General features: G+C 38.6%; 2 protein-coding genes and 1 long non-coding RNA gene across 5 annotated transcripts; 1 reads left to right on the plus strand and 2 right to left on the minus strand.

Moving 5' to 3' along the window:
• Window positions 1–105,442: 105,442 nt before the first annotated feature.
• nudt17 (nudix (nucleoside diphosphate linked moiety X)-type motif 17) lies at window positions 105,443–152,641 on the minus strand. The gene is made up of 9 exons (XM_039752364.1): window positions 152,344–152,641; window positions 150,499–150,579; window positions 131,930–132,052; window positions 130,783–130,966; window positions 123,726–123,751; window positions 123,168–123,260; window positions 121,307–121,405; window positions 114,102–114,238; window positions 105,443–109,245 (listed from the first exon to the last, which is right to left on the minus strand). Exons 2-9 carry the CDS (start codon window positions 150,571–150,573, stop codon window positions 109,038–109,040), a joined length of 945 nt encoding a protein of 314 aa, XP_039608298.1. The 5' UTR covers window positions 150,574–150,579; window positions 152,344–152,641; the 3' UTR covers window positions 105,443–109,037.
• Window positions 152,642–152,691: 50 nt separating this feature from the next.
• LOC120528248 lies at window positions 152,692–200,170 on the plus strand. Its single transcript, XR_005633475.1, has 3 exons — window positions 152,692–152,742; window positions 187,294–187,382; window positions 200,095–200,170. It is a non-coding gene; the product is annotated as an uncharacterized LOC120528248 (long non-coding RNA).
• Window positions 157,724–239,262, minus strand: LOC120528224 (ankyrin repeat domain-containing protein 35-like). Of its 3 annotated transcripts, none has more exons than XM_039752343.1 (17): window positions 238,998–239,261; window positions 216,854–216,984; window positions 215,141–215,229; window positions 214,675–214,739; window positions 212,298–212,355; window positions 210,973–211,043; window positions 206,520–206,626; window positions 200,038–200,219; window positions 187,030–187,067; window positions 183,856–184,353; window positions 183,430–183,624; window positions 180,641–180,904; window positions 179,654–180,364; window positions 166,738–167,565; window positions 165,321–165,395; window positions 164,116–164,181; window positions 157,724–159,584 (listed from the first exon to the last, which is right to left on the minus strand). In XM_039752343.1, exons 1-17 carry the CDS (start codon window positions 239,034–239,036, stop codon window positions 159,513–159,515), a joined length of 3,489 nt encoding a protein of 1,162 aa, XP_039608277.1. In that variant the 5' UTR covers window positions 239,037–239,261; the 3' UTR covers window positions 157,724–159,512. The 3 variants fall into 3 exon arrangements, with proteins under 3 accessions (XP_039608277.1, XP_039608268.1, XP_039608285.1); XM_039752334.1 differs by having other exon boundaries at window positions 165,321–165,410; XM_039752351.1 differs by lacking the exon at window positions 166,738–167,565 and having other exon boundaries at window positions 165,321–165,410; window positions 238,998–239,262.
• Window positions 239,263–277,670: the final 38,408 nt, after the last annotated feature.

The following is a 277,670-nucleotide window of genomic DNA, read 5'->3' on the forward strand; positions in this document are numbered from 1 at the left end:
AGAAGTTGGCATTAAGGCTCCAAAGAGCTCCACTATCAAGGGGAGTGTTGAGTAATGTATTATATTTCCCATAATACACATAAATCCTGATAAAACCACACAAACAAATACATTATAAGTACTCAATCTGACACGCACATACACATTCCACAATTTGCAGTATTTGCTCTGTCTCCTTTGTATTTTATACTTATTAAATACATTTTCTCATAGGGCTTGGTCAGAATACATATTTTTCTTATGGAGATGTTTTCATTATGTAGACATTTTCAGATATTATTAAGTATCCACTTGTCTTCCTGACACAAATGTTCATTTACATCATGTATTTACATCATGCATTTACTTATATTGAATGTTAAAGCCTTGTAATTATATTTTAGTATTACCTTCTTTTGTTATCAAAAAACTAGTATAAATGCTCTCAGAGATGGCATGCATTCATTTTATTGACTGATTTGCGCTCTCTGTCTAGATAAATAATACACAGTGCTCTGAGAACTGCTGGTCCTTGCAACTGAGAGAATGAAAGTGAATAAAAAAAAACAAAACTAATCTTTACAAGTATCATACATTTACACCGGCTATTACAGACTGAAATCAAATGTATATTTTTATATATTCTAAAATAGTAAGAATACAAGCAGCTCACTTCTCAAAATGGACTCCTCTGGGATCAAACCCATGAAGTTTTGATTACCAGTCAACAGTTGATTCCACTGCACCACCAAAGCAGTCATAGTAAATGTGTGTCAGTGTCGCACACTAATGCGTGTTCTTTTTCTGCAGTTATATTTTTTAATAAAAGCGCACTTGTTCTGTTATATTTGTATCTTTTGTGAAAGTGTTTCTTTGATATTTGGACTTCAGGCTTCACACATTATAAACTTCATGTCTACATTTTGTCAATTATTACTAAAACATGAAAAATGTTTCTTTTTTAACGATGTGTTTACATAGATTGCTGTAGACACGGAACACACATGAAATTCATGTATAGTACTTATAAAAGTATTTATAAAAGGTGTGATTTTGCTTGACTTCTCACTCTATACAACTCCAAGCAACTGACACGCAGGTGAACAGACTTGAACTGAGAAAACTGTGCGCTGGTGGGGGATGTGATAGCAGGCCGCTTGCTGCTTATCAACACAGTTAAAGGACAAAAGACGCTGATGGAGAGGTGCGAGGCGATTTAACGGTGGGATGATCTATGAGTTTTTTCATATGCTCTGGTAATTCTAGTATTCTCTAGAAAGAAAGTGTTCTCTTTAAGTTTAATTTCTATTAATTATTTTGTAATTGTTCATTTCACAAGTTTTTTTTTTCTCACTTCTATTTAGATAATTTTTTTATTATGGAATAGTTTACAGGTGTTGCTGGATATGAATAACTTGCTGCCACAGCGTTGACTCAGTAGCATTGCCCCTGTGTTCTGTCTCACTGTTCCCCTTTGCTATTCTTTTTCTTTGTGCTGTTCTGAACATTTTGTTTAGGATATTTTTTAGGTTCTTTGACTTTTTAGCTCAATTTAAGGATTTTGAATTAGGATGACATTTCTTTTGACTTTGTTAGTTTTTTTTTTTTTTTGATTATGTAATGATTTTTTCACTATAGGTATCACTTTTGTGCATTATTTGCACTTTTGGTTAGCTTTTTAGATATATTTTTTGATATTTTGGCATTTACACTTAAGACTTTATATGTCTTGATCCATTATTTTTCCTAGTAGTACAGATTGCTTATCTTTTGGTTTTGTTAATTTATTCCTATTAATTTATTTTACATTCCTTTTGTTGTTCCTGAGTTGTTTGTTTTTTTTTTGTATGCTTCCAGTTTTGGATTTTTATGTTTTTCATTTCTTACTTTCTATTTTGAAATTTTGATACTCATTTTTTATCTCTTTTTTTGTTTAATATAGTTTTTAATCATTTCAAAGTTTAATAAAGGCTGGGTTTTTTATTGATGTTTTCTTACCTTTCCTGCTTTTTTTGGTGGCAACAATCACAACAACTAAAATCTCTAACTGTTTTAACTTTACAACTGCAGGAAAATATTATCATGTGGTGCTGTGTAAGTAATTGTTGATTTTTAGGGTTTCCATTCCTTCTGCATACCCATGGTCATGCTATTTCCAGTTAGCAAACAGTTAAGGAAGCCATTCCATCACAGAACATTACCAGAAAGTGCCATACCTTCAAAGATACTGGGCCAGTTTAAAGATTCAAATGGGCCTGAGAGTGAGTTCTTGAGATGGAATCATAACCAATTGGGGGGAAAATTTTAAATACACAGAAATGAGTTCTATCGAAAATGAGACCAGAGGCTCAAGTACTGGGATTCCACAGTTATACTCACAATCTCTGAACACTAACAATAAATTAGTGACAGAGGATCACATTCTAAAACTGCCAGAACAAAGCCAATGGAATGAAGAATCACATTTGGTCAGTGACATGGATGTGAATCAGTTCACAAAAAAAGTGAATTCTGAATATCAAGAAAGCACCAAACAAATTCTGAAATAAGAGGTTCCTGATGACATCCACTTAATTTTGACAGGGCATCTGTCATTGTCTGACTAGTGCTTTAGCTACAGTACATTATTTCTGAGATGCAAAACAGACTTCATTTACTGTATGCATACAAGCTCTGTTAACACAACATTGCGACTCAAGGTCATCTCATTATCAACAGAGGATTAGGCTGTGCAGCTAGGAGAATCTCAAAAAGCTGGTATTAACAAGTGAAGACTTAACTTTAACTTGATATGGCCTTGTACAACAATCAGCCTAGCTATATATGGCAATGAGAGCCAAATAGGAAATAGTTTTATTTTCATGAAAAGAACAGAAGAGTCAGTAATTACTGCTTTTTTTTTAATTTTAAAGACTTATGGAGAGCTTGGCAATATTGCAGTCAGCATATAGTTTACAACAAAACAAAGCTGTCTATCATGAACTTATGCCACTAGTCTTGAACGACGTCCATTATACACATGTACTTCACCATTGATCAGAATAATGCAATGAATTCTCTATAATCATCCTGAAACTTAGACATGGTAAATAAATAATGATGTAAAAAAGAAACAGCAAAGAAAAGATAATAGTTGTATAACAGACCAATAACTGCAGTGCTAACTGTAGAGCTTATAAGGTTATGAGAGCAATGACTTAAAAAGATATTGGGAAAGCTAAAAGGAATTAAAGAGAACTATTGTGGAAATAGGAGCAATGACCCAATAAGATTTCTTAAGTATTTTAGTAGTAAAAGAAAAATCAGTGAGAAGATAAAGTGCATTAAAAATATAAGGGCAAACTAAAATATGTAGAAAATATTTGTAGGTTTTTGTAAGTGAAGAATTCAATAAACTCCCAGTAGATACAGAGACTTTTAAGGAGGTGCTACAGTCATTTGAAAATTATAGTGCTTAGATTAACAAGGCTGAATTAAAAAAAATGCATGCAACAGATAACATTTATTCTGGAGTGCTTAAGGAGTTTAGTGATTAAATATAGTTTATGAAAATCGCTGCACATTGGGTAAATTCCTTGGAGAATAGCAAATATCCTGTCATCTATAAAAATGAGTTTGGTCTGATCCTAGTTACTGTAGGCAGTAAGATTAACATGCATCACAAGTAAATTAATGGAAGTAATTACTAAAGAAATGGCTGAGCATTACGTAGCAAAAACAGACACACTGGTAAACAGCATAGGTTTAGAAGAAGGAGATTAGTTTTCAATAATATGCTACGATAAAATAGGGAAGGAAATGCATGTAATCAGAGATATACTGTACATATGATCACATTTATCTTGATTTGCAGAAGGCTTTGGAACAGGTCCCCCAGGAGATGAGACCTCAAACTAAAAGAAATGGAAATTAGAGGTGCTGCATAGATTGGTTCAAAACTGGCATTGATGCCTGGAAACAAAGAATTATGATACAAGGTACTTCTGAATTATGTGATGTTAAAAGTGGCATCCTCCTAGGAATCAGAGCTGGGGCCATTGACCTTTTTAATATATGATACATGATCTGAACAAGCTGATTAATTTTGCAGATTGTACAAGATGTAATGGCAGATAATGCAGAATTATTATAGATGGATCAGGGCACAGTTCAGATTTACAAAAGATGTGTGGCAGATGAAATTTATTTGAAGTAAATGTAAAGTACACATAGTAAATAAAAATGTTAGATTTGATGACACAATAGAAGAGTTGAAACTTGAAAGTACGCATTATGAGAAGGACCTTAGGATCATAGTGGTCTTTCCACAGCTGGACAGTGTAACCATTAATAAGGCTAATAAGATGTTAGGTTATGTAGCCTGAAATGTGGATTAAAGTTCAAAGTAGGCTACAATTAAGCTCTGTAATGCACTAACAAGGTCTCATCTGGATTACTGTGTGTTGTTGTGGATTCCATAATTAAAAAAGACATAGCAGCATTAGAGAAAGTCAGGGACACCACTCTGTCAGCCACCATCCAAAATGTGAAATAACATGCAGGACCTGAAAAATGTGCAGACAAACAGATGAGGGTTAGGGTTAGGAGTTAGGGTTAGGCACAGAACAATTCTTACACATCATTTATGAGAATTTAATTTAGATTTCAGTTAAGGTAAAGGAAGTGAATGCGGTAAATGAATGAATAATTCAAAAAGGCTAAAGTGTTGCTTGTAACTCACATTTCAAAGTGCATTTCCTCATGCTAAATAATGCCAGCATTGCCTTAGAAAACTTTTCAAAACACAAAGGATGCTACACAATTGGAATTAAAAGACTGAAACAGGATCACATCTCAACACCAGGAACAAGGAAGATTCTGAAATAGCCTGTTTTGGGGAAATGAAAAGATTGAGTGGACAGTAACAAGTGAGATGTAACTACCAGTATTAATGACCAAGAAATTGGAAACACATCAGGAGTAAGAAATCATCACTAATTCAAGAAATAATTAATCAATTCTTAGGTCAAAAGAAATTAAGTTTTTTAAATAAAGTAATTCTTAAGGAAAGAAAAAAGATGAACATAATGTAAGCAGGAGTTCATATCAGGAAATTTCAATAAAGTTAATTGATAGATTGTTTAAGGGAGGAGAAATTTGGTGGGTGGAGTAGAGAGAGATAAAGATAGAAAAAAAACACAGAAGTGGTTTTTGTGTAGCTCAGTGCGGTATGTCCACAGTTGTGTTCTTAAAGAAATAAATATAACTGGCAAATAGTCCACAAAACTGGGGTGACCATCTCTTTGTGCCTTTCCACACATCGAAGACTCAGTCGGCTACGCTACCGAGGTCGCCCGCAAGACAAGAAGAACTGACGCCGAATTCTGGTAAGGAGAGTAGCGGATTCTTAACACCCGCTCTTACAATACTTTATTTAAACTAATTTATTTGATTTTCATATTTCATCTTCTAGACAAAATGAAAGAGTGCACTGTGATGGGCTCTCTATATAACGTAGTCAGTCTTGGTTCCATTTTTTGTGAGACATTTATTACTCCTCAACACCATATCCATCATCAAACAAAGGAGTGTATCTCAGCACTGAAAACTTAAAACAGAAAGAAGCTGAAATCTTTACTGTATGGTAGGCTACCTAGCAGGACGCTATCAGATTAAGAAGACCACTTCTTTGCCTGTCCTAATGGATGAGGAAGTGAGTCAGCAGTGGAATTGGAATCCACCATCTTGTGGGTTGGGGCTCAGTTTCTTAGTCACAAGAGAATATGTAAATAAAGTTCATATTTGCCATATTTTTCCCAGTGCTGTCACCTTCATGAGCATGTTTGCCAGGTATTCAGGTTTTCTTTTCATATATTTTTGGATTGCCTCCAGCAGCCATAAATGAATAAGTTGGGTTCGCTAAATGGGCTATGAATTACCCTTTTGTTGTTTGAAAAGCTCAAAATGCTGTATGTTAATGCTGTAAGTTGTCATTTTAATGACTGGCAGTAACATTTTTATGCATAAAAACTCAAATCCATTTTGCTTTCATTTTTAGTAGTTTAAAGTTCTTTTTTTGGGTACTTAATTTTACAAACGTATTTTCTTAGAGTGGTCAAACTGAATATTTCAGTTTAAAATTGAATGGCCATCTTTTTAGCTTTCAGTGAACTTCATGTTACCATAACATTGCAAAATACACTTAAACCAAATCAGTGTCATGTGACCAAAGCCTATCCCAGCAGCACTTGGGTACAAGCACTGTAGGCCAGTTCAGATTTGTCAGTTAACCTGACCTCAACATATTTAGGGACATGGAGGGAAATCAAAGTTCTCAGAAGGAAAACCACTCAGACATAGAGAGGGCATATACATTCCATGCTGAAAATTATTGGGTTTAGGATTTGATATCAAGACAATGGACATATGATTCTGACATTCAGTGTCACTCACGTTCAACCTGCTCTTTTTATAGTTATATTGGCAATGGCTAATTTACTCATTGTCGTGAGTGGCAGATCAGTACTGTGGTACATGAAGTCCATGCTTGTTTAAAATAGCAACTGCTTAGAAAGACACTTTCAACATAAGCCCATATTAATGGGTAGGAGCAGCTCTTGAAGCCTAAGTTTGAATCCTGTATCCATGTTGAGTTTGCAAGTTCTCACTGTGCATTTTTGTTATTTTGTTTTTCTCCAGGTCTTTTGGTTTTCCTTCCAAATCTCAAAGATTTTAATGTCATATTAATTGATAGCTGGAAACTGGTCATGTGGGAGCAAGAGTAGATGGTTTGGTACTCCATGAAGGGTTTCCTCACACCTTGCGTCAATGTGATAGGCACCATCTCAGCATGGTGTGACAGTTTAGGGCCGTATCACTCCCTTGAACCTCTGTCCAATACGCTAGACTCCAGATAAAAGTCCAAATGTTGACTTTATTCATACATCACAGTGCACAAAGCACCCTCTCCTCCACTATACTTATTAAATTACAAATCACAAATACAATAGTACTCTCCACCACTCCCAAACGCGTTGCCCTCCTACCACCCAGCTCAGCTCAACGCTCTGGTGTTTCATTGTCCTTTTTATAGTCCAGGACCCGGAAGTGCTCCTTGACCTGCAGTCCATGTGACTTCCTAGCACTTCCGGGTCAAATCAAAAGTCTTCTTTCTTTGTCAGCCCGGAAGCACTTTATTCCTTCCATCCTTGTGACCGGCAAGTACTTCCGGGCTGTAGGAAAAGCCAATGTCTCTGTGTCTCCCTGCAGCGTCCCCTGGCGGCCCCGACGTTACCCAGCAGGGCTGTGCACTACAACTCCAAAGTCCATGATGCCCTGCTGGAATTCAGGGCATCTTCACATTGCAGGGAGGGCTCCATCTGGCAGCTTGGGAAACTTGGCCAGGATAAACTGCCGGGCATAGTCCACAATGGATAAATGTGTTAGAAAGTGAATGGCTGGATCAATACACTTACAGTATATTATAATAATTCCTGTTGATTATCTATCTATCCATCCATCCATTTTCCAGCCCGCTGAATCCATGTGATTATGAATTTTTACTTTCTGCACAAAGTGAATATATAATAGGAAGCCATCCATTTTCTGAACCTGATTTTTCTTAATGTAAAGGTAACTGTGGTCAAGGCCTGAATTATGTTGCAGCAAATGACACACCGGAAGGGTGGCCAATATTACCTTATCCTGGCAGGGATGCCAAATTGAGCCAGCTTCATCTCACCAGGTATCCATATGTGTGAGGAGTTTTTTCTGGTGTATTTGGGCAGATGATGGTGTCCAAATAACCTGCATTTCACATAAATACAAGTGACACACAGTATGGTGTTTATTATCAGAATTAACTAGAAAAACTAGATGAGACAGCGATAAGAGTCCCCAACAAGGATGACTGGTCCAGTATTATAACAGCTCTAGAGTAAAGTTGTCTAGGGGCAAAGTAGGTTTGGAGCTGAGGTAACCAGTAATTCTTCATAGATGACAGTTTATGGCAGGTGTCTCCAGCACGTCACTCTTGAAATACTGGTAGCTCGCAACTCCTTTCCAAGTAGCTTGCCAAAGGGTTAACGAATCCTACATACATTTGAGAACTTGATTAGTCAAATGATGGGTGGACGATCTTTCCAAAAAATCATATTGTGATCCTTTTAACACAAAATCACGATCCACAATCTGAATTGCAATCTGTCTTTTCAATGTGGCATTATTTTAAATATCAAACAAAGTTGAATTCAATTGTTCTCTCGCTCGCTAGCTAAGCGGAGTTAAAGAACATGCCCCAAAGCTGACGAGTGAGTGAGGAAGGCCTCTCCCCTCAGCCTGTAGCCTCTGTCTCAGATTCGCACAAATAAATTGGTACCACAAGTGAACTATGATGCATAGCGAAATGAGAGAAGTCACAAAATCAACCGGAATGTTCAAGCTAATTATAGAAAAAAAACCAATCTAAATCCCTTAAGTAGTTCTCTCGTGAAAAGCAGACAGACATACAGACAGACATTGGATTTTATATATTATATATTAGTAAACCTTCAAAATAATGTGCAGTTAAAGTTTCAACAGCATTGTCAGCATTTCTGAAGCTTAGTAAAGCCAGATAACTTATAAGAATCTTCACCAAGCAGCCCTGAAAATGTCTGCTTTGTTTGGGTCTACATACCTCTGTGAGTTTGCCTTTCCTTACATGAATGTCATGAAATCAAAGTTCAGAACAAGACTAACACATGAACATTTAAATGACTCCATAAGAGTGAACTTCAGTGGCTACACTCCATCATACACGTCCCTTGTTGACTCCATGCAGTGCCAGTCATCTCACGAACTAAAAAACACATCACACATGCAACTGGACATGTGAATAATCTTGTGAAGTGAAACAGTGACATGTAAAAAAATGAAAAATGAATAAGTCATATCTGTATATTGTAATTGCATTGTTTTGTTTTGACAGTATTAATGTTTTAATTCAATAGTTTGAGATACACTAGAAAATGCATACAGACATACAAAATGCACTTACAGGTAAACTAAATATTTTTTGTGATGTTTTAATGCAAAATGTGAGTTGTGGACACCAACATTTTGTAAATTTTCAGGCAAAACAAGTTTATTCCGTTTGTTTGGGTTGAAATAAGCTATGAGAATAAACATTAGAAAACATGAGTAGCTCCCGGCCATTTCCATTTTGTAAAAGTAGCTCACAGGGGAAAAAAGGTTGGAGACCCCTAGTTTAGGGTATGACCAGGCCAAGAACAAACACTTCTGGAGATCAATTAACCACATATGAACAGTGAGGGATGTAGAACAAGATGTCATTGATAGATGATGGCACCCAATGTTATACAGCAGATATGTGTAGGCCTTTTGTGTTAAATGGCTCATTATGGCGGTAAAGATGACTGTGGTCACCAGGGGGGAGCTCTGGAAGGATAATTCGGATGTTTTATCATTTTAAGTAAAGCTTATACATGATTATGAGGAAATTAGACACAGAAGTGATTATAGGAACAGACTTAAAAGAACATCCTAGTAATCCTCCAATTACTAGGTTTTCATTTTGAAAAGGTGTTTTTAAAGGAAAAAGACTTCTGTACACACAGTTTACACTAAAATAACTAAAAACACATATGATGTGGGCATTTGCTTACACTGGTGATGTATGCATTGGCAGAAAAATCCCAGAAATGGTAATGTTGCACATCAAGGGATTTATTGCAAAACTGCAAGTTATTTGCATTTTGCCTATTTACGCAACATTCAAACTGTACAAAATATATTTTAGAGGCACACGGTAAGCAGCACAACAAGCGCTATGGAAGCATCTCTTCTATGCCCACTGTGTTGGAAAAGGGCTTTCTTTCTTGAAGGGTGACCAGTCAGGAAATGAGATATTGTAATGAGCAAGATCCAGTTTGGAAATGGCCATTGTTGGGATGAGAGTGTAGAACAGCAGCCTAACATCCAGATCATTCTGAGTGTGGGATGTGAGTGGAGTTATCAGTTTTTGAGCGGTGGAATGTTCAAGATACAGTATATTAGTCAGTCGTTAGTTGATTCAGACACTTTGCTATGTTCTCTGTTAGATGAATGAAACACCTTGTAAGTTGATAATAAAAGTTATATTTTTTGAGCATTCAAGTCTTGTGTGTCGCTCCCACTGTAAACTAGGACAAGGAAACTCAGGAACAGAGTTTTAATCCAGAGCGTGGAGGTCTGGCCCTGGAGCTTCACACAAATGGATACTCTGAAGTAGAAGCTCCCCTGTGTCATCCCAACCATGGTCCAGTGACAGAAAGGAAAGGTAACACCATGTAATAAGCATGAACAAATCACAACACAAGTAGAGGCTACATTTTTGCCTACACACATTGCAGTGCTGAGGCTGCTTTTTCAGAAGTATGCAGCTCTGGTGAGCATTTTCAAAAGTCTTTGTTTTCAAGAGCTGAACACACCAAAGTAATGTGGTGAAAATGGAGACTGATGTCTGAATTTGCAAATGAAAATTGACGGGGCCTGAGACTAAAGTTGGGTGGGGGTTGTTGGGAGGCCAGTGTGGTTCAAGAAGAAGGTGTAGAAAGTAGGAAGGAGGGCTTTACTTGTACGTAATGCTTCTGGAACAGTAACCAGAAACTCCACGCTTAGATAGTTTCTTAATAGAATACGAAGTCCAAAAAGGGTGGAGGCCATCTTTTTAGTTATTATTGTGTCAGTAAACATCTTCTGTATTAAATACCTTTTGAGGATTTATCTTTTATAAATCATCCATTTCATAATCTGGGCCTTATTTGTGTCATTTTGGGTTCAGAGTTTCCTTGTGAGATCCCCCTTAATGTCACAGTGATCAGATTACCTGAAAGCCAAAGTGTATCCCTGCTGCCAGTTTATTTATTTATTTTGATATATTTTGTTAAGGGGACATTGAAGATTGCATGACCTTTGGGGGTCAGAGCGCAGGGTCAGCCATTGTACAGCACCCCTGTAGTACTTTCCAGGTTAAGGGCTGTTTTGTCTTGGTAGAGTAATATTTTACTCTACTTTCCCCTTTTTTATTATTAATAGGTAGCCTTTGTCAGAATGCCTCAAATCTCCCAGACTTATCACTTTTTATAAGGTATTGTACCATATAACTTCTCCCCATACTTCCCTTCTACATGTATAACCTCAGCCAATTAGGTGTAGTAAAAGACATGCAGGAGTTAAGTTACATCTTAAACAATGTATTATTGATAATATTCATAAATAATAACAATATGCAAAGTACATTTGAGTATTGGCAACCATACAACCTGATAAATGCTGATGTGTAGCTTTAGGCGGCACACAGACTTGTTAGTTACTTAAAATGTCTCTACTTAAGTCCTCATTTGTGGTCAGCTTTCTTCAAAACAGGCCACATGCCTGTCTCAATATGGCTGCTGAGCTGTGCTCTTCATTGTGTTGTCCTTTTCATTTCATGTTGTGAGAAGGTCTTTCATCACTTGGTCAAAGAGAGAGAGAGGTAAAGCAAGCAAATGTATAGTTTTTCTGTCCAACCCCTAGAGCCAATTGGGTGTCATGGTACTTAAAGGCTTCTGATACAAGCCAAGTCCAGACAGCCATACTTCACATCTGCACTCCAAACCACGTGTTAAGGTAAAGCTTGGCAGTTAGGTGGCCTGGCTTTCCTGTGGGGGTTGACTGAAAGACTTTAGCAGAGAAATATTAGCCAAACTTGTTTGAGGCACTTCCCCCAACCCTGTCGTAAAATTACAAAGAGACTCAGTCCTAAAAGGGGGGAAGGGGTTCTTAAACCATTAAATCATTGCTGCTATTATCAATAATGTAACACTAATTTTACATTAGTTTGTCAAAGTTACAAATAAAGACAAACAAAATATTTATCAACTAGTATGCAAAATTTCACATCACAACAAGGGCCTTGCTCAAGACCAAGCAGAGTAGAATCCCTTCTGGCAGTAACGGGATTTGAACTGCCAGACTTCCAGATACTAGACCAGATCCTTAGCCACAGCGCCTCCACTATAGAGAGACCAGGTTACAGCTACTAAATACCTAACATTTTTTTGGACTGTTTTGGGAACATAACATGGACATCACAAGGACATATAGACTTAACACTAAATACATCACTTCCTAACCTAAAAGCAGAATCATAAAAAAACAAATCATTTTGTTTGAAGGTGTTCTTAATGTAGCATTCTGCATTTGGTACGGCATGACCAGATGTTACAATGCTGGGATTTTCTTCTGCATTATAACACTGATAATGGAGACTACGAGTGTATACTGTTGTTGTAACAAATGCAGCTTGTCATTCTGGCAAAGCTGACTAATTATCCTCTACAAACAAAAGCGTCAGCACAGTCCCACCTTTACTGACGTCACTCTGCGCTCACATGAGAGACAACGCAGACAGAGCTCATTTGCACTGTGTGCACAATCCTCATCATTTAAAAAAAAACAAAGCTAGCACTCTGTTTACATCATTAGAGACTCTCTCAGAAGTCTCCAGATAGCATAATTAACAGACTAATCATTTTAAGTGCTGTTCTGCACATGATGTAAAATTTCAAGAAAGAAGACATTTTATACAATGGAACTTACATCAATTAGTACGGCAAGGTTCTAGTAGACAAAAATGAAACACTTTAAAGATATTTAGAAAAAGGTGGCACAAAGCCAGTTTACAAATGAATATGGCTGGGTGGCTTTAATATTTGCATAGAGAGCTTCAGACAATATAGGTGGTGTCTTGGAAGTAATTGTACTGAGAGGCTTGTAAATTGCAACTCCCTGCCAGGGCTGATTATAGAGGTATGAGGAAAAAGTCCATTGGTGGGAGAGGGGTGACCAAATGTTAACATCAACAGGTATGTGAAAGGGAGATTATCCATGAAATAAGAAAGCCAGTTATACACTCTGTCCAAAAGGGGCTTACACAGCTGCTGGTGTTGCCTCTTTTGTTACTTTGTGTTCCTCGGTTTATTAACTGTTCATATCATCTGTTTGCTTAATCCACTTTATCCAGTCCAAGGTCTAGGAAGGTACAAAGCCTATCCCTAGCCTTAAACATGATACCAGGTAATCCCCCAGAATCTAGCCAGTACTTAATTGGAAGACCAACCAGGAAAGCTGGGGTTGATGCTGGAAAATATGATGGTGAAGCCATCAGGGGTCACATCCCTTGAGGGCAACAAAGCCAAGAAAGCTCTGCCCCTTCCGGTTCACTCGGTATAAATGGGAAACACACTTAGAAGATGGCATCTCATTTCTGGCCTGACTTCAATAGGGAACGCTAGAAAGAGTGAGAGAAGGAGAGAAAGTGCGAACCTGAAATTGTCCCTAGCTAAGAGCTCCAACGAGCCGTGAGTTTTTTGTTACAGTTTTCTTTTTTGTTGTTGGAATTAAACAGGGTTTTGCCGCATCCTCTGCCCACATACAGCCTCTAAATGACAGTCCAATGATAAGGTCAGTTGGCCAAGTTGGACAGAAGAAAATAAAAAAGAGACTCCATAAAGTCCATTCAGCCCTCACTTGGCATTCTGGGTAACATAAATATTCAGGAGGTCTTTAATGTTTTTTTAAACAGAGGTTCTCAAAGTCGGTCCTGGGGTCCTCCTGTGACTGCAGGTTTTTGTTTTAACCATATTCATAATCAGTGACAACATCTGATAACACTGATCTCATTTATTCAGCTGGTATTTTTTTTTTCTTTTATTCTACATTTCAGAAATGCAGAGCAGCATTATTTTAACATTTATAACACATTTAGAAATATTTCTGCTTTTGCTATAGATTTAAATGCTAAATTCTCTTTTGTCTGTGAAGATTCTCAGTCATCCTGGTGAAATTATCTGGTAGTTGAGTCATCAGTCTACCTAACAAGAAAGAAGTCCAGTTGCCATGACTCAACTACCAGGTTAACTCTCTTTTGTTGATTTCATTATATTTTGCCCTTCGTTGTGTCTTATTAAAGACAATTAAAAATGAGCAGAGCAGACACGCTGGCAAATAACACTGAATAATCAAAGGCTGAAACTACTTTAGCGTCAGACCCACTAATTAGTAAATAATGAATTAATTAAACAATTACAACACCTGAAAAAGTAGAATGAAAATCAAGATGAAACTATTGTTAAAAAGAAATAAAATACATTGTTTTTATTTAACAGACTTAGTACATTTATTTATTTATTTATTTTTACCAAACTTAGTCTCTAATTTCTATATTGTTCCCAAAATACAGAATCTGGGAAATAAAACATCACCTAATCAGCCCAGAAGTCCAATTAAAAACAGAAGCTGGTTGGAACAAAAACCTGCAGCCACAGGGGGTCCCCAGGACTGAGTTTGAAAGCACAGTGGGTCTTGTGGCAGGTTGGGGTATCTGCTTTCATTTAAACATCACAGGTGATTTCACCGGCCTTTGAACAGGTTGGTGGTGCCCTAAGAACAGGTTAAGAAAACCAGAGGAAAGTAATGATTAGTAAAGATTACAGGTTTATTGAAGTGTCTGATGATTCTTTGCATAATTAATTAATTATATTAGTTAAGCATGGCGCGCACTCATGCACAAATCCACATTGCCACACACAGTGATTGCACTAAGAACCAAATCAATTAGCAGCTGCAAGGGCAGCTGTTGAGTCACCCATTTGTTATTGTTACTGCAATCAGAGTTAAAGAATAAACTGTAATCAATTCATGAGATTATCTGCATATTTTCCATCACCCCGGAAAATTATTTTAAAAATTAGTTATAAGTGCAGTATATATTTTAACTAGAGTAAACTGAAATAAATGATCTTGCAAGAAAAAGTAACAAGACTGTAGATAGATAGATCTTCTAAAGTATTCTGTTCTACAGTACAATAAGAGAAGCTGACTGCTATGTTTACTTCTCTGACCTGCCAAAATGTGGGGGAGAGAGTGACTGCTATTGCCAAGGATGGCCTGTACCTTCTTTCCCATACACCTTTCCACCACCATTCCTAGTGAGTCCACGGTTCTACCTAGCACTGAGCCAGCCTTCTTCACCAGCTTGTCCAGCCTCTTTGTGTTCTTATCTGTCATACTGCCTCTCCAACACATGGCAGCAAAGATGTGGACACTGGAAACAACTGTCTGCTAAAACTGAGAACACTTCACAACATACATTGAGTAATCTGAGTCTGCTCTGCACCTTCCTGTAGAGGACATCTGTGTTCACTGATCAGTCGAGTCTGTGATTAAGGTGAACACCTAGATATTTATAAGTCTGCACCACCTCAATGTCCTTCCCTTGGATGTTAACAGGCTGAAGGGGAAGCTTAGAAATCCAGAATCATCTCCTTGGTCTTCAGCCCAGGTCACATTAGAAGATTTTTCCAGAGATTTTCAGTCATAGACTTCATTTACCTAAGGAGGTACACCTAATGAGACATACCCAATGACTAGTCTGAATCTGGCTACAAGATAATCAAATCTTTTTGATTTTTCTCATTAGCCGATGGGGCGGGCTTTATATGCAGGAAAACTGACAACCAATGAATGCCTATCTGGAAGTACAATGCATAGAATGTAGCAACAAGATATACAAGAGGGGTCCTTTCATCGGAGCAACGTTTCAGCCATGTAATGGCCAAATGGGGAGGCAGCTTGATGGATGAGGTCTCCAGAACTCTAAAAATATCCAAATCGTATTATGTGATATCATCTACTGTTAAATTCTGCTCCGTTCTGTTCTGTGTATTGTGTTGTATTGAGCCCCTTCTTTTGACACCCACTGCACGCCCAACCTACCTGGAAAGGGGTCACTCTTTGAACTGCCTTTCCCAAGGTTTCTTCCATTTTCCCTACAAGGTTTTTTGGGAGTTTTTCCTTGTCTTCTCAGAGAGTCAAGGCTGGGGGGCTGTCAAGAGGCAGGGCCTGTTAAAGCCCATTGCGGCACTTCCTGTGTGATTTTGGGCTATACAAAAATAAACTGTATTGTATTGTATTGTATATAAGGAACATGCATGTTTTGAACCTCACAAACAGGTGAGAAGCTCGTCTGTGTGATGTCTAATGTTTTATATACTAAAACAGAATGGATAAAGAAAAGAGAGGCACAGAGGCAATGAATCTCACAAACAGAAGAAAAGCTTGACTGTCTGATGTCTTGTATTTTATATAGCAAAGTAGAACAACTGCGCTGGAATATTGGCACTCAACTGGTAAATGTGACATGGCTGTGATTTTCATTCAGGTAATTTGACATGCTGTAGCCACGAGATCAGTGACTGTGGCTGATCTGACATACCTCACAATAAAAAGTCACGTAATGTGACATTGGATTTAGACTGCCCCATGGAACCAATTCACTTTGGTATACTGCTGTATAATCTTTTCCCTGTTGTAAATTCATTCAAGTTTCTTGTAGCATTTGCCGTAACTCTTTTTTGATTTTGGCTGCTTTTTGTTCCCTTCTCTGTCCAAATGATCACACACAGCATTTATTGTGTTGTGGTCAAGGAGCTGAGGTGATGGCCATGTAATAATGGTAGAGTTCCATCTGCTGGTATCAGCTCTAAGAAGGTCTTAATTGCATTTGTAGTGTGTTTGGGTTACTATAGAACCTAAAGATGAACATTTTGTAAATGAGGACGAGGTTTTACTTTCTGCACTGAATATTACAAGGATTGTGACAGAAAACGTGTGTAACCATCATGACAGAAAAGCATTTTGTCCTCTCTTTCAGCTCATCTAAGCAGTGTGGTAATGTTCTGCCATTTGTGACTGTGCTCATTGGCTGCTGCTGCTTGAGGACAAAGAATCATAATGTTGTGTGTTTTATACATTCACTGTAGTTGTAAAGGTCGTCTTTTAATTATTCCTTTCACAAAGTTTTTGTTTTTGTTTTTGCTTTGTGCACTTCTCCACCTTAACCTATCGTCTATGTGCATTAGATTTGTCAAAAATTTCGATCTCTGGTTTTCAGCAGATCTCAACGTTTTAGGGTCCCCTGATACCGAAAACATCAATATTTCAATGATGGGTGTGTGTCTTTCTGTGTGTCTGTGTGTCACAGTTTCTTGAGGTCAGTCTCGAGCTAAAATGACTGCACAGAAAAATGCCTAACTCAAAACTTAAGCCTGTTATGAGATAATGATGTGCTAATTAGTTTTTGAGCCAAATCGTGCAAAAGGAAGAGGCACTCTAGAGGAACCCTTAAATAACATAATTCTGCAATTAATTATGAATTCTTTTCATCAATTGCTATCATAATGACCTGTTTTATGATAAGAAAAATCAGCATCAGAGCAGTAAAAAATTACTGAAATGTTATAGAATAGTTATTGGTTCCTAGGGTGCAAAGCCTACTGGCTCTCACGTCCGATTATTTTAATCGATAAAGTCTGTGTAGTCTGTAATCCTACACATTTCTTTTTCATTTGTACTGCTAATGTAAAGGATTTTCATATTCCTTTAAGTTAAGTGTCTCTGTGATCGCTAAGCGAAGAGTTGTAGAGATGGCCATATCTTTACACTTCAGTAGTAGTCTTTCGCTTTAAAAAACTCCATTTTATTTCCATGTTTTCCACATTCACAGCGCTGCATAGTTCAAAAATTTCGGAAATGTGCAGCATAGCAAAAAAAGTTACATAATTCAAGTTCTCACAGCACTACTGGACACATCAGGCTCTAATCAGCCATGATTTCCCAAATATACAGTATGATGAATTAATATTTCTTTATATTTCTCAACACTCATTATTCCATCAATTTTGATCAGATCCCCCACGCATCTGCCTAAATACATCCTTCAACCAAGAGTTGACACTTTTCTTCACAGTAGGAGGCTGACAGTCATTGATGTACTTCATGCCAACTCTTCCAATCTGTTTCACTTGCCCTTCTACAAGAATCGTTTCTTAACTGCCATATGGCTAACACTGCCATTTCTTCAAAGAGTTGACACAGTTGAAGTGTGTAGTTTATTGTCAGATGACTCTACTAGATGCTGATCAAGTGCATCATTGGATCTCCTCCTGTCCCTTAAATAAGTGACCTTTGGGTATCATTCATCTAATGCAGATAGCATTTTTTTGTCTTCCACTTCCTTTTCATTTCTTCACTTGGCACAGTTTGTTTGAGTTTCTTTATGACATTTTGAACGCCTTATCTTGAAAATCTGGTTTGGTGTGCTGTTGCTCACTGACTATTTTCTTTATTAAACAAACTATGACTTAATGTCTGTTAAGGTGTAATAGCGTAGTCATTTCCAAACCTCTCTCAGAGGCACCCGAGTACCTGCTGTTATAATCCAAAACACCCATGGACATGTTAAATCGCACCACTAGCACACTAGTTCATTAATCTGAATCAGATTTGCTGGTGGTGGAAATGAAAAAATCCATGAAATTAAGTTTGTTGTGTTCTTAAAAAGGTTTATAGAAAGCACAAAACACTATTCTTACTTTGCTTACTTTATTTTATCAGAGTTTACTTGTGTTTATGTAATGATATGTACAGTAATCCCTCCCGGATCACGGGGGTTGCGTTCCAGACCCCCCTGCGATAGGTGAAAATCCGTGAAGTAGAAACCATATGTTTGTATGGTTATTTTTATATATTTTAAGCCCTTATAAACTCTCCCACACTGTTAACATTATTAGAGCCCTCTAGACATGAAATAACACCCTTTAGTCAAAAGTTTAAACTGTGCTCCATGACAAGACAGAGATGACAGTTCTTTCTCACAATTAAAAGAATGCAAACATATCTTCTCTTCAAAGGAGCGCCGGTCAGGAGCAGAGAATGTCAGAGAGAGAGAGAGCGAGATAAAAGCAAACAATCAAAAAATCAATACGTGCTTTTAAGTATGCCGAAGCACCGCGATAAAGCAGCATTTTGTAGAGGAGCGTCCGGTATCCTCTAGGCAAACAGCCTCTGTGCAAACAGCCCCTCTGCTCACATCCCCTCCGTCAAGCGCAGAGAATGTAAGAGAGAGAGAAAAGCAAACAATCAAGCACCACGCAGGAAGCATATCATATATCATTGAGGAGTTTTAGTTAATATGTAATACATGCTCTGATTGGGTAGCTTCTAAGCCATCCGCCAATAGCGTCCCTTGTATGAAATCAACTGGGCAAACAAACTGAGGAAGCATGTACCATAAATTAAAAGACCCATTGTCCGCAGAAATCTGTGAGCCAGCGAAAAATCCATGATATATATTTAGATATGCTTACATTTAAAATCCGCGTTAGAGTGAAGCCGCGGAAGTCGAAGCGCGATATAGCGAGGGATTACTGTAGTATTTTTTTTTACAAACACTTACTGATCAGACAACTAGCTCCCTTGGGTCGACTAAGACTTTTGCTCAGTACCATCGTCACTCATGAGTGCTTACAGGACTCCTTCAGGGCTCAGATTACGTAAGTATTGCCACTCCTAAGCTTATGACAACCTATCAGGTGTTGTCATCAAAGGAAAATGATTACACATAAAGGAATAAAAGGCAATATATAACAAGTGAAAAGGTTGTAAGGGGCATGGGGGTTAATAAAGTGGGATTCGGAAGTTGTTGGTCATAAAGTCTTTTTTATTATTTAGATTGTATATACTAGGATTAGGTAAAAGTGTCTGTTGATGGTACTTTCATTAGAGATCCACAATTCATCCAGCTCTCTGGCACTCTTAGTATTGGCCCTGAGTTTTATTTTCACAGTGTCCCAGTTAAACGTGTAGCTGGTGAAACTTGTATGTGTGTAAACAGAGACCGTGGGTACTTCCTTCTGACAGCATTGTGAAGTTCCTGTATAGTGTTGCAAGTGTTTTAGATGTTTGTCCCATGTATAATGCTGGGCACGCATTGCATTTGAGATAGGTGACTCCTTTTCTCCCTTTGTGGATCTCTAGCTACAAATATGCAGACATTTGCTTCTATATACTGTATATATAACTTAGTTATGCATATATGAATAAGAGGCCTTCAGAAAGCTTGTGTGGTTCCACCCTGAACCAAGAGGGGGTGTGGATATTCACATCTCGTCCTTTTTTTATCCACAGACAGGAAGCTCAGAATGTCAAGGATCAGTGAGGTCATTTCATTTTGCACCTCACAGACCCGTCTCCTCCTGCCCTGAAGACATAAAACCCTCCGCTTGCCATTATGGAGGCAGTTTGCTACATGGACTTATGTCTGCAAAGACATTCTTTCTTGAACTTGCAACTTCAGTATAATTTTGAACCAATACAGAGATCATTGGCTGGTGCTCCAACTATTTTTCCGACTCTGTTTGTTCATTTGTACTATATATGTATTACTTTTTATTTGAAAAAGTAAGGACATTCTATGATTCAGTAGATCCCATTTTTGCAGCAATAACTTAAATTAATGATGAGCTTCTCAGTATTATATTGCATGAATTTTGGCCTGTCCTACAGCACTTCTACAATTCATTGTTGTTGGGGCCATGTGCTTTTCAACAGCTCTCCTATGGACCCACCACAGTGGGTTTGAATCCTGGACTTTAACTTGGCCATTGCAAAAGATTGATTCTTTTTTTTCTTTTTATAGCCATGCTGTTATAGACATGCTGATTTGCTTAGGTTGTTTTTCTATTCAATTTTAGTCAAGCTGAAATGATCAGATAAAGTCCTCTAAATTTCCTCTAAAATGTTTTAGTATAAAGAGGAGTTCATGAGAGGCTCAATGACTATCAGTTGATCAGCTCCTACAACTGCAAGTCAATCCTGAAGCATCACAGCTCCAGCAACATGTTCACAATTGGGATGAGATTTATATAACAACTAATCAACGCACAGTTGATTGCAGCTCATTAAGACACAACTTCGGAAGGCATGCTGTATTCTGGAGAGAAGGAGTTTCCTCCTTCATTCCGTTCATGGAAGTCGTTTGTTCAATTTTAGGCAGAACTAAGAACTAACATTTACTATGATGAAGGAAGGGTGGATGGTTTTTTTGTGATTTTTGCCAGTATCAGGCGGTCTGATCTTGGGATAAATGTGCTGGGATGTCCACATTAAGAAAGACTGACAGCTGATTTAAATCTTCTCGATTTATAAATAATCCTTCTAAGAGAATGATGCATTTCAAATTTTTAGCAATGGCCTTATAACCCTTTTCCAGACAGATAAAAAGTAACGATCACATCTCTTCAATCACTGCACATGTCTGTTGTCCTTGACACAGCGCTACTACAAACCAAACTGTCAGACGTTTCCTTTCATACCGAGATGCCATCACTTTCTGATCTCCAGTTAATCAAGTGCACATGACACTGCATGAAAAGAGGTGTATCTGTACTAGGAAACACCTGTATACACCACTGATTTTCAGAAGTATCTACAAGTACCACTGAGCGTATACATCAAATTCCACCAACCTAGGATACTTCCAGATTAATACCAATTCGGATGTATCTTGCTGAGGGATTCTTCTATGGTACAGCCATTTGTTGCCATGGCAAATAATCCACTCAAGGGTCTTTCAAGGAGACATTCACACCTCAAGAACCATTTGCATTTTACACCTCTGCACAACTCTGCTGTTCTACATTGGTCTTTTATCTCAACATTGATTGGTTGATTTAAAAAAAAAAAACACTTCCATTGGTCACACTTTTTATTTAGCCCAACCCAAGCCCTCATAGCTTAGTGACTTGATTGGTTATTGGGCAGGTATGTAGACGGACCATATACACTTCCCACCCCCACCCCCCACTGTAATATATATCCCCGCACCGCTTAAAAATGAGAATAAAATTGATTCAGAAATGTTTTTAATAAAATAAAACCAAACACTAATAAATATACAATGTAAGAATAAGAAAAAACTGAAAATATGGAGAAAAAAATGTGCAAATATGATGGTACAAGTAAATTAAAAGCAATGAAACAAACTGGAACAAACACATGCACCAGTGCTTATTAAAGTTCCAAAAATGAATCTTCTTCTGGCCCGATTCCATCAGCTCTTACACGCTGACGGTGTGTAAGAGCATAGCGCATATCCGCCTCCAATCTGGACTGAAGCTGCTGGCAAAGTTCAGACAATTGTGGGTTCCTGTGAGGTGGAGACCTCACAACCCACACCGGTCTTCCATCAACGATGGCATCCTCTTCATCGGACATCAGGTCCAGAATTGCAGTCTGCCACAGTTCTCTCCCTGCATCTGTTTGGATGACTCTAGACCTGGACTCCAGCAACTGCAAAACACACCATATGTTAATCCCTAAAAACACCCACAGATGTACCAAACTTAATATATATATATATATATATATATATTGTCGAGGATGCCAGGGGCCACAACCCGGCCGGGACGCCTTGGAGGACCGGAAGTGGGCGTGTGCCCATCTGGGATCACGTGGGGCCGCCTTCCTGGTTGCTTTGGGGGCCACGGGTTCAGGGCATGGAAGCCCCACCCTGTAGGGGCCCGTGGTCACCGCCAGGAGGCGCCCCAATGCCTTGGGGACCCTTGACCTCAGCACTTCCGCCACACCAGGAAGTGCTGGGGGGAAGAGAAGCAGGGACACCCAGAGAGCTTCCGGGAGAACAAACGGCACTTCCGCCACACTGGGCCGTGTCAGCGGGAGATTGCCGGGGAGCACCTGGAGCTCATCCGTGTGCGGATAAAACAGGCCGCCTCCCTTCATTCAGGGCAAGAGTCGGGAGCGGAGAGGACTAAGCTTGCTGGAGGAGGCAAGGAGACAGCCTGAAGGTGAAGAAGGCATTGTGTGGCCAGGACTTTTGGGGTTTTGTGGTGCACTTGTGTGACTTTATTAGTGTAACTAAACGTGTTGTGGGTGAAATGAATGTGTCTGCCTGTCTGTATCCGGGTCAACTTCCACAATATATATATATATATATATATATATATATATATATATATATATATATATATATATATATATATATATATATATATATATATATATATATATATATATATAGTATATATATATACAAAGTAATATATATATATATTCATTTGTACACTTACTTGTCTTTTCCTTTGTCGGTTTTTAGCCTCTATCTTAATGGAGTCTCTTAGCTGGGACTTTCCTGGCTGAGACAAAGAGTATTTCCTCCGCAATGTCTCATAGTAAGTCCTACAGCATGCTGAATAAAAAAATAATTCATATACTGTAAGTGACAAAACCAATTCAAATTATTAGAGGGACAACAATAAAGGGGACATGAACATAATTATAATAACAATTTCCCTTTATATACAAATATTAAGTGTATAAATTACCCTTTATACACTCAGGGTCTGCATATGCAAAAGTCGTCTTCAATTCCTCCAGCAGATATGTCATTACTGCCTGGTTATGAGGTGAACTTATTCTGTGTGGAAAGAGAGTAGTGTCATTAATTACATTTAAAATGATTAACCCAGTTTGTGGATCATATTTATGCGGGCTGTTTTCCGAATTATGGAGGCGCCTTACAGCTTCCTGTAACATTGAATTAAAAACGCTTTAGTAGATACATGCATACATGCATGGGAAACAAAGAATTTTCAAACATCGTTTAATTCGGACGTGACAAATTGTTAAATAAGCTAGACGCAAGGAACAAAAGTAGATGTGTAGCCAACCGCTAACTTAGGCTAACTTGGCGAGGTATAATTTTCTACTATATTGTCGGCTAACATAAAGCTCAACTTACCGCAATGCCCACGTTATGCGCCCTCTTGACTCTTTTAAGCGCATGGCTTGACTCTTTCTGCGGTCTTTGCTCGCCGAACTTGCGCTCAAGTGCATCAAGATGCTGGATAACCTCTTCGGGAAGAGCAGTATGCAGCCTGCTGCTAATCCCCCCACCCGGCTATGATAACAAAGACAACACCTCTACTTGATAGTCATTAACATATGAAAGGCTCTTACACCTCACAGCCATCACACCTCATTGCTAGTTGTGAGGATTCTTTGAAACTTCCACCGATTCCTGTATACATCCACATACGTAAGGTATCTGGTTGTTTCACAAAATTTCCTTTTGCATGCTACCTTTCCAAGCACTCTACCTCATACATCTGGCAGACGTAGAGTTTAGCGGGGATTTCCCATACCATATTTGTCCGGATACAGCTCTTTTCATGCAGTGTGTTTAGTAACACTTGGCTGAAATTAGTTTCTTAACTTTTGTGGAAGCAGTAAGGATCTACTTATATTTTCACAAATGGTTTCAGTATTCAGGATTTTTTTTTAATGAATAAATATTAACAAAGTAAGATCTGCCGCCGTTGATTGTCACCTAAAGTTTGATATATCTAACTATTGAGCATGGTAACTAGTGACCAGGGCACTGCCATTTCAGTCCCCAGCTTTGATTCACCTTGAAACCCTCCCTTAAGCTACCTTTACTCCAGATGTAAAAAATTCCTAACAATAGCACCTGAAAAGCATGTGCAATATACAAATTTACTTATTTGCTTACAGTGACATCGGAATGCTCGAAGCTTATTACTCTTCTTATTTGATTTCCAGTCCATAAACACCATATTGTTCTTTTTCTCAGATAAACTCCACCCAGCCTTCATTCCATGCTTGTTTTTGGGTCAATATTTACCTGTACAAATGCTGTTTCTATGTACCAAAAAAACGTGCAGAATTTCAAAAAACAGATCTTGACAACAGAAAGATAAATGCTTATCTGTGCCCTTTGTTCTTTATCTACATTTTCTGATTAAAATGGGTGCTGGAAATGAGCACACATTTTTTAGTTGATTCATTCTCTATGTTGCCAACACCTTTTCTATTTCTTAAGTTGCAGTTTCTTGAAATGTCCAAACTAACTTCCGAACATGAGGTAAGCACTAAATGATTGATATACCTGTATATTACAAAGTGATTGAGAGAAAATATTATGAACTGATTAAAGAATAATGTCATATGCAGTAGCATTTTGTTCTTCTCACTTGAATAGCTTGTAAAAGTGAATTGTTTTAAATGTATTGAGAGTGGCAGCTGTTTTCCAAAGAAGATTTAAGAAAAACCTGTCACTTTTAAATTTTAATGCAAATGTGCACATTTTCAGTCCTAGCTAGATGATACCTCTTCCGAAAGTGGGTGTGAACTAAAGTAGAATCTTTAACATAGAAGGACCTTACCTCTGCGATGAGGCCATGGCTCCAGTGTGATTATATGGGATTTCCAGGATTTAGTAGAATATCCAGAGGGTTGAAGGCTTATGTTTTCATATTTGTATATTTGCATAACACCCTTATACATAGTGACTCACAAGTTTAGGATAGATCAGAACTTTTACTATACTTTTTTCTTTTTTTTCAGTGGGAACAAAGGCAGGTCAAGTGGCTTGCATAGGGTATATTAGCACTGGGAGCTGAACCATCACACTTAGTGTCATCACATGTGTGTGCATAGGGGACAGCTTAAAGGCTCTAGCAATGTAAATACCCCATCTTAGCAATCTGAAACTGTTGTTCTCAGACCTTGAGGGCCTGTATCCTTGCACCATGGCTTGGACATTGCTCTGTCTTCACAAAAAATATCCTGCCGACTATGCCACTGTAAGAAAACAGAAACAGTACAAAGGGAGGGGGCACTAAATTCTGAACCCCATAAAATTGTTGGAAAAAATAAAACACATTTAACAAGCGTTAACATCATGTCAGACATGAGTCTAGTTGTGAACTGCTCTAAAATGGCGGATCTTCTGACTTTGAGGACTTTAGGCACGAAGAGGTGGGTCCAGGCAGATGGACACCAGAAGTGACATCAGTGGTGGTATAGCCATCTATCTTCCAGACTGCAGAGGAAAGATGAGAAAAGGCATTAGCATATAGTGCTAGCCACTGGTGTGGCACAGTATTGTCATGGTTCAGCCAGGATATTCCCCCTGGCTGGTGTTCAAGGTTGTGGTTCTTGTTTGTTTGTTGTGATTTATGCCATTTATTTGTATTATGGTTTATTTTGTTTATTATGTACATTTTCCTTTGTGTTTATTTGTCCTTGTCCCTTGTGCTTTGTCCTATTTAAGGGAGGGCTTCCCCATGACTCCTCACTGTTCCTTGAACACACTGGAGTGGAGAGTGTTTTGGTGAGTTACAGTGCTATTGCTTTGCTTTGTGATTTCTGGATTTTCAATCCTGTGCTTTGTTTTTGGCTTCGTCTCTTGGATTCTGTTTTTGAAACCGTGCTTTTTGATTTTTGAACCTCTGCTCCATATTGATTTTGATTTCTATTGGGACTTTGTTTACTGTGTCTGCTTTGCTTCTTCAGGCATCTCGTTCTGCTCTTTGGAGCTTTGTGCTGGCACAGCCATTTTTGTGAAAATAAACCTTTTATTTTATCAAACTTTGTCTTGGCCCTTTGTGTTTCTAGATGATGTATTTTGACTGTTTTTTTGAATGCAGGCAACTTCATGACAGGTATTACCATTAGTAGAGCCTTTAAGTCATTTCCTATGCATACACAGGTGCGTGACAGAGTTTAATGTCTAATGCTTTGGCTCTTACAGCATAGTTTACCCGAAGGAAACTTCCACAATAAACATCTGGAATCTTAACGCCGTCTGTTGCAATAAACATGGCAAATGAACAGAAGAGGACAGACTTCCTTTAGAAATGTACTGTACATGTACCTGTTGATTCAGAAGGAGCACAAAGGTGTAGTTCAACACTGGCCCAATAAGCTGCAGTGTACCTAAAAAAGTTAGACCTAAGGGCTTCATTGTTGACCTTCAGCATGTACTCTAAGGGTTTGATCACTGGGCTGAATTGACCTTGGAATTGTGGGGCAGTAGACAACAGTGTACAGTTTACAATAAATGTAATCAAGTATGGGCAGTCTCAGCCATTCATACTTGTTTACCTGTAGTTTACCCTTGACTCTGTATTCTTCTTTTCCTTCTGCCATTAACTTCTCTTGTTCTGCTCCATCTCTGGCCACTCTGTAGCCATTGTGCTCTTACCATTTCTCATCCTCCTAAGTTTAAACTCAATGAGCCCGTGACCAGAAGAGCTTTGAAGCCTTGGCCATGCTCCACTTCATTGGCCATTCCAGTGTCTACTTCCAAGGTTAGGAAAGACCCTAGGAACTCATGGTGAAGTCTTCTTTCCCCCTCTTTTAGGTAGTCCCAGATGTTCCTGCAATCCTAGACCCCAGGACCAATTAAAGTACCTGGTAAACCCCAGGTCTGCAACATTGATTGCAAGAATAGGGCCAATGCAGAACTGTCATGCATTTATTTGTGGTTGTGGAGGAAAACCAGAGTAACAGGAGAAAAAATCCAGGCAGATATGGAGAACGTGCGGACTCTACACAGACATTGACGTGACATGGGGCTCTAAAGCAGAATGGAGGATTCATGTTGCAAAAGCCCTCGCCACTGTACCACTGTGCTGTCCCCTTTAAACTCATTATTCCAAACTTTTGCAGTTTACAGTGATATTAAGTTTCAAAAATATCATTCAATTAATTAATATTTAATTCATATAAAAGTTACATCTTAGGAAACACTGATAACTGAGAAATTAGAAGAAATACTGTAGGTCACAAATAGTTTTTTTTTTTGTACTGGGCTAATCACAGTCTTGCAAGCAAATGTCCCAGACTGAAGCAACATTTTGACAAAAACGTACACAATGAAATTATTATAGCACAAGGCTTAAAAATCCTGAGAAAAATGTTGTGACTCAGAAATGAGAGACAAGTTAATAACCTGACAGTAACAAGTGCAAAGCTGGATCATGGTTGGTTGGAGACAGCAATTCACCCAGCCGCCCTACACAGTGAAGACACTCCAGCCAAGACCCACAGCAATGACACACATGCAATAAATTAGTCATGCTAAATGCTGAGCCACTGTACCACTCAGTATTAAATTACACAACCTTTGTGTTCATTCTATAACTTTTCCTATTACTTAGTGTAAAATTGGATTAGATTTACACTCCTTAGCTTCCTTATTTTTTGTTTTCTATTTGATTTCATAAAAGAGGCCTGGATAGAAATATTCCCATTGAGTCATTCTTTACGTCAATAGCAGCTTTGCCCACAATAAATACCACTAACAGTGTATCATGCTAATAATATATTCACCCAATTGCGAAAGAACATTTTGAATGATGATATTTTGCTTTTTTCCTATGTAAGCACTCTTTGTTTTCATGACAACTATGTGATATTGTGGTCTTAGAAAATGAATCACTTGGCATGATCCTACAGAACAGAACAAAGAATGTATTTCTTCGCCCATAGAAAAATGTAGTAAGGTGTTTCTTATTAATCTAAACTTACATTTTCCCACAAAATGATAAAGAATGAAGAAGCCTGTCATGTTTATTTCACTTGTCAGATTTGTACAGACACTCATGTCCATTGAAACTGATACTGTAACCATTACCTGTGGAACCAAATACTTGTGGTAATTTTGGTTCTCAAGTGTTTTCAGACTAATATTCTTTAGTCTGAAACTTGTTTAATAGCACTGCCTGGGATGAACTGGCATCCCATCCATGGTTGTCTTGACATATGCTCAAAGCTCCCTGTGATTCTGCTCTGAAAAAATGCAGGTATAGAAAATGAGAGAACAATCTTTTAAACTTTTAAAGTCAGGAAAAGTAAACCTGGGCTGCATAAATGTTTCCACAAATTTATTAATAAAATAAATAATATATTTTTTGGTGATCTTCTGTATATGATTTAATATAAGCTTTTAAAACATAACAGCAAAACGGTTCACCACGCCCAATTAATTTAACCACACCACCAACATGTACTTTGATTTTGACCACGCCCACTTTGTGCTGCTTAATTCACATGCAAATTGTTCTCGATTCCACCTTTTAAATCAAATCAAATTTGATTGAGTAACATACAAATTATACATACAGTACAATATACAGTGAAATGTTTAATTGCTACTACTGTGACTGTTCCTTCCAGTGATTACAAAGAGACAATGGCAATACATATCTTTATAAACTCAAAAATCATTAATAGAATAATAATAAAAATAATTAAATAGATAACAATGTGAGAGTTAACCATAGGTGATCATGTATTTCTAGACACTTTTCTCATTTAACATGTGGATGGACTGTGGGATAGAGCTCTTCCTCAGTCACTTTGAAGTGGACATTTACATGACTACAGCACAGGAAAGAGGCCCTTGTTGGGATGGCTGGTGTCACAGATATTTTTTTTTTTGCCTTGGCTCAACATTGTTTGGCGTAGATGTCCTAAAGGTTAGTTAGTGCACATCCTGGGATGCGTTCTGCTCACTACACCACTTTCTGCAGAGCCATTGTAGTCCTGCTGCATGCTGTTACCAAACCAGGTGGTGGTACTTCTTGTCAGAATACTACAACAACAACAACAACAACATTTATTTATATAGCACATTTTCATACAAACAGTAGCTCAAAGTGCTTTACATATTAAAGAATAGAAAAATGAAAGACACAATTATAAGACAAAATAAATCAACATTAATTAACATCGAATTAGAGTAAGGTTCAATGGCCGGGGGGACAGAAAAAACAAAAAAACTCCAGACGGCTGGAGAAAAAATAAAATCTGTAGGGATTCCAGACCATGAGACCGCCCAGTCCCCTCTGGGCATTCTACCTAACATAAATGAAACAGTCCTCTTTGGATTTAGGATTCTCACGGAAGGGCTTGATGATGATGATGGTCACGTAGACTTCTGCCTTTTAATCCGTCCATCATTGTTGGAGCATCATGAAGCTTTGAGTAGGTGGTGGTGGCGCAGGCCACCACCCCAAAGAAACCGGAAAAAGAAACAGAAAAGAGAGTCAGTACCGATTTTAGAGCCACCATGAATAGTTATTTTGAGGAGATTGAACATATAGAGTATCAGGATTAAGTTAAATTACGATTAAAATGAAGTTATAAAAAGGCCATGTTAAAGTAATGTGTTTTCAGCAGTGTTTTAAAGTGCTCCATCATATCAGCCTGGCGAATTCCTATTGGCAGGCTATTCCAGATTTTAGGTGCATAACAGCAGAAGGCCGCCTCACCTCTTCTTTTAAGTTTTGTTCTTGGAATTCTAAGGAGACACTCATTTGAGGATCTGAGGTTACGATTTGGAATATAAGGTGTCAGACATTCCGATATATAAGATGGGGCGAGATTATTTAAGGCTTTATAAACCATAAGCAGAATTTTAAAGTCAATTCTGAATGACACAGGTAACCAGTGTAGTGACAGAACAGAACAGTACTAGAAGTTCTTTAGTATCTGTGAGGGCAACCTGAAATCCTTGAGGCATCTGAGGTGGTTCAAACATTGCAGTGCCTTCTTTACCATACTGTCGATGTGCTTGAACCAGGTCAGATGCTCTGTGATCTGGACACCGAAGTATCTGAAACTGTCCACCCTCTCCACATGAGAGCTGCTAATACTGAGGGGACGGTAGTGTCTTTGCTATTCTCTCCCAGAGTCCATAATCAGCTCCTTTGTCTTGCTGACATTTAGGAGTAGATTATTAGCCTGACCCCAGTGTGTCAAACTCTACACTTCACCCAGGTAAGCCTGCTCATTATTGTTAGATATCTGGTCTACCACAGCTGTATGATCATCAAATGTGACAATGATGTTAGAGTCATGTGCAGTCATATGTGTAGAGGGACAGTGACAGTGGACTCAGAGCACAGCCCTGTGGAGCACCTGTGCTGAGAATGAGGGATGATGAGGTGTGGTCACCTAGTCAAACCACTTAGGGTCTGCCTGTCAGTAAGTTAAAGAATCCAGCTGCATAATGAAGTTCTCAGACACTGGTGGTGATGAGCTTAGAGGGGATTATTGTGTTAAATGCAGAACTATAGTCTATAAATTGTATTCACACGTAATTCCCTGAGCTGGGTCAGTATTGTATGCAGAATCTAGGTTATGGCATACTCTATGGATCTACTAGTTTTAATTGGTATGCATTAATGATTATTGGGCAGTCTCATGATGGATAGGGGTGCTGTTTTAAGTAAATTTTACGCTTTACCTAAGTACTCTGTATTATATCGCTAATACCAGGATTCAGCAGATTTAATGACTCACAAGAGACAGTTTTGGAAAAATGAAAATGACCAAGAAAAGTGGGAGTCCAAAAACACACCAAGCTCAAAATTAAAAGTCAAAAGACATCTTTTGTCAAAACCAAAATGCAATCAAACAATCTGGGTCATGAATCAAGCATAGAGATTCATTAACCGGGATGATCAAAAAATAAACATTCTTTTAACACTAGAATCACTGAAGCCTATGAAAAAACTTGTAATCCCGAGCCACCTTAAATTCCTTTGCACCTCACCATCAGCATCTTTTGTTTTGCAAATGTGTCGATCAGCACTGGCAACAGGCAGTCTGCTATCCCATTTGATCATGAGTTGTCATTTGAACATATTTTTTTTCTATCTTGCCTGTACCCCGCATAATGGTGTACAGGGATTCTAGTGTCAAGTCAGCGATTCAAGAGATATTCATCAAAGCTGGATAAAACATAAGCTACTAGAGCCAATCTTGTCTTGAAGAATGAAATTATCATGTTTTGAAACTGCAGATTGTTCATATTGAGTTTTTAAATTTTGCTCAAATGAACCATGATGAACAATGAAGGAACTAATTTACAAAGGAATTTGCTCGCTTGCCTCCTCTCTGCTTCGCTCTCCTTCCTTTAACCTCCTTTCTCTGATCTTTTTTTTTGCTCTTCTCCTTGTTTTCCTTTTTTTCTTCTAAAACTCGTGTTTCCCTTTAAAGCGAGGGTGAGGCGCAGCTGAGGCAATCACAACTCCAGCACTAATTCGGGTTGCTCCTGAACATGTCCACAAAGTGCAGGGATGTCCGCTCCCACATCCCGTGTTGGAACATTCCTGCCACACTAAATACCCTACCCGAAGACGTGAGTGTAGATGATTATTTACATTATTTAAAATGGGCTCGTGATTCTTAAGCCATAGATCTGCCCTTCCACAATGTATCATTTTATTTCACTGAAATCATTCTTTTTGATTGTATTTTAGGATTTGCGGCAGACAGCATGCTAGATTATTGAATAATAAAGCTTTAACTTCAAAGCTGATAAAAAAACTAAGAATTAAACAAGCATTTTTAAGAAAATCACACAGATGAATCTTCTCCTTGGTTCATATTCAAGAGGACCTTACTCGCTTAGCATTTCTGCACTTCTATATATCTGTATGTGTTACACTAAATACGACTGAACTGGAATTTCCAAATTTGACACAATAATTGATTAAACTTGTAAAAGTTAAAGAGAATTTTTGGATTTCTGTGATTGCAGTCAGTCAGGTATTTTTTTTTCTTCTGCAGTTTTGTTGTGCAGAGCCTTTTTAATTATTACACTTACATCATTTTTTTCTGAGTCTTCCTTAGGTAATTACTACAGCTTGCATATAAGGAGGGTCAGACCCATATGGATTAAAACTCCAGAGACGTCACCAATAATGCTCTCTTCTTACAAAGAATAACACTCAGAACGTGCAAGTTTATTATCATTGGATGCAGAAAAAGCATTTGACATGATTGAATGGAACTACCTCTTCACTACATTAGAGAAATTTGGGTTTGGTCCGAACATCTGTGCATGGATCAAACTACTGTATACCAATCCAGAAGCTTCAGTTTGTATTAACAACATTTGTTCAGACTACTTTAAACTAGAATGTGGTACCAGACAAGGACTGCTATTTGCAGTCGCCATTGAACCACTGGCAGTTCACTGTCAAAATGCTTATCAGATAAAGGGGACTATCAGAGAAGGACTTGAACAGAAAATTTCTCTATATGCAGATGATATGGTATTGTATATATCAGACCCAGAAAATATTGTGCCTGCAGTCTTAACAGCACTTACAGAATTTCAAAAGATCTCTGGTCTCAGAATAAATTTGAATAAAAGTGTGCTCTTTCCAGTGAATTCTCAAGCATATAATATTAGATTGGACACCCTACCGTTTATCATTGCAGATCAGTTTAAATTTACCATGGGGTAAATATCACAAGTAAACATAAAGCTCTTTATCCACAAAATTTTGCCGTCTGTATGGAAAAAATTAAGCAAAACATGCATAGATGGTCAACCATTCAATTTAACTCTAGCTGGAAGAATTAATGTTGTTAAGATGAATATCCTTCCTAAGCTTCTTTTTTATTTCAGAAAATTCCAATATACATCAATAAATAATTTTTTAAACAATTAGATTCAACCATAATCTAATTTCTTTGGAACTCAAAACATCCACGTATCCAAAGAGTGATCCTACAAAGACCTAAGGCAGAAGGTGGCATGGTTTTGTCCAACTTTCAGTTTTATTACTGGGCAGCAAACATACAACCTATAAAAGCCTGGACACAAATAGATGAACATACACAGGCTTGATCAGCAATAGAAGTAAAATCCCGCAGTACTTCTTTATATTCTTTGCTTTGCGCCCCAATAAATGCAAGTTATCGCCAATATACTAATAACCCAATTGTGCTTCACTCACTCAGAATATGGAAGCAATGTTGAAAGTATTTCAAGATGGAGAAGCTTTTATCTGTGGCACCTCTGCAAGAGAACCAACTCTTTCAACCCTCACAAACATATGCAGTTTTTAATATCTGGAAAAGATTTGGGATTAAATTGCTTAGAGATCTTTATATAGACAACATCTTTGCATCCTATGAACAATTACATTACAAATTTAACATTCCAGCTACACATTTCTTTCACTATCTTCAGATTAGAAACTTTGTTAAACAGAACTTGGCTGATTTTCCTCATCTTGCACCCTCCTCCATGCTGGAAAAATATTGCTCAATTTCAAGGACTTAGACACCATTTCTGCAATATATAAAATTATTTTACAGTCCCTGCCTTTCAAAGATCCAAGAGGACAATGGGAAAAAGATCTATCACTCAACATATCAGAAAAGGAGTGGAAGGTAGCGATGCAGAGACTTTACTCGAGCTCCATATGTGCAAAGCATACAATTATTCAACTCAAAATTATATATCGAGCACATCAGTCTCGTCTAAAACTGTTCAAAATGTTTCCAGGGCAAGATCCAACCTGCGAACGCTGCAATCAAGTCCCAGCCTCATTGGGTCACATGTTTTGGGCACCAAATTAACATCATTCTGGACCAAAATTTTTAAGTGCCTTTCAGACAGCCTTGGACTCACAATCCCTCCTAACCCATTAACAGCTGTGTTTTGTGTTCTTCCAGATGGGCTTAAAGTGGAGAAGGACAAACAAACTGTGATTGCATTCACTACATTTTTGGCATGCAGGCTTATTTTGCTAAATTGGAAGAATCCTAACTCTCCCTCTCTCTCAAGTCAATGGGTAACCAATGTTTTATACTATTTGAAATTGGAAAAAATCAAATTCTCAGTTAGAGGATCTGTACAGAATTTTTTCAAAACTTGGCAAGATCTAATCAATAATATTTTAGAATAAGCTCTTAAAGCACCGAGGAAGCAATTAACTCTGCATTTCTTTTTCTTCTCCATTCATCTCTATTGCCCTATTAAACTCATCAAAATAGGTATGTTTACAAGCTTTAAGTATTACTCCGTTGGCCATGCTCTCTTTCTCAGGGGTGGGGTTCGATTTGTTTTCAATCCTGTTTTTAGGTAAAAATCGATCTATTTGTATGGAATGAGTACAATAAAATTTAAAAAAAAAAAAAAGAACATGCAAGTTTAGGATTAAACATGTATTGTACACCATTTAACATGGATTCAACTTTCAGTCCTTTTTTTCCACAATCTCTAAAACTTGTTTTCACATCTTATGGCATTAAGACAGCTTTTTAATAATCAGGATCTTGAAAAGCTGAACATATAACATAATTAATTCCTAAATCACTTCCAGGTGAGTTTAGAGCTGCCTTAAACATTCTGCTGTGAGAGGAAGAGAACAGGTATTACATGACAGCGCCAACCCCAAGTTTGGCGGATAATTACCATCACTAGAGTCTTTAAGCTCTCTCACATGCATTCGTATGACAATATGCAGATTCTTCATCCTTGGTTTTGACCCACCGCAGTTGAAATTACGTCAAAAAAAACCCAAAATATTCTCAAAAAAGAACATTTGAAATTCCCAGGTTGCCATATACACAAGAAACATGCACAGGATGATACTGCTGAGGCACAGTGTTCCCAAGTCCAGCCAATCATCAGTTTCATTGTGCCAGCCTTTGCATTTTCTTCATGCACGCCATTGTCTTTATGATAAGTCCTGAGCATCCACAGTTAATGGACATCTGTGGGAGGCTCCTTGAACCATATAACCACAGATACGTTGGGCTGACCTGTATATACTGTACATTTGCTTTCAAGAAACTACACAAAACCCATTAACAAGTTTTGGGGTACCAGTGGTATCCCCTTATTTGCTGTCATAGACAAAAGATCAGAGCATTAGCCATCAGCATTATGCCATCTTAACCAAGTGTGTGTTGGCAGATTAACTCCATTTTAGGTGAGGCTCCCTGTATGGAGTTTGCATGTCCTTCCTGTGCTCCATTTTCCTCCCAAACACATGTGGATTGGTTGTCCTAAATCGGCTCCTGATGTGTGTGTATGTTCACCCTGTGACGGACGACTGGATGTGGATGGATGTGTGTATTGCATTGTGTTTTTCTGTTGGTTTTGTGTTTTTTTAGAAGTGTTTTAGTTCCATGACATTTAATGATTTTTAACTACTGTACATTGGATTCAAGTTCAAGTTCAAGAACTTTATTGACATTGTGTAACACAACAAAATTACTTTTTGTGATAGCCCCAATGTGCATTTAAAGAAAAGTCAAATAATTCCAAATATGTCATATACAGTGTTAAGTGATTTAGTAACCAGAGCAAATTATTATTGCTCAAAGCAGAGCAGCATAGATTGTTATTGCACTTGTTAATGAATGGTACATTACATATTATATATTGTATTACATTAGTATATTGCACATTACCAATATAGCTTATTGCACATGTTCAATTAAAAATGATCTCAGACTGAGGAGGTTCAGAGTTCAGAAAGCTTATGGCAGATGGGAAAAAGCTATTGTTTGTGCATACACGGATTGACCTAAAGCGTCTTCCTGACGGGAGGAGCGCAAACAAAGAATTTCCAAGATGAGTTTTGTCCTTGGGAATGTTTTTGGCCCTTCTCACACAGCGAGTCTTATACATTCATAATTAATGTAGAGCATGCTAGGCTTATAATTGTGAGAATTTAAAATTCTTAGTTTTTCTGCTATGTTTATTTGTGTTTATTTGACTACTTTTATTTAATTATGGTCACCGTCATGGATGTGCCAATCCCAACAGCACTACATGCTGCTAGGTCCTTGAGTAGAGCATTGGGTGATGTTTGACATTTGCTGGCCATTTAAAGATAGAGGCACATACTGCATGATGGGTATCTGAACTGTGCTTAAAATGCAGGAAAGATTCCATTTAAGACATTTGTTTCAAATAATCTGCAAATAGATTCTAAAACAAAATGTAGGATTTATTTCAGAGACTCAAGAAAGACTTCAATGAAAAAAGAGGAAGTGAAAAGTGCAAGGAACACATTTAATTTTCCAAAAATGACATGATTCAGCCAGTGAACAGCATGAAATAGCAAATAGTGGCTTGGGAGTGCACTTTTGAATATTGATAGCTTAATGAGTGAGGAGATAAGTTTAAAGACGGTGAGGTATTGTGAAACATGTTAGGAACAAATTGATGTTCTTCGTCTGTTCCTTCGTCTAATCACCAGCATTGCATAATGCACACACAATGAAGCTCATTATGATTATGAAACCAGTCACCACCTTTTTCTTTAGTGATGAGAGCAAACACAAGATTAAATACCCATCCATCAATCTATCCATCCATTCATTCTTCTTCTGATATCTGTACTTCATAACAGCCTGGACTTTGACACTCTGTGTTTCCGCTTTTGATATTTAGAGGCACTCACCAAAGGATTCGATTCTGTGCTCATTTGGGTGCTGAACATCTGAAACTTGTCTTATGATGATTATTCCCTCATTTAGTACACATTTACTTTTCAAAAATTGATATAATTGCATAAATTTCACATGCATCTTGTGCCATGCCAACAAAATGCCAGTGTCAGGTTCAGAAGTGCTGCGCAGAACAGTGGGGACAGAGTAGACAGCTGATGTCACCAGAAGGCGCTCCGCTCACAGTCTTCAGCAGCAGCCTCTGCATGGCCAAGGCCTGGAGTCCTCCTTTAGCTCAACTGCTTCCGAAGGCTGTTGTAATCCAGACATTGTAGGTTTGTGGTTGGCCGGCCACCAGCAAGTCACCACAATGCTTTTTCACGTATTTTCTTTCAGTATTTTGACTTGTTTCGTCTTATTTTCCTACCATTTTATTATCACTCCACCAGTCTTCCATTTTCCAAGTTGTTTGTGCTGTGGTGACATCACGGTAGTAGTTATCACGCCCATGTATGTTGTTGAACACAGGCACATACACATATAATGCTGTGCTACATGCACCTCAGAGTGATGTTACAGAAGTCAAGTTGTCTCTGAAAACAGTGACCAGGCTGTCACTTTGAAGTGTCAAGTGCCACCTAAGTGACGATTCTTAGATGTTTTTATCGTAAGTCTTTTTTCAAGTGAAGCAAACCTCTCCGGTTTGTCAATGAGTCCCATTATTAAAAGCCATTTCCGGCTGTCCCAATACACACTGATATGATTTGAGTTTCTTTTCAGCCATTTTTGTGCCAGTACACTCACCACCCCATTAGCTGTTAGGTGGTGAAGTGGTGAGAGTTATTTTGCCAATAAGAGACAGTGGATGATTAGGGGGCCACAGTGACTACGCCGTAGTGGGCAATTTAGTCAGGATATCCAAAGTATCAAATTTCACAGTCAGAATTACACTTAAAGCTTATATTTTGAAACTGATCATTTTTTTTACCATCTTTTCCGAAACCATTTTGGTTTGTCAGTGGGCAGCACCATTTTGTGTCATCCATTTCCATGGGTATTCTCCCGTGATGCACTGGGGCTATGGCAGCTGTGATGATATTGGGGCACCATTACAAAGTTTTCACTTGTATCCAAGGTTAAACCAAACCTAACGACTTCCTTTACTTATTATTTTGACTATTGGTTCTTAAAACAAGCCTTTTGACTGTCATTTTTGGTTCATTATTTTGCTCTGACGTTCTTGTATTTTAGCTTTTAGTTTTGACCCCTGCTTGCATTGACTCTGCTCTAAATCCTATTTTCCAGACTGACTTTTTTTCCCAGTCAATAAATATGGAGTTGTTAAGGTTTGCTACCAAAAATACAAAAGGAAAGGGACATAGTTACAAAAAAAAATGTCCACTTTATTAAATAAATGATTTTAATTAATGAAAAATTATTCAAGTGTTATTTTTCAAGAAACAACGTCTGTTCATAAAAAGCCAAAAGCTGGGCTGCTATTGAACACTTTGTACAGGTAAACATATTTTGCTTTTTCATTCTTTATTCATTTTGATCATGTGGCACCATTTTCACATTTTTATGAGTGCTGCCATTTTCGGTTGTGTCATCACGTCCCCCATTTAAAAGATGGCAGTGAGCTTTAGCTTGTGTCCAAGTGTTTGAATATACTGTATTTGTAATGTTTGCCTTGTGTTTATTTTCTAACTTTCTTTTTGTCTGGCCTTTTGTATTTTCAACTCTTTTACTAATGTTGTATTGGTTGCAGGACTTTTCACCCTTTAGGTAAAATGAACGTCTGCTTGCCTTCGACATCTCATTTTGGAAAACCCCCTTCTTGAAGTGTCCTTTTCAGGACAACAGAAAACAAGAAAGAGTAATCAGGATTCAAAGGGCAAAACAAGATCTAAGTCAGAATCAGATAAAGCTGGTAACCAGAGCATAAATTCTTTCCACTGGGACCTACTTAAAAGAAAGCTAACTATCACTAGGAAGATTACAGGTTTTTGCATCAACTGATGGATAAAGGCTGTGTGAGAGCACCAGAATACTATTTATACCATTACATCTGGTGACATCATGGACTTGGTCGTGTGACCCTCTCTAAAGTGTTGTGTAAGCAAAGAAAATCAACACATTTATGCAAAACAAATTTTAAATTAGAGGACAAGGCATGAAAATAACACTAGAAGTGGATCCCTTATGTGTCAAAACCCTAAAATGATATCAATAACAAACATTAAAACTGGATAAGCTAATCAATGCCTCTTCATTGTAAAAGTGGTCTCCATAACCCTGTAGATGTTTGTAAATACGGCGTTACCTAATAAGGTGATTTACTCCACAAATTAATTCCAGAATTAACAGACATGGAGCAATACACTAAATTAAAACACTAAATGAAACCAATTAAGAAAAACAGGATATTTCAAAGAGAACAAAAAAACAAAATACAAGGAAAAGAAAGAGACAAAATTCACAGCCAAGCATAACATGAATAGTTACGTTTTATGTAGGCCTTATTGATAAATTCCATTTGTTATATATAGTAAAAAGGTAACTATACTACGATTAAGATGTCTTATTTAAAGATTTTCCAATGTTGTATCTGTCCTAGTGTCTATATAAAGACAGGGAACTCCACTTTCTGTATTCCATCTTGCCTGAAGAAGGGGCCTGAGTTGCCTCAAAAGCTTGCGTATTGTAATCTTTTTAGTTAGCCTATAAAAGGTGTCATTTTGCTTGACTTCTCACTATATTAATTTAGCCCAAGATAGAATGTTTCCTGTGAATCTTTAAGAATCTACCCGATTTGTTGTGACAGCTGAGAAGCAGATCATAAAGTACCAAAGGATACGGCCTCAGTGTTGGCAGCCCCCCAGGTATCTTGCTTCTTAAACAAATTCAATGCCCTGGTGTTCAGATTATTTCAAATGACACATACATTCTGGGTAACTGCATTAACATAAACTTTGGAACATTTCTGAAAATGGAATTTCCTTATCAGTTTCCATTGCTGCATTTTCTTGCCTTTCCCTTGGTTCATTTGAACTCTTCCTCCTCCTCCTCCTCCTCCTCCTCCTCCAACCTTTCACAACTGGGAGGCTGCAAGTAACTTCAACCTTTGTTCTATTGGTATTTTTTTCTTCAAATTCCATTCATTATTTCAGCATTCTGTTTTAAGTGTTACATTATATTGCTGCCTGATGACACACTCAGTAACTCCAACACACCCTCGTTTTCTTATAATAGACTTTATTGCATGTAAACAGATAGATCCGTAATGTGTGTTCTTTTTAATTAAATCTGAATAACAGGCATACAAACAACAATTAACCAACATGTGCTGACCCGGGTATTTGTTACCTTTAGACATTTCTTGTCATAAGATGGAGGTGCAGCAATCTGTGGAAACTAAAAATACTCTTTAGGAAAGAGAAGTGGGTAACTGTTTAGAACAGGAGCTTCAATGGCTTCCATCTATTAGTCACTCATAGTCAAATGACACAAGCAGGGCCTTTGCTAAGGTCAGTCAGCCAGTCATTGTACAACCCGCTATATCCTAACACAGGGTCACGGGGGTCTGCTGGAGGAAATCCCAGCCAACACAGGGCACAAGGCAGGAACAAACCCCGGGCAGGGTGCCAGCCCACTGTAGGGCACACACTCTTTTAACATAGCAGTTAATGACTAATAAATGCATCGTAGGCAGTCCCTGTTTTGAAGTGTCGCTGGTGCCTTGAAGATCTTATCAAGACCAGATTAGGCCTGTAAATGACTAACAGATGCATTATAGGTAGCACCTATGCTAGTGTTGTAATTATCACAGTGTCAGGTTCAGACTCTTGTTTTATATCTCTTGTGGACTATGGCCGGCCATTCATCCCGGCCAATACCCCCAGGCCACCAGAGGGAGCCCTCCCTGCGACATGGAGATGCCCCAAATTCCAGCAGGGCATCATGGACTATGTAGTTTTAGTTTTAGTACACAGCCCTGCTCAGAGATGTTTATTTTCCATATAGCCCGAAAGTACTTCCAGGTCACGAGGACAGGAGAAATAAAGTGCTAACGGGCTGACGAAGAAGAGGAGTTTTGATCTGACCCGGAAGTGCTAGGAAGTCACATGGACTGCAGGTTCAGAAGCACTTCCGGGTCAAGGACTATAAAAGGACTATGGGAAATCCCAGACGTCAAGCTGAGGTGGGTGGAAGGGTGGCAACGCGTCTGGGAGTGGTGGAGTGTTTATTGAGTATTGATTGTATTTGTTTATGAGTATTGTGGAGAGGAGGGTGCTTTGTGCACTGTGTAATAGTAAAAAGTCAACTTATTGGACTTTTACCTGGTGTCTGGCGTCTGATATGAGGGTTCAAGAGGGTGATAGCACCCTCTATCTGTCACACTCTTTTGTACAATTTTCAATCATTGAGGTATGCTAAATTTACTTTTGTTTATTGTCTGTTTTGTTTTCATTACTTTTGCTATGTTCCATGTGTTTTATGGGTGCTTCTCCAAGAGGCATGGTCACTTGCCCATCGCCACCAGGAACTGTGCTTCGCCTATAAATCCTGAGGACAGTTCACTTCAAAAGCAGTAAGGAGGGTTGAGTTTTTGTGCTTTTTTTGCTTATTAGTTATTTTTATATAGTTATTTTGCTTATTGTGATTCTTCTGGATTTATGACAATTTTTTGACCTTGTCTTGGTTAGCTGCATTGAGATGTTGTTTTCCACGGATTGTCTTTGCTGGCAACTCCTTTATGCCTTTTGTGCTCTATGGAGCCTGCTTTTGGTATAGCGCAGGGTTGGGCAAAGTCATTCATTAAGAATTTGAACCCTTATTGTCTATTTTAGTCTTAAACAGCTGTAGTCTTGGTTTTTAATTGCTTCTTATTAGCAATAAGATGCAAATGACAAAAGAAACCAGCAGTTCTCCATTTAGCTTGTTTCCATTTACACATTTAGTTTATTTAAATACTTGAAAGGAAAGTGAAGGGACAAAAGTGAAAGACAGAGAATTACTCATCCATTTTAGCCTTCAGATCATTTGGATGATATCCTTAGAAAGGAAGAAAAATCTAGAGTATGAGAAATGGGTTGACATGGCAGAGTTAAAGCAATAACAAGCCAAGAAATTAAATTATTGGCAACAATTGTTTTCTAATTAAGAAATTGTTTTCGGGACAATAACCTCTAGCCACTGCGGCCATCCAGGGCTGACTTTGCCCACACCTGGTATAGAGCACTGTATTAAGAATAGATCTTTTATTCTATAAAGATCCTCCATTTGCCCTTATTCCTAGCTGGGATTTGATGGTGATACCCCTGCTAATGGACATTTTTGGAAGTGCTTTTGGAACTCTTTGGTGTTTTGAGTCTCTCAGATCATAACACACTGGTACTTCAGAAGTCATATTAAGAACAAGTAAATCATTTTTGAAGATCTTTTTACATTACATAACTAAAACATTAGACCATTAGGACAATTTAGACGAGAACAGACCATTCAGCCCAACAAAGCTTGTGAGTCCTATCCACTTAATTCTTCTAAAATAGCATCAAGTCTGGTTTCGAAAGTCCCTAAAGTTCTACTGTCCACCACATTACTTGGTAGCTTATTCCATGTGTCTGTAGTTCTCTGTGTGAAGAAAATCTTCCTAATATTTGTGCAAAATGTACCCTTAACAAGTGTTGCTGTGTTCTTGATAAACTCATTTTAAAATAACAGTCTTGATCCACCATACTAATTCCCTTCATAATTTTAAACACTTCAATCAACTTCTCTTAATCTGTTTTTGCTTATACTGAAAAAGCTCAGCTCTTTTAATCTTTAATAATTCATACCCTGTAGCCCTGAATCAGCCTAGTCGCTCTCTTCTGGACCTTTTCTAGTGCTGCTATGTCCATTTTGTACCCTGGAGTCCAAAACTGCACACAGTACTCCAGATGAGGCCTCACCAGTGACTTATAAAGCTTGAGCATAACCTCCTTGGACTTGTACTCCACAAATTGTGCAATATGACCTAACATTCTGTTAGCCTTCTTAATGGCTTCTGAACACTGTCTGGCAGTTGATAGTGTCAAGTGCACTACAACTCCTAAGTCCTTCTCATAAGGTATATTTTTGATTTTCAGAATGCCAATTGCGTATTTAAACCATTTTACGTCCTACATATAATACTTTACACTTGCTTACATTACCAAGCCTGCATGCTGCCCAAGTCCCTTTCTAAGGATACAACAGATTCCAAATTATCTGCCAATCCACAGCTTGGTATCATCTGCAAAATTAACTAGCTTGTTATTTATATTCCTATTCAAATCATTTACAGCTATTAAAATTAGCAGTGGCCCTAGCACTGACCCCTGTGGAGCACCACTCTTAACTTCACCCAATTCTGATAAACCTCCTGGCACCATAACCTTCTGCTTCCTGTGTCTGAGCCAGTTTTGCACCCATCTGCAAACATTAACTTGAACTCCTAGTTCTTTACATAGCAGCAACTGACTGTGCACCTAGGTGGTCCCTAGTCCACTGAATATTGCTTATCTGATTCCATGAAGCATTGAGTGTGCTTATATTTATTTGTAGTGTAGACCATTTTGTTTTCATTTGTGAATTCTATACATCATCAATCCGCTCATTTTCACATCCTCATAATCTAGAGGAAGGTTGTAGGTGAGGTGCCAAGAGTCTTTATCAGTAGCACAAGGCAGTAACCCTTACAGGTTGCCAGTTCATAACAGTGTCCACCCACAATCACTCATGCCAAAATATACTATTATGACATTCACCATTTGGCAAAATATGTTTAGTCTATGGAAAGAAAGTGAAGAACAGTGAGACACGTAAACGTCACCCAAGCTGGGAATCAGACTCGTGTCTATGGAGCTACAGAGTTGTGTTGCCTATTCTGTGTATTATTCAGTTCCAAATTAAAGAAAATGTGGGTAATAATTAACCTCTTGGTCTCATTTACTGTGCCTTAGGTTTACCTCAATAACACATTAGGACAATATGTTATATTTTGCCACAAATGTATCCTAACAAAGTCTTCTAAAAGTGAGAGTATATGAAAACACCAGAAATAGTAAAGAAACTGAATAATAAAATATAAGTTACAGTGCTGAGCTTCCCTTTATGAAAGAAAGAAAACGAGCTGAGGTTCCTTGGCTTCCGATGTGGTCTTTGACCTCATCTACTTCAAAGAACAACAGGATCAGAAATGAAAGAGAAGTTTAGACAACACTTGTTTGGAGGCCTATTAGTCACTTTATGCCATACCTTTCAGCTTCTATATGGAGCAAGATGTTTCTGGAGGGAGATGTAGTGTGAGGTGTTCTCTGACTGATGGCAACCAAACATATATGAAATATGAATGCTGTTCTTTCTCATATACAGTACAGTGAAATGATTATATTTTGTTTTTACTGTAAGGATATTAGGAAGCCCCAGGATTGCTGTTTATGAATAAAGTGCAGCTATGCACAGTCTGTGGGATAAAACAGTACAGAAAGATATTTGCAGGACAATTTAAATTATTTGTGTGGATTTCGTGACACTCTTCTTCTTGTTAGAATGAATACTGGGACTGTGAAGAAAAATGGTGCTGAGCTCAGAGCGCAGGTATTTGGAGTCACCCCAGTCTCCACAAAGGCCTTATTGTCAGCACATGGTGCAGGGAGGCTGCCACAGCATATCAATGAGATCTTTCACTGTGTAGTGCCGAGGACAGCATCAGAATCACAAAAAGCTGGCAAAAATATGGCACTTTTAGTAGCAAGAACCTTGTTATTTATAGCAGTGTTTTATTATATCCGTTGCAATATTCAGTAAAGGACAATCTATGGAAATAATATGGCTTAAGATGCCATCTACTTATAAACTATGCAAAACACTTAACAAATCATCTCATATGACCAGCATGTAGGAAAACCTGGCATAATGCTTCATAAAGAACAGTCAGTAAGGACGTCTCACTGTGAAATGTCTGAAGCACAGTCATAAGATGAGAAATTCTACAGTAGCTGGAACAGAACACACACACAACGTGCAAGTAGGAGGCAGCTAAAGGGCTTAAGTATTGGTAATACCATATCAGACCAGGGGGCGGCAGTGTGTGCTGACTGTCTTTCTCAGTTCCTTGCAGACCATTCCCAGGAAATCCCACCAGGTTCCGGTGCCATTGATGACATCACTTCCAGCCCGTTTGATGACGTCACTTCCGGTTCTGACCCTTCTGATGACTTCACTTCCTCTCTGGGCCTTTAAAGCCGCCATCTTACCTCCACCTCATCAGTTCTATTTTGGACTCATTCATGTGAACATCTCTGTTCAAACTTTTTGCAAACTTTTGCAGCCGGATTATAGTATATGGGTGGCTGCCCCAAACCTTTATAATGTCGGAAGTCTCGTCCTTGTCACAAGTAACATCTAGATTCAGATTCCCACAGAATCTGCACATTCGCATTGCTATTGTGTGGGTTTTTACCGCTCACCTTAAAGATGTGTCTTAAGGTGTTTACACCTTAAACACATTTTTTGAACTCTGGAATAATTTCCCTTTTCTCTGGTTCTTTTAGGTTGATATGAACATGCTAATTGCATTCTGGTGTAGACCTAAACGACCAGAAAAGGACCTCTTAGAAACAGGGGTCTGGGTGTGGTACCAAATGAACCCTGGGGTAGTTTACATGAGTTGTGAATGTGATCCTACATGGGACTACCAGAACTTACAGACAGTAATGTCAAAGAAGCTAAAGTATAAACTAACACTGAAAAAATGGCATGTCAGATTAAAATTAAAAATATATATATATGTACATTGTTTGCACATCGATTGTTTTTATCAAAAATAATTTAATGATGCTTAATGCATTAAATTAATATATCCTGAAACAACATTATATTTTTACATAAAATGAATGAAACTTTTTCATTCTGGGTGACACAGTGGCACAGTGGCAGTGCTGCTGCCGAGCAGTTAGGAGACCCGGGTTCTCTTCCTGGGTCCTCCCTGTGTGGAGTTTGCATGTTCTCCCCGAGTCTGCGTGGGGGTACTCCGGTTTCCTCTCACAGTCCAAAGACATGCAGGTTAGGTGCAATGGCGATCCCAAATTGTCCCTAGTGTGTGGTTGGTGTATTTGGGTGTGTGTGTGCCCTGTGGTAGGCTGGCGCCCTACCCAGGAATTTATTTCTGCCTTGCGCCCTGTGTTGGCTGGGATTGGCTCCAGCAGACCCCCGTGACCCTGTGTTAGGATATTGCGGGTTGTACAATGACTGACTGACTGACTTTTTCATTCTGCATTAAATTAATTATGTTATGTTAAATAAACATGACTCATGTCAATAAAGCATAATATTTTAACTATTGTTTTATAAATTCTTTAAAAAATGCTCCTCACCAAGTTACTTAGCTATAACCTTTTTAGGTTGTCAATTATACTTGATCCAGTATCATTTAATAGTTCATGTTCAAAGTTTGCTCATGCCAAAACTAGTTTTATTTGGTAAAAATAATACAAACCAACAAAAATACAAAAGATTATTGTTCAAAAGCAGAAATTTACAACAGCTGCATAAGAACACTACATCTTTGGCTGTGCCAGAATGGCATGACTGATGTATAACTAAATATGAACACAAAATGCACCTTGGAAAGAGTATTATATTTTAATATATATATTTATGTAACTGTATATATTATAGAATAAATGTTAAATATTAGCACAATATAAAGTGCAAAAATTGCTGCTTGGTACTTTCTTTCACAAAATATTTCTCTCTATTATAATAAACTCTTGGGAACAGAGACGAGCTGAGACTTTCTCAGAGAGACACTTTCACGTCCCGCGAGACGAGACTTTGTGCCAAGAGATTTAACCACACCTGGGGCCTGAAATAAAAGACAAAGAGCAGATGATAAAGTAGAACATCATAAAGAATTCAAAAATGTTGGCACGATACACATGCAGAGCAGGTTACAGATAATGGAAGTACAAAAATTCGAAAGTCTCAAAAAAATGATAGTAAAGATTGCATTAGCGCAAACAAATAGAAATGATTACTCGGTGAAATAACGGAACAGCGAAAAGAGATTGAATATATTGTTTGGATTTAAACTTTAAGTTGGAGACTTGTAGATCGTTTAATTCGTGTTGCCATCAGGGAAAAATATTGTTTCTTCCCAATGAAGAGGCCTATCCGTGAAAATTAAAAGTTTTGTTGTTTGGTGAAAGTGAAATCCCATGAGAGAAAATTTCAAGCCCCGCGAGACAAGACTTTATGCAAAGAGATTTGGAAAAGTCCTGCCCACATCTATAATATTTAAAACCACGCACACAGTTCAATCATTTCTCTTTTGTGTGAAAGCTTTTGTCAGACACAGTTTGTGTAGAGAGAAGGAAACGATATTCACTCATTGGCAGTTATACGTTGCGTTGTCACGATGTAATTCCAAACACGGTATCAAAATTCATTGCGATATTGACGAAAAGGTAAAATCGAAAAGAGATCGAATATATGGATATAGGTGATATAACAGAAGTATGTAGATATTGTTTGGCTTTAAACTTTAAGTCGGAGACCTGTAGATCATTTAATTCGTGTTGCCATCAGGGAAAAGTAGTGTTTCTTCCCAATGAAGAGGCCTATCCGCAAAAATGAAAAGTTTTGTTGTTTGGTGAAAGTGAAATCGACATGTGCGAGTAGCAGAGACATAGGGGTGTTGCAGAGTGAAGCAAGCAGGGGGCAAAGACCCCTAGTAAATATATATATATATATATATATATTTAACTTTCAAATGAGAAAATTTGGCAACTGCATTGTGTTGTATTCGGGTGTATTATTTATTTGTCTGTATTAATAGTATTTATCTGTTTGAGCAATGTTATGATAATAATAATGAACAGCAATGCTGAAAGTAGTTGACCCGTAATGAAAATCAGAACTTTTGATTTTTTTTAAGTATGTAATCGTACTTATAATAAGCGAGTAAATCTATTCAACTTAATATTGGATTTAGTGACATGTGACGGTAGTTAGCGAGCACAGTTTGATAAAACATTAAAAGAGAATACAAGGAAAAACTCAAAACAGAGTAACGTTAGTCTGTGTGATTAAGTGTTTTAAATGAATATCTGAATATTTCTCGTGTGTGTTTTTTTTTAACTTTTATTTTACTAACCTTTTGCTGAACCTTAACCGGCGACAATTACTCAACCCCACAACCTGTTTTTTCTTTGAAAGTCATGTGACTTTACCACCAAGTTATCCAACCTTTGCTGACGATGTCCGCTTGGACATTGTATCCATGAGGACCATATTATTTAGCTGTAAATTACAGGCTCCCTTTTAGATTGGTGGCAAGATTGGCACACCAGTCACTGTAAAAAACCTCATCCTGTTCTATTCCATCCGAACTAGTGTAGTGCAGAGGTGTCATCTGTTGCACAGCTGCACTCGGGTCCTAAGTTGGGATCCTGAGGTGGTTCATCATGTGGTGGGTGCAGCAACAGGCTGTATCAGTGTGTGCTCCCAACCTCTGCTCCTCACCTCTCCTTTCACAATCTTTAATTTATTTATCTTCACAAGAGAGGCGGACAGGTAGGACTTAAGAGGTTACCCTCAGGTGTGAACTGTGTTGAGCACCTTACAGTCAAGCTGGGCTCTTGATGTTTTACTTGTTTCTGCTTTGAGTGCTGCATGCCATTTCAGTCCATTCACATTCCAGCCTCACACACAAAACTTTGCTCATTTAATAAGAAAGGTCCGTCCTTTAACTAAACTCATTTAATACTGTGATGTGAACTGGCTGATCATTTAGGCCAGACAATCAGACAATCCCAAAGTAGCATCTGCAAAGCTGTGCAAATCTCCAGCTTCTACTGGTCCTCTATGGACTTTTCAATGGCTTGACATACAGTGGGCTCTGTAATATTAGATTAGATGTAATTTGTTTGAGTAGCTCCAAGTAAATTTGATTAAAAAAAGTTTTAAAAGATAATAATTCAAATCAACATGGCTATTGCCGTCATCTCTTGAACTTTATCAAGCACTACTGTTATCAGAAGCAAACATTATCAGTAGAGCACATTTTGAAGGATGACCTTTCCTTTCACTTAGCAAAAAAGACTTCTATTTATAACAAAAAGGTGTCAGGCCTGGATTTACAGTGGTTTTGTTTATAAGGAAACAAAGTCATGTCTCTTGATTTAGCATATCTGAAACTGATACTAAGCAAATATTCATAAATGAAACCTAAAAGTACAGCTGCCATGAAAAGGACTTTGGCACATTCAGGCATTTCTTGGAAATCAAGCAGAATGACTAGCAGTCCCTTAATGAACAAATAAGTTAAAAAGCTGCTTATTTTGAAAAGGTATTGAATTAAGCAGCAGAAACCACTGCAAAAAATGAAACCTAAGCAAGTGAAATGCTTTTATATTAAGCCATTAAATCTTGTTTTCTTATTGTAAGATGTATTGACTTATCAAGAAATTTGTATTTAAGATTATTTAGCTTATTTCAAAAATCTTGTCAAGTACATTTTCTTAACAGTTATTGAACTTTTTTTAATAAATAACAACAAAACGACTCCTGTTTCAGTTTTTTTTCTTTTTCTAATTTTTGCATAGACATTTTTTGCATTATAGAAACTTCCATCAAACCATTGCCTGTACCTGTTAGATAGATAGATAGATAGATAGATAGATAGATAGATAGATAGATAGATAGATAGATAGATAGATAGATAGATAGATAGATAGATAGATAGATATTTCCCGAGGTGAAATTCACATAATCCAGCAGCAGTATACTGATACAAAAAACAATATTAAATTAAAGAGTAATAAAAATGCATGTAAAAATAGACAATAACTTTGAGTAATGTTAGCATTTACTCCCCCGGGTGGAATTGAAGAGTCGCATAGTGTGGGGGAGGAACGATCTCCTCAGTCTGTCAGTGGAGCAAGACAGTGACAAAAGTCTGTCACTGAAGCTACTCCTCTGCCTGGAGATGACACTGTTAAGTGGATGCAGTGGATTATTCATGATTGACAGGAGTTTGCTTAGTGCCCGTCACTCTACCACAGATGTTAAACTGTCCAACTTTATTCCTACAATAGAGCCTGTCTTCTTAACAAGTTTGTCCAGGCGTGAGACGTCCTTCTTCTTTATGCTGCCTCGAAAGCACAACACCGCGTAGAAGAGGGCACTCGCCACAACCGTCTGGTTGAACATCTGCAGCATCTTATTGCAGATGTTGAAGGACGCCAACCTTCTAGGAAAGTATAGTCTGCTCTGACCTTTCTTACATAGAGCATCAGTATTGGCAGTCCAGTCCAATTTGTCATCCAGCTGCACTCCCAGGTATTTATAGGTCTGCACCCTCTGTACACAGTCTCCTCTGATAATCACATATTCCATGAGGGGCCTGGGCCTCCTAATATCCACCACCAGCTCCTTGGTCTTGCTGGTGTTAAGGTGTAAGTGGTTTGAGTCGCACCATTTAACAAAGTCTTTGATTAACTTTCTGTACTCCTCCTCCTGCCCACTCCTGATGCAGCCCACAATAGCAGTGTCATCAGAGAACTTTTGCACATGGCAGGACTCCGAGTCATATTGGAAGTCTGATGTATATAGGCTGAACAGGACCGGAGAAAGCACAGTCCCCTGCAGCGCTCCTGTGTTGCTGACCACAATGTCAGACCTGCAGTTCCCGAGATGCACATATTGAGGTCTGTCTGTAAAGTAGTCCATGAATCATGCCACCAGGTGTGAGTCTACTCCCATCTCAGTCAGCTTGTCCCTAAGGAGCAGAGGTTGGATGGTGTTGAAGGCAGTAGAGAAGTCCAAAAACATAATTCTTACAGCACCACTGCCTCTGTCCAGGTGGGAGAGGGATCGGTGTAGCATATAGATGATGGCATCCTCCGCTCCCACCTTCTCCTGGTATGCGAACTGCAGAGAGTCGAGGGCGTGGCGGACCTGTGGGGAAGCAGCAGCCGCTCCATGGTCTTCATCACATGTGACTTCAGAGCTTCAGGCTGGAAGTCATTCAGCTCACTAGGACGTGATTCCTTTGGGACTGAGGTGATACAAGATGTTTTCCAAAGCCTCTGGACTCTCCCCTGTTCCAGGCTCAGGTTGAAGATGCGCTGTAGAGGACTCCCCAGCTCCAACGCACAGGCCTTCAGCAGTCGTGGCGATACACCATCTGGACCTACTGCTTTGCTGGCACAAAGTCTCCTGAGCTCTCTGCTCACCTGAACTGCTGTAATTGTAATTGTGGGTGGGGATGTCTCACCTATGCTGGTATCAGCAGAAGGATGGTTGGAGGATGAAGTACTCCGAGGTGAGAGTGGGTTAGGGTGGTCAAACCTGTTAAAGAAGTTGTTCATTTGGTTTGCTCTCTCCACTTCTCTCTCGATGGTGGCACCCCACTTCGAGCTGCAGCCAGTGATGATCTTCATCCCATCCCACACTTCCTTCATGCTGTTATTCTGCAATTTCTGCTCCAGCTTTCTCCTGTACTGCTCCTTCCCTGCCTTGAGCTGGATTCAGAGTTCCTTCTGCCTGCGCTTGAGCTCATGCTGATCACCGTCTTTAAAAGCCCTTTTCTTCTGGTTCAAAAGGCCTTTGATGTCACTTGTAATCCATGGCTTGTTGTTAGCATAGCAGCATACTGTTCTTACTGGAACTACAACATCCATACAGAAGTTGATGTAGTTAGTAGTGCAGTCAATTGTTTCCAATCCAGGGTCTTAAGGCCCAGAATGTATTTGAGAGGCTTTTTACATGAAGCATGGACCAACCCTAGGACAGATGCCAGTCAGTTACAGTTAAAATCTTCTCACATTCAGGAGGAACCATTTTAAGGGGACAATGAGTAAGAGAGACAAGGTAAGAATTTAGAAGGACACACTTATACAGCATATTGCCATAACCACCACATGACAAACCAACTCAGGATCCCAGATTAGGACCATGCGGCGGGTGACACCTCAGTACCATACCAGTTCAGATGGAATTAAACAGTGTAAGGTTTCTTATGATGGCTGGAGTGCCAAGTCTGCCACCGGCACTGGCAGATTTTTCCATGAAGGTTGGAGGGCCTACATGCAGGGCTGGATGCAGATTAACATCATACCCAGGACAGAGCAATTGCAGGTTAAGGGCCTTGCTCAAGGGCACAACGAAGTAGAGTCACTTTTGGCATTTGTGGGATTTGAATCAGCAACCTTCTGATTACCAGTGTAGATCCCTACCTCAGAGTTACCACTCCGTCCATTTCTTTTTCAACAGATGTGCCAACCTCAGTCGGAAAGACTCTACGCCCAAAATGGTCTTTTAAAACTGAAATCTGTCATTCATGCAAGTTAAATTAATAAATTGTATCTCTGCTGGCAATAGAGCTTGCTTATGTGGACCATCACCTCAATGATGGTGAAGAGTGTGACAGTGACTAATAATATGATACTGAAAGTGTTCAGGCTGGCAACAGTGTGAGGTTAGCCACATCTTGTTTCCAATCTGCATTAGTTATTTTGTTGTTTCCCGTAGATCTGGAGAAAAAAATCTAAGATTCTGATTTGGCAAAAAATTCAATGCAGTGTAATAAGGTCAGTTCAGATTTTCAACCCTATAGAGTACAATGACAATCTTAATTGCATGCTTGACCAAAATGTGACATATGACAGTTGCCAGTGCTATGAATGTCACTCCTTGGGTTATTTAAAATATAACAACACAGAATAAAATAAGCAAAAAAGAAATCCAGGTGGCCCCTAGTTCAGCAGGCAATGACTGAATCTGTGAGGAATCAACTCTAAACACTGCGGCAATGCTTTGAAACATACTACCAAAAATAAAGACTTGGTAAACAGATGGGATCTAATGCACAAAAATATACATCTGTTTTAATGGCAAATGAAAAATGTGAGGCATTCTTCAAAAACAGATTTAGTCTTGTAATAAGGGTGGTGAAATGCCCAGATGATGGCATTCCCTTTTATTCACTATAGCATTTTCTGAAGATTAACGTCCACCAAAAAAACCCACATAAACATTAAAATAAAGGTCTATGCTACACAATTGTACACTTGTGAGAATGCAACTTTGGGATTTTTAATTTTTTTGTTTGTGACTCCCAAAGACTATTTCTGTTACTTGGCTTTTAGATTCTTTCTACCCATTCAGTGTTGGGTTGGTCTCTTCATTCTGTATAGTGTTTGGTTAGGTTCCAGCCCCCATGATTGTCAATTGGTTTAAAGGGAATAAATGGCTTGTTTGTACTGTTTTCCATAGAGCTGCAAGTCTAAAGTAATTATGACATCTTAAGCAGTGCATGTGGAGATACATCACAAAGCACCTCATGTTATATTGGGCAATAAGCACGCTAGTTGGTGATGCCGGACGTAAGCAAATGAAATCTGTCCATGAATGGAAAAACTAAACATGTAAAGTCAACTCTACCACTTGAGAAACACTAAAAGGTCATGCAACAAGAAACAAGCAACTTGCCTAGAGCTGTCACACATGACCTGCATTGCTACCCAAAATCAAGCTCAAGCTGCTGTCCATGGTGCTGTCACCCTAATCTCCACCTTTGCTGGAGGGGAAGTAGACTGACCTTCAGCCCGATTATGGCCTTTCAAACAGCTGCACAAACAACACATAGAAATCAGTAGTGATTGTGTCAGATAAGGGATTCTTCAGTGCTGGCTAACAAAAGCACATTGACAATGTGAATGGAAGGAAGAGGAGGAAAAGTCCTTGAGGGCTGTGATAAGTATGTGTTTGGTTAAAGAACTGAAAGAGATAAAATGTAAGGAAATAATGGCTTCAGGTGCTCTTATTAACCCATCCTCAAGGTCATGTTGGCTTAGACCGACACTTTTGGCTTTACACAGTACTTGCCGTGCTGCCTGTCGAAGAGATGTAATAGTATAATTTAAAAATATTTGCTCTCTTTTGACCTGCGTGTTTCTTCTTGTCTGCATGTGTCTGAAACTCTTTTTCCAGATCTCCCTCTACTGAGTGCAATTCCAAAAAGCCTCCTCAAACTCTAATTATTTTCAAGGCACTTTTCTCACCTCTTGTCTGGTTTTATACATCCTGTCTTTGAAGGCGACTCTCTCAGCATGCCTCCTGTGTCCTTTCTTCTCTTTGTGTGTCTCACACTCACACTTTCTCTTTTGATCATCTCACCAAAGCCAAACTGTCCAATCAGAATGCTCTGAGGGACTTGACACCCCCAGACCATAATGTTTCATTATATACCAGATTAACTGTCTTTACATTTAAGGAGCTCTAACCTCACAAACAACAATATGGTTATAGAAAATACAAACATATTATGCATATGTAGAAATGAAAGTAATCAATAACATTCTATGTACTGCACAAGATGAGGAATTGCTACGTTGGAATTACGATACTCATTTCAGAATGCATTGTGATGGACTGGTTCCCTGTCTAAGGTTGTCTCCTGCTTTATGCCCAGTACTGGTGGGATAGCGAGAACATGGAAACTTCCCACAGAGAGGAACTATGGGAAGGACTCAGACTCAGGAAGTGGTGCTCCCTAGTGGGCCACCATGCTAACTTTAAACCATTAAGTATTAATGAATTATTGCTATATTTGAACATATCCAAATTAAAACTGGCACAGCTGAGTCCTTGCATGTTTCATACTTTCGTAATACTATTGTTTAACAGATAAGTAATACTTAGCTTTATCAAAGGTGACTTACAATGTAACATAAAATATATATAAAATGAATAGACAGCTCCTCCTTGAACCGTCACCTTATCGTGGTGGAGGGGTTTGCGTGTCCCAATGATCCTAGGAGCTATGTTGTCCGGGGCTTTATGCCCCTGGTAGGGCCACCCAAGGCAAACTGGTCCTAGGTGAGGGATGAGACAAAGAGCGGTTCAACAAACCTCCAATGATGAGCGAAACTTGGACGACGCTTTCCCTTGCCCGACGCGGGTCACCGGGGCCCCTCTGGAGCCAGGCCTGGAGGTGGGGCTCGATGGCGAGCGCCTGGTGGCCGGGCCTGCACCCATGGGGCTCGGCCGGGCACAGCCCGAAGAGGTAACGTGGGTCCTCCTCCCCATCGGCTCACCACCTATGGGAGGGGCCAAGGAGGTTGGGTGCAGTGTGAGTTGGGTGGTGGCCGGCGGGACCTTGGCGGTCTGATCCTCGGCTACAGAAACTGGCTCTTGGGACGTGGAATGTCACTCTCTGAAGGGAAGGAGCCTGAGCTAGTGCGCGAGGTCGAGAGGTTCCGCTAGATATAGTCGCACTCACCTCGACGCACAGCTTGGACTCTGGAACCAATCTCCTTGAGAGGGGCTGGACTCTCTACCACTCTGGAGTTGCCCCGTGAGAGGCCGAGCAGGTGTGGGCATACTTATTGCCCCCACTGGAGCCTGTGCATTGGGGTTTACCCCGTGGACGAGAGGGTGGCCTCCCTCCTTCGGGTGGGGAAGGGTCCTGACTGTTGTTTGTGCGTATGCGCCGAACAGCAGTTTGGAGTATCCACCCTTTTTGGAGTCTCTGAGGGGTTGCTAGAGGGCATACCTTCTGGGATTCCCTCGTTTTGCTGGGAGACTTCAATGCTCACGTGGGCAATGATTGGGAGGAATGGCCCCCCTGATCTGAACCCGAGCGGTGTTTTGTTATTGGACTTCTGTGCTCGCCATGGATTGTCCATAACGAACACCATGTTCAAGCATAAGGGTGTTCATATGTGCATTTGGCACCAGGACACCCTAGGCCTCAGGTCGATGATCGACTTTGTGGTCGGTCGCCGGACTTGCGCCATATGTCTTGGACACTCGGGTGAAGAGAGGGGCGGAGCTGTCAACTGATCACCACCTGGTGGTGAGTTGGCTTCGATGGTGGGGGAAGATGCCGGTCAGACCTGGTAGGCCCAAACGTGTTGTGAGGGTCTGCTGGGAACGGCTGGCAGAGTCCCCTGTCAGAAGTAGCTTCAACTCCCACCTCCGCAGAACTTCAACCACGCCCCGAGGGAGGTGGGGACATTGAGTCCAATGGGCCATGTTCCGTGCCTCTATTGTTGAGGCGGCTGACCGGAGCTGTGGCCGCAAGGTGGTCGGTGCCTGTCGTGGCGGCAATCCCCAACCCGTTGGTGGACACCGCGTGAGGGATGCCGTCAAGCTGAAGAAGGAGTCCTATAGGACTTTTTGTCCTGTGGGTCTCTGGAGGCAGCTGATAGGTACCGCAGGCCAAGCGAACGCTGCTTCGTTGTTGCTGAGGCAAAACTCGGGCATGGGAGGAGTTTGGAGAGGCCATGGAGAACACTTTCGGACGGCTTCGAGGAGATTCTGGTCCACCGTCCGCGTCTCAGGAGGGGGAAGCAGTGCAGTGTCAACACCATATATGGTGGGGATGGTGCGCTGCTGACCTCACTCGGACGCTGTGGGTCGGTGGGAGGAGTACTTCAAGACCTCCTCAATCCCACTAACATGCCTTCCATGAGGAAGCAGAGCCTGGGGACTCTGAGGTGGGCTCTCCCATCTCTGGGACTGAAGTCACCGAGGTGGTCAAAAACTCCTTGGTGGCAGGGCCCCGGGGTGGATGAGATACCGAGTTCCTTAAGGCTCTGGATGTTGTAGGACTGTCTTGGTTGACACGCCTCTGCAACATCGCATGGACATCGGGACAGTGCCTCTGGATTGGCAGACCGGGGTGGTGGTCCCCCTCGTTAAAAAGGGGGACCGGAGGGTGTGTTCCAACTATAGAGGGATCACACTCCTCAGCCTCACTGGAAAAGTCTATTCGGGGTTCTGGAGAGGAGGGTCCGCCGGATAGTGAACCTCGGATTCAGGAGGAACAGTGTGGTTTTCGCCCTGGTCGGAACAGTGGACCAGCTCTTCACCCTTAGCAGAGTCCTGAGGGTGCATGGGAGTTTGCCCGACCGGTCTACATGTGTTTTGTGGACTTGGAAAAGGCATTCGACCGTGTCCCTCGGGAATCCTGTGGGGTGCTCGGGAGTATGGGGTACCGGACCCCTGATAAGAGCTGTTCGGTCTCTGTACAACCGTGTCAGAGCTTGGTCCGCATTGCCGCAGTAAGTCGAGCCCGCTTCCAGTGAGAGTTGGACTCCGCCAGGGCTGCCCTTTGTCACCGATTCTGTTCATAACTTTTATGGACAGAATTTCTAGGCGCAGCCAGGGTGTTGAAGGGGTCCGTTTGGTGGACTCAGGATTGGGTCACTGCTTTTGCAGATGATGTTGTCCTGTTTGCTTCATCAGGCCGTGATCTTCAGCTCTCTGGATCGGTTCGCAGCTGAGTGTGAAGCGGCTGGGATGAGAATCAGCACCTCCAAATCGAGAGCATGGTCCTCAGCCGAAAAGGGTGGAGTGCCCTCTCAGGGTTGGGGAGAGATCCTGCCCCAAGTGGAGGAGTTCAAGTATCTCAGGGTCTTGTTCACGAGTGAGGGAAGAATGGAGCGTGAGATCGACAGGCGGATCGGTGCGGCATCCGCAGTGATGCGGCTCTGCATGGTCTGTCGTGGTGAAAAGGAGCTGAGCCGTAAGGCAAAGCTCTCAATTTACCAGTCGATCTACGCTCCTACCCTCACCTATGGTCATGAGCTATGGGTAGTGACCGAAAGAACGAGATCGCGAATACAAGCGGCTGAAATGAGTTTCCTCCACAGGGTGTCTGGGCTTTCCCTTAAAGATAGGGTGAGAAGCTCAGTCATCCGGGAGGGGCTCAGAGTAGAGCCGCTGCTCCTCCGCATCGAGAGGAGTCAGATGAGGTGGCTCGGGCATCTGATCAGGATGCCTCCTGGACGCCTCCCTGGTGAGGTGTTCCGGGCACGCCCAACCGGGAGGAGACCCCGGGGAAGACCCAGGACACGCTGGAGGGACTATGTCTCCGGCTGGCCTGGGAACGCCTTTGGGATTCTCCCGAAGAGCTGGAAGAAGTGGCCGAGGAGAGGGAAGTCTGGGCCTCTCTGCTTAAGCTGCTGCCCCCGGGACCCGACCCCGGATAAGCGGAAGAGGATGGATGGATGGATGGACAGTGCAGGTGTCAAATGCAAGAGGGAGTGGGATGATTACAGCTTCTGCTATTATTTTATTAAACCTGGAACTAGACTAAGACACAAATCAGTATGTAAACTCTGTCAGAACAACAGCAGCTGTTGTGCAGAAGAGAAACTAAGCAGTTCCAAAATATTTCATGAAAGTCACATTTTCATAAGCCACCTAAACATGAGTACATTGGGAACAGTTTGAAGTGACAAAGGGGATCATACCACAGCTTTGGAGTAAGGTGAGAGAAGCATTGTCCAGTCTTGGCATGTCCGGCTAGAGGAGGGATGATCAGAAGACAGGCAGAGGCAGAACAGATACTTCACGAAGGGGATTATGGAGGGATTAAAAACTGGAGATACTGAGGAGCAGAACTGATCAGAGAACTGCAGGTCAAGACGAGAGTTCTTCTGGCAGCAGAATGCCAGTGGAGAGACCGAAGTTGTGGAGAAATAAGACTCAAACCAACCAAAAACAACAATCAAGCAGATACATTCTGATGGAATTATCATCTGATGATAATGCCAAAAAAACAGGGTCACGGGGGTCTGCCTTACGTACTGTGTGGGCCGGGTTGGGAAATGATTGACTGACTGACATTTTGGTAAGGGTGATCACTGCTCAAAAGCAGTTGAGAATCTACAAGGGATATTACAGATTTTTAGACACTTTCATTCAATGAGAAAACCTTGTATCTCTGCATTAAATGTAAAATGATGTCAGAACAGCTTTAAACATTTTAAAATGCTCTGATTGAAGTTTATATGTATTTTAATTTCAACAACTCTTATTTGATACGTTCTTTCTTAAAGAGGAGATTTAGCGTCACTGCTCACATAATGTTATTAAAATCAATAAGTTTTTGAAGATTCTAATAAGTGTTCCAAATAGATCATGCAAACACACACAGAGGCAATCATGTTGGGAAAATGCTCAAATTGTATACAGAGATGCCTAAAACATGATAATACTTCAGAGTTTGAATTTCAATATTTTCTTTTATAACATGCATGGAGAAAGTAAGAACATGGGCAATTACCAGAATTTATATAACAAAATGCTTTGTGACCAGATAAGGTTTTTTAGTCATATGTAACACCTACATGACAGAATGTATTGCAGTAATATAGATGCAATTATTAAAAATGAGTAAATATAATTAATCTATTAAATAAGCAAAAAACTTAAAATCATTACATTTTATTTAATTAAGAAGTAGTATGAAGAGCATGCATGCTCTATGGGAGTGAAACATGGCACATAAAGCGAAACTGGAAATGAGAGTGATCAGATGGAAGTGTGGAAGTGAGAAGAAGATGAAGACTGGATTAAGAGATAGATTTATTTTGGGAGCAGTAGGGATTTGAATGAAAAGAAACAGATTAAGGAGTTTTGGGCACATGGTGAGAAAGGTACAGGTTGACTGGCTGAGGAAGTGCACCAAGATGAAAGTGGGGAGATGTTATCAGATATTATGAAAACAACAGTTTCACCCTAACACCCAAGACCATGAAGAGTAGAGAAGAACCAAGATATAAAGCCATTGAACTAATGATCATCAGATTTCACTGATTAATTGAACTACCAGTTGACACACATTTCTTTCACTTTCACTTCTCGTATATACTATATGCTGTATATAACCAACTATATATAACAAAGTTTTGTTCTGTTCATTGGTTGCTCGCTTTAGAATACATCCCTATTAAGTTTTCAAGAAGTGAACTTGGGTTTGCACACCATGCAAAGTATAGAAAAAAGCCATTTTGGCCAACTAAGTCAAGGGGGAGCTCTCTCAGCTCAAGTGACAAATCAAATTTCTGACTGCAAGGGTGCCCCATCTTCACCACTTTACAACATAGTTAATCATGGCATACAAAACCTAAAGTCATCTCTTAGCTGCTCCTGCAATAGCTGCATATTATTCATTTCCATTGTCAAAATATTACATGACCTTATACAAGACATCAGCCACCACAATGTCACTTTTGTTCCAGTGTGCGCTGGGATTAATACACAGGTATGCTGCTCAAAAGCAAACAGAGTGTAGCAGTTTCCTACAGTGCATATCAGGTTGGCCAAAAGTCAAATCACATTTACTCAAGCAAAGTAAAGCTGCTCTTTCAAGCAAATATGCTGTAATTGGACATTTGCATTGTGACTGACCTTTCTATTCACCAGGGATTATAAATGTTTGTGGATAATGTGTGCTTCATTTCACTATCATTGTTACATCTACCTCCTGTAGGTCAGAATCTGATAAATGAACATTCATCCATTTCCTTAACCAATGTTCCAGAGCAGGGTCATGCAGAAGGTGAAGCCTATCTCAGAAAACGTTCAAGGCTGAAGCAATCACTGGACAGGGCACCAGTCCATCATGGGATGAACTGACACACACACACACGTCCGGGAGCATTTTAATATGAGTGATCCATTTAACCTGCATGACTTTGGAAGGAAACCCATGTGGACACAGACAGTACAAGTAAACTCCACTCAGGGAGCACGGAAATTGTGAACCCCAGTCTATTTCTACTACCACTGGGCCATCAGACCTAAAACATACCCCAACATTTATGGCAATGACCTTGTGAGAAGCTACATCCTTTACTCCTCACTCTTTTCAGACAGTTTCTAATCAAATCTAATCTATCATTCTAGTTCCCATTGACTAAAGTGGTGGTTCTCCCTCATGAGATGATGATATATAGAAACTTTAGTGACAACATGAGGGTTTCTGGGTTGTCCAACTTGACTCGCCGTCAGGGCGGCTGTTGGAATGGTCCTTACAGATGACACTGCGGTTGTGACCCGCTGGGCTGGCTACTTTGAGCAGTTGTTCAAAGCTGGGCTAGGACATTGGATATCTCTGGGTCCACGGTTCTTGAGGCTGGTCCTCCAATTAGCTGTGAACCACCCAATCTCACTGAGATTGCACAAGTGGTGAACCAGGTTAGGGGAGGAAAGACTGCAGGGATCTGTGGTATCCAGAATGAACTTCTCCAGGCGGGTGGTAAGGCTGTCCTCCTGGCATTGCAACCAAGCTTTGCTTCCATTTGGGAGACTGGCATCATCCCAACTGACTGGAAAATGTGACTTGTCGTCCCTATCTGGAAAGGGAAGGTTGATCGCCTGGATTGCAGCAACTACAGGGGGATAACACTGCTCTCAGTGCAGAGTAAGGTCCTTGCTAGGGTCATCATCTATAGAATCCGTGATCACTTGCTCACCTACCAGCTACCGGAACAGTCTGGTTTTACGCCTAAGAAGTCTGCTATCGACCGCATCCTGGCACTGAGGGTTCTCATGGAGTGCAAATGCAAATATCGGCAGAGTTTTCTTGCAGCCTTTGTCAATTTCATACAGCGTTCGACTCAGTTGATCGAGCTGCCCTGTGGGACATCCTGAGGGTTTGCAGGATCCCCACAAGGTTGCTGGATATCATGACCGGCCTACACACTGGTACTGTGAGTGCTGTGCAGAGTGGTGGCAGAACCTCTGTGTTTTTCCCAGTTGATTCTGGGTATATCAGGGGTGTGTTCTTGCTCCTACTCTGTTCAATGCATGTATGGACTGGGTGTTGTGCAAGGTTGTGGGTTCCAGCAGCTGTGGGGCATCTGTTGGTGAAGAAAGATTCACGGATCTTGACTTTGCTGACGGGGCGCTCAATAGACTGAGTGAGGAGTCTGAGTGTGTGAGTTTGCGAGTGTCTTGGATAAAAACCAAGATCCAGGCTTTTAATGACCTCTTGGGCACAGCCATCAGCAGTGTGTCTGTCTGTGGAGAGACTGTCGACCTTTTTGAGAGGTTTACTTACCTTGGCAGTGACATTTATGTCTCTGGTGACTCTTCCTATGAAGTCAGTAGACAGATTGGGAGAGCATGGGGAGTCATGAGGTTGCTGGAAAGGGGTTTGTGGCAATCCCAATATCTATGTAAAAAGAATGAAGGTCCAAGTCTTTAGAGTCCTGGTGCTTCCTGTCTTGCTATATGGAGACGAAGACTGGATTCCTTTTATACTGTGTCTCTCCAGAAAATCCTTAGGTATCGTTGGTTTAACTTTGTGTCGAATGAGCAGGTTACTCATAGAGTAACGAATGAGGCACATTACCTGCTTTGTGAGGGAGCGTCAGTTACGACACTACAACCATGTGGCGCATTTCCCCATGGGTGATCCAGCTCGTAAGATCCTCCTGAGTGGCTGGATCAGGCCAAGGGGTCACCCATAGGGTCATTTCTTGAGGGTGGGACTGGACTGTGTGTCTGCCTGTGGAGTTGCCAACAGAGATCCCGAGTTGTTTCGTCATGTAGTCGGTGTGGCAACAAGCTGTACCAGTGCATGTTCCCCAACTTGATTTTACTTGACAACTTGGAGGACAGAAAGCAGGATGATATACAGAAACTATACTGGGAAGTGTGATAGGAGAGCCTCTTGCACTTCAGAAAGGGCGAAGATAAATAGAAACTACACTGGTACACATAATAACTGCTGGTATACATAACAGCAGAACAGGAAAGTGCTTGATCACTGCTCCATCCACTACCAGTAGCCAAGTTTCCATCCAGTTTTTTGCGACGTTTTGTTATCGACAAACAGAATATACGTAAAAAAATGTGCGAAATTTGCTGTCTCCAGCCTGTTTCCATCCAACTGGCTTTTTATCGATAAAATGGTGTGCGTGATGACGTCATCCCCCCAAAACGAACTGTCGCATAAGTTTTGTTGTATCGTGAAAATAAATCTGCCCTTGAGCAGTTTCCAAACATAATTTTGTGTATGTCGCAAATTATCTACCTTTTGTTTTCCACGTTACACCCCCTCCACTAAACAAAGAAACAAAGAAATGGAGAGATTTTTCAGACAGTTTTTTGAAATTTGCCAGCTTACTGTTATTTCAGTTTCACAAATAATTGGAATTGTACATAATATCCGAAGAGAATGAAGCAGTTGCTTGTCCGATAGCCCTAGAGCTCGAAGAAAGTACCCCAGCGCGACGAAACCCACGGGTATGGGAGAGACAACGAAATAAGACCTTCTGGGAGGAGGTGGTGGGGAGACACTTTACAGAAAATCTCTGGCTGCAACATTTTAGAATGACACGGCCAACGTTTGAGATGTTGTGTGGATTCATCAGTCCTGATGTTGCGCCCATCACAGGCTGTCACCGACCACCGGTTCCAACCCCAAAGTGGATTGCCATCGCCCTTTACAAGCTGGCAACCTGCGCAGAGTATAGAGTAGTTGGAGAAACTTTCGGGGTTAGTAAAACTACCATTCATCGATGTGTATATGCTGTGTGCACCGCTATTAAAGAAAACTTAATGCGGCGTTATATCAGACTTCCGACTGTAGCGGAGGCCAATGAAATTGCATACCGCAATTCCTTGGTGAATCTTGTGCCACAGATTTACGGTGCGCTGGATGGCACGCATGTGCCTATTCTTCCCCCGATGGAAGGCTACCGCGATTACATTAATCGGAAAGGGTGGCCATCTATTGTTCTCCAGGCCCTTGTTGATGACAGGTGCATGAAACGAGACATTTGCGTTGGCACTCCTGGAAGTGCTCATGATGCAGCTGTGTTTGCAGCATCGGATCTGTACAGGTGAGCCTGCCTTTCAACATCCCTTCTCAGTGCGATAACAACTGAATTAGTACTGTAGCCTGCTTCCCTTAAGGTTTTTAATTAAAACTGAAATTTTAATTAATACAAAATAACGACGTTTAATTAAAAAAAACTAAAGTTAATATTAATGAGAGAATTTCTCATATATGCTAAAACATCTGCCATTTAATAATAAGAAAAAAATGTTTAGATAATGAAACACACGGTTTCTTAAATATTTTGACTGGCACAGTAAACTACCTTTGCGGTTTTTGTATTATTTAGACATCCTGAGAGACACCCCCAGGCTACAGCTGATGTGGAGGGAGTTCAGGTACCCCTTTTAGTAGCAGGAGACCCAGCCTATCCGCTACTGCATTGGCTCATCACGAGAAATAACGAGTCTCTTCATCAGACCATGCGAACCGCTCCGCTATTCTCGTTTTGATTGCACGTGATGAAAATGTATCATGTGACACATTTATTTGCGTTAAAGCCCTTTTTTTCCAACAAAAAGTGTTTCCAATGTAGTTTTTGCAACATCTGAAGTATCGATATGGAATTTATGCGCTAAAGTTAAACGGAAAAATATTATGTCGACATGTACAACATTTTATCGATAATTAGCATTTCAATCAGCTAAACATTGGATGGAAACCTGGTTAATCTTCTTCTACATTTCCTTAAGACTTCAGTACTGGATCTCCTCTTGAGCCTGAATTGACACTCACCATTGAAATGCAGTATAGCTTATGCTGTGTAAATATTTCTAAACACAAATCTGTGCTTTTGAACAAGAGTCTACTTTTACATAATCACATGAATGAGGATATACCTTCAAATGTTTCTCATTTGTTTGGAATTTTAAATTGTGTGGATGAGTTTACAGAAGGTGCTGTTCATTATATTATAATAGGTACACCATGTGAGAACCCACATCCAGAACAAAATTTTAATACAGTTTTGAAAAAAGAGAAATTTATTATACAAATATTATACAAATATTATTAGAAGGGATATACAGTATGAGGTAGAACTCAAAAATATAATGAACTCAAGATTTCAAGAAATATAATGCAGGAATCCATAAGATGCTCTAACCTCCTAATTAACCCTTTCAGTTCTGTCCGTCTTTACACCATCAGTCACAACTACCTCCCTCTCTTAAGGTGAAATATGACCCGTTATTTCAGTATTTTGATGGTTAAAGAACAGCTAAGGAGGAGGTGAAGTGTATCAGGAATAGTAAAAAGAATTAAAAGATGCAGAGAGTGAAGTAGCAGGTGCTCTAAACTTGCATTTTTCTTCACATTTGAAGAAGAGGATAAACTGCTAGCAGTAAAAAGAACTACTAAGGAGGTGCCTTTTGATTTAGAAATTGTAGAGGGAGAAATACAGCTTAGATTAAATAGGCTGAAATCAAACAAATAACCTGGGCCAGATAATATTTATCTTATCACAATATTTCTTTCCAAGTGATACGAAGATAATATATAGATATTATGGCCCTAATTCCAGAAAAGTTAGGACATGGTGTAAAATGTAAATAAAAAAAGAATGCAATGATTTGCAAATCTCATTAACCCATATTTTATTCACAATAGAACTTAGAAAACATTAAATATTGAAAGTGAGACATTTTACTATTTTAAGAAAAATATAAGCTCATTTTGAATTTGATGGCACAAAAAGTTGGAACAGGGCCAACAAAAGGCTGGAAAAGTAGGTGGTAATAAAAAGAAACAGCTGGCAGCTTATTAGGTTAATTGGTAACAGGCCAGTAACATGAGAGAGGCAGAGTCTTTCAGAAATAAAGATGGGCAGAGGTTCACCAATCTACAAAGAACTGCACCTACAAATTGTGGAACAATTTCAGAATAATGTTCCTCAATGTAAAACTGTGAAGACTTTTAATATCCCATCATCTACAGTACATAATATCATCAAAAGATACCAAGAATTGCGGTGGGCTGGCGCCCTGCCCAGGGTTTGTTTCCTGCCTTGCGCCCTGTGTTGGTTGGGATTGGCTCCAGCAGAACCCCGTGACCCCGTAGTTAGGATATAGCGGGTTGGACAATGGATGGATGGATACCAAGAATCTGGAAAAATCACTGTGCACAAGGGACAAGGCCAAAAATCAATATTGGATGACTGTGATCCTTGGACCCTCAGGTGGCACTGCGTTAAAAACAGGCCTGATTCTGTCATGGAAATCACTGCATTGGCCCAGAACTCAATCTCTGTGAACACAGTTGGCCATGCCATTCACAAGCGCAGGTTAAAGCTCTATCATGCAAAGAAGAAGCCATAGGTGAACATGACCCAGAAACACTGCCATCTTCTCTGGGACAAAGCTCATTTAAAATGGACTGAGGCAGAGTGGAAAACTGTTCTGTGGTCAGACAAATGGAAAACATGGACACCACATCCTCCGGACTAAAGAGAAGGCCCATCCAGCTTGTTATCAGTGCTCAGTTCAAAAGCCTGAATCTCTGATGGTTTGGGGGTGCATTTGTGCCCATGGAATTGGCAGCTTGCACATCTGGCATGGCACTATCAATGCTGAAAGGTATATACAGGTTTTAGAGCAACATATGCTCCCATCCAGACAACATCTTTTTCAGGGAAGGCCTTGCATATTTCAGTATAAGAATGGTAAACCGCATACTGCATCTCTTCCAACAAAATGGCTTCATAGTAGAAAAGTCCAGGTGCTGAACTGGCCTGCCTGCGGTCCAGACCTTTCACCAACTGAAAACATTTGGTGCATTATGAAATGAAAAATACAACAAACAAGACCCAGGACTGTTGAGCAGCTAGAATCCTATGTCAGTCAAGAATGGGACGAGATTCCTGCCCCAAAAGTCCAGCAATTGGCCTGCTCAGTTCCCAAACATTTACTGACTGCTGTTTTAAAGAAGAGGAGATGCTACACAGTGGTAAACATGGCCCTGTCCCAACTTTTTTGAGATTGTTGCTGCCATCAAATTCAAAAATGATCTTATTCGTTTCTTAAAATGGTACATTTTGATACTGTATGTGTTCTGTGTTCTATCTACAGTATACTAATAAAAGGCAAAGTCCTCACTCACTCACTCACTGACTCACTCATCACTAATTCTCCAACTACCCGTGTAGGTAGAAGGCTGAAATTTGGCAGGCTCATTTCTTACAGCATACTTACAAAAGTTAAGCAGGTTTCATTTCTATTCTACACGTAACGGTCATAACGGTCGATAACAGTCGACCACGTCCGTCATGTTGAATTTTCTTATTTATGGCCCCATCTTCACGAAATTTGGTAGGCGGCTTCCCTGCGCTAACCAAAACCAATGTACGTACTTATTTCAGTGGTATGATGCCACTGTCGGCCGCCATATTGAAGTTTCCAACGTCACTAATTCTCCAACTTCCCGTGTAGGTACAAGGCTGAAATTTGGCAGGCTCATTCCTTACAGGTTACTTACAAAAGTTAAGCAGGTTTCGTTTCGAAATTCTATGCGTAACGTTCATAACGGTCAACGATGTCCGCCATGTTGAACTTTCTTATTTATGGCCCCATCTTCACGAAATTTGGTAGGCGGCTTCCCTGCGCTAACCAAAAACCAATGTACGTACTTATTTCAGTGGTATGATGCCACTGTCGGCCGCCATATTGAAGTTTCCAATGTCACTAATTCTCCAACTTCCCCTGTAGGTAGAAGGCTAAAATTTGTCAGGCTCATTTCTTACAGCTTACTTACAAAAGTTAAGCAGGTTTCATTTTGAAATTCTATGCGTAACGTTCATAACGGTCAACGATGTCCGCCATGTTGAACTTTCTTATTTATGGCCCCATCTTCACGAAATTTGGTAGGTGGCTTCCCTGCGCTAACCGAAACCAATGTACGCATTACTTATTTCGGTGGTATGATGCCACTGTCGGCCACCATATTGAACTTTTCAACGGTCTTTGTTACTTATGGGCCCATCTTCAAGAAATTTGGTACGCGGGTTCCCAACGCTAACTGAATCCTACTTACATACATATATACGTCCATAGCCTGCAAAGTAGTGAAGTGGTAGCGCTACTGCTTTGCAGTAAGGAGACTATGGGTTTGCTTCCCGGGACCTACCTGTCTGGAGAACGTTTTGGGTAGCGAGAAAAGAACTATATAAATGAAAATAATAATAATTATTATTATTGGTGTGATTTTTGATAATGCCCTCAAATTTGATAAATAAATGAAATCCATTGTTAAGGCCTGTTTCTATCAGCTTAGGGTATTGGCTAAGGTCAAGCCCTTTCTTTCTCTACATGATCTTGAACCCCTAATTCATACATTTGCCTTTTCTCAGCTTGACTATTGAAACTTATTTTAAATATGGAGTTAATCAGTCATCCCTTGCTCGTCTTCAGCTCATCCAGAACGCTGCTTCCAGGCTTCTAATAGGCACATGAAAACAGAATCACACAATATCAGTCTTAGCTTCTCTTCACTGGCTTCCTGTTCGTTGCAGGATTAAGTTTGAAATTTTACTGTTTGTTTTTAAGTCTCTGAATGGCTTAGCCCCCTTCTATCTTACTGACCTCTTGCACCCTTAGTTTCCTTCGAGATCATTGAGGTCCCCTGACCAAAAGTGACTGGTTGTGCCAAATTTTAGACTTAAGCTTAGAGGGGACTGTGCTTTCATAGTAGTTGCCCCTAAGCTATGGAATAGTCTGCCTTTTTTTATGAGGTCACCTCCAACTTTGGTCACTTTTAAATCTTTCTTGAAAACCTAGCTTTTTGGCATGGGTTTTTAAACTTTAATGTGGCACCCCAATATCAATCATAAAATCAGACTCTGACTTGTACGCCCGTTCAAAAATATGACATTTAATTTTTTTTTACATCTTCTTGCTTCCTCTGATCTCGCACCAGTTTCCCAGACACATCGAATTTTGTTGCAGCAACGCAGATACCAATTTCTTTTGCCACTTCAACAGCTTTTAATTTAAAACCAGCTTCATAGTTTCTTCTGATCGAATGCTCCATCGTAGATAAGGGATGCTCTTACAATAAAGGTGTATGAGGGTGTGGGTACAAAAAACACAAATCGATGCAAACGACGCTTCAGAATAGTTTGGGTATTACCATGTGGTCACGTAGCCACAATGCATATAAAAAAGGCCTCATGCTCCGTGGTTACCCTCTCAGGTGGGTGTTAGCATGTCATAATCTCTTGGACCAACAGCATGAGTTTTCCGCATTTGACTTATACGACCGACATTATAAAATACTGGAAACTATATGGTAAAATCAAGCCCCGAGTTATAAGTGGGAGAACTTAAACATGAGTATATATGGTATTTTTGGTATATTTAGTGTGTGTATATACAGTAATCCCTCGCTATATCACGCTTCAACTTTCGTGGCATCACTCTATCCCAGATTTTATATGTAAGCATATTTAAATATATAACGCTGATTTTTTTGCTGCTTCGCGGGTTTCTGCGGACAATGGGTCTTTTTACTTCTGATACATGCTCCCTCAGTTTGGTTTGCTCAGTTGATTTCATACAAGGGACACTATTGGTGGATGGCTGAGAAGCTACCCAATCAGAGCACGCAGTTAAGTTCCTGTGTGCTGACTGGCTCAGCGACGGAGCACCAAATTCGATTCCGCTGCGTTAACCAAGAAGTCTCGTCTTGCTCATTCAGCATCAACATGTTTCGCTGTGTAAAGAGTTAACTTATGTGTTCTTTTGTGTTTATCTTTGGTGTTCTTTTGTGTTTATCTTTGTACATAGTCAAGCCCTTCGTTATGGCTCCAAAACGATCTGCTCCTGCTACTGCTTCAGGGGCCGTGCCCAAGCGCCAACAGAAGATGCTAACGACAGCCAAAAAGGTAGAAGTTTTGGATATGTTGAAGGAAGGGAACAGCTACACCGCTGTAGGACACCATTACGGCATCAATGAGTCCACGATTCTTTTTATTTAAAAAGGAGGAAAAGAATATAAGATCTACGGCCGCAGTGTTCTTTAACCAGGGCGCAAAACAAGTTGTAAGTGGATGTAATGAGGCGGTAGTCCAGATGGAATCTGCTTTAGGGATTTTGATTGAAGACTACCGGAAGAAGAGCAACGGTGCTGCTACACAGTCGAGTGAAGAGGCTCCTTTAGAAGAGCTGTAATGATCTTCTTCGTTGTGCAGTAAAATTAAACTCATCGTTATCGGACAGGTCGTCGTGTCATTGTTGGTGAGTAACCATAATTGATTTTCTACTTACAGTACTTAGTACATGTACGTACGTTTAGTGTCACTGTACACACATTTTACTGTATACAATTTTTCTTGCATTGTACGTATTTATTCCTCGTGGCCTGTCTATCATAATGGCTGTAACATATGTGATATCAGAGACACTCAATATCTTTAAAAGAATGTTTAGGTTTTACTGTATATAAACAGTGTGTTTACATACATAATTTCAATGAATCTTACCTAATATTTAAGAGAATACAAAGGGATTATGCTGTATAACTCTGCGGGGAATATTTATAAACAGTGTGGGAGAGTTCATAAGGGCTTAAAATACAGGGTGACACAGAAAAACAGGAACTTTTGAAATGCGTAGTGGCAGCCATGTACAGTTGGCAGCACTGTGGAACAGGGACCTTGAGCTGTAAACAATCTCGCCATTTAGTAATTTAGTAATCAATTGTAAGGCAATCAATGGCAGCTGTGTGAGAATTGTTCGGTAACCATGTCATCTCAAGATTCGGTGACATTCCCTGGCCCTCAAGATCCCCAGATTTATCCGTTTGTGATTTTTTCTTGTGGGGCTACCTTAAGAGTCGGGTCTCCACGACTCAGCCAAGGACACTGAATTAATTGAAACAAAGTATTCAAGACGAAATTCGTGGTATCCCAGCTGAGATGTTGCAGCGATCAATGGGGAACCTCAACAGCAGATTGGAAGAATGCATACGTACAAGAGGACGCCATCTACAGGACGTAATTTTCAGACATTGATAATTTGGATTACTGTCTCTTAAAAGGCAAGTTGTAGTGGTTCAATTGCTGTAAATAAAATTTTTTTTGTTGGATTTTTCTATTTTTATTGGGTTTTTCAAAAGTTCCCGTTTTTCTGTGTCACCATGTATATAAAAATATCCATATGAACATATGCTTTTTTACGTCGCGGATTTTCACCTTTTGCGGGTGTTCTGGAACGCAACCCCAACAATCAAGGAGGGATTACTGTATGTATGTATATATATTATACAGTATATATATATATATATATATATATATATATATATATATATATATATATATATATAGGTGCATGTATGAATACTGTACAGCACTTTGGTTCACTTCTATTGTTTAAAAATGTTAAATAAAATTGACTTGACTCCAAGTTGTTAAGGAAATTAGAAAAGTGTAGTTAGCGAGGACCCCTCAAAAAGTCCTTTTGTGTACACCTAGAGCTCATTTTATTAGTATCTCTTCACACGAGTCCTTACTTTTGTAAAATGTTCAGGTTCCCTTTTCTCCTGGTTTCAGCTCTTTAAAAGATAATAAAGAACCACTCCAGTTTTGCCTCCATTCTCTCCTGCTCCCTATGACGCTTTTAACAACCGAATGTTACCTGAATTCCATTTTCAAGTCACTTAGAGTTAAGGGGAATGACTTCTTTGAATGGCCACTCACCAGTACATTTTCCATGGCCTCCCTGGGTGATTTGATCCCAGTGAAGTTTCTGTTCTTGTCTGAAGGGGACCTTCACTTATTTTATATATCAGTCTATGATCACAAAGCACCAACATTGATGGACTGAAAGCCAGAAGTCTACGTGACCATCATCATCAGGTCCTTCCATGAGAACCCTAAATACAAAGAGGACTGTTTGACTTATGTTAGGCAGATTGCCCAGAGGGGACTGGGCGGTCTCTTGGTCTGGAACCCCTACAGATTTTATTTTTTTCTCCAGCCTTTGGAGTTTTTTTTGTTTTTTCTGTCCACCCTGGCCATCGGACCTTACTCTTATTCTATGTTAATTAATGCTGACTTATGTTTATCTTTTATTGTGTCTTCTATTTCTCTATTCATTTTGTAAAGCACTTTGAGCTACATTTTTTTTTGTATGAATATGTGCTATATAAATAAATGTTGATTGATTGATTGATTGAAAGTGAGACATGAGACCTTTTTTGCTCCTTTGCTCTTTTTTGCTCAAATTTTTAATGAAGTAATGCATCAAAACGATTGCTTATAGAGTCATTGACCTGAGATAAGAACACATTTTTACTAAAATTTAATATTTAAACTATGTGGTATGTATGCCATGGCATCAGGTGCTTTTTGTTACTGTTACAAGATCTCCCCCAACATTTATGCTGACAGATAATGGAAAATGGACAAGTAAATAAACAGAACCCTCTTTATGCAGTCTTCCATTTATCACAATGTAAAAGATCACTTTGCAATTCTTTCTTTTCTATAATAGTAAACCCTGCATCAATGCAAAGAATTTTGTGAATGTTATCAATAAATGAAGAGATATCACATTTAGGTCATCAACAAGCCTGTTTGAGATCAAATTGCATAAAATAAGAAAGGCAGCAACCTCACAGGAGTTTGCTGAAAAGGAGCTTTTGTTTAATTTTCAGACGGGCTAAAGCGAAAAAACCTTTTGTGACTGGGTCCAAACATGTGAATCATTTTTTAAAATGCGATGGTGTGTTCAAACATCACATGCTGAGTGTTGTCATTTGTTATTATCAAAGTATGTCATTGCTCCAGGATGAAGCAGCACAGTAGACTCAGTCATGCACTCCTTATATTGTATAGCGCCCTTTTCAAAGCAAGCACCATTACAATATAAAGGGACAAATTTGTTGCCATAGCCCCATGGGTTCAGAGCTTACTGGTGTGCAACTTGGTGGAGTTTGAATGTTAATTTTGTATTTGTTGTGGGGTTTGCTACCCACGTCACTGTCAATTGTACAGAGGGTGACCAAGAGTCCGTGAATAACAGTTTCTCTCAGCCATGTAGGTTTACTTTAGTCTTTCAGTCTCACATTACTGATAAATATAGAACTTTGTAACGGATAGTGTCCTCCAATTATCAGAGATAATACAGTTTCAGTTTTAATTATTATCTTAAATAAACATCTTACTAGCCTGTGATGCAGTTTTCAGAGTAGGGGGTCCTTTCTTGGTCTTTCTTTTTTTAACCTATGACCAGTTTTCACTGCTCAGAAATAAATTGTCATTCTTCTTGCTTGTCTCCCCGTTTTAACACACCTAACCCATGTAATCCAAAGTGGACAATTTCATGCTGATTTAGCCAACCTCACTGGATTGAGCAGTTCCTTTCTGGTGAGTGTCTGTCCTCACATGAAAATAGAGAAGAATGTGTTCTGAAGTATCTGGAATTCTTCATCCCTCCATGGTTTTTGTTATGTTCCAGGCTTGTATGGTATAGAGAGACTGTTACTGAAATTTGATTGAAAAGCTACGATATTTAAACTGGTTTCCTCCCAGTTCAGCCTCGCTGCGATCCTGAATTATTTTTTATTTTTGAGATTTGTTTGCTGTTCTGCACCCTACCAGCTCTACTATATGTTGTTCATTTTCAGCCAAGTTTACACGAATGGTTACAGCCTGATTTCCTGCATTTCTCATTGGTATGGTGTGTCTACCTTTTAGTTTCACCCAATTCTACACTTGATCAGCAAAAACAGTGTGCTTCACTCATCCAACTGTGATAATGAAATTGTCAAACAGCAGACTTTGAACAGTTTAGCACAGAATAACCCAGTCAATAATTTGCCGGCCATTTTGAAATCTTGGAAGTGTAAGACAATCATATTTTTTTTATTGCCAATCCAAACATACGTATGAGCAACCTGGAGAAGGCCCTGCTTGAGAAAAAAATTCATAATACTGTTTTTGAATAAAGGTTAGCTGTTGATGCAATGCACAACATTAATAACAAACTAATTGTGTGAAGTAATTATAACCTGAAATATTTCCATCAGTGATAATAATGGGACTGTCCATCTTGACCTTCACAGGAATCTTCACAGATGATGTCACAAAATCACATACTGCTGGGAGACATTGTGTTTACTAAATAGAATTTGGCCAAACAGAACACCAATGACAGCAAAGGAGACAAGACATAAAGACCATCTTCTGTCAAAACAGGAATACAACTGCATATAGCAACTGAAGCACCTGAAATGAGTGTGTCCACTTTGGCCAAGGATAACATTTGAAACTTTTTAGTACGGTATTGGGATCAGCCATATCTGACACTGTCACACACGTGTGCATGGGAGGCAGCTTGAATGAGGTTGATTCCGAGCCAGACCAGGATGGGGCAGAGCGTACGGACTCTTTTTCTTACTTTCTGTAGACTGTTCACAGGAAATTCCGCCTGGCCCTGATGACGTCAAATCTGGTTCCGACCCCTTTGATGTTACTTCCTGATCCAAGCCAATGGATGAAGACCCTTCTGGTTCCAGCCCCTCTGATGTAATTTCCTATACTGGCCTTTAAAAGCCGCCACCTTCCCCCTGTCTCCTCAGTTCTGTTTTGGACTCCGATTTGCGCACATCAGTGCTATCATTTTATTCAATTTTGCAGGCAGGAAACAATATACTTTGTCAAGTTTGTGACAACACTTAAGAAGAAGAAACACAGTGGATGATCAAGCTTCACTGTTTAGGAAATTCCAGGTATTTTATGATGAGAAACCACATCAGGAAGATAAAAGGGAAACACAGTTGTACAGTTTGTTTGCAATTCTGTCCTTTGAATCCTATGTCTGGTCATTGCCTGCTTATATATATATTTTAGGTTAATTGTCGATTCTTAATCATTCCTTTGGATGTGTGTCTATGAACAGGCTTCACAATGAACTTACACATTGGTCAGGCTTCTTCTCAGTTTGAGCTCAATACTATTTCAGAAAGTTATGTTATATTTTATATTATAGCTATCATCCAGATACAAACCAAAATATATTTTTACATTTTATTAAATCTAACTATCAAAATTGTATTCTGTACATTAAAAACAGTCCCAAAACAAATCCATAAGAGCAAGTGAAAAATAGAGCACGGAGTTTGGAAAATCTAGAAATTCACAAGAACACAATAGCAATAATCACTAGAGAAAACTCACCAGCACAAGCACATTCAGAATGAACCACAAAGGACTGCGGGTTTTCCCATCTTTTAAAAAACTGAGGACTGTACATTGATAGTAATGGGTAGGTGGCCCTGCCTCTTGGCTGTCCACCCACAAAACGCTCCGAACATAAAGGAACATACACGGATACATACAGTAGAAAATAAATGACCAATAGCATTAGCATAAACAAAGGACTCTAAAATGAACAAAACAGACTGAAAAAATTCTCAACAGTACACAAGGATTACACAGATCTGCAAAAGTATTTTTTTTTTACTCCCATCAAACATTTTAGGTATTCTTTTCAAATTTGAGGGGACCGAATCTAAATCTGGCAACAAAATTGCTCTATTTAGTCCAGATTTTGAGAGAGGAAGATTTAAAATGAAAAATCAAACTTTTTAAAGAAAAAAATGTAATATATTTTAAAACAGAAACAATCTATTACTTGAGTAGCCCAAAATCATACAAGTAATGCCTCTTAGGGCTTTAACAAGTCCTGCTTTTTGACAGCCACTTGACTCTCTAAGTAGACAAGAAAAAAAAAAAATTGTAGAGAAAGAAAGAAATCTTGGGAAAGGCCATTGAGTATATGGACGCTCTGTTCAGGATTCCTCGTAAGCCCGCTACCTCACTTCCGGCACTGATATCAAAACAGACTGGCTATGGTGTTTTTCACCCCAATGCTTCAAGACATGCCCAGACTTACGGTAAACTACACAAGTTTCATTATTCAAACATTGTACCAAATATCAGTAGCTAAAAAGGAGAAAGGCATCAAACTATATGTTTCGAGCTACATCCACAATTACTAAGGTAAGATCAGGAAATATTAAAAACTTGTGTCTAGTATGAACTTACATATTAACAAATTTGTGATTACATTAGGTCTCTTTAAAAAAAACAGAATTTCAATAATTAGTTATTAAACTTAATTTAGCGACAGGTGAATGTGCATGTAAGTGTAATGGGCTAGAATCAATAATTCTAAAGAAAATGACATTTCTGTGTGTTGCTTAGTGTAATGGGCTATAAACCAGTGTTTTAAAGAAAAGGTAGAATTTCTGGAAAATTCTTCTGCAGGTTATTGGTTATGGTTATCTACATAGAGGACATAAATATTTACCTGCCTTGCTAAACAGTCAGATTGCTTTGAGTATCTCATCCACACACAGTGTGGTGAAACAGAACTGCCTGCTTCCTTTGAAAATTAACGAGTTCTGGGGACATTGGTTTCTAATCAAGTACTTTTTGATAGCTGGCCACAATATCATTGTTGAACCAAAGTAAATGTGTTTACACTATTTGTTCTACAGGAGGAAATTGGCTTGCACCATTGGCTCAATGATTGCCATGTTGATCTATGCAGTAACTGAAGCATATATATACTGTATTTCTGGTAAAAGCAGAATAAAGCAGAACAGAGAAGTATGGTCTGAGACTTGGGACTGCTGCATGTTTCTTTTATGCTTTTTCACCATAATCACTGTGGCTACACACTGTAGCAAGTCACTTGTACCTGGCCCAGGTTCCCCTAGGCCTGAGGCCGGTAACATAAGCATAATACTGCAACGGCACTGGACAAGTTACATCAACCAGGGATGATTCACCAAAAGAATGAGTTGGCATTACGTCATCTATAGCAGGAGCGCCTACAAAAACGGCAGCTCTGCACACTCGCACATGCTTTTTTCAACTAGTGCGGCAAAAGATAAGCAGTCCTTTTAAAGATTAGTGAGTCACCTCAAAGAGCCATGTAAAGAGAAGAGAATCTATCTGTTGTGACGCTCAGCACCAATGTCACAATATATAACATGAGTCGGTTGGACATCTTACCTTGTAAAAGAGTGAATGTCTCTTATCTGAAGTAGAAAACCAGTGAATGCCAAACCACTGCATTTATTGTATGAGTCTCAGTTTGTTTCTTCAGGTGCTGGATCTCCTTTCTGAGAGATATATGTTTTCATCATGCACCAAGTCAACAACTGCTGGATCTGAAGCGTAGTCATGGTCCTCAAGGACTTTATCATCCTCCTCCTCCTCCTCGCCCAGTGTGTCATCCTCCATTGGTCGCTTTCTTGTCTCCCAAACCCCAAGTCTTGAAAATGGAATGGAGAAACTGTTCCACTCAAACAAAATATGAACTGCTCCCTTCTTCAACAGCTGGCGCTCTGTCTCAAACCCTGGCTCACAAAACCCTCTTTTTTGAAATGCCAGCTATAAACTCAGGTATAGAGACTAACTGTAAAGCTCTCTTTCCAGATAGCAACAATCTAATTGGGTTAGGTTTCCACATCAGACAAGATGAGAGCTAACATCAGTCCTGTGTCATGTCAACAGTAAAGCATCCTTGTGTGGGGATGCTTCTCAGCCAAGGGAGTGGGCTCACTCACAATTTTGCCTAAGGACACAGCCATGAATAAAAACGATACTGAAATATTCTCCAAGACCAACTTCTCCCAAACATCCAAGAACAGTTTGGTGATGAACAATGCCTTTTCCAGCATGATGGAGCAACGTACCATAAAGTAAAAGTGATAACTAAGTGGCTCGGGGAACAAAACATTGAAATTTTGGGTCCATGGCCAGGAAACTCCCATTGAGAACTTGTTGTCAACCCTCAAGAGGTGGGTGGAAAAACAGAAACCTACAAATTTTGACAAACTTCAAGCATTGATTATACAAGAATAGGCTGCCATCAGTCAGTATTTATCCCAGAAGTTGACTGACAGCATGCCAGGTGGAACTGAAGAGGTCTTGAAAAAGGGCCAACACTGCAAATATTGACTCTCTGCATAAACTTAATGTAATTGTCAATAAAAGCCTTTGAAACTTATGAAATGCTCGTAATTATACTTCAGTGTACCAGAGAAACATCTGACAAAAAGATCTAAAAACACTGAAACTTTGTGAAAACCAATACTTGTGTCATTCTCAAAAAATTTGGCCACAACTGTACACAACAGTGTTCTGCTGTAGAGCTGTCTGTACGCTGAAACTTAATCTTCTTTTTCTTTGACATTCTAGCCACTAAACAAAAATCACAGCTGCAGTATGGAGAAAGGAAGTGACTGAGTGTGCCAAGATTTCACTGGATGTATGTCAGCACTACCCTGTGCATATAGCCCATTCAGAAAGAGACCCCCCTTCCAGGAAAGTGTGCAATGGATGTCAAAAAATGGGGTAAATACAATACACAAGCCAGAACAAAAGTAATCCGCTTCACAGAGCTAGATGGCCAATCTGTCACTGCCACCTCAGAAATACAATAGTTAGATTAGATTAGATCATTCACTAAATACAGAACTATGACATATTGAGGATACAAAACTGTTCAAATAAATTTTTTACATAGACTTGAAAAAAATATAAATTATAAATATAATTTTTTTAAATATACATTATTTTAATTTTAGGAATGGATTCAGCACACGTAAACCTTTAGAGTTAGAGAGGGCCATACAGTAAGTAGAGCTTTTCATACCCTGTGCCCTGGAATGTTCCCTCCTTATGCCCTGTGCTCACTGGCAAAGCCTCCAGCTTCACTGCTCAAGATAGATTTGGAAAATAGATGAATGAATTATACCTTTGCTGTCTTTTTTGTTGCTCTACATGTTCTCAGCAGTTTCTGCCATTTTAATTTAAAAGTATGATATTCTCATTAAACCACAGCAAGTTTCCATATGCTTTAATTGATTTTTGTTTGTTTTGATGAGCTAATGTCACAGTTATGGGAATGGAGAAGCTGAGCCTTTTAAAATAACAGTGTTCACTCCTGTTCCCAGGCAAGAGGAAGTCCTGTCCAATGAAACCCGAGCTCATGTCCATTCTCTCCTTACTCTTCCTATTCCATTTTGGTACATATAAAAACAGAGACTAGGAAGTCATTGACATTTGAGCAGTCTCCCTCAGAAGGGGTAGCATGCTGTTAAGCTATACAGTGTTACTGCATGAGAGGATCAAACCTCATTACTCTCTCGTGAATCACCAGATCAGATCTCAAATTTTCCATGCTTCTTTTTGTTTATTGTAATAAAATGGTAAAAACAGGAAAAATAGTTCAGTGCACTGCTGCAATATTTAAAGTCTTTAAGATGCTACTTTTTGGAATTTTAGTTCATCTCAGTGTTCAGCAGTAATGACGTCATTTAAGGCCTAAGATGTTGTATAATCTTGTATTACCTTCCTAAAGCAATTCCTGTTTTTATACCTAAATAATGTAATCCATTCTTTGGAATTTATTCAGCATGTTTCTAGGCCAACCTTCACACACAATCACACTTTAGATCCAATTTATACTACGGAGTGCAAATACTGCTGTGCCATCTATACTGGATACAATCATGTCTGATCACAGCCCTGTAGTGTTTAATGTAATGATGGAAAGGAAATACATAAGAAGGAGGCAGAGCACATCGTCAAGACACAGAATCAACTGCAGGATTTAACAGAACTCTGAAGGATGAAAGTCTTTAGTCCTTTGGTATTCCATTATCAGTTATCTTTTTAATAATTACCGCATTAGATATTAGCATAAGAAAAGATAAAAATGAAACCAGCTTGAAAAATGATAGTACCTGAAAAATTAAAAGACAGTTGGAGCAACCGCCAACCAGCTTTTTACTGACTGGACAACATGAAGCCAGTTGTGGATAGCAGAGCCAGTGAGTTGTTGATCCAGGATGCAGAAAGTTGAAGCAGGAAGAGGTGGGGATTTTGTTTTTTGTTCTTATATAGCACAAAATCAGTTATTATTGTTGGTTTTCTTTTGATGTATTCCCTTTTCATTTTATCTATTAAAATTTGATCACAACAAAGAAATAGAATGTCAGGGAGGATATTGGTAACTATAACAGTGATTTATGCAGACAATTACTAGTTTCTCCAAGATTATTACTTAAAATGCAAATTAGCCAAGAAGGCTGCTTTCTACTATTAAAATTTTGATTAATCCTTCTTCAGTTCTTCCAGAATGTCTGTCATTGCTCCGTCTACAGTCATGTGCAAATTGTAAACTGATCTCTAAAAATTCAGTGTTTTCCAGATGAACTTCTACTTTAAAACAATGGACTGGATAGCTTTATATGTAATGATTTTAGGGCAATATTCAACTTCCCTTTTTTAAATAAAAAACTTGAGAAGGGAGTTTTTGAACAGCTTAATGAGTTTTTAAATGAACTTTGTATTCTGGAAAGTGACTTTTGTAAAAATCACAAGCCTGAGACTGCTTTGGTAAGGGTGATTCATGATTCAGCACTTAGCAGTGACATATACAAAGCACCCATGCTTGTTTATTTGGGTTGCCTTAAGAACTGGTTTGGTCTTCCTCATAATGCACTTAATTGGCTTCAAACAAATTTAACAGGTAGACAGTTTTTTGCAAATTTGGTGATCATGTAACATGTGGAGCTCTACTTTTGATTTCTTTATACTGTACACACTTCCTCTTGGAAAAACTGTTTTTGAGCATGGCGTCGATTTTCAAAGCTATGTAGATGATACGAAATGCATACACTGGAGTCGCATAATTAGCCAAATATACTACATCCTTTAATTAGTTATATAAATAGCATTAAAAATGTGAATAATGATACAGGAAATCATGTTACAACTAGGAAGGGTTGTTGACAACACGTCTGTGTACAGAAATGAGCTTGATGTGACTTGTGTGCCAAAAAAGAAAGTTAAAAGAATTTCGAATCTTCTAAAATCTAAAATGTTATCAGTAAATTAATTTATTAAATAATAAATTAATAATCAATTATTCAATAACCCTTCATTAACCCTTAAATCTTAATTAAAACCGTTAAATTGCACTAAACAGTAATTGGCAATGTTTGATTCAAAGGAAGATTCAAAATAACAAAAAAGTTTAGCAATACTGAGTAATTACTGCATTATCCATAAATATGATTCAATTAACAAAGACATTAATTCAGTATTTAAGCAACAGAAAACAGAAGCAGTCAGGAACAAATGGCAGAAAAAGTCTAAATGCTTAATAAAAAAACAAGCAAAAAGAATGTAAATAGGTAAATAGAAATGTACTATAGATCCAACTATAAGTCCAAATATAATCAAATGACAATACTGTATGTGTGTCAAATGGTGAATTAAAACACAAAAGTTAAGCAGACGCACAGCTTGAAACCTGAAATTAAGAAACTTCACAAAACAAGCTTAAGCTGAAGTGGTAAAGAGGTGTCCTGAAATGTCCCTCAGGTGTCTTCAGTCCTAAGAGCCACAATATCTGAGAGTTATGATTCAATATGGAACCCATCCTTTTTGACCCCACACAATATTGAATACAATTAACAAAAAAGTCTCAGGTTGAGTAAGCCTCTATAATTCAGGGCGTTCATAAGAAATGTAATGATTTACTTCATGAGGTAGACATGCATAATAAACAAGAATACAGTGATCCCTCGCTATATCGCGCTTCGACTTTCGCGGCTTCACTCCATCGCGGATTTTAAATGTAAGCATATCTAAATATATATCATGGATTTTTCGCTGGTTTCGCAGATTTCTGCGGACAATGGGTCTTTTAATTTATGGTACTTGCTTCCTCAGTTTGTTTGCCCAGTTGATTTCATACAAGGGACGCTATTAGCGGATGGCTTAGAAGCTACCCAATCAGAGCATGTATTACATATTAACTAAAACTCCTCAATGATATACGATGTGCTTCCCGAGCGGTGCTTGATTGTTTGCTTTTCTCGTTCTTTCTTTGACATTCTCTGCGCCTGACGGAGGGGGTGTGAGCAGAGGGGGCTGTTTGCACAGAGGCGGTTTGCCTAGAAGATACGGACACTACTCTAAAAAATGCTGAAAGACTACCTTCACATTGCTCCCTTCTTTGCGGCTGCTTTATCGCGGTGCGCATACTTAAAAGCCCAACAGCACGTATTGATTTTTTGATTGTTTTCTTTTCTGTCACGCTCTCTCTATCTCTCTGACATTCACTGCTCCTGACGGCGGTCCTTTGAAGAGAACATCTATTTTCATTCTTTTAATTGTGAGAAAGAACTGCCATCTCTGCCTTGTCATGGAGCACAGTTTAACCTTTTGACTAAAGGGTGTTATTTCATGTCTAGAGGGCTCTAATAATGTTAACAGTGTGGGAGAGTTTATATAAAATATATAAAAATAACCATACAAACATATGGTTTCTACTTTGCGGATTTTCACCTATCGCGGGGGTTCTGGAACGCAACCCCCGCGATCGAGGAGGGATTACTGTAGTTGATTCAGATATTTGAAAATTTAAAATGTGTGCTTCAATTTAAATAATTAAAGTCCAAACTATTCTTGATTGCACTAGAAATTTGTAATTTTCTACCACCAGATATGGTCCACAGAGGTCTAAAGTCTTAGTAAAGGATCAAAAATCAAATTGTGTTTGGAATTAGTGACCTTAAAATATAGCATTCTAAAACAATACCCTACATGCTTATGTTTGAAAATTTGCCATTTTTATCCTCCTGGAAGTGAATATTAGAAGGCTGGGACCACTCATAAAGAATCAAATATCAAAAACATTATAATTTTTCATCAGCCTCAAAATAGCATAAAACAACACTCCATATGCCTATATTATCGATTTTTTCGCTGTTTTTTAGAAATGAGTAACTTTGAGCACTCTTATTCCATTGCATTGCATTGTGTGTGGCATGCACAACTCCTTCTGATCAACTTTGTTGAAGACACCTATTGGTTTATTTTTTATCATAAGAGTATAATTTCCCGCACAAACTATAGTCCAAAGATGAGGACTTTTCAAGATTTAGAGGAACAAAAATAACCAGACATCAAAATCAGTTGAATGGGATATCATATGTAGGGCTTTTCTTGTACCTATGAGTCAGGAGGATCCAAAGAAAATAATCTGATGTGATTTGAAAGAGTTCATCAGTAATTGCTATGAACACAATAAAGCAAGAAGGAATCAGAAAAAAAAAAGAAAAAGCCAAAAAAAAGTTTAAACCAAGAGTGAGGTTCATGACAAATATAACTCGGATGGTCTAACTGTGTTGCCTAAATAATACAGCACTAAATGTAAATAAGACAAATAAACTTGTGTGTGGACTTTAAGAGAAGCGAAAGAAAGATCTTATCTTTATACTGTCTATCAATGTTAGTGGTGGAGAACATCAATTTATCTGGGCATGTCAACGTCTAGCACTCTGTTATAGTGTCATGACTACTTTTGTGTTTTTAATCATTTATATTTAATTTGGAATCTTAATATTTTGTTTTTCAAGTATCTGATTATTTTCACATTAAGCTAATTTCATCATATGATATGACGCCGCACTCTGTGCACCTCTGACTAGATTTCTATAACAACATATTGACAACTGCTTTATAAAACAGCAAATGAAAAAGCAAACTTGGATAGATAAAGACTCCAACTATTTTTGACCCTCTAAAAATGATTTCCAACATAAAAGTAAATGCCAGAGATTGATTTTCTATCTTTACATGTATAGATTCGGAAATAAAAGTTGACAAAATGAGAAAAACATTTCATACAACACCCATTCATAACATTATGAGGTACATTTAAAAATTATTTTCATAAAGTAATTTTGAAGCTAAATCACACCATTACATATGTTTCAGCAAAGGCTCAGTAATTATATACAAATGGATAAGTTAAAAGGAGACAATCGAGTATGCAAGTTACAGAACCTAATGGAAAACAAATGAGAACATCTGGATCGCCTAAGTGATGCTTGTTAGGTCACAGTCTGAATATTCTAGCTTGTTCTGGTGTGCTGTGTTTGTGTGCCATGTGGTAGACTTCTGTTATCAATAGGGACAGGCTTTGGTATTTCACAGTACTTACCAGAACAAACAGGCTAATGGAAGTGTCAGGACAGATTTATATTATTGAGTGTTTAAACATTTACCAACGTGACCTCTTTTAAGGTTAAACTATATCTCTTTGTAAATGTGCTGACTTTATCTTATAACCGAGCATGGTTGTTAATGTTAGTGAAAAGGACATGATTAAGCAACAACCAGAAATAAAGTCATAAAGCGTCATACCTGCATCCTTGAACCAAATCATTTTTGCCAAATTTTTATTATTGAATTACAGAAAGAAAGGGATTGTACAATTTGCACAGCTGACTACTATTTTAAAATGCTGTGACAATTCAGATGCTTTACTCATTTTTTACTACAACATTGCACATTAAATGACAGTGAAATTTGCCAAACACTACAATTAACAAAATTAAATGTGCAGGCCTGTCACCTGAAGGGAGACCGGTGATCTTTTCAGTAAACACTTCTGTGATATTGAGTTAGAATTTACTGTTTAAAGAAGCAAAGCAGTAAAGATGCAGTCAGTATGGGAGAACAAATCCACTTGTTTCTTAAAACTGGATGGAGCAATGATGGCCATTTGACATGAGTTTGACGGTTCGGTGGCAACTAGGCAACAGGCAACTTGGCGAAAGGACAACTCGGTGAAAGACAACCCGGCGAAGAAACAACTCGGCGACATCCTTTACCAGTTAGGTAATAGCTAGGTTCAAAAAGATTTTTTAATTATATTTAAATGACAACGTGATTTAAAATGTTGAAAATAAATGTATATAATTGGCGAACAAACTTTATTCTGCAGATGGAACAAACTCTATCTTACATTAGCTTCTGCAACCAAAATTGCTAATCCTTTATATAAATTGTATTGATTGTAATCGTATGATAACGTTATTTAGAATACAAAAGGTGACCTACAAGTACGGCTTAAGGAATATCTTTACTCTCAACATACTTTGACTCTAATAAAGCAGGAGATTCTGTGGATTTTCTGGTGCCCTACGTTGTCATTTAAATATCATTAAAAAATCTTTTTGAACCTATTACCTAACTGGTAAAGGATATCGCCAAGCTGTCATTTTGCCGAGTTGTGTTTTCGCCGAGTTGTCTTTTACCGAGTTTCTCTCTGAACGGAGTTGGACAAACATGGAGGCTTCAAGTGAGGTAAGGGGGCATTTTTAATTGCTGTACTTTGTTTTATCTCCTGGTGTGGAATGAGCAATAATTATAGAGTATGAGAGCACCAAATTATACCAAAACCTGCACAGCAAAAAGTGTCTCCACTTCTCATTTATCAAGTTAATGGTATGGATCTGTAGGTGGAAATACAGCCCAGGCAGACAAATTAAGGGGACAACCAATCCCTGTCACTGCTCATTTATTTTGGGTGGAAACAATTGGGTGCTCCTGCAGTGCTGGCAAGGGAAAGTGATGATGAGAAGAAGTATGATGTTAGTGCATAAACACAGTTTAAGCTGCATTTGTGTGCAACGTTTTACACTGTGCTTTATAGTGTACCACATCTATGGGAGAAAAATGTGAAGGGGAATATTTTCCTTTGCAGATTATGGTGAAAAAGCTTCAAAATAGGCTGAATATCAAATTAAAACCAAGGGATAAGCTAAGTTGTAAAAGGAAAAGTCTCTTTTCTAATAACTTGACAGTGGCCAAGGAAAGAAGAGTCTTGTAACATGGGCCAGGTTATACAGACCAGGCAGTGGCCATTTTTGAAGGGTTCTGTGACTTTTAGTTTCATTCTTTATATCATGGATTTCAAGCCCATACAAACAAACTACGTCTGTTAAAGTAACTCGGTCAAGCTTAAAGAAAGTAGGATCACAATCACAATCAATCAAGGATTTTTATAATAGCAAGGATTTGCAAGGATTACAGAAAAAAAATCACAAACATAATTACTGACACCCTACCAGTCTTTCTCTTCCTCACCTTTCTGCATAGCCTCTTTTTTATCAACTAAATTTAAGAAGCAGCTCTTACTACTCTTAGTATGGTGTATTTTGAGAATTTGTAGTCAATAAAATTAGAAGACTATTAACTGACAGGTTGTGAGCTCATCAGCTTTGTTTTTATCCTCTCTTGTTTGCTTTACCAACAACATTTATTTATATAGCATGTTTTCATACAAATAATGTAGCTTAAAGTGCTTTGCAAGATGTCCAAGACAAAATTACAAGAAAAGGAAAACAAATAAGATAAGGCAATAATATGAAAAAAAAAAGTCTAAACACTTTTAAAAACAGATAAATACCAAGCAGAACAAGGATGCAGTATCATCCTTGTATTCTCATATATATGAGTCCGGTGATAAGGTCAGAAGGCTGGGAGGACAGAAAAACAAAAAATAAACTCCAGTTGGAGAGAAAAAAATAAAATCTGCAGGGTTTCCATGGCCAAATGACCTTCCAGCCCACCCACTGGGCATTCTACCTAATGTAAATGTTCCTAAATCAGTCCTCTTTGTATAGTAATTGATGATGTTGACCTCAAGGACAGCTGAGACACTTGCCTTCAATCCATCAACACAGGGGACTGCATGGTGCCTTGATCAGGTGGTAATGGTGCAGATCACCACCACAGAAGAACCGGAAATGACAGCGGAGAAAACTAGAGATTAGTACAAATTGTGGATCCCTGAAGAATATTATAATTCTATACCCATTTAGTCGATTAAGAATACAACTGAAATGTTTGAGTTGCAGTTGAGAAATTATTCTACGTAGTTCAGTTCGACCAATTCCAGTGAAAGAATCCAATTTGCTTAAAAGAAAATCCTGGGATTTAATTGGATTAACTTTGGGGGGATGTAGTAGTGATCCCTTGCTACAGTGGGATGCAAAAGTTTGGGCAACCTTGTTAATAGTCATTATTTTCCTGTATAAATCGTTGGTTGTTACAATAAAAAATGTCAGTTAAATATATCATATAGGAGACACACACAGTGATATTTGAGAAGTGAAATGAAGTTTATTGGATTTACAGAAAGTGTGCAATAATTGTTCAAACAAAATCAGGCAGGTGCATAAATTTGGGCACCACAAAAAAGAAATGAAATCAATATTTAGTAGATCCGCCTTTTGCAGAAATTACAGCCTCTAAACACTTCCTGTAGGTTCCAATGAGAGTCTGGATTGTGGTTGAAGGTATTTTGGACCATTCCTCTTTACAAAACATCTCTAGTTCATTCAGGTTTGATGGCTTCCAAGCATGGACAGCTCTCTTTAACTCATACCACAGATTTTCAATTATATTCAGGTCTGGGGACTGAGATGGCCATTCCAGAACGTTGTACTTGTTCCTCTGCATGAATGCCTTAGTGGATTTTGAGCAGCGTTTCGGGTCGTTGTCTTGTTGAAAGATCCAGCCCCGGCGCAGCTTCAGCTTTGTCACTGATTCCTGGACATTGCTCTCCAGAATCTGCTGATACTGAGTGGAATCCATGCGTCCCTTAACTTTGCCAAGATTCCCAGTCCCTGCACTGGCCACACAGCCCCACAGCATGATGGAACCACCACCATATTTTACTGTAGGTAGCAGGTATTTTTCTTGGAATGCTGTGTTCTTTTTCCTCTATGTATAACGCTCCTTGTTATGCCCAAATAACTAAATTTTAGTTTCATCAGTCCACAGCACCTTATTTCAAAATGAAGCTGGCTTGTCCAAATGTGCTTGAGCATACCTCAAGCGGCTCTGTTGGTGCTGTGGGCGGAGAAAAGGCTTCCTCTGCATCACTCTCGCATACAGCATCTCCTTGTGTAAAGTGCGGCGAATGGTTGAACGATGCACAGTGACTCCATCTGCTGCAAGATGATGTTGTAGGTCTTTGGTGCTGGTCTGTGGGTTGACTGTTCTCACCATTCGTCGCTTCTGTCTATCCGAAATCTTTCTTGGTCTGCCACTTCGAGCCTTAACTTGAACTGAGCCTGTGGTCTTCCATTTCCTCAATATGTTCCTAACTGTACAAACAGACAGCTTAAATCTCTGGGACAGCTTTCTGTATCTTTCCCCTAAACCATGATGGTGAACGATCTTTGTCTTCAGGTATTTTGAGAGTTGTTTTGTGACCCCCATGTTGCTACTCTTCAGAGAAAATTAAAGGAGGAGGGAAACTTACAACTGACCCCCTTAAATACTCTTTCTCATTATAGGATTCACCTGTGTATGTAGGTCAGGGGTCACTGAGCTTACCAAGCCAATTTGAGTTCCCATAATTAGTTCTAAAAGTTTTGGAATCAATAAAATGACAACAGTGCCCAAATTTATGCACCTGCCTGATTTTGTTTGAACAATTATTGCACACTTTCTGTAAATCCAATAAACTTCATTTCACTTCTCAAATATCACTGTGTGTGTCCCCTATATGATATATTTAACTGACATTTTTTATCGTAACAACCAACAATTTATACAGGAAAATAATGGCTGTTAACAAGGTTGCCCAAACTTTTGCATCCCACTGTATATCGCACTTCGGCTTTCGCGGCTTCACTCCATCGCGGATTTTATATGCAAGCATATCTAAATATATATATCACAGATTTTTCACTGGTTCTCGGATTTCTGCTGACAATGGGTCTTTTAATTTATGGTACATGCTTCCTCAGTTGGTTTGCCCAGTTGATTTCATACAAGGGACACTATTGGCAGATGGCTGAGAAGCTACCCAATCAGAGCACATGTATTAAATAAAACTCCTCAATGATATATGATATGCTTCCCACGCGGTGCTTCACACACTTAAAAGCTCTAACAGCACGTATTGATTTTTGATTGTTTGCTTTTCTCTGTCTGTCTCTCTCTCTGACATTCTCTACTCCTGACGGAGGGGGTGTGAGCAGAGGGGCTGTTCGCACACTGGCCTAGAGGATACGGACGCTCCTCTAAAAAATGCTGAAAGACTACCTTCACATTGCTCCCTTTATTGCGGCTGCTTTTTCGCGCGGTGCTTCGCATACTTAAAAGCCCGAACAGCCCTATTGATTTTTGATTGTTTGCTTTTCTCTCTCTCTGTCGGACATTCTCTGCTCCTGGCACGCACTCCATTGAAGAGGAAGATATGTTTGCATTCTTTTAATTGTAAAACAGAACTGTCATCTCTGTCTCGTCATGGAGTATAGTTTAAACTTTTGAAAAAGATACAAATGTTTGTTTGCAGTGTTTTAAAGTCCCTGTCTCTACAACCTCCTATGCTTCTGTGCAAATCTGTGACCCAAGCGTGACAATATAAAAATCTATACTAATAAAAGACAAAGCCCTCGCTGACTGACTGACTCACTCACTCACTCATCACTAATTCTCCAACTTCCCGTGTAGGTAGAAGGCTGAAATTTGGCAGGCTCATTCCTTACAGGTTACTTACAAAAGTTAAGCAGGTTTCATTTCGAAATTCTACGCGTAACGGTCATAACGTTCGACAATGTCCGCCAGCGACAACATCCGCCATGTTAAACTTTCTTATTTATGGCCTCATCTTCATGAAATTTGGTAGGCGGCTTCCCTGCGCTAATCGAAACTGATGTACGTACTTATTTCGGTGGTATGACACCACTGTCGGCCGCCATATTGAACTTTCCAATGGTCCTTGTTGCCCTCACTGACTCACTCATCACTAATTCTCCAATTTCCCATGTAGGTAGAAGGCTGAAATTTGGCAAGCTCATTCCTTACAGCTTACTTGCAAAAGTTAAGCAGGTTTCATTTAGAAATTCTACGTGTAACGGGGATAATGGTCGACAACGTCCGGCCCGGTTAAACTTTCTTTTTTATGGCACCATGTTCACGAAATTTGGTAGGCGGCTTCCCTGCGCTAACTGAAACCGATGTACGTACTTATTTTGGTGGTATAATGCCAGTGTCGGCCGCCATATTGAACTTTCCAACGGTCTTTGTTACTTATGGGCCCATCTTCAAAAAATTTGGTACGCGGGTTCCCTACGCTAACTGAATCCTACTTACGTACATATATATGTCCATAGCCTACAGCTCGGTCGCCGTGTGAGGCGGCGTTGGGTCCCCCATCCCCACGTTGTTGGCTGTTTGCCTATATAAGGCCATCCATCGCTCCGGTCTCTTCATTCCCTTCCTTGCTTCGCCACGGTATTCACGTCTCCCTGCTGATAACCGCAGCCTTTTTATTTAATCCAAGGCTTCTCCACTGTTTTACTGTTCATTTATTACAATTATAGCTATTGTATAGGTATTTTAGACTTAGTTTACATTGTTCAGGAACCCATTTCCTTTATTGTTCCAACCGTATCCCCATTAACATGTCTATCGAGGTGATCACCATCGATCAAATAACTGTCACTTACCGAATGGGTTCCATGCCCGGAGAAGGCGCCTGCCTTTTCCATTCTCTGTGTTACATATTGCATGGCCATATCAGGCTCATTCTTGATATCCAGAGGAACATTGTGTCTTATGTATTGAATGACTGGGACAGGTTCAAGGTGTGCACTGATGACGGTACAGGAGATAATTATACTACACAGGAGCACTATAAGAGTGAAATGCTTAAGCCCTTCACCTATGGTTCTGCATTTGAGTTGATGGCTGCCGCTGAATTGTTCGGTTGTCACTTTCAAGTGTACCGAAATAGCCAAATATTTTACACCTTTGGACAACCGCCAATGCCTCTTAAACATCTTAGATTCACAGGTGACGATTTGAGTAGTGGACACTTTGATGTTTATGAATGTTTAAACTCTCAAAAGCTGGATGTGAAGTTATCGATTAAACCGGTTGTATGCTTACAACGCTTGACAGATACCGAATGTCACTTCAACACAATAAGTCCAGCAAATACTAACGTAATTGAAACAAACCATAAAACTCAAACTGATTATGACAGCAGCAATCCAAGCTGTGAGATTTGAGGCAAGATTGCTTGTCACATGGCCAACTGTAAGTTGCATGCTCAAGAGTAACCTCAGCACACAGCTTGGTCATATTACAACCGGAGGGCCGAACTGACAATGTGGCATACAAAGAGATCCTTAACAAATAATTATTGGTATAATTTTCCTTAGTTTGAATAGGTTTACTTTTCTTTTTAATAAAAATTTTAAGGCAGTACTTTGCCGCTGCAAAGCGCAGGTATTTTGCTAGTAACAATATAAACGTATGGTTTTTACTTCACGGATTTTCACCTGTAGTGGGGGGTTCTGGAATCCACCCCCCTCGATCGAGGAGAGATCACTGTATATTATTTCTAATATCATTTATTTTGTAATAAAAATGTATAGCAAAAGCCTCACAAGTTTCCATAGTAGTTTTTAGGAGGCATTCTATTTAGTGAGCTAGGTTTAGAAGATAATCAATAGTTGAAAATAAAATTCTTGGAATACCAGCAGTATCAATTATAATTTTAGAGAAATAGGACTGCCTCTCAAGGTGGACTGCATTGTTATTTTCAGTTATTTTTGCCCTCATTTCATAGTGGACTATCAGTTTATTTTTTCTGCATTTATGCTCAGCTCTCCGGCATGTTCTCTTTAAATCAGACACTCTTTGGGTCTTCCAATTGCTTGAGTGTGTCTTAACTGTCTTTTAAGGGTTCACTATGTCACTTGCAGCTCTCACCTTAGAAAAAAAATTACTGGTTACACTATTAGCATTATTGAGGTAAGCACTATATCAAATATAAATGTATCAAAATACCATTTTTTAACAGTATGCTTCTAATTAGTTATAGTTATCAATATTACTACATCAAATAATAAGCAAAAATGTTCTGATAATTCGACATTCACGACCTGCCTCACATCAACTTTTAATCCTTTTGAAATCACTGAATCCATCATATGACTTCCCTTATGTGTGGACTGACTGACATGATGACTCAGATCAAAAGAGTATGGTGAGTTCAGGAATTTCTTGCTTTCGAGTCACATTGGTTATGCAGATGAAAACTGAAACCATCTATACTTAGGAACCTGTCATAGTTAGATATTATTATAGTTACCAAGTCTGGGAATTACTCAAAAAAAATTATTATATTTTGGAGGTCAATATGAGAGACTGGGACAATCCTTGAATAACAATGGCAAGATACTCGAAAGACACAAAAGTACTAAAACCAGCATCTTTACAGTTTAATCGTCTTGAGTAAATACTTGCTGCTAAACTGCCTCCTTTCTTGGCTTTGGTGAATCGAATGAACAAAGCTGTAATTTGTGGGTGCTGTTTCAATTAATACTGCTGCACCACCTGAGGTGAGCCATGTTTTATTTAATGTAAAAAAGTCAAGCTTCCCTTCACTGATAAGATCGTTAATGTAAAAAGTCTTGCTGATGACTGCTGTAATATTTAGTAAGGCCACATTTAAGGTCTCAGAAAGGCAGGGCTTAACTGACGTGTTACGGAAGTTTGAATTGGTAATTACTGTAAGTTATTTGTATTAATGCTGCTTTGTGCAGATTTTTCATTTAATCTACAGTATAATGTGTTGTTATAGCTTTAATACATTCCACAGCTGTAGATGAAATTGTAATTAAATTACTCTCTTTTATACCACTTTGTCCAGGTTTTTTATTTAGACTATGGTTTATTATTATTATAGTGCTAATACAGTGCACATCTAAAGGTGAACTTGCTACAGAATTACCACAATCTAACACAGCATTATAAAAAATATTAGGACTAAAATTATGTAGTAAAGAAAGACAGATTACCTTTGAGATATTGTTGGTTAGGACCCAGGTGCAAAATCTGTTTGGATGCAGACCATCTCTTCTGATGAAACGGGGTCTGTCTTAAAAAATATCCCAGTTGCCCACAAAACTGATACAATACAATGCAGTTTATTTTTGTATAGCCCAAAATCACACAGGAAGTGCCGCAATGGGCTTTAACAGGCCCTGCCTCTTGACAGCCCCCCAGCCTTGACTCTCTGAGAACACAAGGAAAAACTCCCAAAAAAAAACCTTGTAGGGAAAAATAGAAGAAACCTTGGGAAAGGCAGTTCAAAGAGAGACCCCTTTCCAGGTAGGTTGGGTGCAGTGGGTGTCAAAAGGAGGGGTCAATACAATACAATACACAGAACAGAACAAATCCTTAATACAGCATAAAAATACAAATTTTAGAAGTACGGAGCAGAATTTAACAGTAGATGATATCACATAATAAGATTTGCATATTTTTAGAGTCCTGGAGACCTCATCCATCAAGCTGCCTCCCCATTTGGCCATTCCACGGCTGAAACGTTGCTGCCATGAAAGGACCCTCTTTCCCATGATTCCTGTGATCCTCCATCAGGGATGACTTTACCATAGGCAGGCAAACAACTTGGCAGGTGGGCGTGGCACCAATGCCACATTTGAGTACCGAGAAAGAAACAGAATAGGTGAGGGTTAGTATTCAAATATAACTATCATGTTACTTATGTTTTAGTGCTAATGACTAACAACAGAGATGCAGTCTGTACAGTTAATCAGCAGCTCTAGTCAGGATATGCTAAACTGAAGTAGTGAGTCTTCAGCCGGGATTTAAAGGCTGAGACGAAGGGGCATCTCTTATGGAAGCAGGAAGACCATTCCACAGTTTAGGGGCCCTGTAACTAAAAGCTCGACCTCCCACTGTTATTTTATTAATCCTTGGAATCCTAAGCAGACCGGCATCTTGAGATCTTAATGTGCTCAGGTTTGTAAGTCATGATAAGTTCAGACAAGTAAGCGGACCTTGGCCATTTAATGCTTTATATGTTAAAAGGAGGATTTTGAAATCTGCCCTAAACTTAACTGGGAGCCAGTGTAAGATTTAAGAACTGGAGTTATGTGTTCATATTTTCTTGTTCTTGTAATAATTCTTGCAGCGCATTTTGGATTAACTGGAGGCTGTATAAGAACAGTTTGAACAGCCAGTGAACACCGCATTGCAGTAGTCAATCCTACTAGAGATAAATGCATGAATTAATTTCTCAAATCCTGTTTATTTAGAAAGCCTTAATTTCCTAACATTTTTAAGATGGAAAAACATGTTTTGGACAACTTTGTAATATGTGCTTTAAATAACATGCTAGAGTCAAAAATAACTCCTAGATTGCGGGCTGATTCAGTAAAATTAATTGGGATTCCAACTGAGTTAAATGATGACAAAATATTGCTGTGATCAGCGTCATTCCCTCCAACAATTAACATCTCTGTTTTATCTGTATTTAAAGACAAGTAGTTCTCATTCATCCATTCCTTTAATTCACTAACACAACTAATTAAAGACAACATCGGAGAAACTTCATTTGATTTAAATGAAAGGTATAACTGGGTGTCATCTGCATACGAGTGAAAATTAACATTATGTTTCCTAATGAGAGATCCCAGTGGAAGCATGTAAAGTGAAAACAGTAAAGGTCCCAGTACTGAGCCCTGTGGGACACCATATTGAACTTCTGTGTATAATGATGGAGTACTGTCAGCACATTTCTGTACATATTGGAATCGATTTGATAAATAAGAACTAACCAAGCGAGCACGGGCCTGTAAGCCCAACATCGTTTTCTAGCCTGTGCAGTAAAATAGAATGGTCAATGGTGTTCAAATGCTGCACTTAAGTCCAACAACATAATTACAGTGGAGTTTCCTTCATCAGAGGATATCAGAATGTCATTTACAACCCGTGTTAGTGCGTTTCTGTACTATGACCAGTCGAAACCAGACTGGAATTTCTCAAATAAATTGTAATGCGTAAGGTGTGACTGAAGCTGACTGGCGACTACTTTTCTAGTATTTTAGAGAGAAATGGTAAATTTGAAATAGGCCTATAATTATTTAGTATGTGTGGGTCTAGGTCTGACTTTTTAAGTAAAGGTTTAATGACTGACACTTTTAGTGCATCAGGTACTGTGCCATGCAGTAATGAACTATTGATAATGTTTAGAATAGGCTGCAAGAACATCCATTGCACTTTTACTAGTTTTGTTGGCACTGGATCTAGGGAACAAGTAGTGGGCTTCATTTTAGTAATTAAAGTTAAGACTTCCTGCTCAGTTACAGGATTAAAATTATTAAAGTGCTGAATGCAATGTGCAGGGTCTGCTAAGCTAGTATTTGGTTTGTACTGTGATGCCGAGATCTCGGATCTTATATTTTTAATTTTCTCATTGAAGAAGTTCATAAAGTCTGTACTGCTAATATCTGTTGGTATTTTGCACTGTTGATCTGAATTACCATTTGTTAATTTAGCCACTGTTAAACAGTACCCAGGATTTTTATTATTGCTATCTATTAATGTAGAATAGTATTCTGAGCGAGCTTTAAAGAGGGCTTTTTTATATTTATTAACACTCTCTGTCCATGCAATTTGAAAGACATGTAGCTTTGTTGTTCTCCATCTGCGCTCCAGTTTTCGACACTCTAATTTAAGAGCTCGAGTATTTTCATTAAACCAGGGAGAGTTTCTATGTGCTTTGATCACTTTTGTTTTTAGGGGAGCCACTGTGTCCAGAGCATCTCTCAAGGTCACATTATAATGTGATGTTAGCTGATCTAAATTGTTTTCCACGTTTACATTTGATGTTAACTGATCTAAATGGTTTTCCACAATTACACTCGACTTACTCAAGGTATCTATAAATTTTGAAGCAGAATTACAATCTAGATGTCGCACTGTCTTTGTTTTAATCTGTGAGTGTGTTGGCATGGGCAGAACTAAATCAAATGTAATTAAGAAGTGATCGGAAATAACTTCATTTAATGGAGTAATATTTAAATTTTGAATTTCAACTTTGTAAGTTATAATTAAATCTAATGTGTGGTTATGATTATGAGTTGGACCTTTGACAATCTGACAAAATCCTACTGAATTTAACAAATAAGTAAAACATTTGCTAAAAGTGTCAGTTTCCACATCAATGTGTACATTAAAATCCCCTATCAGAACTACGTGATCATAATTTATAGCCAAATCAGATAGAAGGTTGCTAAATTCAGTCATGAACAATGAATATGGCCCTGGTGGTCTGTAGACTAGCACTATAATTGTGTTGGAATCTGTTTTAAATATTTAAAATGAATGCCTCAAAGGATGTAAAGTCGCCTAAATTTTTAGAAGTGATCTGCATTTTGTTACAATGAATTTTTCCAAGGCCTCCTCCTCGACCAGAATCTCTAGACTTATGAAGGAACGAGTATCCATCTGGTGACGCCTCTGCTAGGGGAGCAGTGTCACATTTACTAAGCCAGGTTTCAGTGAGAAGACACAGATCAGATTTTGTACTTAATATAATGTCATTTATCAAAACAGCTTTAGTGATGTTTTGTCTCTTGCAGAAGGCTCTCAGTCACTTGTTCAATGCAAGCAGTCAACTGTAGGATTCATCTGACTTTCTAGCCAAGCACAAAGAACCTGAAATGATGATTCTAAAAAACTAATAAACTTGATTCAAAGGGAAGGAATCATTCTCAGGGGTTGTGAGGAGCCAGAGTCTATCTCAACAGCATTATGTACAACATTGGAGGTAATCTGGGGCTGGCAACAAATGAATTCAGGCCAAAAAGAGAGCCACATTACACAGTTATAAGTGCAGACCTGCAACTGGCTAACAGGGGTCTTCTTTAGCAAAGTGGTTGAACTGGAAGCTTCTATGCCAGGCATTCCAGACATCTTACCATCTTAGGAACAACGCCTACAGTAGGGAATTCCACTTATGGTCCTGGAGGGCTGAAGCGACTGTAGATTTTTGTACCAAACAGTTTCGTAATTAGAAGTTGATAATGAAACTTGGTATTTAACTATATGGCTTGTTAGTGATTGCATTCATTAAAATGAATTTTAATTAAATTGTAGAATTTCTTTTTCTGAGAACATTATCAATATGACTTGTGAAATGGAACAGATTTGCACTTCATGATCTTCCCCTTTTCTCTCTCACTTATTTCTTAACCTTTTATTAAGACAGATACCACATGACGCACATTCATCACTGTAAATGGAACCAAGTCTGCTGGAGGTTTCTTTATTTCGTTATTAACAGTGGCTAACAAATCAAGAAATAATTAAAACCTAAATGCACCTGCTTAAAACTAAAACAGGCAATTAACAGTACTGAATCACAACAAGTCAGTTAAGTATAACTAAGCCAAAAATATTATGTGATAGCAGCAAATAATTAGAATCCACTAAGGAAACTGGTTGATGTGAAAACCTGCTGCCACCGTGGCCCTCCAGGACCATGAGTAATGATTTCTGGACTAGAAAGTGGAACGTTAACCGTAACTGATTCCTCACTGGCTTCACCATTGCAGAACACACAACCAAATCTCTCAAATAGAAACACTTTAGAGTCACCAGTTGGCCCAATTTACATGTCTTTGGGGTGTTGCACTAGTGAAGCTGTAAGGCATTAGTGCTGACCTATATGCAATTGTAGCACAATATTTAGTAATATACAGTTATGAAAGCTAGTGATCCCCAAACCCTGAAACATGAAGACACAATACAGACCCAGGTTCTAATAAAAGGTTTTTATTACAAGAATACCCTGTACACAATAAAAACGTCATTTCCTTCTCTTTCTCTATCACTCCCTCTTCGCTCTCTTTCTTCCCACCCCACTGCTTTCTTCCAATCGAGTGTTGCATTCCTTCCTCACAACTCTGACTTGCCTGGACAAGGCAGCACATTCACTCTTATTGCGGACCCAGGAGTACTTCTGGTGGCTTGATGTGGCCAGTTGGAAGTACTTCGGGGTCATACGAAAAGCCAAGGAGGCCCTCCCCTAGCAGCACCCTCTATTATCTGCCTGGTATCACTACAGGGCTGCTTCTCTGGACTCCAACTCTCATGCAGCTCTGCAGGTGTCCAAACTAGGATTCTATATGAGGAACGCTGCCACCTATTAAAATGGGGGATGAACTGCTCTCTGACGTCCTTTACTGCATTCCAAGTAGTATGGAAATCATCAGTCATTCTGGGCAGGTATTGCCCCCATTTAGTCCATCCTTCTATTATGGCATCGGGGTAAGGATTTCACTTGTGTCCTGGGTGGGATGCCCAATTGTCCTCTCGAGGCATCTACACAGTATTTGGAGCTATTTTGTAAAGGCTCTTTAAATTAGCATTACCTGAGTCATGGGTTACAAAAGTAATACTCTTTCTGTAGTTTATGTAATTTCTGTCATTGACTCAAGCGATAGGAATAATCTTTTGTTTCATATTCAAAAAAAAAAGTGGAAATGATACACTGAATGGGCTTAGGTAGCCATTCTCCTCTCCATTCATTGTGTAATTGACTTTTCTTTCAGCAGCCTTGAACAATGATGGCACCCAGACTTCTGCCTTCTGCAGAGTCCTGAACAGTTTCTTTAACCTTTTCATTTGCAAGAATGTCAGGTGGGGAGTTTGTTAAAATTGAACTTTTATTTTCTTCTCCTACAGACTTGTTTTGTTTTGTGTATGAAGGCTTTAACTGTTGTCAAATGCAGAAGTGTCCACTTCCAGTCCACTGGTGTGAAATAAGCTCACAAAGTTGTCTATCTGGCCTTGCAGGGGTTTTCCTCAGTTTCAAGGAATTGAGTTCTTTTTAAAAAGCTTCCAAATGCTTACTACAATCTAAATATATCACTTTAATTTGGTTAATAGCTTGCAACTTAGCAAAATTATATAAAACATACATTGGTAGAATTTAGGTTAGCTGTTGATACTTTGCAGAGAACTTAATCTGGTTTAATTGTACAAATCTATGCCCTGGTAGGAAACCTAATTGTGCCACACTGAAGAAAACAGCAAGTACAGGCTAGTTTTGCATCACACCTCAGGTTTGAGGATCAACCGGGGTGTTATACTTTCATTTAGTGGAGCCCAAGGATTAGGAGAGGGCATGATGAGGATGACTCATACCCTAATACTTATTCTATGGCAATTACCATCTCATTTTAGACAGCTACATGGCTCTAAAGTGAACTGCATTTACTTCTGAACATTTCAGTTTTGGGTTAGGCTTTAAAATGAAGGTTTGGCGGAGATGAGAAGACAAGAACTGCTACAGTCCTACTGATCTTCTGGCCCATTAAAGATGTAGGCATGAGCCACTGGTATATAAAAGGACATTAAGGCAAGTTTTGACAGGAATGGACCACCCAGCTCCACAAGCTCAGTAATTCCTACACATTAAATTTTTCAGAATATTACTGGGTCGAGATCTGAAGGTTCCCAATGTACTGCTGTCTACCACATTACTTTGTAACTTATTCAATGTAATTTTTTTTTTCCTGTGTGAAGATATCCTATCTATCTTTAGTGGTAAACTTATCCTTAACCAACTTCTTAACCAACTTAGCACTACTATCTTGTCACCTCTTAATGACAGTTTAACATTAACTCCTTCAATTATGACACATACTCCACAGTCACTGAAAAAATCTAGATGCTTATCTAGGGATTTTCTCCTGCACGACTATATCTTTTTTTGTAATACTAAGACTAAAACTCCACGGTATATTCCAAATGAGGCCTCTCAAGTGCACTGCACATCCTAAGGATAATCTTTATCCACATGTACGCTACAAATCCCTCTACAGGCCTTCTGCATCACTTCAGCAAATTCCCTGGTTGTGGACAGTGAGGAGTCCAAAACAAATAATAAATGCTTGAAGGAGAGTGCATTTTTACTTTCATATTCCTCATTGTATAATGTAAAAGCTTGGATTTCTCGACAATAAACCTCATCTGTCACATAACTGCCCAAGTATGAATTCCGTCCAGGTTCACCTATAATGATTCTTACTTTCAAGGGTCTTACCATTCCATATATATTAATAGTTTGTTTTTTTTAGATTAGATATAATTTAAACAGAGCAGTGGTCCCAGACTGATTTCCAAAAGACACTCTTTTTAACATCACCAAATCTTGAAAAATATCCTTGCAGCTTAACCCACATTCACATTTTTTATTACCTGTAATGCACGTAAAACTATCTGGCCTGCAAGTACCAGGATCAGCCCAGCAATTACTAGTTACCAGTCCTTAGCAATTTCCCTAGTATGCAATGATTTCCAAAAGAATTATTGTTAAGAAGATAAAATGAAAATTCTTTGTGCCATCTTTGTCGTAGCTGTTATGGAGTCCCAGACATAGCAAAATTGGTGTGAGGCCTCAAAAGGGACCCAAATAACCAAGCTGGGCCATCCCTAGCCTACTTAGACTAGAGCTCACCCCAGGAAGCTTGTCCTTAAATCTACTACCCTGATTTCCATTAAAATGCTTTAAATATCTCACAATGCCTCTCAAGGTAAAGGAAAACTTTAAAATGCTGACTTGAGAAACAGTCCAGAAAAGGAAACTTTATAAATGAGAACATGTATTACAAAATAGAAAATATAACAAAAATTCCAAAAAAAGAGTTGCCTAAAAGGCAGTCCTAGGTGAAAAAGTCAAAATATGCAATCCAAGGCAGAATCCAATAAACAGAGCCAAAGAGATCAGCAAATCCAACACAAGACAAAAAAAAAATCAATAAATTACAATTGACTCCTAAAGTTTAAATGCACCACTCCTGAGATCTTCTTCTCTAGACCTTAAGTAGCCAGAGGGAGGTCTCAGGAGTGGCATATCACCCACAGAACAAAGAAAATAGGCTCACATTTAAAGTCCAACTGTAGCACACAAATAATGGAAAAAAAACAACAGTAATAACAAAGAAATATGAAAAACAATGATTCTAATGTAAACAAAAACAATACAAATACAGAAGATTAATAGGGACCAGAGAATAAACCCTGGTTATAATATAACAGTATGCACTTTTCAAACTGAATAAACTAGCAAATTATGTGGCACATATATTTCATTTAATGTTCAAGAAGAGAACATGGTGCCTTTAGTGAAAATTTGAGAAATCAAGATATTAATTATTACATTTAAGAGAGATTCTAATATTTATATTCAAAACTAAATTACCAATCTCAGCCTTTATAAAATAAATACAAACTTGATTGGACCTTGGGTGACATGCTGGCACAGTGGTTACTCATACGCAGGCATGGCCTGTGTAAAGTTTGCTCTCACTGTGTATAGAATATTTTTAAGAGCATGCGGATTGGACTAAGTGACGATTCTAAATAAGGCCTGTGTGGGCATGCGTGTGTGTAAGTGGGCTGCTTGCTGCCTTGCACTTGTTGCTAGAGTAAGTCCTGGCTCCTGTGACCCTGAATTTCATCGAGCCAGTTTATAAATGTTATGTTCTGTTGACAAGATGTTCAAATGATATTCAGGTAGATCTATATTTCAGTAAATAAACCACAAGATATTTTTCAGAGCAAATATTGCACATACAGGTCTAAATTCAGTTTTTGTTCTACTAAATTCAGTTTTAATCTGCTCTGTTTTTAGCTTTGATTAATGGAAGCCATTTCCATTTTAATACTTGTTGGCATTTCTTTTCCTGACCCAATTTCACACCAATTTAACCATACTTTATTCACTGCTTCCAATATTTTACATGTATACATACTGAAAACTGCTGTAAAAATACAGTATAACAAATGGTTATATAAATATCCGGCCATTGATTTTCTAACCCACTTATTTAGTTTAAAGTAGCTGGGAGCAAATGTCTATTATGACAGCACTGGGTACATGGTGGGAGCCATTTCAAGACAAGGTGCCAGTCCGTATCAGCATATTAACCAAACAATAGTAGTAATTCATAAGAAGGGTGAAATCACAACTTAACAAATGTATAATTTACTTTCCTGCTTGTAGGAAAAAAATGTTCATTTGTCAGAGCAGTCAAGAATTAATCTGTACACAACTGGACAACACAATGGGAGTTTTATAGCTTTGGTTTCTAATACCTGTTAACGTATTTTCAGCTCATTCAAATATTATGTATTATGGCATGTTATTGCAAGTTGTCTTGGATAAAGGCTTGTGCTAAATAAAATAGTGATAATATTAATCAGGTCTTGTGACACCAGTTACAATGGAATATAAAATCCAAGTCTTTCTTCTGAAAAAGAAAATGTTACTAACAGGTACAAATATAGTACGTCTTTAGGGGCCAACAGATCCCCAGTTTAAGGGCACACATCCAATAAATCTCCCTCTGCATTACCACTGTAAGCATTTGACAACTTTGAGACTCAACCCCAAAGAGAAAGCAGGATGTGCACGTTTAATAAAGCATCCAAGGAAAGCACGTCAGTTTTGTTGAGTTGTAATTTCAAGGTCTTCATTCATTTTATGCACATAAGCAAAACACAATAATTCAAATAATCCACAGATGAGGTCATAAAGGTCCTACCTTACGCACTTCTAAACCGCAGAATATCTGGATTCACTTTTACTGCTGTATAACTCTCTGAATTTTATCACATTGTTTTCAGCTTAAAATGACCTTCCTCACCTGATGCTGTGATGTGGCTTTAAACAGGTTACACTTCAAAATAAAGAAGAAAAAAGTAGCCATTAACACACTCTAACAGTCATTTTAAATCTAGCTCTACACCTAAACATTTTTTATTCAAAATTGTTTTTGAAGATTTTCCAAATCTATCACACTAATATGTTTATTTACATTGTACAAGTTAATATAAAATGTATCCCTGTAAAAGACTGTGGTGAAGTGGGAGTCAAGAAAGCCAAGAGTCCATCCTCACCCGTGACAAGGTAAATAATGAATTCTTGGATGCAAGTAGCCTAAATGAGGTTTCTCCATAAGTGTGCACGGTTACATTCAATGGTAGGGTGGGGTCCTTGATCATTCTAAAGGCCCTGAGGTAAAGTCATTGTTGCTGTGGATCAACAGGAATCACATACAGTAAGTTAGCTTGGGGCTGAAGGTGTTTTCGAGTGTCTACCTTGGGATGTGCGCTAAATGTGCCGCACTAGTTGGAAACCGAGGGCACTCTCAAGAGCTCCTAGCTGATCAGCTCTGCTCACCCAGTTACCATTATGGTCATCGCTAGAGCAAAATGATACTGGACAAATGAAAAGTCTAGGCAAAATCATAAACTACAGCTTCTTTATGAACACACCTCTTTGACATTTTGCCACTTGCTTATCATTAAGGAACTTAACTAAGGTGAATATAATGTTTCACACTGCAATGCATTAATGTACAAAATAAGGAAGTACAAAATAAGAAATTATTGAAAATACTACATTTAAGCCAAAACCTTATTGAACTGTGTGCTATTACATGAATTAAAGCATAAACTCTTCTTTTGTAATGTAACTTATTATATTCGAACAATGAGTAATAATATCAGTACCTTTAAGTTTTACAGTGTTTTGTTGAACATGTGCCCATCTTCAGTTTAGAACTCTATCAACTACCTTACTGCAAACATACGCAATAATATAGAAGTAAAACAAACTGATATGCACCAAAACTATAAAATGTGTAACTCAGCTGACTAATTGAAACAAACCTCCTATTAATGGCTCACATTTTTAGAAACATTACAAAAGCTTTTCCATGATCAATGATCACCTGGAATTAGTGAGTGAGCCTGTGCTGCCATCTTTTGGAAAGACTGCAGGATAACCGTAATGAGAAGAGTCTCAGTAGAAATGACACCTATGAACACGTATCAGCACTAACACATCAACACATGTTAAATGTCAATATACACTCATGAAAACTGGAAATGATCACTTGGAAAATACAAAATATTCAGAATTGTGGATGAAACAAAGATCGGCACACAAGCTGTACAATTCAATGTGTTGCAGATAAGCAGTTAAAAATACAAAGATTTTAATATGTCACATCGGAAAACTAACAAAAAGCTAATATGGGAATTAGATACAAAATTTTCAGCATGCACAACTGATATAGAATACAATTGTGTCATTTAATATATTGTACAATCATCTTTAACTTATAACAAAATCCAGAAAAGGCAGGACAGATAATGCCACTACTGTACTCCCATTCATGCCATAAAGCAAAACAAGTTTAGGCTAAGGCAGAAATTACTTCCCTAGAGGAAAATATTAACAGAATATATTCTCTTGGATAAAGTTGGGCTATATGAATCAATACTTTTACACAAATATTATGAATGCATTTCAATTTTGTAATACTTTGCTAAAATGTGCCCAGCTTGTTACATTATGAAAAGTAACTCACTAAAAGCATGAAAAGCAGCAAACTTAGAGAAACGAGGAGATAGCAAGTTAAATTGACTTATGTTTCAAATCTAAATGCTTTGGACTTAATCACATCAGTATACATAACTGGATCTTTTACTTAATCAGAAACTGAGTCGTAGAAATAAAAATGACATATGCAGTCATCACTATACAGTTTCTCAGCATAAAATGTATAGTATAACCTAACAACATCACAATTCTTATTTACGCATTTTCCTCTCTGCTTTATGCCTTTTTTGCACCATTTTTCACACCTGAATCTCCAGATGTGTGATACCAGGGATTAGAGCTGGGAATAACTTGGCATTTTATAGAATAGACTCAGGTCATTTATGTTGTGTTTCAACAAGTGAGAACATATAGTATTACTGTTCTGATACATAAAACAAAATACAGTACATTTTGTTTTAGGGTCATTGATTTTGAAAGTTTTTTGACATCAGGGAATCTACTGATTATCATGTATCATCTCTGAAAACATGTTATTAATTGTTTTAAAGTGGCGTCATTTTGTTTATGCAGGGGCGCACTCTCAATTCAGGGTTGTATTTCAAATGCATAAAGGACACTTCCTCTACTGTGTTGCTGAAGGGTTTGTTATTCTTTGTTTTTTAATGTAATCTGTGCATAGTTAACGTTGAAGCATTGCTGAAAAGGATCAATTCTAAGGAAAATGTTTACCTTACATGCAACTGTAGAGTCTCCAGATGGATCCTTGGTATTAACATATGAAGAAAAGCTAACAGGGAATGTACAGATAGCAAATAATCACTTGCATCTTCTTAAAGTAATTAAAACGCTAAATATTAAAATGTTAAAACTTTTGTTTCAAAACAAACGCTAAAGTGGCAAGTCACTTGATTTTTGTAACAATTTAAACTTATTGTTCAGTTCAGGAAAACTTTAAATAAAAACTGCACTGATGTTGTTTCCACAAAATCTCAATACTCTATATAACAACACAATCTAATAAAACACAACCTGACAAGAAAATAAAAAGTACATTTCCTTTGTAACTAACACTGAACTGTTATAAGTCAAGTTATCCTGAATAAGTGAACTAATCTTAAAACGGAATGAATTAATACAATAAATACAGTTGTTAAAATAACACTGTTAAGCATAATTTACTGTATAAATTATTTTTTGAAACTAGTAAGCCACCATAATATAATAATGTGCATAATTCAGTTATTTTCTATCAGGGATTTTACTATTTAATCGGAACAGTTTAGCTACAGTAAGATAAATATTAAGTTTAATAATAAAACCAACAAGGAATTTGTAGAAAATTCATATTTGATATGGCCTGTGACAGACATGGTTGGATTGACATGGCATCCAGTTTTGCCAAGATAGGCAGTCAGATAAGTGAATTGTATCAAGTTATCAAGATCACCTAACATGAAAGATATCAACTTACCCTTTAGATTCTTTTCTTAATCGGGGATAGGAAGAAGATTCAAAGCCATTTATACACAGTACCTCTTACCTTTCACCTGTAACACTGAACAGCACATAGTCAACCCAGGGACCTCTAATGGCAGGCTGCCTGCTGACTTGAACTGTCTTTATTTAAATACCTTTAGTTTAACCCAGTCTTCCCACTATTAGAGGGCTTCACAAAAGCTTCATTTTTGCCCTTAAGGGGTTGCAGCTTGAAAAGAAATGGACAATCTAGCTCTTGGCTTACAAGTAATAACCAGAAAAAGGCATTGAAACTTCTGTCTTTTACTTGAAAATGGTATTTATTTGCATCAAAACTATTAACAGCAAATACACAGTGATACAAAGAATCATACAACATGGCTGTGATAACTCATCATTCAGTCCCAGAAGAAGTAATAAAATTCTGATGACCACTCCATTCCCAGGTGTTTTTTTCTTTTCTTTCAAAAAGAGACTCAGAAAAATCTTTGGTAGTTTTTCACACTGCATTGGGGGTTCCACCAGCATAGCTGCCCCCTTCTCGCCCAAAAATGACACACACAAGTAACAGAGCATCTTGACAATAATTTGTGCAGTTTTTCACAGCACAGGAAAATGTTTCAGGCATTATCATCAGAACGCTCAAGATTAATTCTCTGATATTCACAGTTAAGTCAAAGCAAAAAAAAAAAACACTCCGAATTCCTGCTTCATGCTCCAACTTCCCCAGCACGTTCTCAAAAAACAAAAACAGGAAGGAAAAACACCCAACGTTATTTGTTTTATAAAGAAAATTGGTGTTCACAATGTTTTGTTAATAAAAATTGATTGTTACACTCATTGCTTTTTAAGGAGTGTTTTTTTTTTTAACTTAAAGAATCAGGCTAGAAAATTACTTTGCAATTAGTCAAGCAATGCATTCTTGTTCATTTGCAAATGTAAAAAAATATCCATCCATTAATCCATCCATCTTTGAAGCCCACTTTTTCCTGAGCTGGGGTTGTGGGGAAGCTGGAACCTATCTGAGCAAGGACAGATGTGTGAACACACACACACACACTCATATACACATACATATACTAGCGCAAATATTTTTATCCTGACAAAATAAAAAAGGCTAGAAACACGCTCTCTCTACTGTACAAAATTCATCTTTTGCAAATAAGAGAAGCACCAAAAGTGTAAATTTTGGTACAACTGTCAATTTTATGGAATCATAGAAGCAGGAGTCACCAGTTCAGTCATTTTTTAAGCCTTCACGGTCACTGGGCCTGTCTGCATATATCCTAGTAGGTAAAAGTAAAAGCAGGAACTGCACACACAACCATCGAGATGCTAGATGCTAGTTAATATAAAATGGACTGTATGTGTTTGGGAGCAGAGGAACAATGAGGCAACAAAACCAATATGATGCTCCCAAAGCTGTTGGAAAATATAGGAATCCGTTTCTAATTAAGAGATTACCTGCAGTAAAAAAAGTTGCTGAACCACAGCCTGGCAAAACTCTGCTGTGATAACCAAACTGAAGATGCAGACACTTCAAACTGAACTCTTGAAACCTGCTCTGTCTGCAGCAAAGTATTCACATTACTTTCTTAGCTACAAGTCATTTTTTTCTGCTAATGAATAAGTAAGCTAATTATCTGAGTTATTCCTGTTCTTATTATCCCACGTCAAACACTTTACCAATTCAAATTTAATTTTTTTTAATAAGACTATCTTTTACGTTTAGTGGGCCAGAGTGGATTAGCAACCCCTCTTTTCTAATTTTTTCTAGTTTTTCAAAATTCAAAATAATGCAACTGAAGTCTGAGACTGAAATTCTTAATTAACTTTAAGTAGAAAGCAAGTTTTTATCTAGCTGCTGTTTACATTTGCTTTTTTTTTAATCAGACCAAAGATATTTAAATAACAGTCAGATATTGAAAAAATGAGCAATACACAAAACAATGTCAAAAACAATTAGGTATAAATGCTGTCCTATTTCTATTGTTCACCCTACCTTCCAGACTAGGCAGAATGAACAGCAGGTGCTGGACTATACCATGGCCTCACTGATAATTAACTAATATCCTGAGAAGAAAACATTTTACTTTAGAAGTAAAAGGATGGTATGTACAGTTACACAACCTGAAGCCATTTATCCCTCTCCAAAACTTTACCCATGTTAGACATTCCTGTTTCAGCTATATGTTTTGCTGCTAGTAAGCCGAGACATAAATTAACAAATGCAGCAATATTCTCCATTTACACCACACCCTATCAAAACAGATGCTTTAAAAATTTCCTTTAAATATAAAATCTGCTTTAAGCAAAAAGGATCAGAAATTGAAGGATCTTCCATTCTCTAAATTAAAAGAGGCATACAAGTTTGGGCGTCAATACTGTGAAACAAAACTGGAAAATCAACAAAAAGTGCATGATAAAGAGGAGGAAGCATTAAAACATATCAGATGGTGACTGGACCTTTACTGTTTAACATATGCTAGCTAAGCATGGGTTCACCCCATTGAAATCCCAAGAAAAACCTGCATCTATACAAAGAAATCGACACTGGCAACAACTTGAAAGTTGAACAGACATCGACTATCCATTTGCATACAGGTGTTTCTAAGAAAGTGAATGAGTGAGAAAAGCTGTAGAAGACATTTTTCTTTGATTGTACCTCTTAGAAACCAAACGAATGAACAAGAAAAGACCTTTTTTTCTTACCCACCTATAAGCCAATCGCTTTTCTGTTGATAAAACCAGAAAACTCAGTACCATTGTCATCTATTAAAAGATTCCTAAACCAGACTTTCAAATGGCTTTATTCCTGAACCAATACTTTGTGGCAGACTGAACACCACTTATGAGTATAAATGTATGTTACCATCAACAAAGAGAATCAGTGTGTGGAGAAAGGAGACAGACACTGATAAAGCATTTTTATTGCTTTTATCATCATTGATTAAGTGTATTGCTTTTCTTCTTGAAATAAACTAGACCGAGATACTTTCAACAGGCATAAAATCCTAATGGCCTAAAATCCAATAATTCAAAGGAAAAAGAAAACACTGAGTATAAATCCAAAATATAAGCATAATTTTTTTTACAGTAGTCTGCATGACTAAATCATGTAAAAAGTGAAACATGAAGGAGTATTTTTCCCAAAGGAATAAGGTCAGCTGTTTCCTGAGGCACAAAGTTATTTTTTTAACATAGTGGGAATGAGAAGTACACATTTGAATTTCATACATATTTAACATACTTCAACAATTATGAGAAAACAATGGACTGTGTACAAATAAGGGTCTTTCCTATTAATGCACATGAGAATGCTACATTATTTATTTTCTTTACTTTATAATACATACATATTTTTTCTCTCTACTAAGAAAATGCTTTGAAGAGCAAGGCTCAGTTCTGTGGTATATTCACCTCCTTCATGCCAGGCCCACCTTTTTGCCAATTCTTTATACTGATGCATAAAGGTTCAGACTCCAAAGTGCAAAAAATTGTTATAATTAACTTTCAGCTATTCAAATGAACTGTTTTAAGCCAAGAGCTGTTGAGAAATTATATCCTGCAAATGAAGGTCAAAATGTGTATAAACAAGATATCTGCTCTATGTGTACTGTAAATTAGTTTCACTGTCTGATAACCTCAGGTCTGTTTTTATTGTGGTGACTGTATACAGTAAATAACACTCAAAAATGAGTAAGAGACCTATAAAAAGGAATAATAACAACTTTACCATTATTTAACAATTGTTCACAAAGACATGTTATTTGCAATGAAATATCAGAGAGGATCAATCTTCAGTTTCATGTCCTCTGTACAGTTAATATTTCTATGTTTGGTTCTCAACTTTTAAGAAGCAATCCACTTTAAATATGTTTTTTTTTTCTCATTCTCTATTGGACAGGGTCAGCACCTTTTTCATTTTGATTTCTGTCACTCCTCTGTGTGATCGCTAGAGTCTTCAGCCATAGTTCCAGGGCAAACTTTGTACCAGTACTAACCCTCTCAATGTCTGGTCCTTGTGTTGTTGCTTTATTTATGAGCACAGAAAGAGGCAAATTGGTTTGATGCAAAACACCATCCTTCATGACCTCTGATATCCTACCAAAGAAAAAAGTAAGAAAATCATTAACTTCCATACATCATTAATAAAAACGAATTGCAAACTAGGAGGATATTAGAATTAAAGAGACTTCCAAGACAGATACAGAATACACAAATAATAACAAAAATAACTCAATAATACTCTAAATAAAAATGCTGTCAATTGCCAAGACATTTTAATCTTGCTACTATTGGAGAAATGGCACAATTAATCTGCTCTTAGTCATTCCAATTTTACTAGAAGCATGGAGAAAAGGCTAATAGCATTATACCTCAACAAATACATAAAACGGCAGTGCAAAATGGAATCATGTAGAATAGTGCACTTGGGATCAAATGTATCAAAGATAATGTAATAACTAAAATATTTATGAAATGCTGAACGTCTTTATACACAGAATGTAATAAAGTAAAAGCCTACCTAACCTCCTCCTCCTACATTAATACCTTCCTACTAACTTGGAACTTCCATAGCCTAATGCATTGCTTATAGAGAAACTGGACAAACCACTGAAACTCCTAAAAATTCAAGATACCATAAATAAGTTATAAAGCAAAAAAGCTATAGGTTCAGATGGTTATCCAGTCTAATTTTATAAAATGCTGTCTATTAATGCCAGGGTTTTTTTGTAGGATCTAGGGAAGATGATGTAAATTGTTCTCTCCAGAATTAATACTCAATTGATATTGTTAAAAAAATAGAATTCTCAAAATCATATTTGTTTCTTAAAGGAAGGGTACTTAAGGTATTTTAGGAATTTCAGTATGTAAGGAGAGGAGGTACAAATTGTGTTTTCTTACAAACATTTATTTCTGTTCTTTTTATTAAAAAGAATATCCTTCTCAAAGTCCTATTTCTTTTTCATGATAGAGGATAGGGACCGTAATACAGAGAAGATTCCTCAAGGAAATTGTATATTCCTCCAGAGTTAAGGAACAAAGTGTTAGTCAATCTTTAATAAATATTAAATATTATTGGTGGAAAACCATGTATAAAGATACATGATTACATTGCTTCTTGTGTAACTTGTTGCAGGTTAAGACAATTCAAGGGTGTCCTTTTGGTCAACTGCAGCCTATTCCAGTTTCAAATTTCCATGACTTTATCACTGATCTCCCTCATTCAAATGCGTTCACAATCATATTAGTAGCACCTGACAGCTTTTTAAAATATACTCATTTGATTTTGCTCAAAAAGCTACTGCCAGCTTGGACTTTCTTCATCAATCTGTCTAAAAGAGGCAGTGATTTGTATTAAAATTGTATATCAGACACAACTCACCACACTAAATAATCTAAAAAAAATGTAAAATCAGGGCCCCCAATTGTGAATGATTCCAGTTACCTTCTGCATTGCTAGGACATGGGATTGAGACTGTCCTAAATTACGACCTTTCTCTGAGAATATATCGTTTTACATATCAGTGTTGGATTTATTGTTTTCCTAAATTTTCTTATACAATGTCTGAAGCAGTATCAGATGGGATTAATCTATCTAGTGATAAACTCCCTACACTGTTAGTGAGTCAAATCATCAAATAATCCTAATGCACCCTCCTTAACTCAGTGGGGAAAAAGGAGGTTTATTATCCCACACAAGGAAAATACCCAATCTTCTTTGCACAGAACTGTGCAGAGCTTGCTCTACAGAATCTGTCAAAAATGTATTAGCATTATCTTAAAATACTGTAGGTCTGCTAGGCTTCTGCCAACATTTATTTATGACTTCTGTTGTTTTGATGAATATGAGGTAGTTTTAATATAATTCACTTTCGTTAATAATTGGCAGTCTGTATTGTTTAAGGGTGGGGTTTTAGTGTTGTTTATGATCACTGAATCTTCACTCTTTTTGTGATTTGCTAGATTAATAGTATTTTGAAAGTACTGATTTTTCATCTTTTGTTTTCAGCACTGTGTATTGATTGTTGTATTACAGATATTCTATCATAATGTATGTATCTGGAAACAAAACTTCTTTAAAAGAATTTATACATAAGAGACCAAAATTATTTACCAAAGTGATTTCTTGTGCACAACTACCTACCATAATCAATGTGTAAATTGAAACTTTACAAATGAGATATTTAGCAAGTAATCAGTTGCAGCAGTGATCTTAGCTTCTCATTTTATGAGAAAATCAGCAGTGTCTTTTGACATTTATTCACATCATTGATCATGCTATCTTTTCCATGCATGGAGTAAAACTGAAATTAAAGTAAGATTACAAGATTGCACATGACTTGCACATATTAATTTTAAGATTTCCAAGCAGAAAACAAGTGCTTTGTCAGGTTTATTTAGTACAGAAAAATTGAGTCCAAATATTATCAGTTTAAAAAAAATTAACGCTTAAGACATTCATTGCAACAAGCAGCAATAACCAGCAGTAATACACATTAACAAGGAACAAAAGACAACCTAGTCAGGTGAGCACTAAAGCACTAAACATTAATTAAATACAAGCATATAACAAGATTCGTACGTTTATATACACACTGTGATTTTTGACTGGGCGTGTCAGACAGGACAGTGTCGCACAGGGTATAAAGAAGGCCCATCAAGACTTTGAAAGAAAGGCAAAATCTTAAAGGAACTGGCAATACTTGAACAGGATGCTATAGGGGAAAATAATCATCAACTGCCATAGATGCCTAGTGCTCTGATGGTTGAAGAAATGGGCAACAGTGAATTGAGATATTTAAATTGCCTTGTTAGAGATTAGGTTCCAGAATAAATTGCCAGATGCAAGTTGTTACCCTTCAGTCTGCTAGGTGCCAACCCACAGTCCCATGGTCCTGGAATGGACCTGTTAGTCACTTTGTCCTGAAAGTGTTTCAAAAGACTCATGGTGCTCAGATCTTAGGGGCCGTAAAGGAAAGCTGTGCCTTGGTTGCCTAAGATTTTATGGACTAGATCAGGGTTCTGGAACTAATTTTAGCCTTGGCCCTGAAGTGGCTCCAGGAGAGGTTTCAAAGTCACCTAATGGAAGACAGGCCTTTCAGATCAGAGTTGGCAGGTGAGCTAGGGCAAGGGCTTATAGACAAGAAGAAGAGAGGCCGGGAAAATAGTGTGAGGAAGTGTCATACATGGTTCTTTGGGCAACTGGGTGAGACTCTTCATCTGGTTGACAGTAGTCAAGATAGGCACAGCAAAGCTTATTTTTTTTATGTAACATAACATAAAACAAACCCAAATAATCCAATTCTGGAGGGTTAATGGTGGCATGAATCAATGCTACCAGCATGGGGTACATAACAGAAAACTCCCTGGACAGAGTACAAATTCATCACAGGGACCACTCATGAACATACACCAACTTACACTGACACAAGGGTTAATTTGAAATCACTAATCAACCAAACTGCACATCTTTGGGGATGTGGGATGAAAAATGGAGTAACAGAAAGAGACTCCTCAAAGACACAGGAAGAATCTGTAAACTCCAGGACATTGGATTCTTGAAGAAAAAGCGTTGCCCACTGTTATTTTATGTAGAATCTATATACAAGGTGTGGCAGAAAAGTAATGAGACTGATTTTTTATTTACCAAAGTTTTTATTTTTTTCAAACATCAATGTTATCCCCTTCAAAGTAGTTCCCTTGGGCAGCTACACACCGATGGAGACGTTGTCCCCACTGTTGGTAGCAGCGCTGGAAGTCTTCAACCGGTATGGTCTTCAGCAAGTCCGTTACACTCTTTTGGATGTTTTCTAAAGTCCCGAAATGACGTCCTTTGAGGGCATTTTTCAGTTTAGGAAAAAGGAAAAAGTCACCCGGACTGAGGTCAGGTGAATAAGGGGGCTGGGGAACCACAGGAATGTGTTTTTTCGATTGTCCATCTGCTCAATTGTGAGGTTTTTCTGCACCATTTTGGCACAGACCTTTCGCAAATGTTCAGTCAAAATTTGATGAACGGTAAATCTGTTCAAATTTAATTGCTCACTCATTATTCTTAATGTTAAACGACGGTCTGATCTTACAAGAGTGTTCACACGTTCAATGTTTTCATTGTTTTCGAAGTTGAAGGCCTCCCTGAAAAACTTGAGCTTGGGATAAAGAATGTTCCCCATAGGCCTGTTTTAACTTTTCAATCGTCACACTTGCTGATTCTCCAAGCTTAACACAAAATTTAATGGCACAACGTTGCTCCAAATTCCACTGTTCCATTTTGCGTGACGCACAACCAAAAACACAACTTCGCTAATAGCAGTCACAAAAATCACGTAGTTAACGGAAGGAGTTGAAACTCGCACTGAGCTATGGGAGGGTACTGATACACGTGCTCTATCAAGGGCAACAGCGCAGCGTTGCCAGATCGCTTGCAGTGTTGCCAGTTCTAATTACTTTTCTGCCACACCTCGTATTCTGCAATACTGGGTGAACTCAAAACAAAAGCTAAAAAGGCAGAATGTTACAGTAAAACCTATTAACCAAATGGAAACAACACCATGTTTAATCCTGGTGAAATATTTATGATTAGTTATTCCATTCTAGGTGAAATCTTCTAGAACATGACAGAACTTTACAAGGGTAAAATAGAATTAATCATTTTAAACAGATACATAGCCTCACATTAAATAAACTTTACAAGTCATGTGCTCAATAGTAACTCCTATAGAAGTGCTGCAAGTATTGTCCATCTCTAATTAAGCGTTTGTGTTAGTTGATTAGTGACACTAAATCTGGGCAGCCTGAGTGGGTATATGCATGAGAGTTAATGCCAAACCACAGACTGACATGTCCTGGGTTGGCTCCTTCCTTGCAACCAGTTATATCCAGTCAGACTCTGACTGTGGACTAACTTGTAAACTGTACACAGCACAAGTATACTTCTTGCTTCATGTGAAACCCACCTCACAGCTTCCGGGAGGTCATCTGGCACTCTTCCACAATCATCTTCACCGTCAATTGATGAGACAATGGCTTGCACAACAGCAGGGCCAACCCAAACACAGGCACTGACCTCCTGAGGATTTGGGCGTAATCTCTCCTGAGTAAGAGCATTAAAAGTCATAAAAAAATAAATACTAGTGAAAGTTTAACTACAGCTTCACCTTGGCTATAGTTCGTAATTTGACCAAAATTCTAAAAAATGGATGTAAATGTGCATCATATTACGGTTTTTTTTTTTTACAGAGCACTGATATCATTTACAGTATATTTGAAGATACAGTTTTACAGTATGGACACCTTCAATCAAAGCTCGTATCACCACCTTAATATGGATTCTCCAGCATCACATTGAACAATAGAGTTTTACAATAAAATTTAAAATCCTTAATATGTAATATATTAAAATGTTGTTAAATTTATTTTAATAAATCACTCAAAAAGCTGTTTTCTTCTTTCTGAATAATAAGGACACTTCATTTAAATTGAGAACTAATTGATCTACTTATACTTACCTGTAGTAGTTCTGTAATGTATCTGAGGATTTTAAAGACCTGGATTAGGTTCCCAAGCAGATCCCAATCCAGACTAAATTCTTGCATCTTGTTTAAGTAAGATATGTCCCTTAGATGAAAGATTAATTTGGTTGCTCATCTTTTCATTGCTTCTAGAGGATCTATGTATTTTTTGTAGCATAATGACTGAAACTACACAGAGCACTCCAGGTTTGGACTCACTGTACATTTCAGAATAGGTTTTATTGATTTATTTTCATCAGTTTTTGGTATATATCCTTGTTATATATCCTAACCTTTTATTTATCTCCTCACTTGCATTTAAACACTGCCTACAAGATGCCAACATTGTATCATATGCACAAACCTTTTTAAGAGGTTGCTTTCTGTAGATCAGCTTTGTCCATAAATAATTAATGTTCCTTTTGCTTGCATGCAACACTTAATCACTTGTCTACATTAACTACATTTCACAAGTGTCTACCCACTATTGTCTAGGGCCTTTTGGGTTGCTTGCGGTACCCATTTTCCTAATTTCAGTGCCACTTGCAGCTTTCATGAGTTTACTAACTAAATCAGACATGATGTACAGTAATTAAAATTAAATTAGAAGGAGTAATGGCCAGGCGGCACGGTGGCGCAGTGGTAGCGCTGCTGCCTCGCAGTTAGGAGACCCGGGTTCTGCGTGGGTTTCCTCCCACAGTCCAAAGACATTCAGGTTAGGTGGATTGGCAATTATAAATTGTCCCTAGTGTGTGCTTGGTGTGTGAGTTTAGATGTGTCTGTCCTGCCCTGAGTTGGCGCCCTGCCCGGGATTGGCTCCTGCCTTGTGCCCTGTGTTGGCTGGGATTGGCTCCAGCAGACCCCCGTGACCCTGTGTTCGGATTCAACGGGATGGAAAATGGATGGATGGAGTAATGACCAAAGCCATTACCACAGGGCAGCATTCTCCTATTGTTTATGCTTTTCTCCTCCTTGGCTGATAAACCAGCTTGTCTATACTTTGTAGTTTCAAAATTAATCTTCGGCATTTTGAATATCTAAGTAAATAATGTCATATGCTTCACTTTCGTCTATTATTCCCAAACAGATTGGTTTGCTAGGATTTTCTTTTTATACCCCCTTTACCCCATAATGGCTGTTATTTAAAATATTATTTTTCATACAAATAGTTTCTTTATTTATTTCTGATTAAATTGTTTATAACCTTACACAGGATATTAACAGGGGTAGATGAATTGTAAATACAGATAGTAGTCTGCTGGTCTGCCAGCTATTCCATTTCTGTAGTCCAGGTACACTTTCTGGTAGCACAGCTTTATATATGGGGTAGGCAGTTACCTTTTTACAGCAATGTTTGTTTGTGAAGTTTTGCTGTACACAAGTGCATACCACTCCGTCTTCTACAAAATATACAGCACAATATACCTCATCTACATCTTAGAAGAGAATATTTTATTAAATAGGTGATTGTTAAAGGATTACTGTAAGTCATGTTGATGTTTTTCCAATGTACTTGAGTATTTCAACAAAAATGAACTGAATGCTGCATTAATATTGTACACTTAAATTTTGATCTCAGATGTCATTTAGACCCCATCGATTACTTTCTCTGTCAAAAACATCATTAATTTGACCTTCAGCGTTATTCTAAGGTTACAATACTTTACAGAGCCATAAGCATTTAGTTGACCAAAGCCAGTGATCTGTGTATAGGCTGCATTAAAATTTGTCATACTTAGACCATTAAGCAGGTACTCATGTTAGTAAAGACGAGGTCTTAGGACTGAAAAAAGCATGTTCACACTCCGCACTGTTCGGACTGATACTAAGGAGTGTTTTCACAACTGACAGTATACCATGCAGGAGGGCATTATTATATGTTAATTGAGAGTACATATCAGTTAATGGTTAGTGAGCATCTTATTTTTATGAGATTCCTCTCACATCTTATCTGTGACTGCATCAAGGTAAATCTGCTTGTATTGGAGTACAGCCCTCTGATTTCCAAAGGTTAATGGTCATTTCCTAAGTCCAATCTCTTGAAAATTTGTGACAGGAGCATTGTTGAAACATTCAAACAATCACATGTGATTAATAAGCTGCTAGATATTTTAGGCTATTTTCTCAGCTGTAGCAAGCTCTGTCAGTTGAAAAGGGCTATCAGTTATTGTATATCAGTGCACATTTTTATTTCCATGTTGCACATTTCATGAAATGACCCAGCACTAAATCAGTATTTGCTAGATCCTACAATCTAATGTCACTATGCTTCCCAGCCTTTTCAATACTAAAATTAGTATTGTCTGAAAACAAAGGAATGCTTTTACATACAGCACAGTAACTTCTTTTGACTTGATTATGATGCTGTCTCCTCCCTGCAACCATCGTTATTTTATGTAATATGCTCTTTATTAAATCCGCAGAAAAAAGTTCTTCCAGTGTATTTGAAAACCTGTTTTTCATTTCATTTGTCATAATACTGCCTATAATTAAGATTCCTTTCATTTGTATTTAGTATTGAAGCAGTAATGAAACAATTCACCTTGACCTCACTACTTTTTCTAATCCATAACAAAATATGTATTAATAATTACCTTATTTACATTGTGGTAAAATGAAGAGGACATACAACTTTTCTTACCCTCTCTGCCCCAGTTGCTTTAAAACTAATGCCATTGTTTCTCATGCTTGCGTTATAAACATGCTGCACAATTTTGCTATATTGCTCACTAGTGTGTGCGTGTGTGTGTGTGTGTGTGTGTGCGTGTGCATGTGTGTGTGTGTGTGTGTGTGTTACACTGTAGTTACTGCAGATCCAAAACATAAGGTAGTCCACAGGTCTTTTGTGAGTCTGTAGTTTGGTTGTCCAAAATGAAATACTGGAAGTCCCTGGTGTTGAACTGAATTTAATTTTGTTAACTTTGACTTGATTGTATGGAATGCTACATGCTTTAAATAAATTCAATAAAAGTTATTGAAAAATGAATTAAATAAATAACTGTATCATGTAGGCCTCTCTTCATACCTGTGTCCTCTTGTAATTAGCATTTCACATTATTTATTTCCTTTTTTAAAGATGAAATATCTCTTTATTTTAATAAATGTCTTTCATATCCAGACATTTCTCTTACATTTAACATGACAACTGTGCTTCTGATCCACATTCAAAGTAAGCTTTTTACTAATATGAAACCATATATCTATTCAAAACTAGAGTGTTAGCAGACATTGACTAAAGAGGCTTTGCTAATATTCCGTTGAATGAAGAATATCTGATTACAGAGGAGATGATAAAATATTTCCCTCAACAATCAAAAAGCTTTTCCACGAAGAAGCAAAATGATAGACTTGTTACTTTTAAGACTGGAATCCTCAACACAATGTACAAATAGTAACACAACTGCCATAACCATAGACAACACAGTAGAAGGAAATTTTTCTGAGTCTGATAAACCGCTTGTTACTGTAGAGATGAGATTAAAATGAGTACAGAATAAGTCTAAATATGTTATACATCTATATATATAATCTTCATTTGGATCTTGATCTTTGTTTGTCCGCGAATTAATTAGAAGAAGAAGCACTAGATGTCAGTAGAGAGACAGCTAAAATATAGGCATTGCATTAAGAATCTCCTCCAGGCTTATATTACTGAAGACTGTAGTACTCCAGTCACACCTCAAAACACAGACATTCAAACTAAACAAACTGTTGTGCTTTAAATTAACTAGAGAGATCTTCATTTAGAACTTGATCTTTGTTTGTCCGCGAATTCCACGCATGCGTAGACCACCTACCAGTTTAGTATGTTGTTGTTACTCACGGATGTCAACAATGTGCCGGAATAACAAAAGGGTTGGTGGACAGTGTTACGTTGGTTAGCTCCTGAGGCCTGGTTAGAGAATGAGATTGCCGAAGATAATAGGTACGTGCCTACGTAACATATGAATGAAAGAAAGACAGTGGGTAAAATGAATGACAACGTAACAGCACGTTCCGGAAATTATTATTGTTACATTGTAGCCGGCGAGTGCTACGCGTCTCACAGTTGTACCGTTGCTTGCTCACATGTCAGTGAAGTGATCCCTATTTATGCTTTAAAGAGCCTGGATACCTATGTGTCTCCCTTTTATAACCATTGCTCCGTGTATATTGCCTTACTCTTTGGATTGCCACAAAGCAACCTGCGAGATTGGAGAAAGGTTGAGAAGAGATCGTGGGAGGAAACGACAGCGTCGTGAAAACAAGACGGACTATGAACGGACAGAAGCAGAAATGCTCCTACACCACCACATAATTATGATTCGGACAGTGATTCAGAGTAGGCCGTTCCTATCGAATCAATGTCCAAGGGTTTTCTTTTGTAATTTTGTTTCCCTTATAAAAAATCAAAATGCTGTGCGACGAAGGGCCCAGTTCACGACTGGCAGCCGCGTTTAAATAGGGAGCCCTTCACAGACAACTTTAACATGCGCAACGTAGTTGGGCGCACATGGCTAGTAAACTATATAAGATGATTGCAAGAACAAATCTGAAAATCCATATGCAGTTATGGTCACTACATTAACAAACCTCTACTGCAGGTGGGATGAATAAATCAACATGCAGGAACAGAATGCATTGAGACAGCCAGAGGAAAGCCTCCAACTGCACTTTACCATTCTGAAGCATGATATAAAATAACTTTGACATACCAAAAAGCAATAAAGCATCTCAGCAGGAGCTAAAATTAGATGCTAAACCATACAGAAAGTCCATCTGATGGAGGTAAGTAGGAACACTGTTTCTTTTTTTAATGTTACAGCAGGTGTGTTATCTTATTTTAATACTTAGTAGTGTTTACAAATATATCCAGAGCAATATCTTATCAGTAATAAAAGAAAATTAATCAAAATGACCAAATGATACTAGAACTGCACTATTAATTCCAGTGGTGTCCGAAAATTGCTTGTCTACATGTTCTTAAATGATTATGCTTCATTTCAACATATATGCACCTTTACTGTCTTACAAAAATGCACAATTTGATTTCACAGGTCTATAGTTAACACTGATTTAATCATAACATAAAGACACAGTTTTTCCAATAACTAGCAAAACTGTGAAAATTAATATAGCCATATTAAAAATTAAAACTTTAAATATAGGTTTAAGAATGTGCAATGCTTTCTCAGATTTCATGTATGTTGTGTGACATTGCAGATAGCTTTGACAACCGAAAACTCCAGTTTATATTTGATCAAAAAGATGTATAGATTAGATGACCAAGTTAAGACCATATAAGCTTTAAGATAAAAAGAAAAATGTTTATATTATCTGCTACTTTTCATTCATTCAAAATGTCTCTTCCTGTCCTTGTAATAGGTGAGGAGATGAACTCAGCATCAACAACAACATAGAAACATTATATGCAAGTGACAGCCAGCAGAGTGTCTGGGACATAACAAATTAAGACTCCCAGTACCAAGGGAAATATCTGGCTGCCACCTCTGTGTATGATATGGCCAATGTTCCCAATGCAAGCAGTCCAGATTACTACCCTAATACTCAGAAAATAGCACTGTTGTCCCTTATGCGGCCTTTAAGTAGTGCACTCCATTCATGCAGGTATTTAGAATACAATATGTATTTTTTTATATGTATACTGTACATACAAACACACAGATATACACATATTATATAGTACATGAAGATTTAGTACACATTTATACACTGTCATGGATGGCTGGAGTCCTTGCCTGGCCAGGACGCCTCTTCTCTGGGAGGACTGGGAGAGCAAGCCTAATCAGGGCAATACCTCCCCAGGAACGCTAGAAGGGTTGCAGCAGTGCCTAGGACTCCCACAGGGCTTCATGGGAGTTGGAGATTGGTGTTCCCCTGTTGGGATCCATGGGTGCCGTCAGGAGGTGCTGCAGCTGCTGTTGAGCTCTGGAAAGAAGCTCTTCCGCCACACCCTGAAGTGCTGCCGGAAATAGGTCATCAAACACCTGGAGCACTTCCGGGTGGGCTATAAAAGGAGCCGGTAGCCACCACTCCAAGAGCCAGAGTCGGGAGGAGGGAAACAAAGCTTGCCAAGGAGGAGTGGAAGAGAAAAAGAAAAGAAAAGTAAAGGATTGGGTTGTAATTGTGCTTGTGCAGAGACTGTGTTGTGTACTTGTGGGAACAGGGAAGACGTTCCCACAAGTGAAGAAACAAAATAAAATCCAGTGTGCTTTTGAAAGTGTGCCTCTAGCATCTGTCTGTGTCGGGTTGGGTGGCAGCTATGCCCCCCTGTTGAGTTGTCACAACATGTATTTGTTCCTAAGCACATACATTGTAGTATGGCCAGGTTCAAGATTATGTGGTTGTAAATTACAGTATATCCATAGAGTTCATAGAACATTGATTTTATAAGTTAATTTGTGCTTCAGAAATATATATTGAGTCAATTATATTTACAGTGTACTGTGGTCTAGATGTGAAACTGAATAAATTCCACAAACATTTTATATACCATATTTGGCAAACTGCCTGCCCTCAAAGAAAATAACATTTGAAAACTTTATATACTGTATATTGCAAGCCCATACCAGTTTTTGTTTATTTTTAATAGTCTTTTAAAAGCTCATCTTTTACTGTAATCTTAGACAAAAGAAAGGTGAAAGGCTTACCTCTAACTCATGATGGGTTTGTGTGCTTTGTACTAGCATGTATGAGACAATATGATGGCGGCATGGCAATCCTCGGCTCAGCATTGGAGGAAACACAGACTAAAGGAAAGAAAAAACCCCAAAATAACAATAGGCCAAACTTTATTCATTCATAATCTGCTAAAATAATAATGAGTAAAATCACAAATTCTTTATGATTGCACGCACAAAAATAATCAATTTTAGCAGTATCAAAAATATTTTTATTCTTAATTTGTAATAAAAAATTATATTCACTTCTACTTTAGTGTAAAAATAAGGAATGCTGTGTTTACAATTGTTTTACTTTTTAAGTCTTTAACACACACCAGTCTGAACACTAGCTACCATTACTTGTTGCCTCACAATATATTTATCTCAGCTTTAGCTTTGCATGAGATGTTCATTTCATGCACAGAGAAACTCTTTGTATACTCTACCTTCTTCTGATATATTTAATCAAATGAAGGCATAAATTGATTTGGTGTGTCTTGAGTGTATGTTTTTGTTTGAGTGTTTCCCAGTAAGGTCTGCAACATCATCTGGATATTAAAACAGATCAGTATAATTCCACAATCCAGAAATAAGTGCAACAAAAGAAGAAGCACTGGTCACAGGACAACATTTTGAAGAAAGAAAATGCTGTTGTGGTCATCATTAATCCCTGTCTTTTTACTTTTAAAAGTCAATCAAGGCCATTAGACCTGTAAATAAAAATACTCTTTCTACTCTCTTCTTTAAAACAATAAATATGAATACTTAAAAAAAGAAATCAGTTATGTGATATTGATCATCATTGACACAGGGAAATGTCTTTCAAAGTTATAACATTAAAACTGAGGTTATTAAAAAAATGATTTAAACGTATGAAGTTGACTATTTCCCTTAGCTTTCTTCATTTTTGTTGTTGAGAGAAGTTGTCTTAAAAAATGTACTTTTATTCTGTTCTTAATGTGGCAAAGTTACTATGAAATGGGTTCCACTATTTAAGCCTCTAGAGGGTTCAGAAGGTGCATGCAGGGTTGGCTAGGAAGTGAATAGATTAACAAATTACTTGACAGTGTCTTGCATATACTCTTGTAACATGCTGTTTGTTTACTTACAATAAAAAATTAAATATTCTCCCTCAAGGAATGGTCATAACAGGGACTAGCAAGTATTACATCACTGTAGGCTGGGTTTAAAGAGGAGTTTTGGAAGAGATTTGATATAATAAATACAGTTGCTTGGACAGATTTCTGCATGTCTGAGGGTTTCATAATTCATGAACTGATAGAGTTGATTGCAGCACAATGTTAAAATACTTGACACAGCAAGCTGTGCCATAGCGCATCTGTATTATGATTTGTGACTCATGACACATTTCCCATCAAACTATAGGTGCGTAAGCCTCTCTAGAAACCCATTTGGTGTATTAACGCATTATAAATAGTTGAAATGTCTGTCTAATATTTTCTGATATGCAACCAGGACAATGTCACTTATTAAAGACAGAGAAACTTTGAATATGTATCCAAACAAACAAAGATCTTCGTGCACTAGCTTACCATTTTGACTATGTATCCAACCAAACAAAGATACTAGTTCAATAGTTTACGCTGATACAAAAAAAAATGCAGATAGTTTAGTATGTTGCAGGAAATATACAATTTATTAGTCTACTAGAAGGCATCATTGCCATTTCATACACAGAGATATTGATGCACACCGTTTAAGATTTGGGAAGTGTAAGTGATGCAAGCTAGTAATTAACTATTTTTCTTTACATACAAATTGAAATAAACAGTACAGTACTTTTAAATTATGAATTGATATGTTAGTATTATTTGGTTATAAAGATTACCTCCCACAGTCCTAGCATTTGAGGAGAATATTCTTCTGGGCCCAGGGTGATGCCCGTTTCCTCCTGAAGTTCTCTCATTCCAGCATCCACAAGCTAAAGTAATGAAGTTTATGGTAGGAAAAGAATGTTTCAGCAAGATTCATTACCTGATTTTCTAAACTTGAATATACCAATATAAGGTTGTAAATGATGTTTAAGCAATAATGCAGTAGCACTGGGCACAACACAAGAACAAGCTCCGGACAAGGCACACTTACTGCGCACATTGCCTCACACTGCAAAATTCATTTATCTAAGGTCAATTTACAGTTGCTAATCAAAATTAGAAAAAAAAATTAATACCAAGAGGAAACCCATGTAACTTTCTGACATCAGTTTTAACCATCCAACCATTACACTGCACATTTTCAGTATAATACACTTAATTATAAAAAGGCACTCACCCATAAATTAAAAAACACAAACCCTTTATGAAAGGCTGAGACATAGATATACACCACTATGTAAATATGAAATACCAATGACTCATTTTTGCTAAATATGACTATAAATAAATACCTTTTCTCCAAGCTCCACATGGCCACCTACAAGAAATAAATAAAAAGGTCAGTGGTCATGAACGTTATGAAACTCAAAGACTAGAGTGCTTAAGCATACATTAATATATTTTGGAGTAAGAAATGACTATATTAAGCAACAATTTAGACAACTAAAAAGTAATATGTTTCAACAACAGGTTTTAAAATAAATGTACAATCTATCTATCCAGTTTAAATAGATTAAGTATTTGTAATGCCCACTACTAAAATTTAAGAAAATCTTCCATCCTATTAACTTTTAAAGAGGTTTAGAATTATTAATTTCAGATAAATTAGATAACTAATGAAACTAAGTGCTGCTCCCCAAATTTTCATTTGCCACCTTGGTTATCACCAGCATACAGTCATTTCCACTTCAGCACAACTTTAGAGTAGAGATGACTCGGCTGTTAACCAATGAAACAAGCTAGACTGACCTGGTGAGCTGCAGCAGCAGTATGGACACTGCTTAAGTGACCGTTTCTTCAACCCAGAAACTTTAATTGGGAGGATATAAGAAAAGTCACGGATGCAATTCAACTTGGCTGTAAAACAATATCATTAACCCAATGTAATACTGTTAATTCTAGCTCATTTTATTTTGTTTTTAATGCTCCCAGTGCTAAATAATAGAATTTTTATTACTGATTTATATTTTAAATTTTTGCAAAACTTGAAAAAATATGCCATTTATTTATTTTTTTATACAGAGTCTCCAAACAACCTCACTGCAAGAATACTTGCTTTTTATTTTGGCAAATGAAATCTGCCTTTTAGGTAAAGTAAATGCTTTTTCAAATTCAAATTCTTTTTCATTTTTGTTACAAGAAGGAAGTTTGTTATATCAGGTGGGTTTTTACAGTGAAAAATCATAACATGATATTAAAACCGCATCATACAAAAACTTGGGCACCAAACATAATTTTGTACAATAAAATACAGTAGTGAATGTAATACAGTAAATAGATTATCAAATCATATTTGGGGTATATAAAAACTAAACCAACATTCAAATAACTGTTGGGCCAACAGTTAATCCAGTTGAAGATTATTGAAATAAAACTTATTTGAAAGATTAACAGTAATTGGGATGATGGAGTATCATGAACTTCTAACTTGAGGGCAAAAAGTGAAATTCTGAAATTAGTGGATGATTTCGAAATAAATTCCCTTTTAATTCAGTGCAGATCTTATGAACTTCTTCAATGATGAAATTAACAACATCCAATATTTCAGCAACATCTCAGAAACTAAATATTGCAGTGTCAAACCCTTTCTCTCCTTGAACACCACTTTATTAATTTTAACTTGATTACAGAACAGAAACTCTCAAGTTAAATTCCTAAAATAAAATTTACAACATGTCCCTCATGCCCATGCTAAATAAACCTTTAAGGCAGCACAAAGTCTAAGAATGATCAAGTTTGTTAATGAATGGGGCAGAGAGGTGGTGCAGTGGTGGTGCTGCTGCCTTGCTGTAAGGAGACCTGGGTTTTTGTCCTGGGCCCTGCCTTCATGGACTTTACTGGTTCAACCCGCATCTGCGTGGGTTTTCTCCACCTTCTCCAATTTCCTCCCACAGACCAAAGACATATAGGTTATTTGAAATGATAACACTAGATTGACACTGGTGTATGTTTGGGTGTCCTGTGATGGAGTGGCACCCTGTCCAGGGTTTGTTCCTGTCCTGAGTCCACTGTTAGCTGGGATAGCCTCCAGAACCTCCCATGACCCTGGTCTGGATTAAGTGGGTTGGAAAGTGACATCACATTACTGTGTGCCACAATTGCTAAACTAAAAGAATCAGTTACAAGACCAGATAGTCAGTCACTGGAAAATTATGAAGGGCTCACAGGCACCATTCTTGTGTGGTTTACTTAATTTACTAAATTAATTTCGCTATCCAAAGAAATGTGCTGATAATACTCTGTCCCTATAATTAAAAGTTAAATAAGGTATTCCCAAGCACTCAAAACTCTGGTCCGCTGACCTGTACTGTTTTCCCTTTACAAGTTTCGACTGGAAACAATCATTACAAAACATCATTTTTACCTGAATGCAGATGAAACCCAGTTATACTTTTCTTTTAGACCAAATGTTTTTTCTCTAATAGTGTCCTTAATTAATTAAAATAATTGAGTCAGTGAAATAACAGAGTGGATGGATAATTACTACTTGTCTTTGAATATAGAAAAAAAGAAATGTCATTTATAGGAGGAGAAATGATGAAGACCGCAACAAAATTCTGTTATTTTTTTTTTTACTCAGTTGATCTAAACATTAGCTTAACTGAATCTGGATGCAACCTAGACATTATCTTTGACACCAGTATTTCTTTTAAAAAACACATTGCAACACTACATAAACCAGAGTAAAAACATCAGAAAATTAAGATGGTTTAAATAAATTAAGGATGCTGAGAAATTAGTTTGTGTATTTACTTCTAGTATGATTCACTACTACAATCTGTTATTCATTTTTTCTTCAAGCAATTCTATATGAGGCTTTCAGCAAGAATCAAAACAAGAACTAGAAAAAACATACTGTAACTCCTGTTCTTAAGTCATTACACTGGCTTCACATTAATCATAAGCTCCTTCTTACTGCCCATATGAAAGCTTTAAATGGTCAAGATGCTACTTACCTATCTAAACTTACATTATATCAACATCCAGAGCATACACTAAGCTCTCAAGATACCAGTCTGCTAAAGATTTAAACTATTAACAAAACACCAATAGGGTGTTGAGTTTTAAGCTACAGGCTCCCAATATTATCCTATATAAGGAATGCCATTTTGGTCTCAGCTTTTAAAACCTGTTGTGAAGATTTACTACTTTAGCTTAGCATAACCTGACTACAGCTCCTGATTGCATAGTGCATCTTTATTTGTTAAGTCATTTGAAAAATATAAATATTATAATAATTATGTACCTTTACTAACCCTCATCTATTTCTGTGCTCAGTATCCTGCTGTGGGTCTTGGTACCACTGCTCTACTTCAAAGCCGTTTTCCTGCCCAAGTGAAAGGACACATGAGATACTGGGGGCCTTGGAATCAAAAGATGAAAAGTTTCTGTCATCATATTAGACGGTGCAGCGCAAACTTATACTGCAGAATGCCCAGGAAGACAGTGGGTGGCCAGTTGGTATAGGTCTCCACACCTGTGACTGATTCTGACTTTGTTTTTTGTCTTTGTAGGTTATAAGTTATTATAGACACTCAAAGTTTTTATTTTCTCTGAGGATGCTGCAGACTGGGGTCTTTGTTTTCCCTGCTTCCACTGTTTATTGGTCATAACTAAAAAAAAAACAATATTAATGGACAAATGCTGAGTGTGTTTACATATACACACAAAATTTGGATAAAATGGGTAAAACGATTAAGGTAGAAACCTTGCTTTTAAAAAAATAAAATAAAAAATTCCATGCATAAGTACACTTCTGGAGTTCTACTTTGGAAAATTTCTCTGATGTCATTAAACTGCCCAAATAAAAGAGTGAAATGTCATCATTGGACACCATGTATCTGAAAACAAACAAATTTTCATGTTTTATAAATAAATGTAGCCCTTAAAGTACTGTAAAGTAAATAACATCCATCCCCTTTTTACATCCCTGACCTATAACCTGACAATTCATGATATGAGTAGTAGTCACTAAATAAAACTGTTTTAACCCTTCTATAGCAAATATCATGATTAAAACTAAAATGGCACTTTTATTTCAATAGGTTTCTGTTACCAGATTGCATGCAATGCACTCTTTTCAGCTCAGATGTACAATTGTGCCCTTCAAAGGAGCGGCACTCCAGTATGTGTGCTTTTTGCCTAACATCCATTTCTGCTGAAATAATAGTAACACAGTTATTTTTACTTCAATAAAGTAAGTAAAGCCTTAGGTAACCCATTACTTTAAAAAGTAGTTGGACTACACAGCACATGTTACTGTTATCCCCAGAATTGCTCCCAGTATTGTGCACTGTATATTTAGCACATCAACATAAATTTAGGAGTTTTTGAAACAGTGAGACAGATTATTTCAACCAGGAGAAGGAATAATGCGATCACCAAAGCATTTGCCTCAGAAAATGTATCTTGTGGACACTTCTACCTGTGGCTTAAGAAAGCATGTGCAAAGGGAACCAAGCAGACCAAATGCAAAAGACATGTGCAGACTAAAAAAATCATTTAGTGTATCCCAGTTAAGGGTTTACATGGACAAATAATCAAGACTACTCACGGAGAATCTAAGTGTGTTATCCAGGTTTCTCACAGACCAATAACCCAATTTTTCTAACCAGAATAACAGTTTAGATGAAAAACGGGGTTTACTAAAGCACATGTAAATGCACTAACTGTTAGTTTCCATTAATGTTAATCAGTTCTGAACTGCTTGTTTTACAATGAATTTAAACATACCTATTATTTTTATTTGTATGCATTATGTAATTAATAATTTGTATAGTTGCACCTGAAAACATGTTACAGGTCTCTGAGCCTTTACTCAGTGAAGAGAGTTATATAAAAATAAACTGAATTGAATTGAATATTAAATGTCAGTGACCTGATTATTTACTTTATTACTATATTTTTAGTTTTGTTGCCAACCATTACACTTCCAAAATGGAATAGACTCAATACAAAATAAGAAGAAAAATCTGACATGATTTTGGAAATTAGTTTAAAAATTTTCTGCTTCCTTAGAGATAAGAGGCACTAAATCTCTTTCTGCATGCAGACTACTGCTGTATTTTGAAAAAATTCAGTTTTGAACCTACAATTTAGAGATTTAAGACTTTCACTAATCTTTACTGCCTGTTTTGGTTCTTATAATATTACTTATCAATCCTTTAGGTTTTATAGCATGTGTTAAGTTGGAGAAAAGATTATTACACCAGTTAACAAAATTATCTACCACTGGACTGAATCATGTTATTCTCATTAAGTAAGCTCAGAATTGTGGAATTTTTAGGAAATTTTAGGATGAATCTATTTTCAAATTTATTGTGACATACATCTGTGTAATAAAGGTGCTAAATCTCTTCAATTCTACCCCTGGGGTGGGCTAAACGTTAACATTATACAAAGTTATTGTCTATTTTGCCTGCATTTTTATCACTCTTTAATTTAACATTTTTTATCAGTATACTGCTGCTGGAGTATGTGAATTTCCCCTTGGGATTAATAAAGTTTCTATCTATCTATCTAAAATAAGTGTAATAACACACCCCTAAATATACCCTACTAACGTGGAACGCATGCTAGAGAAAAACATTTATTTTCACTCATTAAGTGAATGGTTTAAAAGATAAAAAATATTCAGTCAGCCACCCTATCAAGTTAAAATCCAAGTTAAAATCTCTGCAAGAAGGTGGGCAGGATAGTATTAAAAGCTGATGAGTAGTCTATAGACAGGGGCCTTGCAAGAGTCTTGACACTATCCAAATGATTATAACAGATGAAGCAAGGTGACAATCATATGCTATTTCCCTTTGTTAGCCTGGAAGACAACTTGAAATGGATTTATTAAATTCTGACAGTTATCTGACAGCATACTTTTTATATTTGTCTAATTATTTGTTTTTATCTATAGGGATTAATGTAGCATTTTTGTTAAATCTTTCCCATTGTTAAGAACACTGAATCAACTGAGGCCCATAGGACACTCCGTTTGCCATCCCAAAACCTTAACTAATAAGAGGAAAAAGAAACAAATTATTGGTAAATTACAATAAATAAAGAATAACAGAGTGGCTCTAATACAAGAAATAAATATAGTACAAATAAACAATGGGAAAAAAACTAATAATCTATTGCCCATAAGGGCCTATCTAAATAGGAATTGCCCCAAACCACAAAAGCCACCTAAGCACTTACCCACTAAAATACTGCACCAATTGCTTCTTTTAGCAATCTACTGCCATACCTCTTTCACCACTTCTTTCTTTTTTTTCTTCCAACAGTTAACCTCTTGGCATCAACTGAGTAATAAACAAAAGGACCTTTTAACCTCCTTAGCCACTAGTGTTGAATTTTTTTCAATATAAAATGTTACTACATGTATCAGAAATGTGTAAAGACTAAATATACTGATGCAGATTTAGTACATGTCTTTTGTAAGATGTGCTTTGAGAAAGTTATCAATGCTCAGCCTGATGTTGCAATCAGGACAACAGAAGTATTGGTTTGTGCACTTTTCATATTTTTTTTATTGCTTAAATTAATAAGTTTGCAAACATTTCTGAAAACATGTTTTCAGTTTGTCATTATGGGTTTTTGAGTTTAGATTGATGCACAAAAATGGCAAATTTTTCCATTTAAAATTAAATCCACACTACAATAAGGTGTGTCAAAAGTGAAGTGGTCTGAATACTTTCTAAATCCACTGCATGTATGCAAAAGACACTGTTTATGTTTGATACTTAAGATAAAAAAAGAAAATAGATAGATAGATAGATAGATAGATAGATAGATAGATAGATAGATAGATAGATAGATAGATAGATAGATAGATAGATAGATAGATACTTCATAACTCTACTTTACCTGTGTGAAAAGACCTACTGATACAATGAATACCATTCCATGGCTCAACACAAATTCACTGCATGGTTAGAACCAGCGTGGACTAAACAAGTAACCTCCTAATTTACATTAAAAGCCACTAGTCTAGCTTCCTGACTTTTAAAATAATAAAAAGTAAAAATAATACATTTTATTTATATAGCACCTAGTAAGAATTTTGTATAGCAACAAACCATTACTTTAGCAATTATTTATGAAATACAGTATCTATAGATCTAGTGCAAAAACTGCACAATGAACTGAGCCACCTTATACACATCATGACGTTTTGAAAGTACCTACAAAAGCAGGATAGCAGTGGAAGCCAGAACAGAACTTTTAAGTAGCTGACAAAAGGGAATATTGGGTTTTAAAAAAAACCTTGGTACTTTAATAAAGCTGAGTAAACAATATATAACATACACTGTTTGACTTAAAATACATGAGAAAGTACTCTGTACTGTAGTGTACCTGGGGGTACCCAGACATTTGGAAAGATAGCTAGATTAGTTGCCCGTCGTGTCAGGAGAACTTTCTCATTGGCAGATTGTAGTAGTATGGCCACACCCACATCTACTCCACGATCACGGATATCCACTGGAAGCATACTGGCTTCACTCTCTGAGAGGTGTTTTAGAGGACAAAAATGAGCCCGCTGTAGCAAAGAAAGATTTAAAGAAACTTTAATTTATTCTACTAGTTATCAGTCTAATGGTTTTTCACATCAATAACTGAAAAAAAATCAAACCAAATTGTTACCATTTAAGTAACTGAAATAATCAAATATGATCATGTTTCAGTCATTAGATATTGAAAATTACAAGATTTTCATAAATCAATACAGAAATATGTTAAATATTACTATTACTAATCTTATGAATAAAAATAAGCCATAACATAAATTCATAAATCTCAAATAGCTCAAGCAATTCTTATGTAAAATTACTAAAACACTGAGTCATATCGATATGATCATAAACATAACTGTAAACTCTGAAGGACATGATAAACACTTGAAGAATTATTAAATGTCTGCCTTTGTCAGGTTTTTATTTACTTCATTTTATAACCATTTACTCATTATTCAATCATGAAAAATATTATTTGATGACTAACTGTTAAAAGAGTAAAATACATGCTTCCACTTATGCAAAGAAAAATAATTTCAGTAATGTCTGAATCCTATTTGGATTTTGACTTCCATTCATTTCTAAAAGTGAAAGGCCCCACTCTCTTGTGACTCAAAAGGGTTACATGAATTTGAGATGTGGAGAGGAAAACTGGAATACCTACAAAAATGTATATCCATGAAACACTGGACAGAAGGTATACACAGTTTCTGCAAGAGACAGCTTTTCATTACATGGCACCCTAGCTTATACACTCACCTTAGGGTAATTCACAACCACCAATTAGCCTAATATACACATGTTTTGAACTTCTGGAGAAAACCCAAAACAATTAGCATAAGCAAACTCGAAAAAGACAATGACTGGGCCTAGATTCAAACACATGGATACTGGATTCATGAGACAGCAGTGCTAAGCACTATAACATCATGCCTCCCTCATGTCCTTAAACATTTATTGTTATGTAAGCAAGATTACAAAATAATTACCTTGAGGATTAGCCCTGGGTTTCCTTCAACTTCATGATCTGATAAAATGAATTTATTATTCTCTAGTACACAGTTCACAGTAACTCTGTCATTATGACATCCATTAAAATGACCAGTGATACTCTGTGGAAAAAATAAAAACTGTACAAATCATATGAAGATATGAATATGGAAGAGAAAGAATTCTTCATACACCACTTGGGTAATTAATTGAATTAATGTTGCAAACACAAAAACATATTAATTTCAAACAAACAATTCAAAATGTATTTAAACTAGAATAATTTTATATTAGCTATTATGCACATCAAAACATTGCTACACATTTTGTGCATTTTTTATTTTCAATGCATATAGAGTGATTACAGATACATAAATAGGAAGTTATGTAATTTCAGTACAAGATACAGTACATTCAGTCAGCATTATCACTGCAGGAAAGGCACTACAGTGATCCCTCGCTATATCACGCTTCGACTTTCGCAGCTTCACTCTATTTTTTCTCATACATGCTTACGTCACTACGCATGCGCTTTCTGAGAACTTTTATCTAAGCCCCACGATGGCTCCTAAACGTACTGCTTTTTCTAAGCCTTCTGACACTAAAACTAAGCGCCAGAGGAAGATGCTTACTATCCAGGAGAAAGTGAAACTCTTGGATATGATCAAAGATGGCAATACCCTACAAAAGCCTCCTCATGCATATGAAAAGACAGCACCAGCAACTGCCTATCAAGATGTTCTTCAGCCGCGCACCGCGACACCCACTGCCTATTCCTAGTACTCCTTCAGTGGAAGAAGACAACGACGCACCTGCTGAAGATACTGCACCACCTGAAGACTCTCCTACTGAGGTTGTGCCTTCATAGGTTTGTGTGTGTGTGTGTGTGTGTAATTAAATGTACAGTACAATAATCTACTATATTAAAAGCGGTCGGGATTGTCCTTCCGTCCCAAAGTGCAAAGCATAGCAGTATTCTGCTTATCACAGACTTACTACTTGCGGCTTGCCGTACAAAGCAACGTGATGTTAGCAGAGTTCTGGTGCTCCCATCGTTCCCTTGCTTTTGTGTGCAATGCGCTGGAAAAATAGACAAAATTATGTCTCTGGAAATAATTAATGTTGATGGAGTACAAATGCCTCACCGCGTAGTAAATATCAGGGGAGATGGTGCTCTCATCTATAGCTTATTTAGTGCATGAAACTCCGTCTTTAGCGGTACAGATTTGGGCTGACATTGTACAACTTTGGACAGGCACTCGAGGGGATAAAAAAAGGTTTTCAGGAGATGTTATGAATTGGCACTTTGATGTTCTCATTCCCTACACTTACATGCCTGATGTAAACATGGAGCGCACACAAATCCTTCTATATAAAAGCGGTCGGGATTGTCCTTCCGTCCCGTGAGTGCTACGCAAGCGCGGAGTTTCACACACGCCCCGTCCATTTTGCAATGCACGATGGGATTTGTAGTTTCGTTTCTCCAGGTAAAAGATGATTTTCTACTCCAGACTGTGCGATATCTTCTTCTTCTTTCTTACTATGTAAAAGGGGGGTCAAAAGGGCGACCTCAATATAGAAAAAAAGTTTAAATTTCATCTCAAAAATAACAGAAACGACGAGTATTAAAGTAATACCGCTCAAATGCAATATAACCAAATTAATGAGTTTGTATAAAATATCAAATTGATCTACATATTGAATTGCCTTAAGAAGTGGTCGCCTTAAAAGGCGGGTCAGCCTAGTTGAGGATAAAAGTCAAGTAATAATGAGCCTAGTAATAATATGATATTTGTAACGTCTAATAGGTCTTATTTTCTCTTATTTTGTCTCATATATTGGGTAATACAAGTGTAATGGTGACTAAAGGGTGTTATTTCATGTCTAGAGGGCTCTAATAATATTAAAAAACGTATTTAGAAGGTCGTAAACATGTTTTCTATACTCTAACTGTGAAAATATTCGATTTATAAATAAAAAATCCTACTTCGCAAAAATTAATTTATCACGGTAGAGTCTGGAACGGATTAACCGTGATAAACGAGGGGTCACTGTATATCTTTTTTGAGTAAGGAAAACGCATAGGCATTTAAAAAAGTAGCCAAACACAAAGAGAAACAAATGTTTTAGAGTGAAAAACACCTGTATTAAATTCTTGTACCTCATCTATTGTAAAAAAAGTTAAATATTAAAATGGTGGCTGTCCCTCCATGATAATTTGCAAAAGTCAAATGCCTGACAAAAACAAAACTAATCAAGTTAGAAAATGTACGCATGGTGTAACTTTTAGGTGTGTTTGAGGACTGTGTAGACACAGGAGCTCTCAAAGGAGTTCAGAAGGTAGGTTCTAGAACCTTCTCTATCCCTTTCAGCATTGTGGGTCCCAGAGGTTATCACACTGGGACTAAGTAAAGGCTCAATTGAGGCCTGGGCAATACTCTAAACTATCACAGGGATAACTGTTATTCACACACACACACACATATATATATATATATATATATATATATATATATATATATATATATATATATATATATATATAGAAAATACCTGCTTGGCAGCGGAGAAGTAGTGTGTTAAAGAAGTCATGAAAAGAAAAGGAAACATTTTGAAAATAACGTAACATGATTGTCAATGTAATTGTTTTGTCACTGTTGTGAGTGATGAGTGTTGCTGTCATATATATATATATATATATTGTGAAGGCTGGCCCCGGCACAGACAGACGGACAGCATATTTTGCTCCACACACTGTTTATTTACAGATAATATTTACAGTTCAGTGCACTCACGCAACCCCAGTGCCTTCTTGCACCGATTTCCCCAAAGTCCAGGGCCCACAGTCTCTTGTGCCTTCCTGGCCGCCTCCAGTCCTTCCTCTTGCTCAGTCCACTTCCACCCGACTTCCACCAATCACTGGAGGGAGGCGGCCCCTTAAATAATGCCCCGGATGAGCCCCAGGTGCTTCCGCCTCTACGCCAAGCGTGGCGGAAGTGTCGGCTGTCTTCCTGGCAGCTCCCGGTGCCACACAAAGTCTTCCCCCCGGCACTTCCTGGTGTGGCGGAAGTGCCGGGCTCCCGGGATAATTAGGCACCGGGGCGCCGCCTGGCGGTGGCCACGGGTCCCTACAGGGCTGGGCTTCAAAGCCCTGTACCCGAGGCCCCTTGCCTAACCAGGACGGACGCCCCCACTCCGCCTGGAGGAGGCACTCGCCCTCCTCCGGTCCTCCAGCGCCCCGCCGGGCTCCAGCCCCAACCGGCAACCGCACGGGATAAACCGGCATCGGCGCCGCCTGGCGGTGACCACGGGCCCCTACAGGGAAGGGCTTCCATGCCCTCAACCCGTGGCCCCCAACAGAACCAGGACGGACGCCTCGCGGTCTGGAGGAGGCACAAGCCCTCCTCACGTCCTCCTGGCGTCCCGCGGGCTCCAGCCACAGTGCCCCACCGCTAGCGAGGACACGTGGGTCCAAACGGCACAACCCGAAAGGGCAGCACGTCCCCAGCGAGGGTCCTACTATGTCCCCAGGGTCCAACACGGCACCCTGGGACATCTGTCTTCGCACACCTCGCCCGGCGCAAACGCCCCTGTGGTCTGCGCCGCTCGCCTCGCTGTTCCCCAGCGGGTCACCGTAGTCCTCCCGGCGTGAGCACTCCGCGAGCGCCCGTTCCAGGAGGGCAGGTCCCTGTCGACGCCGGCCTCAGCGCTTGTCGGGCTTCGGGCCTGTAAAATAAAGGAAAAGAGGGCCAGAAGCACAGCCAGGACACTCATCCCGGCGCCCGCCGGTCTCCCAGATCGACCGTGCTCCTGCCCCCTCCGACAGCCCCCAACTTGCCTGCTGAAGTCCTCCGCCGCAGGTTCCATGCCCGTCCGCTCGCGGCCTCGGCACCGCTCTCGCAGGCAGCTCGCCCAGCCGCCCAGGGGATCTCCTCTGCCCATCCAGAGGACGGCCCTTCTCCGGACGCGCGCACCCAGCGCCGCGCTCTCTCCTATCGGAGGAACCGGCATTCACCCTTCGGTTCCTCCTTCTTTTCTTGGACGCGCTGACGGTCTGGGTCTGAGCACAGCAAAAGCTCAAATCCAGCCCCGTCTGCGTCCAGGCAGAGCGACAGGAGACAGCTGCAGGCTTGAAGCGCAGGGCGCTAGGACCCAGGGCACTCAGCCGCCCCGATCCTACCAGCCCTTGCGTGTTCGAGCTCCTCGCCTCGCTAGCTGTCTGCACCGCCGCATCCGCTGTTGGGAGGTTGCCTACTGAGCCGGTCGCCCCGTAATCGGTCACGCCATGTTCGCGAACCCCCTTTCTCTACGGAACGGCAACACTCACCACTCCCGCCGTGTTCTGCCTGCCTCCGGTTCCAGCGCCGCGCCGATCCTCCGTCTCAGTCGGTGGCTTTCTCGACGCGACCGCCATCTCCATCAGCTGCTCACACTGAGCGGCGAGAACACGTAGCAGTTCCTCTAAAGGCGGCTTGGCGGGCCGAAGGGACTCCTCTGACGTACGCCGAGCCGCTGGTGGAGAGAGAGACAGACGCCGGTGGGCTTACCTGTCCATCAGCTCCACGCGACGCCTGCCTCCTCTGGGCCACTCCCTCTGGCCCAATCGGGTCTCGGTTTGCACGAGACTGGCATTCCTTTGGGCCCGCTCTATCCAATCATCGGCGGCACGCAAGACACACCGCCAATCCCGTGCCTGTCAGCGGGCGGGACTTCCGCCCGCGCCATCTTGCCTCCCCTGCTCCGAGTGCGGAGACGTGCCTCTTCGCCGCGTTGTGGTTGCGGCGATTCCTTGAGCCGCAGCGGCTCCGACTCCGCAGCCCTCTTCGCTGCCTCCGTCGCCGCGCTGCCGACAGCCCGTGGCCCGGCGTGCCTCGGCCACGGACGCGGATCCGGTTCGTCCCTCCCTGTCGAAACAAAGGTAAGTCCGACCCCGAAGGGCCGATGATTGCAGGGCAGGGCACTCACCTCCCGAATCCCGTCATGCCTCGGCGTGGCCTTCCGCGAAGCAACGCCGGCCTGGCTGTCCGTCCCGACAGCGCGACTTTCGGAGCCCGCTGCGCTCCGGCGATGTCGGGTCCTCCTCCGCACCCGGGGAAAGCCATTCCGCTGTCCGGAGGCGGTTTCTGGGGCGAAACGCTCCCGCGGGGCGTGCAGGCGCTCCGCGGCCAGTGTGTGGGGTCCGCTGCTGCGCCGGGCCGTTCACAAAATATTTATTAAGACGGGGTCCCCCCCTTTTAGCAGGGGGTTGGCCCCACGTTGGGCGCCATTGTGAAGGCTGGCCCCGGCACAGACAGACGGACAGCATATTTTGCTCCACACACTGTTTATTTACAGATAATATTTACAGTTCAGTGCACTCACGCAACCCCAGTGCCTTCTTGCACGATTTCCCCAAAGTCCAGGGCCCACAGTCTCTTGTGCCTTCCTGGCCGCCTCCAGTCCTTCCTCTTGCTCAGTCCACTTCCACCCGACTTCCACCAATCACTGGAGGGAGGCCCTTAAATAATGCCCGGATGAGCCCCAGGTGCTTCGCCTCTAGCCACGCCCAAGCGTGGCGGAAGTGTCGGCTGTCTTCCTGGCAGCTCCCGGTGCCACACAAAGTCTTCCCCCCGGCACTTCCTGGTGTGGCGGAAGTGCCGGGCTCCCGGGATAATTAGGCACCGGGGCGCCGCCTGGCGGTGGCCACGGGTCCCTACAGGGCTGGGCTTCAAAGCCCTGTACCCGAGGCCTTGCCTAACCAGGACGGACGCCCCACTCCGTCTGGAGGAGGCACTCGCCCTCCTCCGGTCCTCCAAGCGCCCCGCCGGGCTCCAGCCCCAACCGGCAACCGCCGCGGGATAAACCGGCATCGGGCGCCGCCTGGCGGTGACCACGGGCCCCTACAGGAAGGGCTTCCATGCCCTCAACCCGTGGCCCCCAACAGAACCAGGACGGACGCCCTCGCGGTCTGGAGGAGGCACAAGCCCTCCTCACGTCCTCCTGGCGCCCCGCCGGGCTCCAGCCCGGGGGCCACAATATATATATATATAAACACACACACACACACATATAAACATATATATATATATATACATATCTATACATATACATATATACACACACACATATATACATACATATATATATCTACATATATACACATACATATACATATACATATAAACATATATATACATATACATACATATCTACATATATACACACACACACACACATATACATATATATATATATACATATATATATACATATACATATATCTATACTAATAAAAGGCAAAGCCCTCACTCACTCACTCACTCATTCACTCACTCACTGACTCATCACTAATTCTCCAACTTCCCGTCTAGGTAGAAGGCTGAAATTTGGCAGGCTCATTCCTTACAGCTTACTTACAAAAGTTGGGCAGGTTTCATTTCAAAATTCTACGCCTAATGGTCATAACTGGAAGGTATTTTCTCCATTAACTGTAATGGAGTTGAGCTGGAAAGGCGTGGGGCGGAGTTTCGTGTGACATCATCACGCCTCCCACGTAATCGCGTGAACTGACTGTCAACGCAGTGCGTAGAAAACCAGGAAGACCTCCAAAAGCGCTTAAGAAAACATGAATTATATAATTGAGAAGGCAGCAAAACAATAAGAAGCGAGCGAGTGACATATACTACCATATTCATGAGTGCTGCTACCTCGGAAAGAAAGCATGTAAACCTAAACTTTAAATTAAGTTCATAGACAGGCTACCGCTGGCGTTTCACATGCCCACAGGTAATGCGGGATACAAGTTTAATGAGAGGCGCGAGGATATAAACGAGTTTTGATCACTTTGTAACTAAGTTAAAATTATAGGTGAAGGGGTGTGCTTATGCAAATTCAGAGACTGTGTTTGTGGGGATTGACAGTTAAGGCGGGTGGGGAGTCACGTCATCATCTCCTCCCATTCATCTCATTTCGCTCTGAGCTGAGCTCATGATTAACGCCGTCTTCCGAAGCAACTCGTCAGACTGCCACCAAATACTCACAGAAAAATCCACAAGTTAATACACACGCTGTCTCTAGAGTTTCTCCACACTGAATCCTCCAGGCACTACTTACAAAAGGTCACATTGACAATCGTGTTACGTTATTTTTAAAATCTTTCCTTTTCTTAGCACAAGCACAGCTGAGAAGCTTCGATGCATGTGCTCCATAAGCGTTAAAAAATAATGCATTTAATCACACTTTGCATTACAAGCAAAGGGGAGCTTTTGTCAATGCATGATTTCCTGGTACACCGATTAAATTAATCAGCGCATCCCGATTCATTTTACCCTCGCACCACCTTAGTTTGAGAAGAAGTATGAAAAAATATGAGGTTAACACAGAAAAACAGATCACCAATTCAAGCTTTATGAATAATCGATTCGCCATCAATAATTGTTTTGGTAAAGCCATACTCAGTGTGATCCTTCTTCCATTTTATAATTTTTCTGCCACTAGCCATGATTAAATGAACGGTAAAAAAGTAAGAGCGAAGTGTGTAAACACATTTTTAAAACAGAAACGTTTTTCATATTGTAGTAGTAAATGACAAAATGTAAGCATAAACTATATAATGTATGAAGCCTGAAGTCCAAATATCAAACACTTCCACAAAAGGTACAAATATAATAGAACAAGTATGCTTTTATTCAAAAATATAACTGCAGAAAAAAGCCACCTTAGCATGCCATATTGACACATACTTACTACAGCTACCACGGTAGCATAATGGTATTAGCCGCTGACTAGTATCCAAAAGGTCATGAGTTCGATCCCACATGGTTCAGTTTTGAGAAGTAAACTGCTCTTATTCTTACTATTTTAGAATAAAAACATGCATTTGATTTCAGTATGTAACAGCCAGTAATTTATGATACTTGTAAAGGTTAGTTTTTTTTTTTTTTATTCACTTTTCATTCTCAGTCATGTTCAGGATCCTTCCCCACCCCCCATCTGAGAATGCTGTTTTCACATAAAGATGCGCTGTAGCTCTGCAGCGTACTTGTGACTGCATTCTCGTACCAATGCTTGGAAACTGAAGTGCCTGCGTGCACATTTCGTGGCATTACACGTCTATTTTTTTGAGCATGCCCGTGTCGCTCAAACACAGGAACATATGTTGGTGTACAAGAATAAAAAACAAGTGCACTTTTATTCTAGACTATAAATGAAGAAAAAATAAAGCAAGTTACAGTAGGCGGTTGATACGACAGCTTGCGTGGTGCAATGCTAAGAACTGCTGATTTCCGATCCATCCGTGCTATATAAAATCATCACATTCAAATATTAACAATTTCCACACACCCTTCCTACATTCACGACATGTGTACTTGTTGCAGTGTACACATCTCTCTGTGCTATGGTTCCTATTACACTGAATGAGCACCTGACATTGTACGTTCTTCCCTATATAAATAACATTCGAGTATAGCGCGTCTCCAAATAAATCACATTTGAGTATAGCGCGTCTCCAAATAAATCACATTTGAGTTATAGCGCATCTTTATGTGAAAACAGCATTGTCAGATTTTTGGGGAATCGTGAACGCGACTGAGAGAATGGAACTGAATAAAAAAAAAAGACTGAAATCAAATGTATGTTTTTATTCTAAAATAGTTAAGTACATTTTCTGTCCCCCCAGCCATTGAACCTTACTCTTATTCAATGTTAATGTTGATTTATTTTGTTTTATAATTGTGTCTTTCATTTTTCTATTCTTTAATATGTAAAGCACTTTGAGCTACTGTTTGTATGAAAATGTGCTATATAAATAAATGTTGTTGTTGTTGTTACATGCGATATTATTTGAAAATGAACAGCGTCAGATCGAGTTTGAATACACGCTGCGACGCTGAACTCCCTGTCTATCTACATAGTAATAACAGTAATTTTATTATTATATAGGAGCGTCCCTGTCTGCCTATCATATAGTGCCTTTCCTTCCTACCTATCTATATATCTATCCCCTTAGTTGTTTTTTATATATCTATTATACAGTGCCTTCCCTGTTTATTTATATATCTAGTGCCTTCTCTGCCTGTTTGTCTGTCTGATTGCATATAGCGCTGAACTTACTGCTCTGTACTATTCTGTCCTCTGCATGTCCTGGAGTACAAAAGAAACCGCACCATACAGCAACATGTGCAAACTGGCAAGATCGGGGAAAAAACACGCGGTCACTGATTACAAACCGCAAGATGAGTGAAAGAGACAATATATGTAAAAACATCATTGCACTAATGCAATATTATTTGACGCTGTTCGTTTTCAAATAATATTGCATTAGTGCGATGATAGAATAAAAGTGCACTTGTTTTTTATTCTTGTACACCAACATATGTTCCTGTGTTTGAGCGATACGGGCATGCTCAAAAAATAGACGTGTAATGCCACGAAAAGTGCACGCAGGCACTTCAGTTCGCAAGCATTGGTACGAGAATGCAGTCACAAGTACGCTGCAGAGCTACAGCGCATCTTTATGTGAAAACAGCATTCTCAGATGGGGGGTAGGGAAGGATCCTGAACACGACTGAGACTGAGAATGAAAAGTGAATAAAAAAAAAAACTAACCTTTACAAGTATCATAAATTACTGGCTGTTACATACTGAAATCAAATGCGTGTTTTTATTCTAAAATAGTAAGAATAAGAGCAGTTTACTTCTCAAAACTGAACCATGTGGGATCGAACTCATGACCTTTTGGATACTAGTCAGCAGCTGATACCATTATGCTACCATGGTAGCTATAGTAAGTATGTGTCAATATGGCATGCTAAGGTGGCTTTTTTCTGCAGTTATATTTTTGAATAAAAGCATACTTGTTCTATTATATTTGTACCTTTTGTGGAAGTGTTTGATATTTGGACTTCAGGCTTCATACATTATATAGTTTATGCTTACATTTTGTCATTTACTACTACAATATGAAAAACGTTTCTGTTTTAAAAATGTGTTTACACGGATTACTGTAGAAACGGAACACACGTGAAATGCGTGTATTCCAAATAATGATCTATTATTTCCACTCTAAAACTCCACTTCACTCCCAGATAATCAATCAAGGCATGAGCTGGGAGAAGTTTGTGCACGTTCTAAGTCGGTGGGGGGATGGAATAGCCGGCTGCTTGCAGCCTGATTTTTATCAGCACATTTAGATGACAAAAGACGCTGGTGGAGAGCTGTGAACGATTTTAAGAAGCGATTTAAGGTGGGACGGAATTACAAGTTTTTTCGTAGGCTCTGGTAATTCTAGTGTTAAAGCATTGAGAGGAATAAAATTCTGATGCACTGGTTCTTTTCTTTTTGCAGTCATGTCGCTAGGAAGACTTTATAAAGCAGGAAAAAAAAAACATGCTGATGAAAAGGTTTCAGTGGGTGGTCAGCTGGAGTTGCACATGCTGGATGGCCCAGCTGCCCACGCCAAGTAGTCAGTGACAGAGAGCAATTCTCTATCCATGCATGCAGTCTCCTGTTGTTTCATCAACTTAATTTCGGGAAGTGTTCGCTAACATTATCTATATATATAATTCACTAAGGCAAGACAACCATGGAAAGCACACCAGAAAGGCAAGACAACCATGGAAGGGGCGTGGATTCACTAAGCCGCCGACAAGTGAGACACCTATGGCGCACGCAGGAAGGAGCCACGCCCACCAACTCCAAGACCATTGGATACGACGACAACTTGCAGGGCCACGCCCACCAACTCGGACGCGACGACACCGAAAAATGTTGTCATTTATATTCGTCTGTCGTAGAGGCCACATGCAGTGCAGGTCAGGTTAATGTCATGCACCTCCGAGCTACGTTGACTGTTCATAGAGGCATGTTTCTCGCGGAGGTGAATCGCCATATGCAGCGTGTGAAACGGTTTGCGAGGGGTATCCCATGGGATCCTTAAAACAATCCTTTACAACTGAGGTTAAAGCACAATGAAGTAAGCAGTCTTTAAAAACCGACTTTTCGGTTCTGACCCACGACCACATGCACCATAGCAAACTGTTTTACACGCTACATACAGCTATTCGCATCCGCGACAAACATGCGTCTTCTTAGATGCTCCTGCAGGAACACGGAAGACGTTTTCCTGCCCACCAACACTCCTTTTTCACCGGCCGGCGTCTACCCTCGCTCTCTAGACATTCACACTACCTGCCCATTTGCCCAGATGCAAAAACTCACCCACCACCCAGTTAGTCCCATTCGTCTGTGGTAAGAGTCCACATGCACGTCTGAGCCACGCGGCATTTGTTATGCCGCGGGTTCACTATTGTGTTGTATTTTGCTCTCTCCAGAGTTCCATCTTTTCATTCACTTACTGTTGTATTCTCACAACAACCCGTTTTAGACAACCGTGTCTTTCCAGAAGTGTTTAGCATTCAATAAATAGTTATGCATGACATTGAGCGTGTGTCTATCCGGCGTGGGTAAGCCGTTGAACCCCATTCGGGCTGCAAACCGTGGAATTCCCACCAAGTGCGACTCATACGCTCCCAATGGTTGCGTCCCAACCCTTTGTACACACCCCGCTCCCACCTCGCTACTACCGTGGTCGGGTGTCTTGGTGGATTATATATAGAAAAGCAGCCAAAACCGCACAGAGCAATGAAAAGTCTACGTCACTCACAGGTACATCTGGACTGTGTAAAGACGACGACTCAAGTGACGAGTTGGAGGTGGGCACATGAGCAGGCAGTGCATACTGAACGAGAAATCAGCAGACTAGCATAACGGACGGAGCTGAATGGACGTCATTCTCCTCTCCTCCCGTTCCACACTCCGCGCCGTGCACCCCCATCTCTCCGTCTGGCAGGAGAAGGCGCAAGGACGGTCCGCCAGTTTTCAGTCACGGACGATTGTGTGTTGGTTTGTTCCATGCATTGTTACAATGTTGGTTTTCTTGCTGATTTATTACATTACCAATTTTTTAAATGTTCCATTTTCTCCCTGTGCTTAAAAATCATTAAAAAACCAGCCTGATTATGCGGCGTATGGTACGCCACGGGTTGGCTAGTAGTGGCTATCAGAGTTAAAAAAAAAAAAAAAAATATAAAAAATTTACAAGTTAGTGTAACTGCTGTCAAGGTAAAATTGAACCAATGAACTAATTTGTATTCTAGAAAGTTGATTCTGTTCATCTGGACATAGTTTTTGTTTTTTCCCCAATACGTTTCATCACTCATCCAAGTGACTTCCTCAGTCTCAGTTGACTGTAGGTTTCTCCAACCTTATAAACTGTATATGGAAGAAGTGGAAAAGAGGGTGTTATTATCCTATCCTGGAACACTACTGAGCCACTGGTTCAGGTATGTGGATGACACCTGGGTGAAAATCAAATCTCAGGAGGTACCACAATTCACTGACCACATCAACTCAGTGGACAAACACATCCAGTTCACCAGTGAGGACATGAAACGTGACAGGCTAGCTTTCTTAGATTGTGAAATTTCCATTAGCAATGGGGGACATTTGAACGTTAATGTGTACCGTAAACCAATGCATACAGATCAGTATTTAAGGTTTGACTCTCACCATCCGCTAGAGCACAAAATAGGTGTCATCAGGACTCTACAACACAGAGCAAACACCATACCCACAGACACAGCAGCCAGGGAAGCAGAAGAACATTATATCAAAAAGGCCCTGAGTAAATGTGGTTATCCCAGCTGGACTTTTGTCAAAGCAGGGAGGACACCTAAAGAATGCTCTAAGCAATCCAGGAGAGAGGAAGGACAACTGCTGCCTAAGCGAAAACCTTTGGTTATCCCTTATGTGTCAGGAGTATAGGAACAGCTGAAACAAATTTTTTCAAAACACCAGGGGCCTCATGTATAACGCCGTGCGTAGAACTCGCACTTTAACATGGCGTAAGCACAAAAGCCGAAATGTGCTTACGCACAGAAAAATCCAGATGCAGGAATCTGTGCGTACTCCAACTTCCACGTTCTTCCACTACATAAATCCCGATCAGCGTGAAAAGTAACGCTCGTGCACACTCCTCCCAGAATTACACCTCTTTGAATATGCAAATCAATATAAATCGCCCTTAAGCTCAGCCTTCTGTGAAAAGACAATGGGAAAAGCATGGGGGAAAAATATAAGAATTTCAGCGAATACCAAGTGGAAGCAAAGGAAAAACATTATTTTTTTTGTTCAAATAAACCGTGGTATAATCAACAAAAGGAAGTTGATCGAGTGACATAGCGTGTTGGAGAAACTTGAAAGCTCATGTTCACAAAATCGCACAATGCCGGAAATAAAAAAGAAGTCACATATCAAAGTCGCCGTGAAAAGGCGAGTCGTAGCCCACCGTCTGAATGTCATATGAAAGCTTATTAGGGTACAGAGAAAAAAAGGCACACAGTGGGGAAAAAGCACGAAATGCCAACTTCAATCTCGACATTTCCACTTTAATCACATAGTTTATTTTGTCATTAAAGTAGAACATCATAAACTTCATCTTAAAATTGTTTAATTGACCAGTTTCTCAAATCACATCACAATTAAAGTAGCACGTTAAATGCTTTGTTTTGTATTTGATCTTCTATGTGCTCTGTGTGTGTGAATCACTACTTGCTTCTTAAACCGGCTCTCTTCCTCCAGCTGGACACAGAATCCATTACATTTGTGATATTACAGCTCTGAATAACTAAAATACTGAGATGTATACGTGATATAATTTGCATGATGATAGGAGTTAAAGCACGTTATTAAACATGGGTCTCACGGCGCAGTGATTGTGTGCGACCTTCAATGAAATAATTTATTGCAGCAGTACTCAGGGGCGGCTCTAGGCTTGTGGTGGCACTGGGCAGAGGAAGAATCGGTGGCTCCTTCGCTGTCAATGTCAGTAAGGTGGATGGCCACGTCCGTTGCAGACACTGCATAGCCGCCTCGTGCTCATGACACAAGCATTTAACTTTTGCCGAAATTTGTCGCTATGCTTTTAGCTGTGTTGTTATTTTCTCTTTCTGTTTTATATTCAGTATATATTGGCGTAGCCGCCACTTCAGTCCTTGCTTTTCTTTCCCCAAATACCCAATCACCACACAATCAGCTCTGTAATAGAAGTTAAGCCATCTGTAAGCTTAGAGCGCCGATTCTTCAAAATGTTTAAGGAACATTGAAATATCTTCGTAGTACATGTTTAATTATTCTATCCTTCACAACACTCCCAGTGAAGAATATAGATTATTTAAATGAAGTTAAAGTTTTGTCTGTATAATATAATAAACATATTATGCTGCATTTCATGTTAAAAATGATATCGTCATCATATGTAAATACGCCCTTTATAAAGTGGCACAGGTTGTGTAATATTATATCTGTAGTGCAAGTTTACAGTGGGGTGACTGTACTTATGAGTACAAACAGTTCTACAAGGAGCACTTGATTGAGTGCGTTTAAAGTTCTTGGGATGAAACTGTTTCTGAACCGCGAGGTCCGTACAGGAAAGGCTTTGAAACGTTTTGCCGTGGCTGAGGTAGCGTGTCCTTGAAGCTGTATACCGATAATTCTCTTTCCTATCAGCTGCTGCTGTGATTCACACTCAGATACAGTGATATAAATACTCCGAGTGGTGCAGTGAGAGTAATATGGAAAAAGATGATCTGCTGTGGCAACTGCTAATGGGAGCAGCTGAAAGAAGAAGAAGAAGAAGAAGAAGAAGGTGCAGTGAGAGTAACAACGCTAAAGCAGTTATGGTATTTGGAATATTATGGCTATTCCCTGGACCATTATATTGTTACAAGTTAATTACAATCAGATGTGTTACACTAATAAACAATATGCGGTTAGTTTCAGTGTATTTATAAAGCCGCGTCAGGAAAATAAAGAGTAACCACACAGGAACAGTAGCATTGCTTTGACGCTGGGTGCCGCCAGTCTGCAAAACCGAGCGGAGAACTTGCGTACGACAAGGTATGAGGTACCGTGGAAAAGTGTGTGGCTTTACGGCAAGTGTAGGTTTTATACATCGCGATTTGAACGTGGAAAAGTTCTTACGCAACATTTCTGTGCGTACGCACCGTTTATACATTAGGTCCCAGGTCTCGGTGGCTTTCAAACCCCAAAACACGATATGGAAAAAATTCGTTCACCCCAAGGATCGGTGCCCCGGCACAGACAGAGTAATATAGTTTACGCAGTTAAGTGTCAAGAGGATTGCCGTGAATCATACATCGGGATAACCAAACAACCACTGGCGAAGCGGATAGCACAACACAGAAGAGCTACCACGTCAGGCCAGGACTCCGCAGTCTATTTACATCTACAGCACAGTGGTCACTCTTTCAGTGATGAAGATGTGCACGTCCTGGACAGGGAGGAACGTTGGTTTGAGCGAGGAGTCAAAGAGGCCGTTTACGTGAAAAAGGAACGACCATCTCTGAACTGAGGAGGGGGCCTAAGGGTACATCTTTCATCATCTCACAATGTGGTGATTGCAGCCATTCCCCAGCTCTCTGTGAATGGTACTCATGGCCATTGATCAATGGACAATTTGCATATCATTGATTACACGGCCCATTGTTAGTCAATGGTGCTAGTTCGGTCATTAGGCCAAGGTACTGTTTATAAGGTTGGAGAAACCTGCAGTCAACTGAGACTGAGGAAGTCATTTGGATGAGTGATGAAACATTGGGGGAAAAAAAACTATGTCCAGATTAACAGAATCATCTTTCTACATGACCAGGTATGTTGTCAGGTCCTGCAGCCTTGCGTGGATTGGCTCTGGATAGAGACTTCTTCACGTCACTTATGGAGAGACAGAGCACCTGGTCAGTGGAGGGAGGTGTTGCTTTTCATACAAGGCTGCAGGACCTGACAACATACCCGGTCATGTGCTTAAAGAATGTGCCAGTCAACTGGCTGGTACCCTCACAGACATCTTCAAAACATCTCTGAGCCAGTCGTCAGTCCCAGCATGCTTCAAGTCGACCACCATCATACTAGTGACGAAGAAGTCATCAGTGACATACTTGAATGAGAACTACCAGTTGCACTCACGCCAATCATAATGACGTGCTTCGAAAGGTCAGTCATGTCACACATAAAGACTAATCTCACTGACTCCCTTAAACCCTCTTCAGTTTGCATACCGCTCAAATAGGTCAACTGAGGATGTCATATGCTCTGCTTTTCACCTCTCCCTGACACATCTGGACAAAAAACGACACACTTCAGGATGCTATTCATAGACTTTAGCTCTGCCTTCAACAGAATCATCCCTCAAAAGCTGGTTGTAAAATGGAGCAGGCTGGGCCTGAACACCACCCTCTGCAATTGGATCCTGGACTTCTTGACAGAGAGGCCCCAGTCAGTTTGGATGGGCTGCAACACCTCCAGCATCATCACACTGAGCACAGGAGCGCCACAGGGCTGCGTGCTTAGTCCACTGCTCTTCACCCTGCTGACTGATGACTGCACAGCCACGCACAACACCAACCACATCATCAAGTTTGAGGATGATACGACGGTGCTGGGACTGATAAGCAGGGATGATGAAACAGCATACAGAGAAGACAACAATCTATCTCTCAATGTTGACAAGACAAAAGAGATAATCGTAGACTTCAGAAAATCCTGCCCACATCCCACTCAGCATCAATGGTTTAGATGTGGAGACTGTTAGGAGTACCAAGTTCCTCGGTGTGCACATAACTGAGGAACTTACGTGGACACATAACACCTCATCACTAATCAAGAAAGCCCAGCAGAGACTACACTTCCTGAGGCTGCTGAAGCAAGCAAGTCTTCCCCCTTCCATCCTCACCATGTTTTACAGAGTCACCACTGAAAATGTTCTGACCAGCTGTATCACTGTCTGGTATGGCAACTGCAACATATCTGACTGCAAGCGCCTGCAAAGGATAGTGAAGACAGCAGAGAACATTATTGGGGTGCCTCTCCCTTCACTACAGGACATATTTTACAAACGCAGTGTCCACAAGGCCTGCAACATTGTGCAGGACCCCTTACATCCCTCACATGGACTTTTCACACTTCTACCATCCAAGAGAAGATACTGCAGCATCAAAGCCAGATCTGCCAGGCTGCAGGAGAGTTTTTACCCCCAAGCTGTCAGACTCCTTAACACCATGCTGCCCCCAGGGATCTTCCACACTCCTTCAACAGAACTTTTATACATGCAAGCCACTTTCCTGCAAAGACTAGTGTGCATGTACAAAAAGAACTGAAAATCTCATAGTGACCTTTAAGTACTTTGACACTCTTGATATCCTTCTGCTGTGAAACATTCTGACCTGTCATTGTTTACACATGTCTTAAACAACTATTATCATACATTGATAATTTCTGTATTTTCTATATCTATTATTTATTATATTGCATATCTATTGACTATTATTTATGTATCTAGATTGCAAATACCATACACTGCATCAATGTTCATATTGCTAAGTACATGTCAATATTGCTGCTACTTCTTTGTCTTGTCTTTGCACAATGTCTTGTCTTGTTTGTGTTTTAAATTTTAATTTTAATTCTATTTTTAATTTATTATTTGCACATCATGTTGTTACACTGTGAACCGTTAGCTTCACAATTTCGTCTATCTGTATACTTGTATATGGTTGAGATGACAATAAAGTTCACTGGATTATTGAGCATGCACCGAGAACTAATTTGTAGTTCAAGACACATATAAAATTTCTCTGTTTTAAGGTAAACTAGGGGGCTTTGCTTTTCTAATAAAATTTGCCAAAATAAACATGTGTAACTTTAGGGTGTACTGAATTTTGCTCACTGAAAATATTTGGCCAAAAAAAGCAAAACATTGCAAATTAGGTACTTGGTCGGATGAGTAAAAAAGTCTTAACATGCAATGCTGTTTCTGTTGCTCTCCCAACCTGGTTATGGATGACAATATTAAAAAGCAGTTCCTGTTCTATAGACATGGCTATACGTCACAAGGCATTGCATTGTGGGGTTTAGACACTACCTTTTTAGGATTATATTGGTTTGTTTACAATAAATAGCGGTGACATACAGCAAGAACCAGAGTGTTTTTATAAAAGCTGAAGCAAATGGACAGAAGAAAGGAGAAGGAATTAAACTGAGAGTCTGGGACAAACTTAATCAGGATGGAAAGCTGCATTTTTTTAAAAACGCTGAGCTTAATAAACAATGTGGATCTGTACATCTTGGCCGTCAAGGAATGGACGAAGTACTCCGAAAAGTTAAAACTCCATTCATATTTTGTTACGGTACTATTTATTTTTATGTACTTAATGTTTTCAATTCAGTTTTATAAATATGACTAATTTTTAAAAAACTTACTTCAACAAAATTATTTTTCATCATCATTAACTTTTATCAGAAATCAAAAAGAGAAGCTGATTTAATATTTTAATGTATCACTAGTTCTTTTACTGTATATCCCCATCAATAATATGTGGTACATAATATTATATGAAAAAAAGAATGCAGAAACCCAACCTTTTTTTTAGAAGAACATGGGTTATGAATATTATGTTTATGAATTAATAATATTACAGCTGTTCTCCTCCACTATTGCCAGTGCAGACCTCACCTGGACAAATCGAGCACACTGTGGCAGAGAGTTCTCCTTGGACAGATGAACAAGAATCCTTCTTGCAGTCTCCATTTCTGCCTAACAGAAATATAACATTGGGTTATTTTTCTTCACTCAAATCCATACCAACATTTCAATCTAGTTCTGGGTGACTGATGCTTATAAGGACAACATTGATTGCACTCTTAAAAATAAAGGTGCCAGTGCACTGCCATAGCGGAACCATTTTTTATTCCCAGAAGAATCATTCATGTGGTTGTTCCATAAAAAATATTTTATTCAAATCTGTAACAGGTTTGCTAAACACTCATGAATAGATTATGACAGATTTAAAACCAGTCGGTTCCTAATTTATAAAAGATCCTTGCTGCATATAACCACCCAGGCTCAGTTCGGGCTTTTGTGATCTACTGCACCCTGCCAGGTATCCTACTAGACATTGAAGATTTCTGTTTTGTCCACATATTAGCAACCTTTTCAAAGAACATGCATGCCTTTATACAAAATGGGAGTACCATTGATTTTTTAAACACAAGGCACACAAAAAAAAAATAACATTCAAAAGCACACCTTGAAAGCTGTGATGCAGTAGAGCTAACTACTCTGCACTGCTAAGTGTAAGTAGAGGAGGGGCTACAGCTTTTCTCAAATAGTGATTAGTTTTTGCTGCTAAATCATTTCATTTAATTGATTTTCTATTTAAGACCCTTCTGCAGTGAGTATTGTAATTGCTTCATGAAAAGTCATTTATTGCTGGTGAAGCACTTTTTGCTCAACTGCTAGTTTTCTGCTTTAAGTTGTCTCACTTGTTAAGATTTTAAACCCTTAACTGCTTATGATGCAAATGACACAGGAGTCAGCAGTCTCCATCTGGCTTGTTTCCATTTACACCTGTGTGTATTCATCCTGCACTATTTGGTTTAATAAAGCACTCGGAAGGAAAGAGAAAGTGGAGAGCTGAAAAGAACTCATCCGTTTTAGGCTTCACATCATTTTAATGATGTCACTAGAATAGAAAAAAAACTACCATTTCAGAATGACCTGACATTGCAGAGTTAAACAACTAACAAGTCATGATATTAAACAGGATCAGTTATTAGCAAGATCTATATTCAAATTAGGGCGGCACGGTGGCGCAGTGGTAGCGCTGCTGCCTCGCAGTTAGGAGACCCGGGTTCGCTTCCCAGGTCCTCCCTGCGTGGAGTTTGCATGTTCTCCCCGTGTCTGCGTTGGTTTCCTCCGGGCGCTCCGGTTTCCTCCCACAATCCAAAGACATGCAGGTTAGGTGGCTTGGCGATTCTAAATTGGCCCTAGTGTGTGCTTGGTGTGTGTGTGTGTGTGTGTGTCCTGTGGTGGGTTGGCACCCTGCCCAGGATTGGTTCCTGCCTTGTGTTGGCTGGGATTGGCTCCAGCAGACCCCCGTGACCCTGTATTCGGATTCAGCAGGTTAGAAAATTGATGGATGGATGGATGGATATTCAAATTAAGCAACTGGGTTTGAACTAAAAACTCCAGCCCTCCAGGACCGTCGTTGATCACCCTTGACGTAAAGGTACTGGCAGCTCACACACTTCACGGTACTCAAGGAGTTAAAGTGTCGAAAGTCACCTGATAAAATGGAATCTTGGTGAAAACTGACCACATTTTCGATGTTGTTAATAGCAACACAAATAGCAATACAAAGCGCACTAACTTCAAATGACAGTAACTTTCTTTTATCAAACATTCAAGTCCCAGCAGCTTCAAAGTTGACAGGTGTACGTGACATTTCGGCGATATCCGGGTACCACGGTTTGTTCTAGAATCAGCACCTTCAGCTGCAGCGTCTCGCAGATCACTTACCTGCACGGTGTATTTTCCTTTATGAAGCGCGAGGCACGCTCTCCTTTGTATCGTCTTTGAAGTGGCCTATATGTTTATAGCGAAATACCCATAGTTTGATGTTCGGCTGAAACACTTTGAATGTCTGTGTAAATGGCCTGGAGTTTTAAACGCGAACAGGTAAGCGCTGCCTGGCGCCCTGCTCTTCATGAAACACGATGCACTTTTTGCAAGAATACCACAACAATGTTACTTCTACCGAAGCTTTCATTTTCTCCGCTGTTTTTTTCTTAGAACCCAGGAACCACATGACGATTGCTTCCTCTCTCTCACTGTGGGAAAGCGAGCGAGCAAGTGACGGCCCATCAAGGGAAAATGCGACCTCTGTTGCTAGGATGTGGAGTTGTTTGTTTCAAAAAGGTAAGCCGCTCGTTCTGCATCCGACTGTATTGCACAACCGCTCCTTGGCTGTCCTCTTCGAAAAGAAACAAAAAAAACTTTAAATAGCCTTTTGCACCGTTATGCAGAAATGTAGAAATCTGTAACAGTTGCGAAATCTTTTGAAAGACAACTAAAGTTAGGCTGAATAAGCGGAGGGCTCACTTAAGTGTCATGTTGAGTAGTCAGTTCAGTCTTTCAGAAAAGTTACATCTTTACAGATTTCTATTCATTTTATCAGTCTCTTTTCCAGCAATCCGTTTCAATACTTTATACACGGTGAGAGCATGGGAAACCGAAGCCAAGCCTGGATACACAAAAACAGTGTTTATTAAACACTTTCATATATATTGCATATGCCATACCAGCAGGAGTTCCTAATTTTTTAATTTGTTGGCACAAATGAACAAAATCTTTACAAGAAGAGGATTAGTTAGCATAATGACAGCAGAGACAAATACAGTATAGACAAATGACAGTGATCACATTAAAGAAAAACTGTAACCGTTTTTGTTTCCATTGAGCCACATTTTTCACCTATTATTAAGAAAGAAAAGTGAAAAGTAAATGAGCTTCAACACTAACAAAACTTTCTTCTAAATGAGTACACTACAACTTATTTTTGGAATAGCACTCTTCAAAGAATACAGGTGCACAGCATTGTGAACAATTCTCAGTTAAAATACAAGTATAGATTATACTAAAAAAAAAAAGAACAGGCACACATAAATTCAGATTTGTTAAAACACAGAGAAAAGGCAGAAACTGATTAAACGTAAATGGAAACCACATCTGTACATTAGTTAAATAATAAACTATGGTAAGTTGACAACGGAGGAGATTAAAATTGTAAAAGAGACAGTCAGGAACAAAGTCACAGTTCTGGAGACCTCGGCCAACTTGCCACCTACCTCCTCAGTCTTTGCTCACCATACAATCTTTTTCATTTGATGATTCCAACACTCCTTTTATCTGAGATGATTTTTCCATATGCAGGAGAGCAGTCTGGCAGTTGAGAAGTGGCAACAAGTGCCACATTAAGAAACCGAGATAAGAAACGGAACAGAGATTTGGTCAGTAACGGTTTAAAAATATTGATACTTCTGTTCAAATGACTAACAAACAAATTGATATATATATATACTGTATATATAAATCCTTGTTAACTTAAGTAGACTGTATACTACCTTAATAAGGAGTATATCAAATTGAGGGTGTAACTTCACTCATCACAGAATTCCTACTTGGAAGGACTCTGCTAAATTTATTACACAATAATGTGACAATCAATCACAAACTTGTCTGCAAGCTATTTAGATCTGAATTCAAAGTTTAGGATACACTGCACAAGAGCAGTTAATCCTAGATATAGATGCATGTACTAGAGATACTGATCTCAAGCCCCTTACTACATGTACTGTTCTTTTACAGTTCAATTTATAATCATTTTCATTTGCCTGCCATAGTCTAGACAGGTGTGTGTGTCAAGTGACTTAAATATTGGACTTTAAACACCAAGGCAGCTGGTTTATTGTCTACTTTTAACTTGTATGACCTTGAGCAGATCACTTAAACTAATCCTAGATCAACTGGTGGTTGTCAATCCTTCCTTGCAGCCTCAGAGTCCTGGACAAATATTCCAAAGAGAAGTTTACTCATGTGTTTTACCTTACCTTGATGGAGAAGCTTCTGTGTACCAAAAAGAACCCAAGAGTAATGATGTCTGGAGCTTTTTGCTCCTAGTAGGGTAACCCTTGGAAGAAAGGTTGAGGGGGTGGTATCGGACAAAGCATGACTCAAGAAAGACCTTCAACAGTGTAGCAGGCGAAGGATAGTAAGCAGCAAATAGAGGGATCTCCATGCCGTTGGTTTCAGGTCCGCCCCTGTCAGAGACTGTGTAGTGGTTGTCCATGCTCCAGCTTCTCCACATTAAAAGAAGTCACGCACAGGTGTCCAACTGTTGGGGATAACCCACTCTGCTCACCCCAATCCTAAGTTCTGTGGCAATCAGCAAGTAGCAATGGGAGCAGGACCAATAAGTCTGGAAGTCCCTAGCCACAAACTGGCACACAGGCTGTGAGTGAAGACTAGTCATTAGACCCTCGAATTGAGGTAGGGAAATTCTTTGGTACCGTTATCCATGACCAAGCAGCCCTTTTTCAGGGTCCACACTGCTCACTCCAGGAGGTGACAGGGCTACAAAAGTTGCCCTGAAAATTGTCTGCCTCACCAACATAATAGCTGGATTGCTGCATTCATGGAGATTTCCTCCATGTGGTGAAAAACTCAGAAAATTTAATTTTGCAGCCTGGAGTGTGCACACTCTTCTGGACAGTGACTTCTGTGAAAGGCCATAGAGACAAACAGCCTTTGTAGCAAGGGAATTGTTGAGGTTTAACATTGACATTGCAACACTGTCTGAGGCTAGCCTGGCAGAGGAAAGACAATTGAGGGAGGTAAAGGGTGGACACGCCTTATTTTGGAAAGGAAATCCTACTGGTGAACCCAGGATACATGATGCTGTCTTTGCTATCAGAAACAAATTGGTTAGTCATCTTATTGAAGTGCCCCTGGACATCAGCAAATCCCAGTTTTAGCTATAACTGGCTGCTGTTGTGAGTGCATATGCACCAACTCTGGACTTACAAGATGATGTCAAAGAAGCTTTCTGTGCCAAGTGCGCAGAACACAATCTTATTATTACCAACAACCTCTTTAGACAAAAAAAAAACATATTCAAAACATCCTGTGTGCAGCTTCGCTCCCAGCATTGGCACCTGACTGATAATGTCATTTTCCAAGGCAGAGATGTACATCTAACAAGGGCAATGACTAGTACAGATGTGTGCTGGACAGACCATCGACTCATCCAGTCCACAGTGACCGTCCGACTAATGCCTGATATAATTAGGGAAGAAGAAGCAATGCTGCATCAGAGTAAACATCACGAACATCAGGTCACATCCTGCCACCAACCTGTATCCTGATAATGCCGAGGCACGTTGGAATTTGCTGAAGACCATTTTCCTGAACACTGGCTGAGAAATCATTGGTTTAAACAAAAAGAATAACCAGGAATGGTTCAATGAATGTGATAAGGAAATTGAACATGTTATTTCCATAACCTGGCAGAAGGACATTACGTATGAAGCCAAGAGAGAAACATACTGCAGAGCTGAATTATTTGCTTAACATCAAGTAAGAGAGCTTAAAAACAAATGGGGGACAGAGAAAGCCTATGAGATTCAAAATCTTGAAAAAGAAGGTGACCTAAGAGGCTTCTTCAATGCCAATAAAGTGGTATAATATCCAGCTATTGTGGATCCAACCCTCTCTGGTTTAAGGATAGCCAAAGGCTCCTGAAAAAGTATGATGAGGTCAAGGCATGCTAGAAGGAATAATTTTGAGGATCTCTTAAACTAGAAAACAATGGTTGATGATGAAGTCTTTGACAGAATTTTACAGTATTGTTGGAAGGAAGGCATGGGTGATCCAGTGAGCCTGTTGGAAGTTTGTGACACCATATCAATGATGTGAAAAAACAATGCTGCTGGTTCTGATACAATTCCAGACAAAATCCTGAAGGCAGCATGATTTAACCTCCTTGAGTATGTACATGCCTTTGTTATAAAGATCTGGGATAAAGAGGTAACACCCATTGACCTCAGAGATGCATTTATTGTTATCCTTTTTCAAAAGTGAGACAAGACAAAGTTTGGAAATTACAGGGGGATCTCCCTTCTTTTTGCAACTGGGAAGATTATTGCCTGCGTTCTATTTATCTATATTCCCACTATCAGAAGTAATCCTTCCTGAATCCCAGTGCAGATTTCACCTTGCCTGAGGCACAACAGAATTTTATAGTATTTTACACCAGCCATCCAGAGAGCTTAGGTCTACTGGTCAGTTATCACTTATGGTCCCTCGCAGTAAGAGTAAAATTAAGGGGGACAGGGCTTTTGCAGCTGCTGCACCTCATCTGTGGATCTCTTTACCATCATTACATTAAAGAGTCACCTTTAATTGAACTGTTCAAAATTGGTCCAAAGATTCATTTCTATTCTCTAGCATTCAGTGACCTACTGATGGTTTTCTTACTCTTAGTCATTTTCTTTCTTTTCCTTTGACTCACTGCTGACTGTATTCTGTTTTTATCATACTTGTATTTTTACTTATTTCTGTTTATTTTATGTTTATTGTATGTTTTATGTTAAAGCATTTGGCTACAGCATTACTGATGTTGTTTTACATGTAATAAATACATTGACGTATAATTGTTTTTTCATACAACGTGAGTATTTATTTCAAATAATGTTATACATTTCTGATGGTCATTTTTAGTCCATGCCAAGCAGATGCTAGTGAACATGTGAAATATTGCAGATTACAAAAAAGGTTAATAAAAGGTTAATAAAGAAATGCAAAGTAAAGATTTTACTGCTTAAATACTTCAATCATTATTTATTTGAGGAATATGAAAATATTTAAGGACATTTTAAGCCAAAACAAACATGCTACATTAGCTCTTGACAAACAACAGTGCAGCTTGGTTAAAAGATTTATGAAGTGTCAACTTGGTTAAAGGAATCATTAAATTTCTTATTTCACGTTCATTCCATAGAAGAATTAACACTGATCAGTTAAAAAGGTCCAAGAATAAATCAGTGTTTAGTAGTACCCTCTGCAGAGACTAGATTTTGCTTACTGTTGAATAGATACATTATAGTACTTTAAGTTGTGTGTCATCCTTATACTCAAAGGTTCATATATACCAATATTTATATTTCCTTGATGAAAAGTGCTTCTTGTCATTGCTGCTTTTTTAATATATACAGTACACTGTGTGTATGTATGTATATGTGTATATATATACTGTATGTATATATATATATATATATATATATATATACACACAAAAATAACTACTTTATGATACGTGATTCACTTTCTCCCTTTGTGGATCTCCAGTTGCAAATCTGCAAACCGTATCACAGACCTTCTCTTCCATATAGTTATAGTATATAGTATAGTATATATAAAGTTGAAGGCTGTGACTCGTTGTGTGTTCATAAGTCACTTAAGTTGACTGTGCTTTATGTATGTTGAAGTTTGTAAGTAGCCTTGGACAAGAATGTCAGTGAAATGTAGTAGTAATAAAAATGATAACATGTATATATTATGTGGGGCATTATGGTGCTAGTCCTGCTGTCTTTCAGTAAGGAGGCAGGGGTTTGCATCCTGGGTGCTCCTTGTGTGGAGTTTGCATGTTCTCCCCATGTCCAAATGGGTTACTTCTGGGTGCTCTAGTTTCCTCTCACAGTCCAAAGACATGCCGGTTATACATGAACTGGCATTGCTAAATTGGCCCATGTGTGTTCACCCTGCCTTGTCCAAGTGTTGTTTTTGCTTTGCTTCTAATGATTGCTAGAATAACCTCCAGGTCCTCCATACCTTTGCCCAGGTTAGAAAAATGCATGGGTGGATACAGGTTTATATAAACATTTATTTTTTTTTTTAGATGCAAACCATTTAAAATTTAACTCATACATTTTCTGCATATCAATGTTTGCTATGCAGGTTAGGTTTATTGACAACTCTTGTTTCACCCAATATAATGGAGTGCAGATGTATGAATGAGTGCACTCTGCAGTGGACTGGTGTCTTCTTCAGGTATGGCTTTTGCTTTGTATGCAAAGTTGAAAGATCTACTCTTGGTTGGATTAAGAGAATATTGTAAGAATTTGGGCAGTATGCTGATTTATGATGGTACTGGCATACAGAATACTGCCTTACAGTTCTAGGTTTGTATGCAGAGGACAGAAAGATATGGAAGAAGATGATCCGCTGTGGCAACCCCTAATGGGAGCAGCCGAAAGAAGAAGAAGAATGTCCACTGCCAGCCTTTTCATTGCCTGTATGTGGTTTTCTTATTCTGCTTGTGAGAGTTTTATCAGAACAGAAAAGGTTACCTGACAATTTTAAATGGCATATCTGAATTTATCTGATATGATTGACTGAGCCCTGTGACTGGCCTGTATTCCATCCATAACAGGTTGTTGCCATGTTCCCAGTAATATACTGGGTTAAACCCTAAATTCTTTAATGGTTGAATAAGAAAATTGATAGATCAATGATTTTAAATGTCATTATATTGCTTATGTTTTGCATTCTTTTATTATCCAAAAACTTATAACTTGTTAAAATCCTTTCTTTTTACTTCAATTAATTATTGCTCAGCAAAAGCTCAGGAAGTAATTCATTATTCTAATTTGCATTCCTTTCTAAGATTCTACAGTACAATGTTTGATGCACATACAAACCCCTTCCTACTTGTGTTTTGCAAATCTCAAAATTTAATTTCCTCTGGTTTATCTTAGGGAGTTTGAAAAGGGTCTGTTTGATGAAACAGTGATGAAATAATTTTTTCCTAAACATGTACACAGAGTTTGAGGATTTACAGCAATAAAATATTTATGCTCTTTACTACCCTCAGGAGAGTACATTCCAGATGCCTTGTCGCATTGTTCACATTTTCATATGTTGACTGCTCCAAAAATGAAAGCAATTTTCAGCTGTGGTTATGTAGGAAAAATTATTATGCACATTCTCAAGGGTTTCTTCTCTTAGCTTTCTTCTCTTTGCCAGTTTCTTCAAGCATTACACAATTTTCATTATATTTTTGGCAATAAGGTGCAATACTTATGGAAGTATTAATACAAAAGTTCTCAACAGCAACAGTGAGCCACCTGCTTTCAGTAGATTATTTTTCTCTGTAGGTTGTGAATCTTCAGCAACATCAGATGGATTTCTTTGTCCATCATACCCTGAAAAAGAAAATACCTGTTTTTACAGTGTGACTGTTAAAAGAATCAATTACCATTGTTTCTTTATACCTGATGAAGCTATATTGTATTATACTCTTCATTGACAAAATCAACTCATAGGTAGGTTTGTCTGGAAAATTGTAGGCAAATTTGACCTGAGGACATGAAGCGTTTGAAAACAAAAAACAACTAATTTTTAAATGACCAAACAGAACATTTCCTTAACCAAGTTATTTAATAGTGTAGAAAAAATGTATAGGTAGAACAGAAATCAGAACTGCAAATGAGTGTTGTTCAGTTGGACTATGATTAGACAACCAGAAGGAGAGGCTGCAAAGTAAGGCTGATGTTCAGTTGAAATGCTTAATTACACTGTTAATCAGAATTTATTGTATTACTTTCAAGCATGTTCATATTTTTCTATGAAGCAGATATAACACAGTGATTAATTTCTAATAAAAAACATAATAATTGTTTGCCAATGCATATTAAATTATTTCAGTTACTTTACTGAATAGTTTTGTGTAACATAAACAATGCCAAACGATCACTAACCCCCAAAATTTCCCAGGGGTTGTTGTAATATTATGAAAAATCAATACAGTTTGGACTGCTATTTTGCCAGATAACATATCAAAAACACTAACCATTATGCATACAAATAAATATAAAAAAAAAAAAATCAAATCACGGTTTAGCATTCGTGCACAATCAGCATTGTTATAACTTAGGTTGTGTTTAACAGTGCGATTTGCACAAGTCAACTCCGCAGCCTGTTACCTGGAGAGGAGAAGACATTACACAGTTTGCATATTGTCATAGAATATATCATTTATGAAATATAAAATAAGACTAACTGTCTTAACCTTCAGCCTAAATGGATGGAGATATTAGCATCCTCAATAAGCACTGATCATTGTCTAGTTTTATTGGTTACAGTATAATATCGGCTATTGTAGGTTATAATGTAAGCTACAATAGGTAACATACAATTAATTAAACATTAAACACATGCCAGATCTGCTTTGGAGGAAATCTGAGTGAGGTATAAGGAATTTGCTGTTTAGCTACTTGGACATGGGTATCACCTGCACCACGCTGTTTCATGTGAGATAGCCCCCAATGCTTGACCGAAACAGCTCCACAGCAAATGTCTGACCCACTAACAATTCTGTTTCGCACTTAGACCTATACCTTGTCAGCCTCATATGTTTCGAGGGCGAACTTGCTTCAGCAGCTATAACTGCAGGTAACGTCTCGTTCTGGATGTTCTGCTGTGCAATGTGATTTTTTTATTTCTAAGTGTCACTATGTTAGTGCAGCATCTACACCGTTAGCGTGACATGAAAATAAACCTCACTTACTCTGCTTGTATTAACTTGTTTGATTTTAGTTGTTCTCGTGTTATTCTCAGCACTTTCAAGAGTTAGTATAAACATGAAACAGTGTGTACGAAAATACTGGTCAAATCGTATCCTTACTGATTCAATATTGTACACTGTATTTTCTGTTCCAGTACCACGTATTACAAGAGACAAGTTACGAGACAGCTTGTGGGTTAAGAACATTATCGAGAAACAACATAGGGACTGACTAGGATTCATTTGGCACTGATTCGTTAAATTTGAAGTGCGGTCACATCGACCGGATTAAATTAGTATGTTTAGGGGTTGCATTAAGAAAATTAGTTGCAGAAATTTTGCATTTGTTAATCACACATGCTAATGGCGATTAATCAGTGGGTCTACTATAAAGCTTGGTTAAAAAAAAAACTTAAACCACAAGTGCAAATAATGAAAGAAAAGAGTTCAGAATAACTGATGGCAGTATACATGATGCTCATGCAGTCATCCTTAGGAATTCACTAGCATTCTTGACAGAATCAGCATTTTGTTTTTTTTCATAGGCAATCACTGTCTGACAGTAGTCAGAGTACAGAAATGTCATTGCTAAAAGTTCGAGATGCTAACAACCAGAGAGCACGAAGGGCTTGTAATCAAGCACACAATCAGGGTTAAATGTAACAGTAAAGCCTCCAAAAAGAAACTGACTGGAAAAACAGCTATTCTACACTTTCATTTGTATCAAAAACTAGCCATGATATAAAATATACATGTAGCCAGTTCCCCAAGTTTGGTCATGTCTCTGGAAATACATGACATCTTAAAACACTTTTTATGCACATATTTTAGTGTATGTTAGTATTTTTTAACTTAAGGAGTCTTTTGTTGTTTTGTGTTTTCCATTTTGGCAAAGATTTTATTAACATATTATTTACGCAACATCAGAAGGTGTTGTGTGATCCTGTTCATCATATTATGATGTTACAGATATGAGATTTTTAAAGAGAGGTAATTTTGTAGTACATTATATCCTTCAGGGGATATTCTTAGTGCACGTAGCTTAGTTTTTCAAAGTAGGCCCTGGCATCTGAGTTCTGACAGCTTTTAACTTCAGCCTCTGATCAATCTCTTGCATTCTGATTCTTTGTTGCTTGCTTTTTTTCATTCTCCCAGTTTTGAACCATTTTTGTCTTTGACTATGATTTTAGTTTTGTGATTATTCACAATAATGGTAGACAGTATCCTAGCAAGTTAATAGGACTGAAAAAAGTATGGAAAACATCAAACACTAAAGAAAAAATACACAATTCTAAGACTTAGTTTTACTTCCTGAAGCTGAGAAGAGGCTTATGCACTATGGCATTATTAATTGATATGGCAATGTTTAAGCATCCATAGATACACATCATGGTTCAACACTATTATGTTATCAAGAAAAGTACACTAAAGAATATAAACAACAAATTAAAAAAATTAAAAACAAAGTAAAGCATATTAGAAAACTGAAAAACTAGTCCAAATAACTAGTAATCATGATATTGTCATTATAATACATCTTACAAGATAATGAGATGCATGACGGACAGCAATAATATATATTTTTTCAATATGACAACAGCGCCATGCTTTTTTTTTCCACCTTTTATGGATGATTTATACAGTATTCCTTAGAACTATAACAACAATGTTCTACATTAACTAATTGCACAACCCTACAAAGAAGTTTTTAAAAATGCAATTTACACACAGCATTTTTGCTTTGTTAGAATTTTTCACAATCTGCTCATCTTTCTTGAGTATTCACCCTGACACTAACAAGGTGGTCAACCTAAAATACAACTTATACTGAAATAGGTTACCCTGTACCTGGCCTTAGTCAGTCTGACGAGTGTGTGTTCCTGAATACATTTTTGGCATTTGGTCTTCTTTGGCAGTTTGTCAAATCCTTGCTTAGTTATAAAAGTTATCACCAGTGGCAACTGAAATGTGCTTTAAAGGCATAACCAATGTATGCAATTAAGTGAAATTTGCAATTAAGTGAAATTTAATTTCAATGCATAGAGAAAGAAACAAGATTTCTAAGAAATAAAAAGCAGTAGAGTTTGCAAGATTGTGCTTTTACTGAAGATATTAGGTTAATCTTAATTTCTAAATGATTTCAAAATTTACTTTAAATTTCAATTTAAGCAACTGACATAACAAAGCTTCCTGGAGCTTTCAGTGATCTATCTTTTTAAAAATAAAAATCAATGCAAAAGCTTCAAGATAATTTAGGCAGATGATCTTCTGGAGTGTGCTTTCATTATTTAATATGCTTTAAAAATAATTACTATGTACAGTAGGTGATACCTGTTCAATCATGAACTGATTTTCTTTATTTGTTGCGTTGTGGAGAGAGGAAATGGCATAGGTTTTTACAAGTGGATGTCTATGTGTATTGTTATTTTGAATATTAAACTGTTACAAAATTCACACCATAAACCATTATCATTGGTGAAATGAGCATTCACAAATGTGCGCATCAATGCTTTAAAATCACATTTTCTCCTTAAGTGTATTTCATCAAAATATCAGGGCTTTTTCTATGTTATGTACAACGTATCTTTGTGCATTATTTAGTTTAGATATACCTGTACAATTTACCCATTTTTATTTCACATTTTTAAATACTACAGTCTGACAGTTGTCCAAAGTATGATACTACAATTGCAGCAGAATAAGGTATTATGCACAAATCTTTAACTGGTAAAAAGAAATGGCGGGTGGATTGTGGGCACAAAGTTGGTTAATTGTGGACATGTGTGTAAAGTAGTGACAGACCCATGGCTTTGTTTTAATTGTTAACAATATGTATTTTGTGTTTCCCTGCAATCCTCTACTGTTCCAATTATGTTTGAAAAGATGAATATTTTACATCAAATGAAAGTTAAGAATACTTTATTTTACAATGTGTTTATTTCCTGGATTCAGGCAATAGTTAACTTCAACTGCTTTGCTTTGTGTCATACAATCTCATTAAATATTCCTGGGTTTTAATTTCATTATTTAGTTTTACGTACATTGTTTTAAGTTTAATTTATTTATGATTCTGAACCCCTTCTCTTGACTAAACAATCTCTATAGTCCTCATGCTGTTTTATGTCCCTAATCTAGACATAAAATGATACATTTCAGGATTTTTATGTTACCTGTGCAGCACTCAGAAGGTGGTATCGGTAAACAGATATTACTTCTTGGTGTTGTGTTTGTAGTACCTGTAATTAAAAGCAAAATGTACTGTGGCTCCTGAGTTTATGGGAAAGAGTTATCAAGTTTTATTTTATCTCTAGTAGCAATTACAAATACATTTATAAGCACTATATATGAGCAGAGAAATTAGTCAATAGCCAAATCCAAATAAAAAGTCCAAAAGTAAAAACAGAAAATGAAAATGAAAAAAAACACACACTAAGTTTTAAGCCAAGTGCACAAAGTGAGCAGAAAAACAACAGGGAAATAGCAGCAATTGTTGTGGGGATAGGTTAAATTGACAAGGAAAGGCAAAAATAATGTTTTTATTATTTTTAATTAATTAATAATAAGTGTTCAAGCAAAATAATCATCAGAGTAATAAGCTCTAAAAACCTAACCAGTCAGACAGAAGGGTTCCTTTACCAAAGCAATTTTTGAATATAGTTCTGTTTTGTTTTTTCTTTGTGTATTTTATTTTATCTAAAAGTAGCACCCCACCATCCTAAATAGCCACTGTGTGATGACATCAGACTTGTTCTCTTCAATAAGTATATAATCTTTGATCAATAAAAATAAGTACAACATGCCATTCCAGTTATCTTGGCCACAACAGTTTAAGTCTGCCAAAGCCTTTGTCTTGCTACCTTCATTTCCAGCCTCCACCCTCCTTCTCCATAATAACCTGTTCTTAGCCTCTTATTTTTGTGACTTCATTCATCCCAAGCAGAAAAGCCTGAAAATTAACCATAAGCAAGAAAGTGCCAATTTAAAGTAGGAGCTTATGAAGAAAAGGATCTTCAACTGTAACACCTATGATGTGTCATAGATGCAAGCAATTTTTATAAGGTAGAAAAAGTTCATGGTACTTTAACAGAGGAGATCCTCATTGTTGTGGTACTAGGAATTACAGTACAGCACAGTAACAGCATTATGTAGATTTTTGAAACAATTTTAGTCTGCTGTTGTAGATAAAAAAAATTACTATCTTTCAACAGTTTTAGAGGTTTAAAATAATTGTCAAGTTGGAAAAAGAATGGCTTAAAAGATCTGGATGGAGATAGAAATTATACAGTGAAAGGAAAATAAATTGAAAAATCAATAGCATAGTCAGAGAGTCCTATGCACTGTATGAAAGATCCCCAACAAAACAAATTTATCTTACCTCTAAGTGATTCTGCAGACTTGCTACTTCTTGTTGAAATGATGTGTTCAGGTTCATCAGTCTCTCTAGCTGTTCCTGTAAATTAGTGTTCTTGATAATGTGAAAAAAATGCAAAAATTCATTTTTTTAAATTTCTTGTGTGATACCACCTTTTTTACTTTTAAATATTGTCTGTGATAAACTATTAATAATTCAATTGTGGAAATTGCATAGACATTTCTTTCTGTTAATACACACAGTACAGCGACTTATTAAAGCTGTATGCAATCACTATTATTTTCCTTGTTTAGGAGCATACAGTATTTAAATTTACAGATTCGTGAAATTTTATGTACAGTATAGTTTATATTAATCCAATCATTTTCATATTCACCTTATCCCTTTCTGGTTTGTCGGCACACCAAATTAAGTACTAGCAAATGGCACATATATTATTCATGTTATACAGTTTACTGAAATTACATGAATAAAAAAAAAAAACAAGTCTTCCCCTTAAATCCAAAATAAGACCAGGCAGTGGCCAAGGATTATGCTTTCCACTTGAAAACATAAGGTTATTAGTAAAATCCATAACTCTGACTTGCTGTGTGACACTTAGAAATTAGTTAACTTGTCTGTATTCCATCTGCTCTTTTAGTGGCGCTTGACATGGTTTACACTATTAAAAATGCTATATAAAATACAGTTTGTTTGATCAACTGTTTTTTTTTTTTTTATGGCCAAAATTTTTTTATAAATACTGGAACAGGAACAGATACACAACTTTATCACTGTCCAGAAACCAGCAACAGACAATGGCTCCTGCACAGCAAAGTAGAAAGGTCTCATACTAATATTATGATTATTTAGAGAGGGTTTAACCTTGGGGAGGCACATTGGCACAGTTGCCTTAAGGATGCAGCCTCTTCAGTTTGAATCCTGCACCCATTTGTTGTCTATGTGGTATTTGCACTTCCTCCATGTCTGTGTGAGTGTGAGTTTCCCTCTAGGAACTCTGATTTTCCACTCATATTATCCCCAAAGATGTGTGCTGCATGAGAGGATTAGTGATTACAGATTGTCCCTATTTGGATACATGTGTGAATGTAATGGAATGATACTTTGTCCATGATTAATATCTGCCTTGCACCCTGTGCAGCCAGGATTGCAACCAGCCCCATTTGACAATGAAATGAATTCAGAAGGTTTCCGTATCTTAATGATATGGCTGATTTTATCCTGTCACATCAAACATATTATTCTTCTACTGCAGAAATGTAAAATGTAAGAGAAAGTGTGCCATCTAGTGGTTCCCAATGTATCTGACTTGATATGGCAACACCTTTTCTTAGCTTGAGATACTTATTGATATGTTTAATAACAACAAATAGTATACTCTGAGCTCTTAGTAAGGAAGATTTAGTTTAACTAATTGTACCTCATACTGTTTCTCCTTGTATTTTTTTTCCCATTGTTCCACCTGTGTTTGCATTTGGAGCACTCTGTCAGTCATCCTCTGTGTTTCATACTCTGCCTCATCTGCTCGTCTTTCCAAAGCTGACACCCTATTCTTCATTTCTTGGCTCAAGTCCAATTCCTTTTGTGCGCAGTCTTTCCAGGAAGCCGTTTCTTGCAGGGACTGCTCATATTTCTGTAAGAGGTCCATCACTTGTACTTGAGCTTGTTTTTCTAAAGATGCAGTTTCTTCAAGCCTTTGCCTCTCTCTAGCTTCCAGTGCTGTAACCTCTTTGTAGGTGTGGTTCAACTCATCTTGGAGACAGCTAAGTTCAGTTTTTCCCTTCTCCAGATGTCCTTCCATTAATTCAATCTCTTCTGTCAGACTGTTTACTTTTATCTCCAAAGAGGATATGGCTTTCATGTGTGCTTCTTTACTGACAGTCTCATTTTTACATTTTCCTAAGTCTATCTCTAGTTCTTTGATTTTTGTCAATGCCTCAGAAAACTCTGATGCTAATGTATCAGAGGACTGAATCTCCTGGCTTGTCTGTGTTGATTTATTAATATGTTCTTTCTCCTGGAATTTTGCAGTCCATACTTTGGATTCACATTCTTGGTACCGTTTGACCAGGCAACCAATGTTCCAGTATAGCTCTTCTATTATATCTGAATCAAATTTGTCCCCATTTCCTCGCTCCATTCCCTGTTCCCTGTTGTCTTCTTTCAGTATTTCAGGTGGGAAGGCTTCCTGTAGTGCTCGAATTTCATTTTTTTGAGCTTCTAAGTTGGACTGCAGTTTTTTTGACACCTGCTCAAAAAAAAGTGTATGTATGTATATATAAATACAGTAACAACATATTATTGTTTTTGCAATGTCATATTTTCGTCTGTTTTCTCTGACACCACAGGAGGCAAGATTAAGTCTACCTAGACAGCAGAGAGGAAAACAGACCCCTCATTCTGTTCTTTAGGGAAGTTCTTTGCACATCTGAAAAGACACTCACAGTATCAAGGCAGAAAATATATTAACAGATGTTGCAAAGACAAAATACTGTAATTGAAATGTTGTTTTAACTTTACTGTAAGTACAATTAATTTTCACATATTTTCATATTGCCTTTGCTGTCTGATATCAGTTTAGCACACCCCTCTAATAGGATGACTACCAAAAAGCCAGAATCATTGAGTGTGTCAAAATCAATGTGGAATGTTACACTTGCATCCTAAATGATACAAAAAAAAGAGATGACTACCACAGAGAAAGGAAAGTAGTCATTTATATTTAAAAGAGAATGGAATGTATGGGCATAGAGGAAAAGAAGGGCAGCGCAGAGTTCAACAGCAAAGGGTAGGGAAGTAGTTGAGATTTATAACTTTCAGTAAACCCTTTACCTAAGCTGAAAGCTGTAAGGATTTAGAGCAAGTGGATGGGAAAAGCATGTAACTTGGCATCAATGAAAAAGTCACTTATGTTAAGAGAAGTCAGAGGATATGTATAAAGGGATTTGTATTCAGAAACAAAAAGATTATGGTATATGCAGTGTGTTTCAAATTCAAAGTAACTGTCCATGGTTTTTATGTATATGTGAATGGTTCATATATTAGGTGTATATTTAAGGTAAATTTTTATTGGGCAGCATAATGTGTCCTTTTTGATGTATAAATTTATGGAACCTGGTAAGATGTCTTCATTTACATTCTAATACAGAGAAAGAGAGGCATTATAATTTTACAGTTTTTGTCCTCCAAAATGGAATGTAATTGGCAACAATTACTAATATTACAGCATTTTTTGCCTCTGGTCAGGTCAGGTTGGGGAGCATGCACTGGTACAGCGCGTTTCCACACCCACCACATAATGAAACAGCTCGGGATCTGGTTGGCAACCCCCAGGCAGACACACGGTCCTGTCCCACCCTTGGCCTGGTCCAGCTACTTGGGTCCTCAACAATGAGGATCCGGCAAGCCAGATCACCCTTGGGGAATCACATCATATGGCCATAGTACTGTAACTGACGTTCCCTCACAATGCATGTAATGTGCCTCATTCGGGACTTCATGAGCAACTGCTCATTCAACACAAAATCAAACAAGCAGTACCCAAGGATTCTCGAAGAGACACAGTACCAAAGGAGTCCAGTCTTTGTCTCCGGTCACTGGATTGCATCCATGTCTCACAACCATATAGCAAAACAGGAAGCATCAGGACTCTAAAGACTTGGACCTTCATCCTTTTGCATAGATATCAGGAGCGCCAAACACTCCTTTACAACAACCCCATGACCCCCCATGCTCTCCCAATCCGTCTACTGACTTCATGAATGTCAATGCAGAGGTAAGTAAACCCCGTGACAAGGTCAACACTTTCTCCGCAGACAGACACACTGCTGTTAGCTGTGCCTAAGAGATAATTAAAGGCCTGGATCTTGGTTTTTACCCAGGACACTCGCAAACCCAGACACTCAGACTCCTTGTTCAGTCTCTCGAGAGTCCCGATCAGAGCCTCCATTGACTCCGTGAAGGTCACAGCAGTGAATCTTTCTTCACATACAGATACCCTACAGCCGCTGGACCCCACAACCTTGCCCAACACCCAATCCATGTAAGCATTGAACAGAGTAGGAGCATGAACACACCCTTGATGAAACCCAGAATCAAATGGAATAAACAAAGAGGTTCTGCCTCCACTCTGCACATCACTCACAGTATCAGTATACAGGCCAGCCATGATATCCAGCAACCTTGAGGGGATCTACAGGACACACACACACACCTTTAAAATATATTTCACATATACATATATATATATATATATATATATATATATATATATATATATATATATATATACAGTAATCCTCGCTATATCAGCCGACTTTCATGTTTCACTCTATCGCGGATTTTAAATGTAGGCACATCTAAATATATATCACAGATTTTTTGCTGGTTCGCGGATTTCTGCAGACAGTGGGTCTTTTAATTTATGCTACCCGCTTCCTCAGTTTGTTTGCCCTGTTGATTTCATACAAGGGACGCTATTGGCGGATGGCTTAGAAGCTACCCAATTAGAGCATGTATTACATATTAACTAAAACTCCTCAATGCTATAAGATATGCATCCCAGCGAGCTTGATTGTTTGCTTGTCTCTGCCTCTCTCTCACCCTCTCTGACATTCTCTGCGCCTGACGGAGGGCTGTTTGCACAGAGGCTGTTTACTTAAAAGATACTGACGCTCCTCTAAAAAAATGCCGCTTTATTGCGGTGCTCGGCATATTTAAAAGCACACGTATTGATTTTTTGATTGTTGCTTTAATCTCGCTCTCTCTCTCTCTGACGTTCTTTGCGCCTGACGGAGGAGATGTGAGCAGAGGTGCTGTTTGCACAGAGGCTGTTTGCTTAGAAGATACTAACGCTCCTCTAAAAAATGCCGCGGCAAACTTAAAAGCACAAGTATTGATTTTTGATTGTTTGCTTTTCTTTGTGAGCTCCTCTCTCTCTCCCTCTGAAATTCTCTGCTCCTGATGAGAAGATCTATTTGCATTCTTTTAATTGTGAGAAAGAACTGTCATCTGTCTTGTCATGGAGGACAGTTTAAACGTTTGACTAAAGGGTGTTATTTCATGTCTAGAGGGCTCTAATAATGTTAACAGTGTGGGAGAGTTTATAAGGGCTTAAAATATATAAAAATAACCATACAAACATATGGTTTCTACTTCGCGGATTTTAAGTCTATTGCGGGGGGTTCTGGAACGCAACCCCCGCGATCGAGGAGGGATTACTATATATATAGATATAGATATATATATAGATATATATATATATATAGATAGATATAGATATATATATATATATATATATATATATAGAGAGAGAGAGAGTAATAGTGTCACGCACGCGCGAGTAGGAGACCGCGGACGGACCTTAACACGCTTGGGAAGACATTCGCCGGCAGGGAGTGGCGGGTACTAACCTTTCTCCTTTGCTTTCTTACAGAAAAAAAGACGCTCCACCACCATAAGCCTCATTTTACCGCAGCACGTTACTTCCGCCCTTCCTCCTCCATTGTTCCTGACGTCATCGATCCCATCTTCCCCCACGGTTCCTTCCCAGCATTCCTCCACTTCCGGCTCCTCCTTCATATGTATTTGTTTTGATTTATGTATTGACCTGAATTTTTTTGTTTACTGTGGAGAATAATTCAGTATACGGGGCCGGAAACCCCAAACCTTTATGCTGTCTTCTTATTCATTTATTAGAGTGGCGTAGCCGGCAGGATAACTGCTCCGAAAATATGACTGAAGGACAGGACCTCAACACAGTGCTGCAGAGGATGAATGCCCAGATCCTGTCCCTGCAGCAAGCGCAAGCCGCTACCACCCGGGAGTTGGAGGCAACGAAGGCCAGGTTGGCAGAAGCCCGGAGGGTAAAGCCCGATCCGCCTCGACCAACGCCTCCGCCTCTGGTACCCATGACGGACGCAGATGACGTCGAGTCGTACCTGGGCATTTTTGAAAGGACGGCCACCCGGAACGAGTGGCAGCGGTCCGAGTGGGCGTCCATTCTGGCGCCCTACCTGAAGGGACCTGCGCAGTGGGCCTACTATGATCTCCCCGAGGAGGAGGCTGCGAGCTACGACCTCCTAAAACAGGAGATCCTGGCACGCTACGGCATCACGCCGGGCCAGCAGGCGGCTGAATGGCGGAGCTGGCAATTTGATCCGGACAAGCCAGCCCGAGCCCAGGTCTTCGACTTCTGGGGAAAAATGGGGCGTTGGCTACGGCCCGAGGGTCCCCAAGCCCGGAAGGTGGTGGAGCAGGTGGCCTGTTAAGGCTTAGTTAACGCCATGCCCAGCTCCCTCACCCAGCAGGTCCGGCGCCACCCTTATAAGGATATGCCAGGACTCCTGGAAGTCCTCGAACGCCAGCTGGTGGTCCTTCAAGCCGGGGGGTCAGAAAGGCAAGCTTGTGGGAACCGACAGGGATGGGCGGCCACCCCCGTGCCCCCTCGACGCGCTGTGGAAGCGCTTATCGAAACCCAAAGAAAAGCTGGCCTCCCCAAGCTGTTACAAGTGCGGTGAGACCGGCCACCTGCTGCCGACCTGTCCCATGAACATCGACACGGAGCCAATGGACTGCACCTGGGCCACAGCGGAATGGTACTGTACCCCGTCGCATCCCTTGGTGAGTCCGAACACGGGAGTGGTGTTGTTGAATGGGCATGCGGTGGTGGCTCTGTTTGACTCCGGCAGCAACATAACCATTGTGGCTCGCCATTAAGTGTTACCGCGACAGTGGCTAAAGCAACATTTGCAAGTCACTTTGCGTGCATGGGGAGACCAAGTCGTATTATTCCGCACAGTGTTACATCACCTGGAAGGGGGACTTGACTAAGTTGATGTGATGGTCGCGGTGTTGCCCGAACCCCCCTATCCGGTGATCTTGGGACAAGACTGGTCACACAAAAAATGCGGTAAGACACACACCGCTCCCCGGGCCTCGTTGGGTCTGGCTGTGAGGGGGCAAGGCGCCCTTCCCGCGGTCTCCACGCCGTGCTCTGGGGCAGGCTCTAATGGCGCAGGCACATCGGGGGACGCTTCCTCGGTGACGGACCCTGACCCGGAAGTATCCGCCGGGAAAGGAACAAGCCAGGGAACTCTTCCGGTGGCCAGCTCACAAGACCCACTGAGTAACTTGGATCACCAATTTCGATCCACGCCTGCCTCATTTAAGAGAGAGCAGTGGAATGACGATTCCCTGCGTTTTGCCCGGAATGCGGTTTTTCTTCCAGGCAGCTCACAAGCCAACGAATCCATACCACGCAAGCCCTTTTTTGTGCTTGAGAACGATCTGTTGTATCGGGTGGCGACCCGGAGGTGCGGAAGTTGCTCCTAGTTCCGCATACCTTCCGGCGGGAGGTATGTGAACTAGTTCACGCTCACCTCCTAGGCGCCCACTTTGGGGCCGAAAAAACTTTAGAGAGGATTAAACTCTGCTTTTACTGGCCTGGAATCAACGAGGAGGTCCGGCGTTTCTGCCAATCCTGTCCGGAGTGTCAGATTCACCAGATTCCTAGGAGGGACCACGCTACTCTCGTCCCTATACCCCTGATCGATATTCCCTTCGACAGAATAGGGGTGGACTTGGTAGGACCCCTGGAACCCTCAAATCGTGGCCATAAGTACATATTGGTAATGGTGGATTACGCTACCCAATACCCAGAGGCGGTTCCCCTGCGCTCCGCTAACACAAAAAATATCGCACGGGAATTAGTCAATTTATTTTCTAGAGTGGGTATACCCAAAGAAGTCCTCACGGACCAGGGTACACCCTTCACCTCGGATACGTTCATGGAGGTCGCCAAATTACTCCGGATAAAGCACCTGAAGACGTCTGTCTATAACCCGCAAACAGATGGGCAGGTAGAGCGTTTTAATCAGACACTTAAACAGATGCTCCGCAAAGTAGTCAATGCCGATGGCAGGAATTGGGACCAGCTCCTACCGCTCATGCTTTTTGCCTACCGGGAAGTGCCCCAGGCCTCTACGGGCTTCTCCCCTTTGGAGTTGTTGTACGGGCGACAACCCCGAGGAATTTTGGACATACTAAAAGAGGGCTGGGAGGCTGAGGCCCTTCCCCCTCCAATATATTGGAGTATGTGGCGCAACTGCGCGACAGGCTCGCTAAAATCAGGCCGCTCCTAAAGGACCATGTGACTCGTGCGCAGGCAACGCAGGCCCAGTGTTACAATCGTAACTCCAGGGGATCGAGTGATGGTGCTCGTTCCTACCTCCCACTCTACTCCCAAGTTACTAGCTCACTGGCAAGGACCATACGAGGTTAAGGAAAGAAAGGAGCTTGTCGACTATTTGGTTAAACAGCCCAATCGTCGGCCGAGTGAGAGGATCTACCACATAAATTTATTAAAACCCTGGAAGGACAGGGAGGAGTCTCCCGACACATGTAGATCAATCTCTCTATTCACGTGCACGTCTGCCCTTAACCTCGGTGACGAGCTGAACCCCCTACAGCGGCAGGAGATAACCCACGCAATCCGAGCCGTCCCCGAAGTAGTGAGCGAATCACCAGGCCGGACCTCGCTGATTGCGCATGACATAGTCACAGACCCCGGAGTAATCGTCCGGGAGAGACCCTATAGACTCCCGGAGGCAAAACGCGCTGAAGTGGAATTGGAGGTGCAACGGATGTTGGATATGGACATTATTGAGGAGAGCCATAGTCCCTGGCCCAGTCCTATCGTCCTCGTTTCTAAGCCGGACGGCTCCTGGAGGTTCTGTAATGACTTTAGACGTCTAAATCAGGTCTCCAAATTCGATGCGTACCCGATGCCCCGCATTGATGACCTACTTGAGCGGCTGGGTACGGCTCGATACTTGACTACTCTTCATATGACGAAAGGGTATTGGCAAATTCCCTTAACGGCATCTATAAAAGAGAAAACGGCCTTTAGCACTCCTAGCGGACATTGGCAATACAAGGTCCTCCCATTTGGGCTGCACGGGGCCCCGGCGACCTTTCAACGTCTGGTGGATAGAGTGCTGAAGCCCCACCAGTCCTATAGTGCCGCCTACCTGGATGACGTAGTCATCTATTCCGGCACCTAGAAGGAGCATCTGTTGCAGGTCTCTGCTGTCCTCGCGACACTAGCTAAAGCCGGCCTCCGCATAAACCCTCGTAAGTGTTTTTTTGGCTTAAAGGAGGCCAAGTATTTAGGGTACCTGGTGGGACGAGGACAGGTGAGACCACAATGTTCAAAAATCAAGGACATCTTGGAATGGCCCCGTCCGAATACCAAGAGACAGGTGCAGGCTTTCTTGGGGTTGGCGTGGTACTACCGCCGGTTCGTACCCCGCTTCTCCAAAAAGGAAGCACCCTTGACCAATTTAACAAAGAAGGGCGCTCCCTTATATGTGGTATGGAACGACAAGGCGGAACACGCATTCAGTGACCTGAAAAAGGCCCTAACGTTGGAACCTGTATTAAGGACACCTGATTTTGGGCTCCCTTTTATTCTCCAGACCAACGCTTCGAAAACAGGCCTGGGCGCCGTGTTGAGCCAAAGCGTCGATGGTGTCGAACACCCCATGATGTACTTAAGCCGGAGACTGCTGGACCGAGAGACCAGGTATGCGGCAGTGGAAAGGGAGGCCTTGGCCATTAAGTGGGCGGTGACCCATCTCCATTACTACCTGTTGGGTCGCGAATTCACTCTGGTGACTGATCACGCTGCGCTTCAGTGGATGTCCCTACACAAAGAGTCGAATCCGCGGGTCACCAGGTGGTTTCTGGATTTGCAACTGTATAAGTTCACTGTCACTTATCGTTGCGGCAACCTTCAGACCAATGCGGATGCCCTCTCTAGTATCCACGATCTCTCGGTTAGGTCCTCCTGACCTGACGGTCTTGGGCTGAGGGGGTGTCGTGTCACGCACGCACGAGTAGGAGACCGCGGACGGACCTTAACACGCTTGGGAAGACATTTGCCGGCAGGGAGTGGCGGGTACTAACCTTTCTCCTTTGCTTTCTTACAGAAAAAAAGACGCTCCGCCACCATAAGCCTTATTTTCCCGCAGCACGTTACTTCCGCCCTTCCTCCTCCATTGTTCCTGACGTCATCGATCCCATCTTCCCCCGCGGTTCCTTCCCAGCATTCCTCCACTTCCGGCTCCTCCTTCATAAAATGGCCGCCGACGCTATTTTCGGCATCGTGCATATGTATTTGTTTTGATTTATGTATTGACCTGAATTTTTTTGTTTTACTGTGGAGAATAATTCAGTATACGGGGCCGGAAACCCCAAACCTTTATGCTGTCTTCTTATTCATTTATTACAATATATATATATACTAGCAGAATACCCGCGCTAAGCAGCGGAGAAGTAGTGTGTTAAAGAAGTTATGAAAAAGAAAAGCAAACATTTTAAAAATAACGTAAGATGATTGTTAATGTAATTGTTTTGTCATTGATATGAGTGTTGTTGCCATATCTATCTATTTATATTATATATATATATATATATATATATATATATATATATATATAGCAAAATACCTCGATTGGCAGCGAGAAGTAAAAAGAAAAGGAAACATTTTAATAATAACGTAACATGATTGACAATGTAATTGTTTTGTCATTGTCATGAGTGTTGCTGGCATATATATATATATATATACACACACACAGACACATATATAAACATACTGTATATATACATATAAACATATATATAAATATATATATCTACATATATACTGTATATACACATATATATACAAATCTACATATATATATATTAGGGGTGGGACTCGATTAAAAAAATTAATCCAATTAATTAGAGGCTGTGTAAGAATTAATCTTGATTAATCGTATGTAATCACACACGTAAATTTGCCCCAAATCGCAAATGTTTTTTTTTTTTAATTTAAAAGCGGTTTTAGTGGGCGACAGAATCAAATAATAGACATGGACATGAATATTGTAAACTGAAGCTGTTTTAATTTCTGAAAAAAAAGCTTTTAAACTGCATTTGAATTCAAAACAGAAACAAAAATATCATCCCTGGTTAAAATTGGGCAGACTTAAAAATAAAGTGGTAGTTTAAGTACTTTAAGTACATTTTCAGAATAGTATTGTCTTTAAATAATAATAACCAAAATTTCAACATAAAGTGCAGTTTTCTTCTTAAAAAAATAAGTCAGAAACATAAAAGGTAATTTGACCAGCTTACTCTTTAAACTCTGAGTAACATTAGCCAAAATTATTTTGTACATTAGGCTAAAACAGTGTGATCATTGAACATTTTGTAATTAGATGTATTTAGAATTACTAACGGTCACGGAAGTCCAATGATCCCCAGTAAGAGCCACAAAGTCCGCTTTCTGTAATGCATCTAATTTTGCTTGCTTTTCAGTGTGCACAAAACCATGCTTTTATCAAGGCTTCGCTTGGGTAGTCGAAATGATCAGTCGTAGGAGCAGCGCTTTATTCCGACTCTAACATTTTTGTAGCTGTGATGTGTGCATCAGTGTAATGGATGTACCAGGAAATCATGCATTGACAAAAGTTCCGTTTGCTTGGAATTGAAAGTGTGATTAAATCGTTATTTTTAGCGCGTTATGGAGTACATGCATCGAAGCTTCTCAGCTGTGCTTGTGCTAAGAAAGGGAAAATTTTAAAAATAGCGTAACATGATTCTGCGTTAACCTAATATTTTTCATACGTCCCAAACCAAGGAGATGCGAAGGTAAAATGAATCAGGTAGCGCGCGTACATAGTCAGTACACCCCCTCTCGGGAATCGAACCTCGAATGTCGGCGTTAGAGGTTAAGACTCTACAATTAGCCACAGCGTGTGGCTTGTCTATGCTAAAGTATGTATTGTAGATCGGGTATATATATACATTTATATATATACCCGTGTACGCAGTGGAGAAGTAGAAGTTATGAAAAGAAAAGGGAACATTTTAAAAATAGCGTAACATGATTGTCAATATACAGTAATTGTTTTGTGAGTGTTATTGAATGTTGCTGTCATCAAGGATTTGATTATCATTATTTCTTTCAATCAGGCTCGTATTTGTAGGATGTGTTCAAGTTACATTCCGTGTTTGTCAATCGTTGTAAAGATAAGAGGTTTCATTCATCGATTAGTTCCTTACTGCATCAATAAACAGCTCGTCTTCCTTTTATCTGTGATGTGACAAACTGCATGCACGGGTTTTTTTACACTGTCTTCCTTTAGCAGGACATTCACTTTTTCCACCGTGTGCTTTGTTTCCGCAGTAGCTGCACTTATGAATATGATTGTATGTATAAGGCGCTTCATATTTTTTGCTGCCTTCTCAATTGTGTAATTCGGTTTTGTTCAGCACTCTTTGGAACTGTTGCTTTTTGTCTGCGCATTGCGTCAGTTCACGTGAGCCACTTGGTGTTCTTGCATCGAAGGTTCCCAGCTGTACTGGTGCCATCTCGTGTAATGTCAGCTAAGTCCCGGCACTTAAAAGTTTTTCTCGCAGTTTCAATACCACCCAAACACCACCCTGACCATCTCATCTTCCTCTGCATAAGCACAGTCCTTCACCCGTGAACATTTACCGGCAGTGTTTGTATTGGATTGCCGCTGATGGGCGGCCTTATATGGGCAGGCACTAAATTACAAACGCTAGTGGCAGCCTGTCTATGAACTTAATTTAATATAAACTTACGGTTCACGCCGTGCTTTGTTTCCGCAGTAGCTGTACTTATGAATATGCTTGTATGCATCATTTGCTTCATAATGTTTTCTGCCTTCTCAATTGTGAAATGGCGTTTTGTGCTCATCGCTGTTTGGAGTTCTTCCTTGTTCTCTACGTACTTACGTAGGAGGCGTGATGATGTCACACGAAACTCCGCCCCCCACGGCCATCTCCAACTCAAGACTCCATTACATTATATGGGGAAAATTAGCTTCCAGTTATGACCCTTATGCGTAGAATTTCGAAATGAAACCTGCCCAACTTTTGTAAGTAAGCTGTAAGGAATAAGCCTGCCAAATTTCAGCCTTCTACCTACACGGGAAGTTGGAGAATTAGTGATGAGTGAGTGAGTGAGTGAGTGAGTGAGTGAGGGCTTTGCCTTTTATTAGTATAGATATATATATACATACATACACACACACGCATACTATGTTTCCCTGAAAATAAGACCTACTCCAAAAAAAAAACCCTGGCATGATTTTCAGGCTGCTCTGTAATATAAGCCCTACCCCCAAAATAAGCCCTAGTCAAGACCGTCAGCTGAAAAGTAAGGTACATAAAGCCAGGTTTATTCTTCACGAGATGCAACGCGTTTGTGTGTGCAAACACATGTGCAGTGTAATATCTAAATAATTTGCTGCAAAAATAAATTAACATCTGTAATAGAGGACACATAAAGATTTTAAAAATAATACTTCATTACATTTAAACTGGAACTCATAATTAAAACTGTCCTGAGAAATATTTGATGTCTGGTTAACATATTGAGGATGAGATTCGGACAGTTCACACCTAAAGTCAAGAAATGTGCTGGGGCAAAAATTCAGATGGTCAGAGGAAAGATGACACATATTACATAGAAACAAGATAGAAGGGAGATTAGAGAAAGGAGTGCTTCTGAATATCTGACTGAAGCATAGCTGTACAAGCCATCTCACCAGGTTGATAAGGAATTGCAACCAACAGCCATCCATATATGGTATATATATATATACAGTAATTATATTTACCTTGCTGTACAAATAAAAAAATATTAAATGTGTCTAGACACTGTTTACAGTGATATAAAAATGTCATGTGGTTAAACAGCAAGGAAAATGGAGGTAGATAACTTTAAAAAATGCAGGAGTGTAGATGTCCCTAACAAATTAAACTCTTCACTTATGTTAGGAGAGTCTGTGGCAACTCAAAAAGAAAAACTAGTAATAAGTGTTTAGTCAGATTGGTATATCATTTCTAGAAAATGTATTCTTATTTGATAGGTGGGTGGACTTCCAAAACTAAGGATTGTCTCAAAATTAGTAAACTGAAAGCATGCCCTTTCTTTACAGTTTCCCTTCCTATGTTGTAATATTCTCTGTTGTTTTATTGAAAGACAAAGGAGTTTTGGTAAGGCAACAATTCTCAAAGAATTCTATTACTAAACAGTTGTGCCCCCAGTGGATACAATCCTCTAAAAAATGTGATAACTATTGTTATAAAACTAAAGTAATGTACTGTAAGCTACATTCAATTCTAAAGAATACAAGAAACAACCACTGTCCAGTCAATTTGGTTAAAGTCTATATGCAGCCCTCTAGCACATCTACCATGACTTTTCTGATATCATCCCTCATGCAGATCATACATAAAGTTAACTTAAATACCTGTTGTTCTACAGCCAGGTCTTCTTCCAGAGATACAATATGCTCTTTCAGTCTCTCATTCTCAGAGATTGCATTGGCAAGTGCTGTTTCTGTTTTACAAGTACTTGATAACTTTTGATTAACATGTTTTAGATTATTCTCATCATCATCCAATATTTTCCCATCATTTAGGAATGCTTTTTTTCGAGAATTTGTTTCATCTTTTACACTTGTGCTTGCAAAACAAAAATTTTGTGTTTCCTTTTTTACAAACTCTGGAGAATCCATATAACTCTGCAGACCTTCCAGTATATTAGTTTCTAGATTTATGGTTGTCCTTTTTTTAAAATCTTCAGTTTTGGCTTTTGGGTAGGAGGTAGATTCATTTGGTTCCATTGACCTCTGGACTTCGGAATGACTCATCTGCATGTCATAGGCATTCTGTTCTAGAGTGTTGAAAAGAAAAGAAAATAATCCTTGAATGAATTCCTGATCTTTAGACAATGCATCAGCTCTGTCTTGTGTCTGTGCCACTTCTTTCCCTGCACTGGCAATTCTTAAATCACTCTCATTTTCTTTTGCTTCCTTTGAATCTGTCCATTGATTTTGAAGATTCCGATTGTCATCACTCAGTTTTAACGCTAACTTTTCCAGCTCATTTACAGTTCCTTCCCATGATTTCTTCCTCCTTCTATAATCGTCAACTGGGATGAAGTCTGATTGAAGTCTTTGCTTGCAAGAGAACAAATAAAGTAAAATTTATATGGTTTACTCCAGGCATTTCTACTGTGGTCTTACTTGGTACATGTGGAATTTGCCAGGTGATTTTACTTTTATAATAAATACCAAGCAGTACATCTGATATATATTTTGATATCTATTCTAGTCCAGTTAGTAACTTTGCAAAGCTTTTTAATAGTGTTCAAATGGAATAGTGCTACTGTATTTTAACTAAGAATAGGAATATTTCTTAATGCTAACAAACCAAAGCTTAAGAGCCATTCTCACCTTGAGGCTGTCAAGCTCCGACTGCAGTAGTTGAATCTCACAGCATTTTTCCTCCTTCTCCTTCAGGGCTTCAGAATAATTCACCCTCATTTCAGAGAGCAACCCACGCAGTTCTAAAATGGTACCACCTAGAGCGTCTTTTCCTTTTCTGTACTCCTGATAAGAGATGCTCTCCTCTACTATGTGTCTTTCAGTCTCTAACATGCTCTGGAGCTCTTGCAGCTTCACCTTCAGCGTTTCATTTTCTGCAGCAGATTCAGATACCTGTATAGAGACACAAGTGCAAAACACGACTGTTAGGTATATAATATTGTTTTTCATAGAAATATATAAATGTACTTCAGTCATTCTTATAAACAATCATTCAAACAACTGTTTGACTCTATCTCATGTTTTAACAACCACATTGCGTTAATCTGTGAATATGCAGCTAGTATGACTATATATTCACAGGTTCATATACGCTAACTAGCTATGTTTGTATTGTTTTTTTACTGATTTTACATCCCAGGTGCTTGCTGTCAAGTGGACATTTTAACTATAAATTGGTCCAAATATGCCTGAGCATGGGGTGTGTGTTTTTGTGCGTGTGTGTGTGTGCACATGCATACACATACCATCTGATGAATTGGCACCAAGTCCAAGTTTGTTACTCTTTTAAGCCTATAGCTGCTTGATAAGGCTCTAGCTCCCTGACTCCGAATTGGAATTAGCTTTTAAATCATTTTTGAAAATTATTTATCTGAAATGCTCTATAGTTGTGTTTTTGATTTTTTACAAAAAACCTCAAAGTAATATATGTCATACACCTTACGTAATTGTACATTTTATAAAAGAGCTAGTACATCATTAACTTATTTAAACCAGTGTTGATGTTTTAGATTAGGTTGGAGCAATGATTAATACTGCCGTTTCACATCTTCAAGGGACTTCTTTGATTTCCTACTTATTCTGTTTCCACTTCCCTTGTTCTCTACGTGTTCACACAAATTTTCTTTTAATGCACAAGCTTTCTCCCACGCCCTGAAGATGTTCATGTTTGGTGGATATTTACAACAACATTTTCAACAAAAGTGAAAGATAAAATATCTTCTGTTATGTGGATAAAGAGACTGCCAAAGGACAAAAGTTCAGCAATTCAAAAGTTCCATGTTCTGTCCAGCCCCTGCTTGATTGCCTTATTGACATAAAGAGTTGGATGGCATTAAATTTTCTAAATTTTAATGAGAACAAGACAGAAGTCATGCCATTTAGACCCAATGGCACCAGCGGGACCTCCTGCATTGATCTTTCAATTGTGACTAAATTTGAGAAACCCATGATCACAAATTTAGGTGTGAAAATGGATTCCACTTTAAAACTTGATGGGCATGCGAATGCAGTGGTAAAATCTTGCTTTGTCCAGTTGAGGCGGCTGTCAAAAATCAAGCCTGTTTTGTCTAAACGCAACCTTGAAACAGTGATACATGCTTTTATAACATCTCGTCTAGATTACTGCAATGCGCTTCTTTTTGGATTTAGCCAGGCCTCCATTGCTCGCCTACAGCTGTTGCAAAATACTGCTGCTCGATTTTTAACTGGCACAAGAAGCATGAGCATGTTACCCCGATTTTGGCTTCCCTTCCCTGGCTTACAGTTTGTTTAACTTAACTTAACTTAACTTTAATCCATTTTAAGATCCTTGTATTTGTTTTTAATCCTTTAATGGTTGTGCCCCATTTTATTTGTCGAACTGCCGCACCCTTATGTACTGTCTCGCTCTCTCAGGTCAGCAGACCAGATGCTTTTATGCGTTCCCAAGGCACGATGCAAACTCCGAGGTGATTGGGCTTTTTCAGTTGCAGCCCAAAACTTTGGGATGATTTGCCTTTTTTACGTTAGGCCGGCTCCTTCACTAGCTGTCTTTAAATCTGATTTAAAAACGCACTTTTACTCTCTGGCTTTTAACCCAGTATGATATGTTGACTATCTGTATACTTTTTATTATGAATCTCTTCAGCTCTTATTTGTTTATGTGTTTCTGTTTCATTTACCCTTGGTTATTGTGTGTCTGATATGTTGGGTTTTTATTGTACAGAACTTTGGTCAGCCTTGATGTTGTTTTTAAAGTGCTTTATAAATAAATAAATAAAAGTTCATTGTCAATTGTGTAAAAATGGGTATGCAAAGTTTATAGCAAGCTTAAGGTCTAAAAGCAAAATAAAACCACAATTTTTTTAAAATACTAACAGAGAGACAAGTAAAAACTGGATAAGTGCTAATGCTAATGATCAAAACTCATTTTCTTTTCTTAACTTCTCTTTTCCAATCTCTGTCTTTTCTAAGTACCTACTTTTCCTCTTTTTCGTTTCTTCTAACTAGTTTCCTCTTCTATCTGTTTGTCTGCATGGGCTGTGCATTTATGTGAACAGGCTCAAGGACTGCATGTCTACTGTATCTCATGCTTATTTTTATAATGACAGTTGAGAGATCAAAAGTACTTTGCATGAGAAGCAGTTATTTATAAGCCAACAGAGAAAAATGGTAATCTGAATGCAGAGGACCCTTTAGTCTCCATTAATTTCATATAACAAAAATCATTCTAATATTTTCAGATAATTTTTCCTAGAATTTTCAGACTCCACGCAGACAGCACATAGACTAGAATTTGAAATCAGGAGCTGTAACACATTAACCATTGTGCTACCCTGAATAAAGTATGCATTATCCAAATATATATATTGTAATAACATTCAGCATTAAAAAGTGGATTAGGCAATTAATCTTATCATTAGAAATGATCAGGTTACCTGTAATTCCAACTCCTCAATGACACTGCTTTGCATCCTTTTGCGAGTTTCATATTGGGACAGCACTGCCCGCATATTGTCAAGATGACCTTCAATCTCTAAAATGCGCTTCTCCGAATTAGCTTTATCCTCCAGTGCCACTTTTAGCTTATTCAAGACTTCCTGGTGTTGTTGTACATCGACAGCCTCTACACTCTCAAAAAAGTATTTGATAAAGTCAGGTTAGGTTTATGGAATATCTATTTAAGTAATTAAAGATTAGAGAGAGAGGGAGATCTGTTAATCAATAGAACATAATTCATTTTCAGTTTTGATTTCTGTTTTATCTTGTTATTTGTTAAAGGAAGTGTTTTAGGTTACAGCAATAGGACAATTCTGCACAAAGACATGGCATTCCATACTTGAAGGAGCCTTTTACTTTCTTACCTCTCTATGTCTCCTGTTCTTTCCAGAAGTGTCTTCTCCTTTCTGTATATATCTGCAGACCTGCTGTTTCTTCTCCTCAAGCAGCCTGGCTAATCTCTCCATCAGAACACTGTAGATTAGTTCACCTTCTCCTTCTCCTTCTTCTGCATCAGTGCAGTTCACTATCTTCACCCCTTCATTCAATAAAAGCAGACTCAAAGACTGGGTTTGTTGCCATAGTTGGCCTCTTAAGGCCTCAATCTCAGATGTTAGGTATTCACACTCCTGTCTTTTTAAAGAAAGTTCTGTTCGAAGTCTTTTTGTTGCTGTCCATTCTTCTTCTTGCCTCTGTCTTTCAGAGTCTGTGGAACATGTCAAGTCCTTTCTCGGAGACTTTGCAACATGGACTTCCTCTTCTACTGCCACTTTGTCCTCTTCAAGTCTTTTGCTGTGGCTATCAGAGACCAAGCCTCTATTTGCTGAATTCACTTTAATCTCTTCTGTAGTATTGCATGCTTTCTGTGTGGCACATAGAAGAAGAAAAAATAAAATGCACATTTGCATTTGTAACATTAAACAGAAATGACTGCACTGATTTTAATAAATGACAATGTTGAGTGGCACTACTTTAACATAAATACATCTTTATCTTTCTGTAATGGTCAGATATGGCTCAGTGTCTTTTGGCAGCTTGAACCCAGACCTTCGAAAGTCATAACTGAGCCGTGCAAATGAGGAAACACACAATCACGAGGTAGGTGCAAGTACTTAATTGCTTTAATTCTCAAATAAATCCAAACATGGGTTCCAAAATCCAAAAGGTGCAGGATTAATGCAATGCAAAATCTATTAAAAAATAAATAAATAATTAATAAAATCAAAGTGAAATGTGGAGGTTAAAATCAATCCATAAACATTTTTCAATATGAGGTTAAAGCCAAAGGCAGAATTTCGCCTCTGCTAAAAACTCAAGCCTTAATGCTCCTTTCTAAAAATCTGGTGTCATCTCTGCTTATCCCTTTAGGGCCCTGCAGCAAGAGGTGGTGCTCACTAATAGGTGCAGTCAACTATTAAACCTGGCACGGGTCCCCATCGCCAGCCCTTTGCCATCTATAGGGTTCCAGATCAAAAGGCACACATGCAACATCAGTCCTTTGACATTGCACAGTGGGCTGCTTCTACTCCCACATGTCACTCAGCACCCTCTTCAGCCCCAAAAAGCACCGGCCACACGCTCGGCCCTCAGGGGCTGTCTCGCCAGACCAACTCTCTTGACTCTAATCGGCACAGGCTGTCCCATTCCATGTTTTTTCTTCTCGCTTAACCTCCATTCATTCATTTCCCCTGTATTTTCCCCTGTCATTTTCTTGCCCAGGCTCCCTTTTTAATTTGCAGCTGTGTGCAGGACCTGCAATCACCAACTCCATGGCATGAATAAAGCACTTGACTGACCTGCTAGCGTCTGCATGTGAATGTACAGAACAGCCAAGCACCTCAATCAAGCCCAAAGCAACAAGGCCACATTTTCTCATCCCTGAAACCTACATGCTTTAAATTATTTATTTAATCTAAAAATGCACAACACCACAAACCTCTGTCATTTCACTTCTGCCCCCAAAAGCAACTGGCTGCTCAGGAAGGCTCCAAACTAACCAACCCTGTGCAAATGGTGGACAAAGTCTATGGTGTGGCCTTAATGCGCTACACTAAAATCACTAAAAGCACATATAAAACCCACAATAAAACCAACTCCAAGAATTTGTAAAAACAGGACCTTAAAAGAATAAGAACCTTTAACACTCAACAAATAGTCTATTAAAAGTTCAAAAATTCAAATAACTCAGGATTGGGTGCATGGGTTTATAAGAGCAATCCAACACCAGTTTTTCATGCCACTACCCATCCATTCTTCATTCCTCATTGCCTCTGGCTTCTCCTACCACTACCACCAAATGTGACTGTCACATTCTCTCCATCATACCCTTGGTTTATGAACTACAAGATTTTCCAGTAGGGATTTGTGGCCATGGCTGCCGGGCACGAGGCTTCACATCTGGGGGTTAAGGGCTTCCTCTTAAAAACAGTTTATTTAGTCTGAATTTTGAGACTGAATTTTAGCAGTGCTCAAGGTCCAGGAAGAAGAAAGGTCAGCAGTTCAGAAAGACGGGAGATGACAAAGAGTTCTTGGTAAGGTGTTATGTTTTTGAGATTCTTTTCACTGTTCTGTCTGACTTTGTTAATCATTTGGTTATCAGATTTTCTATTTTAATATATATTGAGCTCAAATGACATTTTTTGAGGTATAGATAAATAACAGGTGCTCTACACATTTGACCGTATATTTTTGGGAAAGCATTAGGCAGCAAGGTAAAAAAATAAACTTTCAAGAAAGCAACTGCAGCTGATTCAGTCCTGTCAATTCCTTCATCCTTTCTTCTTTATTAACCTACTGATTTGATGTAAAGTTAAAGTATATTTTACTTGATTAACTGTTCAGCCTGTGGTGTATGGCTAGCCGTTTATCCCGGCCAATACCCCCAAGCCTCCAGGTGGAGCCCTCCCTGAAATATGGAGGTTCCCCGAACACAAGCAGGGCATCATGGACATTGCAGTTTTTATACATAGCCCTGCTGGATGCCATGGGGGCCACTAGGTGACGCTGCAGGGAGGAACAACAATTATTTACCCTACGCCCTGGAAGTACGTCCGAGTCACATGGACAAGGGGAATGACGTGCTTCCCGGGTGAAGAAAAGGACTTTTTATCTGCCCCGGAAGTGATAAAGGATCACATGGACTGGGGATTGAAACACTTCTGGGTCAGGGACTATAAAAGGACTGTGGGAAGTCCCAGACGGCGAGCTGAGCTGAGCTGTGTGGAAGGGTGGCAATGCGTTTGGGATTCGGAGGATTGATTTATTGTTTAGTATTGTGATATATATGAGTATAGTGGAGAAGAGGGTGCTTTGTGCACAGTGGCGAATTAATAAAGTCAACATTTGGACTTTTATCTGGTGTTTAGAGAATCTTGGACAGGGGTTCAAGAGAGCGATAGCGCCCCCTATCTGTCACAAGCCCAAAATAGAAAGAAATTAGATGAAAACTCTAACTGTATTAAACTACACATTGACCATTAAATCTTTGGTGTTTACTTATTTATTTCTTCTAAAAAAAATAATGAAGACTAATGTTTTACCTGTGACAGATGTGAGGACTCTTCATCAGAACTCCCTGCTGTTAAAAGAAAATAAAAAAACAACATATAGTTGTCAAATTTTGTATAAAAAGTATCTCTAACATTGCAACTTGATTGAAACTTTATTTGATTTGGACATCATATACAGTATAACACTTCATAATTGGTTAGAAGCTGAGATAATGTTATAAGACAGTCTAACATTTTTTGATTTGCTGTTTTTTGTTTCCAATCCTGATCACTGTTTCTTTTTATTATTTTCAGCACATCATTCACTGTAATCCTTAATCACTGTTGAGTGTGAAACTGCCAGAAGGACAGCTGTTTCTATGATGCTGAAACCACCAAGTCTGGTACAAGTAATCATTCCCTGATCAAAATGTATTAGATAACATGTCATGCCTATTTTAAGGATTGGTCCAAAAGCACCTAAACGTCCTTACTATATCTTTCTGCTATATATAGTATACATTTGAGCTGTGGCCAACAGATAGAATAGTCCTATTTGGAGGAACTTAGTTTTTTGCACTAACATGGAGATATACTTAAAGTGGCCATTGAGTGTAAATATTACATTTGGTAGAATCTCATAACAAAGACTTTGGGAGAAAATAAAAACCAAAAGTCATGTAGTTGGGAAGACTGAGCACAAAAATACAGAATGAGTAGAGTTTCCTTCTAAAAGTTCTTATTAATAACAGATGTAAAACTACTTTTAACTGTTTGTGCCACAACAAGAAAGACTTTAAATAGCTGGAATAGATTAATATTTCTTTTGTTGATTTTTTTCCTGCTCTGTTATAAATAATAACCACCATAACATGAGGCTAAGCAACACAGAAACTCACTCACTCATCACTAATTCTCCAACTTCCCGTGTAGGTAGAAGGCTGAAATTTGCCAGGCTCATTCCTTACAGCTTACTTACAAAAGTTGGGCAGATTTCATTTCGAAATTCTATGCGTAATGGTCATAACTGGAACGTATTTTCGTCCATATACTGTACTGTAATAGACTGCAGCTTGATAGCCGTGGGAGGTAGAGTTTCATATTAAAGCATTTAACCAATCACAGTTCAGCCATCATTTGTTGCCAGGCAGAGAGGCTTTCACAATCCGTTGTGTAGGCACTCTAACACAGAATAAATGTCAATTAACCTGTTGCTTCAACCAATCAGATTTTGAGTTGGTGTCAGTCGGGCCCTCTAGCAAGCATGTGGCAACGTCACCATATTCAGACCCATTGATTGGATAGAAGCCGATATGAGGCCACTGAACGCACCGCAAACGCTCCGAGCGAAAGATCATCGCGCGCACTACGGCCAACGCCATGGCAGGATTCTGGACAATATTATATGCCAGACACAGACCAGATTTCAAGACCATGAAAACCTGATGTTTGTCACACTCCTCGAGCCCTAGAAGTTTCGGGAATACAAGAAAAATTTCACACATGCAGCCTTCTCCAGTTTAACACAAGAGCCACAGAGCGCTTTTTGATCCGTCTCGGCTAAAAACAGAACTGACTGTAATGTATGCCATGGATGATTTTTTAGGAAAATCTCCCACTGATCTCCTTGACTTCCTTCATCAGAAAAATCTGAATGAGAGCATGGGGCAGCTGTTCACATTGGTCTATTTGGCGGTGAGCATTCCCGTGTACAATGCTTTTGTCGAGTGGACATTTTCAGCCCTAAAGCGAATTCAGACTTATGCCAGAAATACCATAGGGCGGGTTCGCCTTTCAGCATTAGTTTCGAATGCGATAGAAAGGGCTGTTTTGATGGAACTGAAGCGCACGGATAATCCGTACGACAGAGTAATTAAACTGTTTTTGAGGAATGAGAGTAGGATGGATTTTGTTTACAAATAATCCGAATTTTTTTTGAGTAAAATGTTTGCGATTTTCCTAAATAATATTGCAAGTTTATGAGTTATTATTGATGTTTTTTATGTGATGTCGCGGCTGTGGCTGACTTGTTCACCCCGGTTTGTCTATTCAATAAAGGCATTTATTGTGGCTACAGGAGTTATCTTATATATATATATATATATATATATATATATATATATATATATATATATATATATATATATATATATATATATACTAACAAAATATCCGCTACTGCCTTAAAATTTTTATTAAGAAGAAAATTAAACCTTTTTAAACTGAGGGAAAATATACCAATAATTATTTGTTAAGGATCTCTTTGTATATCACATTGTGAGTTCGGCCCTCCGGTTGTAACATGACCAAGCTGTGCGCTGAGCTTACTCTTGAGCATGCAACTTACAGTTGGCCATGTGAACAGTAATCTTGTCTCAAATCTCACAGCTTGGATTGCTGCTGTCATAATCGGTTTGAGTTTCATGGTTTGTTTCAATTACGACAGTATTTTCAGGATTTGTTGTGTTGAAGTAACATTCGGCATCTGTCAAGCGTTGTAAGCACACAACCGGTTTCATCGATAAAATCACATTCAGCTTTTGAGAGTTTAAACATTCATAAACATCAAAGTGTCCACTACTGAAATTGTCACCTGTGAATCTAAGATGTTTAAGAGGCATTGGCGGTTGTCGAAAGGTGTAAAATATTTGGCCATTTCGGTACACTTGAAAGCGACAACCGAACAATTCAGCGGCAGCCATCAACTCACATGCAGAACCATAGGTGAAGGGCTTAAGCATTTCACTCTTATAGTGCTCCTGTGTAGTATAATCATCTCCTGTACAGTCATCAGTCCACACCTTGAACCTGTCCCAGTCATTCAATACATAAGACAAAATGTTCCTCCGGATATCAAGAGTGAGCCTGATATGGCCGTGCAATATGTAACAAAGAGAATGGAAAAGGTAGGTGCCATCTCCGGGCATGGAAACCACTCAGTAAGTGACAGTTCTTTAATTGATGGTGATCACCTCGATAGACATGGTAATGGAGGTTGGAATGATAAAGGAAATGGGTACCTAAGCAATGTATAGTAAGTCTAAAATACCTATACAATAACTATAATTGTAATAAACAAACAATAAAACAGCGGAGAAGCCGTGGATTAAACAAACAGGCTGTAGTTATCAGTGAATCTCGTGGCAAAGCAAGGAAGGGAATGTAGAGACCGGAGCGACGGACGGTCTTATATAGGCAGGCAGCCAACAATGTGGGAGGCGTTTGGATAGGGAACCCAACGCCACCTCACACGGTGACCGGGCTGCACGCTATGGACGTATATATGTACGTAGGATTCAGTTAGCGCTGGGAACCCGTTTACCAAATTTCTTGAAGATGGGCCCATAAGTAACAAAGACTGTTGGAAAGTTCAATATGGCGGGTGACAGTGGTGTCATACCACCGAAATAAGTATGTACATTGGTTTCGGTTAGCGCAGGGAAGCCGCCTACCAAATTTTGTGAAGATCGGGCCATAAATAAGAAAGTTCAACATGGCGGACGTTGTTGACCGTTATGACCATTACGCGTAAAATTTCGAAATGAAACCTGCTTAACTTTTGTAAGTAAGCTGTAAGGAATGGGCCTGCCAAATTTCAGCCTTCTACCTACACGGGAAGTTGGAGAATTAGTGATGTTTGGAAAATTCAATATGGCAGCCGACAGTGGCGTCATACCACCAAAATAAGTACGTACATCGGTTTTGGTTAGCGCAGGGAAGCCACCTACCAAATTTCGTGAAGATGGGGTCAGCCTTCTACCTACACAGGAAGTTGGAAAATTGGCGACGTTGGAAAGTTCAATATGGCGGCCGACATTGGCATCATACCATCGAAATAAGTAAGTACATCAGTTTCAGTTAGCGCAGGGAAGCCGCCTACCAAATTTTGAAGATGGGGCCATAAATAAGAAAGTCGAAATTCTACACGTAACGGTCATAACAGTCGATAACGGTCGACAACGTCCGCCATGTTGAACTTTCTTCTTGCCATGTTGAACTCCTCTGTTGGGAAGCAGGGGTGCCGCCAGGTAATAGGGCACCGGGCTTCTTCTTGGTTTTTTTTTTATTTTTATTTTTAAAGAATGCTTCCTGCTCTATTTTAACTTCGTTGTTTTGAAGAAGACATCTCACAGCAAGAACTGACAATTCTGGTCCAGTCCATGAGGAGGAGATGCACTGCAGTACTTCAAGCAGCTGGTGGCCACACCAGATACTGACTGGTACTTTTGATTTTGAGCCTCCCTTCATTCAGGGACACAGTGTAAAACATTTTTAGTTCTTGTCTTATGGTGTTGACTCTTTTAGTGTTCCTACAAATATTTACACATTAAGTTTACTGAAAGTAAAAACAGTTGAAAGTCAAAGGACGTTTCTTTTTTTGCTGAGTATATATATATATATATATATATACACATATATATATACATATATATATATATATATATATACATATATATATATATATATATACATATATATATATATATATATATATATATATATATATATATATATATATACATATACTAGCAAAATACCAGCATGTGAGAGTAGTGTGTTAAAGAAGCAATGAAAAGAAAAGGAAACATTTTGAAAATAACGTAACCTGATTGTCAATGTAATTGTTTTGTCACTGTTGTGAGTGATGAGTGTTGTTGTCATATATATATATATATATATATATATATATTTACACACACACACATAAACATATATATATATACATATCTATACATATACACATATATACATACATATATATCTACATATATACACACACATATATACACACATATACATACATACACACACATATATAAACATATATATACATATACATACATATCTACATATATACACACACAGCTATTTCAGTATCAGTGCAATACGCTGTTTGTTAAAACAGTTGACTCCGCTGTTACGTGCAATAACAAATCAAATCATTCAGTTGTCTTTGCTCATATGTCATTTTAGAGTTGGACGCCTGGCATCTTTTTTTGGCCACAAGTTCGTTTCTGTTTGGTGTGAGGTTCTGTGTTGTGGAGATTCTCAGGATGGATTGCAGGTGCTCATCAGTGAGGCGACTCCTGTGTGCTGTTTTGTTATTCTTTATCACTGAGAAGAGCTTCTCACACAGATATGTGCTACCAAACATGCACAAGGTTCGAGCCGCATGTAGACGGACTTTTTTTGTTCTTCAAAGTCACCAAAGCGCCGTGCAAACTCAGTGCGCAATAACTCTAGTAAGCGGTAAGTGTTGGTAAGGCAGCTGAAGCGCTGCATTATGGGATCTGTAGTTTATTGTGTTACCAGCGCTTCATATACCCGGCTTTAATAACAATAATACAGTATATAAAATGATCTCGGGCGGATATAATTACGCCGGTCGGATGTGGCCCTGCCCTTGAGTTTGACACATATGGACTAAATAGAACTTGAAAAGATATATTTTTCAAATGTGATCGCGCAATTCAGATAGAGTTGGCGACTACAGCCTGCATGCCTCAATGAGTCATCCTCTCCTCGCTCTTACTTTTTTACCGTTCATCTAATGAATACACTGAGTATGGCTTTACCAAAACAATCATTGATGGCGAATAAAGTATCCATTATTCGAGTATGTAGAGCGGGATATATATATATACATATATATATACCAGCGTGTCGCAGCGGAGAAGTAGTGTGTTAAAAAGGTAGAAAAGAAAAGGGAACATTTTAAAAATAACGTAACATGACTGTCAATATACAGTATTTGTTTTGTGAGTGTTACTGAGTGTTGCTGTCATCAAGGATTTGATTATCATTATTTCTTTCAATCAGGTTCGTATTTGTAGGATGTGTTGTGTTCAAGTTACATTCCATGTTTGTCAATCGTTGTAAAGATGACAGGTTTCATTCATCGATTCGTTTCTTACTGCATCAATAAACAGCTCGTCTTCTTCTTTATCTGAGACCTGACACACTGCATGCACGGGTTTTTACACTGTCTTCCTTTAGCGGGACATTGACTTTTTCCACCGTGTGCTTTGTTTCCACAGTAGCTGCATTTATGAATATGCTTATCAGGCGCTTCATATTTTTGCTGCCTTTTCAATTGTGTAATTCGGGTTTTGTTCAGCTCTTTGGAACTGTTGCTTTTATCTGTGCACTGCGTCAGTTCACGTGAGCCACTCGGTGTACTTGCATCGAAGGTTCCCAGCTGTGCTGGTGCCATCTCGTGCTATGTCCATAGCTTTATTTAATGTTACCTTAGTCCTGGCACTTAAAACTTCTCTCGCAGTTTCGCTGAGTTTGTGTCAAACACCACCCTGACCATCTCATCTTCCTCTCCATAAGCACAGTCCTTCACCCGTGAATATTTACTCGTGGCAGTTTGCTATTGGATTGCCGCTGACGGACGGCCTTATATGGGCAGGCACTAAATTACAAACGCCAGCGGCAGCCTGTCTATGAACTTAATTTAAAGTGTAGGTTTACATCGTGCTTTGTTTCAGTAGCAGAACTCATGAATATGGTTGTATATGTCACTTTCGCCGCTTCTTATTGTTTAGCTGCCTTCTCAATTATATAATGCATGTTTTCTTGAGAGCTTTTTGAGGTCTTCCTGGTTTTTATGTACTGCGTGATTACGTGGGAGGCGTGATGATGTCACACGAAACTCCCCACGGCGTTGAAGCTCATCTCCATTACAGTAAATGGAGAAAACTGCTTCCAGTTATGACCATTACGCGTAGAATTTCGATATAAAACCTGCCCAACTTTTGTAAGGAAGCTGTAAGGAATGAACCTGCCAAATTTCAGCCTTCCACCCACACGGGAAGTTGGAGAATTAGTGATGAGTCAGTGAGTGAGTCAGTGAGTGAGTGAGGGCTTTGCCTTTTATTAGTATAGATATATATATATACATATATATATATATATATACATATATATATATATATATATATATACATATATATATATATATATATACATATATATATATATATATACATATATATATATATACACATATATATATATATACATATAAATATGACAGCAACACTCATAACAGTGACAAAACAATTACATTGACAATCATGTTACATTATTTTCAAAATGTTTCCATTTCTTTTTCATTACTTCTTTAACACACTACTTCTCCGCTGCAAAGCGTGGGTATTTTGCTAGTATATATATATACAGCAGTGTGCCACATAGCATCCATTTGGACAACTACTTCCACAGTCCCATAGGGTTACAATAGAGGTCAGATATCCCGACCAGAGAATGAGACATAGCAGACGTAACCAGGCATAGCAAATGAGGCACGTGTATGTCATGTCATTTCCATACAAAGCAATTGCATTGCCAGTACTGTACAGTATTTTCTATCATTATTATAATGTTAACTTTCCCTACTTGCAAGCAAAAAGTTTTCCATATAACAACGTATGCCTTGACTCATAGTCAGCAGTATTCAACTTCACATATCACACATCTCTAGAGCATTTTATCTCTCTGTATTTAGTCAAAACTGGTATACTATAGTATCCCATGTAGTTTTTCTAAGCACTTTTTTTAATGTGATGTTTTCACAATGTCTAAATTCATATGACATCCTGATTTCAAGCCTATAGCTTTCTACATAATGGCCAATGTGAATTTTCACCAACTACTGTTTATCTAGAGACAATTTACATTGACCCTGAATTTGGTTATTAGGTTTGATTATGTGTGTACAGGGTGGTCCAGATCTAATTATACAGATCCAGATCGTCTGGATGACTTTGATTTATGTGGGGACGATTCCAGTTCGACGCAAAGACGATCTTTCATGTCATCAGTTCGCAACATTTCTCAATGGTCTGGGATTTTTCAGTGATTTTCTATGTATTAAACTTAATAAGTTATAGCGTAATGAAAATTGCATAATTAGATCTGGACCACCCTATATGTCTAGCAAAATTCAAAGTCTAAATCATTCCTAGAAGTTTGTTATTCTAAAGATCTTTTAAACTCATAGTTTTACAAAATTAAATCCACTGTCTTGGACCAGGTCAAGTATGTGGCGCTAGTTTATTAATCTCCCCACCAATGACATCACATAATCTCATTTTTAGAACACTCTACATATTAACCTGTCATAGCAACAGGTGCCGCAAAAAATATGGCAGTGACCACAAAAAATAAAATGGCAATGGGGATTATTTCAAAACAAAACATTAAATAAACATCTCCAAATCAAAACATATTGTGCACACAATAATTCCATGAGATTCTCTGACATTCACAACTTAAAAAAAAAAAAAAGTTAAGCACAATTCCAAGAGAAAAAAAGGATTCTGCTTGAGAAGATGTAGTAAAGATTAACAAATCTTGAGTGAGGAGGGTGCACATAAATTCGTCCTGCAAAGGACTGGCCTTGGACAGTTTTGGTTATTGTCTTGTGCCCAAAGCTGCCAGGGTAGTCTCTGGCTCCAAATTACACTATAATAGGAAAAGCAGTTTCAGAAGATAAGAGTGAACAAATTGTCCATTTTAAATATTCAAATTCTGAATTTCACAGAACTCTGTTGATTTGTTTCTGACTTATTCTGTGTGGGAGGCATGTTCCTCGACTGCTTAAATGCCAATGTTTAATGTAGTAGGGCCATTTACAACAGTCTCTCAGGTCTCCGTTATGTCTACAAGGCTTTTCGAAAGTTCTATACGGTTGGATTAAAAACATAGTTCTTTCTAGTCTTATTTGCTTTGATATCTTTACAGCTGAATGCATACACATATTTGGAAGTCCCCTGTGAATAATTAAAAGGCTCTGTACAAAGGTTTCGTTTATTCCCAAGCTGGCTTTCCTAAGTCGGACAGAAGATGATAATAACCGTATTGACCAATAAATTTAATGATTTACTCTTTTCACTGTTTAAAGCTAAAGAAAGTGCTGCATGTGAAGCTTTAATGTCCAATGCTTCACACTATTCAAAGCAAATACATATTTTTGAGCATAACATTCATTATACTGTTTCTTTGGCCTGTATTTTTTTAACATTTTACAAATGAACAGATATATTTCCTTTAACATGCTTTGTAAAAAAAATGCTAAAAACTTAGCATTGTGTGTTTTAACAATTCTACATATCTTATATTAACATTATTACTCCACAAAAAACAAGTTAAAGGAAACTTTTGAAACTGAAAAATTCCAGAGAGGGGCTACCAGCCACAACAGTATAGGAGGCCTCTAACCAAGGTAAATGACTTCTGTTAAATTCAACCAGAGGTTTTTAAAATTGTAATTATAATCCTAGCTGAAGTTTTAAGTGAGCTCATGGTTGTCCTGGAGATAGGAAGAATACACTATTTGATTATCAATACATTACATTTAAAGCAGCAATGAATTTTTGATATGACACACCATATGAACAGGTAGTTACTAGGAATAGTGGAAAAGTTTGGTATAAATATAATTTCATCCTGCAACAGTTCCTAATATAAAGTGCTAGCTTCAGTCAGATTTTATATAGTGCTTTGATCTATTGCAAATCTTTTTTAGAGTTTAGATCAAAAAGTAAAATATAGTGAAATTTAGTTTCCTTTAACTTATTACATATAAAATTATATTTACAGGCTGAACATTTACATGTCCCATGGAATAAACTCAGTGTTTTAAATACTGTACAGAGAAGAACAGGTGAAAAGAAATAATATTATGAATTATGTACAATACCAACCTTCTCTATTTTTCTATATGTGGGACCCTTTTAGTGAGCAGTGGAAGCATTTGAACTGACTAAGGCATGCCGTCACTCGATATTTGTGTTGTACATAGAGCTTAAAGTGGGTCAAAATGCTGAACCAACAGTTCTCCGTTTCTGCTTTATGACTCAGAATGTAGCGACAAAGCACGGTCTGACTTTGAATGGGCCACCTCGGTTCTCCACAATATTGCATGTATTTTTACCACCAAGCTGTCCCCACTACGACACCATCTCATATGAATGAATAATTAACACCACCCATTTATTCTTTCCAACCCATTTTAATACACTGCTCTATAAACTCACTGTGGAGTGCATATAAAATAGCCAATAATCCATAACACTAAGAGGCCATCCAGCTTTCATGGACCTTTGCTCATCTTACAACTTTAAGGGCAGTGTTGTGTTAAATACTCTATAAATTATAAAAAAAATAATCAGATCTTGTTGTCATCCACCTCATTGTGCTCATTTTAATAAAGCACAAGGTATCTAAAGCTGTTTTAACCTGGAGACTAAGGTGGTTCAGTACAATGGTTTATGATGAGAGATGTCAAGGCCATGGGGTCTATGGTATTCAGTCCACAAGCTTTACCTTGTTTTTAGAGCTGGAACCCAGCATTTTGACTTTTTCCATACTGAGACTCATTATGTACTGAAGAACACCATATAAATTGGCAGGTACATATCTTGAATAATAATACCATATAGACCAGTCACCATGGCTTTCTCTTCACATGATTTCCTTGGAAGTACTGAATATTCCTAGAGTGTGGAGGAGGAAGGGATATTCAAAGCAAGCATTAGTGGAGAATTAGTGTGATGTGAAAGATTTAGCAGATTTGCAAGTAGGTTAAGAATTTGGGGGCATTCATTCACTTGTCTCAATGATATTTTAACATTGGAGTGTGGGGTAAACTATGTACAGTAACAATAAGCAGCTTTTAGTTCACTTTATTAATCAAGTGCTGACCAGTTCACTTGACAAGATAAAGGTTACAAAGTTTTAAGGCCTGAGTCCTTCAAAATGTAATGTTACATGATGGTCACTGGTGTAATTACAATTTTTTCTTAACTTGATTTTAATAAGAACAGACACCAAATGATCCACAGTGGTTATCTGAATCTCAGTGTTCCTCTTATAATTGATCAGGTAAAAAGATACGATGACGGCCCACTATGCTCTAGCGGAACTAAGTATGTTGTCCTTTGGACATTGGCATATGGTTCTATTCTCACTGGTACATAAATATAGCCACTGTTGACTAGACGTAAACAAGGAAGACTGAGGAAAACATGGCAGGATAATAGTGAGAAATGTACAAGACTAGATGTTTTTATAGAGCTTGGAAATGGAAAAAGGTTAAATGGTCTATTGTTTAATTATGCCTGAATTGGGGACAACATATGACAGAGTGCCAAGAGAGGAGTTGTGGCATTGTATGAGTAAGTCTGGAGTGGCAGAGAAGTATGTAAGAGTTGTACATGATATGTACAAGGGAAGTGAGACAGTGGTAAGGTCTGTGGTAGGAGTGATGGATGCATTCAAGGCAGAGGTGGGATTACATCAGGGATCATCTCTGAGCCCTTTTTTATTTGCAATGGTGATGGGCAGGTTGACAGTTGAGATTAGACAGGAGTTTTTGTGGATTATGATGTTTGCTGATGACATTGTGATCTGTAGCGAGAGTAATGAGCAGGTTGAGGAGACCCTGGAGAGTTGGGTTATGCTCTAGAGATTAGAGCAATGAAGGTGAGTAGGAACAAGACAGAATACATGTGTGTGAATAAGAGGGAGGTCAGATAAATGGCCAAGATACAGGGAGCATAGTTGGTGTAGGTGGATGAGTTTTTAAATACCAGGGATCAACAGTACAGGGATTGTGGAAGATAGGTGAAGAAGACAGTGCAGGCAGGGTGGAGTTGGGCTGAACATAAGCCAGAAAAAAAAAATAGAAACCAAAATATTAATTAATAGTTGTATTCAAAACAACATAAAATATCTTAATTCCCTGCACTTTAGAGATTTATTGCCAGTCCAGAGATTTGGTTGCTTTTGGTATTACACTGCCATCTTAAATGGTTATGTGGTACCAATGGCCCACACAATTGTAAATAATATGGCAGTGGCCATGATGTAACACACAAAGTGGTGGTGTTCTTAAAATACTAATACAATTTTTGATAAAAATTAAATAAAAGTTGACATTTAAAAAAAAATCTTTGTGCATATACAAAGTTATCTTCAGTACATATAAAAACCACTGAATCATAAAACATATAGACAGAAAGCAAAATTAGGATAAATTATATTTTAATTGAAGAGCACCATGCATGGTGAAATTAAATCCTGTGTGAGATCTGTATCAAAAAGATGGAAAATACTTAGGAAGTCACAACTACTGAATGTTTCTGAAGACATTCTTTCTCATCTGAGCTACACATCATCTTCTAAACAGGTTAAAGAAGATTCTTGATATCCTCTAAATGCTTAGCAAGGTGGGAATATTCTAAATAAAAAGAAACTGTATTCGACCAAACTTTCATTCTGTAACACTTAAAACATAGTATACTGTTCCTAATCTGTATGCTTTTCCAACTTGATTTGCTTGACTTAATTTACATTGTTTTTTTTTAAAATTAGTAGTTGCCTTTTGTTGCTTCATGAAATTATTTGTATTATTTTATTACGCAATATCTATGCTCATACTCAAAAAAAATTTCAAACTCTTCTCCTTCACCTTTGAAAGCGAGCTGCTGTCATGACTGAATATACTGTATTGCTTCTAGTATATTTAACATAGTAAATTGACTTTTATGTAGCAAGAGATATAAGGCACTGGATGTTACTGTCAAATTTTTTATGGACAAAATTAATTTACCGTATATTAAGGAAATCTCTTGTCTCTGTGACTGTTTGCCTTATAAATACTGCTAGAATTATGTTTTTTCACAAATCATTTAAAATATGTAAAACATGAAATAAATATTTAAACTTTGCTTCCAACATAGCTGACCAATTAATCATAGCACATTTTATTGTGAACACTTAAAAAATAAATGGCCAGTATTACAATGCAATTTCTATAGAAAGGTGCTGTACACCATATGTGCAAATGTATATTAGATGATAAAAACTGAATGGGAGTTTGTGTAAAATAATGGACAAGCAGTTTTAAAATAGAGGTCTGGCATTGTGTGCATGTAGTATATTACAAACCTGACTTATAATAGAGAAATTGTATTCAGTCTTTCAGCTGTATAAATCTTGTAAACTCAAGTAAATGTACTTTAAAGTGATCTAAGCATGTCAGGTTACCTGCTTGGAATTTTTGTTGTCCTTTCTGCAGCAAGCTGACAATTTCTTTACTTCCAGATACCTTCAGATAGTGAGCGGCATCAAGACCCATGCTGTCCACAGCCTCAGAATCAGCTCCATGCCTAAGCAGCACTGCCACAGCCTGCACAGAGGCTGACATGCATCCCAGTATTAGGGCTGTCCTACCAAAAAGAAGTCACACATATTATCTGTTCTGTAGCAGTAACAGTAGCAACTATGCTAACCAGTATAGTGATCTGCCACTTCTTGTATTAACTACTGTGTTAATTTCTGACACAAACTTTATTTCCTTTGTACAGTATAGCACTGTCAACATTGACCCAGGGAAGATTTTAAGTGCTGAGTTATTCTACAAAATTTTACATGTATTTTTCATGGGCGGAAAACTTTTTGGTTACAGTCCAGTTTCGATAGCCACGAAGGAATTATTTCTGCCATTTTGAATACAAAATCATAAGAAACATAATTTACACAGTACTGTACATGAAGTGTATGCAATAAATATATGATGTACATAAGCAGAGATTTGTACTGTAAATCTATGATGTATGGCAACACTTTGGCATTGTTACAAAAATATTAAGTTTACAAAAGTTAAGAGAGGAGTAGTAATAATAATAATAATTATTACAACAACCCTATTAACTTATTAGCTGTTTTTGCATTACTTAATGATTATGGAGTTCCTTCTGGGGTTTCTTGAGTAAGACACTTTTATAATAGGTCTTTCTGCCCTGAAAGTACTTTAACCCACTATTATGGTTACTCTGGCCATATCTAGAAATATGTTGAGGAGCGGGGTAGGTCTGTTCTACCTTATGCCTTCAAGTCACAGTGCTGAATGGTGTGGAAGAATAATTTTAAGGATAACATAGCATTCATTGTAAAGAAATAGCTAAAATGGTTAAGACATGTCAGAAACTTGTTCATGCATATCAGAAAACCAGTTTTAAGGTCAAGTAAACAACACAGACAAAAATGTAATGCAAAAAATGCACTGAAGGACTAATAGTTCAGATGACCTGTATTCAACAAGATTAGACATTTCAAGGATTTGAAAATTTCAAGGCTTGTGGCTAAACCTTAAGAGTATAAGAAGAACTAGAAGGTATAAAAATAGACATTTTTTTATATAAATCATTTGGGTGTAAACCAACAAACTAACCAGAGTAAATGTGTGATTGACACTGTTATGTAAATTTTAATTGTTTATAAAATAGGCATACACCTTTCAAACAGTCAAGGTCTGTCTGAAAAGATGATAATAAATACATATATTATTCTGAACTATTATGGGATGTTAAGGATGTTTATGGATGAATCCAAAGATAACTTGACTGGACAGCATTGGCTTTTTGTGTCCAAGAATTACAAGTATATATAAAGAAAAGACTGATTATTTACTACTGGACTGATAGCCAATATTTTGGGTCTACAATAGATAGAAGAACTATGTCCAAACAGGGTACTTATCAGTTCTGATTCCTTTGCTGTCTTATGGACCATTTAAACGGGCAGTTCTTTAGTAAGGCCAGACTTGCTATTAGAAGTGAGTCAAGCATTGTACCGGGTCTATGTGTTAGCTTATTATGGGTCCCGGGACATAAAAAAGTCAAAGGAAATGAAATAGTTGATGATTTGGCAAAAAGCCACTAAACAACTATTTATTGATCTAAATGTTACATTTAGTAAATCAGAAATTAAAAGTCAATTTAGACTGAAAATTGATGACATGTGGCAAAAATCTGGGACACTGATGGTAAGGGAAGACATATGTATAGGATATAAGGATGGATCCTTGGCAAAAGGGGGCAAAACAAGAAGTGAAGAAATTATATTAACACACCTCAGAATTCGGCACATTAGATTAAATTATACAGTATTCAAGACAGGACAGCATCAGTCTGGAGTATCAGTTAGAGACAGTAGAGCATATTTTATTAGGGTGTGTGGTATATAATCTACAACAAGTTCAGTATTAGTATAGGGTTATTAGCATTTAATTGGAAAAAAAAAAATTCTAATTATAGTTTTTTTCCCCCCTCTCTTTCTGCATCACACTCCTGACCAACTGATGGCAGTATTGCAACTTGAGTTGGTTTGCCAACCACCATTAAACAAAAGAAAAAGAAGAGGGACATTTGACCATTCTGATCATGCTGCAGAAGAATGCTCTCTGTTCAAGCATTAGCTTAAGGGCAATACATGATGCAGATGGATGACCTTTTCCTGCCTGATTACTGATTTGTCCTGTTAGAGGATACATTTCGTTATTTAAAATGTTGATTTCTACCAAAATGGATGTGTTAGCACAATGACTGCTTCACTTTACCATTTGTAATACTTTTAGTTTGTGCAATATCATTCATTCTTTCATCAATGCACTGTCTTTCCTTTTACTGGTAAATGTAATTCAAGATTGCTAAATTAAAATAGCTCTCTCTACCAAGAAAGCTGCCTAAAATCCAAGGAGCTATTACCTGATCTCATAGTGATTTCTATGCTGTTTGAATAGCAATTTCACCCAAGAGTGGACATTATCTTTTGTAAGTATAGTCTCACATTTTCCATATAAAGTCGGTGCTGCTCATTTTTCATATTACTTTCTCCTTGTTCACATTCCTGATCATATCCACTATAATATTTGCCCATTAGCACACCTTTGCCCACAGCTGCCTGTTTTAGCTATTGTGTAGCAGCTTTGATAACCTGTTTAGCACCATTGGAGCTTTATATTACTAAGTTCTTTAGAAGTAGGTGGAGACTGGTAATTAAGTCAATTTCTACTTTCTTGTGCCTTGTAATGTTTCTTGCCTAGATCTCTTAGATTTGTAACCTAAGCTCTTCCCTAACAACTAAGACTTTATTCTTCTTCTTTTGTTCATAGTTTTTGTCCTATTTTTTCAGGTCTGAACCTGATCAAATACTTGCCTGCTCTTCTGGTTTCCTAAATACTGACTTTTCCCAAACTCTACCAACAAATTTCCTATTTATAAACACCACAAGCAGCTCTTTTCTCACAGTGCTGTAACAAGTCGATGAAATAGAATTTGTCTCCTTCCTGATTTCCTCTAGTATTGCAAACTTTTGATACTGTTTTAAGTTCTACAACTAAATTCCAATATTAGATAACGGGCACCTGAGAAAGAAACCCACATGTTTTCTAACTTATGCTATTTATTTAATGAAAAAAATGTATCCAACACCAACCAGCACTGTGTAAATATAGGGATTGTGACCGTACCCTTAATGCTCAATTTCAGGCAACCTGCATCCAGCCCTGCAAGCTAGTTCTCCAACTTTGAAGGAAAACCTGGTGGCTGGACTGGCACTCCAACCACTGTAAAAAACTCACACTGTTCCATTTAAACTAGTGTGGTACTAAGGTGTCACCCTTTGCACAGCTGCGTTCAGGTCCTAATTTGGGATCCTGAGGTGGTTCGTTTTGTGCTGTGTGCAGCAAAGTGTGTATCAGTGCATGCTCCCAAACTCACTCTCTCGTGCGCTCAATTCAGGATCTGCCACAGCATCTCTGTTGGGTTTTTGGACTTTGATTAGACCAATCCAGAATTTTAGTTTTGATTCTATGCAGCCATTCTGATGTGGAGTTCTTTTTTTGCTTCAGATCACTGGCTTGCTGTATGATCCAACATGTTTTCAGCTTAGCTCACAGACAGATAAGCAGACATTCTCATTAAGAACTTTCTCGTGCAGAGCAGAAATCAAAGTTTATTCAGTCATTGCAAACCGTCCAGGTCCTAAGGCAGCAAAGCATATTAACACCATTTAACTACCACCACCATCATGTTTGACTGTTCGTATGATGATCTTATTGTAGAGTACTGCAGAATTTAAATCATGAAAAATTCCTGAGGTTGAAATGTTAAATTGAGGATAATTAACATTGGATCATGGTTTATTACAAAATCTACAGTAATCAAAAGAAGACAAAAATGAATTTGTGCAAACCTTCTATAATATGAACTAATGTAAACAATCAACAAATTTCAAGTGCTAAACACATTTCAATGAACATATGCAATGAGTATTTCAGTATTTCAAAGTGCTCCCTTTCACAATGACAGATAAATGTTTAATTAATACAATAATAAAAATGAAAAAGAAAACTGCAACATTTGAATGTTAAGTACATTTGTAAATAATGAAACTCTTTAAAATGATTACATTTTTTTATGAAAATAAACAAATGGAAGGGCAACAGTATACATTAAGAAAATAATTGAAATATATTGCTGAAGGATTGAGAATAATCAGATGGAGTTATTAAAATAACTGTAAAATAAAACAAAATTTATATCCTTAGACAAGTGAAGTCTGATATTTCCTCATTCTTTTTGATTATAAATGATTAAAATTCTGCAACTGAAATGAGTTGTTCTTTATCAAGGTACCGTTTTTTGTTTTTTTTCTGCGTAAATGGAAATGAGGATACTGCCACTTTCTCACGGAAAGCTTGTTTCGGTCTTGTGACTTTTTTCATTTACATCCAAGGCAATTAGTGACTGCGTTAATATGAATGACAGGTCCTGCTCTGCATTAAATGTGGCAACACATTTTTGATTGAATTCATCCATCCATCCATCCATTTTCTAACCCGCTGAATCCGAATACAGGGTCACGGGGGTCTGCCGGAGCCAATCCCAGCCAACACAGGGCACAAGGCAGGAACCAATCCTGGGCAGGGTGCCAACCCACCGCAGGACACACACAAACACACCCAGCACACACTAGGGCCAATTTAGAATCGCCAATCCACCTAACCTGCATGTCTTTGGATTGTGGGAGGAAACCGAGCACCGGAGGAAACCCCGCCGACACGGGAGAACATGCAAACTCCACGCAGGGAGGACCTGGGAAGCGAACCCGGGTCTCCTAACTGCGAGGCAGCAGTGCTACCACTGCGCCACCGTGCCGCCCCATTTTTGATTGAATTCTCGATTTGTAATTGATGTAGAGACAATGTTAACATACACTAGAAAACATGAATAGCTTCCCCATGCGCTGGATCTGCATTGTGTTGTAACAGTGTCTTTATTAAATTTGTGCTGTATTGCAGCTTGTTAGAACATAAAATGCATTTACAAGCACTGGGTACATGTAATAACAGGTTTCCAGGCTTTATTCTTCATCTTTGTTTTCCATCAACCAAGCCAATCCCCATTTATTAACACCTCATTTTGTTGTACTCGGGCTTTCCCCAGTAACCTCGAGCAGAGATATTAGAAAAAAAAACACACAGAAGGCTGCTAGCTAATGAATGGTTAACATCTGCCCTGCTCACATATTATTGGTACTAGTGATAATACTGTTACACAATTGGTTAAAATGTATCAAATACAAAACCCATGTTGTTACCTTTAAAAGTGGTTGTTGCTAATTTAATAAAATGTGATTGTTTTCTTTATGTCATACACAATAGGACCCATGTTGTCTAAGGGTGTCTAATATGTTCATAGAATTATAACCACAAAAGGCATGAGATAATCTTGGTACTTATAAGCAAATACTGTACAAGACAACTGTTTGGATGCTTATTTGTTAGCAGTGACATTCATTTTGCTTTTAACCAAAAAGCCCACTTTGCCTACTGGCTTTATAATTATGCTAATCTTTGCTGAGACAAGAGAAGCCTATAGTTCTTTGGATGTGAATTTGGATCCTACATGACTTTGTTTTTCCACTAAAAAAATTGCAGAAATAGAGGGACTCAAGAAGAAGTCAAATAATTTTTGCAGCACTGCACCCCAGAGTGCCCAAACCAAAATAAATAATCACAGTAAAGAATTGGCATTGGCTAATAATGTCAGTATACATTAAATTGGCAGTTGGTTATCAGGCAACTTTCCACCTTATCTGTATTAGCACACCAAATGTGTTTTGGGGCCATTCCGCCACACCTCCTGCCTCTTATACCATCTGACCAAAGAAAGTATTTGTGTATAAAAGGCAAATGTTGTATTAATGTGAGAAGAGCATAAAAAATCTTTTTCCCTCAAGTTCTTATCAAGTAAAAGAGTTCTACATTAATATGTGTTCGGAAGTGAAGAGACATGCAAAATTCAGGGTTCAGTGTGCAGAATGGAACAGCATTCTGAACCTGTTTAATCCAATTAAGGGCTAAAGGAGAGGCAAAGTCTTTGCCAGCAACATCATGCATAAGGTAGATACCAACACTGAACTGGGTGCCATTCTCAGCTCATTATAATGAAATGAAAATAAATTTGCTGTGGTTTGGAACCTGAAACCATGTTTTGACTCTTGAATTATTTAGTAATATTTTGTACCCAATTAGGAAATTAGATTTGTAGTCAGTGGAAAAAATAGCATTTCTTCACACATACATAACATATGTACACAAGTTAAATGCTCAAACTTTTCCAAAAGAATACAAAAAGCTTAAGATTAAACATACCCAAGAGTTTTCTTGAATTTGTATTTACCTGCCCCAGTGATCAGTGGTGTTGACATCTGCTCCATGCTGCAGTAGTTCTTCACAGACACTCTGCTGATTTTCTTGAGCAGCTATCATGAGTGCTGTCAGTCCGTCCTGCAGAGGAAAAAATACCAAAGGAGTATTTACAAGCAGATTCTCAAATCCACACCCTGCAGTGACCTACTAAACTTTTATGTAAGTTTGTGTATATTGTAAAAAGTTGCCAACTTACAAAGAGTTGTCCAATGAAAAAGTGCTAAACAACAATCGAGAGATTATATTTTAAAAGAGAAAACTACATTGAAGACTGCTAGCACCTGAATAAGTAGACATGATTCTCCAGCGTATAGTAGCATCTCTGTATGGTGGACACCATTTCAAGGTGCATCACAGAGTTTTGATTTTACTGTTTACAACCCTGAACTCTTTTAAGTAGTTGGAGAATGTTATTTCATATACAGTATATATACTGAAAGCATATAGTACATTGCTTCAATTGCCTGATTTTATAATTAGTGCAACTGCACAACAATAATAGATTAAAGTAATGTATTTGTCATACTATACATTTCTGAATGTATCCTAGGTTCATATTACAGAATCCAGACTTTTTCATATAAAACATCTAGAAATTCAATAATTTAGTGGTATTATCTTCAATATTTACTTCACATCTGAGCTATCTGGAGGTTGATTGGTTGCAGTCAATTGACCCAAAGTGAGTGATGTGTACTCGAGTGTGCATCCCGTGATGAACTGACACTCTGTCCTGGGTTAGTTTCTGTCTTGCAACTCAGCGTACTGTAACCCTGCATTGGAATAAGCATGTTTGGGAAAATCCAAAACATTATATAATGTTTAGGGAAAACTTACATTATTATTTTCATTAATGAGAAAATTACTAACTTATCCAGGAAAGGCGCATCCCAAGATGCCTGTGTAATCCTGTAATTTTAAAATATTGTGTAATATTAATATTTTAATTTCGCATTATAATATTCCAGCAATTTGTTTTTAATTATATGGTAATAATACTATTAATAATGATAATAATAATAATGTATTCATCTTATTGAACATTAAGCTTCTACACTTTTCATTTTAAGCTGAAATTTTGTGTTTTAAAAAGCATATCGTGTACTAGGCACCAGGCTGTGATTGTCTCAGTCAACAGCATTTGCAGTGTTATTGGTTGAATCGCTTATAAAATCATGGCCTCTGTAAATGACTGTTTTTCCACTAATTTAGCCAACTTTATTAGGATTTAATATTTTGTTAAATATGTTAGGTCTTTGGTGGATGACAGACAAGAACTGTCTTGCATGTTCAAATAAATCATTTTTGCTACAAATGTCAGCAAACAATTAATTCTGATTAATAACAACTGAAATGAAAATGATAAACACAATGAAGGTACAGCAACAGGTAATTCTAAAAACCCATTGAAACTCCACATGCACATTTGTAAATTGCAACAAGACTACTCTATTTCATGAAATAAAAATAGCTTTAGCTCAGTAAGATTCCAGGTTTCATCTAGTTTGGCTGGCACAAAATGTTTTTGTGTTATTATCACAAGACACAATTTGAGGATGCTATTAAAAAACAAGGAGAAGTGCATTTCAGGTTAGCAGCGAGCAGATCTTTTTATAGAGCCACATGCGTCTGGGATAAGCTGCCAAGTCATGAAAATTAAGTAGCTACACAGCTAGTATTCTATAAACTATGGGATCATATAAGGGAATAAGTTTACTAAAAGCTGCAAAAATTGGATGTACATGGTAAATTATTTCCTCTCAATTGTAAAAGTTGCTATGTTGCAATTATTATAAACTATTTTAGTTCAGATCTACTGTAATTATTCCAGTTGGTGAAGTGCAGCATTTTTAATCTTTTGTATTAGATGACCTTGGGCTGGTTGATGCTTATTGGATGTATTAAAAAGAGATAAAGAACAGCACTATGGAGCAATAGTAGTGCTTCTTCCTCATAATTTTAACATCCAGGGTTTGGATTCTGTGTCCATTCTTTGTGTGGAGTTTGTATTTTCCATCCCTCTGTGTCTTTTATCGGATTCCTTACAGTTAGCCTGTTTTTTTTCTGTCATCCCCATAAGACATGTATTTTTAATTATTGGCACCGTAGGTTGGCACTTTGTGAATGTATGTATGAGTGTACCCTCCAATGAACTTGTGACCCAGGATGTTTCCTGCCTTGAGCTCATTGCTTCTGGGATAATTATTGTAGTATTGGGAGAGAGTAAGCATGTGCATAGCGTGCAATCAAGTGAGTAAAAACTGAACAAAAGTTATAGGTATAAAAATAGTTTTAACTGGTTTAAAGTTTAGTAAATTTAGTACAGATGGTTTAAATTATAAGCACAGAGGTAGCACAGAACTAGCATTCATGTCTTACAGCACCAGAATCTGCATGGGATTTGCATGTTCTTTTCACACATTTGTGGATTAATTTGTATCAGTGAGTTCTTAACTGCAGATGATTAGCTCTTTCAACACTGAATATTGGAAACGCATCAGTTATACTTCTCACTTGTCAAAAATATTTAGTCCTTCATGTGCTGTGATGTAAACAACATGAATCCACTGTGCCACCAGATCATCCTGCTTCAAAGTAGTATCTATAGCAAGTAACTGGATTAAAACTAAACTCATACTTAATTACTTGTTTCTGATTGTGGAAAAATAATAAACAGTATTGATCAATCTGGTGTATGTGACAAAAGCCATGCAGACCCCGTCTTGTCCATAGTGCAAATGACAAGTGCAACTTCTTGTTTCTCCTAACAAACAAAAAACCACAAGTGACCAACTGATGAACTAAAACCACAAGTGACCAATTGATGAACTTAAAGGATGTGGTAAATGCTGATCCAAGCAAAATGTTGTAAGATGTAACGGTTTGAAATTCTTGTGCAACTAAAGTCATAAGACAAAGGCTCTATAAAAGATTTGGGACACCGACCCCTCGAAGCAGATGAAGGGCAGGTGTCCTAGGACTGTGCTTCTCTGTCATCTTACCTTTGCCTGGTGTGTATTAATAAAATATTTTTTACTAACTTTAATTATATCTCTCTGTCTTCAGTCACAAGAAACGACACTATAGAAAAAGTGTCAACATGATACAGATTTTACATATTGCATATTCTTTTCTGCTTGGACATATTATCCACCACATTTAATACAGTATATAGCTATAACATCACTTCAAAGCTTGTGTGTGTGTGCTTAAACTTTCAATCACTTACAGTTACTAGACTGGAGAACATGTGTACACGATGACAACAACAGTAATTAGCAATAAAAAAAATGCATTAATTATTGCAGAATAACAATTTTTTGCAAAATTATGCAATTATTGCCAGATAACAAAATACTTTTAAGAAATAACACAATGCTTTTTTTTTCTTGAGTGATGATTTAACTAAATACAACTACATTTCAGACAAGTGATATAATTAAAATGGTCTTCAATGGTAAAATTATTAAAAATTGGTTGTTTTTATTTGATCACTCAATGCAAATGCAGAATAATCTAAGTGACCAGGGTTATCTTATTATACAGTGTGCCTACTATAAAGTATGTTAGAACAAAAAATGGATTTGCTGAAAACTGCATTAAAGGGAACAAAAATCATGCAGCATTTGAAAATCACATGAAGTTTCAGGTAATATGTCACCTAATGCTCTTTTCTGCAGCTACCTATTTTAAAAAGTTGAATAAAAGGGGTTAAGAAAATATGCTAGACAGTAAAGTAGGTAGGCTATATCTGTGGTCTGTAAAATAAAATTGGAAACTACAATTGTAATATATTTAATATTCCCTACCAGTAACTAGTAATGCAAAGTTGACTGACTCATCCTCTCATTTGCTGTTTCTTCAACAAAAACAGTATGCTCTGCTTATTAACAAAGCTGAAATTTGGCAGATTTGTAAATCTACTGCACTTGGTATCCACCAAGAAAATAGAGATACTCATTGAACTACAGTAATAATATTAGCCCTTGGTAAGGAGAAAAAAAATCATATTACCTATTACTTCTGATACATCAAGTAACTGACTGCACTATAACTGAAGCCATGATCTTAGGAAATTTCTTGGGCAATGCTGGTCACATCAGGTAATACAGTTAGTTTTTGTATTAAGAAATTTAATATTAGTAATTTGATTTCTTTCTTTTTTATAGTCAACATGATGATTAACAACAGGAAGCCTAAACCATGCATAAAAACTAATTCATAAACAGTATAAGAACCTAAGAAAATAAAGCTGTAAGAACAGTTTGAAAAAAAATCCGTCTGAAAATGATTTTGCAGCAAATACCATATGAAATAATAAATATTATGCAATTCTAAGTTTGTAAATTGTATGAAGAATATATATAGTATACACTGAATGAGTATCAGTTCATGTACCTAAAATGTAAAGCAGTTCCTCTTACCCTGTCAGGCTTATTAACAGGTGCTCCATTACTGCATAATAAAGATGATGATGGTACACATCCTGACTGAGCTAAAAGCAAGAAGCAGCCATTAAAACTCCTCACAGACATTACACAGGTCAATTTTTGTTTTACACTATAATCTAACTACATTAAACAAGAATAACAGAAAGTATGCAGTGTGCAGTTTGCAGCTGCCAACATCTGACTTTGTGTTTCCCAAGCTCTTTTTTATTCATTTGATCAAAATACACTCCTACTTAGTTTGTTTATTTCTAGATAAAAGACAGTTTGAATTATGTTCAGGAATAAAATATTCATAATTTTCCACCAAGTAACACAGTGTAACCTGTCCATTGGTTTTATACCTGGACTAAAGTAACATTAAAAACTCCAGCTCATTTCCCATTTCTATACAGTAATACAATAGAAAACACTCACACTGTCAGGGCTTGTTAAGTGTAAATAAAAGGCTGAGGTAACCTGGCAGAACAGTTGAACAGGGAAGTGGAAAGGTTTATCAGATGTCAGGGAGAAAACCAGAAATCCACGTTGGCATATGAGAGAACTTTAAATTTGTTAATGTGATCTTTCTTATATGCCAATATGAATATAATGGTTCCAGTGGATCAGTATTCAGTGGGACTTGTTATTTTATGATGTGCCGTAGTAAGGGGAATGAGAAAAAAGGTAGAAGTATAGAAATTACACTTTCAGTAAGCCCCAAAATACTAAAGGGTAGACCGCCCTGCAAAAACCGAACCATTTAACAAGCAATTGGGATCTGCTGGGAAGCCAGTGCAATACTTGGAAGAGTGGCAAGTGGCAGTAAGCTTATCCTAAAAATTATTAAGTGAGGTGCTGCTGTCCACCTCAAAACCAGGACAACCTAGAACAGAGAATGGATTACTTTTAAAAACAGAAGACATTATAAGCGTTAATGAGACCGAATGCTAACAATCAGCATTGACTTCAATGCCAGTTTCACTTATGTAATCATTGAAAAATTGTGATATGCACAAACAAAACATTTCTAAACAAATTAAAGAGTGAAATCTAAAAAAATTAGATTCAGGAAATGTGTTCATACTTTTTAAAGTCCTCTTTGGATTGTTTTGAATTGACACAATATATTTAGAAGGTCATAATAGAAGTTACACTTGAAAAAGAAGTCTAATTAAATATAATTATTTGTTGGAATGAAAATATGTAATTTCTGCCGAACTCCAGGCCAATTGTTTATAAAAAAGAAACATATTTTTGTCTACAAGGAAATAACCATCATTTTTATACTCAAAATATTAAAAAAATTAAAGAGAACGTACCAGTGTAATGCAAAGCTGTACGTCCAATGTTGTCTGTTAAATCCACTGGGATTCCATGCTGTGATACAAATACATACAATAAAGCTCAATATTGTTCAGCACTTTTTAATGAAGGAAATAACAATAGTTTAATTAATTAATTTGAAGATCTGATTTTATCTCTAAAGCAAACTTTACAACCATACAGCAAGCTATTTCTGGTCCACTTGGCTTTAAAAGTATTATTATTAATTTGTAATAACTTTTAATTTAATACACTTAGGGTAGGGTCTGTTGTGAGAGTGATGCATGTCTTACGTTAAGTATCCCGACAAATAACATATTAGTTCTTAGTTGAAAAGCACTCCAGGGACACTCTGATTCGCAATGTTATTTTTCATTTTCATTACACTCCACAAACAAAATATTAATACTTGCGACATAGTTTACTTATGTAATTCAGTTTATTTAAAGAATATTATATGATTTAATCCATTTTGTACAGCATGTTACAGTAACATATACTATAAGAAAGACTTCAGGAATTGTTAGTATGGTCTTTGAGACACAAAACACTATACACTGCTTCATGTTCGATAAAATGCATAAAGCCAAAAGAGAAATAGACCATGCATTTCACTTGAATAATTAAATAATAATGACACTTTACAATGAATTAATGCAGTACAGCTTCTTACTAGAGTACGGCAATCAGTAGATACACTAACCTGTAAACAAAGCATTGTCCAGTAGAACTTTTAGGTGCCTAATTTTACTAGTGTGGTAAAAGGCTCTTTTTCACCTATAGCCACAATAATTTATGCTGCCTTCTCCCCTCAAACCCATCTTCACATTTGTCCATTATTACAGACCAGAGTTGTTGTACTATCTCAAAGAAAGCAATCTATTGTAAATCACTAATTTCTTCTCCCAGATTGTAAAAGAATTTGTTTACTCATTATGTCCCAGAGACAATAATCACATTTCTGATTATTTTACTTTTAAGCTACTCTTAAACCAATGCAAATGCAGTATATATCATCTGAAAAATACAAGGGCAACACCTACATGTCCTTTCAGTATATTAACATGGACTAAATAACAAATACAGTGAATCTGAATTGAGCAGTTAAACAAGTAAACTACATGAGTTGCATTAACGCTGTGCCATTACAAACATAATGAACCAGCAAGTAGGGGCCTTTAGTTCACAAAAGGAAATCTTCATTAAAAATAAATAGTAATTAAAAATAAAAGCTCTCAAACACAAAGCAGTTGGTAAATGGTAAACATATTGCTAGTGTAGTGTACAGCAAATAAGAGAACTTCTTGAATGAGAGGAACACATTGCATAAAGCGCTTATTGTGTGACATAATAAAAATGCCTGTATGTCAGTGTCTCTCCAATCTCAATTCTTTTTTCACTATCAAAAAGGCATATGGAGATCAATAAGAAAATATTTACATTTTATAATGAACTAACTACCTTACATTTAGTAATAATTAAGGTAAAGACAGATAAGTTACTTGTACACAAGCTTCATGAAAATAGGAAAATGCATGTGAATTTAAAGTTATTTTCTGTAACTAGCTCATAAATATAGCAATGATCAATATACTACCAAATTATATAGGGTTGTAGTTAATGAAGTAAGAAGCCAGTCATCATAGTTACAGTTTGCTTATATCTTTACACTATAATTGATTAAGATTTAGCAGTCATTTGTTGTATAAGAATGATGGAAACCAGTGCTCAAGTCAATGTTATAATCTTGTTCCAACTATTGCCATACTTGAAATTCAATAGGACTTTTCTTTTATGCAAATATTCCATAACATGAGGTCTTAAATTTCAAAGAATGGTGAGTATCAAATGAGTGTTAAAGTACCACTATATTGGTGGTGGTTAGGTTGATTGAACCAGAAAATTAGTTAGTTGATCCAGTCATCTACAGTGGTTAGCACTGTAGTCTCTAATCTTCAGGGCCTTGGGTTTAATTTCAAGTCTGAACTGTCTATGTAAATTGTGCTTGCTCTCACCAAGTCCATGTGGCTTTTCTCTGTAGATGGTATTACCTTTCTTGTCTATAAACATGTACACATAAAGTTACTTGGGAACTATATATTAGTCCATTATGCATAGCTGAAGTGTGGACTGTGATGTACATAGAACTGGCTCTTTCCTTTTGCCAAATTTTGTCAAAAATATTCTTTAGCTTCACACAACCCTTTAATGGAAAGTAAACTAAGAAAAAATGTATATATATGAATTTACTAATTAATTTCTTGTCAGTTTTGAATATACTGTATATTTCTAATTTTTCTTATACAAATATTTGTTTAAATTGGATTTTGTACTACAGCTTAGGTATACTTTTACAAATGGTAAATAACTTACTTGAATGAGAGCTTTAATGGAATCAGGTTGCTCATATTTTGCAGCAAGATGAAGAGCACTACAGCCTGTGAAACAAATATGAGATTATTTGAAGATCACATGGTGCTCAATATTGTTATAGTTGATCAGTAATATATTTAAGAATTAGTGATGATAAACATATCTCTAGTGTAGCTGGACATGTATAACTGCATAGACTAACCATTGGTTTCTTCATATCGTTCTGAATGGCCATCTCACATTTATACTCAGTGTGCTAGATGTTTTCTTATGGACATTTCTGTTGCATAATTTCACAGGCACACTATAAATATTATGAATTCTGCACAAACAATGTATGAAATTACAATTTATCACAACTACGATGAAAATACAATTAAACCTTTATGGGTAGAAAAAAAAAATTTTGGCAAATAAAAACTAAATATCAAAGTACTTTAAATATGTGCTAGAAATATTCAGTTACCATTGTCATCTCTAGCGTAAACATCTGCTCCGTGAGTCAGCATCAGCTCTAGACACTCGGCAGCACCTCGCATTGCTGCCATGTGAAACCTGCAGAGAAGAAATGCAGAATGAAAATCTTGCCACACTAGCAAATTTGGTGCTAAACCAAATTAAGTCCAATTATGAAAATGCACTCTTATGGGTTTTGTATTAAATATGATGGAACAAGAAACGGTGTAATCTGTCAGTCATGATTAGATTTTTCAGTAACTCAGTGTCTAAATAGCATTTGATTGGTGTACTTGACTTAGAGAAATTAGTTGTAGAATTCCTACTTTTCAGTTACTGTGGATATAGAACTGAAAATATTATTAGTGAGTGCAGCAGCAGTGGTGCTGCGGTCATGAGTGGAATAAAGGGTGATGTACATGCTCTTCTGCCAAAAAAAGCTTGCTAGAAAAATTCCATACATACATTGTTACAACCACCAGTTGCCCCTGACAGTAGTTCATGCAATTCAAGAAAAGCCATGTCTTGTTCTCTTCATGGATTCTTTCACAGAAGCTACATTTGATAGCATTATGATACCCCTGTAACAAGGACCATTGTTGAAAATAAAGATGACATTTTCCCAGATACAGCAGAAGACAAAAATGCATCAGTGAATATCTGTAGAGATGCATCAGGGCTTTTGAGTCAAACAAACAGGCATAGCTATTAGAACTGGGAAAGTATCTGGCACGCAGCAATTTTTGTGCTGTGGACATGTGTAAGGCTGGTAAATGTGTAAATACCTACAGGAATATAAGGGCTAGCATCCTGAGTTACATAAATTGTATGTTACTTCACTGGTAATTGGCATTTCTACAGCATCATGTGAGTTTCTTTTCTGTCCTGAATTCTCATTCTTTTTCTTTTTTCAATGATACAGAGCAGAAAGACCAATTTAGTCACATTATCTCACAAGAAAGCAACAACTAACCCCTTAGATGTAGATAAATGTATTAAGGCATTTGCCAAGGGAACCAGAGAACTGATGCTGTCATATGATACAGACAGATTTTCCTAATTTGAATGGTAAAAAACAAACATGTTAGCAAATGTAAATAATGTGCATGAATTACGTTTTAACTATTAATTTTTCTTGGATTCCATTTGTGAATGAAATTAAAATTTAAAAGTAATATTTTGATTTAAGAAAATTGTTCTGAGAATGATTCTAGTCAAGAAGCTGATTAGAAAATAACTCTTTTTGTATAACTGCTTTTTGGTGCAAGAGATTTGCAACTTTTAATAGACAAACTTTCAATGCATTTTTTCTAAAATTATTCTTAGAATTATTGTGTTCAGCATTCAAGAAACTGATTTTTAAAATTGTTCAAATTTCTTATAGCCTAACTCTGTTTTATGGAATAGATTTTTTGTTACTAGATATTGGTTTGATTTTCATTGATTGAATAAAATTAATACATTTAGTATCATCTATGGAATTTTATGACATATCCTTAATAATCTTGCATTACTTTCGAGGCTTTGACTGGTTTTATTAGGTACACAAAGTCAACATTACTTGAGAAAAATAGCCCAACCCCGAATTTCAAATGACCAGAGTAGTGCATTCTAGTACTGCCCTTGCTTCCCAGCCTCCTTGTAACGATGCAGCAGTGCTACCACTGCATATCTGGGCCATCTTTAATCAATAAAAATTAATGAACATCAAGGTAAAACTTACGATGAACGCCCTTGCTCATCAAGTTTGGTGGGCTTTATAGTTCTCCGAGAAAGGACTGCTGAGACCTTGTTCACATCTCCTTTGTCTACTGCTTTAAGAAGCTTCTGATCATCCTTTCCCCACCTCTCTGCCTATTGGAGTAAAATTAACATGTTAAAGTATGTTTTATTAACAAGCAATATTATGCAAAGCATTTTACATAAAATAAAGTGCTTATTTGGTATTTTTCTGGTATTCCGCTTAAATCTTCAGAACATGAAAAATATGGACACACCTGTCACTCCAGCAGTTTTGGAGCCCCAAACTCATGTACAGTATCTCTTCCAGCAAGTTATTATGTTCTAAACCTTCTTATAATAAGTAAAACTTAGCAGAAGTGTGGCTAACTCCCACATCCTTTTAAATATCCATCTAAGAGTTGGCTGTGTATTCCATAGGTGTGACATTTCTAATTCTTCAGTTCACCTTTGAAATTCTAGGGAATTGAATAGTTGATAGTGATTCTTCATAACTGGAACATACAGTCTGGTCCATATTTTTCAAAATGAGGACTACCGTCCCACTCTGGCACCCTATATTTACTACCACAGCCTTCCAAACATTTAACATTATCAAACAACATTTAAGATTCAAGTTAATCAAGACACACATTCCACTACCATCACCTTTACCATTATAAAACGTCTCCTCCACCACCATTTACATAAGCCATAGAAATGGACCTCCTGAATATTTTGCTCAGTGTGACCAGGTGGCCAGTTTTAGGAAGAATCGTGGCTGTTCCAAACTTCTTCCATTTAAGAATGGTGAAGGCAATGGTGTTCTTGGAAGTCTTCAATGTTGCATGAATTTTTTGTAGCCTTCCCCAGACCTCCACCTTGACACAATCCTGTCTCTAAACTCTGAAGGCAATTCTTTTGACCTGGTTCGATTTTGACTCTTCACACATTGTCACATGTGAGACCTTATATAAACAGGTTTATGTCATTTCCTAGTTATATGCAATAAAAGTAATTGTCCAGTAGTGGGCTCCAAATAAGGTGTAGTAACATCTCAATGACAACCAATAAAATGGAATGCACCTGAGACGAGTTTCATTTGTTACAGCAAAGGTTCATAATACTTGTATCAAGGTGATATTTCAATATTCTTCAGGTGTCCTTTTCAGCATGGAAATAACCTTTAACCTTTTTTCTTTTGTAGACACACACTGCCCTACACTAACTATATTATATAAGTGTGTGTATATTGTGGCCACTAGAAGGCGCACCAGCTCCCCAAGCCTGGCACAGACAGATACCACACACAAGTCTCTGCAACACACGTTTTTTATTCTGATGTGGGAAACGTTTCCCAAGTTTCCTACCTGCACAGCACAGTACAAATAAACAACCCAACACAGCACTTTGTTTCTTTCATTCTTTCCTTTTCTCTCTCCTTCCACCTCCATTCCTCTGGCCAGCTTCATCCCTCTTCCTCCCAACTCTGGCACCCCGAATGAAGGCAGGCAGCTACTTTTATGCTGCAATTGGTAGTACTACATGTGGAAGCCCAACAAAGTAGGGCTTTGCAAGTCCCCCTGGTAACCCCCACAGAACTCAACAGGTCTGTGTTAAACTCCAACTCCCATGGAGCCATATGGGAATCTGAGGCACTGCTACAACCCAGGGGGACTGCCATTTAGCACTCCAAGGGAAGTAGTGCCCTGTGCACATCTGCTCCCCCAGTCCTTCCTTTATGACAGCATCCCGAATGGGAAAGGGCCCCGGCTGTCCGTCATATACAGTACACACTTATCTACTGTTTCATCAAACATAATACAACCCCAATTCCAATGAAGTTGGGATGTTGTGTAAAACGTAAATAAAAACAGAATACAATGATTTGCAAATCCTTTTCAACCTATATTCAATTGAATACACAACGAAGACAAGATATCTAATGTTCAAACTGATAAACTTTATTGTTGTTTTGCAAATCTTCACTCATTTTGAATCTGATGCCTGCAACACGTTCCAAAAAAGCTGGGACAGGGGCATGTTTACCACTGTGTTATATCACCTTTACGACTAATTTCACTAATTTTCGTCCTGTTTCTAATCTACCCTTCATTTCCAAAGTCCTTGAAAAAATGGTGGCTATTCAACTTCATTCTCATTTATCTCAAAATAATCTGTATGAACAGTTCCTGTCTGGTTTTCGCCCCCTCCACAGTACAGAAATGGCACTTATAAAAATTACTAATGACCTCCTTATGGCAGCTGATTCTTGTTTAATTAATATTCTCATCCTCCTTGATCTGAGTGCAGCCTTTGACACTATTTGTCACACTACTCTTCTCAATAGATTATCTTTGATTGGCATTGCCAACACTCCACTAGATTGGTTCAGATCCTACCTCTCAGGCCACACTCCGTTTGTTCAGCTTAAAACTTTCACATCCCAACCCACCGCTGTTACTTCAGGTGTGCCCCAGGGATCTTCCCGTTGGTAATATCTTTCATAAATATAACATTAGCTTCCACCGTTATGCTGATGACACCCAGCTCTATCTCACTAGCAGACCTACTGCTTCCTTTTCACCCTCCTCACTTACTGATTGCATAGCAGAAATCAAATCCTGGTTTTCTTCAAATTTTCTTAAATTAAATCGTGACAAAACTGAGCTTCTCCTCATTGATACAAAATCAACATTATCCAAAACTGATCACTTTTCATTTGTTATTGATAATTCCTCTGTTCCCCACAGGTTAAGAGTCTGATAGTACTATGATAGTACTTTATCTTTTCAGTCCCACATCAATAACATCTCCCGGTCTGCATATTTCCACTTGCGTAACATTAATCGTATTCGCCCCTCCCTCACTCCCCACACCACTGCTATCCTTGTTCATAGCCTTGTCACTTCTCGTCTGGATTATTGCAATTCCCTTTTCTTTGGTCGTTGTCGCAAATCTCTTTATAAGCTTCATCTGGTCAGTAATTCAGCTGCCCACATCATTACTAGAACTCCCTCTATTCACCATATCACTCCCGTTTTGCAGCAGCTTCATTGGCTTCCAGTTCAGTTCCGAATTCAATTAAAAATTTTCCTACTAACTTTTAAGGCTGTCCACAACCTTGCCCCTCCATATCTGTCTGACCTCCTCCATGTTGCCATTCCCTCCCATACCCTTAGATCCTCTTCCTCTATCCATTTTCACTTTTCAAATCTATACTTAAAACTCATTTGTTTAAGACTGCTTTTTCTCTTTGATTACAATTGCTCTGTCTGATTTTAACTTTTGTATTTTGCTTTTGTTTATAATCTGTGTTTTGTCTATTGTTCGGTGTCCTTGAGTGTTTAGAAAGGCGCCTACAAACAAATAAAATGTATTATTATTATTATTATTATTATTATTATTAGTATGTATGTATATACACTCGCTGAGATGTCAGGAAAAAAATGGGTATATCCTTTGGAAAAAATACATCCATGTTAGGAAGCGGTGTAAAATCTACATATTCAGTTCCCAAGCACTTATCTGAAGTTATGAGGCAGCCACCATGCTTGTTATATTTTATACAGTGATTGTTAAAACACAAAGTAAGGATTCTCATAAACCATTTAAATTGGCCTACCATTTGTGTGCCTAGTTGTCATAACAGCATAATGAGGAATTAAACTATTAGATATTTTGAACTTTTTTTTCATTTAATACTGTTGTCTAACTGGGAATAATTTTACATGCAGTAATGACACCAAAATAAATTCCATACCATGTGACCAAAATAATACAAAGAGGCTCATATATTTTCAGTATAAATATTCTAGAAGTCCGCAGATAAGACCTTAATTTTAACAGTATCTATCCATCCATCCATCCAAGTTCTGATCCAACTTACAGTATTTTATTATAGAGTTGCAGAAAGCTAGACTGTATAGTAACAACATTAGCTGTCTGAAAGGGACCATCACAGGGTACACTCATGCACACACTCTTGCAATAACATATACTTTAAAGATTATATTATTGACATTTTTAAAAATTAAAATTCAAATATATATGAAACTGACACCAACCTTTTTCTAAATGTGTTAGAAAAATTTGAGATTTGCAAACTCATGCTCAATGAAGACATAAGAGAAGAAGCAATCCACTGGAAAAACAAGTTATCATACCCTGTATGTCTTTCATTGAATTGCCAAAGTAAGGATGTCATCTCTCTATTATAAAAGAAAATCTTGAGACAGAACGAGACTGTTGCCAAGAGATTTTTTCAAGTTGGTAGAGGGGGTTCCGCCCTCCTCTCGACCATTTTCAGTTAATGGTCCACGGCCACAGTCCCCTCACGTCTCATTTGTGTGAATGGTTTTGTCAGACACAGTTCTTGTGCTCTCAGCTCTTATAAATTTTTATGTTTTCATCACTTTACGTTCCCAATAAAAGAAGACTTATTATGTCCAAATCTTATTGAAAAATATCATCCCGAAGGGTTATCAATAGAAGAAATGAGTACATGGGCAATCCTACCACAGAGAAATGATGAAGTCAAACACATTAACGTGAAAATTGTCGATTGTTTACAGGGCAGATTGATTAATTGCGTATCAATAGACTATGCTGAAAAAGTTGGAGGTGATGGTGTGGAAGATGAAAACATCAACTCACAATATCCTGTAGAATATCTACAACCATTAACACCATCCAGTCTTCCGCTGGCTGAATTACTGTTGAAAGAAGGATGTATCATAATGTTATTACGTAATTTATGTATGAGTGATGGGCTATGCAATTGGACAAGATTAATTGTACTGAAAATTGGTCGAACAATTCTAACATTAAAAATTATAACAGGCAACAAGAAAGGTAATGTAGTACATATTCCACAGATAACATTAGACAATCAAAGGAGATCTTGATATGCCAATCGTATTAAAATGTTTACAGTTTCCCGTTACAATAGCTTTTGCTATGACAATTAACAAATCACAGAGACAAACATTAGAAAAAGTCAGTTTATTTATTAGAGAGAAAGAAATGATATTTACTCACAGGCAACATAATTTTCTTTCAATTTATTACGTTTTACTATTTTTTACTATGGCTAATTATTTTCTGTAATATAAAATAGTTAGTTCTATTATGCATATGTAACAATTCTCAGGAAAATAACAATCTGTTTAAATTGTACATCAGCTTCTCCATACACAAGCAGCAGAGTCGCAAAGTGGCTAGTGTATAGCACCTATCCGGGGGTTGGCAAGCGAAGCGAGAAGGGGGCAGAGCCCCCTAGTATAAATAAATATTAAACATTCACGCAATCTTGATGCCATTGCCTATTAAAAATGCACTAAGTCTTGATGTTTTTTCATATCAAGTTTTTGATCATGTTTTTATTTATTTTGTTCTTAAATCATTATTCATGTTTTAGACTACTTTCCTTATTTCTTGATTAAGATTTGTCCTTTCACTTGCAAAGACCATCCAGCTTGGTTTGTTATAAAATCCTGTGTGTTTGTTCAGTAACAGAAAGCTTTGGAATGACTAAACATTTAGCTAGTCTTTTTTTAGCAATTTTGTTTACAACATCCTCAAAGATGTGTATGTTAGATTAACATGTGACTGTGTGAGTCTTTGCACAAATGGGCCCTTTGATCAATTAGCATCCCATCCAGTTTGTTTCTGATGCTGTTCAGGATAGACTCTGGCCTAGTGTAACTGTTAATTGGATAGGTGAGATACTGTTATGTTATTTTGTGTTACTGAAAGAAAATGCATGTTAATATTTGGCACAAATCTCTCTATTTTTAAAAAAAATCCTGGGACGAGATAAGACTTTTTAGCCTGAGATGATTCAAGACTTTTTCAGAGAGATAATTTCAAGTCCCACGAGATGAGACTTTGTGCCAAGAAATTTAACCACTCCCAGGGCCGGAAATAAAAGACAAAAAATAGATGACAAAGTAGAACTTCATAAAGAGGTTCAAAAATGTTGTTGCAATACACATGCAGAGCAGGTTAGAGATAATGAAAATACTAAAATTCGAAGGTCTCAAAAAAATGATAGTAAAGACCGCATTAGTGCAAACAATTGGAAATTATTACTCGGTGAAATAACGGAACAGTGAAAAGAGATCGAATATATGGACATAGGTGATATGATAGAAGTATGTAGATATCGTTTGGCTTTATAGTTTAAGTCGGAGACTTGTAGATCGTCTAATTTGTGTTGCCATCAGGGAAAATTGGTGTTTCTTCCCAATGAAGAGGCGTATCCGTGAGAAATAAAAGATTTGTTATTTGGTAAAAGTGAAATACACAAACACTACAGGCAAAATATACGAATCTACAACAATCTGTTCGCGTTTGCATCATTCAGTGCTCAAAACGCAGATTTGCAGGATTCAGAGCCATACTCTATGAAAATCCACATACATGAGTGGCAGAGACGCGAGGCTGGGAGGTTGGCGAGCAAAGCCCCCTACTATGAAGATATTCAAATCGCTTTAATTAATACAGCGACATAAACGTCTGAATGCCTCCTACATTTCCACCACTGAAATATGAAAAGTGAACAGTGAGGAAAGAAAAGTACATGACGTTTAGTGTTTGTTTTGTGGATCAAGGTTTAGCCCAGTTTAATAATGTCAAGATAAAATTTGAGGGCTCTGTCAAGAGAGATTCAGATCTATTGCAAGGTCTGGAAAAATCTCAAAGTAGTCTGTTTCTTAGCTGGAATATAAATGATGTTACTCATTCATTCTTTTAAAAGTAAGCCAGTCACATTTGTGATGACCACAGACCTTCCTTGACTAGCAGCCCCTTTCAAAGTTCATTTTACACACCAAGGCACACTTTAGGGTTCAGCAGTATAATTTGCTGATTTTTGTAGCGCTCACACAAAATCTGCATCAGTGTCTACATCTTGCCTCTTAATTAAAGATGTCCATTCTAAATAACTGTTATTAAAGCATACTGTAAACATAGTTTTAGAACCATGGAAGAAACAACAATAAATTAAGGCAGTCCAGACATGACCTCAGCTTTACCTGCACAACACTGTCATTATCACACCAGGTGTAAATATGTAAATGCACAGACTCCAGTTTATAGGGCCACTTGTTCGTTTCATTAGATTAAGAGCATGAAGGGAAACTATATGACTGTGAACTTAAATCACTTAGCTTCTTGTTCAGTACTATGCTGTATACTGTAACACTGAGTGATCTACTAAATCTGCTTGTTTTCCAATCATAACAAATAGAAATGTAACCATTGTTCTATGGTTGTGTACATACAACCTGTTATTGGGATATTGTTTATTGCAGAAAGTTATTGACTGAAATATAGCAGATATGCTCAGGTTCCAAACAGGTGAGAATGGAAGAACCAAGTTGAGGAAATAAGTGGCCGCTCTGCACTTAGCCCTTCCTTTACATGCCAGTTTACAATAGCCTGTCCTACCTTGTGTCAGTTCTGTTGCTATGCAGCAGCATCCCTCAAGCTCTGATAGTATATCTGTGTGGCAGCAACTATTTAGAGCTTCTGTGTGATTTTGGGTTTTTTTTGGGTCTGTCTTGAGTTTTTTGTATTTTAAATTGTGTCTTGCATTCTAATTCTTTCTCAAATCTAAAGGTTATATTTTTGGATTCTGGCTGTATCTTTGTACCATTGAATTTTGTTTTTGTTATTCACTGCCTGCTCGTGCATGATCTTCTGTGCTTTGTGACGACTGTTTTGAGATTATGGATTTGTTAATTAAAATAAATAAAGTCAGTTCCCTTTTAGTCATACCAGTTTCCATATCATATTTGCACAGTAACCAGAGTTTTTGCTGCCTGATGTACTTTACAGAGAAACATGGCATATTGCAGTCCTTCATCTCAGGCTTTAAGGTAGTGGTGTTGTGCTGAGAATTCTCTTGTGGCTGTGGAGACATCAGGGCACTGTGCATCTGATAAAAAGCTGGTTGTCATTAATTGACTCCATCACCCTGAAATTGATTTGTGGGATGGAGTAATGTTTGTATTGATCAGCTGCCTTGGCACAAGACACAGAGATTCAGCTTTTCTGTAATCTTAAATGTTTCATGCTTCTAGATTAATGATTGATCATAATCACAGGGGTATCAGTGTGGTCAGGAATGTCACGCCTAAATGGGATAAATTACCTATATTTACATGAAAGCCAGTATAAACTATGAAGGAGGTGTAACTTTTGTAGTCACCTTTACTTGTTTTGAAAGATCTTACACTTCTGCGGTTTGAGTGTTATGATGTGTTACTGTAGTAAATAAACTAGAATAATATTAAACATATCAATACATGAAAATCTTTTTTTTTTCTTTTTTTTTCAAAAAACAGCTTCAATATGGGCAAGATGTGGCACTACCAATGATTTTCCCCTGGGAGAATCTTGAATCCAAAGCACCCCAAGTTCCTTTTAGACTCATGATGTGCATGACATAAAAATAGCTAAGGACGATCTTCTCTTCCAAAGGATAATTGAATGTAATTTGTTTTGCCTATCGATGTTGTAGGCAGTACCTTTGAGCCTATAATGGCAGGTGGGCCAGGGTAGGTAGTAAAACACAGCATATTTTAAACTGCTGCTCTACCTCACATTACTTGTGCTGGCAGGAGTAACCTGATATTATAATTTTCTTAGTAAAAAGACAGCTTAACAAGTTGTAGACTGGAGCTGCTCAACAGCTTAATTGTTGTCAGGTCATTTGTAACCAGAACAGAGGAAAAGTATTTTGTTACATTCAATTCAAGTTATTCTTCCACAGGTCTCTTTTTAGAATGTCTGAAGAGTAAAATAACATATTTACTGATATTTAATAACAAAAAAATATAAAAAATGCATTTTTGCATACATACAGTACATCCACAAATCAATCAGTCAGTCAGTCATTTTCTAACCTGCTTTGTCCTGAACAGGGTCATGCGGGGTTCTGGAACCTATCCCAGTTAGCACAGGGTTCAAAGCTGGAACAAACCCAGGACAGGGCACCAGTCCATCACAGAGTGAACACACACACACACACACACACCAGCCACACACTAGGGCCAATTTAGTTTCGCCAATCCACCTAACATGCATGTCTTTGGATTGTGGGAGTAAACCGGAGCACCCAGAGGAAACCCATGCAGAGAACATGCAAACTCCAAGCAGGGAGGACCTATGACATGAAACCTACTGCCAGGCAGCAGTGCTACCACTGCGCCACCATGCTGCCCTACAGCCACATGTAAATTTAAAATATCAGTGTAGAACTCTACTCCTGAACAATATATAGGCACATATAATGAAAAGAATATTTTGCAATGATTTAAAATAGAGATGCCCTGTTCAGTAATTAATTTTGGCTGTGTTTGTGGCTAATTACTACATGCAGATTGGTGCTGATTCGTTACATTTTCATCAATAGTGCTCATTTAAATCTGTAATCAATAGACATCAAATAACTAAGTAAGCAGTAACTGTTTTAATGCGTTACCATTCTGGCTGTGTAATTACCCAATAAGACATTATAAGTCCCAATAATACAAGCCTAATAAATCAATCAATATTCCAAATATTTAATGAATATTCAGCATTAATTTGATTTAACAATGTTTTTTTTTTATATGTAGTCTATGTGTTTTTTTCAAAGCAAGTTTTGTGAAGCTTGTGATGATCTCCTCCTGAAGGGAATTTAACATATGATTTCCAAACATGTGTAGTACATTGATGCAGTGGTTAGCACTGCTCTCTCATGGCTCCTGAATTTGAATCCTATACTTAGGTACTGTATGTAGGATTTGTATGTTCTTTTTTTTGTCTGTCTGTGTTTTCCTCCAAGTTCTCTGGTTTTCCATTTGCTACCCATATATTATGCTATATTACAGTGGTTCCCAAAATAGTCCTGGGGACCCATTGTGTCTGCAGGTTTTTGTTCCAACCAGCTTCTGCTTTTAATTGGACTCCTAGCCTAATTAAATGAGGTACAGTATATGTTATATGTTTTGGATACAATGTCGAAATTACAAAACTAAAGTTGCTACAATTTTATTAAAATATACTTAGCAGTTAAGTGTCATTTTTAACATTATAAAAATGTTTTAATTCTGATTTCCTTTTGAGAAACTCCTGTTTTGCCATAAGAGTATGGTTGGGATCATTATCTTGTTGTAGGATGAAGTGTCGCCCAATGAGTTTGGAGGCATTTACTGGAACCTTAGCAGATAAGATGTTTCTATACACCTCACAGTTCATTGTGCCACTGCTGTCAGTAGTTACATATGTATGCTAGTACCTGTGGCAGCCATACATGCCCAAGCCATATCACCCCTAGCACAATGTTTAAAAGATGTGGTGGTATACTTTGGATATTGGGTTGTTCCTTTTCATCTCCAGACTTTGCTTGTGTCATCACTCTGATGCAGGTTCATCTTTGTCTTGTCTGTCTCAAAGATCTTTTTCCAGAATTCTGCAGTCCTTTTTAAGTACTTTTTCGCAAACTATAATCTGACCATCCTGTTTTTGTGGCTAACTAGTGGTTTGCATATTGCACTGTGGCCTATTTCTGTTCATGAAGTTTTCTGTTAATAGTAGTCTCTGACACATTCACATCTGCCTCCTGAAGACCTCCTGTCTCTGATCCATCAGACAGGTGTTTGGGGTTTTTTCTTTACTATAGTGGGGATTCTTCTGTCATTAGAGTGGAGATCTTCCTTGGCATACTAGTCTCTTTGAGATTGTTCATCTCACCAGTGTGTCCTTTCTTCTTAATGATATTCCAGACAGTTGATTTAGGTCAAGCTAAGGTTTTACTAAAGTCTCTGATGGATTTGTTTTTGTTTTCCGGCCTTATAATGGCTTCATTGACTTTCATTGGCACAGAGCTTGTCCTCCCGTTGAAGAATTGAAATGACAGACTCCAGTAGGAGCAAGCCTAAGTATTTTATGCCACACTTAATGAAGCAATCACAAACACCTGTGTTGCCAATTGTCCCAAACATTGTGGAGCCTTGAAATGAGGAATCTTGTACAAAACGTGTTGCAATTTCTACATGTTATGGCTGAAATGTGTGCGCTGCACCCTTAAATGAAAGTGTACAATGTGACCTTTAATCACATCTGAAGCAGAGAGGTAAATCAAGGAAAAATGTATTTTGTCCCAAACTTTATGAAGGTCACTGTATATGGCCATTTATCAATATATGTATGTGCATAGAGGGCAGATATCAAAATCCTGCTCACCATTATTAAAATTTTGTGTTTTATTGTTAAAGACTGAAACCAAAACAAATAATTTCATGGATCTTTAAAACTTTAACAAGATCTCTGCCACCAACAATATTAGAGTGAAAAACATGGATAGTTTTTATGAAAAAAATATTAGGGGGACATCAGGTAGGCAGAGTCATTTTCCAGAAGTTTTAAAGTGTGTGGTTTGTCCCTTCAGGTCCAAATCTTCCCAGACAATTAAAATGGCACAGCCACAAACACTTACAAGACCACCAATAAAGAGTCCCCTAATGAAAAGAAGTTAATCCAAAAACCCCGGAGGTAAATGAAGCTCTGACCATAAGAGAGAGAAATACAGCTGGGAGTGTTCACACTGTGACTTGGCATTTAATATCCTTGTGTTTGAAGGGAGGACTGGGCAGTTAACCCAATCTTTTTGTTCGTTTAGGACCATACTTTAAATGGTGTACAAGAAATACTGAAACATTACATCAGATAAACTGACATTTTATACCAGAAAGCCTTGTGTGAAATATATATGAGGTCATTTATTTTGCTCAGTCAGAGTTTTAGCTACACTTTGAGCAGGATCTATCTGTGTTCATTGCCAGCCAGTTTTAATTTTAAGTTCATTTTAAAAAGGCTCCTTAAACATTAAACTGGTCTTCATCTATATACCGTTCTGAAGTGGTGCAGCAATTTACTAGGGAATTCACGATAATCTACCATAAAAAAGCAGGTCAAGAGCAACACTACAGAAATCTGGGAATAAAACCATTTCTGTGCGAGCATTTAGTCACAGTAGAATGAAGGATAGATTACTTTTTTCATTCTAGGCTACATTTTTTCTTCTGAGTAAAGCCAAACCTAAAATAATTACAGAAAAATTCAGAATAAATGTTAACCATCCAGATGGTTAGCTTGCAAAACAAATACATCATTGAGTGTAAACTAAATTAGCAATATGTGGATTACACTTTTTAACAAGAGAAACACTAATTCCCATGAAGTGAGGCCTATTTTTTCACACTCTCTTGGCACATATTTGTGTGACTACTGCTATAAATTAAGCAGATTGTTTTTATCAACCTTCCATCCACTTTCTGGAACCATTTTGGACGAGAAACTAATCTATTGCAGAGTACATCCATGCTGACTCATCACAAGAAAATTCAGAGTGGTCAGTGAGTTCCTTACTTGTATTTCTGTTGGATATGGAAAAAATGTACCTAGAGGAAAAAACACAAAGGCTGGAAGAAAACATGCAGCGGCTTCAAAAAGAGTAACATGTCCAAGATTTAGTTTAAACTGAGCGCTCTGGTGCTATTCGGCAGCAGTGCTAACTGTTACACTGTTTTGAATCACTCAGCCAATAAATATGTATTTTTATATAGTATTTTCAGAATGAAAAGTAACATTTATTTCTCTACACAAGGAAAGACTTTTTCGAGACTTTACACAACAGATTTGTAAAGAAGCCCTAACTTTTAGTCATAATCTCCTCTAATTTACATTATCATCACAAGTTGTCCACAGAGGATTCCAGATCCCTTGCACTTCATACCATCCTAGCACATCTGAATAATAAAAACTGCTGTGTCAGAGTCCTTCTTATAGATTAGAGCTCAGCATTTAACACTGTTGTTTTGTTAAAGGTCACCACCAAACTCCTCAGTTTAGGACTTAGTGCTATTTTCCGCTATTGGATTTGGACTTCCCAACTAACAGACCACGGCATGTGCACAGATGCATCACATCCTCTAGCTGACACTCAGTACCAGGCACTGCACAGTGTAGTGTGCTGAGCCTCCTTCTGTATGCCTTGTTCACTTCTGACTGTGTGGCCAGACATAGTTTTAACTCCATCAATACATTTACTCATGACCCCACCATCACAGGCCTGATCACGTAACAATGATGAGAAGGCATTCAAAAAAGTGGGCTACCTGCTGACTACCTGCTTTATATCAGACATAATGCTGTTAAAAGGGTGAGCAGCTTTACATTTTTGGAGTTACTATCACTGATGAACTAAAGTGAACACAACCCTCATTTCTTTTTAAAAAGGCTCACCATCAGCTTTCTCACTTAGATTTCTTAGAATATAGCTCACATTTCTTCATCTGTTTTTATGAACTTCTATAGATGCATGGTGCATTCCATACTCACTGGTTGTATGACATCCTTGTACAGCACCTGCTCTAAAGAGGACGGTGAAGGCGGCACAGAAAATTTACCAGCGCTCAACTGTCTTCTTTTCAGAACATGTACAAAACTCACTGCCTAAGAAAGGCAAACTCTATTATTATAGACTTCAATCATACTTCACAAACATGCATATTGCTTGTCAGTGTCTGATGAAATGGCTATGATCACCACACCTTGGTTATGGTTATGAAGAAAATTAATGTCCACACCCTTTGACCTAACTGAGGGCTAATTGAGAAAGAGAAGTCTGATAATGTGAAATTGATAAAGACAGCTGTTTCCTTGAATTCCTGAGTATTTTACCTCAACAGCAATGAAAGCATGTGGCTTAGTAAATAGATTCACTCTAAGTAGTCAGTAGTTGCTGATTCCTTCCTATATATTTAGAGAGTATAAATATTTATATTTTTTTCATATTTTAAATATTAATGTTTTTATATATTTATATTTATTCCTGTATTTTTAGTAATATATTATTTAGGAGGAGGTCTGACTGGATATACTGCAGGTGCACTAGACTTACATTCCTCTTCTTTTAAATCACACCATTTACAGATCATGTCCACTTCTCCCTGCCTTTGTTGTTCCTTCAGTCGTGTGGCTGGCTTAATTTCTGCCAGGTTTGGAATAGCACAGTGATCTACACTGATGAAAACATCCAGCTGCTTTTGGATTCCATGAGCAGGCAGACCCCAAAACTGTCTAACTGTTTACTGTGAAACTGCCTCATGTAAATTTACGTGTCAGAAACCTCCTTGCTGAATGACTAATGAATAATGGAAAGTTTCTTTCATTACTGCATATAGAGATTTATTTTTTGATGATGTTGAGAAATTTTTTAATACTGTTATGTTTTATGTTTTACCTTACTTCACCATGGATAAAAGCAAATAAAAATTCAAATTCTTGTGACATACATCAAATAAATAAACTAAATAATTTCAAAATAAGCACAAACTATAGACTTGTCGGCTCAGAATGGAGCTTCACATGATTACCATTAGTCTCACAAAAAATCCATGTGGTTTGGCAAAACATAAAGTTATGTGCCATAGTATTAGGATTACATAGGTGCCAAATTATGTTCTGCTACCACAGCTATGCTACTACATTCACATTTGTCTGCAGTGAATGTGAAGCAGACTGTTGGTTTTCTCTCAGAATGTCCAACACATCCTCTTCCAGGCCATGATTAGTGAGGGAATGGTGGTAATGTCAAGTATTCATTCTCAGGAGAAAATATTCATGTTCAGTTTTCATTTGCCCTGTTGGGAAATGACACTAGGTAGAAGTCTCGCCTCCAGAAGTTGTCAGTGAATGGTCCAAACTGTTCCCTGCTAATTCCTAAAGAGTTGTACTGCTCTGTACACAGTGAAAATCGATGTAGGCAGCACATAATTTTTAGACAAACAATTTAACATTTCTTGTAGTGGTGATGTTCTCCTGAGCATTTCAAATCCTTTAGACCAGGCCTTACTTCAACTGTGGTCACCAGCATTACCCTATTGTGACATTGGTATGGCCAATTAATACTGTCATTAATCTAACCAGCTATCAAGTCACATGAACACAATTCAATGCCAATCGACAATACACATTTCCCAAAATCACTATAATCCTTGCCACCTTATCACTTTTTTATGGCTTCTTGCTGCTATTCATTAGGAGTCTATACCTCATTGTTTCCGTACTTATTTACCCCAATCTCTAAAGCTGATTTTTGTGCAGACTAGCTCCCAGACTTTTTTGACACAGAGTCTGTCTGCCCTGGGGTGAGCAGAAGTTAAAATTAACGATTTACAAATCCAAATATTTACATTCACACCTAACAGTATTTTGCATTGAAAGTGTAGCATGTGGAGTTAAAAGTTATTTTAATCTCTTCTCTAGGACAGCATAGATAATGTTTTTGAGTGATGCAAAAGGAATAATGAAGGAAAGTTCATTCTGAGCAGATTTTCCTTTTTACATGCCTACTTCTCCCGCTACTATTGTTATCCTCAAATGTACATTAGAATATTTAAGAGAAGTTCTACTAAAGTGCATAATAAAGATTTTGCCCTCAGCCTGTAAAGCTCCAGTTACTTTCTAGGCCTTGGTCATTTCATTTTTTGACAGCTGTGACATACAGATAGGCTCTCATTGAGTGCACTTCCGGCATATGCCAAAGGACTAGAATATAAAAGGCTTTCATTATTGTAGGTGTGGTTAACTAAACTCATTGTCTGTGTTCATCTTAGAACAGGTGTGGTGGAAACAAAACAAAGCATTTCTCTTTTAATCTGAAAGATATGTTTATAATTAGGTTTGGTGCTATTTATAGCTCCCTAATTGGGAGAGTAATTGTTTTTTTCAGTGAGATTGTACAATGCAGAGAGTCATCTCCAAACCATTATCACTGTGTAAAATACCCTGTTTTTTCTGTCTGTCTATCTCTCTGTCTATCTATCTGTCTGCACTGTAAAACATTCTGAACCTGTTAAATGTGCTGAATAAATTCAACTCAAGTCTCCAAAAAGCACTGTGGGAATCTATACCTGTTTATCAGTCAGACAACTTTTTTTGACTCGGGACCACAGAAGGTATCTTAAAGACAGGCCAAATCATCACAGGACACAGAAACATAGCTTCCACACACTTGCACTAAGTAATTTAGACTTACCCGGAGAAGTTTTTTTGAAGACGATAAGGTCAGTAAAGGCTACAAAACAATAGGAAGAACATATCTTCTATAATTAGAGAAAAAAAATACTGCACTGGTTTATTAAAGCATAAAGTATGCCAATTTCACATATTTTTACAAGTTTTGTTCCTACATATTTTGAAGTGGGCCTTTGAAAAACAGTACCCTTTTAGCTGAAAATATTAATTAAGCTTGTTAACTCATGCACATGTTGACATTCACCCATACTAGGCTACTATAGAGCAGACATACCACTTTATTCATACATCTATCTATCCATTATCCAACCCGCTATATCCTAACTACAGGGTCACAGGGGTCTGCTGGAGCCAATCCCAGCCAACACAGGGCACAAGGCAGGAATCAAGCCCCAGGCAGGGTGCCAGCCCAACACAGTTCATACATCTATCTACTATCAAATCTGCTAAGTCCATTTCAGGTTTGTGGGGACCCCGGAGCATTGGGTGCAAGACTGGAATCGGAATTTAAAGGTCATTCATTTTCAACTTTTTGCCCTAAAGATGGCTGTTATATTAACATGCTGAGCAAGCCAGAACATATATCCCTATCTTCAGCAACAGCCTTCAACTCCTCCTAAGAAATTTTCACATGCTACCAGGCCAGTTGAGAGAAAGCATTCCTTGTTTCATTTGGCTTTGCCCAGTCAAACACTAGTTTAGTCAAAATATTAAACATTGTACTTTGCCAAGTACTCAGTCACAAGGAAATTGTCAAAGCACAAAAGTAGAATTCAAAGAAAAAAATTCCAGTAATCATCCAGTACACAATTCAGTACGGAAAATAAACTTGGAAGTGTCCTAACCAGTAAAGATGAACTTATTATAGTACCTTTTGAAGTAGGTGGGATGCATGAGAATCAGCAGCAATAAAAATGATACAGCAAATTGATTTCAAAGGATAAAGTTACAGGTTTATCAAACAATAACGTGATTTGAATGTGATTGCTAATGAAATTTTAGAATACAGAACAAAGAAATGACATGAGAATGAGACACATAGCGGAATTAGTGTTCACCAATAGCTGCACAACAATAAATATTTGGATTTATGAGAAGGCTGGCATCAGGAAGTGTTAGGTGTCTGGCAGAATGCCTATGATGTTGCAATTGCTGGAATTAACAATAATCATGAGTGTAAATTCTCTTACACAGCATGCTACAAAGCCTATTAGCTTCTCAATTTCATCAGAACCCAGATGGAACACAAATCATGCCCAAATATTATTGTGAGAATGATAACCAGGACCACAAGATGGTCAAAAAGACAGAGATATAGTCAAAACAAAGCAAGGTATCAAAACCGTGAAATCAAAAAAATGGAAATGGTACATAATAAGCATAATAAGAATCCGAAGTTAAGGGCAAAATGAAGTTGCAACTAGACGCACAAATCTATCATTAAGGTCTACATTAAACTGAAACTAACAATCACTAGAGGTAGGTGTTTTCCTTGAGAGATAATACATACTGTGGCCTTCACATATAATACCATTTCACCCGTGACATCATCAGCAAGATGGTTGGAAACATATGACATCTCCAAAAGACTTTGTGTAAGTAAAAAGAACAAGATGTGAGCAAAAAATAAAAAATAAACCACGAACATGGAATCCTTGGGTGAAATATCCATAAAATACACAAAAATGTTCATCTAACAGCCATGATTGTGAACAGTGACAATTCCATTGTTGTTTGCCCATTTCTTTCACAAGGTGTATTTTTAAAGCTTCAGACCTGTATTATCTGATTTTATCTAATGTTTTTCTATGCTTAAAAATGTCCATTCATTTACCATGTGATCAAGTTCACATTACCTCATAGGTGAAAAACTGTTGTAAAATATTAATTAGAAGCGTTAGTAATTTATTTTTACACATTTTATTTCCCCTCCTTGCTGTTCTAAATATTCTTCATACCAGGGATGACACATGGGGGTGAGGCAACAAGGCAATTGCCTCAGGGAGCACTTTGTTAAGATAGCATTTTCATAAGACATTATTTAATATTCCAAAATAATAATACAAAAAATGAGAGAAAAGTATGAACCTTAAGACATACATATACGTACATCCAGTGACTCATTCATATACAACTTTTCAGGATTATGAGAAATATTTTCATTTAAAAAGTTTCAAATTGCACAAAACACTGGCTACGTATTTCAAAGGTATATGTCAGTGGATGATTGTTTTCCTGATTTTTACATATCATATTGTGTATATATTGATTACATAATTTTGTAAAATGTGTTTAATTTCTGGAACATTATGTAGGTGTCTGTCACATGTACAGTGTGTATTAAATGTCCTTTATGTTTCCACCACACGTGCTTAATTTTAAGAAAGACAGGCATCTTTTAGCATGAAGGACATCTTGACAGTATTGTATTGTGAATCTTGTATCACAATATGTACTGTATGTGGATTACATGTATCACCTCATACCTATTAATAAGGATATGTAGCAGGGTGGGGCTTTGGTGGCAAAAATGTGGCTTGCCTCAGGCAGTATTGGTTAATCCGCCAGCTCTGCTTCATACCTTATCTATTACCGTTCTCTTGATGCTAAAATACTGAAAGTTTTTTTTAGATTTTTTTTTATTCAGCCAAGTGGTTGCCTTTTGATATTTTTAATTTCCATTTCAGCAAATTCTCTCTTATGCTGATAAGCACTAGTTTTAGCAAAGTTATTTCTCACATAACCATTTAAAGTTCAATTTTCTTCAGTCCCAGATTGTGGTTCTTTTTGTGGTGGGCACGCCAACGTGCTGTTAGTGCATGCTCCCAACCTCCATCTCTCTTTATTCTAGAAAATAATTTTTTGTATCCTTTTTCAATTCGTAAAGGAATATAATTGGTTTCTGCTTCCTTTGTTAAATTGCAGATTGACTTTACACCATACAAACATGTTTTCTGCAAAATTTGAATTATACCGTTGCTTTTATTTTATTTTCTATTGTTTACTAAACCTTTAGCCTGCTCTGTATCTTAATACCTTGCTGTTTTTGTGTTTGATATTATTGCTGTTCAGGTCTGTATTTGGTTTGTACATTCCTATAAGCCAGTCTCATATCCACCTTGATAAAACTGTCTGTGTGTCTGTCCAGTTGCTATGTCTCTGTCATTCTAAAAGATGGCACATGACAAAATTTTCAGTAATAAAGTGCATTGCATTTGTTATTTTAATAGATGGCACATTACACATATTAGTACTGCTTTTACAAATCCCATACCAAATGACATAAAACAGATATTGTATATTTGAAAAGCCAACCTACATCTTTTCTACATATAACCAGTATTATAGAAAGGAATTTATGTTTCAAAACAAGAGAAAGTGGCTAATGTTTTTTGTTAAAAATAACATTCTGCTTCTGATTACCTTTTTGTTTGAATAAAAATCTACAGACTTTCCAACATTCTAGGATCAAGGTCTGGAGAGACAAAGTGCCTCTTACTTTCCATATGAGGCTTTATGCAAAGACACAATAGAATTGCATAGTACTGTATAATAACCATTCTTTCTTTACAATAGCACTTTATGTATAAAATACTGTATATCTACTGTATCTATACCACTTGTCCAGACAGCAATATTGTGCAGTTAAATTGGGCAAATCATAGAGATGATCACAGCCAGAGTGTAATGGATACACTTCACCCAGACAGTCCTGCTTTCATAATCATGGCACCTATACTGCCAACTAAGAGACTACATTAAAGCTGCTGGTAACACTCCTGAATAAAGGCTTTAAACATTTATTATTGTGTATCTATGAGCTATTGGTACATAACACAAGCAAAGTATTTGTTAAGATTTTGTTACATAGCAGAAAGTGTCTAACAGACATTGTGTTGGTATCCCTTTTTGGAGTTTTGAAAATGTTATTAAAACTAAATGATCCATTTGATGAGGTGTTGTTAAATAGCAATAACTATTAGGTGCACCTAGGTAAGCCCTAGTCTTAAGTGTTACTAAGCATTCCTTACCGATCACATATAGTGGAAATGAGTTGAACAGCAACTCACAGTATATCTTCTTTTACAACTTTGTAGTCAGGCCATGATAACTAAAGCAAAGCTGACCACTGTGCCACTTTCTTACTACTTTATCTGGGTGTTTCCAGGTCAAGAGCTATTTACTGTTTGCTGTACAGTTGTTGCCTTGGGCTCCACATCACTTCCAGTAATAGAGGCTGCTGAATATCTAAAGCTTGCTCATAATGACCACTTTTTAGTGTACAAGACAGGCAGTCGGGAATTATAGCACAAGTATTTCTTGTTCAATACCCTCAAGGGTTTAGGCTTACTGCGGACATCTTATTCTAGAAAATATCAATTCTCATGCTGCAATATGGTTGTGGTCTCACATTCAGCCCAGTGTAATTCATCACTCCCTCTTCATCTATCATTTACAAAATATCATCCAGTCAACTTTTGTATAAAAATATAACCTCTGGCAGGAGTAAGGTACAGAGAAATACTGGGAAAATGGATGGGTTTCCAAAGAGTGATAGTTCATAAGCTTATACAAATTGTGTGGAAAGCGACTATTCCATGGGCACAGAAATAATAACAGGGCAATAGTACATACTTAATAGTGTAACAAGTTAAAAGTTGCCCCAGTTTGGCAGAGGGCAGCAAAGAGTTCCTTTACAATTTAAGCTACTAAAGTTAATCCATCCATCCATCCATTATCCAACCCACTATATCCTAACACAGGGCGCAAGGTAGGAAACAAACCCCGGGCAGAGCGCCAGCCCACCGCAGGGCACACACACACATATAGTGGAAATGAGTTGAACAGCAACTCACAGTATATCTTCTTTTACAACTTTGTAGTCAGGCCATGATAACTAAAGCAAAGCTGACCACTGTGCCACTTTCTTACTACTTTATCTGGGTGTTTCCAGGTCAAGAGCTATTTACTGTTTGCTGTACAGTTGTTGCCTTGGGCTCCACATCACTTACAGTAATAGAGGCTGCTGAATATCTAAAGCTTGCTCATAATGACCACTTTTTAGTGTACAAGACAGGCAGTCGGGAATTATAGCACAAGTATTTCTTGCTCAATACCCTCAAGGGTTTAGGCTTACTGCGGACATCTTATTCTAGAAAATATCAATTCTCATGCTGCAATATGGTTGTGGTCTCACTTTTGAAAAAGATAGCCTACAGAAAAAGGTGTTTATTTCATCTGGGTAGTAAGATGAAAAATAAAAAATGATACAATGATAAAATTTGTGTATATAATCTATATCACTATTACTATTATTGCTCGACGTCCTTCAGCTCCACATGAAAAAAGTTTTTTCTTTAAATAATATAACATAAATAACAGTAGTACTGTATGTTGTATGAAATAAATAATGTTTAGCATACTATAAATTGTCAGTAATTTATTTCCTTTTGCATGTCTTACACTTGCATGCCAAAAACCAGACTATTGTAGAATAGTCTGTAGGTCCATGCAACTTGATACAAGAAGAACATGATCAGAAAATGAATGAACGGATAGATGTATAGAAAAGTTATAATTAGATTTTGCAAGCAAACATTTCACTTATCAGTCATTTATTTTGAATCCACACAAACAAATCACAATGACTAACACACTAAGGTACTTCTCAAGCAAAGTAAGAGTAAGCAGATCTACAGTCATACAGTTTACACCCCAGAGGATTAAGTGAGCTTCTTTCTGCCTTGCCAGGGTAGAACAGTGAGATTTACAAGTACACCCAAAACATTAACCTCCAGCAACCCTGCCATTCATTCTATTACATCTGTTAGCATTTGCATGCTTGTTTCTTTCAGAAAAAGGACATGAGGGCTAACCAAAATGGGATACAATTTGGAATTTCCACATAGAAAGCAGCCATAAGATCTGTTAGCAAAATTAAGAAGCTTTTGTTTTTTTATTTCTCTAACCAGCTTTTAAAACTTGAAGAATCACTGAATTTACTAATATTTGTTTTGGAGATCATTTTTTTTAATAGAATACTGATAAACACTTACGCCCAGAGGAGATGTCGAGCAAGAAAAAAATTTCTTCATGGCTCTTCTCTACTAATGCAAATGTCCAGTGTGCTGATATTAGAATGAATCACTGGATGGGAATGTCTGTCTAAAACCGGTGTCCTCTCCCGCCGTTAACAACTAAAGCAGAGCCTTCTAGATCTGTTTGTCAGCAGTGATCTTGTGAGCGGCATTTTCTTCCTGGGAGTCCATTTGAGCTGTCTGAACTTTGAAAACATGCTTGTGTGAGTGTGTGTGGAGGTATGGGCGTGACATTTTGTATTACCTAAACTGTATAACCCTTCAGGGGAGTTTCTTGTTGTTCTGGGCTCTTTTGTGAATGTCTTTCCGTCTCTCTCTTACACACGCAAACACACACACACACACACATAGCTGGTATAAGGTCTGCACAAGCTTCAACATGTACTTCTTCTAAAAAAAGTACTGAACACCTGCAGGTTTTAGGCTGAGCAATTTCTTTAATGAATGCATTTTCAAATGGGGCTTGGCTCTAATTCCACACTGTATTTCAAGATTAGTGAGGAGAGTTAGAGTGGCAGCAAAAAAATACATAAATGATACGTAATAAAAAATGCTATATAGCAGAAAGGCGTAGACATATAATGAGAGATGCTATATAGAATAAAGTTATAGACAGAAAATTTAAGAAAACCTGCAAAGTATTAGAAAATCAGTTGATAACAGAAGCATTACTTAACAGGGGCAGGCCACTGCAATGCCCTGACAATACTAAAAGAACAAGAACAATTTTGACAAGATCAGGCCATTCAGCCCAGTGTAATTCATCACTCCCTCTTCATCTATCATCTACAAAATATCATCCAGTCAACTTTTGTATAAAAATATAACCTCTGGCAGGAGTAAGGTACAGAGAAATACTGGGAAAATGGATGGGTTTCCAAAGAGTGATAGTTCATAAGCTTATACAAATTGTGTGGAAAGCGACTATTCCATGGGCACAGAAATAATAACAGGGCAATAGTACATACTTAATAGTGTAACAAGTTAAAAGTTGCCCCAGTTTGGCAGAGGGCAGCAAAGAGTTCCTTTACAGTTTAAGCTACTAAAGTTAATCCATCCATCCATCCATTATCCAACCCACTATATCCTAACACAGGGCGCAAGGTAGGAAACAAACCCCGGGCAGAGCGCCAGCCCACCGCAGGGCACACACACACACACCACACACTAGGGACAATTTAGGATCGCCGATGCACCTAAACTGCATGCCTTTGGACTGTGGGAGGAAACTGGTTGACCCGGAGGAAACTCACGCAGACACGGGGAGGTCATGCAAACTCCACGCAGGGAGGATCCGGGAAGCAAACCCGGGTCTCCTAATTGTGAGGCAGCAGCACTACCCACTGCCCCACAGTGCTGCCCCTAAAGTTAATCCCTCTCCGTATTTTTATTTTAAATAGACTACATCCTTTTGGATGACTTTGTTTTGGGATTGGGAAGTCCTTTGTGTTTCTTTGTGATAGATAGTGTGACAGATAGGGGACGCTATCACTCCCTTGAACCCCTGTCCACGACTCCAGACACCAGGTAAAAGTCCAACAGTTGACTTTATTCAATCGCCACAGTGCACAAAGCACCCTCTCATCCACTATACTCATATAAATCACATTTAACAAATACAATAAATCAATCCTCCACTCCCAGACGCATTGCCACCCTTCCACCCAGCTCATCTCGCCGTCTGGGAGCTCCCACAGTCTTTTTATATACCCTGACCCGGAAGTGTTCCCAATCCCCAGTCCATGTGATCCTGTATCACTTCTGGGTCAGGTGAAATGTTCTTTTCTTCACCCTGTAAGCACGTCATTCCCCTTGTCCATGTGTGCTTCCGGGGTGTAGGGAAAATATCCGTTGTTCCTCCCTGCAGCGTCTCCTAGTGGCCTCCACGGTATCCAGCAGGGCTGTGTATAAAAAGTACAATGTCCATGATGCCCTGCTGGTCTTCGGGGGACCCCCATACTGCAAGGAGGGCTCCACCTGGCGGCTTGGGGGTATTGACCGGGATAAATGGCCGGCCACTCATCACAGTATTCCCCTCCCAGCGACGAATTATAATTCGGAGCGGCCTGCCCCAAGAGGGAAGTCTTCCTCCAAGAGGACGTTCCGGTCGAGCCTTAACTAATCCTTTTATCTTGGTCCCTGGAGAACCTAGGGGGAATATTAGTCCAATTTCTCCAAGGACAATTTCGCCAAATCTTCGGCATCCGTAGCACTGCCTCTGTCCTCCTGGTATTCTCCCCCTGCGGGACTGGAAACAATTGGGAAATGTTAGGTCCGCCCCTTTACTTGCTGGGAAAGAAACCCCTGCCGCCTCTAATGGTGCTCTCTCTCCTTTTTCTGTCTTATTAGGAGACCCCCGTTTTATTTTCGGGATCTCCTGTTTGATCTGGGGCTTGTCCACAGTCTGAGTCTCTCTGTTAGATAAAGAGAGACCCTTTACTGTCTGCACCCCTTTAGATTTATAAAAGACCGGTGGCGGCGTCTTTAGGATCACCTCGCTCCAGGATCCAGTACTATCCAGCTGCCCCGGCTCGATTGATCCTTCCTCCGACCAGTCTGTTATCGTACCGACCTCCTTTGTAGGGTACGGCGCGTATTAGCACCCGCTACTCATTAAAAGCGGGCCCAAATTACACTGCGTCCCTATTACTTGTTTTACGGTACCGGTTTGGCTCACGTGTACCGCCGCATTCGTCATCTTGTGAGGCTCTCCACCAAATCGCTGCATGTAGACCCTCACCTTCTCGAACGGCTCTCTGGCTGCTGCTCCCAACTCCTCAATGATCTTTTCGATGGTCTTCAGGATCTGTAAGAAACTGCTTACGGGCTCGATTAACCTTTCGAGCTCCTGCAAGTCGACAATATTATTTACTTCGGCCGGCAGAAGACTCACTTCCTCGTTTGTCTTACCTGCCGGCCGGGAGCCAATGAGCACATCCGCTTCTGGCACGTGCTCTGGAGTGTCTCGCGGAGGCTTCTGGGATTTGGATTTCTTAGAGAGTCGGGTTGCCTCTTTCGGCAGGCTGTGGTCTGTCTTATTTAATTTTATAACATCCCGACTAGCCATTTCCCGACCCTCCTTACCTTTTTGTTGGGTGAGCGGTGCCTTGCTCGCCTCCCACTTCCCCTTTGGAGTCCAAGTCCTCTACTTTGGGCTCGAAGGCGCAACCAGTGGGACACGGACCTCCTCCTTCCCAGCAAGCACCGGGTTTCTTGCCGTGTCCCTAGTCGGCTACCGTCATGCGGAAGTCGTCTCCCAGGTGCTCTTGCTTCGACAGGAGCATGCTGTCGTCCTTAGGGCCGTTTCCTTTTTCCCTCGGAGCCTCCAGGTGATTATCTCCGAGGTACATGCACAGAACAAAGTGAGTTATAACAAACGGGTTGTCAATTAAGTTCCCGGCACGTACCTCAGAGTGATCGTTGCTTCCTGAAGGTTTCTCCGGACTTGTAAGGCAGCTCGCGTTGTTGCTCTGCTTGCCCTTCCTCTTCCCCATTTTGGACTTGGATTTTTTTGGTTCTGGCGATGCTGTGGTGATTCCTGATGCCGTTGTCTTCTCGGGGTTCTCTGCCCACAGAAATTTTAAATGCAGGTCCTCCACTATAGACACTGGAGTATCCTGCCGACTAAGCAACTGTGACAGATAGGGGACGCTATCGCTCCCTTGAACCACTGTCCACGACTCCAGACACCAGGTAAAAGTCCAACAGTTGACTTTATTCAATCCCCACAGTGCACAAAGCACCCTCTCATCCACTATACTCATACAAATCACAATTAACAAATACAGTAAATCAATCCTCCACTCCCAGACGTGTTGCCACCCTTCCACCCAGCTCATCTCGCCGTCTGGGAGCTCCCACAGTCTTTTTATATACCCTGACCCGGAAGTGTTCCCAATCCCCAGTCCATGTGATACTGTATCACTTCCGGGTCAGGTAAAATGTTCTTTTCTTCACCCCGGAAGCACGTCATTCCCCTTGTCCACCTGTGCTTCCGGGGCGTAGGGAAAATATCCGTTGTTCCTCCCTGCAGCGTCTCCTAGTGGCCCCCACGGTATCTAGCAGGGCTGCGTATAAAAAGTACAATGTCCATGATGCCCTGCTGGTCTTCGAGGGACCCCCATACTGCAAGGAGGGCTCCACCTGGCGGCTTGGGGGTATTGACCAGGATAAATGGCCAGCCACTCATCACAATAGATAGATAGATACATGGATGGATGGATGATATAGTGCATTCACAAAGTATTTGGACCCCTTAGCCTAAACTAAAAACATACCTTCATGTTATCTTCAGAAAAACTGACAATTGTCCAAAAAGATAACGCCCCATTCTAAAACATGAATCACTCAGAGGTTGAAACATTCAAGGCTAACCTGTGAAGAAAAGCATTTTGTTATGTGAGAAAGTCAAAACATACCCCCTTTTCCAGCTCAGTATTTTGGTTGAAAGAGTGCGACTGCACCTCAGCCAATTTGTAACAGATGTTTATACCCAGCTGATGACAAGAAGATAAGAAAAAATGAACAGATTAGCTTGCTGGTAAATGATCAAGAGAGGAGGCTATAATCTTATGATCTATAACTGTTGTAATCACTATAAAACAAACCTTTAGCTTTCCAAAATTAAACTACAATGATCCCCTCCCCCAAATATATTTTTTACACCATCACATGATGTAAATAATAATAATATTCATAATCCTTTAAATTTATAGCACACTTTTCTCACTACTCAAGTCCCAAGACGTGAACCCGTAATGTCCTTAGTGTGAGGCAGCAGTGCTACCCCTGCACCACCTGCATGAGTTCCAATACACTTGCACCCTGACTCACTTACATGCATACATCAGCTTTGTAGTGTTCATGTGATCTTTTCAGTATTTTCAGCAGGGGGAGAGGTGGATGGCTATCATTACAAAAAAGTCTTCATAAACTAAAACACCTCATCTTAAGAGTGTCTCGTTGGAATAATTTGAGGATAGTGTGGGTATTTTTTTCTTCAACCAATACACACAAGGATGACAGTCATACCTTTTCACTACATCAGCAAAATAGACACAACATGAACTCTTCATAATATTTCTCTGGGTATATTATTTAAGTGGCTAAAAGGAGAGTAGGCCAGGTAGCCCAGGGCAGTTGGATTTTGTGCATTCATCAAGTGCTGAACAGTTTGCATTTCATGTCATAGCTCATATTCATCGTACACAATTAACACACATGGGTAGTAAACTCAATTGTATTGAATATCAGGGCAAATAAGGATGAGGGGGAAAAAATAAAGGGGCACAGTATGAGTGTAGGAGGCATCAGCTTCACGATGCAATAAGTACAAATGAAGTTATTTCATACCACTTGTAATATAAAAGGCAAGACAAAAATAAAAATTTGGGGCACCAATGGTGAACCCCATATAATTGGTGGAAAAAATGGCAAGTCAATTGCAACAAAAATTTCAAAATTGTCAGCGAGTGCTGCAGTATTGCATCTTCTTCAGACAAGGTCTTTTCAGACAGTCAGCTGTGGGTGGTGACTTAATAATTATATCAGCCTCGGAGATGATGGCAGAACCAAGTTGGTAGAAATGGCTGTGACAATAATGTTCTTCCTGCTGTGGATCTGCAGGTCTGAAGGTGAAGAGCAAAAACAGGCATTAGAATAAAGCGACAGCTCTTTACTTGAGGTGAAATCACACAAAAATAAGCCCTGAAGTTGTTTGTCTTTCGTACATGTGTGACACACTATATGCTGTAATATTGTGTAGGGATGTTATGATAAAAAAGCCACTTGACTATATTTCAATTTTAGTATGGTCAGTTATTATATTGGGAGGTTGAAGATCTATTCTATTAAGTCTTTATTTTGGACTATGTGTAGACGTCTGTACATGTTAATGATGTCTATAGACTGCATGTCACTTTTTATGTGTATTAGGCCTTAATTATAAGTGAGGTAGCTTTCCTGTCTGCTTACATGTCTATACAATTCAAAAACAGAAGAGTGGGAGTATCGGCGTGCCTGCCCTACAGCTCACACACTAGTATTTTTGCACTCTTGTCAAATGCAAAATATTTCTCTTTAAATATGCTTATATACATGCTCACTTTGCTCATCAGCCCCGCTAGCTGGACCCCTCCCTGCAAAACCCCACAATTTTGGACACTCCATGGGTCTGCCACTTGAAAGACCAACTTCTAAAATAACTGCATCAGTCAAACTAACACACAGCCATGACAGGAATCTGGTATCTATGAGGAAGAGTGCATATAAACACCAGAGGAATATGACTTGGCTTGGATTTGAACCTGGAGCTGTCTACCCACCATCATGTCACAACGAGCAGGAACCAAAATGGCAATGCAACGTAAACAAAAGTAATAAATAATTACATTTATTTATTTAGGAACAAAGTAATTCTATAATAAAGCAGACTTGAAATCTTCAAAATAAAGGGAACACAGGAAAAAATGATTGAGCAACAATAAAAAAAATTTCTAACAATAAGAAAAAAATTCCTAATGAATTTCTTTGACACCCAGAAATCCTGTCATGTTCACAATGTTTCACCAAATATCAGATACAACAATAGAAGGAGACTCAAGCACAAGAAAGGGAAATATTAAAAGTGTTCTTTGTTTATTACTGTTAATGCATATCACATATGCAGAGCTGTAGGAAACACTTAAAGCAGCACATAATCAGAGCAAGAGCCCCTGTTTCCCCAATGTCTTGGCCATGCTGAATTTCAGCTGACTTGCCAGGTGCAGTGAGAATTAAACTCAAATTTGGGTATCTTTGAATTGTGTTCAGTCCTTTGCTTTCAAACAGTTAAATAACCTCTGATCCCATGTAGTTAAAATCTTCTCCCCCCACTACTTTTAAGAACTTTCTAACTTAAGGGCATTGTTTTGTAACCAGCCTTGGGCATATTTATTCCTCATTTTTCTGCAGTTTCTTTTGATGTAACAAGCTAATGCTAATGCTACTTTGTTGTTTATGTGTATATCTGTACAACAACAACAACATTTATTTATATAGCACATTTTCATACAAACAGTAGCTCAAAGTGCTTTACATAATAAATAATAGAAAAATAAAAGACACAATAAGAAAAAATAAATCAACATTAATTAACATCGAATAAGAGTAAGGTTCAATGGCCAGGGGGGACAGAAAAAACAAAAAAACTCCAGACGGCTGGAGAAAAAATAAAATCTGTAGGGATTCCAGACCATGAGACCACCCAGTCCCCTCTGGGCATTCTACCTAACATAAATGAAACAGTCCTCTTTGGATTTAGGGTTCTCACAGAAGGGCTTGATGAAGATGGTCACGTAGAGTTCTGCCTTTTAATCCATCCATCATTGTTGGAGCATCATGAAGCTTTGAGTAGGTGGAGGTGGCGCAGGCCACCACCACAAAGAAACCGGAAAACAGAAAAGAGAGTAGGGGTCAGTACGGATTTTAGAGCCACCATGAATAGTTATTATGATGAATGTAAGCTAAATTTATATTATATAGTGTCTTCTCACTGTTTCTTAGGATATACTATATACATGAGGCTACTCATGTCTAACCAATCTATTCAAAACCTAGGGCCAAATGCAAAATGTACTGAGGCCAAAAAAAGTATTTGACCCTTGCATTTAGCTATTTTGGATTTGGCACTAAAAATACCTAAAATTGTTTATTGTTTAATTTTCAAATAAGAAAATAATTGAGGTAGATTTTAACAGAAGAATGTATTGTTTGTGGGCGGCACGGTCATGCAGTGGTAGCGCTGCTGCCTCGCAGTTAGGAGACCCAGGTTCGCCTCCTGGGTCCTCCCTGCATAGAGTTTGCATGTTCTCCCTGTGTCTGCGTGGGTTTACTCCGGGTGCTCCGGTTTCCTCCCACAGTCCAAAGACATGCAAGTTAGGTGCATTGGCAATTCTAAATTGTCCCTAGTGTGTGCGCCCTGTGGTGAGCTGGTGCCCTGCCCGTGGTTTGTTTCCTGCCTTGCGCCCTGTGTTTGCTGGGATTGGCTCCATCAGACCCCCATGACCCTGTAGTTAGGATATAGTGGGTTGGGTAATGGATGGATGGATGAAGAAAATAGATCTGGAGGATAATCAAGATTAAGAATTTTTAGTTTCTTAATTTGGCTATATAAAACCAAAATGACAGAGAGAAAATCAGTGTGCTTTTGTAAACGGATGTCTGTATGAGATGCAGGGAATAACTTGAAAAACCAAGTGAAAGCACAAGATATTAAGTTTCCACTGATTCAACAACTGAAAGGAACAAAGCACAGCTTAATGAATACAATAATTTGTTAAAGCAAGATAGAAAATGGATGGATATGTGGCTGCATAAGGTTACCAACTATTTTATTTCATTTATTTAACTGACATATTGCCAAAATGCTGGACATAATTCATGTTATTTTTAAATAGGCACTGTGATGTGCTGGCTCACATATTGGACTTACAACTTGTGTGCTGACTTCGCTGTGTTGATCCTGAGCAAGTCACTAAATGTTAAGCCAGTAAAAAAAAGTTGTGAACTTGTAAATCATCTTGGATAAAGGCATTGGCCAATATTAAATAATGTATTTTTAACATGTGTGCACTCAAGGACAAAAAAGAACTGCACACAGAAACAGTAGTTAAATTGACATTAAAACTGCCATGGGGAAAACTTACATCCATGAGTGAGAAATTACTCAAAATCTGAGAATTAAATTATTTGTTAGTCTAGAGCAGGACTAGACATTGAATCACTATTCTGGTGCAAATCTCCAAAGAATGACAGTTCATACTGTATGCATGTCTGCTGTGGCATTCATGTTGTAAATGGTGTCATGTGGCACATCCAACTTTCGGGGAGGCAGTGGAAGACGAGATGAGGATTATAGATGATGTCTCAAAAAATTCCACAAATGCTGTTTGTGAGAAAGGAGACAGTGCCACAAGTGAGCTTTCCCAGGTGATGACAGCTTTCTGAGAATCAACTATTTACATCTTACAAAACTGCATCATCATGAATGTTGTATAGTGGGTGACTGTATCTTAAATTTTGTTGCTGTGTCTGTGTATTTGCTGTTGGTTTTTTTTGTGTAATTACATTTTTTCACACATTTCAGAAATATATAGATTATTTTGAATGGAAGCTATAAACTGGTCCTATATGAGGATGTGGGAGTGTGTGTATCCTTTAATGAACCTGATTTCTTCACTTTGTTTCATACTTTCAGCATAGCTTCTGACCTCCGTGACACTGGCCTGGAATAAGAGAGTTATGAAAGTACACTTTCTGACCAACTCTATAGGCCCACCTGACATCCATCACAGAGATACTAGATAATGGGATAGGGAACCAGCAAGGTCATTAGTTTTCTTTAGAGTGCAGGAAATCTCATTAAGTATACTATACTATACTATCAACAAACAATTTGTGGGGACTTTTTCAGAACCCTTTTGGTTATGAGTTTTCTTCTCCTTGTCTGACTTTTTTTTTACCTGCTTCCCAGTTCATAATGTGAAAGTTCAAGGCTTGCATTGATGAAAGGACCTGGGGCGAGGTTTTATCAATCCATATCATCTATGGGAATTTCAGTGGCAGGTTCCATCATGTCCTCTTGACTTTAGTCATCATAAGAATGGCTCATTGCTGACACTGATGAAAGTTTTGTGCATGGAAGAGACCATCCCTTATTTATCATTCAAAAAAAGCATATGAAGTATTTATTATCACAAATAAATCACTTGTTTTTTGCCATGTTTTATTGTACAATATCAAGATTACAGTTTGGAATGAATACAGACAGTTATAGGCAAGATGATACTAGTAGCAGATCATTTGTTGCACGCAGATCCATATTTGAAACATAGCAATCTACTGTCAATTTAGCACATTGGTACCCTTGTAATCAAAACCATGAGCAAGATGGCGTACTTTAAAAAAAACAGTGCTGATACATTTCCTAACTTGGGCCAGGGCAGTGGTCTAGCTGCAACTATTAAATATGAACTGAACATCATGAGACTAACCATTGAATGCCCACTGCGTGAACAGTTATAAAAGTGATAACAAATTCTGGTCCCATCTTGTATTTTTTTTTTATTATTCTCAAAAATACAATTGGACCTTTTTATGTGATCCAAATGGATTATTAACTTAGTTATAATCATTGTGAGTTTGATATCTGAATTGGACATTTATACTCTGTGAGACTTTCCCGGACACCACCAGCCGGAGACCACAAAAGTCACACATTTATTATTCATTAAATAAACACAGTCCACAAACACCACACAATGCACAAATCAGTAATCACCCCAATATTCCTCTTTCTCTCAGTCCTTGGCCGCCAATCTCCTCCTGGGAGCTTCGTCCTGCTCCCTCTCCCGACTATAGTTCCCAGATTGCTGGGAGGCGGCGCCTTTTATTCCCGCCCGGATGTGCTCCAGGTGGCTGGTGACGATCTTCCGGCAGCACTTCCTGGTGTGGCGGAAGTGCTGCCCTTTGCCCCGGAAGCACTCCGGGCGTCCTTGGCAGGTTCCTCCACCATCTTATCAAGTGTGGCGGAAGTAATGTTCTCCCAGGTTCTAGGAGGCTTAAGGCGCCCCCTGGCAGTGGCCACGGGTCCCAACGAGTTGGAAAGTCTCTCCTCCTCTTCTGTGGTCCTCTCCTGCTCCAGGGCCGTTGTGTCCTCCTGACCCGGAAGCTTTTACTGCCACCTTCCGGACCTTCTAGGCGTCCCGACGGGGTAAGAACCCCAGCCATCTGTGACAACTCGTATTTCCTTCTTGACTGTTTTGAGTCTTCATGGTCAAATTGTGGCACCTGGTCTGTACTATATTATTATCTATTGGCATCTTTCGCTGAGCTGAGCATCCTGAGATCATAAAGCAGTGCTTTTCACAGTCAACGCCCTTTCCTGCTTTACTATAAAAGTCATATTTAACTGAGAAACCTTCTAATCTTCCTTTGGCATCTCCCTTGCCATCCACATCAGAATATCTGACCACTTTAACTCATATTTCTAAAATAGTTCCTCTGAAATACAGAAAAGTTACCTTTAAGCATTTGGCCTCATGATATTATATTATTTGGTGCCTTGATCTATGAAATTAGCTGGCCAGTGCCTCAAGAGACTAAGGCCTGTCCGCCTGTGTGCATGTCCACACCATCAAAGTGCTCACAGAGACAGGCGTACCACAGCCGAGTTTGTATATTATGGATGAATGACGTAGATTGACAATGATATCCCACTCATTTTGTTTTCTGTGATTCAAACTTACTTAGCCTGCACTTTGCTCTACTACTAATTCTTCCAATTGTTACCATGATAAATTGAAACACTTAAATATGTCCACAATTTTTATTTAATTTATCTCTTATATTTCTCCCTGTCTTCTCTTTCTAGTTTCAGTTTCTTTACTGAATTTTCACTAATTTAAAATTTTCACTACTCAAAGACCTATTCTGTAAAATGAGGCCTACCACTTGTGTATTGGATCCCATCTCATCCCATGTATCAAATCCTGCCTTTATGTAATAGTCATGGCTGTCATGATAATAATAAGCATATCTTTATAAGCTGGTTTTATGCCATTTGGCTTTGGCCAAATCAGAATATAAATTCTATACAGCATTTGATACTCTTAATCACAATATTTTACTGTCCATAATGAGAGTACCCAGGCATTCTTTGGCTCGGTTCTCCAGTCGCTTAAATTCTCCTTAATTTACAAGCAGGAATTTGTTAGTCTTGGCTAACAGCAGCTCCAGCTTAGCACCTCTTACGTTAAAGGTGTTCCTCAACACTCTGTCCCTGACCTTCTGCTTTTCAGTATCTACATACTGCCATTTGCCTGTATTATTTGTAGATTCCAGCGGGGCTTTTATTTTTATGATGCTCTAATTTATTTCAGCACATTCATCGAATATCACTTCAGCTCACTCACTTGCCTTGAAGAAATTAAATATTGAACGGAGGACAATTTATTAAAGTTAAACTACAGAAAAAAAATATCACTTGTCAGGCTTAAGAAGAGAATTAATTGCAGTCACACTAAGTAGGTGATAATACTGTCACACTCTCTTCTGTAAAATCATATAAACTCAATCCTATAAATTACATTAATGAAGTTTGTTACTTCCACTTCTGCAACATATCCTGTGTCCACTTGGATCGCATTTTTGGAAACTAAGAGGCTTGTCCATGGTTTTTATTACATCTCAGATTGATCCCTATAACTGTTTACTGGCAGATCCCCATCTGATCTGTTATCCTATCTCCTGCTGTTTCAAAACTCCACTCCAAGAGTTGGCAGTCACATTTGCAGCAGTAAGCATGGCACCTGTTCTGTTCAGTCTGTAGTGGCTCCCTGTGTCTCCTAGTACTGAACACAAAATCATGTTGTTGCCCTGTAAAGATTTAAATAGCTTTCTTTTTAGCTAAATTAGCAACCTTCCTGTATCACTGCAGTCATGTCCGTCCACTTTGGTCAAAATGCTTTTCGTACCCCAAATAACGTATGTTCTGTATCTGATTCAATTCACTCTTTTAAAACTGCACTAAAAATTCATCTGTTGCTGGAGGCATTTAACTTACACTGACATTCTTAAGCATTCTCTTAGTTCAGGCTCTTTGTTCAATTCTCTGAGATGGTACTCTTTATGTTATTTGTTAATTATCTCTTAACCCTATGCATTTTATTCCTATCTATTGTTTCCTTGTACTCATCAATAATTTTGAGTTTTATTTATTTATCTTTCATTTTTTTTTTACATTTTGATAATAATGTCTATACAATATTATTCATTGATTTTTTTTTCTGAGCATATATTTTATTGTATTCTGAATATTTCTGAAGCACCTTAAATATCATAACATGTACGCTATAGAGTATATATGAAATGTACCATTGTTATCAATGCAAATGTTAAAAAGAGTTTGAAATGTTAGAAAAATGCTTGGCCAAAGCACTCTGCCAATCAGGTTACAATTAGAAACTACAAAGAGCTACACAGGTACAGTATGATGAAAGCATGCTTTAACTACCCTTATCTCGCTTAATGGTTGCAGAAGAGTGTATAGTATGTTAAAGCCTATCAATTGTAAATCTTAATTACACCCTGTTAAACTTTGTGACTGTGGCAGTGTTCATGCAAGTCTATACTGATCTTGTCTTTCTTTGAACAGTGTAATTTTCTGAAGCATTTCGAAGCAGTGGAACATTTTTTCACCAAATGCTATTTTGCTTTTCGAAGTAGCTCAGTTCAGTTAGCAGGAGTCCATTACAATTGTTTAAAACTGAACCTGCTTTGGTTTTCAGACTGTGGACAGTTTCTGCCATTTAGCAAAGCCTCTTTTACACAATTATTTTAGTGACAGTCGTAAGAAGGAAATCAAAGTTATGTGGCCTGGCTTTAAGGTACATAATGGGTGATGAGTCAGAATTGGTGCAAAGATGATTATAGAATTCCACATACTTTGTTCCATTGATATAAAGACAATTTTTTGCCAGTTTATGTATTCATGTTCCTTGAATTTTGAATATCAGCACTGCTTTTCAGGAATTCAACTGCATGAAAAAAGAGGTAGTTACTGTAGAACAGAGGCCCCTTGTTTTAAAGTTTCACTTTTGTACTGCATGTAATTCAGTTCACAACCTTTTGAACTTTAAAGCTCTAACCTTGCAGACTCTGAGACTTGAATTCAGATTCTCCCTTGCTCACCACTAGCGTGCATTTGCACATTGAAATCATATCCACATGCTCTTCTGGTTCCTCACTCAACCTAACCTACAGGTTAGGTTAATCCCTGATTATAAACTGGTCCAGTGTGAATTTAGATTTAAAGGCATTCTGTGCCCCATCCAAGTTTGGTTCTACATTGATACTGAGATGGGATCTGGCTTACTCTACAAACCGCAATGAAACAGAATATCTTAAGTACCTAGTTGACCTAGTTATCTACCTCATCTGCAACTCTCTAAATATAATTTTTAGTGTTTGCTGCTTGAATATTATTTGAAATGCACCTGGTATAAAGTCCACATGATTCTATTGTTAATGTCAGTTGGGTTCAGTGAAATCATGACTCAGTGGTTAGGTAGCATTCTGCGTTTTGACTTTTGTTTCTAATTGCTCTCTGTGTGGAGTTTGTGTGTTCTCGCTGTGTCCATGTGGTTTTCCTCATTGTAGGTTGGTGTTCACCTCAAAAGAGTAGCTGTATTTGTTAAGCTATTTGATGATTATAATAGATTAATTAAATATTGACCTTTTGTGAGATACGATATACATATATAAATACTGTATATGTACAGTTGTGCTTGAAAGTTTGTGAACCCTTTAGAATTTTCTATATTTCTACATAAATATGACCAAAAACATCATCAGATTTTCACTCAAGTCCTAAAAATAGATAAAGAGAAACCAGTTAAACAAATGAGACAAAAATATTATACTTGGTCATTTATTTATTGAGGAAAATTATTGAATATTACATATTTGTGAGTGACAAAAGTATGTGAACCTTTGCTTTCAGTATCTGGTGTGACGCCCCTTTGCAGAAATAACTGCAACTAAACGTTTCCGGTAACTTTTGATCATTCCTGCACACTGGCTTGGAGGAATTTTAGCCCTTTTCTCCTTACAGAACAGCTTCAACTATGGGATGTTGGTGGGTTTCCTCACATTAACTGCTCACTTCAGGTCCTTCCACAACATTTCGATTGGATTAAGGTCAGGACTTTGACTTGGCCATTCCAAAACATTAACTATTCTTCTTTAACCTTTCTTTGGTACAACGACTTGTGTACTTAGGGTCGTTGTCTTGCTGCATGACACACCTTCTCTTGAGATTCAGTTCATGGACAGATGTCCTGACATTTTTCTTTAGAATTCCCTGATATAATTCAGAATTCATTGTTCCATCAATGAAGGCAAGCCATCCTGGCCCAGATGCAGAAAACAGGCCCAAGCCATGATACTACCACCACCATGTTTCACAGATGGGATAAGGTTCTTATGCTGGAATGCAGTGCTTTCCTTTCTCCAAACAAAACACTTTTCATTTAAACCAAAAAGTTCTATTTTGGTCTCATCCGTCCACAACACATTCTTCCAATGGCCTTCTGGTTTGTCCACGTGATCTTTAGCAAACTGCAGACAAGCAGCAATGTTTTTTTGGAGAGCAGTGGCTTTCTCCTTGCAACCCTGCCATGCACACCATTGTTGTTCAGTGTTCTCCTGATGGTGGACTCATGAACATGAACATTAGCCAATGTGAGAGAGGCCTTCAGTTGCTTAGAAGTTACCCTGGGGTCCTTTGTGACCTAGCCGACTATTACACGCCTTGCTCTTGGAGTGATCTTTGTTGGTCGACCACTCCTGGGGAGGGTAACAATTGTCTTGAATTTCCTCCATTTGTACACAATCTGTCTGACTGTGAATTGGTGGAGTCCAAACTCTTTAGAGATGGTTTTGTAACCTTTTCCAGCCTGATGAGAATCAACAACTCTTTTTCTGAGGTCCTCAGAAATCTCCTTTGTTCATGCCATGATACACTTCCACAAATGTGTTGCGAAGAGCAGACTTTGATAGATCCCTGTTCTTTAAATAACACAGGGTGCCCACTCACACCTGATTGTCATCCCATTGATTGAAAACACCTGACTCTAATTTCACCTTCAAACTAACTGCTAATCCTAGAGGTTCATGTGCTTTTGCCACTCACAAATATGTAATATTTGATCATTTTCTTCAATAAATAAATGACCAAGTATAATATTTTTGTCTCATTTGTTTAACTGGTTTCTCTTTATCTACTTTTAGGACTTGAGTGAAAATCTGATGATGTTTTAGGTCATATTTATGAAGAAATATAGAAAATTCTAAAGGGTTCACAAACTTTCAAGCACAACTATATATATTCACCACCAGGCAAAAGTTTTAGAACACCTCAGTTTTTCCAGTTTTTGTTCAAATGTAATCAATTGAAATGCAATGAATGAAATAAAATGGTGAAAAAGTAAGCAGCAAACCATCAGATGTTAAAATTTAAAGTTTTAGGTTAGCAAAAACTTAAAAGGAAGAGAATTTCAGAATATTACAAATGGGCCTTCTTCAGGGAACAACTAACAGGTTACAGCCAACAGATGTTCTGTGGCAACTAAAGTAAATTAAGCCTTGCAAGCTGAAGCAAACAATTTATTCAGGCATCCCAACATTCCTGTGATTACTTAAAAACCCTCTGTGTGTTTTAGAGCAGAGTTGGAACAGACTGTGTTACTACACCCTTTGAAATACTATTTGGGCAATATTCCATAATGGCAAAAAACGCACTTAGGATTTTATCAAAGCAGATGAATATTTATTATACTAAATTGATAATTTCATACTGTGGTCTTTTTTTGTATTCAATGTTTTTTTTTTTTTGAACATCAAAAATGATCTCACAACCCTCTTCTATTGTACTTCTGTGTTCATTTCCAACGCTCTTTTCAACAGTATCCATCCATCTATCTCTCAAGCCATCCATTTTCTTAACACACTTAATCTTGGGCAAGGTCATCCATATACCATCTAATGTCAGTTTTATGGTTGGGACAACCCACTTAACAGCAGCAAGCAGGCAGTTTATAAAAGCATTATAAAAACAATATTAAAAACAAAAACTAACAAAGACACAAAGGATGTGACCGATAAGGTCTCTCCTACATTGTATAGAGTAACAGCTCATGGTTGCTTACAGTATGTCAGACTTTATGACTATTTTGAAGGCAACTAATGCAAATGTTTTGTAAGAGTATGGTGACCTACTAAAAACACTACTAATAAATACTATGTAACATGTACCACACACATAACACTAACTAACTTAAATAATCCTACTACCCAATAAAAGAACATGTTTTTAAAATAGATGCATGGACAGATACATTAAAACAACACACTTGAGTGTTGCTCTTACTGGTTGGTTCCTAGTTTAAGTTGCTGCTGGTCTGACTCCTGACTGCCAATACTGGCCTGCCACACCATGCATTCTTCTATAGTTTCCTCATCTGGATGTGGAAGATCTCTGTTGTGTACAGCTCTGATGTCAAAGCCACCACTCACCATATGTCTCCTTGGCTGGCACAAGAGAAAATGGCTACCTGACCAGATGAACAGTTGTTTTGTAATCTTGCTATCTAGAAAGAAATGAAAAAATGCTGCAGTGAATTGAACATCTATGCAATTTCCTTATTAGAGAATACTAAAAATGCAGCATTTTCAGAGCACTGCACAGATTCTTGAATGGAAAATAGCACAGAGTGTGTCAGTGATATAGAAACTATAAAGCACAAAATAAATATTTAATAAAGTAAGTCACACGCTTGATAGTCTTACTTGGTTAAGATCAAATGGCAGTGAAGAAGAGAAAAAAATCTAGTGAGATGCAAAATGAGAAAAAAGTTCTTCTGTAATGCACTTCCTAGAAAGGTCTCAGAGCAGGAGCTGTTTACAGTTTAAAGTCCACACGGCTATATGAGTCATACTGTATATTAATCTGATGTATTATGCTGCTTTTAAACTTTTGGACATTGTGCAGTAAATACAAATTGGTGAAATATTATGCTAAAGCAACCTAGTACTACTCATGGTAAAGATCATTATGAGTAAAATCTGCTGTGTGTTTTTATTCCAGTATTCAATTTCAACACCTAGTAAGCAACTAATTGCCTTTATTTTACTCCTTTTTGTAATTGCATGGCATCAAGTCAAACATCACATGTAAGATTAAAGGACAAACAGACTTATCAAGGTTGTTAGGCCCTGAAAATATTTCCAAACCAATGGCATCTGAAAACCTGCCAAATGGCACTGTGGACCAGCCTAATGAGTGATGCTGTTGATTTGTCCTCTTGGAGTTTTGGCATTGTCAGCATCCTTTTACCATAGTCCATGGAGGGGGTGTCACCTTTGGAGTCTGTCGTCCTTAGATTCAGTGGTTTGGATGGCCGCATGTATATTTTGAAAAAAAACACAAAAAAACTCACACCACCAAATCAAAAATTTTCCCTGCACAAAACTTTCAAAATAGCCCAGGCATGAAAACTGTACATTTGGCAACCCTGAGCGTTATAGTAATGTGTGCCCTAACATAAAAGTACCAGGCATCAAGAATCAAAGCTATGGGAAGACCTAGTTGTGCGTAGAACCCATTGTTGTGATACTACTACTGATGTTCAATTTTATTTTCCTTGATATGGTCTTTACTTAGTAATGTGTGGACCCTGTAGAGTCTGCTTCACCATATGTTTGATAAAATCACAGACAGAAATGTTCAAGAACTTCACTGAACTCTGCTAAATATACTAAAGTCACTGGGAAAGGAGGAACTGAACTTAAGTGGATTGTAATTGTGCAGTGGTCTTTTAAGTGTCTCAGAAGGCTAGAGAAGTGTCTCCCAAATATGCTGGATTAATTATTGTGGTCAAAAATGTGGTTTCCGCTATGCATGCTAACTGCTGTGTCACCATGGTGCAAACAACAAAAGATGCAGATGGAACAATAACCACAAACCAAATACAACAAATGGCCTCAAAATAAGTAAAAAAATATTATGAGATTTTGAACTCGGGGTGGCATGGTGAAGCAGTGAGTAGTGCTGCTGCCTTGCAGTTAGGAGACCCGGTTTTGCTTCCGGGTCTGCTTCCTGGGTCCTCCCTGCGTGGAGTTTGCATGTTCTCCCTGTGTCTGCGTGGGTTTCCTCCCATAGTCCAAAGACATGCAAGTTAGGTGCATTGGCGATTCTAAATTGTCCCTAGTGTGTGCTTGGTGGGTGTGTGTGCCCTGCGGTGGGCTGGCGCCCTGCCCAGGGTTTGTTTCCTGCCTTGCGCCCTGTGTTGGCTGGGATTGGCTCCACCAGACCCCCGTGACCCTGTAGTTGGGATTTAGCGGGTTGGATAATGGATGGATGGATGGACCCTCCCCATCAGGCCTACATGCCGAAATGCAATTGATACATCTGTCGAAGGTTGCTTATCTGTTGCCAAGGTAACTGCAGGTTCACAGCACCCCAGAGGAAATGGCAAGCTCACCGCCACCTCTCGCAACGCATCTGTCACCCACTGACCTTGCCCCGGCCCTGTGTGTAGTAGAGTGGCATCTCCCACTGCAATAAGTAACCCTGCTGTTCCTGTTTCAAGTTCAGTAAAGATGGTTTTCCTGAAATCCTTAGACTCAGCCTCGTCTTTTGGGTGCAAGGCAGAGACTCATGCATCACAATATGCATAAGTCTTTGCACTCGCGGAGTTTCACAGTATCCATGAGATGAAGTGGTGGCATTGGGCTGGCTCATTCCACTGTCTGAAATTGTGGTTGCGGTACAGCAGGAAAGTGTTTTTTGTTTGATCTTTGTGCAGATACTTCAACCTTTTTTCTTTCATCAATTTGTGCAGAAACACCTTATAAATAGTAATAAATAATAATGCATCTTTCATTATTATTATCCTGCGATGTGCTATTTTTTAAAGAGATGGGAGCTAACTTATAAGGCTTGTTTTTCTTCATAGCTGTAGCACATGGCTATGTGATGCTGCACCGTGTCGACTAAATGAGCGAGTGCCAAGGGACTCCTAATCTAATTATTGTCAGCCAGTGTTCTCCTGAAATGAAAATATGGCATTTTTTTTAAACTCATGTGAAGTACAAATATTTGGCCTACCAGTCGGTTGTGACATCACAAATGCACAAAGCAGATCAGGCAGCAATCTTATAATACGCATGATTGAATGCTCTGCACATAACTGCTACAGCTCTGTGATGTCCTGAAAATCATCATGGGCTGCGAAAAAAATGTTTGTCCATGCCAGCCACAAGGAGATAAAGCCACTGGTAGCTTCAGCACGATACATCAGTGCAGGTCTACGCTAGCAGATGCAGACCAGCAATTTCATGACAAAAGTGACTTCACCGCACATCGATACAAGCAGCTTGTTGACAGAAGATTATAGGTTACTACAAATCAAATTGATTGACATCCTGGCCATAACAAATCCTAATCTTAATAACGCTAATGTGAAGTAACTTCAGACTCTTAAGCGTTTATAGTGCACGCTAACCATACTAACTCCTAACCTTAACATTTATCCTAAAACTTCTGTCTGGAACTGTGGTGATGCGTGGCAGTGCGGCTCTGCAGTTACATATAATTCACCTCAAGGTGAATCTCCAGCAAAATATTTATCAAAGAACATCATCGGCGAATATAGCATATTTGCTGTGAAAAACACTTTGGTGAATGTTGACAATCAACACTATCTACTATATCAAATAAAGAATAACAGATCCACCACTTTTATGAAGACTTTCATCTCCATATATAATATATTGTACATTTGGATATTAATTTGTTCATATTGTAAAATTACTAAGCTTGTGTAATGTGTGTCAATTGGAAAATGATATCGTAATGGTGGACAGACAGACCATCGCCATTAATGGTCGCCAGTAGTTGGTAGAATTGTGGATTTGCATTTGTCAGAACTGGACAGACAAGAACTGGATTCTTAAAAGACAATCCTGTGCCCTGAACCTGAGCAAATAAAGTTGGTTGGACTGGTGAGAAAGAGACAGCTGTGGACCTGGAAAGAGCCAAGTAAGAGTAAAGTAAATGTGGTTATTATCTTTAAACATGCCAGGCAGAGGCCTCTGTGTTTTTTCATTACAAACATTTGATTTTCCTTGGCTTAACAGTTCATATAGGGGTATAACTCCTTGTAGTTCTGCAGCCTGATTGTGAGAAATAAGTGTGAAATCTTTGTATGGCATCAGAATTTCTCATCTCTTACAATGTGTTTTCAAAGAATATTGACTCCTATAAAAGACAAAATATTGTAACTCTGGGAAGTTTGAGCAGAGGGGCATGCAAATCATCTTGGAATGAAGGAATTTCATATGCTACTCAAGATAAACCCAAGGAAAAAAGAAAGTGTGAAAGAGTCTGTGAAGTACACAAATGTTCATTATTTACATTCAGTAACTAAAGTACAAATAAAGCTACTTTGAATATTCCTGTTTGCAGTGGAAAAACACCCCGAAACAGGCCATTGGCATTACTCTGCTTCGCATTCTTGATTGAAAAGCAGCACACTGAAGCTTAGCTCCTGATGCCAAACTGGTGCACTATGACTGTATAGTGTGCCATTAGTTAAGTGTCCTTGATTCAGACCCTGGCTTTTACTTACTTACTTACTTATTTATTTATTTATTTATTCATTTATTTATTTTTGGGTACTCGTTTTTTCCTCTCATTCTAAAGTCATGCTTTTTATGTTAATTGGCAACAGTAAATTGGTATAAGAGTGACATGGTGGTGCCATAGAGAGACTTACCCCCTCATAGAACTTTCACTCTGGTTTTGTGTTTGGCTATGTTCTGCTTAAATTACTTTTATTTTTCCTCTCATAATACAAAGACATGAAGTTAGGGTGATTAATCACTCTAAGCTGAAACTGCAGTAGTAAGTAAAGAAGTGTACAGTATGTGTGTTCTCTGTCAGGACTGGCATCCTGTCCAGTGTTAAACTAGAATCAGAAAAAGGAAAAACATTACAATTTATAAGCTTTTTATGCCATTTCCTATTTTTTCTTTGATCTCTGCTGTAACCGCCTATATTACTTATTGATTTCTTTCAAAGACAGAACTAGATCATCTCCAAAACATTAAAAAGAGTTATTATCCTATAATATAAGGTATTATCAGTGATTGGTGGGGTGTGATGGCATGGATTGGATCGTTTTACTTATATGGTTGTGTTTCACCCTATACCGTATTTCTTTTAGGTGTCATTTGTTTTGTCCAATACAAAATTGATCACAAAAAAATGAATGAGCAGAGAAGTTTCTTTTAAAGACCAATAGGTGCACCAATTAATTCATCAATTGAGAAAAGAAAAAAAAAACAGATTTCTCGTCTTCACTCCATTATCCTCCATGGTATATTTATGCACAACCACAGAAACTGTTTAAGGTCACAGACAATGGTAATTGTTTTTGGTGTCTGAGAAATCAAATTTTGCAATGCAGCTGAAGCTGAGTACTTTCCATAATTACATTTTGCTACTGTTTTCCAGAAGATAATAACAGTGTGGCTAATTCCTCACATTTTCAAAAAGCAAGCATCCAGACAACCAAACATTTACGGTCAGCATAAAGTGAAGAGAGATGGTGTTCAGCAGACACCAAGATGCCTCATACAGGTCGGTTCCTGCCTTCCACCCAATGCTGTTGAGTTACACTGTGGCCCCACGTCCCTAAAGTGGATTAAGTAGGCCTGATAATGGATTTAATAATTTTTTTTTTTATATTTTCCACGTTATTTTTTTTTAAGTCTAATAATCATTGCCAGACTTCTGCACGGGCTAACCTGGGCTGTAGCCCAGGGCCCTGCGGGCTATAGAGGCCTCAAAATCAATCAAAATATTTGGAGAAATATTCCTGCCGCTTAACTGTCCATCTGAGTCCTTAATATTCCCTCTACTATTACCCCTGAGATAACATGTCAGCTACTAGTTACACGCATACCACCGTCCCCAAGGTTAATGTGTCTCCAGTGAACAGCAGGCAGTGGCAGTGGAAGGCTGTTGGACAGCATTTACAGCAGCAGGGGAGCTGAATAGAGGCTGTAGAAAATGGAAAATTCATGGAAAAAACATGAATTTATAATTTTAATAGTGTCAATTCTTCACAAATGGCTAGTGACAGCATTATAGGCTCTAGTCTTCGTGATAGTGAGGCATATGAGGTGATGATATTCCACAAATGGTGCAGTCAGACATCACTTTCTAAATGTGTGTGGTGTAACAAGTGCTTTGTGAAACTTTACAAGGTGTTGTTCAGGGTACATGGAAGATGTATCAGAAACAGATGATTCCTAACAGAACCTCAACGTATTCGTAAGTGATGGCCTGTTAGATGTGATTATCACTTAGACCAACAAATACAGTAGTACATGCAAAGCAACTGATCCATAAACACGCACAAAACCAATTTCAGGGCACACATTCAGCCTGGTTTCAGGCCGCAAAAATTATTGCCATTAACTTCATAATATGAATGTAAAACCAGCATTGACCACTTTTTGAATTAAGCAAAATACAAACAGAATTTGTATAAATTAAAAAAATAAATAAATCACACCACAAATTTCTGCAAATGTGTTCCAGATAGTTTTGTCTTGTACTTCCTGTAGCAGTGATAATGTCTTTCAGTAGGTCTACTGCTGAAAATTGAGAAAGCAATATGTCTCCATTTTGGCAACATAGTCTTTTGGCTCCCTCCAGAAAAATAGTGCCCCTCAGTGAGAACATAGCTGATCCAACTTGCCCATATAGTTCATCTAAAAAACACTGATGTGGTGCTGTAAGTGGGCATCAGCAACAAGTGGTGGAAGATCTGTTTGTAACCCAGGAGGCATGTCAGTGTGTTTGTTGGAGTCTTAGTCTGTATCGTGGGTTCAAGTCTGGCATGTCGATGGCCCAGAGTGTCAGCACATTTCTCAATGGCTGTACATCCAGGTGTACATCTTGCTTTGGTATCTGTGTCAGCATTTTTTCATGCTATAGTCTGTCATTAGTCAGCTGTGAATTGTCTTGTGTTTGGTTTTTCGGCATATAGTGTTAGGAGCTGTTGGTTTTGTTTGTGGCATTGATTTGTTTGCACTTTTCTTTTGTGTTGAAGTGTTTCTAATGTACTTGACAATCAGTAGATGACACTGGTTTTATTCTGGTCACTGTTGTACAGGCTCTGAGCTGTGAATTTGACAGAGAGCATGTATGATTGTGGTCGTAAAGACATGCATGAAGCAAGCCTGCTGTCACCTTGGTCAAGAGCAGAAGGTAGTAAGGACTAGGGAAAACAAACGCAATTGGCTTGCAATACTGTATGTGCTGTGAATATCATGGGGCTGCACACAGACGTGCAGATCTTGTAATGTCAGGTACTCCGCCACATCTATGCCAGTTGTGAGAGGCCCAGTTCCTCTGCCACTGTCCCATGATTTTAGAAACGATGGCCAGTATTGCATGTGTCACAGCATAAGCTGTAGATTAAGACCAAGATCAAGCTTCAAAGGCAGGGTTGCATGAGTTTTTATGGGACAGACAGATAAACCTAACAATTTTATATACAGTACCTAGATAGATGGGTAACTACATGTGTTAATGACCAAATGTCTTCTTCTGTTAACTGTCTTGTAACTTTGATTAGTCTGTTTTTATTCTACAGTAACATAATTTGCTCTCTTAAGAGTCTTGTGTGTGCTGTTAATGGCAATACACAAAATGAAAACTGTTTATGAAAAAAAACCTTTGACCTTTAATCCAGCAAAGATGTTAAAGTCTTACAAATTTGCAGTAGGCAGCAATGAGTGCAACTATTGGCTTTTTGTAGCTGTCAACAGTACCTACTGTATATTCTGGACCACCTCTACCTTTCACAAAAGATATGTCCCAAACTGACAGATCCTGCTCCAGATCAGTGATGAAGTCCTGCATGTCATTATACTGAACTCTTCCCTATGTTGTAGGCTCCTGTCTGTATACCTGTCCCATGGTTCAGTTAATGAAGTGTGCATACAGAATTGCAGTTTGATGAATTTAAGATTACGTCTTCATGTCCCCTTCAGCTTTCACAGAGTATTCTAGTTTTCTCCTAAACCACAGAGCTGTGCAAAACAGACTAACTAGAGAATAAACTGGCCTGATGTGGAAGACGATGTTTGCATAATTGTGTCCTGAAATAGACAGCCAGGCCATTTAGGGTTGATTCCTGATTGAATTTAAATGATATAAAAGCCATTGAAATGTATCCTTCTGATTCATTCATGGATTATCTTGTGTCTTGTGTGCTTTTCTGATAAGGGACCTGTATCACTGACTGTTGTACTGTAGGTTATTGTGGATAGAATTAGGACATCCAAACAAAGAAGAGGACTCTAACATCCTGTCCTTTAGTGAGCACTATTCAAAAACCATTACTAGAACAAAACAGATAACGTGGTTGCCCACACATTGCATCTATCCTTCCTTCACTTAATCTATCCATTATCAAACCTGCTATATCCTAACTACAGGATCACGGGGGTCTGCTGGAACCAATCCCAGCCAACACAGGGCGCAAGGCAGGAAACAAACCCCGGGCAGGGCACCAGCCCACCACAGTCCTTAACTTAATGAACCCAGTTAATCCAGTTTAATAATTGAGGGTGAGCATAAACCTACCTGAAAGCATTAAGTGTAAGGCAGAAAAAATACTGGAGGGATCATCAGTCCATTGTAGGACCCACTCTCTCACACCAGGCCGATTTAAACATTGGAAATCAACATAACCTGTATAGATTCGAGATGTGGCAAGAAATCCATGGTCCATTGTGAGACCATGCACTCGCCATAGTACCCACACCAGGATTTGAATGCAAGACTCTGAAGCCATGATACAGGAATACTAACCACTATGAAGCCCATAAGCACTGCATTTTTATATCAGTTTAGCCAGTCTGATCTTTAGAGTGTGCTGTGTATCTTGGACTTTGTTGAACTCAATCCTGAAACCTTACCATTAATGAAGCAACAGGTACATTTTTATTTGCTTTAATATTATTCATGTGTGGAAAAACAAGCAGAGGAAAGAGTGACATCAGCTAACAAAGCATGAAAACAACTGCTGAAAGCTGCTGCCTACAGGACGTGCCTTGTATGGCTGTGTTCACTACTGAACAGCACTATTGTTCTTGGCCACAGAAATGGCCTGCTAATGTGGCGAATTGGCTGAAATACTGCCAGCTGCTGAATAGGACAAAGTTCAAGAAAAAAGGAGTTGTCTCTTAAACAAGACAGGCTCTCTGTTGTCAGTAAGTAATTCACTGATTCAAGACCCACTCCCACTCTTTCCACTTCTTTCCAAGTTTCTCAGCATACAAATCCATGCCGTGATGTAGACTGAAGCGGAGTCACTAACATTGCACACCATCCTGCTCATGTCTATGAGGCTTTTTATTGGAAAAACGAGAAAGCTTAGTTGCAAAAAACAGAAGCAGACACAAATGACTTGCTGAACATGGCTTGAAATGACAGCGGAAAAACCCTTTGTATTCAAAGCCTGATATATAAACAAGTCACTTACTTAGTGTCACAAGACATAGTCATTTTCAGGAGCTGCAAGAAATGAAAGCCACACCTTAGGGCTTTGTCCATACGCCTTTAGTACTCCAGCACATAGTGATCTGGTGCTGTGTCTCATTATTAGATGTTCAGCTTAATGCTGCATAAATTTCACTCCCTAAGGAGAGTGGAGATGTAGAAAGACAACAGAGGTCTCCTACAGGCCCTGCAACTATTATTACCAAGGAGTCAAAGAGCGGTTTTATTCAGTATGCACAGAATACATAGATGATCTGTTTTCCTGCCACTGCCCCAAAAAGGTTTTTCATAATAAGGCTTTGAGTAAAAGAAAGAAATAATCAAAACAGAAAGTAATGAAGTTCTTCTGATTCTGATAAATTCCATCCTTTCATGATTCCCAAATTTATCTGTAAAAGCATAACACTTAAAGTAAATCAATTAGGCCCCAATTTTAACTATTGTAACCACCACAGGTTGTCTGCCCAAAGTTTCAGAATAAAACTTATAAACATTTTGCAATGTAGCTGTAAAACAAACAGATAACATCTGTTGAGCTAAACTGTAGTGTTTAAATCAGAAATGCCCATTAGAAATGTGCAAAACATTTGTGGCTGAACTTTACACTGCATCTTGACTGACTGCCTTTCAAGAATACTAACATTTGTCTCACTTACTGTTTAACTCATCTTAGTTATTATATTGCAGAGTATTAAACCACTTTCTATTACTTATTAATTATTAACAAAGCTGCTCCCTCCCTCTTTCTCTGAAGGATAATGTCCATCAAGGTTACATCTTTGACCTTAAATGATTTAATGTGGTCACTACAGCTTTCCCATTAAGTTTTCATTTTGAGAGAAAAACTCTGATTTCAATAACTAATCTAGTCTCAGCAACATGAACTCAGCTTAGTAAGAGAAATTCACCCAAGGTTAGTATAGTCATTGGGGTACCCAATTACCCAATCTCACTGAAATTGCACAGGTGGTGAACCAGCTGAAGGGGGGAATGGCTGCAGGAATCTGTGGTATCTGGGGTGAACTTCTGCAGGCTGGTGGTAAGGCTGTCCTCTTGGCATTGCAAGCAATCTTTTCTTCCATTTGGGAGACTGGCATCATCCCAACTGACAGGAAAATGGGACGTGGAGTCCCTATCTGGAAAGGGAAGGGTGATAGCCTGGATTGTGGCAACTACGTGGTATAACGCTGCTCTTTGTGCCGGGTAAGGTCCTTGCTAGGGTCGTCCTCAATAGGATCCGTGATCACTTGCTCACCTATGAGTGACCGGAACAGTCTGGTTTTATGCCTAAGAAGTCTGCCATCGACCACATCCTGGCACTGAGGGTTCTCATGGAGCACAAACGCAAATATTGGCAGAGTTTTCTTGCAGCCTTTGTCAATTTCATACAGCGTTCGACTCAGTTGATCGAGCTGCCCTGTGGGACATCCTGAGGGTTTGCGGGATCCCCTCAAGGATGTTGGATACTATGGCCGGCCTGTACACTCGTACTGTGAGTGCTGTGCAGACTGGAGGCAGAACCTCTGTGTTTTTCCCAGTTGATTCTGGGGTTCATCAGGGGTGTGTTCTTGCTCCTACTCTGGTCAATGCTTGTATGGACTGGGTGTTGGGCAAGGTCATGGGGTCCAGCAGTTGTGGGGCATCTGTTGGTGTAGAAAGATTCACGGATCTTGACTTTGCTGATGATGCTGTGAGCTTCGCTGAGTCAATGGAGGCTCTGATCGGGGCTCTCAAGAGACTGAGCGAGGAGTCTGAGTGTCTGGGCTTCTGAGTGTCCTGGATAAAAACCAACATCCAGGCCTTTAATGACCTCTTGGGCACAGCCATCAGCAGTGTGTTTGCTTGCGGAAACAGTGTCGACCTTGTCGAGAGGTTTACTTACCTTGGCAGTGACATTCATGTCTCTGGTGACTCTTCCTATGCAGTCAGTAGACAGATTGGGAGAGCATGGGGGTCATGAGGTCGCTGGAAAGGGGTATGTGGCATTCCCTATATCTATGCAAAAGGACAAAGGTCAAAATCTTTAGAGTCCTGGGGCTTCCTGTCTTGCTATATGGTTACGAGACATGGATGCTGTCCAGTGACCTGAGGCGAAGGCTGGACTCCTTTGGTACTGAAAAATCCTTGGGTACTGTTGGTTTGACTTTGTGTCGAATGAGCGGTTGCTCATGGAGTCCCGAATGAGGCACATTACCTGCATTGTGAGGGAGCGTCAGTTACAGCACTACGGCCATGTGGCGCGTTTCCCTGAGGGTGATCCAGCGCGTAAGATCCTCATTATTGGAGACCCGAGTGGCTGGACCAGGCTAAGGGGTTGCCCACGTAACACCTGGCTGCGGAAGATAGAGGGTCATTTCCGGAGGGTGGGACTAGACCGCATGTCTACCAGGGGGTTGCCAACCACGATCCCGAGTTGTTTTGTTGTGTAGTGGGTGCGGCAACACACTGTTCCAGTGCATGCTTCCAAACTTGACTTGATATAAATGATTCTTATGTAAAGACCATCACAAAACATAATCAAAAATAGGACAATGCACAATATGTTGCCGAGCTCTGTAAGCTGTGCTTTTTCTTTGAAGGACAAGTGTGGAGCAGACTGACTGGCAGGATGACGCCGGACCTCTTGCTGCATCCAAACGGTGGCATCTTTCGCCTTTACGCCTGGTGCAGCTGCGTTGTTCTTATTTATGACTGGACGTTTCTTGCGGGAAGGGCTTCTGTTCTCTTTCTCTGATGTAGAACCCTCATCCTCATCTGAGTTCACCTCGTGCTATAGCACGTCTTTATTTGAAAAGTAACAGTGTCAAATCGGGGGGAGCATGAATATGACTGAGAGAATAAAACTGAATAAAAAATAAGCTACCCTTTACAAGCACCATACATTTACCCCGGCTGTAACAGACTCAAATCAAATGTGTTTTTATTGTTTAACAGTAACAGTAAGAGCAGCTCACTACTCTTACCGCTGTACTACCAAAGCAGTCGTGATACGGAAGAACACTAACCCAATTTCTTTTTCATCAGTTATAGTCTTGAATAGAAGCACACTTGTTTTGTTATACTTGTACCTTTTGTGAAAGTGCTTATTTGATATTTGATATTTTGTTGTTAGTACTAAAACATGAAAAAAAATTTGTCTTTAAGGTATGTGTTCAACATTTCTGTCATGCTACACTTACATAGATCTTTGTAGACACGGAACACACATGAAATACATGTGTTCCAAATAACAATATATTATTCACACTATACAGCTCCCGGTAACTCACTTCCAAATAAGCAAGGCTTGAGCTGGAAGAGCTTTTTGCCATTTCTGCAGCGTTGGGAAGATGGGATAGTAGACTGCTTGCGCTTATTGACACACTAGCTGTACCCCGTGACTGCGCCCACATAGTAATAAAACAGGACAAACTTTAAAAATCAGTAGATATTGGCACTATATCTGATCGTGTGCAGCTCTGATGGGAGAGCTTTCCCGCGTGAGGAGAAAAGCAGTTGGCTCTTATATCTCTGTCAATCAGCAGCTACCCTCTAAAACACATAGAGCTCTAATCTCTCTCTCTCAAAAACGTCAAACGTTACTTCTTAGCAGTCTGTAGATGATAATATCTATTGAACAAACAGGTATCGCTAGCTAAGTGAAAGGCAAGGTGCACTCCAACACATGGTGAGACGCAGACCAACTCGAACAGAGGCTGGCGAGTGAATGAGGAAGGACCTGCCTCCCTGTTCTCGGCACACAGCCACTCTGTTGGAATTGCATAAATACATTGGTACCGCAAGCAAACTATGGTACTTAGCGCGATGAAAGAAGTTGCAAAATTAGCCAGAAAGTCCAAGCAAATTATAGAAAACGACCAGATCTAAATCTGTTAAGTAATACTCTTGTGAAAAGCGGACAGACATACAGACAGAATGCGCTTGGAGCACGAAATTTTTAAAACCGTTTCTTAGCAAACACCTATGGGCCAAGCGTAACCTACATTTAAATTTTCAAGTCCTCATGGTTCAGGAGATTTAGTGATGAGTGAGTCAATGGTATTTGGCTTTTATATATATAGATTTACAAAACAAAAGACGCTGACGTAGAGGTGCAAACGGATTTAAGGTGGGCCGTGTTTATGAATTTTTTCATAGGCTTTGGTAATTCTAGTGTTATTTGTTCAAACATCGTTTAGGTGCAGGTTCATAATGTCGGCTCTTTATGATAATAATCTGTTCGATATTGTCCAATCAGTTGAGTCTTGTATATGCTTACCTGATTACCTTCACCTTCCATTTATTCCCAGAGAAGTGACTTTTTGTACTCTATTAGTTAACTTACCTAAACCAGCAGGAGAATTGTGCTAGTGTGTGAGTTGTTTGTGTGCGTGCACTCTGCCCGACGTCAGACTCACTTACATTGGACATTCAAGCAGCTGTCAGGCAAGTAAAAGAGGAAAATATGCAAAATATACAAGTTCAGGCAATCATTTTCGTGGCGAAACTGAAACAATAAAACTAATTCCTGGTTGAAGTCGCACAGATTGTTTCTCCGTTTTAAGATGGACGAGTTAGCAAATTGCTTTTCATTGGAAGATTTTGAAATGTTAAACTTCGCACAGCATGATCTGTTTGAGATATCTGAATGAAAATGTAACTGTCTCAACAAATTTTTTTGATGAATAAGCTTGCTACATCTCAACAAAATTGGTCCACGGGGGGCTGAATTACTAGACAGACACACAGACAGACAGACACAGGGTTTCGCAGTAGGTGCTTCACACATTATATGCAGACACAACTAAAAAAGGGTTCAATTACTGTATATCCATTATTGGTCTCCAGTCTTCTCAGAATTGGGATAAAATTGATCCAGAATGTTTCTTATTTCTGACATTATTTCAGGTGTGGTTTAAAACCCACCAGTAATCAGGTCTGTTATGTTTAGAACTGAATCCTGTGTTTCTTTAAGAGTTAGGTACATTGTTGATTACATAAAAGGCAACGCGACGGGATGGGAATAAGGGAGTGTGGTTCACTGGGGTTTTTGGGGAAAAGAAAAGAAGAAAATAAAGGAAGAACATTGTCTAACAAGCATTTCTTTAGATGCAATATATTGGAAGACAAAGATGGCTGAGTTCACATTACCACCTCCAAGCTCATTCCTGACTGTCCTAGGGGGGTCTCAGGTGCCCTGGCAGAGATAGATTGGGTCATTTAAAATATACTGTATTTGGCGGCCCTTGATGCTTAAGAAATGGCAAATTCTAGGAAGAGCGCTCTGCTCTTACACTGTTTGGGAGTAAAGGGCGACCATTTCTTCTCCACATCGCAAACAGAGGCACCTATGTATGCAGCTACCAAGGCAGCATTAGCAGCAATTGTCAGCTCTGGCCGCAGTGTCCTTATGCATCTTTTCCATTTTCATCAAAGAGCTCAGCAGGTGGGTGAGTCAATTACTTTGTACATTTCTACTTTACACAAACTGGCTCCGTATTGTAAATTTGGAGACCTGCAAAACAAAATTATCCACGACCAAATCATAAAGAAAACCATTTGCCATCAGCTGCATGTGAGGCTGCTGCTCGAATCTGACAACCTCACATTAGAGAAAACTGAATCACTAGGAAAGCAAATAGAAAACACTGTTGCAGATGAACACAAATTACAAGGGGAGCATACAAAGTCACAGCTGTGTCTACATCAAACCTGCAGTTGTTCAACTCACTGGATATAGTCAGTCTTCTAGAAATGTCCTGGGTATGGTTACTTTCACCATGAGTTACAAAAACCTAACCATGTCAGCAATGTTTTCCCACATCACAACAGGGAGAGCTAGCATCATGGAGCTTGATCTTTTCGATGTTTTATGCTTTACAGTCAGACTTTGTTGCAAGTTGCAGACCCCCCCGAGTACACAGATTTCCAGCCTTATTCACAGGCCTTCTATACATTACTGGCTGTCCACAAGCCGACAATTAACCACATTGCCGCAGTGATTAAGCAAGCCCCATTGTCGGTTTCGCCTGGCGCTGTGAGAGGCAGTTTCTGCAAAGTTAGAAAGGCTGCGGGATGTTGGCCAGTAAGCATGTAGACACCTCACCCTGGATATCATACCTTGTTATCACAAGGAAAAAGATTTGCAAAATTCATCTTTGTGTGGATTTGAGGGTAGTTGATAAAGTCTTAATTCCAGATGAATATCCAGTGAGTACGACAGAGGCGCTTACGATGCAGTTCCAGCTGTTTCCACCTTGCACAAGGTTATTTACAAGTGCGATTATATGCTTGTCTGGTACAAAGGTATATTGTGGAGGGGTGGCCCAATGCTGTGGGGCCAGTGCTTCTTCCCTTTTACTGGGAACAAGATGAACTCTCTTGTTGGGAGGAGGTATATGTAGCAAGCCCCACCGAACCCCAATCCCTGAATCTCTCTGGGCAAACTAGTATTTCACATGGCTCATAAGGGCCATCCGGGGATTATGAGGGTAAAACAATGTCTGGTGTCCAAATATTGACCTACTAGTGAAGGACAGCTCAGCTTGTTTATTGAGTGGCAAGTCACTGAGACCAGCACAAGCTCCTTTGAGACGTCTAACATGGCCAGAATCACCTTGGGAACACTTAGAAATAGATATTTGTGGGCAACTCCATGGGGCACCAGCTCATGCAAGATATCATGCTAAGCTCCACTACAACACAATCTTTTATACACTCACTAAACCACCTGTTCAGCCAGACATCTACAACAGACATTGGACCCCATTTTTCATCAGCAGAGTTTACTTCTCAAAGAGAATGGTGTGAAACACATCAGAACAGCAGTGTACCACCCAGAAGTTAATGGGAGGAGTGGAACACCTGAACCGAAGACTGAAAGAGGGTAGCAAAGCATTCTTATTGGAAAGAAGGAATTTTGATGAGGCTCTCCACCTGTCCCTGCTGCATACATGAGCTTCCCCACATGCTGCTACAGGCCACAGGGAAATAAAAGGCCTTTAACTCAACTAGCACCAAGGTCTAACCCTGGGTATGGGACTCAGACACACACAAAAGCAGCTAAAAGGTAATACAGACACAGAAACAAATGAAACATAATTATGACAATTGTGTATGCATATCACAAAAACAAGCTGCTGTCTGGCTGGTCAGGTCCCATTCAAATTCTAAGGCAACTGGGCCCTGCCACTTTCCAGCTTATAGATAGGTCCCATTGGCATGCTAACTGTCTGAGTGCAGTGCCACCACTTTCGTCAGCCAGCTCTACACTTCCAGAGACTTCCATCCTCACCTATCAGTTCCCTCCACCAGAAGCTTCCCAGACCCTCCCTGCCTTTTCACAGAGTGATCATTCACCCCAAAGAGCTGGGGTTTCCCTGCATTGGCGCAGTGCCTATGTAATAAGGTTAAGGGGATGTCCAGAAATGAATCCTGTGTTTCTTTAAGAGTGGTAGGACGGGAATAAGGGAGTGTGGATAACTGGGTGTTTTAGGGCAAAGAAATAAAGGAAGAACGTTTTGGCCCGAAACAGTTTCTAACAAGCATTTCTTTGGATACAACAAGGTCATACATCACTGGAATGAATTAAAACTGCATGGAGTAGACCTGAAAGTTTATTGATGAATTAGTTACTCTTTACAATAACATTACAGAACAATTACTGTATATATACAGTATAACATATTTTAAGAATGTTAGAGAGACCAATTGGAAAAAAGTTAACAGTTACTTTAATATTTTGCATCATTAGCTGTGATGTGCTGTTTTTACCTGACAAGTCATGAAGGACACATTGTATGTATTAATTAATACATGTATAAAGGCGCTTTTCCACTGCATAGTACAGCACGACACGGTTCAGTTCAGCTCGCTTTTGGGGGGTTTTCCACTGGGAACAGTACCTGGTACCTGGTCCTTTTTTTAGTACCACCCCAGCCGAGGTTCCAAGCGCGCCGAACCGTTACCAAAACGTGACGTGTAAACTCTGCTGGTCACTGATTGGCCGGAGAAAATCGTCATTACTGCGTCACTGAACTTGCGACCGAGACACAACAGACCCGCTAGATTTTTAGCACAGCCAGCGAAGGTTCGGACGCACCATTTTGTTTTAACCAAAATGGCTGGCTTGTGGTCTATTGAGGAAGTACAGGCGTTCCTCGTTGGTAGCGAGGGCGGATCCAGCGAGAGCTGGATGGGGCGACGCGGAATGAAAAAGTTTTTCAGGAGGTCGCTAAGCTCTTGGGCGCACATGGCTACCATCGGACTTACATACAGTGTAGGGACAAGTTAAAAAAAAAGAAGAGCGAGCAGTAGAGGCGGCGCAACTATAACGACACGTGAATAATCCCGCCCACTCTAAAGCGGTAATAAACTGCAGTCGACACGCAAACCGAGCCGAACTGAGCCGAACCAAGGTGAGCTGTACTGAACCATGCAGTGCCGTACTATGCAGTCGAAAAGCGCCATTAAACATCCACATCACTAATCACAAAAAAAACTTGAATACAGTGAAACAATAAATTTATTTCAAACATTTATTCATGCCTCCATTATTGAACCCACTTCATCCATTTTGGCACCACAGGAGCTGGAGGTCAGTCCAGTAATACAACTACATTTCAAACCGTGAGAATTTATTCACATTGGGAGTTTCCTGTTTTGCACCATTTTGCCAAAATACTTCTTGCATTTGGGACCCACTTCAACAAAGACATTGATAAAGTAATCTTTCCATTCATGGGGTAGAGCTGATTTTTTTGTTTGTTTGATTTTTTCTTGTCATTTCCACGTATGTATGTGCATATGTTATGAGTTTGAAAGAACATATTATGCTGCCAGTTGCAAATTGATTTATTCATCACTTCTTCAGCACTTTTATAGGTTCTTAAAACACTAATTTTAAGGATACTGAATTACATTACTATTACAATAAAAACATCCATATATAAACACACAAACACACACATTTAAAATACATTTACTGTATAAAAAGACTAGACACAAATTCTTAGTTACAGTAAATTTAAGAAATCTTTAACCTCAAAAATAATGACCCAAATCAAATATCCGCTATTTGAGGCCAACACAGCCTTCTGTGCACTCAGAGCAGCACGTTGTGGGCTGTGGAGCCTACGCCTCACAGTCTAATATTCTGTGACCTTCATAAAAGATAATAATCAAGCATGTAGTCTTTCTTTGAGAAATCACATATAGAGAACTGATTGAAAAGCGTTGGTTCCTTCAATTATAATCCTGCTTTTATGTCTCATTGTGAACAACTTCAGGTTTGATGGCAGTCATACAGTGCCTGTCCAAATGATGAAATAATAAGGCCATTTAAATTCATTCAGGGCTTTGGCTTTCAAGGACCTGAGCTGCCTATTCACTGGTTATCTATGACTGCCATGGAGCTTTTAGTGGAACTACTTTATTCACAAGCACATAGGTCTCCTACAGATAATTACATTTACAAGTGTATTAAAATTTTGCAGTTCTCACCATCTAGGAAAATGTGTCAGGTAATCACACAGAATTGTATTTTTTGGCAGCAGACAAAAGAGCGCTTGCCCCAGAGCTGTCAGCTAACCGTGTGTTGCCGTTTTTGTTTCAGCTCGTGGTTTTCTGCTTTCCGCACAAGAAAGAAATCCATTATACAGTACAAGCAAGAGGAGATCATTCAATTTATAGCTAATTACAAACTTCTTCTAGAATCGTATCGAAACAGGGTCTCCCAGCAACTATGATGAACCAAGCGTGTTTAGGTTCCCTTAACACTTTGTATGAAGAAGTATTCCCTGGCTTCGAACTTCCTTTTAACTGCTCTATAACACTTTAACATTATTTTGCTGGATCAACTTATATGATGTCTTTGAGAGCTCTGAAGACCTGGACTAGGTGCCCATGAAGTGTTCTCTTTTCATGACTCTGCAAACTAAATTTTCTTAGCCTCTTAGAGTAGGTCACATCCTCTAAACTTACTTACCCTTCCCTGAGTGGTCTCAGGTGCTCCAATGGCTTTTTAGAAGGTTAGAGACCCAGTGCTCCAGATGCATTTCCCAGGAGACGTCTCCCTCAAAACCTGCATGGATCTCCGTGCTGCATAAGCTATTGCTGCATCCTGATGAAACCAGGCATCCACTGCATCTATTTCTTCCAGTTAGGGCTGCAAAAAGTTCTGTAGCATGTAAATGTAATATTCTGAAGTGACAGTGACCATTGTTAAACACGTGACGATGGCATTTCAATGAACGGTTTGCAGAATGTTTGCGCACAACTCTCTGTGGCTCTCCCAGTCTCTCTTAGTGAGTTCCTGCACTACCATCATTTTGTATGGATGGAAATTAAGGTCCTCATGCAAAATCCTCCTCAAAGATGTGTTGGAAATGCCTAAGACAGAAAAATGTTTGTGCCATGAACAGCTAGGAGACTGCAAAATGAATACCCTTACAGCTTGGATGCTTTCAGGCGTTCTTTCAGTCCGAGGACAGCCTGGAGATTTTCTGTTTAATGTTGTACATGTCTGTCTAAATTTAGTCACCCACTGAAGAATTGTTTTCCGATTTGGGATGTCACCGTTAGGAGGAATGCTGAAGTGTGTTCAGAAGGCGCGTTGCGTAGTGATGACGGATTCATTGCTTTTGAAGAACACTTCGACAGCAAAAGTACGGTGTGCACCAGACCAAGGCATGATAGGGATCACCTATCAAAGGACCCGCACCCCAACCCACTCGGCTGCCTCTACCTCAAACAATGACCTTGAGAAATGTGGTACTTCATTTTGGCTCACCCTGTATAAGCAATTAGCTATTTGTGTATATATTTTCTACTATTTTTTATTTGTATTTCTTCTTTTCTGTTTGGTGCTCAGTCATCCCTGAGCCGATCTGCACTGTCACAGGCCGCTGGCCGTCCACATCAGTACGTATATTCTTGACGTACAAAAGCTCAGCAAGATTTGGTTTTCATGCAGAGTGTGGATAGAGGCCGTTTGTATAAAGGTATGCAATTGTCTCTCTCTATTATGAAACTAATATAAGTTAACTAATAGTTAATATTACAGTAATATCGCATCACTGTCGCTGCAATTTCACGATCTGCCCTCCATAATGCAGGTTCTATGTGGTCATCCCAGTCTGTTGCTCTCCTGTTTAAATGACCTGTGGCAGTGCTACAATGCCGTTCAACACCTGAACAGATCTCTCTAGAAAGGAAGATCTCCGTCACTCCGTCCCCAGTCTGTCTGTGTTGTGACTGCCAGTAGCTTCAGAATTAACAGTGGGAAATGGAGCCATAAGAGATCAGAATGTGAGAGGAGGAAAGAAATACTTCAAGGCAACTGCTGGGTGGTTTGCTCTGTGCTGTGCCATTTTTTCTATAGTAACATTCAGGAGTGATTAACAGATGTTGCTGCTCAAAGGAAATTAATCTCTTGTGTCAACCTGCTCTGGAATGTCACTCAGAACAATTTGTCAGACATTGGTCATCCATCATCACACACTTGGTTACCAACATTTCAGTAGGACAGCGTCCTGTATTCCTTCTGTCTTTACTATTAGGGTTTCCGTCACCTATTCAATAGATGAAATGTGGAGTTACAGACTGGGAAAGATGGATCACCGTGGGTGAGAGGAGAGGTGGGTATGGGGTGGCTTCAGCCCTGATATAATGTAAGCTCTAAGTGTCTATTAAGTAAAGGCTCTGAGTAAGATGTGCTGGGACCTTAGCACTCCATCAGATTCGTTTTTTTTATTGTTTGCCATTGTCCAGTGTTGGTCTCCGTAGATCCCTATTACAGTATATTAGAAACCTTAACATCTCCTTTCTTCATGAATATGTGAGATTATTTTTTTTTTTGTAATCACTACAGGCCACATTGGGTAAGTGACATATAAAAAATAACATTTTTCGGTGGAGGAATCCTTCAAGGAGGCACGATAGTTACTACTGCTACCTCAAAGTCCTAGTGACCTGGTTTCAATCCTATCAAACCATTGTTGAATTTGCACATTTCACAAAGGGTTTAGGTCCAAGCAATTCTAATAACACCCACATCACCTCGGCCCACAGATGAAGTCAATTCACAGCTCAAAATTAGCCTTCTACGAGTGGGCCCATCAGCACACTGCTGATCTTCTTATGGTTGTTTCCTGCCTTCCCCTAATGCTATAGGAATTCGCTCGCTCTGATATCTTGCAGAAGAAAATACTTGTTTGGAAGATGGGTGAATGTATTATAAATGTAACACATTTCTAAAAATCTACAATATTATTGAATATGTTATTTGTGCATATGTATTGATATTAATATACTGTATATGTATCTTTAATCAGTGGACTCAACTTGTGAGCTCCTTCAGGATTTAGCAGTAGCATTGAGGGATTTTCAGTCCCAGGGTCAGTCATAACCCACCCAACTATACGTCCCTGGATGACCTCACTCCTCATCCTCCGTGTTACGTTGTGAAGCCCTGC

The sequence above is a fragment of the Polypterus senegalus genome, chromosome 1 (assembly GCF_016835505.1).
Source record: "Polypterus senegalus isolate Bchr_013 chromosome 1, ASM1683550v1, whole genome shotgun sequence".
In the NCBI taxonomy this organism is placed as follows: Eukaryota; Metazoa; Chordata; class Cladistia; order Polypteriformes; family Polypteridae; genus Polypterus; species Polypterus senegalus.

What these genes read in the sequence shown, in the direction of transcription:
- LOC120528224 (XM_039752334.1), bottom strand. Translation starts at nt 239,036, where the DNA reads ATGAAGAAATTTTTTTCTTGCTCGACATCTCCTCTGGGC. An exon ending in CGGAGCTTGACAGCCTCAAG is followed by an intron (nt 180,365 to 180,640) that starts GTGAGAATGGCT and finishes TTCTCTTGCAAG; the next exon opens with CAAAGACTTCAATCAGACTT. An exon ending in ACCTTCTGAGTGCTGCACAG is followed by an intron (nt 159,585 to 164,115) that starts GTAACATAAAAA and finishes TTTCTTTTTCAG; the next exon opens with GGTATGATGGACAAAGAAAT.
- nudt17 (XM_039752364.1), bottom strand. Translation starts at nt 150,573, where the DNA reads ATGGAGACTGCAAGAAGGATTCTTGTTCATCTGTCCAAGGAGAACTCT. An exon ending in AAATGCTAGGACTGTGGGAG is followed by an intron (nt 121,406 to 123,167) that starts GTAATCTTTATA and finishes TCTTTCCTTTAG; the next exon opens with TCTGTGTTTCCTCCAATGCT. An exon ending in GACCTCCCGGAAGCTGTGAG is followed by an intron (nt 109,246 to 114,101) that starts GTGGGTTTCACA and finishes TTTCTTTGGTAG; the next exon opens with GATATCAGAGGTCATGAAGG.